At 39.0% G+C, this 288,358-nt stretch overlaps 6 protein-coding genes and 1 non-coding gene across 11 annotated transcripts; 5 read left to right on the top strand and 2 right to left on the bottom strand.

Moving 5' to 3' along the window:
• The first annotated feature begins 310 nt into the window (after positions 1–310).
• Positions 311–11,588, top strand: S100Z (S100 calcium binding protein Z). Its single transcript, XM_058170056.1, has 3 exons — positions 311–451; positions 5,910–6,073; positions 9,865–11,588. Exons 1-2 carry the CDS (start codon positions 311–313, stop codon positions 6,066–6,068), a joined length of 300 nt encoding a protein of 99 aa, XP_058026039.1. The 3' UTR covers positions 6,069–6,073; positions 9,865–11,588.
• A 9,615-nt stretch (positions 11,589–21,203) lies between these two features.
• On the top strand, positions 21,204–39,241 carry CRHBP (corticotropin releasing hormone binding protein). 5 transcript variants are annotated; one of them, XM_058173258.1, is made up of 8 exons: positions 21,204–21,424; positions 22,907–23,104; positions 23,515–23,611; positions 28,288–28,445; positions 32,898–33,108; positions 34,516–34,664; positions 36,253–36,370; positions 38,507–39,241. In XM_058173258.1, exons 2-8 carry the CDS (start codon positions 23,027–23,029, stop codon positions 38,653–38,655), a joined length of 960 nt encoding a protein of 319 aa, XP_058029241.1. In that variant the 5' UTR covers positions 21,204–21,424; positions 22,907–23,026; the 3' UTR covers positions 38,656–39,241. The 5 variants fall into 5 exon arrangements, with proteins under 5 accessions (XP_058029241.1, XP_058029242.1, XP_058029243.1 ...); XM_058173259.1 differs by lacking the exon at positions 21,204–21,424 and adding an exon at positions 37,566–37,636 and having other exon boundaries at positions 22,791–23,104; positions 38,507–38,629; XM_058173260.1 differs by lacking the exons at positions 21,204–21,424; positions 23,515–23,611 and having other exon boundaries at positions 22,791–23,104.
• A 3,029-nt stretch (positions 39,242–42,270) lies between these two features.
• On the top strand, positions 42,271–47,454 carry LOC131190736 (uncharacterized protein K02A2.6-like). The gene is made up of 4 exons (XM_058168091.1): positions 42,271–43,891; positions 43,964–44,006; positions 45,641–45,857; positions 46,384–47,454. Exons 1-4 carry the CDS (start codon positions 42,271–42,273, stop codon positions 47,452–47,454), a joined length of 2,952 nt encoding a protein of 983 aa, XP_058024074.1.
• A 30,157-nt stretch (positions 47,455–77,611) lies between these two features.
• AGGF1 (angiogenic factor with G-patch and FHA domains 1) lies at positions 77,612–107,045 on the top strand. The gene is made up of 14 exons (XM_058170499.1): positions 77,612–77,999; positions 79,648–79,747; positions 82,277–82,464; positions 84,119–84,265; positions 88,340–88,528; positions 90,366–90,699; positions 92,012–92,123; positions 94,985–95,036; positions 95,166–95,267; positions 95,502–95,667; positions 98,320–98,402; positions 99,794–99,921; positions 100,672–100,771; positions 104,373–107,045. Exons 1-14 carry the CDS (start codon positions 77,847–77,849, stop codon positions 104,556–104,558), a joined length of 2,040 nt encoding a protein of 679 aa, XP_058026482.1. The 5' UTR covers positions 77,612–77,846; the 3' UTR covers positions 104,559–107,045.
• A 1,370-nt stretch (positions 107,046–108,415) lies between these two features.
• LOC131193792 (small nucleolar RNA SNORA47) lies at positions 108,416–108,548 on the bottom strand. Its single transcript, XR_009154042.1, has one exon. It is a non-coding gene; the product is annotated as a small nucleolar RNA SNORA47 (small nucleolar RNA).
• Positions 108,549–130,515: 21,967 nt separating this feature from the next.
• Positions 130,516–203,129, top strand: PDE8B (phosphodiesterase 8B). The gene is made up of 22 exons (XM_058170045.1): positions 130,516–131,120; positions 147,452–147,508; positions 151,306–151,496; positions 153,754–153,813; positions 154,930–154,987; positions 174,044–174,132; positions 175,631–175,709; positions 176,061–176,201; positions 177,127–177,215; positions 178,487–178,547; positions 179,711–179,762; positions 182,186–182,263; positions 182,994–183,070; positions 183,558–183,722; positions 184,812–184,857; positions 187,305–187,431; positions 190,459–190,657; positions 192,459–192,676; positions 193,313–193,448; positions 199,673–199,840; positions 200,329–200,458; positions 201,824–203,129. The coding sequence occupies exons 1-22, from the start codon at positions 130,821–130,823 to the stop codon at positions 201,943–201,945; spliced, it is 2,643 nt and encodes an 880-aa protein (XP_058026028.1). The 5' UTR covers positions 130,516–130,820; the 3' UTR covers positions 201,946–203,129.
• A 1,714-nt stretch (positions 203,130–204,843) lies between these two features.
• Positions 204,844–239,886, bottom strand: WDR41 (WD repeat domain 41). Its single transcript, XM_058170046.1, has 13 exons — positions 239,672–239,886; positions 237,224–237,336; positions 235,344–235,392; positions 231,675–231,806; positions 231,151–231,213; positions 228,933–229,044; positions 226,575–226,637; positions 225,251–225,358; positions 220,830–221,011; positions 217,307–217,428; positions 216,653–216,741; positions 206,978–207,111; positions 204,844–205,633 (listed from the first exon to the last, which is right to left on the bottom strand). The coding sequence occupies exons 1-13, from the start codon at positions 239,720–239,722 to the stop codon at positions 205,472–205,474; spliced, it is 1,380 nt and encodes a 459-aa protein (XP_058026029.1). The 5' UTR covers positions 239,723–239,886; the 3' UTR covers positions 204,844–205,471.
• Between the last annotated feature and the right edge of the window lie 48,472 nt (positions 239,887–288,358).

The raw sequence follows: 288,358 nt of genomic DNA on the forward strand, positions 1-288,358 counted from the left end.
TTACCTGCAATGTTGAGAGGAGATGGGAATCTTATTTGTTTTAGGGACTTCTGGTTGTGTAAACCGCTTTGCCGTATTTGAGGAACCCAATGCATGAACATGTCTTCCAGGATTTGTCTCTAGAAATTGTTCTCCTCACTTAGCATGGTAAACAACAACTGTGTGCTCTTGATCAAAGTAGCAGAGAGGTTGGATGCTATGCTAATGAATTTCTGATGAGTGGGGTGTTTCTTTGTTTGCATAAAAGGGAGGAATAGCCTTTTTGGAGCATTTTTGAAAGCTGGCCATTAGCTTCTGATCCTTTTGCAGTATGCCATCACAACTGGAAGGTGCAATGGATACCTTAATCAGAGTCTTTCATCATTACTCTGCTAAAGAAGGGGACAAATACAAACTCAATAAAGGAGAACTCAAACAACTTCTCACCAGTGAACTTACTGATTTCCTTGCGGTAAGAACAATTCTTCTTAGTATATTCTGTTGCTTATTTACAGTATTAGAAATAAAAATTGGGGAAGAGGAATAGCTAGTAGTTGACGTTTGAAAAACATTTGACTTCCAGATAAGCAGACATTTTCTGCAACAGCAGATACATTATAGACATGCAACTTTATGCCGCTTCCAAGAGAATGAGTTGTTAGAATTAGGTAGCCTGGCATCTTTGTTTCATTATTATGGAAAGCACAATTATCGTCTTTTTGATTTGGGAATGGGAAAATCATAAGTTGAGATCCTGCTTGTGAAGTGTGTTATTTATCCAAGTAAAGCTCAGTAACAAAATGGCATTAGTTAAGCCTAATAGTAGAATTTACCATGTATTGGAAGTATTACAGAAGAAGCTGATGCTTAATACATTATTAATTAGATAAAAATATAGGCAAAAATAAAGTTTAAGGATTTTTTTAAAAAAAGAATTAAAATACATAATTTCAGAACAAATGTGAATACCATTAAGAGGACTGAAAAAATTAAAAATATTTGCTAGAACTAAATGGCCAATGCAATAGATTCTAGGAGCAATATTGTCTTAAATGCATACTCCAAACTTGGAGATGTATAATGCAAAATATCCAATCCCAAATAGCCACCAAACTGTATTTCACTGTACAAAGCTGTTCAGAGTAAGATCTATGAACATACTTTTAAAACCCAGATAGAAATAAATTGGATTTTATCAAGTTCATCTACAATAGTCCAGCCTTTTATTTCCAGAAATACTAGCCAAATACATTTGTGAATTCATATGTTGGCCATTCTTAGATCTCAAAAGAGACAAAAAGCAAGCTCCAAAGCCTATACATAAACTTCTTATTCTGGGCAAATAGTTCAGGAATCATGCTGAAATGAATGCTACTAAAGGCAGTTGGTTTCTCAGCAGAATTGATGAAATATCTCTGCTAGGCTGATGACATAAAAAGTTAATGTCTTTTATGTCGTGTGCTGAAAAGAACTGGTACAATTTTTTAAAAATCAGCAATATAGTTACCTATATAGCAGACTAGAAGCATTTCAATCCTTGAAAAATATAACAGTATTCATAATTTTAAAATCTCATGAAATTTTAATGGTCTGCAAGAATGTCAAAATTTTGCAAGAACTCAATTAAGAAATCTGAAAAATTATGAGAGCTCAATAACATCTTACTGGATTTTGGTGGACTCTAATGAGATTTTTGTTGATTTGGAAATGTCTAAGCAATCATGTAAAAGAATGTGGTGGCACCAATTCTATAACTGACATTAGAAAAAAGCATAATAATATTTGGTTATCGTCACCAATTATATTTGGTGGAAGCTCAGGAGGAACAAAGCAGGTGGCTGTATACTCACTGTTGCCAGAGATGGGGTTGAAGACAAGTAGGTTGATTTTGTAAATTAGTCACAAGATACAATTTTCAGGTAATTCAAGATCAGTGTGGGAAAGTACAGGTCCTAGACCTATGCCACATGTGGATATTTAAGAAGTTTGTTGTTTAGTCTGACAAATTAGTTTAATAAATATTTATTTAAATGAAAACAACGTTTTCCTGAATTGCAAACAGAAATTCCAATTTCCAAACAGAAATGAACACTAGCTTCATTTTTTTGATTCAATATCTTGATAGTGATAAATTGATAATGGCTTGTATACCAATGCCGAATTTATTTGTGCAATAATTCAAAACTGACAGTAAAATATCTGTATTTGTGTGTGTAGAGAGAGGGAGAAAGGGAGGGAGGGAGGGAGGGACGGATGGAGGGAGGGAGGGAGAGAGAGAGAGAGAGAGAGAGAGAGAGAGACCATATTATTTATGAAATGAGCTGTAGCAAAAGTGGCAGGTAATTGCTAGCGGTACTTTTCTTCCTATTTAACTTTTCTCCATCCTAAATCCCTTTTATTCCCCATCATGTTCTATAGGCACCGTTGTTTTCCAATGTATTTTCAGTTGCCACATATCCTCCCAATAGCTTATCTTGCTAACCTAACAGCAATTTTTGCAGTTTCCTTTCATCTTTCCCCTTTTCTTCAAAATCTAAATTCAATTGTGAACATCTTGAATATCATATTATTTCCCAGTGCCTTATCTTATTGGCTGCTAGCATGCAAACATATGTCAAATGAAAGAGGTATTTGGCGTAATAATGACTATCAAGTCTCAGAGGATCTAACATCTTTCCAAAGCTTTTTTCTAAGGTAAACTAGCAACACTTTGTTATGTCTCCACATGATATCATAACTTTGCTATCGATGTGCATTTTATCTCTCCAGCATCCCTTTTTCTCTTCTTAAAGATGAAAATATAATTAGCCTGAAATGCCTGAAAAGGAAGTACAATTTTCAAAAATATAGTTCCTCAGCTGTACTTTACCTAATTGCCCTCCTTTTGTACTCCTTATATCCTCACTGTTTGTTCCATACATTTAAAAAAGGCCCAGAAATGTTCCATACATTTAAAACATTGCATCTGAATTTTGAAAGGCATAAATGTAGAGTATTATCAAAGATGAGCCCAAAAATATGCCAATGAACAACAGCTAAAATCAGTATGGCATTTCATTCACAGAATACTTTATTGATTTAGTCATTTGACCATATTATAAAAGTATAAAATTAATAGAAATATACAAATATATACAAAGAAAACAATAGGACATCTTCATAGTAAGTTCTCACCCTTGCAGTTAACCCCATCTGAGCTAAATATGCCATCCTCTTCAAAATGGCCTTGATATAAAGAGTGTGGTTTTAATAGTGAAATGCAGGTTCATTCCCTGCAAAAAGTAAGACAGTTCCCCAGGGTGCACCAATACTTTTTAGTTTTTAAATAAAAATCTAAATAAGCAGGCCTTTCAGCCGAATACAGCTTGCAATCAAAAAGAATATGTCCTAATGCCATGATGGCAAACCTATGGCACATGTGCCACAGGTGGCACGCAGCGCCCTCTCTGTGGGCACGCTAGCTGTCTCCCCAGTTCAGTGCTGTCGTGCATGTGTGCACACCTCCCGCCGGCCAGCTGGTAATCGGGTCTCTGCCACGCATGCGGTGGGGGCAGGGGGCATGTGGGGTACCTGCACATGGATGCGGGGGGCATGCGGGGACCCACGTACGCATGTGTGGGGGGCAGGGCGCATGCATACAATGCAATTTGGGGGTTCAGGCACACATGTATGCGCTTTGGGCACTTGGTCCGAAAAGGATTAGCCATCACTGTCCTAACGTCTTCAGTGGCTGGTGCTCCACAAATACAATCTTTCTTCAAATGGAGCTCCATGAAACCTCCCATGTCTTACCATGGACCCTAGTTCCTCAAAATGAGCTCTAGAAAAAGCTCTTCTGAGATGTTGAGGCATATAAATTGTTAAATATTTTTCTAACTGGGAGGTTAATTTATGCTGAGCTATTGAACCTATTTAAATGCTGCAGCAGCATCGTGGACATCACTGACTCTTTGTTTGAAAGCTTCCTTGGCCTGGAAATTGAATGGAGAATCCATAATGTGAGATGACATTTGAAAGTTGCCCAAGCACAAGGTACAATGGCTCTTCAAAACAACTTGGGTAATCTATGATTCACAAATTGATTTGAAAATGTATCAGTTCTAAATGTAATTTCCTATTTGTGTTAAACAAAGCGACTGCCAAGAAAAACTCCCACTATAGCAGGGGGTCCCCAATCCCCAGTCCTGGCCCACCGCTGGGCAGTAGCCCGTTAGGAACGAGGCCGTGAAAGTGGTTGGTGAATGCGTGCATGCATGAAGCTGCATTTGTGAAAGTGGCACATGTGCGCATGTGAAACCATCCCCTCTTTCCCCACTGCCACCACTTCCACCAGCCTGCTGAGCTAGAAAGATTGGAGATTGTTGCATTAAAGGACACGTTTCTGGGGAGAATGTGGTTTTTGCTGCACTATTTGTTCCTATGCCGTATTTTATTAACATTGTTCTACAGAGTTGGGGAAAGAGAGAAATATGATCTACAACAGACATCTGTAGCCTATTTATTCTAAGAAAAGTGTCATCTTAAAAATTTGCAGTCCTGTAAAAGCAGAAAGGAGAATTTTTAAAAATCAATCATCACTTTTCTTGGATTGGATTCTTTTTATCTGGTGAAGCAACTTACTAAGATATCTCCTTATTGGGTGATTTCTCACACTTTAAGCAGACTGCACAATTTTGTGCGTCAGACAAAAGTAACAAACTGTGTACTATATTTAGGCTCAGGACAAGTCCACCTGCGCTGTGAGCTTCAATTCTCCTTTCTTTGATCTTAACTAGATAATAAAGTTAAGTCATACCCTAGTGAGCAACTGTCCTTTGATATATTTTTAAGAGTTTAAATATACAGAGTCCAATTATGACCAATACGACCATATGACCAGCTTGAGAAGATCAGCCTTCTTCTCTAGACATTTTCTTACAAAATTCTCTCCCAGAGGAAGGAGATGGTTTAAAAAATTGTTTATTTTAATCACTTGCATTTGTTTTTAAATCTGGATCCTATGTGTGTGCCTGTGGGGATTTCGTGAATCAAGTGATGAGGGACGGTGGGAATTCAAACCTTCCTACCTGTGCTCAGTGGCATTGATCAAGATTGCCCCCTTTATATTATGTACTAAAAACAAAACCACAATCCTGCATGTGATGACTTTAACGCAGGGTGGGCAATGTTTTAGACTCCAGAACCACAGTTAAAGTTTTAGAGAAGAAAGAGAGACTGCAGTGAGAAGGTTGATGGCACAAAATGACTGCATCATCTTATAGGTGAGGCCAGGATTTGATTCATTTAACTGAACGACAGAAGTAGGAGAAACATTTTATTATTTATTTGTTTGTTTTATTATTTATCTATCTATATATTTATTTATTCGTTTTTCATATTCCTTAATATTCCTGCCCAGTGGCTCTGGGCCGTATACAAATATAATCAATAAAAGTAAACATTAAAATCAGAATAATTTAGGATTAAAAAATTTAAAATTATACAACATTGTAAAAATTTCAAAAGATGAAGAATTCCAAAATGATGGATTAGAAGAGGTTTTGTGGGGGTGTTTTATGGGGCCAACCAGCCCAACTCATGGTTGTGGGGTCCTTGTTTCCCCCACGCAAGGCTACGCACCCAGGTTTTGACCCCTTTGTGGAAGGCCAAAAGATTGGAGGCTTTTCTCACCTTTTGATAATAAATTGTTGGAAAGATTAAAAGTAAAATCTATACATATTGAAACTAGGGACATCTACTGAGACAAACACACGCTGCAGACGCTGTTGTGGCAATGGTAAATGTCATCGTTCATATAGAAATTCCCTGAGGTTTACAGAGAAAGCATATACATAGCCTCAAGGAACTAAAAAGAAATCTCTAATGCAACTCCCATGCCTCAAACAATTTTGTATGCTATTCTTTTTTTTTTTTTTTTTTTGCTTTTATAGTGTCAAAAGGATCCCCAGCTGGTTGATAAGATCATGCACGATCTTGATATTAACAGAGATAATGAAGTGGATTTTAATGAATATGTGGTCTTGGTCGCTGCTTTGACTGTTGCGTGCAACGATTTCTTTGAGGAGCAAATGAGGAAAAAAGGAGAATAGGAATGGTAAGTAGCACAAAGTTTAATAACTATCCTGTGTAGTTTTTCTTTTGATTAATAATTAACTTAAATAGGCTGATGTGTCTGGGATATTATGGATATTATGGCATTATTTAAGAATATGAAAGACCCTCTCAATTGAATAACCATTCAAACCAGAAATCCCAAAGTTAGAAAAGTAAAAAAAGAAAATGTCATTAAAGGCATTGCATTGAGATAAAAATTTTATTTTATAACCAAACCTTTACCATACATGACAACACTTGAAGTTTCATTCCACATCTGGCAATGGAGATATCTAGAATAGAAACTTCTGTTCTATTCTTCAGTGGTCAGAAATTATATAAATTAGCACAGAAAACTATGGCAAACCAGTTGAGGGTTTGTGACAAACTAGACTCTAATTTAAATAAAGATTCATGGACGTGTCTTCTTGTTCCTCTTTCTTTGTGCGGTAGTTTAAGTGACCACTATTTAAAGTCTTTGTTTGTGGTGTCTGCAGAATTTGTAGCAAAAGACCATCACATTTAGTGAGCCTTCAGGGTTATAACGGAAAAGCATCTCTGTAGGCTTCTAACCTGCCAGAAAGTGAGCATTCAGCTCATACAAGAACAGCACAAGAAAAATCACAGATGCTTACAATCCTCAAATGAGCATTAAAGAGACTCTAGGAGTAGCCTTTCCTGCCCTGCCCTAATTGGGAAGTTATGCTTATGTTTTCTGTACATGTTCCTTGCCACAGCTTTTTAGATGTTGGGGAAAACAGAGATTGGTAGTCTTTTAATATGTCACCAGGCTTGAAATTTTGGGCGTGGACAACCTTGAACTACGCCGCCTACGGTCTCTGACCTCAGCATAGTACACAAAATTGCTACAATGTTCTACCTGTCAATAACTACTTCAGCTTCAACCGCAATAATACACAGGCAAAGAATAGATACAAACTCAAGGTAAACCGCTCCAAACTTGATTGCAGGAAATACGACTTCAGCAATAGAGTGGTCAATGCCTGGAATGCTCTACTTGATTCCATTGTTACTTCCTCAAACCCCAATAGCTTCAACCTTAAACTGACTTCCATGGACTTTACACCATTCCTAAGAGATCTGTAAGGGGACGTGCATAAGCACACCAGTGTGCCTACTGTCCCTGTCCTACTGTCCCCATTTATTCTTACTCATTTCATGTGCTCATGTCCTTGTTTATACTTATACCTGTTATCTTGTACATGTTTGACAAACTAAATAAATAAAATAAAATAGATAATAAATCTTCTCCAAGCCCATTGTTTCCCATGTAGAGTCCTTAAGCCCTTGCTGGATGGGGAAAAGCATTGATAAGGAGTGAGAAGAATCTATCCTGGAAAAACCCTCCCTCCCAGAAAGCGATTGACTAAAGGGATTGATTTTAAATGGAAATATATACTAACAACCCCAGTAGATGGTTTGGGGAATGAGCAACAGGACCACACTGGGAGGCCCACATTCCTACTCTGGCCGGAAGAGTCAGGGCTTAATGGGCATGGTCAGGACAGCCTGATGGCACTGTGCCAACTTTTACCCAGTTGAACAGAAGATCCATTCAAGCAGAAGATGTTTTCAGACAGTCAAGGAAATACCAACACTATTTAAGTTAAAAATATTTTCATTGCATAATAACAAAATACCTTAAAAACAGTAATGCCAGTAATTAATATATAAACAATTATTTGAATTTTTTTTGTAAAAGAATCTAGGAATATATGCTACTATTAAATTGTTGGCCTAGCAGGTTGGCTTTCATTTATTGCAGGGAACATTTGGAGGGGTGTGGGAGTGTGGATGGCAGGCGCTCGGGGCCATCTTTCACATTGTGGATGCTATAATAGAGAAAAACGTTTCCTACCACAATTAAATTTGTGTCATTAATCTGAATTATGGTAGGCAGGAAAGGATTTAATTCTTGAGTAGATCTACAGAGAAGCAAATAATTATCAGGTATCTTCTTCCTGAGCTACTGAGAACACCACAAATAGACATAAATGACTTAACGTGATAACTAATTGGCCACCAGAGCAGACTTTTCAGCTCAAAACTAACCCAAGCCATTTTGACCCCTAAAGCAGAATGTCCACCATGAAAAAATTAAATCCAGGTACTTACAATCCCTGACCTTTGATAATATTCAAAGTGCTTCCTGAGGCAGCTGTTTGAGGCCGCCTAATATTGTGTAGTTGAACAAAGAAGTTGTGGGAAAAGGAGAGGAATTCAGGAATCTGCCAGCTGCATATTTTTATTTTCCAAATAGCAAAATGTCAGCTATTCTTCTTGTCCTCCATGGTGGAGAAAACAAATTAGGAGAGAAAATTTTGGATGGGAAGAATATCCAGTCTGTATTATATAATTTGCCCTTCAGGTTTAGAAATTTTCTAGAACTTAAGACTGTTTGTTCTCTCCTCCCTCCTCTCCATTTTCCAGTTTGGGCAATTACAATCTTCATGTAATGGGATGAAAACAATTCCATAGGAAACCTGGCCCCATGCCATGTAGAGCTTTAAAGGTCATAACCAACACCTTGAATTGGACTTGGAAGCAGACTGGCATCCAATGCAGCTCCTGCAGCAGAGGTGTCACCTGTATTATTTTTGAAATGCACATAACTGCCCACATGACTGCATTCTGTACCAGCTGAAGCTTCTGGATACTTTTAAACGGTAGCCCCATGTGGACTGCATCCTAATAATCAAAATGGAAGTTGACCAGGCATGAGTGACTGAACCTCCCTATCCAAGAAAAGGCATAACTGGTGCACAGTATGAAGTTCAGCAAAGGCCTCCTTGCTTCGGCCATTAACTGCTGTTCAAGCGAAGCTATGAATCCAAAAGAAATCCCAGATTACACATTGGGTTTGTTTTAGTAGTGCAGCCCTTCAATATCAAATTGAGGGACCCACTCATAGCCACCCTATCTTACCAGGTTCACCTGAAGTTGTTTCATTGTTAGATTGTTTCCCAGATCAAAATTGATTGTTTCATAGAACAAAAACCAAAAACCAAAATCAGTTGGGATTTCGAGAAACAGAGTAGCAAAGAGAATTATTATCATTATTATAGACAATGATGTTGTCTCACTAAACCACCATTTTCCATATACTGTATTTGTGAAATGTATTAATTTCATAAAGATAGAATGTAAGGTAATATCTCAAAAACAACTTTATTATTTTATTTTTGTCTTGGTGCTTTTGAGTCATTCTTGACTCCTGGCAACTACTTGGACAAGTTCCATGTAGTTTCTTAAGATTTTCAGAAGTGGTTTCCTACTTCTAGGGCTAAGAGAAAGTGACTGGCCCAAAGTCACCCAGCTAGAACTCACAGTTTTCTGGTTGGTAACAAGACGCCTTAAATGAGCGGTCCCCAATCCTTCCAACTCTGTGGCAGCCCCAATGGCAGGTGGGGGGTGAGGAGAAGGGATTGTTTTGTGTACGTTGCTTGCACAAATGCAGCTTCTTGTGTTTCCCCACTTGCCCAACACTTGCAGGGCCTGGTTCCCAATGGGGCATGGCCTGGTTCCCAAGGGGGGGTGGCCTGGCACCAGACTGCAGACAGGGGTTGGGGACCCCTGCCTTAAATCACTACACCAAACTGAAGTTTAAAGGCTTTTAAAATTTTCCTGATACCTGTATTTCTATCTATAACCTAACCTATTTTTCATGCGAACATTTTTTTTACTCCTACTTTTAAGCATACAGCAATTTTAAAATGAATAGTTTTCATCTCCTAAGTTTGATTGCTTCATATTTCTTTCTCTGCACCGCAGGCCAGAACTACCTTTTCGACGTGATGGGAGAAAATAACTTCAGCTGAAGTAGATTTCATCTCTTCTGTTCCCCCATTCCCCTTGGTATTGATGTTTGGCATTCTCTTCTCTTCTAATAATATATATTTTCTCAACAATATTGTCATTTTTTCCTTTTATATCAGTGCATGTAAACAGCTTATTCATAAGTGAAGTGCATTGGTAAGTCTGTCAATTTAGCATTTGTGAACACAAATGGGGATGTAAATACATTTATTATATGTATTGGATTTATTTCCATATTAGATTTGATATTGTTGCATGCTGCCTTGCCACTGTGATTGGATTCAAGAAAAAGATAAAATAGAAGCTCAGAGTCCCAAATAATTGTCTAAAAGAGATTTTTTTGGGGGGGAGGGAATAGTGGTTTCTTACATTTAGACACACCATTTTGTGCTTAATTTGTGGAGATGGTTATAATGCAGGGGTGTCAAACACATGTCATCATGGCAGTGTCATGTGATGTATCCCCCACTTCGCTAAACTGGTAATGGCTGTGGCCACAGCATGATGCATCTGGCCCATGGGCCATGAGTTTGACAACCCTGCTATAGTGGGATTACTTAGCTTTTCCACAGCTGAAGCATTGCACAGCAGTGTTCTAAGATGGCTAACCCAGAACATTTGCTGTTTGTTAATACATCATAGCTCAAGTATAGAACCAGCAAAGAGCAACCAAATAACATTTCTCCAGATACTGCCAGCAGTAAGGAGAATTCAGCAGCTGATCAGCTCTTCTCTCTGGTAAAAAATTATAGTATAAATATTGTCTACTGAAGCCTTTCTTAGCTGGTGGCACTCTTGCTAAATGGCAGCCACAGCAGGTGTAATCAGTCCCAAAGTATCAATGCATTGGAAGGAACTTTGGGGAAAAGCTTCCCCATCATTCTAACTCCCAAGGGCCTCCCTACCGGTAGCAACTCTCCTCTGGCTGCGGCTTGCCTGTTTGTTTGGCAAGAGTGCATCCTTCTCAGCCAAACAGTGGATGCAGCCACCTAATATTACTTCGTACATTCTGGAAATTTATTTTTATTTATTTATTATATCCCACTTGTATTATGCTTAAGGAATCCCATACATGACCACACATTTTGTTGCGAATAAAGATGATGCTGGTACTTACTCTGTAACATATTTCTCATTTATTTATTTTGAATTAAGGGAATTGTTAAAATAGTAAAAGTCATGAGTGACAGGAATAATGGTGGATGCCAACCAGTGCTCACTTTTGGGACACACTGATGCCCTTCAGCATCAGATAATTTACCTGCAATTTAATCCAAAGACAACAAATGCATCCCTTAATACATCTGACTCAGATAGAATCCCCTAATAGGCTTAGCATTAATGGGTTATGGAGAGTGAAAGGGGAATAAGTATGTGTCTTATTACACCACTCTGGCTTCTTATATACACCCGTGGACTAGCATTCATAATACCTTCCCAGTGACCTCTGGCTGAAATCTCAATTTCTTTTCTTGAGAAACTTCGATACATTAATCCCTTTGCATGTCACTCTATTCACAGGATCCAGAAACAGCCTTTCCTTCTCATCTTTCTCCCCCACCCCGAACTGCCTTTCTTGATTAATTCAGCTAAAAGGTGCCCTCAGACTATTTGTTGTTTAATTTTAGATGTTTTGGCTTTAGAATACTATTATTGTAAAAATGGTCTTATTTTTTTCCTGGTGAAACTTTATTTCCTTTATATTTTTTGGTCATGTTTTTAAAATGTGCAATAAAGTACTAGACAAATTTTGGTATGGGCATTTTTGAATATAGGTTCTGATAAACATGTTCATTAAGTGGAAAAACAGGCCTTTCTAGTTCCACAATTTAACCCCAGCTCCTTTATTAAAATTATACATGTAATAATGTAGAACACACATGAAACCTGGTATTCAGCCAGTTCTATCCGGCTTAGGTGAACTGGTAGCTGCAGCTGCGGGAGGCTCCGCCCACCCACCTGGACGTCATCACGTCCCGTTTTTGACAATCTGTGCATGCATAGAAGGCTCTGCGCATGCACGGATGTAGGTCCTGCGCATGCGCGCGCGGTCACATTTGCAAACCATAGCGAAGGTAAGTGAACACCACCCCTGGTAAATACATGTAGCCCCAGTAAGAGGTAGTAGAACGAGTGTATTCTGAGAATTGATTTAATGCTTGGAGTGAATTTTTGTATGTACTTTCTTCAAAAGGAAAGTTACAATCCATTACTCTTTGCTCTAGACATTTTAATGCTACTTTTCTATTAGATCAGTTGAAGAGACAGAGCAAGGTAGGCAATGTCAGAGAAAGGCTGAAGATTTATTGGCTTCTTTAATTAAATCACTCTATAGTCATGAAGTTAGTCTAGTCTTTGTCTTTGAACAATGAAGTCAGGACTTCATGTGTGGGCCTAGCCAGACATTTCGGCTCTGCCATTAAACACTTAAATTAAGAAAGTTGTTTATATCAGAGAACCTACTCAAAAAAAAATCAATAGAAGAGCAAAAGCTATTTATGGTCTAATATCCTTTCTTTTACATTCGAGACCAGTAAAAGATACAGCAATGTCAAACAAGTGTGTCTTAAGTTCTTATAGAGTTCAGATTGTATTAAATGCCGATAACTGAGTGGAAAAAAAACCAAACTTGTTTAGAATCCACATTCAATGACATGTAGATATTTATACATCATTAAAAATAAAACCCAAAGCAGGAAATAATCACCTTTTGTGTCTGTTTAAATAGACTTTAAGAAGCACTTGGAGAAAATTACTCATTTAACAGCATTGTAGTAAGTCACTATTAATACACCTTTGCAATCATTGTTGTAGCCAAGGATTATAATAAGGTTTTGTTAACATTATACTCCAATGGTTAACATCTAAATTTATAGTCTCTCCAAGTCACATCATCTTTTCATCTTTTGGCATTAGCAGCATTATGAGCACATAACTGTGTCCAAAAGATATAAGATAGCATAAAAATATGGTAAGGGGAAAAAAGTAAAATTTGCAAGCAAAAATATGCCCAAGCTGTGAACTAAAAAAATATCTCTCAGACTTAAATGAAGATAAAATGAACTTAAAACTAGGAAAATGTAAAATGGATGGAAAATAAAAGTAACAGTTTTGCCCACATCAATCTTCAGCTAGTGCTAGGTGTAAAGATGCAGGTAAAAATTTGCTGCAAATGCCAACTTCAGATTTGTAGTTGTGGAAGCAATTATTAGAGAACATCCCATGGAGACGCACATCTGTTTGTATTCTGCTATTCATTTTTCCACACATTACCTCAGTGGTGAAATTCAAATTTTTTTACTACTGGTTCTCTGGGCGTAGCTTGGTGGGCATGGCAGGGGAAGGATACTGCAAAATCTCCATTCCCACCCCACTCTGGGACTAGCCAGAGGTGGTATTTGCTGGTTCTTCAGATTTCTGCTGCCGGTTCTCCATAACCTGTCAGAACCTGCTGGATTTCACCCCTGCATCATCTCTAACCAAAACCAGCCGAGAAGAACATTTGGATTCGACCACTATGCCAAAAACGAAGTTCAGTTCACCTGTCTTGGGGAGACAAATGGAATGGTAGGAAGAATCAGTCAAGACCAACTACATATCACATTATTTACTATACTGTATCTTAGAGTAGCAAAAACTTCTCAAAGACGTTTTAGCTATTGATAATGCTTTTTCAATATGATGTCTCCAGAGGATTTTTGATTATCAGTCTACTAATGTATTGTTTATTTTTCAGAAATAATTTAGTTGATTTACATCATGACAAGTGATGTAAAAATGCATTGATGTGCAATGGCTTGTTTTCAAGAAAATAAGCAAGTCTGTTAATGTTTTCTGCTGGATATTACTACACAAATGTTATCCTTTTTAATCTATATTTTCATGATATGACAGAGTTTGTTTCCTAGCCCCATTTGGAGACTGGAGTTTCCTTTAAGGGAAGGATAATTTCCCATAGACGAGATTATTTGTAGTTTGGGGTTCAACTGTGGGGTCCTTGGTGCTCTCTGAGCTTGGTTGTCTTCTTGTAGATATTTCATTACCGAACTAGGTAACACTGTCAGTGCTAGCCTTTAACTTTCTCATTTGGAACTTGAGTGAGTGAACACATAAGGAAACAGATTTTCACTATAAGGAAATAATTGCACATTCCCACTTGAATCATGGAACGCTATAAGGGGAAGAATATGATGAGATAAACAATGTCCATAAAATACCCTGTATTTTTTTTAGTGATCAGTTTCATTTAGGAATGTAGAAATGTATCAGATTTATTTCTCTTAATTTGTCATTCTTGCAGATGTCAGTTTCAATTGAGGGGATCTTATTTTTTTTCTGATTGTCCTATTTCTATGCCAATTTATTCCTTAAGTTCAGTTTGCAGTTCTATAGAAGTTTGCACATCCCTAACATTTCTATATTTTTTCATCAATATATGCAGAATTTCCCATAATACACATTATTTCTAAATTAGTAAACTAATTTTTTTTTTAATTTACATTTATATCCCGCCCTTCTCTGAAGACTCAGGGCAGCTTACAGGTGTGTAAGGCAATAGTCTCATTCTATTTGTATATTTACAAAGTCAACTTATTGCCCCCCCAACAATCTGGGTCCTCATTTTACCTACCTTATAAAGGATGGAAGGCTGAGTCAACCTTGGGCCTGGTGGGATTCGAGCCTGCAGTAATTTCAGGCTGCTGTGTTTTAATAACAGGCTATCTTACAGCCTGAGCCACCACGGCCCTTTGCAAGATTTAGAAAAATGGCAATGTTGTATAACTGAACTAAGTTGTATACTGTTTGAAAAACTAATGAAAAACTAGATTGGTTCACTTTCGAAGGAAAATTAAAAATATTTTCCTTTACTTAATTCTATTATATCTTGAATTGTAAAAAGCAAAGTTGGGCTCTGATCCATGGTGATTATGCTTATTTTTATTTGCAGTTTGTTGAGTATATGAGTATATCCCATTGAGTTCAGTGGGATAAACGTCTTTTATTGCAGCTGTTCTTAGATTAGAACAACTGTTCCAATGTTTCCATTCTATGTACCTTGGGACTGGGACCCCCATAATTCCCAGCAAGATAGCTGAAAGTTATCATCCCAAAATATCTAGAAGGTTTCTGGTTGAGGAAAAATCTGTAATTTCAGAGGAATAATAATTTTTAATTAGTATATTTAAAAATCTTACTTCGTGTAATTGTATTGCAATAAGGAGGGAAAGAAGGGACACGGTGGCTCAGTGGCTAAAACACTGAGTTTGTTGATCGAAAGGTCGGTAGTTCAGTGGTTCAAATCCCTAGTGCCACGTAATGGGGTGAGCTCCCGTTACTTGTCCCAGCTTCTGCCAACCTAGAAGTTCGAAAGCACGTAAAAAATGCAAGTAGAAAAATAGGGACTACCTTTGGTGGAAAGGTAACAGTGTTCCATGCGCCTTTGGCATTTAGTCATGCCGGCCACATGACCATGGAGACGTCTTCGGACAGCGCTGGTTCTTCGGCTTTGAAACGGAGATGAGCACCGCCCACTAGAGTCGGAAACGACTACACATATACGCGAGGGGAAGCTTTACCTTTACCTTTACTTTAAGAAGGGAAAATACAGGGCAGTGTAATGTTGGTATTGAGAGGACATTGAGGGTCCTAGTTCAGCAAAATCACCCAACCTTCTTTACAAGGCTCTTGCCTTAATTTTTAAAAGCTGTTTAATGCGAATATAGTCCAGCTGGTTGCAGCAAAGTAGAGAAATAAATAAAGGAGCCAAGTTATGGTGCAAAGGGGCAGAATATTGCCAGGAGAAATTAGGAAGTTAACATGAGGGTTAGGGATCTGGTTGCACAGGCTGTAAGTGGAAGAAATCATATAGAAAAGAAATTGGGTCTTTGGGGATGTTAAGGCACATAGTGGGAAAGAGTGGCATCTACTTGTTGAGTAGAAAGAGCTGAGTCAATAAAGAAGTCGGAACTAGACACCTACAGGAAATGAAACTTATCAATTAAGGAACATATAAAAGACTCTTTTATATATAAGGTATAAAAGACTGATATAAAAACTTGGCATTCAGACAAATCAGCCATCAATAGACACTTAGAGATAAACCACATTTACACACCATTCAAAAGAGACAATAAAAAAGCTAAGAAGGAAATAAAAGATTAGAGCACACATCCTTTTCAACAACCAAAACCCAGATAAGCAAAGATTAACACCAGACAAATAATCCAGGAGAAAGCAATGCCCTAATCAAAGAACTATCAATGAGAAAATTGCAAACATACACATGCACATGTGTGCACACACACACTAACTGGCAGGATAAGCTAGTGTATATAAACTGAGAGCAAATCCCACACTCACTAGCTAGCCCCAAGGACTCCACAGTTCAATCCTGACCTAGATATATTAGTTTCCTTTCATTATATCCAATTAATATAGTTATTACATACTTATGCTTATATATATGCTTATATATTATATAGTTATTTTCATGTTTATGCTTATATATACTGTTGTGACAAAATAAATAAATAAATAAAATAAATAGTTTCTGTTGAAAAGACTTTGAAGCTATGGGTGTAGTCTCAGGCCTAGACAAAGGTCCATAGACAGAGACAAACACACACATACACATACAAGAAAAAGCACAGCTTGGAGGTATAGTTGGAAAGAATGAGAAGTTAATTTGGAAACCAAACAAAGACAAAGGGAGTAAAGACAATTTGTGAGTCAATCAGAGACAAAGGGGAAAAACACAAGTGAAGGGGGAGACAGGCAATTTGTTTAGATCTAGAAGATGGGCTGGCAGTTTCATCAGAGAGGGAGTCATCTTATGGATCAGCAGGGGAAGGTTTAGAGGACTGAGAAGAAACAGATTGAATTCAGGAGGATATCCAGGCTGAGAAGGAGGATTAAGTACTTGAAGAAACTATGAAGAGAACTAGGACTGTAATATGAGATTTTACAAAGACATTTTTTCTCTTGAAATGTACTGTAAATTTAAGGAGATCCTTCTGAGCAAGCCTCCATCCCACTGATTTCAATAGTTTACTGACTGAAAATTATTCTTGTACCTGCCTAATACTGTCTATATATCTATATGGTTATTATTTTGCTCATTAAAATAGCAAAGTAGCTTTTGTCTGACCATAACTAGAGATATCTACTTTTTTTAAATTGGATGATCCATCAGGGAGAGAGAAAATCACCTCTTAGATGCTCCCCACCCACCTACCCAAAAGGATGGTTGAAGGCCAATAAAAGAATGATAGAATTGGTTTCCAGCTGGCCCCAAGCTTCAGTGCCTGAATTTACCTTCCACAATCTTTGGGGGGGGGGTGTATGTGTGCATGTGTGTGAAATACTGTAAAAGCCTGTAAGAACTGCCTAAAGTCTAGTGCAAGACCAGATTAGAGACAAGGAACTGAGAGGTGGGAATTCGAAAGACCTTTTGCCAATGGTAAACTGGTCCTCTTGAAGCTTAAACTGCTGAATTCTAGTATCACAAACCACCAAAATGAAGTTTTGCTATTTGAGGTGTGCTTCTGCTCAGCCAAAAGTAAATCAGCTGAATTTAGCTGTTGGATTTTTGAGTGCAGCAATAATCTAGGAAAAATGTCAAGCCCTATACAAAATTACTTGTCATGTCAGAAATCACTAAAATTGGTTCATTAAAACGTCAAGGATTTATAGAGCAAAGAGAAAGAAATAATAATGGATTTTGTTTAGCTGGTGCTGAAAACATGGGCAAAGTATATCATAACAGTAGTGTCTGACACAATGGCAATTATTTTTCTGGTATTTTATCACAGAAAGTAAAATAGTTGAATTATATTCCATACAAACAAGTTATGACAAACACAGTAGAGTGAAACTTGAGGGCACTTCCTCACCATACATTCCTCTTATTTGTTTTTTTTATCTTTTGTAAGCAATAACTAGAGGGATGCAGTGGCTCAGCAGCTAAGACCCTGAGCTTGTCGATCAAAAGGTCGGCAGTTCGAATCCCTAGTGCCACATAATGGGGTAAGCTCCCGTTACTTGTCCCAGCTTCTACCAACCTAGCAGTTTGAAAGCACTTAAAAAAATGCAAGTAGAAAAATAGGGACCACCTTTGGTGGGAAGGTAACTGTGCTCTGTGTGCCTTTGGGGTTTAGTCATGCCGGACACATGACCACGGAGACATCTTTGGACAGCGCTGGCTCTTCAGCTTTCAAATGGAGATGAGCACCACCCTGTAGAGTGGGGAATGACTAGCACATATGTGCAAGGGGAACCTTTACCTTTACTGTTAAGCAATAACTAGACAACTTTTTAGCTGGACGCAAAGAAACCCAAGTAGAATGGAGAACTGTAGGAGTGTGAAATTGAAAATGCTTGCTAATCAGATTAGATTTGCATACATTCATTTTGGTTTTTAGTGATCATCACACTACATACCTTGTCAAAGAGTATTGAATCAGGTTTGGATAGATGAATTCCTAAAGTATCTCCAGAAAAGACTCTTGATTACTGTATACTGCTCAAAAAGCACTGTCAACTTATTTTCTACTTTATTTTTTCTACATTTATTTTATGTTACTGTTTAGGCTTTAGTAATATCACCAGTGAAATCATGTGACTGTTCAATAAAAAAATCAGACATTAAAAGCATGCAATATCTAGTATTGTGACTCTATTTTTCCCATTTTTTTAAAATCATGAATGCAGCTCTGAGTGTCCCTAAGTATATTTCTCAGCTTTATAATTTTGTATGCTTTGTGATGCAGAAAATATATTTAAGCATCACAACTGGTGCTGCATTTTTTTTCAGGAATGACTTGAAGTCTCCATATCCCACGGTGTCATGAAAAAAATGAATGCAATTTGTGTTGTTGCTATATTTTTAAAGCATTAAATTGGCTAAAGTAACACGATATTGTTATTTTGTGTTTGCTGTTTGCTGTTGTCTTTTTCTTAATTGAATTTAATATGCTGTCTGAGGTCGAAGCGGCTCTTTTTTGCATAATTATGTGGTTTCTTTTTCAAGAATTATTAACAATGTGAAATGTATTTTTATTCAAATGTTGTAGATTTATATTGATAATTGTTGTAAATTACAAAAGTGATTGTGGTAGGACCATAAAAATCAAATACAGTGCCTGCTTTCTAGGAAATAAATCCCATACAGATCAGTGAGAAAAATTAAAATTGGTTTAGTTTATTGATTTTGGTGATGGCTCATTAGAAAATAAATCACTTACAAGTAAATCACTAATGAAGAGTTAATCCATAATGAAGAAATAAGAAAAAACCCCACAACCACTAACTGTTGTTCCAAAGTATAGATCTTTCTTCTAGACATAATGAAATGTAGCCAATACAGTGAAAGTACACCTTGACCAGAATTCATTGAGTCCTATAAATGTTACCATCTGTGAGCTAATGTCTGCTTCAAAGTTTTATTTCTTAACATAAATTTGGGCATCATTTTATATCTCTTCCATTCAGCTAATTCACTGATAATTTGCTCTAATTTTAATGGTTTTTCCACTTTGATATATTCAATTTATAGTATTCCATTTCAAAGCCTTTATTTGTATTCTACAAAATAAATGTAACTTGTAGCTCATAAAGCGCCTTATAACTAAAGATAGTTGGTCATGGCAATTTATGGAGTGTCTTACATTCCATTTCAGCTTTTTCTATTTCATTTGTGGTACCTGCTGACCAGGGGTGAAATCTTGCAGATTCTGGAAAACCAGTAGCAGAAATTTTGAGTACTTTGGAGAACCGGCAAATACCACCTCTGGCTGGCCCCAGAGTGGGGTTGGAATGGAGATTTTGCAATATCCTTCCCCTGGAGTGGAGTGGGAATGGAGTTTTTGTAATATCCTTCCCCTCAGGAGTGGGGAGGGAATGGAGATTTTGCAGTATCCTTCCCCTGCCACACCCACCAACCACACCACACCCACCAAGCCACGCCCACAGAACCTGTAGTAAAAAAAAAATGGATTTCACACTACTACTGACTCCTGCAATGGCCCCTCTGGAGCCCTGAAAGTAATTCCAGTGCATTCTACGTGCTTGGGTTACAGCCATCCAAACTCTCTTTTCTTCATTGCCCCCCAAATAACAATTCTGTGAATAGAGTGGAATCAAGAGAGAGCAAATGTCCATTCTCCCAATGAACTTGTATGGCTGAGGACGGACTTGTATCTGAGTCTTCAGCACAGACCATGGCCAGGTCTGCACAGGTTTCAAGATTTGTCTGGATGGCATTTTTGAAAAGATATAAATGCAAATCCTAAACCAAGTCTCCCTTGAGCAAAAATCAAAATGATGATCCTTTTAAAAAGGTGAAACTAGAATTAATCAGATTATTTTAGAATAGCAGTAAGGTTTATTATTCAACATTAATGCAAGTATTGCCCTGTCTAGTCCACTGCTGGCTATCTCCATTCAGGACACACCACCGTTTATGATGAGAGTAGCACTATAACAATAAAGCAATGTATAGAAAGTATATTCTTCTTACAAATTGCTCTTTTGCTTGTAGCGATAGAAGCCCAGATGGTGCCTAACATTTTAGGAATTTTAGATTCAGCTGTAAGTCTGCTGCTGAATGTGCACCTCTAAGAATAAGTTCCAATCAAAGGCTCTTTGTGTGTGTGTGTGTGTGTGTGTGTGTGTGTGTGTGTGTGTGTGTGTGTGTGATGTGCGTGCATTCATGCTTGTGTGTAGGTTTGTGTGGATATATATGCATTTAATAGGTTGTTAGTAATAAAGAGAGTGCTGTTGCAATGACAAAATGACAAAAAGCCATTTCCACCTGACATTTGGACTTATTCCCTTAAGATGAAATTGCTTTACTTTATATAGAATCCTATACTTAAAATAGTTAAGCCATAACACCATGTAATACTGTAAATCACATTAAAAAGAAAAATAATGTATTACATGGTGTTTGGGTGTAAATATTTTGTGTAGGCATCAGCTTGCCAAGAAATATTCAGTTATTTAGCAAAATAGAAGTCTAACATTTAATGTTTAGAGAGAGGGCAAGAGCATGTGGTATACACTAAGCCACAGAGTTGCATCTCAATCAACTACAATGGCAAATAACACCCATATGAATTGGCCTGAGACTGTGTTGAATTCAAGCAACCCCTGGCCAAGATCTTGTGCAAGAAGGCAATGTTTTCAGGGCAACCTTCGAATTTATGGACAGGATTTAGGATCATATTCAGCCAAGAAGCTCTAAGCTGGCTGAGGTTTGGCTCTGATCTAACAAAGATGACCTTCTCTTGACTTTCGCCTTAACCACCACTTTCTGGCTCTTTTGCTGACATTGTTCAGTTCTGATGGCGAAGCTTTCCAGCAGATTAAGTCAGTTGTCAGCAACCGCTTGTAAATCAGAAGAGCATCTCAGTTGAAAGAAGTGAGGTGGGTCTACTTTTAATCTGCACTCAGTAAACAGAATGGCCTTAAAGGACAGAGGGAAGATCTGCTACTGAGAAATAAAACTTGAGCCCAGGTCAGTAAAGTGGTTTATAAAAACACTTCACCCAGCCCCTGTCCCCCATTCTCAAAATAAGAGGGAGAAGGGGAAGCACAGTCAGACTGGCTCAATTCTGTTGCTACAGCCTTTCTAATAAAAATAACTTGAAAAAAACAGAGACCGTGAAGACTTAATAAAGCCTTGTCTCTCTCTGATAGGCCAGTCAGTCCACTTTTTAAAAAGCCCAATAATAAAAAATATCCCTCTCCCTGGAATGGGGGCGGGAGTGGGGGGGAACAGCCACAGCCACTCAGGTTGAGCCAAAGTCTTTCCACCCCCATCCAAACACTTTCAAGCCACTGAGCCAGTGATAGGTTTCAATTTTTTTTACTACTGGTTCTGTGGGCGTGGCTTGGTGGATGTGGCAGGGGAAAGATACTGTAAAATCTCCATTCCCTCCCCACTCCAGGGGAAGGATACTGCAAAATCCCCATTTCCTCCCGATCAGCTGGGACTTGGGAGGCAGAGAATAGATAGGGGCAGGGGCAGTCAGAATTTTTACTACCGGTTCTCCCAAATACTCAAAATTTCCGCTACCAGTTCTCCAGAACTAGTCAGAACCTGCTGAAACCCATCTTTGCACCAAGCCATATGAATAAGTGAATGAGTGAGTGAGTGAGTAAATTTCCCTTTTCATCCTAAAATCTACACCTCTGACGATTTCCTTTAGGAAAACAGGATTTAATCCGAACAAAAACTCTCCCCCAGATCTGATTTCTGCTTCTTCGCCTGCCTGGCTTAGAACCAGAGGTAGGTTTCAGTAGGTTCTGACCAGTTCTGGAGAACCGGTAGTGGAAATTTTGAGTAGTTCGGAGAACCGGTAGTAAAAATTCTGATAGGCCTCGCCCCCTTCTATTCTCTGCCTCCCAAGTCCCAGTTGATTGGGAGGAAATGGGGATTTTGTAGTGACCTTTCCCTGGAGTGGGGAGGGAATGGAGATTTTACAGCAACCTTCCCTGGGAGTGGGGAGGGAATGGAGATTTTACAGCAACCTTACCCTGGAGTGGGGAGGGAATGGAGATTTTACAGTATCCTTCCCCTGCCAAGCCCACCAAGCCACACCCACAGAACCGGTAGTAAAAAAATTTGAAACCCACCACTGCTCAGAAGGTGCTAAAAGTTCGCTTGGCACAGAAGCACAGAACCCTTTTGAACAATGAGGCAGTGCCTTCCTTTCGCCCCTCCATCCCCGGAAAAAGAAAGGCAGGATGTTCCAATTAGTCGTCGGTGGCCGGGGTCTCTCTTCCAAAAGGGCGAGTCGCAAAAGAGGCAGAGAACTTCGCTTTCGGGGAGGGAGGGCAGGAGGGAGACGGGGGGAGGGGCGGCGGTTTTGAGCCTCGAGTGGACCGCGCGAGCAGCGGGGCACGAGCGCAGCTGCGGCTTTGGGGGGCCCCCGTCATCACTGCGCACTCCTCGCCTCCCTGGCAGAGATCCAGTAACCATGGGTTACCCTATCAGTCAGGAGACCCGCTGCCTCCCCTCTGCCAAAGCTCTATAAGAGGGACCCGCGTCCGCAGCCCCAGAGAAGGCGCCGCTGCTCCCCTTTCTCCGCACGCCGCGGCGCGAAGCCTGTCGGACATGGCTGTCGGATTCCGGCGCTGCCAGATCGCCCTCATCTTCTGGGCAGCCCTCGGAGGGGAGAGCCGGTTCTTGGAGGTGAGCGAAGAGCGGGCGTCCCGCTGTCCCCCCCTCCCCTCCCCATTCTCCGCCAAGGACCCCTTCCACGCCGAGGTGGCCCCTGTACTCGCGCGCTCCACTTTGGCCACCTTTGAATCGGAATAGAGCTGGAAGGGACCCTGGAAGGGACCCCAGTCCAGGGGTCTCCAACCTTGGCAACTTTAAGCCTGGAAGACTTCAACTCCCAGAATTCCCCAGGCAACTAAGCTGCCTGGGGAATTCTGGGAGTTGAAGTCCTCCAGGCTTAAAGTTGTCAAGGTTGGAGACCCCTATATATAGTCCAACCCCCTGCTCAAGCAAGAGACCCGACACCCTCCCCGTTGCTCCAAGAGGCTTGGCCGGCTCCTTTCTGCGCCCCCTGGGAGCTCTTCTGTCTTTTGTGTCTCCAGGGGCGGCAGGGCGCCTTCGCGGACGGGCCGGTTCTGCTGTTCAACCAGGAGCTGAAAAGGCAACTCTCCGGCCAGCAGATCTACCGTCGGGCGCTGCGTGAGTTTCTTTCCGGAGAGGCGGGCGGCGTGGCGAAGTTGCGGGCGAGCTCGGGCGGACTGGAAGGGAGCGTGGGGGTGGGGGGACGACGGGGGATGGGAGGGGAGTTGCGTTTGGTAGCCAGCCGGAGCTGCGGGAAGGGAGTAGAGAGGTTCGCGGGAGAGGGGGAAGGGAAGAAGCCGGCCCGGATGGCGATCCCGGCACATGTTCGGTGGGTGATGGGAACTGTCATTTTCTCGCGGCCGGGGAAGTTGGGCGTCAGAAGGCGCTGCTGCTCCCGATCTCCGCACACCGCGACTTAAAAAGGATAGACGTGAGTTCAAGTGACCTCGATCCCAGCCCCAGAATGAAAACGGGAACCGGTGTTGCTGGGTGCAATGAACCCAAAGGTTGCTGGGTGCAATGAAATTTAGGCAAGTGAGAAACGACGAGAAATCGTTCTGGCGCCCTTTCTCAGCGCCAGTTTTGGTAAGAGCGCAAATCAAGCTGCGGAGCTGTGGGCGGAATGCTTTTCCAGAGTGATCGGCTGGAGCGGAAAACTTTCTGAGAGTCACCGATGCTTCGCCTTCTGTGGCATTCCACTTTCTGTTGCCAACGTCGCCTTGAAAGGGGGAATCCGAATTTCCTTTTTAAAGGGTATCATGAATATTGCCAAAATAATGTCCCAAAGATATTTTTTCAAGAGGCAACTGTCTGTATTTTCTTTGAAGACGTTTTTGCTTCTTAGGATGCGAGACACCGAAGCTGCTTGAATGAAGTTGCTTTTCAGCTGAAGAAGAGTCTTAGATGAGAAGCGAAACGTCTTCAGAGAAAAATCAGAAAGTCCAGTTGCCTCTTGAAAAAGCACCTTTGGGACAACCATGACCTGAATGACTCAGAATCTCCATAAACATTGCCAAAATAAGTTTTGAATAAGTGATTTCAGAGATAGGTAATGTGAAATCTCTGCTCTTCGAACTGCCAACCAGAAAGAAGAAAACAGTGTATGGTGGTTTATTCAGCTGGCTGGTTGGGGAATACCAGAGGATGCTTGTGACTGAGAAAGAGTAGTTGAACCTTCTCCAATCTGATGTCTTTTGGACAATCGAGGCTACTGGTTGCACCTGATGGACATTGCTAACATCTGAAGCTAGATAAAAGAAAATAAGATTATGAAGTTTTCTTTTCAGTGGGATTTCCACCAGTGGAGGAAGATGCAGTAGAAGAGGAGATAGGAGAAAAAGTTGTGGTGGGTTATAGATAGCGGTAGCAATCTGTACTGGATCCCTAAGGGAAGGAAAAGAATGGCCCTGTATAACTTTAGGTTGTCTCACTTGTGGATTGGGAATGGTTCCAGCTTCCTAGGAGATATCATTTGGTACTTTGGAGTTGAGAGGAGATACCTTTAAATATGTTTTCATGCGTGGTCTCCTTCCTCATGACTAAATGCATGCTAAGGCTGAACCTGTACACTGGGACAGATTCCAAAGCTTGGTCCTGACCCTGAGTTCAAATTAAGAGCGAGAGGCTCCTTCCTGGGAGCAAAATTTCAAGCCATCTTTCCCCAGATGCCCTCTTAGGTATGGGATTTCAGTCCCCCAAATGTCTGCACCACTCAGCTGCAAGGCTCTAGGATAGCGAAGGATGACCGAAGCAATGCTTTTCAGGGTGGATTGTGGTGGGGACCTGAGAGGATCTCTGTGTCCTATGCCAACTACGAAATGGCAATGAAGCATGAAGGCTATTTCCATTGCTAGCCCAATAGCTTTGTTTAGCAGTGCAACGAGAAGGGAAGCAGTTGGCATAAGGGAAAAAATATAGAAAACACAGGATTCAGAATAAGATGAGTTGCAAGAGAAAAAGATTGCAGAAATGCAACGAAAAGCTTCACTGGCTATCAAAATTAACTCTAAGAGCTGTGATGGCAAAGTGGTTAGAATTCACTACTGCAGGCTAATTCTGCTGACTGCTGATTGCCAACAATTTGGTGCTTCGATTCTCACTGGCTCAAGGTTGACTCAGCCTTCCATCCTTCCGAGGTCGGTAAAATGAGGACCCAGATTGTTGGGGACAATATGCTGACTCTGTAAACCACTTAGAGAGGGCTATAAAGCTCTGTGAAGAGGTATATAAGTTTAAGTGCTATTGCTATTGCTATTATGCCATGTAGCCAAATACAGTTCACTCTCATAGGTGTGTTACTTAGTTCTCCAAAAGCTCATCTCTGTTGACATTCCCTCTGTTTCTTTACAATACCTCTGTCTCATTCTTTTAACTGGCATCTCAGGGATTAAACAGAGACACTAATACATGCAACATTTACACATAGTACTAAACTACAATGTAATTTGTGTGGTTTTGGCTTGGTGTATTACATGAATATGCCATTGTAGTTTGTATATCACATTTTATGGCTTAGCACATTGCCTAAACCCAGGTAATTGTGGAGTGTAGCAGTTATGATTAAACAAACCATGACTTACCATAATGTATGACTCCACTCTCTATCGCTGATATATGGTACTTTTCCCATGTCTGTTTTACATGAGTAACAGAATGCAGACGTTAAAACCTTTTGGAAAAGGGAAGGAAAGAAAGTATACAGCTTGCTTACTGTTGCATGACTCTAATATTACCTACTTTGGGACCTTTTTTTCCTGTCACCTTTCATGGTACAAAAAACGCCTCAGCAATTTTTGTATTCTGATGTGTTCCCACTGTCTTGCCTTATCCCATTCCCAGTCCACAAGTAAGATAAGCTTAAGCTTATCTTCTCTACTTCATGTTAAAGTAATGTTTTTTTTCCTTTTGCCTATCCTGTCCTGGGTTGGAAAATCTAGTTATTCCGGCTGGATGTCAGGTACTTGCAGTGATTTGAAATAAAAGTAAAGGAAGTAGGAAATGAATCAGCAGTGGCGACAGCATTGGCGGCATTATCTGCAGGAGCTTTTCTTACACTTTTCTGACATAAGCAGCCTTGCAAGCTCCACCCCATTAGTATGTGAATGCGATATAATAATGCAAGTATAAAAAGGGGTGGAGTTTGCAGTGCAGGTCTGCTTTCATCCTCCTCACTTGACTGCTACAAGGATGGATGGGAAGTAGTTCAGCTCAGAAGTGAGTTTATGACCTCTACTTTCTGTATTATTGTTTATTGTAATAAAAGAATGAGAGTGTAAGGAAAAGAAACTTATTCCTGTTTCATGAAGAAGAATAAGACAGCCACAGTTCAAATCTCACATGGCTTCAAGGTATGATTTTCTTGCTGGCCTTCTCCATTAATACAGGGAAATAAGTGTAGAATTATTTTTGGAAAACTTATCCAGGGTAGCCCCCCAAGCACTCTCAAAAATGCTATATAAATGCTACGCCAATTGGCACATTGTGCAGCAGATACATTTATAATTGTATGTCCTTTTGAGAAGAAAGCACATCCAAGGAAGCTGGAAGATCCAGACTTGATGGCACATAATCATTCAATCAGCCAGTCATTTCCAAGACATAAATTCAAGGTTTTTCCTCCCCCGTTTTCTTCTGAGCCAGGAGCTTGTGAGCTTGGGTACTTGTGTTTCCAGAATTGGGAAGAATTGCTTTGTTCTTGAATGACAGTCAAAAGCTGACATCAATTGCACCTTTTGATAATAAAGCATTTAGCGCCAATTGTCATTTTAAGAGTCTGAGTATTTAAGCTCACAGCTGTAGAATTTGAATTTTCTTGCTTTTCTCTCCTGCTTTTTGGAAGCATCAGGCTCAATGTAAGAAAAACCTAAAAGCTTTTGCACATTCTTTTATGTCACTTTAATTAATCCTAATAAAGGCATAATAGGAGCTTAGACTTTTGTTTCCTGATAATGGGCACGAAATACAGATTAATGTGCCTCCCTCCCCTGACTCTCCTCCCATGAACTTTCAAACCCATATGGAGAAGGAGGGAAGAGAAGGGTTTTGTCTGATGAGATTTAAAAATTACAGTAAAAACTAAGAAGAAGGCGTAGGGAAAAGAAAATATTTGAGTCTGTAGTCGTAATGACGGGGGGGGGGGGAGGGTTTGAAATTTGCAAAGGTAGTGATTGGGAGAATAATATGGTTCTGCACATGTTTTCCATTTGTTTCTAGATTAGGAGAGTGCCTCTTTTAAGGCTTACAATAGTTTTGTATGTTTATTGTATCCAAATGGCAGAAATTTGTCTCACCAATTTGGGAACATAATTAAGGAATCTGGGAGCTACCTAAACTGACTAGAGAGTCTGGATGTAATTTTCCAAGATTTCTTTCTGGAGTCTTCTATAGCTCTATCTGTCAGGGATTGAATGTAGAAGCTTCTTAAAAATTAAACAGCATACTGAGAATGATGGCCTTTATCAAAAAGGGACATTTGCATATAATCAGCACATTTGTGAGTTACATTTATCTTGTTTTTAGTAAAAACATGTAAAAGTGCCTTGACCTAGGAATTATTTAGCTACTGACTTTCCTTTATAATATGAGCTTAACATTATTGTTACGCATTTTTATATTGTGTGATTTTTGGAAGATTACATGTGTAGTTTTTAAGATTGTTGAAAGCTGATAATTGTCTTTAATTTTGCATGCACATAGCTTCTGTCTTCAATATGCCTTGCCCTTGAATCTGACATGTGAAAAAAGATTCCTCCCCGAAGAAAAAGGAATTGACTTGCTTCTATTCTCGTCTGCAGGATGTCTTGACATGCTAAGTATAGAAGGGCAGTTTACCTTCACCGCAGACCAACCCCAGATGCATTGTGCAACATTCTTCATAGGAGAACCAGAGGAATTCATCAGTATAGATTTTGACTTTGTCAACATTGACTGTCAAGCTGGAGATTTCTTGAAGGTAATAGGTTGCTTGCTGACTGTGAGTTTCTATTTCAGACAGGGGTGAGGGAATGCATACTTTAAGTTAGATTTTCTTTTATAAAAAAAACAGGATATATTTGGCACTGGTAAAGTCAAAAAATCAAAACAGAAGGTAATGCTTTAGATGTCGCTTTTGAGGTTTCCAGACATGGTGAGTGGAATGAGGTTAGCTTTGGATCCAAAATCCCTCCACTACAGTCTTCTTCTGATAGCCTTTCTACTTAGTACCATGAATTTTATTTTTGTTTATTCATTCCATTTACATCTTGTTTTCAAGGATACACACAGTTTTCTCTTTTTTCCCATTTTCTTTTAGCAGCAAGCCTGGCAGGTAGACTAATAGTTGTGGTTGGATAGAAATTTAAACTCATCAGTTATAGCCCAAACCTCAACCATTGTACCACAATGCCTTTCATGAGTTTGAGATTCAGTAGGGAATATATTATTTTAATAATGAAATTAAGTATTTAAGTATGTAGAATTAAAATACTAACAAAACATTGTCAGAACTGCAGGCAATAAACATAGAAATAAAGAAGAAAGATAAGAGACCACAGAAGATATGGTTATGGGAAAGATACCATAAATTTATCATAATACTTTATACATTTGCCAGAGTTTAAAGTATTGCAAGAAACTTTGCTTTGTTGATACAATAGATAGAGAGAACTTGCTGTCCTTTGGCTGCTCTTACATTAGCATATTATCTGGAGAAATAATTTCATTTTCTAGGATAAAATGCAGCAGAGGAAACCATCGCCTCTTTACCCAAAACATAACCCTGAAGTGAAGTCCAATCTGTAGATCATGGCCCCAAACCCAAGAGTGATACCAGCGTCTTTCAAACTGAGTTCTTCATTTCCACACCTGTAAGACAGAATCTTGCCAGACTGAAGCCCTCTACTATCTGCATTTACTGTATACTTTACCCTCTTTCTTTCACACAAAATATCTGGACTGGATTGTCCCTTTTTCCTTTGTAATGCATCCCCTTCGTCCTGGGAATCCATTCTACTACATTCCATCACAGATAACCACCATACACCATGCATTTGTTGCTTGAAAATCAATTGTCTGCCTTTTCTTTAAATGGAATTTATTAGTAATTCCTAAAATAATATAATCAACACTCAGGTCAAAACATTTGTTTCTTTAATTTCATGTAATGTGAACATTTTAATTTCCTTGGATCTGCAGCATGAAGGATCTCACACGTTTGTCTGAAGAATAAAGGGATGATTAGAACAAAAGGCTGTTATTTTTATTCACCTTTAGAAACATTAACTGTAAAATTGCCATTCTACAAAGCCAAGTGGCTGTTGCATCATTTTTAATCTCCAAGAATACCACTAGTTTTCATACGGGTCCTGGGAGAATTCAAAGAAAACATGATAGATGGCCATAGCCCAGAGTTTTGCTTCTCTGTCTGGGTGCCAGAAATCAAAATTAAATTGGTCAGTGAAAGTTTTTCTGGAAGGTGGTAGGTATTTTCACAACATTCCTTATTGGTAGTCATTTTGTGAGAGTTCTTAAAACATAGAATAGAATAGAATGGAATAGAATTTTATTGGCCAAGTGTGATTGGACACACAAGGAATTTGTCTTGGTGCATATGCTCTCAGTGTACATAAAAGAAAAGATACGTTCATCAAGGTACAACATTTACAACACAATTGATGGTCAATATATCAATATAAATCATAAGGATTGCCAGCAACAAGTTATAGTCATACAGTCATAAGTGGAAAGAGATTGGTGATGGGAACTATGAGACGATTAATAGTAGTGCAGATTCAGTAAATAGTCTGACAGTGTTGATGGAATTATTTGTTTAGCAGAGTGATGGCCTTCGGGAAAAAACTGTTCTTGTGTCTAGTTGTTCTGGTGTGCAGTGCTCTATAGCGTCGTTTGAGGGTAGGAGTTGAAACAGTTTATGTCCAGGATGCGAGGGATCTGCAAATATTTTCACGGCCCTCTTCTTGATTCGTGCAGTATACAGGTCCTCAATGGAAGGCACGTTGGTAGCAATTATTTTTTCTTCAGTTCTTATTATCCTCTGTAGTCTGTGTTTTCTTGTTGGGTTGCAGAACCGAACCAGACAGTTATAGAGGTGCAAATGACAGACTCAATAATTCCTCTGTAGAACTGAATCAGCAGCTCCTTGGGCAGTTTGAGCTTACTGAGTTGGCGCAGAAAGAACATTCTTTGTTGTCCTTTTTTAATGATGTTTTTGATGTTAGCTGTCCATTTTAGATCTTGTGATATGATAGAACCTAGAAATTTGAAGGTTTCTACTGTTGATACTGTGTTGTCAAGTATTGTGAGAGGTGGAAGTAAGGAAGGGTTTTCCTAAAGTCTACCACCATTTCTACGGTTTTGAGTGTGTTCAGTTCCAGATTGTTTTGGTTGCACCACAAGGCTAGTCGTTCGACCTCTCGTCTATATGCGGATTTGTCATTGTCTCGAATGAGACCAATCACTGTTGTGTCATCTGCGAACTTCAGTAGCTTAACAGATGGATCATTGGAGATGCAGTCATTGGTATACAGAGAGAAGAGAAGTGGGGAGAGCACACAGCCTTGGGGGGGCCCTGTGCTAATTGCACAGGTATTTGATGTGATCTTGCTTAGCTTCACCTGCTGCTTCCTGTTTGTTAGGAAGCTTGTGATCCACTTACAAGTCTGTTCCGGTACCTGTAGCTGGTTTAGCTTAGTTAGAAGAATGTCTGGAATGATGGTATTGAATGCTGAACTAAAGTCTACAAAAAGGACCCTTGCATAGGTCTTTGGAGACTCAAGATGTTGTAGGATGTAGTGCAGAGCCATATTAACAGCATCATCTGTTGATCTATTTGCTCGGTATGCAAATTGCAAGGGGTCTAACAGCGGATCCGTGATGGTTTTCAGGTAGGAAAGCACTAGCCTTTCAAAGGTTTTCATGACTACAGATGTTAGAGCAACTGGTCTGTAGTCATTCAGTTCCTTGATGGTGGGCTTCTTCGGCACTGGGATGATGGTAGAGCATTTGAAGCAAGAAGGAACATAGCACATCTCTAGTGATTTATTGAAAATATGGGTGAAGATGGGGCCAATTGGTCAGCACAGACTTTTAAGCAAGAAGGAGTTATCTTGTCTGGGCCTGGAGCTTTTCCTGGCTTTTGTCTGTGAAATAGGACCTGCACTTCCTTTTCTGTGATCACTAGGGGTTGTGAACCCAATGAAATGGGGTCAGTTGTAGGAGGCTTGGCTGTTGTTGGTGTGTCTGAGATGGGGGTTGTGGAGATAGGTGGCTGTAGTTTCCTTTCAAACCTGCAGTAAAACTCATTCAGGTCATCTGCCAGTTGTTGATTACCTTCAGCCTGGGAAGGAGGTTTGCCATAGCCGGTTGAAATCATGTTGAAACATGATTTCAACATTCCAGAAGTATTTTCTAGCTCCCAAGGTTTAGGAACCTCGACTGGAGTATATGCATAGTTGGCTGCTCAGCTCAATAATGCTTGGATCAGGACCCCTGAGGAGAATGAATGGTCTGTAGAGCTGGAGTGAAGGGAACCAGCATCTGTGTGACACTGCATATTGATCACCCCGCTTCAAGTTTAAATGTCAGGTTTAGAAACACATCTTTCATAATTAAGCCCAATTATTAAATTGTTTCTATTTGAAGTAGAAACTACGGAGAATGTCAAAGTAATTATTATTAGTGTATGAAGTGATTGACTTATAATAGATGTTAATGCCAAGTCATGTGTGCAGCAGATTGGTGAAATTTCTGGATTGGCATGAGATATAAGAGAGGTCCAAAGCCTACAAGACAGTCTTTCTATAATGAAAAGAGTCAGTCTCTTTTTATTTCATTAACTAGTACTGTGTTTCCCCGAAAATAAGGCCCTGTCTTATATTTTTTTGAACCCTGAAATAAGCACTTGACCTTATTTTTGGGGAGGTCTTACTATTTTGGGGCACATGGAGCAAGACAGGGCTCCTCTTGCCTTCTTACCTGATTTTCAGCTCTGCGTTTAAATATTTTCGGGGAGGGCTTATTTTTTGTCGGGAGGCTCATTTTAGCGCATGTGCTTATTATCAGGAGATGTCTTATTTTTGGGGAAACAGGGTATTATACTCACTAAAAAGAATAATCTGAAAATGAGAACATTCATGTTCTTATTCATATTTATGCCAATAATGTGATGCTAATAATACCAGTAACAGCCAGTCAAATTATGAGCAATGTGTTTGGATTTAAAATTTAATATGAAACATAAGGAACAAAGAATTTACTTTAATGGACAAATTGTGATTTGTCTTCTTTTGATTTTGGAGGCAGAATGTCTTCAGTCTGGGAATTGCAGTCTCAGTAAATATGGAAGGCATCAAGATGAGGAAATCTGATATAAATCTGAATTCTCTTCTATACTCCTACATCCCTCTAGGTTTTTGATGGCTGGATACTGAAGGGTGAGAAGTTTCCTAGCTCTTCGGATCACCCTCTCCCCACTTCTGAAAGGTATAGAGATTTCTGTGAAGCTGGAGCTAGCCCAACCACCATCAGGTCCTCTCAGAATGTTGCCATGATCTTCTTCAGAATTCAGGATGCAGGGAATGGATTCACCTTAACAATAAAGAAGCAGCCTAATCTTTTCCGTAAGCTTGTTTTCATTTTATCTTCTGAAATGGCTGTGATTTCTCAGAAGAGGAACAATTTAGTCAAGCTGTGATCAAATAAATAGAAATAGTATAGGTACTGATTCAGCAAAGGCTCAATCAGCTTGACTATGTTTTCTTACCCAGAATGGAGGCATGCTGTTGCCTTCTTCTCTGGAATTTTTCTGACTTCCCAGTCTACTCTGGATTGGCAGTCTTCCATTCAAACTCTATTCAAACTCCATTCTATCAAATTCCATTCAAACTCAAAGTTCACTCCTTTGGTTTTTTTTGTTTTCATTTTAAGAACAACCATGATTGGCTAGGTCAATGATTCTTAACCTGTGGTCTGCGGACTCCTGGGGGGGAACTGCAACGTTTTCATAAGGGTCTACGAAGATTTGAAGAAATGTTATGATTTAAATATTGAGTTAAGTCTTGGGGGTCCATGGCCACAAAGGATATTTAAAGGGGGCCCATGGTGAAGAAAAATGAACCACTGGGCTAGGTGTTGCAACTTAACTGGGCCATGATCAAATGACAATGGAGGGTCCTTATTCTGGCTCTTTAGGCATGATTTGGCACAGGCATTTAGAAATCGTTAAAATCATTAAAAAATAGAACTCTTCCCTGAAGGTAAAATAAGAGCATGCAAAGAGAAACCAAAGAGAATTTGGTTGAGTTGGGCAGCTATAGGAATTGAATGAATGAATGAATGAATGAATGAATGAATATTTATTTATTTATTTATTTATTTATGCTCACAAATGCCATAACAAAACCAGCAACAAAACGATTTCCCTCTGTCTTTCCTAAAATTAGACTGCTAAAATGAGGAAAGCTTAAAGTAAGAACACTTGCAAGACTTTGTTACTAGAGCCACTTTCAGTAAAAGTAGCTTTAGCCTTTACGTAGAGTTGTTTTTTGGATCTGGTCTTTCTTGTGGGGTTGAGTGTGCCTTTAAAAGATGAACTTACATGGTAAAAAGGAGTAGGCAAATTCCCTGACTTTTTTTAAAAAAACATCCTTTTTCCTATCCTGCCAATGTATGAACAATTTAGGTTACACACTTTAATATTTAGAACTCTTAAGTTCTCTGAACAATGGAAGCTATTTGCCCCTATGGATTTTCCCCCTGCTACATGACATAGCATCTTCAGTATTACTTCAGTAAAATAGGCCAATAAGCAATGATTATTTTCTGTTGCTGCCAGTGTGATATTTGTGACCCTAAATTGCAAAACTCATGCCTGATTTTGAATGGAGACACTATTGGAAGACCTCAGCACAGCTGATTAGCATCTTATCTGTGTCGGTGCCAAAACCTCCTCAAATTAAAAAGTCTGCATTCCTTTTTAGTGAACAAATTGTGACTCAGTAATTCTATATCTTCCCCCTGTACTAAAGCTTGCAATATCATCTCCCAGACTCCGAGTGGAAGATTTACGATGATTGTTCCTCATCAGCATCGGAATTGCAGTTTTTCCATTATCTACCCAACATTGATAAAAATATCTGATCTTAGCCTGGGGCACCTGAAGGGTTTTCACTTGAAGGTGAGTTGTCAGTTTCTTCCTTATACATCTGCTTACACTACAGGGTTATAGGATTCAGCAAATTTGCTGCTAGTCCTTATGGCCACATCTGGCCTATTTTTTTATCTGTTCCCTGTCTCCTAATCTTTCTTTGATATGGACTCTGGAAGGCAGAACCATCTGTGGATATTGGAAATCCCATCTTCCTGTTCATCAAAGGTCATAAAAAAAGGACAAAATGTTTTCTGAACTATATTCTTGCATATGGGGAGATCTCCTAGTTTGACGTAAATAGCAGAGTTATTAGCTACTATATAGCACAAACCCATAAAGTGGTTGTTTGTTTTTGGCTTTGCATGATGTTTAAATAATCATCACTTAAATGGGACAAGGACAGCCATCATTTAGTACATTCTTGCTCTGAAAGTTTCCCATATTCATGAATGCTGCATTTGGAAATATTAAAGAGCTTCTTGAATTTTTATGCCCTTATGTGATATTCATTGAGCCCTCTTTTGCCCGATTTTTATAGAAACTAGCAGTTTCTTTTATTCCCTTTTGTGGGTAAGAATGACTTGATTTTTGTTAGGATCTCTGGGAATGCAAGGGATCTGAATGAGAATCTTTGCACTATCCCATTTGCTTGCAACAGTGATGGGAAACATTTGGGCTTGGTGTGTAAAAAATTCAGAAAATGCTTAACTTGACTCGGCTAGCCTATCACTCCATCCCAGACAAAAGAGAAACAATTCATTAACAAAGAGTTACTTTGGATAGTGAAATGGGTGGCATGTCAATTTAAGATACCTATTCTATAAATACCTATATACTGTATCTGTACATTTTTTTGACTCTCAGAAAAAAATGCCAATCTGAAGCAGCTCGAGGTCACACAAAGTCTGGAAACTTAGGAGAATGTTCTTGCATGCCTTTGCAGCCTCTGAGAAGAGTGGAAAAACACACCCTGTTGTCCCTTATTTTTGGAGGCTTCAGAGCGGAGCCCTTTTGTGTGACTTCCAGAGGTTCCAAAGTCCAGGTGGACAGCACAACACATTCTTGTGCGGCTTCTGGAGGCTCTGAAAATCATGTGAGAACTTCCTGTATTTTGGGTGGGCTGCGGAGGCCGCATGAGAAATGTAATGGGCTCTCCCACGGCCTCCGGACCCTCTGAAAGTTTTGCTAGAGCCTCCAAAAGCCTCCCAGAATTATGTGAGAATGTTCTTGTATGATTCTTGAATGATCCAGAGGCCCCTCAAGAGCAGGGCCCTCTCACATAACTTCCAGAAGGTTCAGAGGCTGCTTTCTCATGTGCCTCTAGGTTTGTCACCAATAATGTCATGGCATATCACTTGTGCCATGCATGCCGTAGATTTGCTATCACCGGCTTAGAGCAATCTTTGGGAGTTCTCAGTATTTTGAGGGTGGGAAGATGATTACAACTCTACTTTGAACTACTTTGAAAGGATTGAAAGAGAACTTCACTAATCAAAACGAAAACACACTTGATTATTTTGCATGATCTTATAAATCTCATTTGCTAAAATAAACCTGGATTTTAAATTATCCATTTAACATGGTTTCATGTCCTTCTGCTTTTTCTTCTGCACAGAAACCAACTGCCGGTTGCAGGGGCACAGGAGATTTTATGGAGTTGCTGGGAGGAAATGGGTTAGACCCTTCTAAGATGCTTCCATTGGCTGATCTTTGCCATTCTTTCAGTGGACCTGGTAATCTCTTGTGTTAATGCTGCTTGTTCAAATATTTCCTCAAAGTGATATAATAGGGCTACCATATCTGCAATATGCCAGATAACCTTTAGAGGGCAGCAAAGAGGAAGGCTATACTTTGTTTTCTTTTAATAGACATCCAGATTTTGGCAGTCCAAGTATAGACACCATAGATCAGGGGTGTCCAAACTTGGTCCCTTTAAGACTTTTGGACTTCAACTCCCAGAGTCCCTCAGCCAGCAAAGCTGGCTGAGGAACTCTGGGAGTTGAAGTCCAAAAGTCTTAAAGGGACCAAGTTTGGACACCCCTGCCGTAGATATAAAAAAGTTAATTATATGGACTGATTGCTTAGGATTTTCAGTTTTCCAGTAAAAAAAAAAAGCATGACAAAGTGCATTAGAAAGAAACAGCTTTTCTGATATTTATCTGCATCCTAATTTATGCCATTGTGGTCTGCTTAATCAATCTCATGGCTTCAGATGCCCTGCAAATACAACTCCCAAAAAACTTTTTCCAATAAATCTAGACAAGTCAGAACGTCATGCATTTTTTGTATTAAGGAATTTGTTGTTGTTAGTTGCGAAGTCGTGTCCGACCCATTGTGACTTCATGGACAACGTTCCTCCAGGCCTTCCTCTACTATCCTCTGGAATCTATTTAAGCTCACGGTATTAAGGAATGACATGGTATTAATACTTTTTGGGACATTTACTTCTCATGACTGGGATTAATGCAAAAGACTGACAATGTGTATTGAAAAAATAAGGTCTTTTATTGTGGAAAGAGTTTTGCTTAGCTGCTGACTCAAGCCCTGAGTGGGTACCAATCAGTCAATGTCATCATTGCTATGTGAAGATGGTCTCATAAATACCATAGAGCAAAGTGGGAAACTTAAAGATATACAGACTTTATGTAGTCCCAACATCTCTTTTGCTATTCCATGCCTAATCCTGCCTAATCACAATTGCCATATAGAATTTGGTTCCTTTTTGAGTCAGAAAACACGAAAAGGTTGTAGCTTATTAGAAAGTAAGACCCACAGACATGCCCTCTTCTGCAAACTCTGTCCACTATCTAGAAAAAACAATAGCCCAGGTCCATACCCAAGTAAACTATAGAGCCTCGTTCTCTTTGTATTATTGTTCCCACCCATCATGGCACTTAGAGCCCTGAAAGTCTTCCTTCTCAAATCTAGATCCAATTGCACACTATAATATATGCAGCATGAAGACGCAGGAAGACCTAGCTCAGCTAAATACCCATACAGTAAGGCATTTTCCCTTCTATGCAATTTAGTGAGGCTTAATCTTTTCTATCTGAGAGTTGTAAATGATGCTGAGTGTAATCTATTTTGCTTCAAACAAACAAAAACCTTCACAATCTTTTCAGTACCATTCACTGCCGATCGTTTCTGTCTTCTGCTATTTTTGTAGTTAAAATGAATTTTATCTTTCAGGAAATCAAGTACAATATAGCTCACATGATGAAATATTATTATGTGCATTCAAATTTGGTTTAATGGGTGTTAATAAAGACAAATTAAACACACTTGATATAGGGAAAGTGCCTCTAGAATTAGTGCCTCAAGAATTATTCTTTTCAATCAGAGATCCTATAAAGAACAGTACATTGTTGTCATATTATATTACTTAGTCATACACTAATCTTACTGAGGGCAGATTAGACCATTTCAGAATAAAGGCAATGAATCTAGAATAGGAAAAATATTATTCAACCTTATTTTGAAGCCATTAATGAAATCAGTGTAAAGGCATTCTTTGATAGTGATTTAGTATATTAGTAAAGTTTTTCCTATGCTCTTTGCAATAATGTGCATTTCAATGTGGAAAGACGATGCCTCATTAGAAATCATATGTCCATATATTTGCTGCAGCATAAACACATCTAATCTTCATGCACAGTAGTGCATGAAGATGGAAGTTGCTTTTATCTATACACACAGATCATTTTTTTCTATATAGAGGCAGTAGGGTATAAAGAAATGATATAGGCATACCTTTTGAAAATTTGTGCACAAGTCCTGCATGTAAAAGTGCAATCCATTAAAGTTGTTCAATAACTACACATTTTTTTTAAGTAATTAAAATAAAATCTAAATGATTTCCCTTTGGCTAGCTCAAATGAAGATTGGCTGTGACAACACCGTACTGCGGTTAGTCTCAAGTGGAAAGCATATCAATCAAGTAACTTTTGAATATTACCAGTTGGATCAAAATGAACAGGAAAACAACAGCCTCAATGAATTTTGTCTTTCAAGCATTTGAAATATTGGACAAGTCTCTTTTCCTGGAACATACTAATTCTGAGCAGCTAAATTGGTGAAACACTTCTGCTGTCTGAGCACTTATCTTTTCATATGAAATCATTATTTCCATGAACATGATTAGAAGAGTATTACTCATGGCATTTGCAATACATTGTCTTTTTCCTGTCTTTAGAAATATTGAATATATCCAAGATATGTAAATCTGTACAGATTCCAAAAGCTGTCTTTAGGCATACTTGCATCCATTGAATCAAATATGGTATGTTGTTGCTGCATCAGGGTGCCTGTTTTGAGGAGCCATGAATGTTCAAATACATGCACAATTTTTGAAATTATTTATTGTGCACATACTTATTTTAGAACATTGTTTAATTGAATTTGCAGCTTATCCTCTTTAGGTGTCAAAACTAGAAAGATTCACATAGAGAGAAATGACATTACAATTTTATAAGAGAATATTACAGTGCATAAATTTAATTGCCATTAATTTATTTACACAAATGTATATTCAGTTTTTAATAAAAATTTATAGCATGAAAAAAGATTTTGCTTTTATCTGTTTAACATAATAAATACATTCATAGTATTGACAAAATTTAGTTGGACTGTTTTTTCCTTGTGACTTTCATCAACTGGATTTCATGGTACTAGAAACAACAATTATACATTTAATTAAGAAGTTAATGAGAATGTTAAGTAAATTTATATATGATAAACTTTTTATATTAATTGTTAATTGGTAGAATTAGATTGGTGGATCAACATCCATGAATAGGGACTGGAATACATTTCCATTGTATTCATTCACTAAGATAACTTTTCAGAATTTTGACTTGATTATTAATATTCTCCCACAATTTGATTCCAAATAATATATTTACCTCATATCTTATAACAAGACTATGAAACTTATAAAATGTCAGCTTCCCTAAATCTAAAGCTTGTCTACTTTTGGTTCAAGTATTCAAAAATCCATATTGAAGCTCTACTCCTGATAGTTGAGTGAAAGAGTGGAATATAAATACAAACTTTTCCAAGATTTTTTTTTAAAAAAATGGGTAAAATCCCATTTTTTAATAGGGGGGGCTAAATGGAGGGGGTGCTAAAGAGAAGAATGTGGTAAATATTCAAGACATCTCTACATTCTTAATTGGGGAATGAGACATGCAAATGTGTTCTTATTAGAATATTGATGGTGTCAGGTTGCCCCATGGGCTCTCCCCAGATTTATTGGGAGGAAATGATATTATCTGTGGGGAAGACCTATTAGAATTTCATCCTTGCCTTTCAGTGTGATTATCTCAGGTGCTTTAGCAAGAAATAGATCATGAAACCATCTGGATGCTTCCCAACTGAACACTCCTAGTGCTACTATTCATAAAATATTGGCTGAATTCTCCCACTGTCCGATTTTGCTTAATCACAGCTTCACACATTACATGATCATAACCAAACAAATAACATGGTTTTTCATGTTGTGCTGATAGAATAATTAACTGCATTCACACATCACCCTGAACTCCTAAATCTCATAAATGAAAAAACACTGTATGTGGGTGCATCCTGAACCACTGGAATATATCCATTCTATACAATATGACAATCAGTTTTTATTACAGTCATAGACTAGCAAATATATCTATAGTAATAACAGTTTCTTATGAACCTTTCTTGAGATTTAGAGGTTTTATTCAGACTTAACTAGATCTTTCCTTACTTATTTCATTGCATCCTGGAAAAGGTTTAGTGGAAGGGTAGTTGTAGAAGTAGTAGTTGTACTGTATTAGTAATTAGAAATATGGAAATGGAGAAGAAACATCTTACAAAAACTGAAAGGAAGCGTTTGGCATGTCAAACTAAAATGGAAGGATGGCAAAAGCAAAAGAAGAACTGAGGCCAAAAGACAGGACACAACTGGAGAAGCAAGAAGCAAGGATGGAGACTCAGATTTTCACAAGACATTATTACAGAGACATCAGTAAGCAGTACTCAAAATTTCAGATACTTCTACACTAAAGAATATAGGGAATAAACGGAGAACTAAGGATGGTAACTCAGGAAGATGAATATGATATAACAGGCATCACTGGCGCTTGGTGGGATGAGAGTCAGGATTGGCACATACACTCAGAGGCTACCATTTATTCAAAAAGGAGACCCAAGAGAAAGGATAAAGAAGTAAAACTATAGAAAGAAAAAATATATTCAAACATATATTTAGGGAGAAGCACAGAAACCTTGTTATAAATCTTTGGGTAAGCCTAAAAACAGGGAGAAACAAAAGCAATATGATTGTGGAAGTTTATGACAGATGTCATTGGTGGGCAGAAGAAACAAATGAGGCTTTCATCAGATGACCAATTTTTCAAAAAGACATGCAAGAGTTATAATGCGGGATGTCAATTATGCTAACATTACCTGGGTATCTAATTCTGTCAAGAGGTCCAATGCGTTTCTTTTTTCTCTTGGTGACAATTTAATTTCTCAGAAAATAGGAGACGACAAGGGTGTCTGTTATCCTGGGATTTATCTTAACTAAGAGGGAGGAACTGATTGAAGGAGTGAAGTTGACCAGCACCTTGGGGGGAAATGATCATGCTCTCCTTGAATTTATAATATCCAGAGGACTGAGAGATAACAAGAATCTGACCTGAATACTATATTTCAGAAGAATTCATTTTGAAAGAGAAGGTGGCAAGAAGCAATTGTTTCACTGTACGCTCTCCAGTCAGACCTTTTTTGGAAAGTGTTTCCTGTTCTGGGTACCACTGTTCAAAATGAACAGTGAAAAATTGGAGTAAATTCAGAGAAGGTCTACCAAAATGGTGAGGGCTCTGGAAGCCAAATTCTGTGAGGAATGGCTAAAAGATCTGGGTGTATTCATCATCATCTTCATTTAACAACTCCATAATCCCTTGTGGGGTGGAGTCTAGGCAACTAAATGGAGCTAACAGAATGTTTTAATGGCTGGATGCCCTTCCTGTCGCCAATGCGGAGTTTTGTCCAGCAGATATATTCTCAGTGTTCCAAGAAAGAGAAATATCTGCCTCTACCTAGGATTGAACGTACAACCTCCTGATTGTAAGACAAGAGCTCCACCTCTAGGCCACCGCACCACTGGGTGTGTTAGCCTATAGAAAAGATGACAGAGGGTTTAACATCAAATATCAGTAGAATTGCCACACAAAAGAAGTGGCAGATTGATTGTCTATTACCTCAGAGAGCAAGACCAGAACTGTTATGTCCTCGCAGTTACGACCGGAGTTTTGTTACTGGGGTTCCCTGATTGGTTGTGGCGCGGGCTAACAAAGAAGCGGGAAAGTTGGGGAGTTTTCATTGGTTCCTTTGCCTGACAGCCGGCTATTTAAGCGGCTGTCAGATAGTTGCCGGCTAAGTTTTGCCATGTAGTTCCTTCTGTTTGGTTACTGCTAATAAAAGATTCGTGTTGACAGCTGACTGAGGTATACCTTTGTTCTAAGAACAGAACACTGGCGACGAGGACGGGCGGATTCCACGTGGCGAGCCAAGCCTGCCGCACCGTCACGAAATTGTATCCTTAACCTAGGGGCTATCCTGTCCCTCAGAATTTTTTTTTATTATACTTTTGTGAACCATGGCCTCATTCCTCCCAACGTTTCCTCCTTTCGCTCCAGCGACCGACTCGTGGATTGATTATCTGGAGCGATTTGATTGCTTTCTGCTTGCTAATGATCTCACAGGGTTGTCTCCTGCCCGCAGTTCTTGTGGCAGTACGGTATTTGCCACTGCTAAGACTCTGTTTGCTCCGCAACCAATCGCTGAGGTGCCATGGGATACCCTTATCAATCGGTTGAAGGAGCATTATGCTCCTGCTCCGTCACGAGTGGCTCGTCGCCTAGCCTTTCGGAGACGAATGCAAAAGGACAGAGAATCTATCTCCGACTACGTCGCCTCGTTGCGGACTGCTGCCTTGCACTGTCAATTTCCCGAGCTGGACGATGTTTTGCTCGACCAGCTGATTTGCGGGGTAAGGGACCTTCGAATACAACGACGCCTTTTGTCCCGCAAGGACTTGACATTTCAGGCTGCGTTGGACGAAGCACAGGCTACTGAGGCGGCCGAAAAGTCTGCTGCTGAGCTTCGCAGTTTTCAGGCAAATTCCGGCCCTATAGCACCAATGTTGGATGTCCATTGCGAAATTTCTGACCGTGAGACCTCTTCAGGGGAAGAGGAGGACGTGAGACAGTTAAAATTGGCGCAGACACGGAGAAAGGCTGCCCCTATCATGCAGCCTCAGGGTGTTTGTGTGGGTTGTGGAGGCAATCACATTCGAGCAGAATGCCGTTTCAGGGCGGCCGTTTGCCGCCATTGTGGAAAAAAAGGTCACATCTCTAAAGTTTGCAGGGCTGCCCTCCCAGATCCTGTTTGGAAACCTGATCCCTCAAGTTATAGTCGATCTTCCAAAATGAAACCTGGCCGCAGAGGGAATTGGGCCTCTGAGGCACGAGATAATGAGCATTCGGAAGTAGCTATCACCCATGCCACATCTATATCCCCTTGCAAGAAAATTTACATCACGGTGTCTCTCGAAGGGGCACCGTGTCAGATGGAGGTAGACACTGGCTCTTCCAGATCTCTAATTGCTTGGGCCACTGTGAGGAAACTAGTTCCCTCTTTCTCTAAGAGCCGCCTACAACCTTGCTCCATGACTCTGAAAGATTATCAGGGGAACATAATTCCAACCTTGGGGGTGGGTTCTTTCGGGGTGACCTATGATTCCTTTGCAGGTAAATTGCCGCTAATCGTAGTCAGAAGAAATTTACCATGTCTCCTTGGACTCGACTGGTTCGATGCCTTAAAGCTTAGTATTTCTGGTGTCCACACTACCGGCCTTGAAGTTCCTGATGTGCTGGCTGAAGAATTTGCTGATGTTTTTGATGGGCAACTTGGTAATTACAAAGGAACCCCAATCTCCTTTAATTTAGACCCCCAAGTGGCGCCCATACGCCTCAAGGCTAGGAGGGTGCCGCTGGCGCTTCGCCCTAAAGTGGACAAGGAACTAGATAAACTAATTGCCCAGGGCATTCTAGTACCTGTAGATTACTCACCATGGGAGACCCCTATTGTAATTCCCTTGAAGCCGGACGGCTCTGTCAGAATATGTGCCGATTATAAGGGTACGATAAATAAGGCACTCCAGGCAAACCCCTACCCTGTGCCTGTGGTGCAGCATCTGCTCCACTCGTTAGGCAAAGGTCGTTTGTTCACCAAATTAGATCTAGCACAAGCATATCAGCAGCTCCCGGTGGATGAAGCCACTGCGTTAGCGCAGACTATTGTCACCCACCGGGGCGCTTTTAAATGTACTAGGCTCCGGACTTCCGCTTGGCTCCACCTTTCTCGCTGGGTGCTAATTTATGGCACTCCGCGCTAGATAACTGTAAAAGCCGGTGTAAATAGCTTTCGAACAGCTGTTCCCGACTTAATTTTCCCTCTCTGGTTGAGAGAGCAGGGGAATGAGCAGGGGGGAGAGAGGTAGATTCCCTTAGGGGCTTTGTTTTTGTTATGCAAAGTCCTGGAAGGTGAGTCCCTTCGAATCCCTCCTACCTCCATTATCCAGCGTGTCTCTTGCAACAGCAGGAAAAGAGGAAGGTGTCCAAGTTCTGCTAACAATTGATTTCTTTTTGTGGATTTATAAGCAGGCGGAAGAAGCATGAGTGAATAATTATTGGTTTGCAAGTATTGTTGATTTTCTGACTTCCTCCTCTTTTTAAAGAGAGAAAAATTATTCTTTTTTTTCCTTCTCTTAAAATGGCGTTTTAGACTAACTGCAAATAGCTTGCTGCGAAATCGAAACTGAATGGAGACATCATCTTATTGTGTTGGATTCTGGTTTGTTGGATCATATTACGTTGTTTAAGTATTTCATAAGGGGATTTTCAGCAAGAACTTTGTTATGAAGGTTCTTTCAGAAGAATGGATTCGTGACTTTATACAGGATTACACAGAAAGAATGTATTTAATTACTCAAAAATACGAACTGAAACAGGACTTAAATGCAATGGATGAAGATATGATCGTGAATAAACAAGTTGATGTAAAGAAGTTTCCTTTAAATAGTTTGGATGAAATGTCAGAATTAGTGCTACAGGAGGCTGTCTCCGAACTGAAAAACTTATAGGCTTAATGTTTATCAAGAATTCCCTCTTTGGACTGATGGAATATATGGTAGTATTTTGTGGATTTTTGAACGTAAGGATTTACTAGGCAATATTGTGACTGACTTTTCAAAAGGAGAAATGAAGGAAAGACAGAGATTAATGCATCAAAAAAAATGGCAAGAGACAAAAGTACTATTCATTGAATTATTAATAGACAAAAATATTATTGTCCCTGAAAGACAATGACGAAGACCTGGAAGAAATGGGTTGATTATATGTTTTATATCTAGTATAAAAGACTAGGTATTTGGATTTATACTGGATTTTGACGAGGATGGATTAAATTTGAATAGCTACTGTAACTCTTGGTATTGAAATTTTATAATGTGTTGTATTGTATCTTGAATAGAATATTTTTGAAAGAGTTTATGTAAGGAAGACCTGGGGGGAAAAATTATATGGTTATAGAAGCTATAAGGGAGATATTTTATGAATTGGATTGGATTTTTATGTTTTAGTTGATTTTAAATACTTTAGGATTAATTTGTTTTATTGATTTATATATTTTGTTATTCTTAATTCTTAATTTTCTTATTTATATATATTTTTCTTCTTGAAGGATTTTGGTTGTGTTAGGAGGAAATCAGAGTTAGAAAGGGAAAATTGGTATAATAGTTTTGGGGGAAAATTTTCTTAGCATATGTTTGTTTTATTTTTAACTATACCTTGTGCTTCATCCGGGAAGTCAGGGGGGGGGAGGGTTTAGTGAAGGGAGGGGGGTTGGGGGGGAAAGGGAGGGATTTTTTTTTGTAAAACGTTTTGAATAAAAAAAAAATGTACTAGGCTCCAATTCGGTGTTTGTGTGGCCCCTGGCATATTCCAATGTCTTATGGAGCGTCTGCTCCATGGGCTTGAGGGTGTGGTGCCCTACTTCGACGATGTTCTAATTTCTGCCAATGATCAATTGGAACTCGTTGGTAAACTAAGGGCAGTGCTAACCCGCCTCAGAAAGGCGGGGCTAAAACTTAAAAAAGAGAAGTGTCGAATCGGGGTGCCCAAGGTAGAGTTTTTGGGATTCTTAGTGGATGCCCAGGGCATCCATCCCACCCAATCGAAGGTGGAGGCTATAAAAAACGCCCCACCTCCGACCGGTCGAACTGAACTGCAAGCGTTCCTGGGGCTTCTAAACTTTTATTCCATTTTTATACCTCATAAAGCAACAGTGGCAGAGCCAATGCACCGCCTTTTAGATTCCAAACGCCCCTTGGAATTGGGACAAGGCTGCTGCGGCTTCATTCCAAGCCGTTAAAGACCTGCTTAGTTTGGAGGCTGTCCTTGTCCAGTATGACAGCAGTCTCCCTTTAATGTTGACCTGCGATGCGTCCCCGCATGGTGTGGGGGCTGTACTTAGTCACTTACTGCCAAACGGATTGGAAGCTCCCGTAGCATTTTACTCGAGGACCCTTTCCCCAGCAGAATGAAATTACAGTCAGCTGGACCGGGAAGCGTTAGCGGCTGTTGCAGGAATCAAACGATTCCACGATTACGTTTATGGGCGTTTTTTTTACTTGATCACGGACCATTAGCCTCTGTTGGGTTTATTGGCTGGCGATCGCCCGACACCGCCTATCCTATCGCCGCGCATGTCCCGGTGGACAGAGTTCTTAGCTGTTTATTCATACCATCTTATTTATAAGCCGGGCAAGGCTATCGGTCACGCCGATGCGCTTAGCCGATGCCCCTTGCCCTATCCTATCAGAGACCCTGCACCCACAGCTTCAGTTTTGTTGATTGAGGAATGGGATTCCCCAATTTCTGCAAGAGATATCCGTAGAGAGACCACGAGGGACACAATTTTGTCCCAAGTCATTGACTGGGTACGCAGGGGGTGGCCAAAAGGCCCACTATCACCTGAGTTCGTACCGTACCACAGCAGACAGTTTGAATTGTCAGTTTTACAAGGCTGTCTGTTGTGGGGGAATAGAGTGGTAATCCCCTTGGTCCTAAATAAGACAGTTCTATCATGCCTCCACGAAGCTCACCCTGGGGTAGTTCGAATGAAGGCTCTGGGCCGCAGTTACACCTGGTGGCCCAAAATGGATCAAGAAATTGAACGTTGGGTAGATCAATTTTCCGCGTGCCAAGAGTCCAGGCCGGTGCCCCCTGCAGCAACGGTTCAAGAATGGGAAAGGCCTCGAGGGCCATGGACAAGGGTCCATGTGGATTTAGCAGGTCCATACATTGGGTGGCAGTTTTTTATTCTGGTAGACGCTTACTCTAAGTGGGTGGAGTTGGCACTTATGCCATCCACCACCTCAGACGCCATTATAAGGGTCCTCAACCGCCTATTTGCTACCCATGGCCTACCTGACACATTGGTGTCAGACAATGGGCCCCAATTTACAGCGGCACCATTTCAGTTCTTCCTGGCACGACTGGGCATTCGCCATGCCACCACGGCTCCTTTCCACCCGGCGGCTAATGGCCTTGCGGAAAGCCGTGAGGTCGGCCAAAGAGGCGCTAGGCCGTTTAGGGCCGGCCGATTGGCACAAGAGAGTCAACCAATATCTTTTAGCTCAGCACACTACCCCTTGCCCTACTTCCGGATTCAGCCCTGCAGAGCTCTTAATGGGCCGGCGTCTCCGGACAGTACTTGACCGCCTGCATCCCTTATACGCTGCTAGTGGTCAGCACAAGGAACAAGGATTGCCTAGAGTTTTTGCTGTGGGGGATTTAGTTTTTGCCCAAAATTACGGGGGACCAGGTCGATGGCTACCGGGACAAATCCTCCAATTGACGGGGCCATGTTCCTATAGGGTCCGGTTGGAGGACGGACGAACCTGGAGACGTCATGTGAACCAACTACGGCGCCGACCCGTTCCTAACATGAATGGCATGACGGACTTAGAATTACAGGACCACGCAACACGATTAACCGACCCGGAACCGGAGCCTGCACAACCAGGCCTTGCTACAAAAGCAAACCAAGGCCCTACCAGACCTACTAGCGGAGGACACTCAACCCATAAAACCCACCGGAGCGTTCTCATCGGAAATCTTACCTGGTGTTCCGGACGCTCAATTGCCTGGCGTTCTGACCCAGAGTCCGGTGACGCGGCCTCCGGTGGAAGCGCAGGGCGGGGTTCCTTCTCCTCTTTTGGCCATGCCCTCTACAGAACTAAGACGCTCAGGGCGGAGTCGGCGCAGGCCGGCGTACTTATCTGACTATGCCTGCGCCATCCGGGAGGAGAGGGGTGTTATGTCCTCACAGTTACGACCGGAGTTTTGTTACTAGGGTTCCCTGATTGGTTGTGGCGCGGGCTAACAAAGAAGCGGAAAAGTTGGGGAGTTTTCATTGGTTCCTTTGCCTGACAGCCGGCTATTTAAGCGGCTGTCAGATAGTTGCCGGCTAAGTTTTGCCATGTAGTTCCTTCTGTTTGGTTACTGCTAATAAAAGGTTCGTGTTGACACTGACTGAGGTATACCTTTGTTCTAAGAACAGAACAAGAACCAATTGGTTAAAACTATAAGGAAGTAAGGAAGTACATCAGGAGGAACTTTCTGACTGAACAAACTGTCACCCAGTGGATCAATGGTATCTTCACTAAAGGTTTTCAAATACAGATAGTGCTGTACAGGTTATGTTCTGAGATCCTATTCATCATTTTGTTCGCAGGTCCAAACAAGAGTATGGATGTGGTACATTGTAAGCTAACATTCTCCTGACTTTCGGGATGATCTAGGCTGGACAGGTTTGTTCATATCAATGAAGTTTTTGTACCTTGGAAATCTGTAAGCAGAGTAATATCTGCAATAATTCTATCAAATCCAGAACTGAGCAGAGTTGAATTAACTAACTCTGTGATTCTAAAATAGTATAACACTCTGGAACTGTGCTATAAAAAATAAATCCTTTTCAATATCTTGCTCCACATTAATCCATATAATGAGACTTTGGAAAAAGTGCAGAGAAGAGCAACTAAGATGATTAAAGGTTTGGATATTAAAACATATGAAGAACAGTTGCAGGAATTGGATATGGCTAGTTTAGAGAAAAGAAGGACTAAGGGTGACATAATAGCAGTGTTCCAATATTTGAGGGGCTGCCATAAAGAAGAGGGGGATCAGTCTATTCTTCAAAGCACCTGAGGGCAGTATAAGAAGCAATGGATGGAAACTAATCAAAAAGAGAAGCAACCTAAAATTAAGGAGAAACTTTCTAACAGTGAGAACAATTAATCAGGGAAATGGCTTGCCTCCAGAAGTCACTGGAGGTTTTTAAGAAAAGATTGGGCAGCAATTTGTCTGAAATGGTATAGGGTTTCTTGCTTGAGCAAGAAGACCGCCAATATCCCTTCCAACTCTATTCTGTAAGAACTGAGTGCTTACTGTAAGCTCATGATCACCCCGTCCAATTATAAATTTCATCCAAATCAACTGGTTGTATTAATCCTCAGAATTAGCACATATGAAATTCAGATACTATGTAGTTTACAGTGTCCCAGTCTGCTTAATCTGCCTTTTCAGTTCCTGATATAAAGCCCCTCTAATCACATTTTAAGATAATTAAAATATACTTCTGCAAGCCCTCTGAGGATCTACTTAGCAAAGCTAATATTCCTCTCATCAAGTACTAATGGTTAATTGGTGAGGCTGATGGAGAAGCCCATGAAACTATTCTTGTAGAAGACTTCAAAACTGTGAGGAAATGTTCTGAGCCCCTGTCTAGTGACTCCTAATTTTGAGGCCTGCATGGCAGGAAATAATTGGAAAGATGGGAAGCCAGATTTGGGGAATAAAAACGTCACACAAAGTGCTAGAACCATAGAATCATAGGGCTGGAAGGGATCTTGGAGGTCTCCTCCTTTCCCCTGCCTAAGGCAGCAATTCTTTTCTCAGTCTGGACAAATGGTTATCCAATCTTTTCTTGAAAAACTCCAGAGATGGAGTACCCACAACCCCAGGAGGCAAACTGTTCAATAAATTAATCATTCTTACTTAGGGAATTCCTCCTTATTTCCAAGTTGAATATTTCCTCTGACAAACTTCCACTCATTGCTTCTTGTCTGCCCTCAAGTGTTATGGAGATATCCAAGGCAATCCAAGGCTGAGTGCCAGACAATTACCTCAGGGCGCAGAAAGTTATTGGAAGTAGCATTTGGACTTCAGAAACAACTAACAAGGGAAATGCTAAACAAATAGTCTGAAACAATAACCAACAATTTCATAAATGGTTTGATAGAAATTCAACAGTTTTTTCCCGAAGGCCATCACTCTGCTAAACAAATAATTCCATCAACACTGTCAAACTATTTACTGAATCTGCACTACTATTAATCTTCTCATAGTTCCCATCACCAATCTCTTTCCACTTATGACTGTATGACTATAACTTGTTGCTGGCAATCCTTATGATTTATATTGATATATTGACCATCAATTGTGTTGTAAATGTTGTACCTTGATGAATGTATCTTTTCTTTTATGTACACTGAGAGCATATGCACCAAGACAAATTCCTTGTGTGTCCAATCACGCTTGGCCAATAAAATTCTATTCTATTCTATTCTATTCTATTCTATTCTATTCTATTCTATTCTATTCTATTCTATTCAATAGGATTCAATTGTTAGTTCATCTAAACAAACAAAGACAAACGTATTTATTTTCTTTTCCCACTGTATTTGGTTTCCCCTGATGACCTCAGCCATAATTTTTAATATCCTTCATATCTTTTTCTTATAAGTTGCTGTACTTCAGAGAAATGATTCATTACAATCATTTTTATTTACAAGCCTCGTTACTTCTGGTATCTGGAGAAAAGTTTCTTGTTCAGAAAGTGACGCATTTTCCCACTTTCCTCCTTTTAGTCTTGTCTACTTATCTTTAAAGATCAGCAACTACTAATCATAGCAGCTACAGATTTTGTTCGCACATCATTTCCTATAAAGGCAGATGCAATATTTACACGTGAGTCACTACAAAATGAACAGCACCTGCTGCTATTTTAAATTAAATTGATATTTACAATGTGACAAAGGGCATGGTACTGATTTTAATCTTCTACAAAATTCACTCTCCCCCTCTCCTATTTTAATAATACAGAATAATATATACTTTTGTTTTAATGGTAATTCGGTAGCTGTATCTTGTAGTTTGCAGCATCTTTGGCTAGCCGTGCATTTATTTCAGAAAAAAAGGAACTCTGATACAAGGATGTAATAAGCATGCCATTTAAAATACATTTTTTGGAATAAAATGTTTTTCAAAGGATGAATACATTATGTAAAAAATCAATTTTGTTGTAAGCTGTAGCAGCATAACAATGCACAACAAAATATTATTAAGCAAAGATGTAATTATTAATAAATCTAAAATCCCGACCCTACATCACTAACAATCAAGCAGAAATGTAGTTTGCTCTCTTGGTTAAAAGCAAAAATAAAAATGTTTCTTCTCACTGACAAAACAGCAGGAAAGAAGCAAATAGAGAAGCAAATAAAAAAGACCTTATAAGACTGGAGATGGCTGTAGTTTATTAAAGTGAGGACGCTTATGAGAAATGATGTTGCGCAGAGATAGGAGAATGACTGCACAAATTTCACTCATCCCTCTATTTTTACCAATACAAATTATATGTTATCTTCTGCCCTTCATGATTACAAATCACTGTAGCTATTGTTGTCAAATATCAAGCAACTTCCTTCAGTTCTCTTTCAGTGAAGCCCATTTTTAAATCCTTTTATGAGGTTTGCTTTTTTAATTAAAAAGCATTCTGTAATACCCAAGTGACAATGGCTCTTCCTGTGAATTCTGATGCCTATAGTTTCTCTTGAAGCTGATAAAAGCCTTATTGTCAAGCCTTTATTTGAAAGAAGCACAAGCAGTTTGATTATTTTCTTTGCCCTTCTCTAAAAAGTGATTAAATTACTTTTTGCAGCAACAAGCCAAGGTGACCCAGTCTAGAACCCTGTGTAGAAATACTGTATAACATTATCTGCTGAATCAAAATTAGATTTAAAGAATATATACATGGATAAATAGTTAGTCTCTATGTATTTTGAAAAAGATTAAGTTTGGCAATCAAGCTAGCCAAAATAATACAGGTAGTCTTCAACTTACAATCATTCATTCAAAAACTGAAGTTATAACAGTGCTAAAAAAATGGGCTTACACAGGGCTTACTCCAAATTTAAAGCTGTTGCATTGTCCTGTGGTCACTGTGGGCAGGGTAATCAAAATTTGGCACTTGGTAGCCCACCCTCGCTTACAACTGCAAGGGTACTTCAACTCCCCCTACCCATCTATCTTTCCCATCTCTGCCATGTTAGGTGCCCTGCATTCTGCCACAAACCCCTGCCATGAGTCCGCTGCTTGGGGAAGTTGAAGCAAAGGCAAGCCCAGCAAAGCAGAAGAAGCATGAGGTCCTTATTCACTGATGTTACTGTCCTGGCTTGAGGATCAACTAGGATTACTAGAACCATCCCATGCTACCCATGTGATCATGTGATGTTTTGTCTAATGACCACATTGCTTAGCACTGGAAATTCTGTTCCCAATTGTGATTTTAAGTAAAGGATTACCAATATCAACTGACTGTCATGCCATGGGCAGTGATGGTTTTATTTATATTTATTTATTTTTCATATTTCTGTACTGTCATCTCCCTCAAAAAGGGACTCTAGGAGATGTACAATAAAATGTTACAATATAAAACAGTATGTATAAAAGTTAAAAAAAAAATTAAAAGGAAGAAAGAGATTAAAATTAGTTAAAAAACAAAGGGAGGGCTTTTAGGGGAGTAACTAGCCCGATGGTTGTGTGCTCCCCTGGGCTCCCCATGCAAGGCCACACAGCCACGTCTTAACTCCTTTTTGGACTAGGAGAACAGGGGCCTGGCTCACCTCTGGGGAAGAATATTCCATAGGATGGGAACAACAGCAAAGAAAGTTCTCTTCCTAGATCCCACCGATCAGAATTTTTTAACCAACGGGGTCGGTTAAATGAATATTGCCCCTCACTTTATTTATGACTTTAGAGGTATTTCTATGTTAATATTAAATATTTTTTCTTCAGATTAATTGACATAGGAAATTGGGGATAATGGATCATTTTCTTTAGCTAAACTGAGATTACCATTTGAGGAAGGTGCATTTTATCTATCTGATTTTCAAGTATATCATTGGAATTATATTCGTCAGCCATAAACATATAGAATAAAAATATAGTAGAATACTATTTTTATGGCCTGTGTTGGAAAGCTATTATTCCTGCTATTATACAACATATAGCAGAAACTGTGATTTATTTCCAAGAGTGCAAATGGTGAGAAAACTTTGGAGCATAGATTGGGTTTTCAGGAGACATGTGGATATTTAACTCTTTGGAAACATTCTATTGTGAAAATAGGTGGAAAAACATTGCATCAGAAAGTATTTATTATGTAATGATTAAGGATTTCTCTCAGAACTTCAAATATGATTTGACCTTCGCAGTTCACAACAGTGGCAATATAGGTTGTGATTATGTGTCCAGTGGCTGTTCAAAGTTGTGATGGAGCTGAATGAGGGGGGGACTTACAACCGGTCCATAAAGTTGTGGCTAATCCAAGATCTCTATGGTCATGTGATCATGATCTGGGTACTCGATTACGATATTGCAGTGAACTGTGGTCATCACAATTTCCAATGTTTCCTGCCAGATCCCCTGAAGCAAAATTAATGGGAAAGCCTGAAGGAAGTTGGAAGTTCCTCACACTCCTGTTTTTTCTCCCTCTCACACTCCATAGTCCCTGACTACAGCACTCCCTCCCACAGTACCACCTTCCCTGCCCTCTCACAGTACCTCCAGTGAGAGTCTCACAGGACTCATGCAACCTCTGGCTGCTTACATGGGATTCCTATCTCTTCCTGCTTAATGAACCTGGAATTACATCAGCAACTAGGACTGCAGGATTGCCATTGTTAAATGATGTATAATTGTATTTTTAAGCAAATTTAGCTGTTGTATTACTTCTTGTATTTTGAAATAAAAGAACAGCGAAATAGCATTTTCCAGATGTTAGCAAATGGTTTTTGGAAATGTGTGATTTATCCATCTTGGAGTATTTACATTAAATAGCAAAATCTTGTTTAAATCAAAGATATATTAGGTAGATATTTTTTCAATAACTACTAATATTCAGACCAGGAACAGTTCATTTTTCCTTCTGTTGCTATATCCATCCATCTTTCCATCCATCCACTCACTTTTACTATTATGATTATAGGAAATAGTCTCACATGGAGTTACATTATTATGCATCTGTTTTCCAAAGTATGAAAAATAAAAATACAAACTCGTTTTTCTAATACCGAATCAATCCAACAACTCAACAAGTTGCAGCCTGTGGATCAGATATATTATAGTGAGATATGCCTCCCTTGAGAATGTCTTTTTAAAGCTTATTGCCATGACACTGCAACAGGCCCTAACTGGCAGAGCCTTAATTGGGGCTTTGGAATGCCTTCTTCTGTATATACTTATTTTCAGGCAAATATCATATGCAATATTCATTTTAGAAATGTAGGATTGTTCATATTAGTCTCAATCCTTCTCTGTCAGCTCATGTTAGTTAGTTGAACCCCTTGGTAATTCATATACCACATACAAACTACATAAGAATTTCAATTAATCCTGTTACAATCCTCTGTATGGTTTATATGAAAGTAAAGTAGATGATATCTATTAAGTTCTGCTTCAGCACAGCCTGGAATTACTTGAATTGCATTTCCAGTTTTAACATGCAACAACATCAACAAGAAGATAATTTCAAGAGCAAAAGTCTGTAAAACTGAGCAATCTTACACGGCTGAGAATATCTATGCTCAAAGATATTGAGCACAGGATCATCTGGGAATTCTTACTTTGTTCCATTAGGAATTGCTCTTTTCTCCATGCTATCTCCAAGAGATTTCCTACTACTGAAAGACCATAATAATTTAATGGAACTGTTTCAGGTCTATTCTTTAATATCTATAAATAACATGTTTTCAATCTTGTTTATTGCATGGTTAGGTGACCATGAATAGTGGAAAACTGTTGTTTAGGAAAACTCTCAATCTCCACATCACAATTTTCACGTAGGATCCGAAAAAGAAATGAATAAATAGTGACAGTGTCAATTTATAAATAGTGACAGACAGTGTCAATGGGAAGGGTAAAAGAGATGGGGCCCACAACCACAAGATCACAACCCCACATTATAAACATAATGTGGAGCAAAGCTTTGATTATGCTGTCATGGCTACCATCTTGAAATCCTCCTTTTTAGATGCCTTTGCTAAAAGAAAGGCTACCTGAATATCTCGGAAAATCTGGGATAGCATATAGGATATCTCATGCTGATATTTGATATTGACATTTTGTTTTTGTTTTACAGTAGTTCAAATAAAGTAAGCTTCTAAGTCTTAAAGTGCTCTGAGATTTACTGAGTCCCAGTTTGCTGTAAAAGCTCAAACACTTTTGCTTCTAGATTGGATATTCTGTTTTATACATGATATTCTGTTTATTATCAACAACCCATTTTTCTACGGAATATATTAAGCTTATCTTATTTTTACTCACCCAAGGTTTTTTTTCTCTGATTGTTGACTGGATCTAAGCAATTTCATGCTCCATAAGGTTCTGAGCAGCATAAGCTGCATACAGGCACATAAGGCTGTGTATGTGGCACAGCACTCTAATAATGGCTTAATTAATGAATGCAGTTATCTGTGTGATGTATACTGAACCATAGGTTAACCATACTACCTGAGTTTACATAATACACCAGCTAGAGTGTTGTGTAAACCCAGACAATGTTTTTATGTTAGTCATTTTTTCTAAAGAAGCTATCCTGCCTGGCTCTAAAACTTTTGAGTAGGAGAAGCCAGGCAAAACTGGTCCCATTTCCAAGATGCAAAGAAACCAACCACTTTCTTGCTTGGTTGCTAAAAATTTCTTTTTTGTTGCGAAACTTCCTTGCTTGGAGGTATTATAGGAGAGCTATAATACATCTCCTATGCCATTCCTGCCATTTTTATTGTTTTCTGTCATGAGAATACCTGTATGATTATGAACAGGTTTGAAAATACTCAACTTCCTCCCCACAAAGTCCTTCTATTTTATTTCCATCTGTCTCATGGCTGTAGAGGATCAAAACTACAGAACTGGAAGGCTGATATACTGTATTTTCATGGGGCTTCTCCACAGCCTTTTCTCAATTATGGACAGAAAAGACACATAATGCTCCCTTAAATAATTAGCATAACACTGGGCTGAGGAGGGGTTTCTTTACACCAAAGCAAGACACTCTTTGAAGCTAAATGTAAAGTGTTTGGATTAATTGGTTGGGTTGATTCAAAAGCCAGTTAAACATGGTGTACAAAGAGGTCAATGCCTATGCTAGAATAGGCAATCTAGCAATCTTGAACTCCCATCAACTTCAGTGAGCATGATCAGGATAGAGCTACCAAATTTGAACTGCAAAAATCCAGAGGACCATTAGATTAGAATACAATTAGCTGTTATTTAGTGCCTGTCCAGCTTTTTGTAGCCAATCACTGAAGATTTTGGGAGAGACAGCCACTTTGTTGTTGAAATGCTTTCATGCCCAATCCTACAAATATTGCACAATAACTCACATGCTCCTCTCAAAAACTAAACTGCCCAAGATCTAATGTGAGATTGCCAAAACCCTAAGTGATTTCAGAAATGACTACCAACATTTTCTAAGATTTCATTGAGATATTGAAAGCTTTGAACATTCTTGACTAAGATCTTCCAAGTTTTCAGCAATTAAAAACAAACAAACCTATGATGTGGTAGAAGTCCTGAAGACTACATGCACTATTTTGCTGATTTTTAAAACAAGAGATGGATGGTGGATACTGGATTCCAGATACATGATAGAATATGTTCTAGACAGAATATGTTGAAGGCATTGACCAAGGTCCCATGAAAAACAGAATAAGTATTTAGAAAGTATGAAGTAAAATGAACAAATAAAACAGAAATAGCAATATGGTTGATGTAATGTATCTTTAAATATTTAGGCGGGAAACAAGCACGTTGCTGATTGGTTGAAGCCGCCGGTTAAACTGTATATAAAGAGAGGTTTTTCCCCAGCCCGGTTGCTGGGTTCACCATATAGTAAAGAGCTGTTGTCACTATCCTGGTCTCCTGTCTCGTTATTGCCCGAACTTAACACTGGCGACGAAGGTGGGATCTCGAGGCTAAGAGAACCAGGAACGAGCTGAACGCACGACAGAACCGAACCCAGCAAATTCAGGGCGAAAAAAACGCAGCGATGGCCAGCTACACTCCACCCGTGCCGTTTGACCCATCCAGGGAGAAATGGGGAACGTACATGACCCGTTTCGAGAGCTTCCTCGAGGCAAACGAGTTGCAAGGAGTTCCAGACAACCGCAAAAGGGCATATTTCCTGAGCCACTGCGGTCCCGAGGTCATCGACATCGCGGAAGCCCTGGCAGAGCCAACGCCGGTACAATCGGTATCGTGGCAAACTCTGCAAAATTTATTGAAGAACCATTTCGCGCCAACACCGTCCAAATACGTACGGCGCTATGAATTTGGAGAGCGCAGACAGAAAGAGGGCGAATCCATCAGCGATTACATGGCCGCCCTGAGGAAAGCCTCCAAAGACTGTGGGTACCGAGACTTGGATGAGGAGCTGTTAGAGCAACTCATCCGTGGGGTCAGAGACATTCGTTTGCGGAGGCGGCTGCTATCAAAAAGCAATCTAACGCTGGCAAACGCTCTGGACGAAGCCAGAGCTCATGAGATGTCGACCCAAGCGGCGGAAACCCTACAAAAGCCGCTCACACCAATGGCGAGCGCGAAATCAACCCCGGTCCACAACGAAGAAATCCAGACCGAATCAGACGGCGAGGATGAGGAAGGAGTTTGCCTCACCGAGAGAAGGGGCAAAGAAGACCGGGATGAATGCGGAAGTTGCGGAGGGCAACACCAGCGTCAACAATGCAAATTCAAAGACGCTACATGTCGGCGGTGTGAGAAGAAGGGGCACCTGGCTCAAGTCTGTCGAGCACCCCAACCTTCCCGCCGAAAATTCAAACCAACCAATCAGAGCGCGGGATCGGCTAGGCGACCCGTGATTGGTCGAAACAAAAAGGGCGCAAATTCAAATCGAACGACCGTGATAGTAGGTCGTGCAGCAACCCGCGTGGAGAAGAAGATCTTCACAAAACCGAAAATCGAAGGAGTGCCGTGCCGACTAGAAGTGGACACAGGGTCAGCGATCACAATCATGTCCTGGGACACTTTTGCAAAAGCTTTGCCGAAAATCGCCAAACGCAAACTGCAAACACAGCGGCTACGAGTGCACGACTACCAAGGGAATCGCATCCCTGTTCGAGGGACCACCTCCGTCCGCGTCGAGTACGGACCACACAAGAAGACCCTGCCCATCACGATAGTCGAAGGGACCCTGCCAAGTTTGCTGGGACTAGACTGGTTCCGTGCGTTGGGCATGGGAGTGACTGGCATCTACAGAAGTGACTTTAACCTAAAGGACACACTCATGGACGAATTCGAAGATGTGTTCAAGGACTGCCTGGGCAAGTACAAGGGGACCCCTATTTCTTTCAATTTAGACCCCCAGGTAGCCCCCATACGGTTAAAGGCAAGGAGGGTTCCTTTTGCCCTTAAACCCAAGATTGACAAGGAGATAGATAAGCTCATTAGTCAGGGGATACTGGTGCCAGTCGATCATGCTAAGTGGGAGACGCCAATCGTCACCCCAGTGAAACCAGATGGGTCAGTGAGAATCTGCGCCGACTACAAGGCAACGTTAAATAAAGCCTTGCAAAAAAGCGCTTACCCGGTCCCCGTGGTACAACATTTGCTGCACTCGCTGGGGCAAGGGCACGTTTTTGCCAAATTAGATTTGGCACAAGCCTACCAACAACTGCCCGTAGACGCCAACACAGCCGAAGCCCAGACAATTGTGACTCACAGAGGTGCTTTCAAGTGTACCCGGTTACAGTTTGGGGTGAGTGTGGCACCAGGACTATTTCAAAATTTGATGGAGCGACTTCTACAAGGGCTCCCGGGGGTTGTCCCCTATTTTGATGATGTATTGGTATCAGCCGAAAATTTAGAAGAATTAGGGGAACGGTTGAGAAAAGTTTTGGGCATTTTCCGGTCAGCCGGTCTGAAAGTTAAAGTGAACAAATGCCAAATAGGGGTAGAATCCGTAGAGTTCTTGGGCTACAGAATAGACAAGGAAGGAATCCACCCCACTGAGAGCAAGGTCAAGGCAATAAGAAAGGCTCCAGCGCCCAAAAACAAAACAGAGCTACAGGCATTCCTGGGTCTAGTGAACTTTTACGCGGTCTTTTTGAAAAATAAGGCAACCGTTGCCGAGCCGCTACATAAGTTACTGGGAAAAAATTCCGTTTGGTCTTGGGGGAAGGCGGAAGCTAGGGCGTTCGAGGCAGTAAAAAACCTACTCTCGAGCGATAGTTTACTGATCCAGTATCATAGCAAGATGCCATTGGTATTGGTTTGCGACGCTTCCCCTTACGGAGTGGGTGCTGTGCTCAGCCACAGGCTTCCAAATGGCACAGAAGCCCCTATAGCATTCTACTCCAGAACGATGTCCTCGACAGAGAGGAACTATAGTCAGCTGGATAAAGAAGCCCTAGCCATAGTTTCAGGAGTAAAAAAGTTTCACGAGTACGTCTTTGGGAGAGATTTTGAAATTGTGACAGACCATAGACCACTGTTAGGGTTACTGGCTGGCGACCGCCCAACGCCTGTGGCACTGTCGCCCCGATTGACCCGATGGACTATCTTTCTAGCCGCATACTCCTATAGACTGCAGCATCGGCCAGGAAAAGAGTTGGGGCATGCGGACGCATTAAGCAGATGCCCACTACCAGGGGCGATCGAGGACCCCACTCCGGGGACGCCCATACTACTAATTGACTCTCTGGACTCTGGCCCAGTCACATCAAAGGAGGTGGCTAGGGCGTCATACCGGGACATTACTTTGAGAACTGTACTCGGTTGGGTACAAAGAGGGTGGCCCGCTGCGCCGGGCGAGCGTTTTAAAGAGTTTGTAAAGAAACGTGGGGAACTGTCGGCTCAAGGGGGGTGCCTGTTATGGGGGGATCGAGTGGTGATTCCAGAAAAATTGAGAAAAAGGGTGTTGGATCTCCTCCACGAGGGTCACCCAGGGATTGTAAGGATGAAGGGTCTAGCAAGAAGCTATGTGTGGTGGCCCTTAATGGATTCGGAAATTGCTGAAAGGGTAGGGAAATGCCAGGCCTGCCAGGAATCCAGACCGCTACCCCCAACGGCCCCGGTTAGGGAATGGGAGAAACCCCAAGGGCCCTGGTCGAGAATCCACATTGATTTTGCCGGCCCCTTCCACGGCCAAACCTTCCTGGTAGTAGTCGATGCCTACTCCAAATGGCTGGAAATCATTCTCATGAGATCCATGACAGCCGAGGCCGTGATCTCAGTACTACGGCACCTATTTGTAACCCATGGGTTGCCCGACACGCTAGTATCCGATAACGGCCCGCAATTCACGGCAACCCAGTTCGAGGAATATTTAGCAGAAGAGGGCATCCGACATGCCCTCTCGGCGCCTTTCCACCCTGCGACGAATGGCCTTGCAGAGCGTTTCGTCCGAAGCGCAAAAGAGGCATTGTCCAGACTCAAGCCAGGCGACTGGCAAACAAAAATAGATGTTTTCCTGGCCGTCCAACACAGAACCCCCTGTGTCACAACCGGCAGAAGCCCAGCAGAATTATTAATGGGCAGAAAGCTCAGGTGTCCACTAGACCGATTGAATCCAAACTATACACCGGAGGGTTACAAGGGGGAACTCAGAAAAACAAGGGGGATGGAAATAGGCGACCGCGTGTGGGCACACAACTATGGTGAGGGCCCGACCTGGATAGCAGGAGAAATCCTAAACATAACAGGTCCGAAATCATACTTGGTAGAGTTAAAGGACGGCCGAGTATGGAGGCGACACATAGACCAAATAAGAAAACGCATAGCCGAACAAAGCGAATTAATCGAAACAGGCCCTGACTATACACTGTTTGAATCCCCAGCTGACTCAAACCCGGAAAATTCGCAGGACTTATCTGAGTTCCGGGAGGTCCAGCGACGCCAACAGGTTCCATTAGAAAACAGCAGGGACGACTCTGCAAATAATCCAGGGCCGGAGGGCCTAGAGGAGGAGCTGAGAGGAGCGAACAGCCCCTCCGGTCAGCTCAACCCACTCCCAGGAAATGAACTGCGCAGGTCCGAAAGGGTTAGGAGACGCCCAGCCTATTTACGTGACTACGTCGAAAAGTAATATGTAAATATAATGTAAATATGGGTAAAGTGTTTTCTGGGAGGGAAGGAGTGTAATGTATCTTTAAATATTTAGGCGGGAAACAAGCACGTTGCTGATTGGTTGAAGCCGCCGGTTAAACTGTATATAAAGAGAGGTTTTTCCCCAGCCCGGTTGCTGGGTTCACCATATAGTAAAGAGCTGTTGTCACTATCCTGGTCTCCTGTCTCGTTATTGCCCGAACTTAACAGTTGATATGGTTAGATCTTGGTGAATTTTTGAAACAGTAAAATAAAACATGCATGTTGAAAGTAATTGAGTTATACTGGTCAGCTAACAGCAGCTGTACATAGAATAGATCACAATGCCTAAAATTTACAGGGGAATTATAAAACTTAAGCCATGCATCTTTATCAAATGGACCAGACAATGAGATATGAGCCATATTTTAGGACTGTAATTTCAGATTTTAGTCACAGTGTATCTGAAAGGTGTCAGGTTGGAAAAGGTTGTTCTATGGAAAACAGCTATGAGTAATTTCAGATTAAAATGTTGCATTTAAAAATGGTTTTGTAATTATTACAATTCTTTGACAAAGAATTTTCCCTGAAGTATTTTTCGTATAAATCTCTTGATTTGTAGCCTTTCTTTTTCTTTTCCTAAGTACTTTTCTTTTATATTAATTTCAAATATAATCAAAGCACGCTTATATTTCTATTTCCATATGAAAAGGATTTGAGAAACAAAACAAATACAGTTCACCATATTTTATGGCACACAGCTGTCACTTTTATATCTGCATTCTAGATGAAGCCACTTTCATCCATCTTTCTGTAGCACCATTACAGCTTATCACAGTATCAGCAATCAATTTTACTTCTGCTGCAATGCTTATTTTTCTGTGGGGAATAACTCCAATGTCAGCCATTAGGAAAACAGATAAAAGTTTTAAATACGTTAGCATCTCATTAGCCAATAGTTTAGAAGAAGCTTTCTTATTACCTGATCCTATGAGAAACAATTTTTACACTGGAACTCTTACACCTCACTCCCCAGTTCCTCGTGACTGCATCCATGCAGCTTTATTAGTAATAAAGTGGATAGCTATTGCTTTTCTTTCACAATATTTATTCAATTTCCTAATCCTACCAACAGCTCTCGAATTACTAACTTGTATCCCAACCAACGACTGACCAGACTGATCTTCTTAACATGCAGAGTCAACTAGGTCAGGGGTCTCCAACCTTGGAAACTTTAAGCCTGGAGGACTTCAACTCTCAGAATTCCCCAGCCAGCTTTGCCAAGGTTTGAGACCCCTAAAATAGGTAGTTCTACCTCCTCACACAAAACGTAACTGCTACTCAGTAAGTACATGACAAACAACATAGTGCAATAGGTTAAAAATGTGAACAAGAATATCATACCTCATACGATAAAATAAGGGGATCATATAATTTGGATGATTAGGCTCCAATCCCTGACATGCTCGGTTTTCTGTGAATATGCACAAACTGAAGCCCCAAATAGAAAAACACTGTCAAAAAACAAAACACTTAGAAATGAGATGAAACGATGAAAGATTCTAAATGTACATATGCAAAACAAAGAGAAAAGAATCAGTATATCAGCTGCTCAAACTGCAAAATGCTTAAACCCAACAACAAAAAAGGTTAAGGGACTTGATCACTATTTTGATTCAATCTTTTCCAATAACAAAGTATGAGTTATATTAGGAAATTTAAAAAGCAGAATGAAGCTTGAGATTAGCTGCAAATGTTGATGGAGTTAGCAGAGCTGGCTAAATTGACTACTTCGATTAAAGAAGCAAATTCAGATTAAAACACACTTATTTATTTGCGCAGGACTGAATTAGTTTTTAAATTTATGGGTTTTAAATGGGTTTTATTTTTATATTGTTTTAAATATTCGGCTTTTAGAATAAGTTTTTAAATTGTTTTTACTCTGTATTTATGTGTTTTTATGTGCCTGTTAACCGCCCTGAGTCCTTCGGGAGATAGGGCGGTATACAAATACGATTAATAAATAAATAAATAATAAATAAATAAACACTATTACTTTGGTTTCTACTTGGAAATTGCTTCTGGACTTTGTGCTCAAGGTGGAAAAAATGAAACCTTGATTTTGGGGTTTATCTATTAGATAGGTTTTTTGTTATAGAAATTTCTAGTTTATACATGTAAAAATAAAAAGTTGAGGTTTAATGTTATTATACTGTATTATTCTATTGCACCAAAGAGAGTTGAAAGTCAACACCATTTCTTTCTTTTCCCCTTTTTCCTGCACTTTTCCTTTTCCCTTACCTTTTCCTTCCCCTATCTTTCCTACCATTTTCTTTTGCATTTTTGTATTTTATATTATAAATTAATAAAAAAGAGATTGGTAAAATGTGGTTCAGTAAACATGTTTATTTTTAGTTTTAATCTTCAGAACAGAACTAAATATTAATATCTAAGAAGATTCTAGAATAGATCACTAAAAGATCAACCTATAAGCACCTTAAAAACAACTTGATCACCAAAAAGCGCTGATTAGTTAAGAAGAAGTAATTTTTAGTAAAGCATTTGACGAAGTACAATATGCTATGACACTCTTTATTAGTGACTTAACTGTGGCTGAATCACAGAATGTAAAGGATGGAAGGGATCTTGGAGATCATTAATTCAATTCCTTACACATTGCAGGTTTCCATTACTACAGCACCTTTGATACATGGCCATCAAGTCTCAATTTAAACATTTCTGACAAACACCTCCACTTCCCAGGGTTGTCTGTTCCATTGGTGAACAACTGTTACTGTTAAATTTTTCCCTATTCCCCACTTCCTTGTAACTTAAATTCATTTCACCTTATTCTGTCTTCTGGAACAATTCTGGGGGAAAAAATAACCTGTCTTCTAAAAGATAACTCTTAAAACATTTTAAGATAGTTATTTTGCCTTCCTGGAGTCTTCTCTTGTCCATGCAAAACACATGAGAGCCAATTTGGTCCAGTGGTTAAGGCACCTGCCTAGAATCCAGAAGACTGTGAGTTTTGTCCGACCTTAGACATGAAAACCATCTAGGTGACTTTGGGCCTGTCATTCTCTCTCTCTCTCCAATCCAATTCACCTCACTTCACTGGGTTGTTGCCAAAGTAAAAATAGGAGAAGGGAGAAGGAAGGATTACATATGTTTGCCAGCTTGAGTTATTTATAAAAATAATAAAGGTAGGATAAAAACATCTAAATAAAAAATACATAAAGGTTCAAACGGTTCTTCGTACGTTTTCCTGCTAGTGCTCTTATCACCTTGATTGATCTCCTCTGGATATCCTGCAATTTGTCAACATTCTTTCTAAAATATGGAAAGACACAGCTGGACACAGTATTTGATGCATCTGCAGAACTGAGATCAATAATGTATCTTGATTTTGTCATTATACTTCTATTGATGTGGCCTAGGATTTTATTTACTTTTTCTGAAGCTGTATCATAGTACTATTCACATTGTGTTTTACCAAGATATCTAGAAACATCTTCATGCATATTGGTGCCTAGTATGTTATCTCCATTATGCCTTTGATTTTTCCCTTCAGATCTAGGACTTTGGATTTGTTCTTGAGATTTATATTTTACCCAAGGCTCTAACTTATAAAGATTTTCCTTTTAAGCACAGTTCTCATATAAAGAAAGAGCTGAAGAAAGTCTCAATCCCCTATTAGAACTGGCCCTTTCCTGTTGTATTTCTACATGCTGACATAGTGAGATAAAAAAAGCTCTGTGTTGTGTTTGCGCCCCCCAAGCCCCACTATATATATAGAAATATATATATTCATGCATGTACATGAAACCAACTATACATCAATATAGAAAACACCTAAAGGATATAATACATAGAAATACAGGAAAAAAAGTTCACTCATTCTTCATCTTAGAATCCCAAGTGGCTGTGCCTTCTCTCAAAACAGGAAGAAGGAGGTGGGAGAGCTTTCTAGCTATAGTTGTAAATAACTTGCTAAGGATTGGGAAATTGAACCTACTGTAAATGCTGAATAAAGGCTTGCTTTTTGTTGGGCCATATGAACAATGTTGGTGTGCTGCACTGAACTTCTATCAAATACTAAGAATCCACAGAAAACCCCAGCCCCAGTCACGATCAATTATGCATGCCCTCTTGAATGACCTCCTACGAGATGGAGAAATGATCAACAAAAGGATCTTGGCCTAAAGTGGAACATCAGAACAAAAGACCAAATGAAATATTAAGTATATGTTGAACTCATTATTTTGGGTATCAACATTATCTGGATGAACATGACCATAGAATGATAAAATGATTATTGTTATTAGTCTACTGGCAAGCAAGTGCCCAGCTTGTACAATATTCTTCCTCTCTTATATACAGCTAGGGAAGGAAACAATGTCTGGTCATTCTTTTTTCCTGGAAATAATTGGTGGGAGCAATAAACTACTAAGAAACCACAGCAAGGCAAAGTGTGCAGATATGTAAATGGGAGCCCTGCAGATATGTAATGGAGACACTTTCACCTTTCACCCTAGCAGGCCCATCTCACATGTATTTAGATGTTACAACAAACACTTGGTTATCTGCTATTTTCAACAGGGTGGTTATTACCCACATCTTCTAGGTAAAGAAGCTTTATATTTGTATTGCACTTTGTCCTAGGAAAGGAACAATTCAGTTGTTCCTTGCTCAATTCACTTGACAATGGGAAACAGCAAACAACAATTCATAGATAGCAGCACCTGGCCCACTATGGACCTTAGAAACTCAGCAAGATTGGGTTGGTTAATAATTTTACATGGGAATATGAAAGCTGTTAGCTAAAGTGCTGCTCAAACACCTGTATGAATGAGTCCATGAATTCATCAGATGTTGAATTCTTCTCTCTTACTTTATATTTTACCCAAGGCTCTAACTTATAAAGATTTGCCTTTTAAGCACAGTTCTCATATAAAGAAAGAGCTGAAGAAAGTCTCAATCCCCTATTAGAACTGGCCCTTTCCTGTTGTATTTCTACATGCTGACATAGTGAGAGAGAAAAAGCTCTGTGTTACGTCTGCACCCCCGAGCCCCACAATATATATAGAAATATAGTGATGCATGTTCATGAAACCAACTATACATCAATATAGAAAACACCTAAGGGATATAATACATAGAAGTATAATAAAAAAAGTTCATTCATTCTTCATCTTAGAATCCCAAGTGGCTGTGCCTTCTCTCAAAACAGGAAGAAGGAGGTGGGAGAGCTTTCTAGCTATAGTTGTAAATAACTTGCTAAGGATTGGAAAATTGAACCTACTGTAAATGCTGAATAAAGGCTTGCTTTTTGTTGGGCCATATGAACAATGTTGGTGTGCTGCACTGAACTTCTATCAAATACTAAGAATCCACAGAAAACCCCAGCCCCAGTCACTATCAATTATGCATGCCCTCTTGAATGACCTCCTACAAGATGGAGAAATGATCAACAAAAGGATCTTGGCCTAAAGTGGAACATCAGAACAAAAGACCAAATGAAATATTAAGTATATGTTGAACTCATTATTTTGGGTATCAACATTATCTGGATGAACATGACCATAGAATGATAAAGTGATTGTTGTTATTAGTCTACTGGCAAGCAAGTGCCCAGCTTGTACAATATTCTTCCTCTCTTATATACAGCTAGGGAAGAAAACAATGTCTGGTCATTCCTTTTTCCTGGAAATAATTGGTGGGAGCAATAAACTACTAAGAAAACACAGCAAGGCAAAGTGTGCAGATACGTAAATGGGAGCCCTGCAGATATGTAATGGAGACACTTTCACCTTTCACCCTAGCAGGCCCATCTCACATGTATTTAGATGTTAAAACAAACACTTGGTTATTTGCTATTTTCAACAGGGTGGTTATTACCCACATCTTCTAGGTAAAGGACACTGGAGCTTTATATTTGTATTGCACTTTGTCCTAGGAAAGGAACAATTCAGTTGTTCCTTGCTCAATTCACTTGACAATGGGAAACAGCAAACAACAATTCATAGATAGCAGCACCTGGCCCACTATGGACCTTAGAAACTCACCAAGATTGGGTTGGTTAATAATTTTACATGGGAATATGAAGGCTGTTAGCTAGAGTGCTGCTCAAACACCTGTATGAATGAGTCCATGAATTCATCAGGTGTTGAATTCTTCTCTCTTACTTTATATTTCTTTACAAACAAGCAATTTAAAAATATTATTATTATTATTATTATTATTATTATTATTATTATTATTATTATTATTATTATTATTATTATTCAGGTACGCCTGATCCGCCAGTTGCGCCCCTTTCTTGACCAGGATTCCTTATGCACAGTCACTCATGCTCTTGTTACCTCTTGCCTGGACTACTGCAATGCTCTCTACATGGGACTCCCCTTGAAGAGCACCCGGAGGCTCCAGTTGGTTCAGAATGCAGCTGCACGGGTGATAGAGGGAGCCACCCATGGCTCACCAAACCGAAAATAATGCCTCTCATTTTGCTATAAATTAGATTAGGGAAAAGGAAAGGTTACATTTTTGTAATAATCCAAATTCCGTTTGACTTAAATACCTGACATTTCCCAGTAATGACACTGTTTCGCTCTCACCAAATTTGTATGACGACCCCAAACTGCCCCTCATATGCAAATTGTATATGCATTTCTTAAACTAATGTTCGCATTTGCAATTGTCACATGCTAAAAGTAAACTGATTTCTTCCCCTTTCCTGATATATTAACATGTATGTGAATACAGGTAGTCCTCAACGTATAACAATTTGTTTAGTGACCATTCAAAATTACAACAGCATGGAAAAAAGTGACATGATTTTTTTTACTGTTTTTTTTTTTACCATTGTAGTTTCCCCGTGGTCACATGATCAAAATTGGACACTTGGCAACTGATTCCTATTGATGATCATTGCAGTATCTCAGGGTCATGTGATCAGCTTTTGCGACCTTCTGACAAGCAAAGTCAACAGGAAGCCAGATCCACTTAACAACCATGTTACTAATTTAACAACTGCAGTGATTCACTTAACAGCTGTGGCAAGAAAGGTCATAAAATGGGGCAAAAATTCACATAACAACTGTCTCAGTTAGCAGCAGCAATTTTGAGCTCAATTGTGGTCATTAAGTCGAAGACTATCTGCATGCGTGGTACATATAGATGTGTATGATTTCACTTCACCAGCCAAAAGAATTTTGGTACAGTACAACATGGCTCACCAAACCGAAAATAATGCCTCTCATTTTGCTATAAATTAGATTAGGGAAAAGGAAAGGTTACATTTTTGTAATAATCCAAATTCCGTTTGACTTAAATACCTGACATTTCCCAGTAATGACACTGTTTCGCTCTCACCAAATTTGTATGACGCACCCCAAACTGCCCCCTCATATGCAAATTGTATATGCATTTCTTAAACTAATGTTCGCATTTGCAATTGTCACATGCTAAAAGTAAACTGTATACACAACTGCAAAGACATAATTAATCCTTTTCATAACATAAAATGACTTTTATGCGGTTAATCTAATTGTCTCTGTGCCTTGTCATTTCCATTAATAAACACTGCTAAAAATATTTTCCCAGTTATTTCCACTAACAATTGAAAGAACACTTTAGTACTGCAAATACCATTTTACTTTTTTGAAAAATAAACTTTTTGAAGTACCCCTAATCATATATTATACATTTATCTACTTCAGTTTTGGCAAAGAATTTCCCTTGGCAGGCTATTCTGACACACTATTGGGGTAGTGTGTTTAGGACATGGCCAGGAGAAGATCTGTGTCAGGCTTGATTTAGACTCGGCCACAACTGTGCGTAGGTGTTGACGCATACCTACACTGCAAAAGAATTGATGGGTAAGCATAGGTTACAGATGACTGCAGATAGGCCAATGTGCACACTTCCCAAATCTCAACTACATGTTGGATGGAGATGTGCATCCTGCATGCTGATTGGTTGATCCGAATTCCTGTTGGGAGACAGGCAGAAGGCAAGGCACATTCAAACTATGTTAACATTTGCAAAAGTATAAGTGCAACAACTATGCAACCGTCTCCGAATGACAGACATATATGTTCTCTCATGTGCAGTGACACAGAAGTCTAAATCAAGCTTTAAACAAAATTGCAGAATACTCTGTTCTATTCACTCTGTTGAATGAGGCAGAAGAAGACGAAGGAATGGAGCTTAACTATTTCTTCATCCAAGATTTTCCCCCCTCCTGCTGTATATGCCTAGACAAGACACCCCAAGTGTAAGGGACAAGATGATTTCCAAAATATGGTAGTATTTTGAAATTCCAGTTTTGATATACATTCTCAAAGTGATGGTTTTAATCAAAGTGAGCACTCGTTTCTTAACGTTTTTTTTTTACCATAGTAGTTTCCCCATGGTCACGTGATCAAAATTGGACACTTAGCAACTGACTCATATTTATGATCATTGCAGTATCTCAGGGTCATGTGTTCATCTTTTGCAACCTTCTGACAAGCAAAGTCAACAGGGAAGCCAGATCCACTTAACAACCATATTACTAATTTAACAACTGCAGTGATTCACTTAACAGCTGTGGCAAGAAAGGTCATAAAATGGGGCAAAAATTCACGTAACAACTGTCTCAGTTAGCAGCAGCAATTTTGAGCTCAATTGTGGTCATTAAGTCGAAGACTACCTGCATGCATGGTACATATAGACGTGTATGATTTCACTTCACCAGCCAAAAGAATTTTGGTACAGTACAACATGGCTCACCAAACCGAAAATAATGCCTCTCATCTTACTATAAACTAGATTAGGGAAAAGGAAAGGTTACATTTCTGTAATAATCCAAATTCCGTTTGACTTAAATACCTGACATTTCCCAGTAATGACACTGTTTCGCTCTCACCAAATTTGTATGACGCACCCCAAACTGCCCCCTCATATGCAAATTGTATATGCATTTCTTAAACTAATGTTCGCATTTGCAATTGTCACATGCTAAAAGTAAACTGTATACACAACTGCAAAGACATAATTAATCCTTTTCATAACATAAAATGACTTTTATGCGGTTAATCTAATTGTCTCTGTGCCTTGTCATTTCCATTAATAAACACTGCTAAAAATATTTTCCCAGTTATTTCCACTAACAATTGAAAGAACGCTTTAGTACTGCAAATACCATTTTACTTTTTTGAAAAATAAACTTTTTGAAGTACCCCTAATCATATATTATACATTTATCTACTTCAGTTTTGGCAAAGAATTTCCCTTGGCAGGCTATCCTGACACACTATTGGGGTAGTGTGTTTAGGACATGGCCAGGAGAAGATCTGTGTCAGGCTTGATTTAGACTCGGCCACAACTGTGCGTAGGTGTTGACGCATACCTACACTGCAAAAGAATTGTTGGGTAAGCATAGGTTACAGATGACTGCAGATAGGCCAATGTGCACACTTCCCAAATCTCAACTACATGTTGGATGGAGATGTGCATCCTGCATGCTGATTGGTTGATCCGAATTCCTGTTGGGAGACAGGCAGAAGGCAAGGCACATTCAAACTATGTTAACATTTGCAAAAGTATAAGTGCAACAACTATGCAACCGTCTCCGAATGACAGACATATATTTTCTCTCATGTGCAGTGACACAGAAGTCTAAATCAAGCTTTAAACAAAATTGCAGAATACTCTGTTCTATTCACTCTGTTGAATGAGGCAGAAGAAGACGAAGGAATGGAGCTTAACTATTTCTTCATCCAAGATTTCCCCCCCTCCTGCTGTATATGCCTAGACAAGACACCCCAAGTGTAAGGGACAAGATGATTTCCAAAATACGGTAGTATTTTGAAATTCCAGTTTTGATATACATTCTCAAAATGATGGTTTTAATCAAAGTGAGCACTCGTTTCTTAACGTTTTTTTTTCTTTTTAGATCAAGTAGGGGTGAGATGAATTCTACTTTGAGATAATGTAGCAAGGGTTGCAGGCATATAGGTCTTTGTAAGTACACTCCAACACCTTACATGGTGTCCAGAAATACACCTACACATAAATGTGTTATTCTGCAGAACTGGCTGCTGTTTGATAGCAAACACAAACCTGTACTCTGTGCCAGCTGCCACTTCCAGCTTGTCTTCAAGGCAACCCTACTTAAAGCAAATCTAACTAATGAGCCACTGTTTTCAGCACCTCCTAGTTTGGCTACCAAAGCTTACGGCCACCTGCTGTTCCCATAAGAGTTGTGACTCCAGGAAAACCCAGAAATTACATTTGGCACTTCATCTTCTGGAATTTCTTGATTTGCCAAGGGGAGGCTGCCGTGGAGCAACCCTATCAAGAAAGCCCTATCTGTGTGTTCTGAAAATGAAGCAAGCGCCTTTCAGAACTGCCCAGCTAAAGGAGCTAAACAGAGTTTTCAGTTTAATTCAATTGTTTTAGATATCATTTTATGTCTCTGATTTTCTATAAATGAGATTTCCTAAACCCAGAGAAATGATAAAGTTCCATATTTTGGGGTTCTGTTGTTATCTACAAGTGCTTTAATGGTTCATGGTTTGACAACTTTGGAAAAGAGGAGAGACACTCATTTGGTAGCTCTCCTAGATTAGAGCAGGAAGACATGCAGTACAGGTAGCCCTCAAGTTACAATCACAATTGAGCCCAAAAATTATGCTGCTAAGCGAGACATTTCTTAAGTGAGTTTTGCCCATTTTACGACTGCTCTTGCCACAGTTGTTAAGTGAATCATTGCAGTTGTTAAATTAGTAACATGGTTGTTAAGTGAATATGGCTTCCCCATTGACTTTGCTCATCAGACGGTTGCAAAAGGTGCATGACCCAAAGAAACTGCAACCATCTAAATATAAACCAGTTGCCAAGCATCTGAACTTTCATCATGACCAAAGGGCTGCTGCAATGGTCATGAAGTGTGAAAAATAGTCATAAGCCACATTTTTCAGTGGCATTGTAACTTCAAATGGTCATTAAACAAATGTTTATAAGTCAAGAGCTACCTGTACATGAATATATCCCTTCCACAATACTGGTGCCACTTCTCTATTCAAATGCGGTGTGAGTATGGGGAAATAGACTCCTTGTGTCTGGCCTTCTAGGTATGGATTATCATGTAGTCTTGTAATTACTTTATGTCCCTGTTCATATCTTTATATTGATATGATAGTACTTTTCTAAACCTATACATTAGTTAGCAAAGAATGGATTAAGTTTCAAAATTTGCTAACTTTTGGGATAATAATATTTGTAAAGCCTACATAATTAATAACATAATATAAATAATAGTTTACTATTAATAATTGTTCTTTTTTAGGACAGTTATATCTTCAAGACACAAATGTCTTATGACCTTTTTTTGTCTTATGACAAAACTAAAAGTACAACAAATCTTATATCTCCTGGTAAATTAACTCTTTCACAGAAATGGGTTTAACCTGTAATTGATGATAAAAGTATTTATAGCTGTGCTCCTTTTTTCTGTTATTACCAGATATATCAAAAGATAAATCAGCATGGTGACTTGATGATTGATTGCTTCCACAAACTAAGAAGGGATTCAGAACTACTAAGCAAAAAGCAAGGCAAAAAGATAACTTTGTAAAAGCTTCACTTTGACAGAATGCAAATCATAGATAATATAGCCTGAGAACTGAGAAATACACATATCTGGTCCAGGAGCAGCTAATAATATTTACCATCAAAAGTCTTCTTTTCAGAGGAAAATAGTACCTTTGTCAGATGTTGTATGGGGTTGAAATACTACTGGCTAATACCAAGGAAATACATGTCTCTCTGTGTGTGTGTGTTCATGCGTGCGTGTGTGTGTATAGAGGGCAAGAGATAGAGAAACTAATTAACTCTATACTAATTAATATATAATAGTATACTATTAGTATACAAAGCATACTAATATATACTTCGGTATGTATATATTGAAAACTGTTATGACAGCCAAGATGGCTACATTCTTCCCATCCCTTTGATAGCATAGCTCATGCTGCAGAATGGCCAAGACCGGTTGTGCTACAAAACTAGGCCTAAAGCATTAATTCAAGCATCTTATCCAGTAAACTGGCTAAATTGATTTATCATTTAATATTTTAGAACAGTTAGGCTTTTTAAAAAATACTTTATTTATACATTTTTCTTTAACATACATAAGTGCTTAGTAAATAGTGTACTGCCTGAGTCAATTTAGTTATACATAATAATAGTAATAATAATATTATTTTCTTATACATAATGGTATTCTACCAACTTCTAATTTCTACCTCTATTATATAACCATTGGTAAAACAAATCCCATGTTAAAAAATATTCTGTAGTTAGGATTTTCAGGTACACCCCCATCATAAGTAAAAATAAGCTGAACTGGATAAAGTTTATTTTATTTTCTGTCTATGCTTTTGAGGACAGGTTTCTGATTTATTTTTTCATATTGGTTTTTTAATTTAAATAATCATTGAAGAATTACTTGAAACATTTAGAAGGCGGCATGATACAAGTGGATGAATGTCAGATTGTCATTCCAGGAAATGCTCCATTGCATGCTCCATATATGCAATAAGAAACAAGACAGCAAATGCAATACTTCATAAATTTTCTCAAATATAATGCATTTAAGTTCAAATATATTAATATCTGAATAAATTTATGATGCAGAATTTCTTCAAAAAGCCAAAAATGGGCATGAAGTTTATTAATCAAATCAAGGAAACCTGAGTGTTACTTAACCTTCTTCTGGTTCTAGTAATCCTGGTGTACCATAAATTCTCTTTTGTAAAGTCACACTGTCACCAGTCAAACTGTTCTCCAGAACAGCAGTGCAAAGTCTTCAGTTGTCAACCCTATAAGGTAGACTAGACTAAACTATTTTTGTAATCCACTTTCATTGTCTGGACTCCAACTATGTTTCCCTCTTTGCTTTGGTAAGAGATCTTCCCTCTCTCCATTAAGGCGGTGCTCTTTACAGAAATGAAGGAACTCTGGATATAGAACTATTCATGGGAAATTTTTTTATGTGCACTAAATCCTATACATTCAAAGGCTTTCCATTTAAGAAGGCAATCACCTTGCACCTGATCTTCATTAACATCACACTGTGATGTTAATGAAGGATTGCTCACCAGCATTTTTATAAGTTGTATACATCTTTTTAGAAGTTGAGTTGGACTTTTGTCTAATATATTCTCATTAAACAGAAGCTTCTATATGCAACCGTAAGTGACAAAAGGATTAGAGAAACATGTAGAATCCATTTCTTTCTCATTTACTAAACGAAATATGGTTTGCCAATTTGATACCAATTCCTCATAAAGAATGGTAGTAAATAGGAACAGAACTGTTTTGCCATATACTACTGTGGTTAACAGTACACCAACACCATCTACTGGATTCTAATGAAAGTATCTAGACAGCTGAAGGTTGAAAGTAAGTTTCAGTACAACAAACCACAAGGACAAAAAAAACATTATGTGAGTTATGCATTATGTGAGGTTATCCAAACCAAAATATTTGGTTCAGATTCTAATTCTGAAAATAACTCAGATCATCTCCAAATTAGTGAAGTCTCTAAGTCAAAAACTACCTATTTAAACACGGTCTAAATTCAAGATGAGATTAAGAAATTCTGATTTTCATTTTTCTTACTAGCTATTACTAAAAATGGGAAAATAAAATTTCTTAAGAACATTTTTAATAAAATTGGATGGATGTAACAGCTCTGAGTAGATAGAATCTGTCATATTTACATTTTAAAGTTTGATTTTTTAAAAAAAAAAATTCTAGAGTTTTTAAAATTTGAGGGCAAAATTGGTTGAAGGTGATAGACTTAAGGTTTTATCACAGAGGGCCTGGCTCCAATGAACACCACCATATCCTTATTGTCAAGTTGGTGTTGTCTTTCAGCAATTGAGCCAAATTTTGTGTGCGTTTTTTATTTATTTATTTATTTACTTACTTACTTATAGCGTTACCATCTCCAAAACAACCCTGGGTGGTTTACATTTTTAAAAAAGAAGTAGTAATAAAACTAGCTAATGTGACAGTAAGCAGAACAGGGATTCAGAAACCTACTCCAGTGCCTGGGAGAATAGCCAAGTTTTGAAAGACTTCTAGAATGTTATCAGTGAAAGACCCATCCAAATCTCATGGAGGATATCATTCCAGAAGGCGGGAGCTGCAACAGAAGGCATACTTACTGGGGCCAAAAGATAGCATTTTTTAATGAAGGGAGTCAAACTGCATTGCATCTGTCTGAACTCACAGGACAAGTTGAAACTATGGGAGACAAGTGGCATCTTAGATAACTAGGCTCTATTTATGGGTGATAACCAGCATCTTGAATTGCATCCAGGCTCCATGACAATCAGTGTACATGGTGACTAAGAATTGTCCAACACTGTTTGCGCTATTCCATTTTGGACCAGCTGTAGCTCCTGAGTCATCTTCTAGGGCAGTCCCATGTTGAGTCCATTACAATAATCCAGCCGTAAGGTGACTGGGGTATTAGTGACTATCTGGAAAGCTTCCTGAGAGCCTTGGCTGCACAAAATCCCAAAATATAAAATTATTATTTTTTATTTTGAGATACATAGCTGCCAAGCTGGGCAGCTTTCTTTCAGACAAGAACTCCCTCTATTTTCTGCCTCCTGGTTCATAGGTTCTTCTTAAGGGCATTAAAACTAAGGTTTTTTTTCCATGCCATGAGAATGGCCAAGGTAGTGCTGGCAATACTACCAAAAGCTGATTTTGTACTCATTTATTGCTCAACCAGGAGCGTAAATCATCTGTGGCTTTTTTTTTTTTTTTTGCAATTGTGAAAGATAATTGCAATACAGGTTGTCCTTGTTTTACCATTCAGTAACATCAGACTTTAAAAGCTATTTACAACCCATTCTCAATGTTATGATTGATGCCCCTCCAGAAGTAACGATTGTATTTTGGGCACTTGGCAACCAGCTTGCGTTTATGACTGGTGAAAGTGATCTTCTAGGGCAGCATTTCTCAAATATTTGGTCTCAAACTTCACTTAAAAATTACTGAGGATCCGAGGAGCTTTGTTTTATGGGGGTTATATTTATCAATGCGTACTGCATTATAAATTAAAACTGAGAAATTTTAAAATATTTGACTTTGTAGACCGACTTTCAAGAATTTGGAAACTTCGGAAACTGCTGTTCTAGAGAAAGCATCTTTGAGGATTGTGAATTTAAAAAATTAATGGGGAAAAAATTACAACATAAATATTTCAGTAACTCAATTTTCTTTTGCTTTTCATCTTGGCCTTTCATAGAAGAATTAAATCAAAATCTGCTGATTCCATAAACCTGCTGATTGCTTTTTGCATTATTCCAAAATTCATTCGGAATTATTAGGAACGCCCAGGTTACGGTAAGTCCTTCATTGCTACTGAAGGAAATCTGCTTTGCTCCATTCATCTTGGGTATTTGATAAAACACAAGGTACATTGAAGCACTGTTTTTTCAGAAGATATCCAATATTTGAACTGATATTTTAATATTAAAATATTATTCTTGCCCTTAAAGGGGGAAAGTTATTTGTTAGGTGGGGGGGGGGGAAGCATCTAATGACTGACTGGCAGTGTATATAGTTCAAGGTATCCATAATTGTATTCATTTACCTGATGAAAATCACATTATTCTTTAACAGCGTAGCTCGACATGTTAATTTTCAAGGCTTAGCTTCTAACAAATCAAAATATGAGAAAAATAGCTTCCAAACTTATCGAATGGGTCGGAAAAATCACCAACTGACTTCGTAATCAGCAGTAAGTGCAAATACAAAAGGAAATGTTAACGTGAAGAAAACTACTTTCTGCTACCCTGTGTCTCATGGACTTGGGCGGCATGTTTCGACTCGGTTCTGCTGATAAGGGCATCCTGAGCATCTGAACCTCCAGCCCTAAAGTGTCTATGGAGATTCCCAGTCATCCAGGACAGGGGTCTCTACTTGGTCCCTTTAAGACTTGTGGACTTCAACTCCCAGAGTCCCTCAGCCAGCAAAGCTGGCTGAGGAACTCTGGGACTTGAAGTCCACAAGTCTTAAAGGGACCAAGGTTGGAGACCCCTGCTCCAGGTCGTGGTTGTCCCAAAGGTGCTTTTTTATTTATTTTTTCTTCAAGAGGCAAGAAGCTAAAGAAGCTCCTTGGATGAGAAGCGAAACGTCTTCAAAGAAAAACCAGAAAGTCGGGGGGGAAAAAAAGCACCTTTGGGACTCCAAGCCCTAAGACAGCATGCAAAAAAAAAAATCCAGGTGAGGCACGGAAAAAGATTTTCCGCGCCCTCCTCGGCCACCAAAATGCAGTCCGGGAAGAGGACGCAGCCGATCCCATCCTCGTTTGGCGCAGACAGGCGTCACTTCCTCCCTTCTCAGGAAGAGCGACGAGGCCGCCCATAATCCCTGACGAATTTTGTTATGTTTTCTTGAGGGAGGAAGGCCCACGAGGAGCCGAGGGGCGGGGAAGAAAAAGGGAAGCGGCAGGAGGCGGCGGCGGCTCTCGCGGCCGAGATGGGCGCCAGGGACGTTGCGGCGGCTCTAAACAGGCGCCGAGGTCGCTGCTCTTCAACCTGCCCGGCTGCTCGCTGAGCAGCCGCCACGCCTCCTCGCAGGGAGGGCGGGCGGGATGGCCGAGGCGGTCGGCGAGTCCCCGGCGGCTGCCCTACGGGAGAAAGTGGCTGCGCTGGAAGCTGAGTTGAGCGCCTGCCGGAGCCGGCTTGAGCGGGAAAAGAAGCGGCGCCTCCAAGCCCAGGCCTGCGCGGCTAAGTTACGGAAGCAGGTGAGGCGCTCTGGCGGGAGCTCTCGGGGAGGCCCCGCGGCTCTTGTGCCTCTCCGCTCCGTCCGGCTTCTCGGGGACAGCCAGTCGCTCTGCTGGGGCTGCGGAGTCGGCTGCTTGTCGCCTCTGTTGAAGGGAGGAGGTCCTGTGTCTGATTCACTGCCGAGCCTTGGATAGAGACAGGACAGGAGGCAACCCTGCGCCTCAGCTACCTCCACTTAAGTTTCCCTGCCAGGGAGCAAAGTCTGGAAAAGATGTTAGGCTTGACTTAAACCATCCTGGTCCAGTTTTCCCTAAGATTTCCCTCCTTAGATCCTGGCTTAGCATCTGCCGTTCTTCTCTCAACATGGCAGCTGCCCTGTATTTATATCTGGGCTTGTAGTTACCCTGTTGACGGATTAAATGCCATCACATCGTTTTTGACTCTTGGTGACTACATACATTCCCGCCCTCTCCCCACCACACACACACATTATGATCTATTCCTAATACTTGTATTCCAGAGGAAGGTAGGATGAGACACAAGTTCTCTCAAATGATTCAGAAGATGGTTAAGGATGCTCAGGAGTCTTTCAGAGCCATGGAGCAATAGGAATCTATTAAAAAGAGAGAAAAAAAGCAAGCCAGTGTGATGGATAAAAGATGAATTAGGCTACATAATACATTTACAGGCAGTGTTTGACTTCGTTCAATGACAATTTGAAATTATGCTGCTGCTGTAAAAAATGACTTACAACCAGTCCTTGCACTTGTGACTATTGCAGCATCCCTGTCATGTGATCAACAGTCAGGCATGTGGCAAGCCACATTTACACTTGTAAAAGTTGTGATGTCCTAAGTCATGTGATCACCTTTATTGACCTTCCGGGGATTTACAATAAGCAAATTCAATAGGGAGAAGCTGAATTTGCTTAATGACTGCAGTGAATCACTTAACGATTGCAGCAAAAATGGCCATAAATTTAGGCATAGTTCACTTAACTATCACATTACTTAACGATGGACATTTCAGTCCCAATTGTAGTTATAAGTAACAATGGACATTTCAGTCCCAATTGTAGTTATAAATTGAGGATTAGCTATGCAGCTAATGGCATGCTAGAAGATGATTAGACTGGCAGGCATGGCCATACCTTACAAGATTTTGTTTTGGGCTCAGTTTTTTTTTATTTCCCCCTCCCTTTAATTAAAGAGAATAGACAAGAAGCAAAAGCAAAAAAGAAGCAACCAACAATAAAAATATACACTCTAACTAACATATATACACACAAAGCTTCAATAAAGTTTGACTATTATTTTCAATACATAATCCACCTCTGTAAGCAGCTCTTTCATATATTGCAAGTAATATTAGAACTATGTACCATAAATGTATCATTCCAGTGATGAAGGACAACCCTGTTACTGTTAAGCAGAGCATGGAAAATTCATTTCAGTTGTTCAGTGGTCAATTTCCAAGTGCTAGTAATTCAGAAGAATGTCGTTATTTGAAGGTATTAAATTTGTCTGACAGTCAAATTAACATGCATGTCCAACAACATTTTTTTCCTTTCTATACAAAAGAGGGTCTGATCAATTTGAAATAATGTTTTTTGGTTGAATAAATCATACTAATCTATGTTAATTTTTAACTGCTTGTTTTATTTTGTAGGTTGAAAAACTTGGTAAAGTCAGCAATGGTAAAAGAAATGAGAAGACAACATCTACTGTAGAAGTACAAACTGAAGACTCTGCTGCATGGCTATATGCAGGTAATAGGAAATAATGGTTATATGCAGGTAATAGGAAATCCTATGAAAATTCAAAATAAGGGGTCCTTGTTGTTTTGAGCTTGGTTGTTTTCTAACATTGTTTGTTAGCACTGATGATGTTACTTAGTTTGGGTAATGAAACGTCTGCAAAAAAACAACCAAGTTCAGAGAGCAACAAGGATCACTTGTTTTGACCCTGAACTACAAATATTCTCCTTTATTAGATTCAAAATAAATTTGTGGTTATTTGATACATGCCTGTTGTTTTTGTCTTGCTGATAAAGTACTTTGTCCTAACTGATACAAAACGCTCCAAGTTGCATTGCAAGTCTACATTTATTATTAAAAACTTGTTATGAAATTATTTAGACAACAGATTCCAGTGCAACTTAAAAATAGTAATATTTAAATAATTACTTCCCATTATAGATTGAAATAACATTATTTGAAAAGAAAAATAGTATGGCGGGGGGAGAGAATGTAGAAGCAAGTTTAATATAGCAGTGTTTAAAATTACAGTTCATATCATGACCAGCTATAATGACAAAAGTTCAATCAAGTAACTAGATATGATACAATATCTGCCTGTGGCTTTCCGGGTGCACTTCAAGGTGCTGGTAACTATCTTTAAAGCGCTCCATGGCATTGGGCCAGGTTATCTACGGGACCGCCTGCTGCTACCAAATACCTCTCACCGACCCGTGCGCTCTCACAGAGGGGGACTCCTCAGGGTGCCATCGGCTAGGCAGTGCCATCTGGCGACACCCAGGGGAAGGGCCTTCTCTGTGGGGGCTCCCACCCTCTGGAACGAACTCCCCCCAGGACTTCGTCAACTTCCGGACGTCCGAACCTTCCGCCGCGAGCTTAAAACATATCTATTTGTCTGCGCAGGGCTGGATTAGGTTTTTTAAATTTTTTAAATTTAGATTTTAAATGGGTTTTTTATATATATTGTTTTAATTATCGGGCTATATTTAATAAGTTTTTTAACGGACATTTTATCTTGTATTTATATGTATTTTATCTGCCTGTGAACCTCCCTGAGTCCCTAGGGAGATAGGGCGGTATACAAATTTGAATAAACTAAACTAAACTAAACTAACAATTTAAGCCAATCAAAATCAACCCTGCTTTTTTCAAATATCAATTTGGTTATATAAATTCATTATTAATCCCTGTTCTATCTTTGGATATAATATTTTGTCCAACACTAAAGATTCATAATGACAATATACTTTTTAAACTAAAAAATAAATGTGTAACAAGTCTAACATTCCTATTTGCTTATCCATAGCTTCTACCTACCCAGAGAAGCTATCAAAATCAGTTGCTATCAAAATCGATATTTGGGTTAAGGCTATTCCCCAAGGCAAATCCAGTGAGGAAAAATATGCTTTTAGGCGTTCACAGTGATTGGAATATCTTACAGTTTTCTTGTGTATCTTTGAATTGCCATATTTTTTGTTCCATAAGATGCTCCAGACCATAAGATGCATCTAGCTTTAGAGGAGAAAAACAAGAAAAAAAAAATCTGCCTCTGCCTCCGAGCCCCAGCACATGGCTCATCAGGGCTCTTCTGCATTGTTCCCACCACCGGTCACCTGAACAACAGCTGGATCCTGGCCTCCCATAGCCCTACCAATTAGCAGGTTGGCCGACCAGAAACACTGCCATTGCTGCCTCCTCCGTACCTGCTGCCTCCTCCAGGGAATGCTGGAGCCTTCACCACTGAGCATCTGATCAGTGGTTGGATCGGTCTTCTGGAGTACCGCCAATCAGCCTTTCCAGGCGGTGGGGATCACTGTTTGTCGCCAGTACCATTCACTGGCGATAGGCGGCAATGGCACTAGCGATCCCCACCGCCTGGAACAGCTGATCAGCAGTATTCTGGGAGGCTGATCCAACCACCGATCAGCTGCTCGGTGGCGAAGGCTCCAGCATTCCCCGGTGGCAGTCGCAGCGAATGGCGGCGGCACACCATTCATCGCTGCTGCCTGTTGCTGGCAACACCTCCCCCCCTCCCGCTGCCGCACCCTGGTTTTTGTCGCAATATTTCCTCCATAAGCGCACAGACATTTCCACCCTGTTTTGGGGGGAAAAATATGGTACTCTAGAAGGGTCAATAGTTTCAATATTATACAGAGCCCTAGCATAGGCAGATTAACAACACTTTGTATTTTTTGCATGCTTTGATGCTATTTATTTATATGATGTGATTGTGTGTGTATATATCTGTCTGTCTGTCTGTCTATCTGTCTTGACTTAATGAAACTAAAAAGATTTCCAAGCACGTTTACAAATACCAAATTACTGTACATTATTATTTTGTGATAAATAATGCAGTAGAAATTAAATTGAGAACTAAAAGCCACCTTCTTAAAAGTCAATAGAATCTTACTTTGGTATTTAAATTGTGATGGACTTTAATGCATGAACACTAGGAAATGGGTTTTATAGATATATCAATAAAATGAATATTGTCTCGTATGTAAAATAGTGTTTTTAGTTCTTCACTCTGATTTTTAACAGATTATTACTATCCTCATAACTACTACAACTGTTCTGAATTATCCAGTGCACCAGTGCAGGCAAATAATGATAATGAAATATTGAACTCAAATTGTACAGATCATTTACAATTAGACAATCATTTAGATGTTAAAGACAGACAGCAGGATGAGATTGAGGAACAGGACAACATAATAAATAATGTGCAGGTAAGATTGTTTATTTGTCAAATTTATATATTTTTTTCATCCAAAAATTGTTTGCGGCATATTTCATTGTCCATTTCATTTTTCTAACATCTTTTAAATTAGTTTATGTTTAGAGATGCTGGAAGTTCACTAATAAACAACAATGTACTAAAAGGATACTAAGATTAATTACCAGGTCAAAGATTAATTAAATATGTCATTATACTGGTTATTGATGCTTGAGGCATTATTTTGAATTATCTACATGAAATGTAGATAATGATGCATGAAGAAAGAAACATATTTCTCTAAATAAACTTAAAACTCTTAATTCTAGATGTGTATTATTGATGAAACACATGCCGCTAAGTGCTTCTTTATGTTTTAGCAGCTTCCCTCCATATTAATCATTATTGCTATAATCTTAAAATAGCCTTATAGTCTATTTTAATTGTGGAAGGATTGTGTCTGCGTAGGCAATGCTTTATAGTGAAGAGATGAAATAATATTTTTAAAAAAATTATTTTTATTGACTACAGCGATAACATCAGTGCATTTCACAAATGGATGGAGTTAATTTTAGCAACAGTCACTACTTTCTATTCTACTGAAAATTAGCAGAAAACTATGAATAAAACTATTTGGGAATCTGCCACTGAATTTTATTTGCATTTGCATGATTCTGGAGACTTCTAAGAATTACAAAAAGAAAAGTTTGGAGTAATTTAAAAATACTTTATTTGTAAAGATCATTCTGAATCAATATCATGTGAAGTGTTAATACCACTGTATAATGCCTTGGTGAGACCACACTTGGAATACTGTATCCAGTTTTGGTCACCACAATGTAAAAAAGATGTTGAGACTTCAGAAAGAGTACAGAGAAGAGCAACAAAGATGATTAGGGGATTGGAGGCTAAAACATGTAAAGAACAGTTGTTGGAATTGGGTATGTCTAGTCTAATGAAAAGAAGGATTAGGGGTGACATGATAGCAGTGTTCCAATATTTCAGGGGCTGCCACAAAGAAGGAGTCAAGCTGTTGTCCAAAGCATCTGGCGGTAGGACAAGAAGCAATGGGTGGAAACTAACCAAGGAGAGAAGCAACTTAGAACTAAGGAGAAATTTCCTGAGGGTTAGAACAATTAATCAGTGGAACAACTTGCCTCCAGAATTTGTGAATGCTCCAACACTGGAAATTTTTAAGAAGAAATTGGATAACCACTTGTCTGAAGTGGTGTAGGGTTTCCTGCTTAAACAGGGGGTCTGGCTAGAAGACCTCCAAGATCCCTTCCAACTCTGTTATTCTGTAGAATAAACATTTTTTTTACAATGTACTTTTCTACAAAGTTTGTACAACTCTTTTGTTACTATGATTTTTTAAATATTTTATATGGAAAATTTATCTTTTTAAAAAGATAAGATGCAGTTCATACATTACTGTATTATGTTAGAGATTCACACACAAATAATTTATAATAAAATGGGATTTAGAGGATAATATTTTGGAATGAATATATGGAATGACATTTTATCACATAGAATGAAATCTAAACTTAGTTTGGGATTTGGTGGATCTTTTATAAAGTTACTATAAAATAAAGTTTGCAAAATAAAAATTGCAATATTCCTACATAACATAATTTATCATGTCATATCATATTTCTTAATCCTAGAAATCAAAAGATGTTTCATTAACAGAAGGCACATTAGCAGAAAGTCTGAGAGCTGCTGCAGAAGCTGCTGTATCACAAACAGGATTTACATATGATGAAAATACTGGATTATATTATGACCATAGCACTGGATTCTATTATAATTCGGTAAACTTTTTTTACATTGAAGTTTTCATTGTTTACCTAAAGTATGTTCTTGTGAGTAAATTTTAACCATTAGAATCTGTTAGCAAATCATCAAATTAAGCATGTTGTTTGTTTTGAAAGTAATCAGCAGTTCTATTTAACAAATGGGTTGACTAAAAACAGGGCTTGTGTATCTCAAACTGGTTTGTGAAAAAGAGGGATTGTAAAAGTAATATGAGAATACATATGGGGTGACATGCCTCTGAAATTTGTTTCAGCAGATACTAGGGAATATTTTCAGGTGCATCTACAAATGCATAGTTCATGAACTGTCCCCTCTTTAAGTAGCATGTTGGAATGCTTTGAGTTACAGAGGGCAGAGCGGCATTGAATTGCAGTAGGGTCATCCCTTTAATATCCATATTCAGAGATCAGCAATGCAATCAGAAGAAGAGTTTAATGTAACAGTATCAATTAAACATTCTTAAACATGTATTTTAGGAGTAATCTAACAATGACAAAATAAGGTACTGATTTTCATTGAATTAATTATAACAAAAATCTGGAAATGCAGAAACTAAAATACTGAAATATAGCATCCAGAATTGTGCTATATGTATTTAACTGAAAAGTTAATTCATCCAAAAATATTGAACAGAGGGCAATAAAAGTCAGACTTGTTTAAATAGTAAAGCTTTATTTATAAAGATTATGTAGGCACTTTCAACTTGAAGGATTCTAAGAAGTGTACAAAAATATGCACATTATATATTGACACGGCCAATATGTATAATAAGAAATACATTCAAAGAAAAAAATATAGTAAATATGAGGGGGGGGGAAAAGAAAAAACAGGACTGAAGAAAAAAGGCATTATTTTTTCTATCTACTTTTTCTTTGTCTCTTCCTTTCCTCTTCACATTTTTTCTTTGAATGACACAGTTAATGTAAACAAAAGTACAAAAAAACTGTAAGAAGGATGGTATTATACTTAACAGTTACACATTTGGTCTCAGAGGCCTTCTAAAATTCCCAAGTTTTGAGAGAACTGGAAGCGTCGCTGTGAGACTGGCTGGAAAATAACAGGCTCCAATGAGCCTTGCAAAAATCCAGCCAGACAAACTGTTGTCGGGGGGGTCTTCGGACTAGATCCGTCTTGTAGGGACAGTGAAGAAGGAGAGGCACCTCAGACGACCTCGGAGGTCGAAGGAAACTCTTCGATCTGGTGGCAGGGGCAGCGGCCATTATGATCGTCATGAAGCTGGGGCAACCGGAATAAGATTCGTGTAGGTGCAGTGTTTTGGACGGAGTATTGGTACCAGGGTGAGTGATTGGCCAACTCACAGACAAAAAAGAAGTATTTTAAAAATTTTCAAAAGAAGTCTCAGCAAGGAAATAACAGCTAATTGGCATTCGGGAATGTTAATGAAGGGAGAAGAACAAAACGGAAGTTAAAGCACTAAAGTCCAGAACGGAGCTTGGTATTTAGATTGGAAATTGGATTTCATGATATTAAAATTATTATAAGAAAAAGAAACCCGAAAAAAAATAGTTTCTGAACAAGATTGGACATAATCTTAAAAGTTTTGAACTCTGAAGGAAGAACAAAGAAAAATTCAAAATAGAAAAGCCTTGAAAAGGAATTTTTTTAATTGGATTTGAAATTGGATTTGAAATTGGAATTTGGGATATATAAATTTAAGAAGAGAAAGAAGAAATTTGAAAAACATTTGATAAGTGGATTTAATACACAAATTGTATATTTTGCGACTTTGTTGATTTGAAATTTGTGGATTGGAGAGAGACATCTGCTAGAGGAAAAAAAAGCACTATGAGGAACAATTTGAAATCTGAAAAAAAATTATAGTGACCTTGAGCTACCAAGCCATGAGACCTTTGAAGGAGGATTTGTTTTCTTTTAAGCTGTTTGATCTTGACAACCAAAGGAGGTGGAAAATAACAAAACTGTAAATTGGAGTTAAAAACAAACCAGAATGTCAAAATGTGGCAGGAACTAATTCAGATGGTTAAAATGATGCGTGTATCATTTAATCTTGATAGAAAATGAGAAATTGTGTCAGAACATATTCAATTGGATAAAAAGGCTAAGAACGAGAAGCAAAAAAACAGCAATGAAGATAAAGACATTGATGATGAAAAGTTAAATGATTACATTGGGAGTAACAATGAAAAAAAAGAAGGGATAGGCGGAAACAACCTACAAAAAAGAAGCAAACTAAGGAAAGAAAAGGAAAGGGGAAAAGGCTAGAGGAAAATATTTTTAATAATTACACTGGGATTAACAGTGGCAAAAATAGAGAGGATAGGACGAAGCAAAAGAGAAAAAGGGAAAGGATTAGGCACAAAAAAGTTTAATGACAACAGTGAGGAAATGAGAAAAGTGAGAGGAGAAAAGGGGAATAGATCAGATGGGAACTTAGGGCAAACTAGACAAGTAAAGGATTTAGTCAAAGGAAGGAAACAGAAGAAAAGATATAATAATTATAAAAAGAAAAAAAGAAAATGAGAGAATGGGATAAAAGGAGGAAAATTTTAAGAGGTGGATTGCTGGATGGACCAAGAGAAAATGGTTAAAAGGAGTAATTAATGGAAAGGAGGAAGGGTAATATGATATATACCCATAGTTATAAGTGAACTGTAATTATTAATATTTGTGATTGTAATATGATTAAGAGATTAAGATAATGTTTGCATCTGAAAAAGGTGGTATGAAAAACAAAACTGAAGAAATATATTGTTTTCAGTAAAATGGTAAAATGATTAATAGGGAAATAAATGATAAATAGGCCCACCATAGAAAATAATTGACATTAAGAGATAAATGTAAAATATTAAGCTATAATAAAAAAATAGAAACTAAGGATGGAAATGACTATGTTTAAATTAAAGGGTTTCAATAGAAAAAAGGAAAGAAGGAAACAAATTAATGATAATTTACAAATGTGGTGATTTTGAGAAATATATGTGATAAATGGAGAAATAAGATAATGAAATGAAATAAGATTAAGATTGGAGGTTAGGGCGGATGGTAATATTGATTATAAATTAAATATTAAGTAGAGATAAAAATTAAAAAGTAGGGGAAAAAAGAATTTGAAATATATAAATTATATTTGGGAAGTACTTATGTTATAAGCTGTAAATTTTGACTCGGCCAATGCTCTATTCAGAAAAAATGTACTGTTTGTTTATTTTTTAAATAAAAAAAATATTTTTTTTTATAAAAAAATAAATTTCCCAAGTTTTTATAAGCTTTCAAAAATCGATGATAGTAGAAACTATCCTTAGGGGGCAATCTGTTCCAGGTATTCACTCGGGAAAGGGAGAAAGAATCTGTCTGAGATAAATGATTTTGTAGTTATTTGAGCTACAAAGGGCTTTATTTATATAAACTAGTACTTTGAATTCTGTTATGAAATCTGTTGATATAGGTAGTGAAATTACTATATGAGATACAGTAATTGTTTACATATAATCTTAAAGAACAGTCTTGTGTAAAGTGAATTACAATAATTCATACAGTAGGAGGGGGTGGTGACTGGGCAAGCCCGACTAATTGTAAATGACTGTACATTGGATGAGTTGTTGGATATGAATGTAAAAATAAAACTTCTTTATATAAAAAAAAATTCATACAGTAGAAGACAAAATGGCATGAACGATATCTGTTACACAAACAAAAGTAGGAATGTTGCCATTACTTTTTGGAATTAAAGTTAAGTCAAGGACTACATTCAACATTACATAGATGGGTTTTTGCAGATATACCAAGACTTATTTTATGCCTCCCTCTCCACCACTCATTATATACAGTATACAGAACTTGTTCCAGAGTGTCCACAATTGTCCAGAAAGGAATTGGGATGATATATACAGTAAGGGAAAGCAGAAGAATTGTTTGACTCAAATGACATCATTTTTAAAATCAAATGCTTTTAGGGATTATATCTCCTGCAAAGTATTTTTATCAAATGTATTGTCAAGTGTTGTTATAGTATATATCTGTCAAAATACATAGTAACATGCATAAAATACCAGATGTAAAAATATGATGCATATTTAACTTTATTAAAGGAAAATCAGCTGTATTATGATCCAGCCACTGGAATTTATTATTACTGTGATGTTGAAAGTGGCCGATACCAGTTCCACTCTCGAGTGGATCTACAATCTTATGGAACTGAAACACTTCAGAGCAGCAAAGACAGAAAAAGTAAAAAGAAACGAAAAGATGCAGAATGCTCTAGGACAAATGAACACAAGGTATTTACTTAGCAAATTATTTTCAGTACGTTAAAAGGCAGTTTGTGGTGCATTAATAGTAATAATCAAATGATAATTAAATGCAGTAAAATAATATTCCCTGTTGGTAACATTTATTGATCTCCTGTGTACATATATATATCCAAGCAATTGCATGTTCTGACAGAAATTACACTTGTGCTCAGCAGGTATAAAACGACATGTTTAATAAATCCTATTGAATTCTATGACTCTTTTTGCTAAGTGAGTATGTTCAGACTGGATGCTTATACCCATTTATTTTTGGGCTGGTGGTAAAAATTGGTATCATCCTTTAGTTGAACTGGATCAGTAGAAACCTTCCTTCTGAACTGAAAGCATAAGAAACTGAAAGCATAAGAAAAGCATAAGAAAGTATAAGAACAGTTCACTTGTAACTTATGCTGAACTGAAAGCATAAGAAATCCTTATTACTATATAAGAAGAGCCACAATTCAGTGGCTCTTACTCCCAGGTGTGGTACTATGTACTTAATTGAGTTTGGCCTCCCACAGGTAATAATTTGAGAGGGGGGAAGACTTCCCTTCAGAAAAACATGGTGATTATAATTTGAAATACAGAACAGTTATGGCAACAGTTATTGTATATTTGATGTCACAGTGAAGCGTAATTTGTAGCTTTTTTCTGATTATCTCAAGGCCAATTGGAACTGACAAAGATGTTTCCTTTTGGAATACTGAGTTGGACTATGCCCCACAATAAGCCGTACTTCCCAATAAAATTATTTTGATGATTTTTAAAGTTTTATGCTGATCATTGGGAGGAAATTTGATTTATTTGCTTTTTTGCCTTTAGATAGATTAAGGCAGGTATCAAGGTTCCAAGTAACGCCCCAAACGAATTTAGGTATAAGTCATCAGAAATTATGTGTTCTTACAGATAATTTAAAAAATAGACTTATGGGCTCTATGGGCTATCCTAAATTATGCATGAAGTTGCTTCTCCCGCTTTGAGGTAAGTAATTTTTTGGCCTTAACAATAAATAAAATGAGTGGTAGATAAAACAAGGAACTTAAATTGCTTATGACTTCATTATAAGAATTTGTATCCTTAAAAGTGAATATAAAATAAATCAGCAGCAGCCCAACAGCACTGAAAAAGGCACAATTTCTTTTCTTTGAGAATTATAGGTCCTAGATTTTGGATGCATTTTATGTTAGCCCATCTGAGGTACCTTGGTTGAAAACAGTTGACAAAATGCAGCATCTTGTCCAGTTAAAGATTACGAGAATAAGAGATTTAGTAGTATATGGGTAAATAGCCAGAAAAGTAACAAATAATTAACAAAACAATGGTTGACAGTCTTTCTCCCATAAAAACCTATCCTGACAATTCTATCCAGAATATAATAAACTCACTTCTGTAAAAGAAAAAATTGGTCTTGTCCTTCTCTTTTGTCAAGTAATTCAGTTGGAGCGATATGTTTTTTCCAAAGAAGAGAAATTAAAAGTTATTTTTGATAAGAAGACAAATTACAACTGTTTTTCCTAGGTTTACTGATAGAATTTGGAAATGATGCTTAGTTGGCCAGCTACAGACTACTGAACTAAAGGAAAATGTAGGAAATGCATTGGGGGTAAAAGGCTAGGAGGAAAGTAACATCCCCAAGTGCAAGGCACAATTTGTTTTTTTAAAAAAGTGTTGAGAGTAGTAAGGGAATGCAACCATTATATTTTGCCATAATTGTTAAAGCAATCAGTTATTTTTCATTATCCTGCTATATACTGTCTGTATGTGTACAGACAAACATACACTAATTTTAAAACTTAACTACATTCCTTTTTCTATAAATTTTCAGAATCTGAACACAGAGGAGCAAAAATCATCTAGTAATCTGAATTGCCTTTTTGCCCCTAATGAACCAAGTTCTCCAGGAGAGGAAGAGTGTCCAGATGTGAAAAAAGCTAAAGTGGATATTGATACAAGAAACACTCCAAAGACTAAGGAATCAGTTACTGCCAATGGAAGTAATATAAACGCAGAGTTTACTGCTAGTATAGAAGACTGTAAAACAGATACAGAAAGTGAGCCAGAAGAAGGTGAAATCACAGACACTGAACAGGAGGAATATAGCAGTGAAAATGAACTGACAAGTGAAGAAACTGTAAATTCAGAAGATGTGGACAGTGAAGGTGAAGGTTTTTATGAAGGATATTTAGGAATAATTTTTGCAGATTGGGAATGATAAAAAAAATAATTGTCAGAAAGTTGAATTATTACACATTTGAATGCAAAATTGTCAAAATCAGGTTCTTCAGTGAAGTATATAAAATAACTCAATTTCTTGCTTATGAATATTGCAGTTAAGTATGATCTATAATTAGAAAAATATATCAGGTAAACACTTACTGTGCACATTGTTGTTTAGATTGATAGAAGAAAGTAAACATGGACTTGAAAACACATGTTCAGAGAAACTATTTTTACATGTGGATATAATATGCTTATTGATATCAATTAGTTATTAAGATGGTAATTTTCTTTAAAAAGTACTTAAAGTTCACAAAAAGTTCAATAACTTTTTTTTCAATAACTTTTATTGCTGAGAAAAAGTATCACTTCTGTTTTGTTCCAGACTGCTCCAGAAAAATAGACAACCCAGGTAGTCCTCAATTTACAATCACAATTGAGGCCAAAATTTCTGTTGCAAAACACTTGTGAATTTTGGCCCATTTTATGGCCTTTACTGTCATAGTTGTTAAGTGAATAACTGCAGCTGTTAAGTTAGTAACATGGTTTTATTTTATTTATTTATTTATTTATTATTCGAATTTATATACCGCCCTATCTCCCAAAGGACTCAGGGCGGTTCACAGGCATATAAAACATCAATATACAAATTAAAATAATCCTTAAAAAACTTATTCTAGCGCCCAAATTATTAAAAATATAAATATAAATATAAAATATAAATATTGAGATCAATTTAAAACCCCTCTAAATTTAAAATCTAAGCCAGTCCTGCACAGATGAATAAATGTGTCTTGAGCTCGCGACGGAAGGTTGTTAAGTGAATCTGGCTTCCCCATTGATTTTGCTTGTCAGAACGTTGCAAAAGATGATCACATGATCCCAAGACACTGCAACCATTATAAGTATGAGTCAGTTGCCAGGTGTCTGAATTTTGCTTTGGTTACTCTAGATTATTTTAACTGTAGTAATGCTATATTTTTTCCCATATATGCATGTAACCAAGATCAAGGGTTACCTTGATTAGCATTGATCTTTCACCTTGGGAAAATAAGTTTGCCGATTTTTTGCTTGTAGATATGGTTGCATTATTCATACTTTAATTTTTACATAGTTTTTGCACATTTCGTATATTCCTTCCAGATATATAATGGCTGATAATCAAATGTGCTTTCTAATTCTGTTCGGGGGATGCAGATTGCATAATACAGGAAAGTTTTTCTTTCTTAGCCTAATATTGATTTATTTATTTAGATGAAGACAAGATCTGGCCACCTTGTATCAGAGTGATTGTAATTAGGTCACCAGTACTGCAGATGGGGTCTCTGTATATCATCACAGCTGTGAAACCTGCCACAATTGGAAGGTACCACACAATTGTTAATGAGATGTCTACATTTCCTCGTTAATTCCATCCTGTTCATTCATATTTGTAATATTTTGAATGATCATCTTTAATTAAGACTTCACTTTGAATGAACCTGATTTCTTGTATAAGTATTGATTATAATGAATGCACTGATTTACCATTTTTAAAACAAGTAAATTAGATTTTTTTTCCATTAAAACACACACACAAAAACAGATGCATATATATGTGTGTATGTAGGAAGAGCACTGAGGAGATACAGATGAAGAAAAATGTCCTCAAGTTATGTCCACATTTCTCCTTTTTTTTTACCTTACTGCTAGTTAGGTAGAGACTCCTATCCTTGCATAAGAGGCATTTGCATCCATTGGGGATTGGGATTTTTTTCTTCTTTTTTGTAAATTCCACTTTTTCTCTTAGTTTATCATCTCATTATAAGGCATTTTGGTGGAGTCTTGAATCTGGTCTGCTGGATATTAGAAAACCAGCATTGTGTGCATGTGTGTGTGTGTAGGTAGGTATGTGTAGGTGACTATCTGAACCCTGCTTCTTTCCAATAATAAATCCCTTCTAAGTCAACTGATGGGACTTATCTGATGTCTCTGGATAATATTGGCAATAACTGTGTCCTAATGGGCATTTCTCTTCATATCATTCATATGAAGGGAACGTTTCATGCAAGGATGGACATGATAAAGGACCAAAATGGCAGGGACCTAACAGAGGCAGAAGAGATTAAGAAGAGGTGGCAAAATTACACAGAAGAGCTATACAAGAATGAGCTTAACATCCCTGATAACCACAATGGGGTGGTCACTACCTTGAACCAGACATCCTAGAATGTGAAGTCAAATGGGCCTTAGGAAATCTGAGCAACAACAAAGCTAGTGGAGGAGACAGTATTCCAACTGAGCTATTCAAAATCTTAAAAGACGACGCAGTAAAAGTGCTACACCCAATTTGCCAGCAAATTTGGAAAATTCATCAATGGCCACAGGATTGGAAAAGGTCATTTTACATTCCAATTCCAAAGAAAGGCAATGCCAAAGAATATTCAAACTATCGCACCATTGCACTCATTTCACATGCTAGTAAGGTTATGCTTAAAATCCTACAAGCTAGGCTCCAGCAATATGTGGATCGAGAACTACCAGAAGTACAGGCAGGATTTCGTAGAGGCAGAGGAACTAGAGATCAAATTGCCAACATATGCTGGATCATGGAGAAAGCTAGGGAGTTCCAGAAAAACATCTACTTCTGCTTCATTGACTATGCTAAAGCCTTTGATTGTGTGGATCACAACAAATTGTGGCAAGTTCTTAAAGAAATGGGAGTACCAGACCATCTTATATGTCTCTTGAGAAACCTGTATGCGGGTCAAGAAGCCAGAGTGAGAACTGGACACGGAACCACTGATTGGTTCAAAATTGGGAAAGGAGTCCAGCAAGGCTGTATACTATCACCCTGCCTATTTAACTTATATGCAGAACATATCATGAGAAAGGCGGGGCTAGATGAATCAAAAATTGGAATTAAGATTGCCGGAAGAAATATCAACAACCTCAGATATGCAGATGATATCACTCTAATGGCAGAAAGCGAAGAGGAACTAAAGAGTATCTTGATGCGGGTGAAGGAGGAGAGTCCAAAAGTTGGCTTGAAACTCAACATTAAGAAAACTAAAATCATGGCATCCGGCCCTTTCAGTTCCTGTCAGATAGATGGTGAAGAAATGGAAGTAGTGACAGATTTTATTTTCCTGGGCTCCATGATCACCGCAGATGGGGACTGCAGCCAAGAAATTAAAAGACGCTTGCTCCTGGGGAGGAAAGCTATGGCAAATCTAGACTGCATACTAAAAAGCAGAGACATCACCCTGCCAACCAAAGTGTGTATAGTCAAAGCTATGGTTTTCCCAGTTGCAATGTATGGCTGTGAAGGTTGGACCATAAGAAAGGCTGAGCGCCAGAGAATTGAGGCCTTTGAACTCTGGTGCTGGAGAAGACTCCTGCGAGTCCCTTGAACTGCAAGGCGAACAAACAAGTCAGTTCTAGAGGAGATCAACCCTGACTGCTCTTTAGAAGGTCAGATCCTGAAGATGAAACTGAAATACTTTGGCCACCTAATGAGAAAGAAGGACTCACTGGAGAAGAGCCTAATGCTGGGAAAGATTGAGGGCAAAAGAAGAATGGGACGACAGAGAACGAGGTGGCTGGATGGAGTCACTGAAGCAGTAGGCATGAGTTTAAATGGACTCCAGAGGATGGTAGAGGACAGGAAGGCCTGGAGGAATGTTGTCCATGGGGTCGCGATGGGTCGGACACGACTTCGCAACTAACAACAACAAATGGGCATTTCTAGCAATGTTGGAGGAAATTACTGTTTAATTCAATTTACACTAGGGCTTTGTAGAAAGTTATGAAAATAACTAGATTCAAATGCTCTGCAATGAAGTGGAGGGGAAAATCAATTTTGGGCAACCTTTAGAGAGCTTCTCTAAGACCATTTTGATGGAACCAGGAATACCGTTCATTATTTAACCAAATAAAAAAGCACTAAAAGATCAGCATTCAACTTTTCTAATATGAAAGGTGCTATTTTGCTAAAAATAATTTTAGCCTCAAAATTCAAAGAGTTATGTATCTAGTGTTCTTAACAGCTCTGAAAAGGTAATTCTTAAAAAGTATGCCTCTGGTAACCCAAAGGCTTCCAGCAGGTAATGGAATGCTGACCTAATCACTAATGAGGGATTCTGCCAATGAACTCAAGTCTGCCATAGTCTGCTGAGGCTAGTCTTGCTTCAGAGTGAATTCATGTGCCATGTATTCCCAGACTTTAACAATTATTTATTTTTACAGAGAGAAAGGGATGGAACATACCCTGCAGATTCCAGAGGCCTCTGTCAGCAAGGTAGTTAATTCTTTAAGGATTTTTATGGAATTGTAAAGATGATTACAGTAGAAAAAAATGATTTAATATATTTTAAACGCTTTACAATATTTATGTACTTGCTATCAAAATATTTGATTTTTCTGTTAGTTCCACGTGGAAGTATACTTTGATCATGAATTGCAAAGTTATGTTCTTGTGGATCAAGGCAGTCAGAATGGCACTGTGGTTAATGGAAACCAAATTCTTCAGGTGAGTATAACAATGAGACCTGTTCCTGGCTGATTTTGTTGATCCCTGCCTTTGCCAGCACTTCACATGGCCACTTCTCCATCCTTTCTGCTCAGCTGTGACACTGCTAAATGCATGTTTTTGCTGTGTCACATACCACACTCCCTGTACCTTTATCTCTGAAGTAATGGTCCCAGGTTCTTTTGTTAGCACTTAATGTTCTGCTTTCTAGTTCTTGTGTTCATTTATTTACAGCCTAAAACAAAAAGTGAGCCCCATGTTCTGGAACACGGTGATGAAGTGAAGATTGGAGAAACTGTACTATCTTTTCATATACACCCTGGTAGTGAAACTTGTGATGGATGTGAACCAGGGCAAGTCAGAGCCCATCTTCGCCTTGATAAGAAAAATGAATCTTCTAGTAAGTAATGAAATATTGTTGTTAGCTTCTAAGGAAAAGTTAAAACAAAATATTATATTAAAAATAATATTGTATAATTAAGTTTAACATAGCTCACCCAAAAAAATCAGTAAGTAAATTGAGTAAAATCAGTAAGTCAACCTCAAAAACTCTTAGACATAGATATGTGGATCATCCAAAGTCAGGAAACATTCAAGATCTTTTTATGAGGCAATATATTATAAAACCCAGATAGGATAGAAAGAAAATAATAGAACGTTGAAGTCATGAAGCTTGCATGGTTAGTCTTAAGATAAAGAAGAAAATGAGTTTATTTATTTAATTTATTTAATAAATTAGATTTATAAGATGTATACTTTTCAAACTACTGAAAATGCTGATGTTTAGCATTTACTGAGATTTGCTGAAAATTCTTCTTTTTTTCACATTATACCGGATGGCGCAAACTTGGCGGGCTTTTGCATTAGCGTGGGGAAGCCCTGCTGGTGCAGTGAGAGGGCGGGGCGGGGGAGCCGCCAGCTTTCTCGGCTGAGGGAGGGAGGGTTTCCCCGACCGGTAGCTGCCTCATTTCCCACCCTCGGCTTATACTCGAGTCCCCAGTTTACCCCAGTTTTTTGGGGTAAAATTGGGGACCTCGGCTTATACTCGGATCGGCTTATATTCGAGTATATACGGTAATAGAACGTTGAAGTCATGAAGCTTGCATGGTTAGTCTTAAGATAAAGAAGAAAATGAGTTTATTTATTTAATTTATTTAATAAATTATTTATTTAATTTATTTAATAAATTAGATTTATAAGATGTATACTTTTCAAACTACTGAAAATGCTGATGTTTAGCATTTACTGAGATTTGCTGAAAATTCTTAATATTTAAAAAAGGAGATGGATCTTTTCAGTACTAAAACTTTTTGTATTTTTAATGCACAAAATATTCAACCTAATGGTGTTTGTCTAATGGTGTAAGCTAATGGTCTTAGTCATATTAAACAGCCTGAATTCAAAAACTGAAAGTTTTCAAACTTAACTTTTTTCATCTGTTTTAAGTTAAGAGTCAAATTCTCTTTCAATTCAGGATGCAGAATATATAGGCATATATTTATATCTTTTAGTCAATTGACAGCTCTTATGCTATATCTGATCTCATCCTAGCTATATTAGAGGGAAACACAGTTCTTTGCCTCCTTCCTAATTGGATTCACCACTCTCAGTGCTTAGTTTAGCACTGTAAAGTTTAACTTTACAGATAGCTCAAGACAATATTTATTTCTGCATTGGGGTGGAAGGCTGCATTTTTGTTTGGATGACTAAGAGCCACAGCAATCTGGGTAATAATGCAGAACGTTATGGGTAGGATTGGATTTTGGAATTTTACATGTGTTTTTTCCAAGTGATAGGCTAGTGGTAGCAAACCTTTTCAGCACTGAGTGCTGAAATGGGAGTGCACGTGCACGCCTGCCAGAAACCGGTAGAGCAGCCACCTGGTGCACATGCACGCACCAGGCAGCTGCTCTTCCGGTTTCTGGCATGCACCAGCCAACTGGGCGTCTGGTTTCGTGCACGTGCCAGAAACTGGAAGATCATCTTCCGGCATGTGCACCAGCCAGCTGCTCTTCTAGTTTTCGGCGCTCCCGCATGTGTGAAGACCAGCTAGCTGGTGCGCTGGAACCCAGAAGAGCAACAGGTGATGGCTCTGCATGCCACTTCCAGCATGCATGCCATAGGTTCGCCATCATGATGATAGGCTGTTTCTTAACATTAGTCCTATTCTCAGACATATTTTATATTTTGTTTGATGATGAAAATTGGCTAGAAATAATGTTTCTATCAGTTTACTGCTGAATTATCTAAATTCTTGTACTTATATTACTGTGTAGTAACTACCTCGTTGGGTAGACTGAAAATCATGGTATCAAAATCTACCCAATAAAGTAGTTACTACACAGTAATATAAGTACAAAAATTTAGATAATCAATAGTCTGTATAGTGAGTTATTACTCCTTTATTACCATCTTCAGTTTTAAGTGAAGTTAAAAAGTATCAAGCGTTAGAAGCTAAAAAGTATAGTATTAGATAGGAGACTGCTGTCCTGTGTAGATAGCCACCTGACAATTAAAAGAATATGCACCTGTATCCTGTTCATCTCAAAGCAATTGAACATGAAAGCTTAGTCTTTCATCGGCAGAAATAAATTAATTCAGAAATAGTAAATAACTTAAACTCCTTCACAGGTTTTATAATGGAGGGGAAAGATAGTGTTAGTTGAATTTGGAAGTGTTTTTAAAGCTAGCTAATTTCATCAGGGCTTAAACCTTTGTGAGCAATAGTTCATTGGATGCATAGAATAGTTTGTTCTTATAGGACTTTAAATACAGTGAGTGTTTTTAGCAAATAACAAATGTTCTTTTTCCATTTGCTAATTGATAAGGTACTCAACTTCTTCCTCTCAGTCTCTACAATTAAAATCATGCCCCTTCTAAACATCTGAGGGAATGAGCTCCTGCTTGCGAATGATGTACTAATGTTGGTTAGTCTTGAAGGTACTATGAGGTAGATTGGTATAGGTGTTAAGTCTAACATGGCTAATTTGATTCCTATCTACATGGAGTAAGTTACTGGTTTTGTTATTTGATGAAATCCTTTGTATTTCAGTTGTCCCTGCATTGACAAAAGAAGAAAAGGAATTAGTTAGAAGAAAAGAATTAAAACAAATACGTGTAAAATATGGTTTACAGGTAGATTTATTTTTAAATGTATTCTTAATTGATAATGCATTTTGGAACTTTTTTTAAGCATTTGGACTCTTAGTCTATTCTGATATTCCTCAATTATGATAGTTATCAAGGTCTATAATATAGAATAAGATGTACTACAAATAAGAATCAGGATATCGTACTGGATTGAAACGGTGGAAACATCAGCTCAAGTCCTTATTCAATCATGGAATGCATTTAGTAATTTTGAATTAGTCATTCTCTCTTACCCAAGCTATTTTATTTGTCATGGGGATATACTGCCCAGCACTTCCAAAGAAAGGGCAGGGTATAAATGCATGAATTATGCCCGATTTATAGATTATGTGAGCATTTAACACAAATTTATAGGAGTATTTTTTGCCTGATTAGGCCACAGGCAAAGGCTCTAACACCTCCATTGTAAACATAACATTGCCTTTTAAAGGGGTTCATTTTTATAGTAACTTAAGAATGTAAAAGCAGACCTACAAGATAAAATCAAGAGACCTTTCTAATCCAACACCTAGCTCCTATTTCAGGTAATGAGCTCCTTGTCAAAAACCCACAAACAAGTGGGTTTTTGACAACTATGTGAGTGTACAGGTTGTTCTTGACTTAACAATTTATTTAGTGACCATTGGAAGTTACAACAGCACTGAAAAAAGTGACTTAACGGCTGGTTTTCACACTTAAGACTATAGCAGCATGGTTACATGATCAGAATTTGGTCAGTTGACACCTGGCAAGTATTTATGACTGTTACACTGTTACAGGGTGTCGTGATCGCCATTTCTAACCTTCCTAGCTGGCTTCCGACAAGCAGTCTGTCAAACTATTTACTAAGACTATTACTATTCTTCTTCTCATCCTTCCTATTACCTATCTCCTCCCACTTATGACTATAACCATGTTGCTTGTACTTTTACGATTTATATTATTTTTTTCCTAGTATGATTTGATTGCTTATCAGTAACCTATGATGACTATCACTAAGTGTTGTATCTTATGATTCTTGATGATTTTTTTCCTTTTATGTTCGCTTGAGAGCACATACACCAAAGACAAATTCCATGTGTGTCCAATCACACTTGGCCAATAAAGAATTCTATTCTATTCTATTCTATTCTATTCTATTCTATTCTATTCTATTCTATTCTATTCTATTCTCTTTATTATGTATACTTTAGGAGCCTGTACCTTTTTCTATCCCTCCTAGTCATTTCTTTCTAAATTAAAAGAATATAAATAACTCTGTGTATATAATGTATATTGTAATGTCTGTTTTTAAAGATCTTTCATCCCCCATTATTTTTACCACACTTTCCTGTAGCAATATATACAACTAAGATTTTAAAAATACACTTTATGAGATTTATTTTTGTTTTTTAAAGAATACAGAATATGAAGTTGATAAGGTTGTGAAAAATCCGAATTACAAAGACAGAGCAGGAAAGCGCCGTGAAACAGTTGGAAGTGAAGGGAACTTTTATAGAGATGATGCTCCAGCCTCTATACATGTGTAAGTTGGTGGGGTTTTTTTTATTTTACATAATTAGAAGGGGTTGCACTAACATACAATACTGCTTAGATTCAATTTTCTAAAAAAAAATAAAATAATTTGGCATATTACAAAAATTGATTTAAATGAGTCAAAACAACCAATGTAGTCACAGCGAGGATTAAAATACATTAAAATTATGGTAAAAACAAGTGTGTCTGGTAAGAATTTGACATCTGCATTAATTGAAGTCAGGATTGGTATAATATGATCAGAATAATAGACACTGCAAAATATCATAGTTGTATGAAGCATTCTTGGTGCTCTCTGAGTTTAGTTGTTTCCTTGTTTTTATTACCCAAACTAGGTAACATCAAAACTGTAGGGAATGGGATTTGCTCTCATTCTATATTCTAGTGGCTTGCCCTGTCAGTGTTGGTGGGAGTGCTTTTGGTGATTATTTGGTTGAGCTGGTTACCGTTAGCTTGTTTGGCAGTTCCTTAATTGGGCTGTTGCTTCTTGATTGCTACTTTAATGTTAATCTTGGTGTTAATCTCTGCTCATCTGGATGTAGACTGCCGGTATTTTGGTCATAGTTGTATATTAGCTCTGGTACTCTGAGATATTTCCTTGCATAAGAAGGCATATTTTATATCAATATATTTTCAAAATAAGTATTAAAATACAATTCCGGTATCTTCCATTATTGAAAAATTTAAACAATTATTGTTCCAACTCCTCTTTTACATATTTGCTGTTTTACTTTTGAAGGGAAATTAGTGAGAGTAACAAAGGACACAAATTATTGGAGAAGATGGGATGGAAGAAAGGAGAAGGACTTGGAAAAAGTGGTGGTGGAATAAAAGATCCGGTAGGTATTATTTTCAGGGAACAATCCCATATAAATAATATCTTCTTAATTATGTTTATCAAAAAAGAACCCTGTTAAAATCAGTAGAATTTAAGTATACTTGTGCTGTAGAATGCTCTTGTCTTGCAAACCTCTGCAGACTTACCATATGGATATGAGCACACACAGGTACTCAGTATGCCAAAAAAGGTGGATATCATGAGTTGAAAAGGATCTTGGAGATCACTCCATCCAATCCCTTCCCAAGTGCAAGAAACCAGCACCATCACATCTGGAACAGCACAAGGCCCACTTCCAGTAAAAGGCAGCTCATCATCTCCTGAGGCAGCCTGTTCCATTATTTAATTCTTATCCTTAAGACGTTTTCTTGGGTGTCCAGTTAAATCTACTTCCTTGTCATTTAAACCAGTTGGGTTTTTTTATGCTGTTTTCTGGAGGAGTCTGAATAAATCTGCCTTGCATTCTATATGACAGTCCTTTACATACATCAAGATAACAATCATGTATCCTTTCAGGTTTTTCTTCTCCAGACAAAATGCAATCAACTGTTTGGCAGTTACTAGATATATACTCTGATTGATAAATCTATCATAATTAATTTTTGAATTACATAAAAAGTCAATACAGGTAGTCCTCACTTACTGACCACTTGCTCAGGGACCATTTGAAGTAGAGTGGTGCTGCAAAAATAACTTAATTTAAGACTATTTACAACCCTCAGTCACATTATAGTCAGTATCCTGTACCGGACCTGTAGGTTTTTCGTTTTTTAGCTCCTTGCAGAGCAGAAAGAAAGGGACTGCAAGAGAGTAAGCAATTTATTCTTCTATCCCCTGAAAGCAAAGCAATCCCACTAGCAGCCTGGAGTTGAGAGCTACAGGTACACTATGGAAATAGCTTACAGTACCCTCTTGAAACCCCTCTCCAATCTCTCCACTTCTACAAATGGGGAAAGTTCTGGGAAAGGACTGCCTTCAGAAACTGCTTGCTTTCCCCCCCATCCCCGCATATAATAGAGACATTGGAGAAGGGATTTAAAGAGTACTATGAGTTGTTTGTGTAGCAAGCCTGTGGCTCTCAGCCTGGGCTGCTGGTACCATTGCATTGTTTTCAATGTGTACAAGACAGTAAGCAGCCACTGTCCGTTCCAAAGGGCAAAGGAATGAGTGGGAAGCAAACAAAAGCTGAAAGTGTGAAACTGCCTAGTTTTGTCTCTTTCCAAACAGAAAGCATAGTTGCAGTCATGTGATTTCCCAATTAGCCATCTGCTTTGCTTAACTGTGGTATTGCTGGTCCCAGTTAAGGTTGTTATAACCACTAAGGGCCTAATGCAAACTAGATTTTAGCCCCAAAGAACCTTGGGTGTATAATCCTCTAGTTACCTAGGGTTATCAGAGGCATATACTTTCTGCCATCACAATTCCCAGTACCTAAGATTTGCTGCTGCTTATTCAGGTACTGCTAAGCCTCTATAATCTGCCAACAAGTTCAGAAATTTAACTGGCCAATTCTGAGTGGGTCATGATTTATCCAACTCTAATAAGCATTTTAATTGCTTCTGGTTTCATCTGGGAAAATCTTCCAAAGGTTTTACAAGCAAGTAGAATATGATGTCTTGCCCATCCTGTTCCCTGTGCTCGTGTGCTTGGCTTATCTCCTTTCTGCTGCCACACGTAAATTCAAGTGCAAGATGCTTGCTGCCCTCCAACTCTCTTCAGGATCTCCCAGCACCCTCCTTCACCTGTGGCTACCAGTTTCCTGCCAGAGCCCACCTGCCCCTCCTCACTTGTCCAGTGCCTTTTGTTCCCTTATTTCCCTGTCACTGCTGCAGTCTACAGCACCCCCAACTTTACCCACTTGTCTCCATCCCATCTTTTCATCACTTTATTCTCCATTACATGCACTTTACTGCTGCAGTATGCAAATACTGATGGTTTTGCATTTTTTCCTCTGTTTCCCATACCAGAACAGCTCTGCTTGGAATGTTATGTGTTACATTCATGCACAAACCCAGAATGTGCATTGTAGTCTCTGCCTGAATGTAACACACGTGCTTTGGACAACTATTGCTTGTTCCATGCAGGCAATATTTTGCAATCCCTACTACTACTCAGTATTAAAATACCTGTGATTGGGAACTGACCAGCCTGACAATGTAGTATGGATAAGCAAACCATTCCAATGAGATGCTTTTACAACGTGCAGAAACAATAGCAAAGCATATAGTCAATCATTAAAACAAAAGCTTGCGTTTTTTGTAAGGTTGGTGCAGCTATCTCCCACCAGCCTGGGAACAGCTGTAGTAAAGTAGCTGTGCATTTGTATACATGCAGAGGCATCTGTGTGAACCTTTTAAAATATATTGTTTCAATAATTGAAAAGTTGACTTTATACATGATTGTTTGCTTTGCAAAATACCTCTTTCAAATGTTTTGCACAATCCTACACACAGGCATGTGGAGTTGAAATAACTGCTGTTTTTGACAAAATGCAGTTTTGTTTTAAAAGCAAAGGGTTCTAGGCACAGATGTCATATGAAATTATATTTTGCAAGGATATCGTTTCTGCACTGTAATACATTTACTGGAACTGATAAAGCAAACAAATTCAAATTTCTCAGTGACCTTTTCATTTTTACTGCTTACTAACAAGCCTAAGAAACATGATATGCATGCATGATATGCATGGCTGTTTTGCTAACATGATATGCAACAGGGTTAAGAAATTAAGAAATCTGGTCTGAAACAGCAGTAAGACACAAGGAGGATTAAATTTGGAAAAAGTCTTTCACACTGCAAGAACTTTTTTCAGAGATGATAATTTCAGTTTTTCAGATCTGATCATTTATGAGGGAAACTGGGAATTAAACGTCTGAAGGGTGGCTGCTAAACTCACATTAGACTTAATTAAGTTGTCTAAGACAATTGAAAAGTTTTCATGTACGAGTTGGTCACAACTCGATTTGGTCATGACCCGAACCTAATTTTGGAAATTTGGCATTTACAAAAAAAATGGCACAGAAAGGAAAATCGGGGAGGGGGGGTTGTGATTTTTGGGGGCAGAACCCGATTTGGTCATGGTCAGAAGTGTTCGTGACCAGAGGTTCTACTGTATGATAAAATTAAATGGTGAACTAGTAGTCTATTTGACTGAAACACTTGAAATTTGACAGGGCATATTTATTTGTTTTGTTAAAACAAATTAGTCTTAAAGACATTTGAATATACTGGAAATTTCTCGATTAATAACTGATACTTGATAAAATCTAAGTGTACTATGCAGTGCGACTTCCCCATCTTCCTCCTCCTCTCTCTGTAGCCTGAATATATTTTGAGAACGTGGCCAGAAGAACAAAGTATATCAGAAGAACAAAGTATATGTTACTGTATTTTCCCATTGGCCATTTTAGTGTCCCAAGACAGATGGACTTGTATATGCAAAGCATGAATACACATCAACAGTACCTTAATATTTTAGCAAAGTAATAAGAATATTATTTCCAGATTGTGCACACAAGTGTGGTTCTATGCCTAAAAAAATAATTAAAATTATAGAATGCATATTTACTGAATTTAATTTATAAAAATTTAATGTTTAACAGATCAAACTTCAGTTACACAGAAAGCATGCAGGCTTAGGTGCAAGTATGCCTATTTCTGCTGAAGAGATTCAGATCATCAGTACCAAAAACAAAAGGAACTGGGAAAAAGCAAGAGAAAGATTTGCAGAAACATTTCAGGATTCTAAAACTCTACAAAAATGCACAGAAGAATCTAACCCAAATTAGAAGAGCAGCAGAATTAAATTCATAATTTGTTAGCTTGTTTATGTAATTATGGTTTTTTGTCCTTAAAGGTGGAAATGTATTTGTTGTATATTAACTGTTATATACGCGCACTTAACTGTAAAGCACTGTCATTGTACAGGTTGATTTGTTTCTCTGACACAATTTTAATCATAAGATGTGCACGGCCTTAAGTGGCCCAGTTCTTTTTGAAGAGTTTTGGAAGTGAGTATGAGAGTAATTCAGGATTTTTTTTAATTTTATCACTTCGTTGAAACAATTTCTGTCTCTTTTTGATTCCTTATGGATCTCAAAGGAGTCTGTGGCCTCATGCAAAAGAAAGCAAAAAACAAGAGCCAAAAGCAATACTGATGCATCTCAGTTTCATAAAATGAAATCAATAATTTTTCTACCGTGTTTCCCCAAAAATAAGACAGGGTCTTATTTTCTTTTGACCCCCAAAATAAGGGTGTGGCCTTATTATCCGGGGGGGGGGGTTGTTTATTATTTTGGGGTTGCAGGAAACGGTGAGCATGGGACTGGATGTCCTGTCACCACCAGCACCTCCCCTCTTTGTCCTTCGCACAGGCTGGCACTGCCCTGCCTTGTGGAGCAGGACTCTGCAAGGCTTGCTGTGCTGTTGCACGCCTGAACTGCAGTGAGCTTCATCATAGTGGCATAGCTGGTGTCCTGCAGCTCGTGGCTGCACTGGTATATCAAGCTTTGCAATAGTGCTACCATTCGTGCGTGCAGCAGCACAACAAGCCTTACAGAGTCCTGCTCCACGTGGTGGCGGTGGGACAAGTCTTACAAAGACTCATTCTGGCAAATGGGGTGAGTGAGAAGCGAGACATGCATCTTACCTTTCCAGCTCCACCGCATTCCTCACCGTTGTTGTCCAGGGAAACACGTTGTAAAAAACCCATTGAAAGTTCAATTAAACTTCTCGAACTCGCAAGGGTTCTTTTACGTGTTTCGCTGGACACAATGGCAAGGAACGCGACGGAGCTGCCAGTCTCCGGTAAGACGTGTGTCTTGCGGTGGGGGCAATTTGGGGACAGCAAGTGGGGCACAAGACGTGTGTCTTACTGGAGACTGGCAGCTCCGTCGCGTCTCGGCTGGTCTGCAGGGAAACACCTTGTACAGTAAAAAACTCGTGAGTTTGAAAAACTAATTGCTCACACTTGCAAGAAGTTTTTCTTCACTGGGCAGGATGTTCCCCTGCGCAGACCAGAGACGCAACAGAGCTGCCAGTCTCCAGTAAGAGTTGCTTTGGGGTGCAATTTGGAGGTGGCAGGTGGGGCAGGGGATGGAGTGAGCCACAAGACATAAATCCCGGCTGGAAGCCGCTGGAAGCGGAGAAGAGACTTTTTGGGCCAGTCGCCTGCTGCCATGTCTTCTGGAAGCCAGGGCAGAGAAGCAGCAAATGCACAGCCACACATGGAAGCCCACTTCCAGAGTGGCTGCTGCCAGAAGACTACCCCAGCTCCTGAAAGAATCGTAAGCAGGTGGCTGGCCCAACCAGCCTCTTACCGCTCAGTCAGTGAGTGGTGTTCTGCCCGCCTAGAGGGGGAGTTGTCTGCTGGGTAGGCACTACATGGTAAGAAGTGCCAGGCGGCTGCTCTCTTGTGAATGGGGTGGGAGTTTACAGGCATAGGGGATGGATGGGAGGTGGGTGAGCACCAAGAACACGGGGGAGAGAGAAGAGAGGCAGTTCCTGATCAGTTCAGCTGATCCACAGGTGTTGATTAAGGGGCCCAGCTGCCATTATCTGACTGGGGAAGGGAAGAGCTGCCTCCTGTGCTGGCCACACCCATCCCTTCACTAGGGCTTATTTTCAGGGGAGGGCGTATAATCAGGTTTGGCCTTATTTTCAGGACATGTCGTATTTTCGAGGAAATACGGTAAAATTAGACAACAGTTCTGTTCTAAATGCAATATCACTATTTTTGGTGAGAAAATAATATACAAAAGGCCATATAGAAGGCCTTTATTTTCTTCTATGAAGAATTCTTAAGGGTTGTACATTAAGCTTCTAATATTCTATTCAGGTAGCATGTTTAGAAAATGATACTATCTTCTGTACTTTTTAGAATTCAGAATTACACAGTTCAGGGGCTGAACTATTACAAAATTCAGAATCTTCCTGGATTCAATTATTGTTTTTGATGATGTGCAAGGATGTTTCTAATCCAGTTTAGCTTTTTCAATATGCAGGGAATTCTGAGATAGGAAAAGCAATCATAGATTTGGAAGTGGCAGAGTCTAGGACTTTGGTACCATAAACTAGTCTTGGCCCTATTAGCCTTCTTATCTTCAGTCTGTACTGCCATACACCTTAAGATTTTTAATAGACAAGCACTATTTATTAACCTTTGTCCGTTGCTGGCAATGGAATTTAGGCTGGATTCTATTTTTTCCTCCATTTTTCTTCAAGATAGAGACTGAATATTTATTTATTGAAATGTTAATAAACATGCTTTCAAAAGATGTACTGTGAATTTTTAACTCACAAAAAAGGTAAACAAGAAAAATTTAATCAAATTTCATTTATATTTGGGTCTATGGAGCTTCTCAGTCATCCAGGGCAACATGATATTTCTATTTACATTTTGTAATTATATGGAATAATCTGCATTGTGGGTAATTGATCTTAACAATGGCTAATAGACCAATACTTGGTTTTATTTTTCATTTTTTAAAGATGCTGGAATTCTTACATCAAAAAACATTCAGCCCACATTTCATCCAAATATCACTATTTAAATTTCTAGGGATGAAACTGATTTAATTTAAAAACTATTTAATCTTTCAGATTAAGTTACTGGGAATAGCAGCTTGAGGTGGCATGTTCATTCTTAATTAATCAAAAATGCCTTTAGTTCTTTAAATGGCACCTATTACAGCTCAATCATTTCTTCTTCCTTAGCTCTCAGACAGCTAATAATAAAATATTGTATTGAAATAACTGTAACATAATAATGCTAATATCAAGCATTCACTTAGTTCTGTCATCTTCAACAGCAATGTTTTGGGAACAGGTTTTTATGGAAATTTTTTCAATTGCCTTGTTCTGCCTAAGAATAAAATGACAGTCGTGATAGTTTAAATTATAATTTAGAAATGAAACTTTAAACGGTTTCATACAAAAACAAGACATTTCTCAAAGCAAGCCAGCATGTTTTTAAGTATTAATGGAATTTGGACGAAGGCAGCATGTCTTATTTGATGATAATATATTTTTAATTGAAGAATGTTTAAATAGGTTCACATAAATGTGGAAAGTGGAAAGGTACTCGAATATGCTGAGTTTGTATATCAAACCAAATTATAAAGGTATTTGTTTGATTTTGGTTTAGAAGTACATAACAGAGGTCCTACATTCTTTGAAAGTATTGCCACAATACTGCATTTTTCAATGCAATGAAAATGTTAAATATACGTGAGGAAGTTCATCAACTATAATATGAAAAAGTTATATAACAAATGTAATAATATTGGTGATTCTATGGTAGACTTAGATATTTAAAATTGCTCTGTAAAGGGCATGTTGGAAGGAAATCTTGTTTGATGTTTATAAGATACCTTCTGTAGCAAGATCTGTTTTTCAGTTTTTTGATCATCCTATTGGAAGGAAAACAGATTTGAATTAATATTTACCATATAATTCATGTACATCTAAATTCAGGTATGCAACCTACTGTGCTATAGATTTACAAATCATCAAAATTTTATATATGTTTCAAGATCAAACATGATTTATAAAATGCTATTTAATAATAGCATTTTATAAATCATTTATTTAATGATTTAACAATGCTACAAAAGCTACTTTAAGCTGCCATGACCTTTGAGAAAAATATGTGCAAGTAGCAACCGTATTCCTATATCTAGTAAGTTAAAGGAATGTGACTTGCTTTTGCACAATTTGATTTTGGAGGTTGTAACCAATAAATGCAGTATTTGGAACTGCCTTATTTTCTCAGACCTCCTTCCATGGGCCACTTATTAATTGCACAAGGGACAATAACATTTAGTCCTAGAGATTTCATAGACGTTTGCAATATCTGGAAAAGTGGATACAGGCAGAGAACTTGCACAACAATCAAGAATTCGCTTTGGCCCAACAGTGAAAGTCATTTTATTAAGCTTATTATTTTCATTGCGATACAGTAAAAGTATCTGCCAATTCTTCTTCACTCATGCCCAAATACAAAACAGTCCCGAGATATACTGAACAAATAAAGGAACTGAAAATGCAAGTAGTTTAAGAATATAAATTTTGTTATTTTTCTCATTTAGAGTACATGCAAATAAACCTCAGTGTATTGCGTTTGTCTCATTGCACCAATATATGCGTGTAAGCATCACTGCTGTAATAATCTAGAGTCCCCAGATTCTCTGGTTACTGGCTACGTGCGAGCTTGAAAGCCTAAAGCGCAATTGTGTGTGGGTTTTGCTCCACGTGTAGCGGCAGTACAGTTTAGCTTTGAAAAGAATGTACAATCTTGTTTATCCTAAAGGTTTGCACATTTCCTAAGATCTCCCCTAGCTTTAATTACACTAGGAATTACACTTTATGTATGTAAGGAACTTTCTCTTTTTCTGCCTAAAAAGTGGGAGTGTAAAAATCATTCTTAACTTTTTTTTTAACAGCAAGGATAGTTAAACTAGGTTACCAAAAAAAAAAATCGGTAGCAAGCTATACCATGCTGCCTTTTGTCTACTTTTAGATTTTACTTTTGGGATAAGGTATCTTAAATCCAGCCAATGAGATATACAAAAGGTTTTTGAATTTAACGTTTCTATTCCCGCCCATTTGCTTTGGATTTAATTTGTATTGTCTTTCCAACTACTTACCCTTCCCGGCAAGATCTTCCAAATTGTAAGCAGTTTTAATCTACCTAACTCATTTTCAGTAAGTCTTGACGTTTATAGGATATTCTCGACAACAATAGCCTTACGAAAAGCAATCGCTGTCCTTTTAAAAACACAGAGAAAATATCTTCACCAATTCCCTAATTTTCCCCATCGGCTTCCGCTTTTGAGGCACGGGTCATCACGTGCTTTGCCTTAAAGAACCCGTGCGCAATTTTATCCATGCAGTTCTCTGCATTTCATCTGACAATGCCTTTAACTGGCTGAAGGATTCTGGGAGTTGAAGTCCACACATCTTAAAGTTGGCCAAGTTTGAAAAACACCGGTCAGAGTCTCTTGGTTTCTGGTGCCTTAACTATTACATCAAACGGACTCTCCTATTTTATATTTAATAGAAAACTTAATCATATATCTCATATTTTATATCTTGTAACTCCCAGCATTAAAGATATGTAATGGTCGTGTACACTCCACAACATCTGGTCTGTGGTGTTGAATAGCCAAAGCCAAAATGGTGTTTACATTTCTCTGCCGGAAAATTCCATTTACTCTTTAGATTCCCTCAAGATGAAGAGGAACCTTTAGAAAAGCTTTAGCAGCCGATTAATGTTTTGCCAGCCAGGCTGGATATTAAGGGAGAGAAGACTGTTCCTTAGCCTGTAGTTTGATGACCCAGAATTTGATCTGTTTCATTATTAAAGAGATACAGATTAAATAAGCACATCAAATTGTGTACTGCATTTGCCATCTTTTATTTTTATTTATTTGTTTATTTTGATGAGTATGTATTAGATAATATATATAGGTATAAGCATGAATTGAAAACATAAAATAAATACAATTAAAGGGAACATTAGGACAGGGATGATAGACACGCTAGTGCTCTTATGCATACCCTTTACAGACCTCTTAGGAATGAGGTGAGGTCAACAGTAGACAGTCTTAGGTTAAAGTTTGGGGAGTTTGGGGATGAAACCACAGAGTCAGGTAATGCATTCCAGGCATTGACCACTCTGTTGCTAAGGTCATATTTTCTGCAATCAAGTTTGGAGTGGTTCACTTTGAGTTTTTATCTATTGTGTGCTCCTGTATTGTTGTGGTTGAAGCTGAAGTAGTCATTGACAGGTAGGACATTGTAGGAGATGATTTTATGAGCTATGCTTAGGTCATAGCGAAGGCGGCGTAGTTCTAAATTTTCTGGGAGAAGTACAATTAATTCTGGCTTAATAGCTACTCTTTCAGTGACTGTTAGAACTTATAATTGTGCTGAACGAATAGAACATATGTTTCCCTGGTCCCATTTTCATGATCCAGGTGCTCAGCGAACAGCTCAGAATTACAACATGTGGCAACCACGTGATGTTGCATTTAACAAGGGTGGGGATTCTCTTAATGACAGAACCAGAAGTGCTGGGACTGCTGTCGCTAAGTGGTGTGGTCATATGACATCATTCTTTATGACTAGATCATTAGGGGATTAATCAAGATGATTAAGGGACTGGAGACTAAAACATATGAAGAACGGTTACAGAAACTGGGCATGGGCTTGTCTAGTGAAGAGAAGGACCAGGGCAGACATGATAGCAGTGTTCCAATATTTTTTTTTTAATTTGCATTTATATCCCGCCCTTCTCCGAAGACTCAGGGCGGCTTACACTGTGTTAATCTTCATCCATTTGTACATTATATACAAAGTCAACTTATTGCCCCCAACAATCTGGGTCCTCATTTTACCTACCTTATAAAGGATGGAAGGCTGAGTCAACCTTGGGCCTGGTGGGACTTGAACCTGCAATAATTGCAAGCAGCTGCTCTTAATAACAGGCTGCATTAGCCTGTTGAGCCACCAGAGGCCCTGTGGTGCTACCACAGAAAGGAGGAGTTCAAACTATTTTCCAAGGCATCCGAAGGCCAGACAAGGAATAATGGATAGAAACTTATCCAGAAGAAATTCAACCGAGAAATAAGGAGAAATTTTCTGACAGAACAATCAACCAATGGAACAATTTGCCTTTGGAAGTTGTGGGAGCTTCATCACTGGAGGCTTTCAAGAAGAGATTGGACTGCCAGTTGTCAGAAATGGTGTAGGGTCTCCTGCTTGGGTGGGGATTGGACTAGAAGAAAGCAACTGTGTTGCTTAGCAATGAAAATTCCAGTCCTGATTACCTTCATTAACTGAGGACTACCTGTAGTGTTAAACTACCTGGATTTGTAGACTTTTGTTCCAATTGCTCCTTTTGGCCACTAGAGGCCGCCATAGCTATACAAGAATCAATCAGCAATCTTGGGTGAGCTGTAAAGAATAAGAGTGAAAGACTAAGACTAAAGACTAAGACTAAAAATCCTGGTAAGCTCCTTCCACTTATGATTGTATGACTGTAACTTTGTTGCTTGTGTCCTTATGATTTATATTGATAATGTTTCCTGTTTGCTTATGACTATCATTAAGTGTTGTACCTTATGATTCTTGATGAACGTATTTTTTCTTGTATGTACATTGAGAGCATATGCACCAAGATAAATTCCTTGTGTGTCCAATCACACTTGGCCAATAAAAATTCAATTCAATTCAATTCAATTCAATTCAATTCTATTCTATTCTATTCTATTCTATTCTATTCTATTCTATTCTATTCTATTCTATTCGTTAGCAAAGGAAATTCTGGTGCAATTACCATCATTAAATGAGGACCACCTATTCAAGAAGCTTTGGAATTGCATCTGATGACCCTTCCTCAAGCACAATCACTTCAACCAAATATATCCTGTACCAGTTGATTTGTTCACAGAGAACAATTACTTTCAGTCTGTATTACAAAAACTATAGACCATGCCACAGCATTTCAGTTGGATTAAGCTCAGAATTTTGAAATACAGAATTTCTTCCATGAATGCCTTCTAGAACGTTTCCATAAGAGATCTTTGCATCAGTTATACACTTGGCCAATATCACAGTGTTGATCATGCCTGACATCTGAGCCAATTTATTAGTAAAAAATTTTAAAAGGTTCTTATCTGGTACATCCAAAATTGTAACAAAAGTGATTTACTGATTTGTTTACATGAAATTTGCAGAACTTGTAGGTGAAAATTTGACCCACTCCATCTTCTCTTCCCATAGGTCACAGGTCCTAACTCCTGGTCCATGGCATGCAAGCAATCAGGCCACACAAACAAGCAAAGCCCCATCCATGGAATGCAGGCAGTATTGAAAACCACGCCCCCTCTGGTCCATAGAAAAAACTTTCTCCATGGAACCGGTCCCTAGTGCCGAAAAGTTTGGGGGGCACTGCCATAGATATTCAGTTGCCACAGCTTTATTCTCAGCAGTAGTCTGAAGCTGAGAAAAATGAACATATTTAAATAGTTTTGGAAAGGCCACCCAGCTCCCAAATGACTCTGGGCAGTTTACATAGTTCAAAGAGGTTAAAAAAACATGTACACCTGAATAACATCACCCATTGCAAAAAACAAAACAAAACACATTGCCCAGCAACCAACAACCTTAGGCCTGGAGTAAAGGAACTTTTTCAAAGACTTATAGAACCGTGTAGGGTGGGAGCCATGCACACCTCTGAGGAGATGCTGTGCCAGAGGGCAGACACATTGACAGAGAAGGCATGTCTCTGGATGCTATTAGGTGGCATTGTTTAAATGAAGGCACCCAGATCGTCCCTAGTGTATCTTATTGGATAGGCACAAATAACTGGAGACAAGTGGTGCCTCAATACCCTATACCATGAAGATTTTTTAGGTGATAACTGGCATCTTAAATTGCACCTAAATGCTAACTGTCTAGCAATGTAACTAGTGACATATATATTTGAATGTATCTATGTCAAGATCATGATTGTTACCTTTTCCTTTTTTAGTTATGAACACTCTTGACTAGTTCTCATGCATCTGGGATTAAAGAAGAGAATCTTTTAGTCAGAGGTCACAGATTCTAATTAAACTGAGCTGGTGTATCATTTCTTCTCTCGGCTTATTGTTTGTATAAAGGTAAAGGTAAAGGTTCCCCTCGCACATACGTGCTAGTTATTCCCGACTCTAAGGGGCGGTGCTCATCTCCGTTTCAAAGCCAAAGAGCCAGCACTGTCTGAAGATGTCTCCATGGTCATGTGGCCGGCATGACTCAACGCCAAAGGCGCATAGAACACAGTTTCCTTCCCACCAAAGGTGGTCCCTATTTTTTCTACTTGCATTTTTACTTGCTTTCGAAACTGATAGGTTGGCAGAAGCTGGGACAAGTAACGGGAGCTCATCCCGTTACACGGCAGCACTAGGGATTCGAACCGCTGAGCTGCCAACCTTTCGATTGACAAGCTCAACGTCCTAGCCCCTGAGCCACCGCATCCCTTTTGTATGCTCTGCTTAATTATTAAAACATCAGCTAATTTCTTTTTTATGTCCAATATAATATATTTTTCCATGTCATTCCTGTAGCCTATCATTTGCATGTCCACTTTTAACTCAGTCTCTGCCTTGTTCCTCTTTCGTTACATCTTTTAGACACTGTTTATCCATAAAGACAGATTGACATTGTTAACATTAATTTCTGACATGATTTTTTGAAAGTATCAGTATATCATGTTAAAATATTTTGCACCAATCTGTAACTCTTAGTCAAGTTTATGTGCTCTTCTCCTTTAAATGAAATCACTAGTTCCCTCTAGTGTCCAATTTTTAACAATTTTATGATTTTTTTAAAAAATTCAAAATAAAAGTATTTTACCACTAGAAGGATTTTTATAATTAATCCCAAAACCTTATTTCAAATTTATCTGGATTCTTACTTATTTGTAGCATTATAAAATTAAAGTTTTAATCAACATTTTGCAGTTATTTCAAAAACTTTTTTTAAAAAAATTAACCTTGTAGTTAAAATTATCTTTTACTAAGAATTGAAGACACATTCACCTGGTGTTTTCAAACTTGTTGGATCAAACCACTTATAATAGCTGAAAAGTAGTTAATAAGAAATTTCCAAAAATGATTAGAAACTATGCACAGTTAGTGTGTTTTCAAAAGGCATTGACCATAGTATGAGCAAGATGACTATTCCCTCGTCTTCTAGTGCTCAAAATCTATTGGAGACTCTGTCTTGTGGTATCCTTTCAAGAGCAACTGTCTGGATTCCTTGTGGCTTGTCCACTCCTTGACTGGGAGAAGTTCAAAGAGGTGGTCAGTGTGCAGTGGTAAAATGCTACTGGTTTGCACCAGTTCGGGTGAATCGGTAGTGATAAAAGCTACCGGTTTGAATGAACCAGTAGTAAAAAAAGCTACCGGTTCATCTGAACCAGCATTTCCGACGATCAGCTGTGCTACACGATTTAAATTCGAAGCAGGATTTTCTGCTTTCTAGCGAATCTAAATCGCGCGGCACAGTTGTTTCCCGCCGCCCATTCTACTTAACTTCCCAAGCCTCTTTTTTCCACGCGCAGCATGTGTTTGGCGTGCACCATGGGTAGAGAACCGGTGGCAAACCGGGAAGGATTTTACCACTGTCAGTGTGCCATCTCTTCCTTCTTCACTGCAGTTATTGACTTTCATTTTTGTGCAGCTGTCTTCAGTCCACAATTTCTTTTTCGAGATGTCAGGCTTGTCCTTTATTTTTTCCAAGAAAATACAGTCACATAATCAAGACTCATATTCAGTACTGTGTTGAGTCTTCCTGAACATATTGGCTGTAAGTTTTGTTTATCTGGAACTAAGGAATATCAATGGAATATATATGCCCTATTTTTTTTGTAAATTTATTATTGGCTATATATACAGTATATCTTTCGCATTATTTAAACTGCTATACAGAATTAATGAATTAGCCTATAATGGGCAAAATAAACTTGACAAACTAAATGGAGATTGCATCCCTACTACTATTTTTTAAATAGAACCAAGGTCAAATCCAGTTCGTCTTGAAATGAACAGTACGTTTTGGCACTCCTTGCTTTTTATAGCTCTTCGTACATGGCCTAAAACAAAATTGGTAGCTTATTATTATTGAAAGAGAGCTACAGCGAACACGACTGGAATGGGGCATGTTTAGATCAACTCAGAGATATTATCCCTGTTATCTGTTATTTTAGTGGATGAAGTAGAAAGTCTCTGAAACTGACCCTGAAATGATTTAATTATATCTTCCCTTTGTGGTTATATTGACTGGAAATCAACTGAGAATATTTATTTACTTCAGTGTGTTTGGAGACTAAAATATTTATTTTCTGTTATTGATCAAAGCCTACCTTTTTCACAGCTCAGTGCACAACAACGTGGTAGATTCTGTGAATTTGCTTGGCATAGCTGCCATCTTCCCTTGCTCATTAACTATATTTACTACCAGAAGAGAGGTTGTTTTCTGGTGAAGGCCTCAGACCATTTTGCAGGTGGGAGGAATAAGAGTGAGTGAGTCTGCATGTGTGCATAGAAACTCCCTCTTATACTCTATCTGACACATGCACGTTATGTACACTTGTATTATACCCACACACATTATATGTATACATATACATATACATAAACATATACATATACTTATAGCCCTCAGCTTACAATCACAATTGAACCCAAAATTTCTGTGGCTAAACAAAACAGTTAAGTGAGTTTTGCCCCATTTTATGACTGTGCATGCCACAGTTGTTAAGTGAATCACTGCAGTTGTTAAGTTAGTAACACAGTTGTTAAGTGAATTGACTTTGCTTGTCAGAAGATCGCAAAAGGTGAACACATGACACTGGGACACTGATCATAAATATGAGTCAGTTGCCAAGCATCTGAATTTTGATCACATGATCATGGGGATGCTGCAGCAATAATAAATGTGAAAAATTGCCATAAATCACTTTTTTCAGTGTTATTGTAACTTTGAAAGGTCACTAAATGAATTGTTAAGTCGAGGACTGCATATACATATCGGGGTGAAATTCATCCGGTTCTATCCGGATCATGCAATATGGTAGGGCTGACTGCATGAAGCCCCGCCCACCCACGCGGACGTCATGACGTCCCTTTTTTGCTATGATTTTCAGTTTCTGCACATACACATACACCTACACATCAGCAGATTTTTCTGTTGATCCCTTTCATTTTTCTCATGGTTTCCTGAATTTTTAATTACTTTGCTGTAATTACATTATTTTATGAACATATTCATCTTTTATTGTATCTTAAGCATTGAATTTTGCTGTTTTAATATAAAAATGACACATTAATCTCTCAGATATTTCCAAAAATTATTAATAAGTTTTTGGGGCTCAAAGGCACATTTTGAAACCTAGGAAATAATTGGGTATAGAGTAACTGGGATGTCCTATACCTGGTAAATATTATTGAAATGAATTAATTTGAACAGGTTCTGATTTTAATTAATATGTTATTGTAAGTCTGTCTAACACAAGAGGAGGTCTGTGCAGTAATATTAGTAAACTTGCCTTAAATTGTCTTCTTGTGTCTCCACATTCTTATTCTGTATTTTTTCACTTAAAAAGGACTGCTTTTTATGCTATGCATATTTATGAACAGAGAAGTCTTACACTCCCTGCATAAATAATGATTGTCACAGATTCAAGTAGCATTGGGCCTTATTGCATTTTGCACTACGGTTCACCTGTCACTCCCCACCAGTGAAATGAAGAACAACAGGAATAAGAACGGCAGTGAAAAAACAGGTCTTCATAAAATACAGAGGCCTTAATTTCAGAGATCTGAAAGCACTCAAAAAAGTGTGAAGGCAAAACTGAGTAGGTTTGGCCTATGATAATTTGCTGTCCAAGAGCATCCAAAGGATGAGATTTTTTTAAAAAAAACAGTCAAGATGGCAGCTGTGATATTTTTCTTCCATTCTTTGTACAAAAACCGGTAAGACTGAAAGCTGACTATTTATACTTCACTGCATTTATGGATACATCCAGCTGTGTCTTCTGAAGCATAATTATTAATTTCTGTAGGTCTAAAGGAAGCCGTATGCTGATCAGTCAAGTTGAGTTGACTCCAACTTTATCCTGCAATATTTGGGCTGGGACTTGTTAACAGTCTATACTATTGTGATTTTTTTCCATTCCATCAGGCAACAATCTTATATTATTATAATATACTGTAGGGAAGAAATCGATTTTGCAATGTTCTGCAGTTTCTGATTATAGGGTTTGTTATTTGCAAAATCCTTAGCCCCTGTCCTTTGAACATCTGGAAGCCACAGGGTGGTGCTTGGACCTTGGCTTCTAGTTTTGGTCTTGATTGTTGTTCATTAATGTTTACAACAATTGTCATGTTATCCCATCACCAGCTGGCACTTCTCAAATGATCTCATCTTAGCTTGCTGAGCACCTGTATCGCTTTAGGGGCCAAGTATTGTTCTTCATGAGCTTCCTTTGTTTTAGTTTCTGGCCATACATTCTTGTTTGGCTTTGTGTTCATGGGGATAATTCCAACAGCATTAAAAGAACATATGACAAAGTTACCCAATAAATTTTATTTTGAGAATGCCTTGCGTATAATTATGTTCAGGTGCTGATGGATCAAGAATATTTAAAATGGAGAAGGGATTGAGTTTTCTATTACTTTTAAAATTTAATGGCTGGATAAAGGTAGCCAAGTTACAGGAATTCCTGCTGTACTCTACTAACCTCCACATTGAGGAGGCATTTGGGATTTATAATATGGAATAACTATTCTTGACAACCATTTCAAAGCTCTGTTACATAGCTTAGCTGCTAAAATTGTAGGTCACCTTGCAGACTCAATTTCCTCTGCTGAAATTTGGCAGCAAACCATCAGAATTTGCCTGCACAATTTTCCTTTTAAAAGGAACTACTTAAAAATGTCTTGCTTAGCAATGGAAATGTTGGGCTCAATTATAGTCATAAATCAAGGACTACCTGTACTGACCTTTAATACCAACATATTGTATTCCAGTCACTGACTTGGTTGACAATAGTCCCTTGCAGTTGCTGGGTACTCCCTCCTTTCCCTTTGGATCTCTAGGTTTTATTCTGCATTCAGTTGTTATAGCAGAAATATTAAAGCTAAGAAAAAAAGATCAACAAGCGTGTTAAAGATTACAGTGTTGTATGAAAGCCTTGGGAGAATGAAAAAGTCTTTGCTACTGAAAAAATACATAAGTAGGTTCCAGAGGAGTCAATTTTGCTAAGAATATTCTATACCAGTACTTCTTCACCTGTACTGACCAGCCATTTCTTAGCTGAGGACACCTTAAAAGAAAGATCCAAGAGGGCGTGAATTAGAAGAAGGGTTTCTCCAAATATAAAAGTATCAAATTGGGTTCCGGTGAGCACGAGAGCAGCTGATAAAGAGGGAAGCTCCTCTGAGACCTATTGTCAAATGACATCTTTTGCTTAAATATCCCTCGCTACCAGGATAAACAGGTATCCCCAATTAAACGAGGTCCTGAGGATCCCTACGATATATTTCAAGAGTGATAATTTTAGCTTACCGCTCCTCCAAAACCACCGGCAACTACCACTCAACTGCCGTTACCACTTCCATCTTGTAACGGCTGCTCTCAGAAATCTAACCTAAATCTGAGTGATCAAATAACCGCTTAAATAATTGACCGAGTGGATTCAGGAGACCTGATCTGTGCGGCTGCCACTGCCGCCGCCCCCCTCACCGCTACCAGGACTCAGACGACCTTAGTGGATTCAGTAGATCCTGATTTGGCGTCTGCCGCCCCATCCCTCACTGCTGCGGGATACGGACGACCGTTGGTCAACCGCCGGCCCGCTGTTCACCTCTGGTGGCCCGGTGAACTCAGAAGATCCGGTTTGAGGGCTGCTGCTGCAGCCGCCTCCGCTGCCGGTGGGCACTCGACCGCCAAACAGCTGATTCAAACAACCGCCGCCGCCCACCGCTGACCCACGCCGCATCCGCATTCTGACAGCCGTCGGACCACCGCCTGGCCCGCTGATTCTTCTCTGGTGGCCCGGTGAACTCAGAAGATCTGGATTTGAGGGCTGCTGCTGCAGCCGCCCCTCCGCTGCCGGTGGGCACACGACCGCCAAACAGCTGATTCAAACAGCCGCTGCCGCCGCCCGCCGCTGACCCACGCGCATCCGCATTCTGACAGCCGTCGGACCACCGCCTGGCCCGCTGATTCTTCTCTGGTGGCCCGGTGAACTCAGAAGATCTGGATTTGAGGGGCTGCTGCTGCAGCCGCCCCCTCCGCTGCCGGTGGGCACACGACCGCCAAACAGCTGATTCAAACAGCCGCTGCCGCCGCCCGCCGCTGACCCACGCCGCATCCGCATTCTGACAGCCGTCAGACCACCCCCTGGCCCCACTGATTCTTCTCTGGTGGCCCAGTGGACTCAGGAGATCCGGATTAGTGAGGCTGCTGCTGCCGCCCCCCCAGCTGCCGGTGTCCCCACGACCGGCAAACAGCTATTCAAGCAGCGATTCTAACAGCCGCCGCCACCGCCCACTCTACTTCCTCCTCCATACCCAAAGGTCTTTTTAAATCTCCCACCAATCTCCACCATAAACATAGTGGATCACAGCATCCACAATTGCTATCCTGCTTACTCCATTTTCACATCACTTCCTTCTCTGCACCTCCAGTATCCCTACTCCAAATTTATTCCAGTGTAAGTGAAAGAGAGTGAAATAGTAATTGAGAAAGATTGTTTTAGAAAAGATACTTCCTCAATTATCGAATAATTATAAAATTATTCAATAATTAAAATAATTATAAAATTATTCAATAATTAAAATAGAAATAATAAGAAAGATACTTCTTCATTACTTATCACATAATTTATTTAAAATAATAATATTAAATATATCTATCTATCTATCACTATGCCAGCCAAAAAATCCAACTCTGATAAAAACTTAGAAGCAAGAATAATAGCTACAATTGAACTAAACTTGGAAAAAAGAATACTTGCTATTGAACAAAACCTAGAAAAAGAATACTAGCCATTGAACAAAACTTAGAAAAAAAAATCCTATCAGTTATAGAACAAAGCTTCACCAATCTGATAAAACAAATTACAACACAAAAAAATGATTTCTCGACTGATCTAAATCTCTTCCCAACTCATCTACCTTTACATAATACTGATCCTTCAACCCTACCTAAACAACAATTTACTACTGACCAACTAATTAGTGTTGCCTTAGCGAGAGGCCAAAAAATAAATAATGCAATATTATTTGGTCTAGATAACACAAATGAATCCGATATCACCAAAATTCAAAACTTAATTGGAAATTATAATTCATCATCCATCTCCCCAAATGAAATTATTTCAGTCTCCAGAGATGGTCCTGAATATAAAAACAGTGACGGATCAATAGCACCAAGATTCTGCAGAGTCATCTGCATAAGCGAGAACAGCAAACGTAAGTTCATATATACCATCAACTCTATTGCTAAATCTAATCCTGCCTACAGTAAACTTAGATCACGCCCTGATCTATCTTTCCTGCAGCGGATACGTTCTCGTGAACTCCGCACTGAGCTTAAACGAAGACAAGATAATGGTGAATCAAACCTATATATTGATTACCGTGCCAATTGCATTAAAATTAAATCCTTCAATCAAAATTCACCACCAAACCCCCATCACCCATAACATCCAACCAGCCATCCAACAACCAATCAAGTACCCATCACCCAACCATCCATCGAAACTGTCATCCAATCAGCCATCGAACAAACCATTCAACCAGCCATCCGTACAGCTATCCAACAAACTATTCAACCAGCCATCCGTTCATCCATCCAACCAACCTTCCAACCAGCCTTTCAACCATCCATCCAACAAACCTTATCAACAAACAGTCTAGTACCCAACATCCAAGCACTCACTACCCAAAACTTCCATCCACCCATCCAACCTCCAATACAACCACCAGTTATACATATCCTCAACCAACTAACATTCAAAACTAGGTATGCACGCCTCTTACCTCTTTAACACCTCTTTCTACAGATTTTAAATGTAAATTGATGAATGCAAGAAGTATTCTTAACAAATTACCTGAATTTATCCTCCTGCTAAACAGTGGTACATTTGACATTATATTTATTTGAAACATGGCTAATCTCTTCCATCCCTGATTCCATCATTTTAAACAAAGAATATCAAGTTCACCGTTCAGATCGTGAAAACCGAAGAGGTGGTGGAGTGGCTATTTTCTATAAAAGTCACTTAATCTAAAAACATACAAGTTGCCCACAAACTTTCTCTTCCTGAAACTATTGTATGTGATCTATCATCTAATACCGCACTTGATTCATTCTATGCTACAGAGCCCCCGACTACGATATTACTCATGCTAATATTTTAACCTCATTACTAACTTGGGCTGCCTCTTGCCCATATCCACTCATCTTCCTGGGTGACCTAAATTTACCTCTCATCAACTGGATAACTAACGAAAGTACAACTGATCCAATCCACACAACAATATACAACGCTGTTACTAACCTAGGTCTTGAACAACTTGTAACCAATAATACAAGACTAAACAACTGCCTTGACCTCATCTTCTGCAACAATAACAATACCATTTATGGACTACAAATAAGAGAACCCTTTTCCAACAGTGATCATTGCATGATTGACTTCCATCTTAATATACGTTGTGACTTTAACCATCATATCAATAGCATTCCCATTTACAACTTCAAAAAAGCCAATTATGACTCTATAAACAATGATCTTTCATTTCTAGACTGGCAAAATCTGTTCTCAACCTGTATAACTGCTGAAGACCACTATAGAGTTTTTCTACTCGAAATCAACAGAGTCATCGAACTATATGTACCACTAACTACCATCAAGATTAGGAAAAGCAAACTACCCATATCAATAAAAAAGCTTCAATCTAAAAGATCCTCTGGAAAAGAAACAAAAGGGCTATGTAGCTAATTTTAAAAACGCTACAGAACTATATGCAACCAAATAAAACTGAATGCACAAATTACCACACCAAGCAAGAAGAGGATCTTCTGCACAAATACCAGTCGTGCCTTCTATAATTTTGACATCAACAAGCTTAAAAACTCTAGACGCATGCCACCTCTAAAAGATCCTGATGGCAATGAATACAATGCTGAAGAATCTAGAGCAAACCTCTTTAATAAATTCTTTGCATCAGTTTTTGTCAACAGTGATGGCACTCATCCAACATTCCAAATTTGTACAATCAATGAGCATGACAACTTAACAATTGTTGATTTTACAGAAGAAAATGTTGGTAAAGCTCTAAGTAAATTGAAGCCATCTCTATCCATTGGACCTGATGGTCTTTGTGCTTACTTTTAAAAACTCTCTAGTAATCTAGCAGAACCCTAAGTATAATCTTTAATATAGCCTTTAGAACCAGTTCCCTTCCCAGTCTCTGGTCGCTAGCCACAGTCATTCCAGTTTTCAAAAAAGGCGACCCCAGCTTAGTTGATAATTATAGACCTATCTCCCTATGTTGCGTCGCCTGCAAGGTTATGGAATCCATCATCAACCAATCCATTACCTTACACTTAGAAATGCACAACCTTCTCTCAAAAAAACAATTTGGCTTCAGGAAAAATTATCATGCAATCTACAACTTCTACTGTAAAACCTATGGCCTACAAATCTTGATCTAGGTAAATCAATAGATGCAATATACATAGACTTCTGCAAAGCTTTTGACTCAGTAGTACATGATAAACTTCTCCTAAAATTAAAATCCTATGGCATTTCAGGACCCTTACACCACTGGATATCTGCTTTTTTGTCAAACAGACAACAAATAGTTAAAATTGGTAATGCTCTTTCAAATCCTGTTCCTGTCAAGAGTGGTGTTCCTCAAGGCAGCGTTCTTGGACCTACTCTCTTTATAATATATATAAATGATCTTTGTATTGATATTTCAAGTAACTGTGTTCTCTTTGCTGATGATGTCAAACTTTTCAACACCACTGACAATGCATCCACAATTCAAAAGGACCTTGATCATCTATCTGCCTGGTCTAAAATTTGGCAACTACAAATTTCAACCAGTAAATGCTCAGTCTTGCACATTGGAAGAAAGAACCCAATCACAAAGTACATGCTTGATGGACATTGCCTCGCAGATGACCCCACCCTGTCAAAGACCTTGGAGTTTTTACATCTAACGATTTAAGTTCCAAAGCCCACTGCAACTACATAGCTAAGAAGGCTCTAAGAGTTGTCAACTTAATTTTACGTAGCTTCTTTTCAAAAAACACCATGCTACTGACCAGAGCATATAAAACATTTGTTAGGCCAATTCTTGATTACTGCTCTCCTGTCTGGAACCCTTACCATATATCTGACATCAACACAGTTGAGCGTGTCCAAAGGTATTTTACGAGAAGAATTCTCCATTCCTCTGAAACTAATAAAATACCTTATTCCACCAGACTTGATATCTTGGGTCTAGAAAACTTGGAACTTCGTCGCCTTCGACTGGATCTGGGTTTAGCATATAAAATCATCCGTTGTAATGTCCTTCCTGTCAATGACTTTTTTAGTTTCAATAACAATATCACAAGAGCTACAAACAGATTCAAACTCAATGTCAACTGCTCCAGTTTAGATTGCAGAAAACACGATTTCTGTAACAGAATTGTATATACTTGGAATGCATTACCTGACTCTGTGGTTTCTTCTCATAACCCCAAAGGTTTCACTCAAAAACTGTCCACGGTTGACCTCACCACTTTCCTAAGAGGACTCTAAAGGGGCGTGCATAAGAGCACAAACGTGCCTACCGTTCCTGTCCTACTGTTTCTTTCCCTATGTATATACACGTTTTTAGTACCTCATTTCTCCTCATATATACGTTCATATATTTATAACCTTTTATGTAACGCTTGTATATATTGTTATGACAAATAAATAAATAAATAAATAAAAATAAATAAATAAATTGTATTTGCAGAGGACTTTCAGAATGAAAGTGAAATGTGCATTTTATTTCACTGTGTGCTCAGTAGATATTAAACTGCATCTCTCTCTCACACACACAATGTGATAGATCTATCAATTATAATTAGCTGTCACATTAAATACAACCCCTAGTATGATTTGTTATTTCCTAGGAGTAAACAACTTGCTCCCAAGCAGCATTTCAATCACCGATTCTGGCTTAGAAGAACAAACCATACTCTCATTGTGGCTCTTACAGTAATGCAAGAATCTTTGCAGAATACAATTGATTTCAGATGTGAAATAAATGCCCAAAGAAGATTTGACAAAAAAAAATATATCAGAATATTGACAGCCGGCAATGTATTTTCTTTTTATTAGATTTTGCAACCAGGATCATTGGAATTGAATCAGGTACTTTTATTTTCAAAGATCTTTCGTTTTAAGAATAATGATCCAGTTGGTGACTATTGGATAGGTCAAATTACAAAGCAATAATTATTTTGCACTATCTGCTTTTCATCGGCTATCTCATGGTTGCTTTGCAAAAAGGATTTTTGTAGGAGGATATGCAGTCTCATTCATTCATTTAAGATCCTGGCTTCTTTTTGAAACACCAGCAATGCCATGTCTTTTCGTGGTTCTAAATAAGGTACCCTAACCCCACAATCTGAAAGTACCTCACATTGGTACAAAAACTTAGAATGTACTCACCCCAAATGCAGAAACCATGCCTTGTGACTGAAACTGCTTCAGCTATAATGCATGTTCTTCAACGTTTCTTATTTGGGGAAGCTGACTTGAGAGTCATGACATGATCAAGATGGATTGCTTTTGCTGCTCCATCTTTCTGATGCAAATAGCAATTTGGGACTGTCCCTATAATACTATTGTGTGACAGGAAATTGCTGGGTGCTGCTGGAACTCTAGGAAGCTGCAGTTACAGAAAAGGAACTGGCTCTTCTTACAATAATGTCAGCAGAAGCCAGAGTCTTTTAAGAATCGGAAATGCGAGGAAAGTGAGGTGAGAGAGATATGAAAACTGATAGAGTAACTGTAGCAATAACTGATCTTAGCTGGAAGCATATATATCCAACGTTTCTGTTGCAACATCTGAGCTTTGAAGCAAATAGCCCAGTGAGATGCATCTGGCTGCTGAGGCCAACCTGAAAATAAATGGACACTGAAAAAAAATCTAAAGCCATTTTGGCTTGAACAGCACTATTTCCAGCCTAAGAATGACTGCTTTAAAAGTGAATGGAAGTAGTCACCGGAGTTTGAAGGTACCACATGGGAAGGTAAAGCATGAATGACAGAATGTTAGAGATACGTTAAACAGAAAGGAAAACTGAAGGAACAGGGATAGTTAGCAATTTTTTTCTCACGGTAAATGTATTTTAATTGTGTTCTACAGTGATCAATGTTACATAATTAGTTTTTTCCCTATCTCCTCTCTCTAAATGGTACCCAGTCTGTTACACAGTTTCTCCCTACTTCCGTTCCACTAGTGGTCCATTAGTATCAAATACAATTTGATGCTTTTAATTTTGCTAAATAATACAATAGAAGGATTAGATAATGAATGGAATCAATGTGTTCTAAGTGCTGGAATCAGGGTTGATTTTATGTTTTATATCCTGGAAATGACCCAACTGTCATTGTCATCTGTCAGGAATTTATGATTGCTGTTCCTAATTCCAACAAATGTATCATTATATTTAATCAATTTTTTACTTGTTACTCTTCTATATGCCCTTGAATTCATGGAGGCAGAGAGTCCTTTGTAAGGATATAAGATAAAGAGTAATTTGGTTCTGTTTCTCTAATATATTTTCTCTGTTACTTGCAGCTTCTGGCTGTAAAACCAACCATTCATAGAAGTATTTAAACACAACAGATAAGCTGCTTAACACTTATGTAGCAATGTGCTTTGTTCATTGTGCAATCTCAGGTTATAGTCCATGAGTCCTTAATTTACCGTCTCAGCTCCTGCCCATTTTTTAACTTTATACAGGAAATCTTCCAATAATCCATTGTTGTATGTTTTTACACCTTTTTCCTAATGGTGGAAAGTTCCATGAATATTGCTAAGAAGCTCTGCTTCCTTATAATAAAAGAGAAAAGGTCACTGTCTTAAACCATCTTTAAATTTTTTTGCTTAGTTTCGAAATATGAGAACATTTACTAAGGTAGGAGTGACTTCCCTACAACAGATCTAGAGAAAACAAGCTAGACAAATAGAAATGTTATTTTCTAAGTGTTTTGCTTTTACCTCTGATAGTTCTCTTTTCTGCTGGGTATTGTCAACAGTGATTTTTGGTTCTTGGTATTTGTATAACAGTAAGAGACCTCTGTAGTTTCTACAATCTCATTTCCTTGCCTTATTTTTATAGAGAGCCTCAACGACCACATTGGGGAAGTTGTCAGGCATCCCCTCTATGGACCAAATGTCTTCCATGATATCTTGAAACTTCTTCAATGTGCAAAGCTTTAGTGCTTTGTAGAATTCAGCAAGAATGCCATCCTGCCCTGTTGTTTTATTTAAGTTCATTTGTAAGATTGCTTTCTTGGTCCCATAAGTAGAAGGAGTCTCGTCTAGGGCAACCAAGACTGGCTGCTGAGGAATCTGCTGTGATCAACTGTGGATAGTCTACTGAGTAGGTTAGAAAAGTGTTCAGCCCAGCAAGTTTTCAGTCCTTTCTGGTCTTTGATAAGGCTTGGCCCATCAGATGACAGCAAGAGGGAACATCCTGATTTAGAAGGTCCATAAATTGCTTTATGGCACTAAATAAACTCTCTGGTGGCACGCATGTCTGCATAACTCCACCAGCTCACAGCCTTTCTCTGCCACAACTTGTTCTGTGTTACTTGAGGTTTTGCCTGTACTTTGAACAGCAGGCGTTTAAACTTGTCTTTCTTTGAGACAGATGATGGATCATTCTGTCAGTCTGCATAGGCCTTGTTCTTGGCCTGGAGGGCTGTTGAAATTGTCTTGTGATTTTCATCAAACCAGGGTATGACCAGGTTTTCAGTAAGGGTACAGCTGTTGTAGTGTACATTATGACATCTTTAAACTGTGTTGACTTTTCAGAATAGGCTCCTACAAGCAGTAAATGAAGTAACCTTCTACACATTGGATTTGGACTGGATCTTGCAGTCTGCTAAAGATGAATGATGCTCTGGTAGTCCTTGGTGGCTTACAATATTAAAGGGATTATCGTCAGAGGCTTTTGTTTTCTTTTAAAAGCATTTCTTTTGCCTTTAAAAGAAAAAAAAAGCCTCTGACGATCAGGCAACTCAGCTGGGATCGTCAGAGGAGCCTGTTAAAAGCATTTTGTCTACAACCTCTTTGGCTGAAAAGGTTGTAGAAAAAATGCTTTTAAAAGGCTCTGACAATCCCAGCTGAGCCACGCGATCATCAGAGGCTTTTTTTAAACTTTTAAAAGCATTTTTTCAGCCGAAGAAAAAATGCATTTAGATTTTTTTAAAAAAAACATCTGATGATTGCGCAGCTCAGTTGGGCATGGGGGTTGGGCAGGGTTTTTTGCTATCTGTTCTCCGAACCACCCACCGCCATCACTATCAGATTGAGTGATTCGGTCCGAACTGGGAGCATTTCACCCCTGAATTATATGCAGGTTGAGAATTGACTATCACTGCAGTAGGCCATTACTATTGACTTTTCTCACCCCATGTCTGTCAATGACACATTTCTTTTCTTGATCTGAAATTTAGTCAGTTATCTTAGTAGGTGTTCTTAGGATTGATATGCATTACGATTCTTAAAGCTTCTATTTGAACTATTGTCATTGTATTAAAATTCAACATAAAAATACAGAATGCAAGGCTGATGACAGTTAAACTGTTGACACTACTCCAAATTTATTTTCCTTCTCTGAATTATTATTTTCCAAAGTATGGAAAACATCTGTATTAATCCTGTGAATGTCAGAATTAGCCGCATTCATACATTTATTAAAAATACATAGTGCTTACAAGGCACCGATATCTAAGTGTCCTTAAACTTGTGTAAAAACCTAAGACTAATGAATAATTAAAGAACAAAACAAATAGGCCTTGTTTAAATATAAAAGATGAATTTAGTGGTACATAAAGAATGTATAACATTTTTGTTTGTTTGAGAACTGCATTTAAAACCTTAAAAGAGATATACTAGAAGCCCAAATATATTTTTTAATAAATTAAACTAAATAAAAAAAGTCAAATATTATTTCATATATGTATGGTATATCTATATGTACTGGTAATACATATAATTCCTGTATAATTCTGATAATTCCTGGCAGATAGATGGAGAAGAAATGGAGGTAGTGACAGATTTTATTTTCCTGGGCTCCAAGATCACCGGAGATGGGGACTGCAGCCAAGAAATTAAAAGACGCTTGCTCCTGGGGAGGAAAGCTATGGCAAATCTAGACAACATACTAAAAAGCAGAGACATCACCCTGCCAACAAATATGCGTATAGTCAAGGTTATGGTTTTCCCAGTTGCAATATATGGCTGTGAAGGTTGGACCATAAGAAAGGCTGAGCGCCAAAGAATCGAGGCCTGGTGCTGGAGAAGACTCCTGCGAGTCCCTTGGACTGCAAGGTGAACAAACAAGTCAGTCCTAGAGGAGATCAACCCTGACTGCTCTTTAGAAGGCCAGATCCTGAAGATGAAACTGAAATACTTTGGCCACCTAATGAGAAGGAAGAACTCACTGGAGAAGAGCCTAATGCTGGGAAAGATTGAGGGCAAAAGAAGAAGGGGACGACAGAGAATGAGGTGGCTGGATGGAGTCACTGAAGCAGTATTCATGAGCTTAAATGGACTCCAGAGGATGGTAGAGGACAGGAAGGCCTGGAGGAATGTTGTCCATGGGGTTGTGATGGGTTGGACACGACTTTGCAACTAGCAACAACTGGTAATAGAATAGAATAGAATAGAATAGAATAGAATAGAATAGAATAGAATAGAATAGAATAGAATAGAATAGAATAGAATAGAATAGAATAACAGAGTTGGAAGCAGTGGTGGGTTTCAAATTTTTTTACTACCATGGGTGTGGCTTGATGGAGGTGGCATGACTTGGTGGGCATGGCAGGGGAAGGATGCTGTAAAATCTCCACTCCCTCCCCAATCCAAGGGAAGGTAATGCAAAATCCCCATTTCCTCCCGATCAGCTGGGACTTGGGAGGCAGAGAACAGATGGGGGCGGGGCGGGGCCAGTCAGAATTTTGACTACCGGTTCTCCGAACTACTCAAAATTTCCACTACCGGTTCTCCAGAATTGGTCAGAACCTGCTGAAACCCACCTCTGGTTGGAAGGGACCTTGCAGGTCTTCTAGTCCAACTCCTTGTTTAGGCAGGAAACCCTACTTCAGACAAATGGTTGTCCAACACCGTCGTAAAATCTTCCAGTGTTGGAGCATTCACAACTTCTGCAGGCAAGTCGTTCCACTTATTAATTGTTCTAACTGTCAGGAAATTTCTCCTTAGTTCTAAGTTGCTTCTCTCCTTGATTAGTTTCCACCCATTGCTTCTTGTTCTACCCTCAGGTGCTTTGGAGAACAGCCCGACTCCCTCTTCTTTGTGGCAGCCCCTGAGATATTGGAACACTGCTATCATGTCTCCCCTGGTCCTTCTTTTCATCAAACTGGACATACCCAATTCCTGCAACCGTTCTTTATGTTTTAGCCTCCAGTCCCCTGATCATCTTAGTTGCTCTTCTCTGGACTGTCTCTAGAGTCTCAACATCTTTTTTACATCGTGGCGACCAAAACTGGTTTATTTGGTTTGGTTTATTCTCAGGCGAAAAACGGACGGCAGCTGCCCCAGTGCGCTGGAAGCAGCGGCTGCAAACGATCCATAATAGGAGAGGCGACGGCTGGGCGGCCGGGATATAGGATAAAGGGGCCGAAGCAGAGACGAGGAAGCCGAAGTGCTGCCCAAGAGGGCGCTGACCGATTCCGGAAGGCGAATTGAGGGAGCGGGGAGCTGCGGCTGCCGGCTGGGTTGGGCTGCGCAGCACCGGCCGGCTGGCCGCCGTGCTCCAAGTTTCTGTCAGGCGGACAGCCTCCGCCTCCTCCCTGACGCGGGCTGTGAGGGATGCCCTCATGATGGAGCGCGGCGGACTCGCACTCCGGTCTCTGCCTGGCGGCGGGGAAGGACAGGGCGCCCTCGCAGCAGGGAAGCAGCACTGCGGGGACCGGCGGGGCTCTCCGGAGGGCTCCTGCCTGCGCCCCGAGTCGGGCAGCGCATAGCCTCCACCGACGGCGAGGAGGAGGAGATGGCGAGTCGCAATCGCCGCCGTCGCCGCCGCCGCCGCCCAAGGCCGACGGCTGAGGTTCCCGCTCTGGGCTGAGCTGCCCTCTCAGCTCCGCTCGGCGTTCCTCAGAGCTCGAGAGCCGCGAAGGCGGCTTGGTGTGGCCCCCGCCGGCTTGTTCGGTCGGTGAGAGCGAGCGAGGGCGGCGCGGCAGAGGGATGGGCTGCGCCCCCAGCATCCACGTCTCGCAGAGCGGCGTGATCTACTGCCGCGACTCAGAGGAGTCCAATTCGCCGCATCAGAGCGCCGCCGCCTCGCAGGGCACGGCCGCCACCTTGCACGGGCTCTTCATCAAGACGGACGCGGCCGACTCCATCCCTTCGGTGCTCGCCTACCAGAGTCGCCAGCCGCCGCCGAACTGCCCGGCCTACCCGCGCAGGGAGGTGGGCAGGAGCGGGGGTCACCACTGCTGTGGCGGCGTCGAGGCGGAGACCCAGACCGGCCAGAGTAGCGTCAAGGTAAGGACTGCACCTGCTGGGCGCTCTCCAGATCTCTTGCAGCTGGCTGGAAGAGGGAGCAGCCTTCCTTCAACCTGCTTCCCTCCAGATGTGTTGGATCAGACTCCCTACAGCTGTCATTAACCTTCCCTGACGTGAAGGGGTTGACATCTGGGGCCGACATGGGGATCATGGAAGCTGTAGTCCAACACATTAGGAGGGCACCAGGAGGAGAAGGTCAGAAGGGCATGATATTGGGTTGAAGAGGAAGAACCTCGTGATGAAGAAAAGGACAAGCTTTTCTGTCATTCCACCACCAGAGAACAGTGGTGGGATTCAGCCTCTTCGCACCACTTCGGGAGAACCGTTTGTTAACTTTCTGAGCAGTTTGGTGAACTGGTTGTTGGAAGAAATCATTAGGGCAGAGAACTGGTTGTTAAATTATTAGAATCCCACCACTGCCAGAGATCATCCTTTCAGCTAACAGAGACATTTTGAGGAAGTCACAGTAACAGGGATTTCTAACTAACACCTGACCCTATGGTCAAAATAGTAATTATCTCAGTGGGACTCTCAATATTCCCCAAAAGAAAAATTTTATTTGGGCAATTCTTTCCCTCACATTTCCTCTCCAGTATTCCTTAACTCCTAATTAGGAGTCACTCATTTGAAATAACCAGCCAAGCCAGAAGCTCACTCCTGAGTATCTTTGCTGAGTTTATCTCCCTTTCATAATTTAGTCCAGTTTCCCTGTCCCCTCCATCTAAGATTCTCTTATTGGATTCAGCTGCAGCTTTTGTTTTCGACATAGTCTCAAATTCCAGCACATCTGGCTTTAGCTGAGGAAAGGCTGATTTAAAAGCTGCCTAAAAAGGAACAGACGAAGCGCCTTGAGCCACCTAACTTAAAACTGTCTTCGGGCTGTTCAGTCAAGGTTTTTTTTTTATCTGTTTCCCAGGAGACGAGCAATAAAAGCCACAATGAGACAAGGGGACTAGAGAAAAGGCAGTGTGTTTAGTCTCCCATGTCTCTTGCCTTTAGTCTCCTGTTGGGACAGAACCTCCCACCTCTACAGAAGGTGATAAGAGAGAGAGCATGAGGTTGATGACCGGAAAGGCTGCAGCAGATGCACATGGGATGTAGTGGTTACCATGGCATCCAATGGCTTACTTCTTCTCCAGGTTTTTCCTGTCTGGTCAGGTACAAGCACATTGGCCAATCTCCTCTCCTGTACATTGGCTGGTAGGAATCATACTGAAATTCAGGGTTAAGTTTCTGTATATTTTGGGAACTTCATTGTATTTACCTTTATCAATCCATGTGCTTTGTCTACCAGAATGTATCCCAAATGCATCTTTATCTAAATATACATGGTAGAATATGAATTAAAACAGAACCACCTTATGAAAGCACAAAGTAAGCAAAATCTGCCTTGCCAGAGGGAGGTCAATTCTTGGTGATTACGTTGACAAGTCCATTAATTTTCTTAACAACAATAGAGAATACATAAAGTCATTTAAGTTGGTGCAGAGATGAAGGATAATATTTGTCTAATTCCTCCAGGCAGCACATTCGGTGTTCCTGGAAAACTGTCAGAGTAGTAAGTGCTCAAAGAAGACTTAAACAGTGGGAATCCCTGGGATTTGACAGGATTGCTACAGTGATCACAGAAGAGTTTGCGAATCTTGTTCTCTTAGCCATGTTGGCTGGCATTAACTGGAGTCGAGTTCAAAATATTTGGGCTTGGTTGCTTTTTTCTTGGTTAGAATGTAGAACTTGAACCTAGGGCCCCTGCTTCTTCATGTAATTTGCCTGAAATAATTATTGACTCTAAACGTATCTTTCTTCTATTCTGATGTTTAAATGGAGATAACTTGTTCATTTCTTGGAACTCTCTGATGGAATTTTAAGAAATAAGGGCAGGAGTCATTTATATGCTTCTTTGGAATTTCTAACCATTGCATTTTCATAAAAAACATTCGAAATACATATTAGAGTGGAACTGGAAGAAAGGAAAGAAGAGGCTAACAAAATAGCAATAGCAATAGAACTTAGACTCATATACCACTTCATTGTGCTTTAGAGTCTGCTAAGTGATTTACAGAGTCAGCGTTATGCTCTCAACAATCTGGGTCCTGGTGAGAATCGAACTGCTGGCAGTCAGCAGAATTAGCCTGCAATACTGCATTCTAACCATGGCGCCACCACAGATTTTAGAAAGCCAGCATGTTGGATTAGCATTCACTAGATGGTTCTTAAAAGATACATGGAGGACTGAAGTAAATTACAGCTTGCTAGTCTTTGCTTTACAACTACAATTACGACCAGAGTTTCTGTTCCTAAGCAAGGTGGTTGTTATGTGAGTTGTATCCTATTTTACCATTTTTACCATGATTGTTAAGCAAATCACTGCAGTTGTTAAGTGAATCATGCAGTGGTTAAGCAAATCCTGCTTCCCAATGATTTTTCTTGTCAGAAGCTGATTGGGAATGATGTTCACATGGTGTTCGGGAATAGTGATCACATGAATGGGACACTGCAATTTTCATAAATACATGCCGGTTGCCAAGCAACTGAATTTTGAATAAGTTACCATAGGGATGCTGCAACAGTTGTAAGTGCAACTTGTAAGTCACTTTTTTCAGTGCCATTGTAACTTTGAACAGTCACTCAACAAATGGTCCTGATCCATGGACGTACATATGGACCAAATAAAAAACGAATATAGGGAATTTGGAGGTGCTCAGAACTCCTTTTCTTCAGTATTTTGGTACCTTTTCTGAACAGACTTACTATACTGTTTATTCTTATACATTAAGCCCAATGTGCAGGAATTGAGATTATAAGTAACAAATACAATTTCTATCAGGTCAGCCCAAGACTGCTTAGTAAAAGGCAAGCTAAGGCTGGCAAAGGGTTAAGGCTCAGGCTAAAATCAGCTCCTGACTGGGAGAGCTACTGGTGAACTTATAGATTACATGTGATCTCCAGATCTTTTGCAGCCCTAAAATCCACTGGTCACGAAGAACTAAAATTTGGCAATAAATTGTCAAATAATGGCAGCATGGATAAATAGCTCATCTGATAAGTTTTAGATAAGCAGAAACATTACATTCCCTTCTTCCTAGGAAAGAATATCCACAAATAATTCTGATCCTGATTGTTTAGTGACCATATAAAATAATAGCCTAGGAGGAGGGAGAGAAGTAAAGTATAATTCTCAGATATTAAAAAGTTGCCTATTTGTAATTTATTTGTACTGCTTCCCTATAGAATTCTCTCCCTGGCAAGAGAAGATTGGTCCCATCTGTTTATTTTTTATAAGATATATATAAATAATATATATACCGTATATATTCTTTTAGCTTTTAGCTCACAGTTGTTATTAATATACATGCAATGTAATAATAGTTAAGTTGCATTGATGCTCTGGATTTGGCTTATTTCAACTAATTTACTCTTAGGTTTGCTTAAACGATTTGTGGTTTTATGAATATGTTGTTGGTTTGTATGATGTGTTTGGTTACATAATCTCTTTTCTTTTTGTATGATAAATAACATCTATTATTTAAGAAGAACGATCCATAATATATACGGATGAATAAATACCTTGGCAAGGCTAAGTAATATTTTAATATATGGCTAATAAATATACTTGGTATATAAATTCATAAATGGAAACCATCTAAATCTAGTTTAAAATGTTGCAACCTGATGCACAGAACTGCATATTTTCCCACTATACAAGCAAGCGGACAAAAGCATATGACCCATCATTGGAAGAACCTCCTGTATTCTACTATAAATATTAGTGCATATATATTCCATTATAGTTCAACTAAGCATAAAACCATTGATTAGATGGATGCAAATTCAAATGTTTTGCAAAATAAAAATGTCAAGTTGCAACTTGCTATATTCTCTTGACATAATTTGTTAAGTTTTTTCCTCAACTTCTACATTCTTCAAAAGTTTAAAGAGAGTATTGCAGCTCTTTTAAGAAGAGTAACAATAATACAAACACCTCCACTTAATATATTGTGTTTTTCTCACCTCTCTCTATATTTAAAGATGTGTCACTTTGTAAAGAACTAGTAATCTCATGGTTTATACTACAGTTCAATGCCATCTGTCTTCTGTGAAGTTGCTTCAAGTCAACCCACAATTATATTGAAATATGGTACTATCTGGATACAGACCTGTCAATCATAGAATTATGCCAGCAGCTTTAGCCAACACAGATAGTGGTAGTAATTTATTATTACTGTTTAACTATAGTTTAATATAAATACATATTTTATAGATAGGACACATTTGGTTAGTCTAAATGGGTGCATAACCCTCAAAAGTTGATGGGATTCTACTAGCCAGTTTCACTGGGTTACTGGATAGACTTTTGATGGTTAACAGTACCACAGAATAAGAGGGCAGCAGTAGATGGGGCAATGAAGCCAAATTGTTATAGGTGTCCTTATTGTGTTCTCTTCCTCAAATTTTGGAGAATCACCTGGGGAGATCATACCATTGATTTCACGCAATAGTCTCAGTCAGAACTCTGGAGGCCTCAAAAAAGAGAGGAGATTTGGGATACTGAAGAATACCAATCACTGCTTTGCACAGCCCATTTTGCTTTCAAGATAATGCAGAAGACTTTCTGTGAAATTTCCATAAATAAGGCTTCAAGTAGAATTTCAGAGCTGTCAGTTATTTTCATTGTGAATATATTCAGCCATTAGTTATATAACTTAAATTAGGAATGTACTTTTCTTGAGGAGAAAGGGGGACAATTTTCCCCTTCTGTTCTTATATTAAAATCATTTATATAATAATAAAGTTGGGCAAAGAACAGTCTGAAAATTGGCCCTGTTTTATTGTAATCTAAGATGAGCTAAGAAGATCATGCCATTTTATGCTAATGTATCCTCTTTTATAATAACATCGCAACTAAAATGAGATAATTTGATATAGCAAAAGAAATTTCTTAAAAGATTTCTAAGTCTGCAGAATAAAGGTTATTTTTTTTCTTTTTAATATTGAAGAGAGCTCAAAATGATACTTTGCAAATGATAGCTGAAAGAAGAAAAAGTACATTAAACATTCAGCCGTCTGAATATGCTGGCTCAGTGCATTATAACAATCCAGAAGGAGCACATGTGTGTTTGAAATTCAGGTCCAAGATTTGTTATAAAATTAAACTTACACATTGCACTCATGTTCATTAGAATGATGTAACAATTTTTTTGAAACCACTTCAGAAGAGCAAGCAAATAGGCCATCTTCCTTGCAAATTTAGGATTACTGGTTTACTTAATACTGGGTACCAGGCACTTTCTCTCCATAATTATATTAAAGAGTTTTTTGGAAGAGCTAAGTTTTTTTGTGCAATAATAATGTTCTTGATGTGCACTATCCTTTCACTAAAGGCAAAGGGACAAAGTTATCCTACATTGGACAATGTCACTACAGTGTTCTCCAAAAGAGGGAAGGAATTATTGAGATTCTGTAGCCTTGAACTATTCAACAGTTTCACTGACAAATGGAAATTTGAATCTGTTTGCTGCTGCTACTGTAGTGAGCCAATTGTAAGCAATAATGTATTGTGACTTTAGCTTTCTTTTTTATAGTGTTTATTTCACGGTACCATTCACGAAAGAGTAAATTTCTATTGCGAATCTCCAGAATCCAACCTTTGCTCCCATAAAATATCACAGGGAAAACTATAGCCTCAATCTATGACCAGAATTGAGCCCAAAATTTCCAGTGCTAACGAGATAGTTGTTGTTGCATATTCAGCCACACCAGGGCATAGCAACACAGAAACGCCTCCCATTGGCTGAGGCATGACAGCTCTGCTGGCGGGGGGAAATGGGCATGCGCTATTGGTCTGCCTGTTTGACAGCTGCTATATAAATAGCAGCCTGCCTGTTTGTTGTTATTGGTTCCTGTTACTTGTTAGCACTGTTGCTGTTTCTGAATAAATGAGTTAAGCTTCAGCCGTCTGTGCCTCACTCAATTTCCACCCTAATTCTCCTGGGTTAGAACAGTTGTTAAGTGAGTTGCCTCCCATTTTGTGATCTTTTTTGCCACAGTGAATCACTGTTGTTAAGTGAACTATGTGGTCATTAAGCAAGTTCTGTTTTCCCCATTGACTTTGCTTGTTGGAAGGAAGCCAGCTGGGAAGAAAGTTACAAATGGTGATGACGTAACCCTGGGACAACGTAACTGTCATAAATATGTGCCAGTTGCCAAGAGCCCAAATTTTGATCATATGCCTATTGGGGATGCAGCAATGGACTGAAAATTGTATGAAAGTATGAAGTATGAAAACTGGTTAGAAGTCAGGTTTTTCAGTGCTGCTGTAACTTTGAATGATCATTAGACAAATGGTTGTAAGTCAAGGATTTACCAGGACTACCTGCATTGCCTACACAATTCTGCTCTTTGCAGGCATAGGCATATCATGATCTCCGAACAAATTTTCCACATTTCCATTAAGGCTCTACAAAGTGAGACTCCGTGGCGTATTTCTACTGGATCCTTTACTGTTGATAGGCAACCCTAAAAGGCAAAAGCTATCTATTACTTCAATACCTTCATTGTCACTTCTAAGGCTGGTTACCATGCCAGTTGCCATTAATTTTAATCCCATTTTTTCCCTGTGTCCCTTGATTTTCATTCGCAGAATTTGTAGATCATTTTAATTTGTATCTATAAAAATAGCACTGTCAGTATAATGTAGATATTATGGATATTATTGATATTTCATCCCACAATTTTAAACTTCACTCATCATTTTCCAATCCAGCATATAGATTGAATAAATAGAGAGTACAGTTTACAGCTTTGCATTTCTTCTTTGCTGCCCGGAGTATGCTTTGTGGTTTCCTGTGTTTAGGTTTCTCATAATCTATTGAACAATTTTGTTGTATATTTATTTTATTGTATTTATTTTTATTTTATTTTTAAACAAATATTTTAGCTAGTTCCCAACTTAACCATGAAAGTCAACTGGGTAACCTTGGGCCAGTCACTTCCTTTCAGCCCGACTCACCTCACAGGGTTCTTGTGGGGAAAATAGGAGGCAGAAGATGTGTTGGATCTGTTTGTCACCTTGAGTTACTTTTAAACTAATAAAGGTGGGATACAAATAAATAAATTGTATGAAATCCATCCATAAGTTGTTGCCTCTTCCATGGGTTGGACTACTATTCCATTGGTGTTGCTAACTTGGGAAAATGGGCATAGTAATCCAGTAGATTTCAAATATACCAACTTGGGATGGGAAGTCTGTAATGGAGAAAGTTTCTAGGTTGTCTTTCTCTGAAATAATTATTTCACCACCATCCTCCTATCTCTTTGGGATGGGTATTTAAATTTATGTCATCTATATATTTATTTCAAAACATAAAATCATAGAAGTGGAGAAGTGGAAGGGATCACAAGGGTCATCTAATCCAGGGGTCACCAACCTTTCGGACCTCAGGGACCACTAAATTCATAATTGTAAATCCCGCGGACCACTAACATGAATTTTTAAAAAGATAAATAGTATTTAGTTTGATATAAAAAATGCGAATATTTTTTCTGTAGACCACCAAAATTTTCACATTTACCACCAGTGGTCCATGGACCACCAGTTGTGACCACTGATCTAATCAATGTGCAACACCCCCAAACAATTAAGCTATTCTCAATAGATGGCTGCCTTAGAGTGTCCTTAAAATCTACATAAATGAAGAACCCACAATCTCTTGAAGCAGACTATTCCATTGCTGCTGCTCTTGAAGCAGATCTTATCATAAGGTTTTTCCTTACATTTTACTGGAATTTAGATAGCTGCCCCTCATACTCCTACTTCTGGTCTTAGTTTCTCTCGCTTGGAACATAATTCTTGCCCATCTTCCATGGAGATTCCATTTATATATCTGGATACAGCTTTCATGTCTCCTAGTCTTCTTTTCTCCAAACCAAATATCCCAAGTTCTTTCAGTCTGTGTTCACAAGGCATCTCAAGTCTATCAGCTTTGTTACCTTCCTCTGAATCCTCTCTAACATGGCATAGTAAAATTCATTTTTCGCTGTAGCCAAGAAATATTTTTGCTCCTTTATAATATGGGAAATCATAGAAATAGATTTCTAAACCCTTTAAAACTATAATTTTACTAAATGGTTTCAGATGCCTTTGTTCTAACAAAGGATTACAATTATTGCAAAAAATTATAATGCAGTAATGAAAAAATAGCTGAAAGGTTACATTGCTAACACATTCTACTACACATATTTAAATTTGCTCCTCATAATACTCAGCTAATGATTATACTTGTAGTACAGAAAAAATAATTTTCCATATTTCTTTCCTAATGCATGTGCTATCATGTAAACTGCTCATTTTATCATATTCTGATATCATGTCTAAAATATGAAGATTAGAGTTGTAGGAATAAAATCCTGATATTAATATAAATTAATGGAAAATGCACTACTGAAGGAACTAATAGTAAAAAACTAATAATTATTTGAGGTTTTTGAGTGAAATACAGATTATATCTGTTTATTATATTTCATAAGGCTTTAAAAACTTAGCTATATACCCAGACCTGGGGCTCGGAATCTGTTAAGAGGCCCATTATCTGACTTTACTATTAGTTGATTAATCATCATAGCTGCTGTTTGTATTTATTTATTTTGTAAATGTTGTTACTGTTTTAATGTTCTTAATTGTTTTATAATTTTAGAATTGTAAGCCGCCCAGAGTCATCTGGTTGAGTTGTATGGCTATGGAAATAGAATAAATAAATATCAATAGATGATAAATTAAGCAAAGTAAAGCATTTTAAGAGAGCCAGTTTGATGTAATGGTGAAGGCATCAGGCTAGAAATGGGAAGATCATGAATTCTACTTTTTTCCTTCCTGGGTTTAAAACCAGCTAGATAATCTTCTGCCAGTCACTTTTTCTCAGTCCTAGAAAGCAGGCAATGGTAAATCACTTCTGAAGAACCTTGACAAGGAAACTGCAGGGACTCATCCAGGTAGTCTCAAAGAATCAGACACAACAGAATGGAAGAAAAAAAATGCATTTCAAACTCTCTCTTATTTCACTAATGGGTGGCGCAGTGCTCAGTGACTAAGAAGCTGGGCTTGTCAGCTGAAAAGCCAGCAGTCTGGGTTTGACACTGCCGGCTTGTGCCATGCAACAGAACTCCTATCCTTGCCCCAACTCCTGCCAACTTAGCAGTTAGAAAGCATGCAAATGTGAGTAGGTAAATAGGAACCACGTCAATGGGAAGGTAACAGGACTCCGTGATATCATGCTGGCCACTGGACCATGGAAAGCTCTCCTGACACTGGCTGAATGGCCTTGAAATGGAGATTAGCACCGCCCCCTAAAGTCAGAAGTGACTAATCAAGTAAAATTCTATAAAGACTCCTTTATTTTATTAGCATATAGCTGAAGTTTCTGATTAAAAATAAAGGGAAGTTTGCTTTCTGTAGAAATACTCAACAGAAGGAAAAAAAATTGGTCTTGTATTCTCTCAAATTCCCAGATGAGATGGATATTTTGCTAGAGCAGTAAAATAAGTGTCTCAGCAGCTATCCGGTCATATCTGAATCTGGAAAATATAGCAATTAGGGCTGAGTTCAGCAGCTTAAAACAGGGCTCTCCAACCTTGGGAACTTTAAGGCTTGTGGATTTCAACTCCCAGAATTCCTCAGCCAGCAAAGCTTAAGTCTTAAAATTGCCAAGGTTGGAGAGCCCTGTTTTAAACTGCTGAACTCAGCATCCCCACTGTGATATTCTTGATCTTTTCCTGCCCATTTATTACAAAAATATTACAAAAGATAAGAAATGTTGGATAGATTTAGTACAGTACTTAGGAGAAGACCATCAGAGAATTTCTTGTATTAGATTGGGAAATAATTTTTAAAAATCTGCCCTCCCCAAAAGGAAAGGCAAAATCAGTGGTGGGATTCAAGCAATTTAACAACCGGTTCTCTGCCCTAATGATTTCTTCCAACAGCTGGTTTGCCAAACTGCTCAGAAAGTTAACAACCGGTTCTCCCGAAGTGGTGCGAACTGGCTGAATCCCACCACTGGGCAAAATGCTTCTATAATGTTGCCAGGAAAATCTCCCAGTTGTCTCCCTATGCTCACCAGGAACTGAACTCTACTCAAGGATACAGTTACGTTACCTTTAGTAAGATAATCAGGTTTAGGTGATAAAATTAAAAGAATCAAATCAGCAAGGTCAGATGAAATAATCAGTAAATTCAGCTGTAAGTTTAATATTTCCAACTTTGGATTTGCATGCATTTTATGTTATAAAATATATAATATATAAATCAGTAATCATAGGAGATGATAGCATGTGTTCCTAATGGCCTGCTGTTTTACCCAAGGAAATACACAAATTGTGTTAAAAATAAGTGTTTTTAGTCCCTATAGCTGTGATGGTGAACCTATGGCACATGTGCCAGAAGTGGCACGCAGCGCCATTTCTCCAGGCACACCAGCCATCGCCCATTGCTCTTCTAGGTTCCAGCGTGCCTGTGGCCTGCTGGTCTTTGCGCCGTGGGAGTGCCAGGAACGCCGGGAACCGGAAGAGCAGCTCCCTGGCACGCATGCGCACACGGAGAACCTGAGCTTCTGGTTTCTGGCATGCACATGCGCACTGGCCAGCTGGTCTTTGTGTGCGCATGCGTGCCAGAAACTGGGAGACCAGGTGACTGGCACACATACGCAAGCTGGAAACTGGAAGCTGCCCTTCCGTTTTTTGGTACTACCTCGCTCGCTCACGCGCGTTCCCATTTCAGTACTCAGTGCTGAAAAGGTTCACCAACACTGCCCTATAGACTGTGCCACTGTGGTGGCGCAGTGGTTAAAATGCAGTACTACAGGCTAACTCACTGCTCGCTCCAGGAATTTGATTCTGAGCTGTTCAACGTCAACTCAGCCTTCCGTTCTTCCGAGATCAATAAAATGAGGATCCAGATTGTTGAGGGCAATAGGCTGACTCTGTAAACCACTTAGAGAGGGCTGTAAAGCACTGTGAAGTGGTAAGTCTGAGTGCTATTGCTATGGTAAAAAATAAAAATTCAGTCACATTAGTAACATATTGCTCCATAATCTACGGATTACTATAATAATGCAGTTCTAGTTAGTTTTAGATCTTGTTTTAATTTAATACTGCAACTAAACTGCAACTATCATTATGTTATTTTTTTCTTTCATTTCATTCCATGTATCCAAAAAAAAAAAAAAGTGTATTAGTTCCATTAAAACTGTGTTACAGAAAGAGCCTGTTATATACCCTCTGGAACGAACTTCCCCCTGGTTTGCGTCAATTACCTGACCTTCGGACCTTTCGCCGTGAATTGAAAACGTACTTGTTCATCCAAGCGGGACTGGCTTAATTCTTAATTTTTAAATTTTGAATGTTTTGAATTTTAATAATTTTAAATTGGACATTCTGTTTTATTGGGTCAAATTTGATGGTTTTTAAATTTTTCGGCCATTATAGAATATGTTATTTTAATTTGTTGTTTTAAAATTGTATATTGTATTGTTTTAATCTGGATGTACACCGCCCTGAGTCCTTCGGGAGAAGGGTGGTATAAAAATCTAAATAATAAATAAATAATAAATAATAAATATCAGGTTTTGGGTTAAATTGCTGACAATTTTGTGCCAGTGTTCCCTGTTTCTAAGGATGCTTTGGAAATGTGGACAGAGGCTTCAGCATATAGAAATGGGGTAATATATAGTGTTTTTTCAATAATAGCAAGAAAAATAAAATGAAATGTTCATTAAATGCTGGGACATATGCGTTGCTCCTTCTTTGCTGTATCCTCCTCCCCCCCTAGCCCCCAAAACCTAGGCTGGGTTAACAATCAAGCAAACAGCCGAAAGCTCTTTCTAGAAAAACACATTGTAGTGAAACTATTCTGTGGACTGGTTTCATTTTAGTAATGTGAAGATTACAATGTGTGGCTAGGAACACTGGAAGCTATCTTATGCTAATTCAGACTAATTGCCCGCCTAAATCAGTAGCACATACTAAAGCCATTCAGAGCCTTGGAAAAGCCATGAATTCAATGTGCAAGAATGGGTATGAAGGAGTTCTTTTTGAATAATTAAAGCACTTATTTCATGGAAGTTGTAGGTCTGCAGATGTATCTTGGGCTGAATTATCGGCTTTTCTTCTCTCTCAAAAGAGGAATCCCCCAAGAGAGCATGATGTTAGTGCCAAAAATAGAATACAGAGCTCAAGGATAAATATTCTGCAGGCATGCAGTACGTGGTCCCAGAATCTGTCAGCTGAAATGATACTTCAGTACCCCAGAAGTTAACTGAGCTTTTAACTCCTGCTGACGTCATTCGAAGTCTTTTTGTTCCTATCAGGGTACCCTGACAGCCGTTAGGCAGAATAAAAAGAGCTTCTTCAGGCAGCAAATATAGAAGTGCCTTTAACACCACTATTGCCCTCAGCTTTGGAGAATGGCCTTGTGGTTGTCAGTGACGAACTAAAGCTGCTCTTTACCAACGTACCCCTTTGAAGATTAAAACTGGTGCTGTATGTCTTCTGTGCATTATACAGCACCCACTGTCACATCTAGTTTGGCTCTTAGAAGTTTGCACAGTGGCATGGCGATGAAGGAGAAATATTGGTGAATCTCATTACTAGTTCTGTCACGAATAATATAGGCTATGTACTCCTGACAAGTCATGCAGCACTATTCAATGCCACAATTACATTAGAGCACAATGTCTAGTTTCCCTGGTACTGTACAAAAGTGGAGTAGTTCTAGTGTCCAGAAAATTGTAGTTTTGAAGAAAAATACATAGAGCTTCCAACAAATCAGTAAGAACTATTGTTCTGAAAATGATTCTGCCAGTCATAAAAAGCTAATCGTGTGATATTTTGAAGTCTCTGCACAGAAAAGGCATCAAAACTCTTAATCAGTTATGAAAATGGAAAAAAGTTTGTTATTCATCGTGTGTCATTAGCTTTCAAATGCATTCACATTTCTTTGTTCTAAATTCTTTAGCAGGAATGGATGAATCAGTAGCATGGATTGATGCATCTGCTCAGAGAGGAAGGGACATCATGATACTGTTCAGCTATGTCTTAGGAACAGATGGTTGGATACCTAAATTAAAAATTTAGAATTACCTTATTCTGAGGTTAGATTTCTAATCCATCAATACGTAGTGATGGGCAGAATCTTTTTAGGATGCCAGGGAGGGGTGGATTTGGGACTTTGTGCTCATGTAACATGTACCCTGCCATGGTTTTTTGCAGGGGTGGGCAGGGCGAGGTAGATGACAAATCAGCTATCACGGCCTTACAATACAAGTTCTGTCCTTATATAGGTGTAGTGGCATTGTACAAACATGTGCAAGGGAAGATGCTTTCATCACAACACATTGATGCTTGTTTTGTTATTCTGAGGTGTGTGAAAAAAACAAAAAAAGATCAGAGTACAAATCTAAGAAACAAATCAATGCTTCTTTAAAGTTTAACTCAATTAGGACTACCAGATTTGGGTGGTGGAAATCAAAGGAACCAGTAACTGGCAGGAAAGAATTAGGAATTTCTTTCTTTCTTTCTTTCTTTCTTTCTTTCTTTCTTTCTTTCTTTCTTTCTTTCTTTCTTTCTGCCATTTAGTGTTTGTCCAGATTTTTACCTCCCCAGAGCTGGTAGTTCTATATGAAATAGTAGAGAGCCAGATTGGTGTAATGATTAAGGCATTAGGCCAGAAACCTGGTGACATGGAGTTCTAATCCCTTCTTAGGCACAAAGCCAATTGGATAACCTTGGGCCAGACACTTTCTCTCACTCCTAGGAAGGAGACAACAGCAAACCACATAAAAAAAACTGCCAAGAAAACTGCAGTCACCAGATGTCAACACTGACTCAAAGGCATAAAAGAACCCCCACCCTGAGATAGTAGTTGGAGTTAGATGTTAAAGCGTGCACTTAAAAAAAAAAGATGGAGTACTTAATTGGCATGCTTATATATCCAACTTTTAGTTCTTGTTTATAGGAATCATATTCTATTATAGAGAGACGAGAGTATCTCAAAAAGAGAACTTCTGAGATACCTTATACAGCACACAATATTATGAAAAAAAAGTCAATTTAACTATAGCCTTGGATACCCCTCCCATCATCACACCTCATTCTGCAATAATAAAAATTCAGTGGTGAAATCCAAATTTTTTTACTACCGGTTCAGTGGGTGTGGCTTGGTAGGTGTGGTGGGTGTGGTGGGCATGGCTTGGTGGGCGTGGCAGGGGAAAGATACTGCAAAATTTCCATTCCCACCCCACTCCAGGGAAAGGATACTGCAAAATCCCCATTCCCACCTCACTCTTGGGCCAGCCAGAGGTGGTATTTGCCAATTCTCCAAACTACTCAAAATTTCCACCACCGGTTCTCCAAACTGCTCAAAATTTCCACTACCAGTTCTCCAGAACCTGTCAGAACCTGCTGGATTTCACCCCTGCTTCAGGTGCTTTGAAGAATAAGTTGGCCCCCATCTTCTTTGTGGCAGGTCCTTAGATATTGGAACACTGTTAACATGTCACTCCTAGTCCTTCTTTTCATTAAAGATTTCATTCAAGTTTCTGATTGCAATTCAAAGTTCTGGTTAATCTATGAAGTTCTACGTGGCTTGACTCCTGGATACTTAAGTAACTGTCTTCTTCAGGCAGTTCTTCATTACCTGGCAATAAAGAACCTATCTGGTATGATGTCAATGAGGGAAGCTTGGGGGTCCTTGCCTAAGAGGGGCAGTGCTAATGATAAATCCTCTCAATTGTTTCTCCTTTAGCTGTGAAGGGATCCCCCTGCCCCAAAGGATAGACAATATTTTAAGAGGATGGAAAAAACAATTATGTCCTGTTAAGTATTTGTCAAGTAATGGGATCATCAGGATTTGGGCTGTGGATTAGTTGCATTGTTTGTAGAGATTTTATTATGTTTAATTTTACCATGGCTTTTATTGATGGTGGTTATTTTGTTGGTCATTTTTGAGAACTATCTAGAATCTAACAATGGAATAGAAAATTGTAAAATAAATAAGTAAACTAAATAAAATTAGGGCTGTGCAAAACTGTTGAAAGATGCTTTACACAACTTATGAGAGCAAATAAAAAACTCTCTTCAAATAATTAAATATGAATCGACTCCGGGATACTTTAGCAACTGTCTTCTTCAGGCAGTTCTTCATGACTTGCAATAAAGAATCAATCTGGTATGACGTCTGTGGGAGGGCAAGCTCATCTAAAGCTCATATAACTGTTCCTGACTGCAAGCATGTCCGTGCCTAGTAACCTCATTTCATTGGCAGTCGTAACAAAAATATTGTCTGTCTAAATACACAAATGTGCAAATAATTGGAAGAAGCTTTTGAAGCAGCTTTATGAAGTTCCCAAAGGATGTGGCTCCTTTAATCATTTAAGAGAGGAGCTTTGTTTGCACTAAAGTCTTTTGTGGACACCTAATTTGAACTCTTTGCACAGCTCTAGCTAAAATGATAAATATAAATACAAGGGTAGTCCACAGGAAATTTATAAAATTGAATGAAACTTCAGAAACCCAAAGAAGTCCCAGTGGTCTGCAGTTGATGACTGACAAACACATTCTTCTTGAATAGGTTCCACTCAATTCAGTTGTACTTATTCCAAGTATGATTTTAGCCTATGGTTATGGAATGTGTCTTTAAACATTAATTTGCTTGAAGGAACATTTAGAGTTAAAATGATGTACTATAGTGCTTCATGTCTTACAGGAATAAAAATCTCTTTGAACACTGAAACCTAGTCTTCTATATAGAGAAATGGCCTATTAGGCTTCAGTACCTGACATTTAAATTGTTTGAATAGAACAATAAGCAAGACTGTTCTGACAGAATATGATTATGAAATCAAAAGCCCCAATCATTTCCATAGTCTTTTCCTGCCAGAAGAATAGTTAATCTGATTTGTTTCAAGACCAAAATGTGATTTTGACTGAGTTGTGCTAAGAATAACAGGAAGAGTTCCTGTTTCAGAACTCTCAATAAATAAGCCGTTGATAAATTTCTCTAGAGCTGTGCTCCTTAGCAGGAAAGTCCAGAATTCTGAAGTCTGTACAAATAGGAAAGAATAATTCAGTATAGACCTAAGGATCATTCTTCTGGCTTAAAACACAAAAAATTATATAACTGGGCTTTGGTTGAAACCAAAGAAAATTATCCTACAATAAATTATTTTTATGCATTAGTTAGTCATTGTAATGAAATGCCATTAATATAGACTCACAATGGGACAAAACAAAGACTTACTTGCTGCCTTTTTTTTAAGCAGGCTTCAACTACTGAGACAGAAATTGGACCTATGAGACTGACACAAGATCCTATTCAGGTATTTTTTATTTTTTATTATTTTTATTTATTTGTTAAGCATGTATAAGATAACAGATATAAGTATAAACACGATTATGAATACAGAAAATGAATATAGATAAATGGGGACATTAGGACAGGGACAGTAGACACATTGGTGCTCTTAGGCACGCCCCTTACAGACCTCTTAGGAATGGGGTGAGATCAACACTAGAAGTGTAAGGTTAAAGTTATGGGGGTTAGGGGATGAAACCACAGAGTCAGGTAGTGCATTCCAGACATTGACCACTCTGTTGCTGAGGTAGTATTTTCTGCAATCGAGTTTGGAGTGGTTTACCTTAAATTTGTATCTATTGTGTGCTCGTGTATTGTTGCGGTTGAAGCTGAAGTAGTCATTGACAGGTAGGATGTTGTAGCAGATAATTTTGTGTACTACGTTTAGGTCAGACCGAAAGCGGCATAGTTCTAAGCTGTCTAAGCCCAAAATTTCAATCCTGATGGCATAAGGTGCTCTGTTGTGAGCAGAGGAGTGGAGGACTCTTCTCGTGAAATATCTATGGACTCGCTCAATTATATTAATGTCCAATATGCAGTGCAGGTTCCAGACAGATGAGTTGTATTCAAGAATTGGCCTAGGAAAGGTTTTGTATACCCTAGTTTGCAGTACAATATTATCGGAGAAGAAGCTTCGCAAAATTAGGTTAACAACTCTTAATGCCTTTTTGGCAATGCTATTACAGTGAGCTCTGGCACTTAGATAATTAGAGATGAGTACTCCAAAGTCCTTTACAGAGTGAGGGTTGTCTACAAGGTCATATCCACCCAGCTTGTATTTTGTGTTCTGATTTTTATTGCCAATGTGTAAGACAGAGCATTTGCTGGTTGAGATTTGGAGTTGCCAATTGTTTGACCATTTTGACACATAGTCAAGGTCTCTTTGTAGGGTAGCAGCATTGCTGGTGGTGTTGAATAATTTTTACATCATCAGTGAGGAGAATGCAATTGCTTGTAATATGATCGCACAGGTCATTTATGTAAAGGTATAAAGATTGTGGGTCCTAAAATGCTGCCTTGGGGGACACCAATGTTAACAGGTGCAGGATTTGATAGGGTGCTCCCTATTTTGACTACTTGTTGCCTGTTTAGAATAGAATAGAATAGAATAGAATTTTTTATTGGCCAAGTGTGATTGGACACACAAGGAATTTGTCTTGGTGCATATGCTCTCAGTGTACATAAAAGAAAAGATACGTTCATCAAGGTACAACATTTACAACACAATTGATGATTAGAATAGAATAGGATTTTATTGGCCAAGTGTGATTGGACACACAAGGAATTTGTCTTGGTGCATATGCTCTCAGTGTACATAAAAGAAAAGATACGTTCATCAAGGTACAACATTTACAACACAATTGATGATCAATATATCAATATAAATCATAAGGATTGCCAGCAACAAGTTATAGTCATACAGTCATAAGTGGAAAGAGATTGGTGATGGGAACTATGAAACGATTAATAGTAGTGCAGATTCAGTAAATAGTCTGACAGTGTTGAGGGAATTATTTGTTTAGCAGAGTGATGGCCTTGTGTCTAGTTGTTCTGGTGTGCAGTGCTCTATAGCGTCGTTTTGAGGGTAGGAGTTGAAACAGTTTATGTCCAGGATGCGAGGGATCTGCAAATATTTTCACGGCCCTCTTCTTGATTCGTGCAGTATACAGGTCCTCAATGGAAGGCAAGTTGGTAGCAATTATTTTTTCTGCAGTTCTAATTATCCTCTGAAGTCTGTGTTTGATAGGAATGCAGCTATCCATTTATGCAGGGATCCAGAAATGCCATAAGATTTTAGTTTTAGGAGCAGTTTGTCGTGTACCACTGAATGAAAGGCTTTACAGAACTCTATGTAAATTGCATATATTGCTTTGCCCTGGTCAAGTTGTGTAGTCCATATGTTTTTGCAGTGTAAGAGTTGTAGATTACAGGACAAATTTTTCCTGAAACCATATTATTTGTTAGAGAGTAGGTTGTTTGTCTCTAAGTGGAGAGTAATGGATTGGTTTATGATTGATTCCATGACTTTGCAGGTGATGCAACATAAAGAGATTGGTCTGTAATTTTCAACTAGGATGGGGTCACCCTTTTTGAAGATAGGGATGACCACGGCTAGTGACCATAGGTTGGGCAAGGAGCTGGTCCTGAAAGATTTTTTCCAGGATAATTAGAACTGCAGAAAAAATAATTGCTACCAACTTGCCTTCCATTGAGGACCTGTATACTGCACGAATCAAGAAGAGGGCCGTGAAAATATTTGTAGATCCCTCACATCCTGGACATAAACTGTTTCAACTCCTACTCTCAAAACGACGCTATAGAGCACTGCACATCAGAACAACTAGACACAAGAACAGTTTTTTCCCGAAGGCCATCACTCTGCTAAACAAATAATTCCCTCAACACTGTCAGACTATTTACTGAATCTGCACTACTATTAATCGTTTCATAGTTCCCATCACCAATCTCTTTCCACTTATGACTGTATGACTATAACTTGTTGCTGGCAATCTTATGATTTATATTGATATATTGATCATCAATTGTGTTGTAAATGTTGTACCTTGATGAACGTATCTTTTCTTTTATGTACACTGAGAGCATATGCACCAAGACAAATTCCTTGTGTGTCCAATCACACTTGGCCAATAAAAAAATTCTATTCTATTCTATTCTATTCTATTCTATTTTTATAGATTATGCTTAGAGGTTCTGCTATGACACTGGAAAGCTTTTTTAAGAAGTAAGCACATAATCCATCAGGTCTAATAGTTAGGCTTCGTAGTGCCTTTTCAATGTTATCTTCTGTAAAATCAATAAAAAAATAAATAATAAAATATTAAATAAAAGATAAAAGTACGACTTCTCTTACTTGGCAATAAAAAATCTATCTGTCTTACTTTACCAATAAACATTAAGTGCTATAGTCCCCCCACAAAAATAAACATTTTGTAGGGAGTTTCAAGCAGAATCCTTAAAGATACTTGGGGGGGGTGTATCTCCTGGAAGTTGAAGGAAGTTGATAGATAGATAGATAGATAGATAGATAGATAGATAGATAGATAGATAGATAGATAGATAGATAGATAGATAGATAGAGCAATAGCAATAGCACTTAGACTTATATACCGCTTTACAGTGCTTTACAGCACTCTCTAAAGTTTACAGAGTCAGCATATTGCCCCCAACAATTTGGGTCATAGATGGGATAGAGAGGGGGGAGAGAGAGAGAGAGAGAGAGAGAGAGAGAGAGATAGTCTAGATAGATTTTATTCACTGAACTGAAAGGTGGAGGTAGTGGCATTATTATCTTCTGGACCAATGATAGCATCATTAGAAGTGAAATAGACATAGTTGAGAACAGAAACTTTATAGACACATTCATAAGCCCACGCATATCCCTTCCACAATATAAAGCTTATGTCTTTAAAAGTAAAAATAACATTCAAATATATACACACATTTAAAAATTGTTTTTTATTTCTTCCTTTTGAAAAGTGAATGCATCCATGGGGGCTCTGAGTTTTTTCTTTTTTAAAAAAAAATTAATACTAAACATTACTGAGACAATTATATAGCGAAAGAAGTTCATTTATTGTTATTGTATTGTATTGCATTGCATTGCATTGCATTGCATTGCATTGCATTGCATTGCATTGCATTGCATTGTATTGTATTGTATTGTATTGTATTGTATTGTCTTAGACCAAAATTATTGTTTTAAATGCATAGTAATTTTAAACTATCTTCTGTATTTTATAGGTATTATTAATCTTTGCAAAAGAAGACAAACAGAGTGATGGATTCTGGTGGGCTTGTAATAAAGCTGGGTATAGATGTAACATTGTTCGGACACCAGAATCAGCACTTGAATGCTTTCTTGATAAACATCATGAAATAATTGTTATAGATTATCGCAACTCCAGACACTTTGATGCAGAAGACATCTGTAGGTAATTACTTGTTCTGTATTTCATATGACCCTGGCAGTATAGGAAAATAGTATTATGCAGTTTCTATATTCACGTCCTAACTTCAGTGGCGCAACTGTTTCTGGACAACTGAATGGGCTGTCATATGTTCTTCCATATGAAATCAGTGTGTGAAATCTCTGAATATAAAAAAGTTAGATTTTAAAGAGAAGGATTTATTAATTCTCTACATGGGGCATTTATGAGAAAGAGGTAAAAAAAAATAAAGGTGATAGCTGCGTCCTTTTTACATGTGTTACATGTGCAACATATATGAAAAAGCAGCAGGGCTTTGATCATGGAGTCATGGCAACTTCCCAGTCTGCGGAGGTCCTAGGAAGATGTTTTCATATGCCAGAATCCTGTGGTACCAGGGCATTTCTTCCTTATTCTGTCTTCCAATGACAGGCATAAAGTCAAATAAAAGACATGTTTGGGAGATGGCTCTCCATAAACCAAAAATAAGATCAGGAGTCTTGCTGAAAAAGTAAAGATTATGATGATTAAACTGAGTTGCTCTGGCCATTTTAAGTGATGGTTGGGTCAGATGTATCTATATTGCAGATAGTTACTTACATAGCAGTGCAGTTAATGATCAGATCCTCCAAAGTCCATCCATTAAGGCATTTATAAAATTCAATTCCTGTATAAACAGTAGAAGTACATTCTATTGATTATTGCTGGCTGGTCAGATGAAGCATGTGCAAATACAAAAAAAGTAACAGAAAATTAAACTCAAAAGTAAAATCAAAGTAAAATCGAAACCAGAAATAATTCACTTAAAGTAAAAATAATTCATTTAAAGTGAAATCAAAACCAGAAATAATTCACTTATATGTGGGGGGGGGGGAAGAAAAATTTCACTAACCTGTTGATAAAAGATAAAGGGATTCATTTGAGCTATGCAAGTTTTTATCTCTGGACCTTGGACCTTCACACATTATTTATAATAGTAGCATCATTAGTAATCTGAGGAGTTTCAAAAATTTTGTACTTATTCTGATATGCTGTGGCAAATGCAAGAGTGTATTTTCATGACTGCTAAACAAAATTTGTCTGTAAAATATGTAATATTGATCTGACAGTGGGATAGGAGGAATGAGATCTATATTTCATCTTCTATGCCAGAAAAGTCTTTTAGAAGGGGCATGTTTAATATGGCTCATAAATCTCTGTAAAAACTGCAAAATAATAAGACAGGGCCTACATCCTCTATTGCATGAGAACCATAGTAGCAAAAAATTTTTTTGAAACAGTGGATCTTATCATGTCTAACAGCTGAAGGTAATATGTCAATTCTGGCTAGGAAAAATGCTCTTGGAGTCTGATTTTTGATGGAAAAAATGGCAACAATCAGCTGGACTGGCATAGAGAAGCATAAATGAAGACTTAGCCAGATTCTAATTTATAGACTAGGTTCTGAAGTACACAAACATGTAATTTGTTGTTCCACTTCATATACTGCAAAAGAGTCAATAGATGTTTTGCTTTAACACTGTGTCTAAGCTCTACCTAAAACTTATATCTTCAATTTTAAGTACATGGGTAAAAAATCAGGATACGGCAATAGAATGATGAAAATGAGGCTTATATTGCTTTTCTTGGGAAAGGTCACATGATCCCATATTCAGGATCTTGTGATAAAAAAGTCACTGTTTTGTTATAATAAGCTGAGTGGGATAAATGAATAATCCATCACTATGGGCTTTGATAGAACCTTGTTCTTGCTAGCTTTGTAGAAGCCAAAACTGTTATGTTAGGCTTTGAACAAATCATATTCCTTCTTTGACTGCTGACCACCATCCATATAGTCCATATAATGTTTCAGTTGAATTACTTCTGAGACAATATCCTTCTAAAAGAAGAGTTTTAGCCAATATCATTTATTTAGAATTCAAAACCCAAGTTTAATAAGGACTCACTTCTTACTAGCCTGCCTAACTGCAGATATACTTTTAGTATATTGGTTCTATGTGATCCAATCTTGCTTGCCAAGAATTTGTTTCAATTTAACAAATAATTTATTGTTTCACCTGGTGTTTTTTTTTAGCAATCTAGGTCTGGCCTTTCATAAAATAGAACAATGAGACAATGAGTAAAATAACATCCAATTTGCTTATTGTTGTTGTTAGAGAGAATGAGATTCACATAATTATGCAACCCATTTTAAAATGTGGTTGGTAAATTTTTGTTAATAAAATTGTTTAATCAAATATGGCCTGAACTTTCTTCATTCTAGGTCAATTCGTGCTACAAAACCTGCTGAACATACTGTGATAATAGCTGTTACCTTACAAGTGTAAGTATTTTGGGGACGCATGCTTATTTTAAGTACTTTTTTAATGTGTATGGTTATTCCGTGAATAAGTAGCAGTTTCTCATGAACATCTTAGTTTATGTCAGAGAATAAGCTGAGGCCCCATACCTGTATACAACTCTTTAAAGCCTGTGATATCCGCTGAAAACCACCAAATATTGTAATGGTTAATGAGACAGAAGGAGAACTATGTAGCTCTCAAATATAATTGCATTTGATTTTAATTAAATATAAATGTAATTAAAAACTAGCTTTGTTCTGGTAAAAGGTACTTTCTGGACTGCCATTCTCAACACATCACTGAAATTCAATTTTTTCTCGGCCTAGAAAATGATCAGCACCATCAGAAGATTCTTTTGACACATAAATCATTATATGGTTGAAAACTCATTCAGAAACTATTAGGACATGGCATGGTTGCTCCTGGAAGGAGACTTGAGATCAAAGCAAACAACGCTCAAGCCTTCAAAGTTTCTGACGGTGGTTCCAAGAGATGAGTTCAAACCTTTTACCATCAAACACCATACAAACCACAGCTTTGTTGGGTTTTTCTGTGCCCATCTCAGCAACACATAAAAAAGACCGAATTCTAGAAAATTCATAATAGTTGGGAAGCTGAAAGAACAACAATAAATATATTCATCATGAGTTGTCATTTGTGAATACAATATGAATATTTCTTTGGCAGTAAGGAAGGGTGCCTCTCCATGTCTCCATTTTTCCCCCCTGTGGCCTCCAGAGCTTCTCAGAACGATCTTTGCAAAATTTGGCAGCAAATGTATGGTTTTTCATGTGACTTTTATTTTTTTTAAAAAACCCAAAGCCTGACCCAACTATTTTGATTTTTTTTTAAATCAAGGAAAGAAAAACGAAGCCTTTTAGTCTTGTGCTCTCTGATGATGTTACTACAGTTCTGCAGATAAACTTCTGTAGTCCATAGAGATCTTAACCTCCCCCCAAAACAAAATACAACCACAAAAAGAGGATTTTTCACTCTCTTGAATGATTGATTGATTCAGTGCCGTTAAGTTGGTGTCAGCTCTTAGCAACCACATACATTAACTCTATTGACTGGTAATATATTTTGTATTTCTGTAGATCTGCTGGTCAGGAAGAAGCTTCTGTTCTCCCACTTCTCCATGCGGGATTTAATAGGGTATGTTAAAGTTATTGTAGATTGCTTAGGGCATAAACAATTGATTTATCAACTTTCATGTCAACATGACATTCATGTTGTTGTCATGCAAGCATTTGTTGCATGTGACAACTGCGGCCCCTTCAGCTCCTCCACATTTTAGTCCATAAATAAACACTATGTTACAGGTGTATTATTGCTGGCTAGATATAAGGGGCTGAAAAGATACTGACAAATAAATTTCTACAAGCCTGGACATGATTTCCTGTAACAGAGACCAAGAAAAGTATGTGCAGTTTGAAAATAAGGTTGTCTAATGGAATCACATAAATCATCTATAACTGCCTCAAGCTCTGTATTTGCTGGTGCAGCATAGCCAAAGGTGATTGGAAAAGAACCCAAGGAATTGGTTGGCATTTTGCCTTCACAATCACTAAATAAAGAGAAAATAGGCCTGGGTGGTGGGGTTAGGAAGGAGGATCATACCTTTCCTAGCAACATGTTGGACTGTGTAAAAGAAGCAGATTTCAGAAATTAAAAAGAAAAATATACTACCCAGGGGATTGTTGATTTAGGATCACAGCTTCTGTTACTAAACAAGGCAGCTATTAAGTGACTCGTGCCCGATTGTATTACCTTTTTGCCATGGTTATTAAGTGAATCACTGCTGTTGTTAAGTGAATCACATGGTCATTAAGCAAATCTGCCTTCTTGACTTAGTTTGTTAAAACATTGCTGGGAGGGTCACAAATGGCAATGGCATGTCCCTGGAATGCTGCCACCATCATAAATACATGCCAGTTGCTAAGCATCCAATTTTTGAACACGTGACCTTGGGTATGCTGCAATGGTTGCATGTATCAGACGGCAAATCATAAATCACTTTTTTCATCTGTGTTGTAACTTGGAATAGTAGCCAAACAAAATGGTCGAAAGTTGGAGACTACCTCTAAATGGTTTAAATTAAACCTCAGATTTCTTGCCAGATTTCTTCCTTGAAGATGTACTCTTTTACTTAGCTCTATGTTTCTGGAATATCTTGATAGGTGAGGTTTGTTCCATTAAGCCTTCATCCTATGGTTGTTTTTTATCTGAAAGTACAAAGCTTTAGTTAGCCTTTACTTAACTGATGTTACTTTTTAAAAACCAGTCTTCCTTCTAACTTCTAGTTCCATCTTTTTAGCATGCCTCCTTGCTATATGTAACTTCCTGTTTTCATAATATACCATATGGTCCTGCAAAAAGATCACATTTATTGGCTCCTTATGATGTAATTTAAAACTATTATTACTGATATACTTAAGTGTACAAACTACTCTGATGAGACTTATTACATAGACCACTATTTCTCTCTCTAAATTGTTCTTTTTTCTGAGAACGCTTCAGCAGGAAACATTCTCTCTAGCTCCTCAATACATTTATGAACTATCTGGAAAAAAGCTGATATAGAAGGGAAATAAAAAGAGATTAAGACTTAGGTAATTTCCCAGTAGGATAAGAGGAAGTGAACAGAACAGAACAGAATAGAATTCTTTATTGGCCAAGTGTGATTGGACACACAAGGAATTTGTCTTTGGTGCATATGCTCTCAGTGTACATTGTAATGTATTACTGTAAGTTTTGGCGGGAGTTTTAGGCGGGAAATATCTCGTTTCTGATTGGATGCAGCCTCAGGCTGAAGTGTATATAAGGAGAGGTTTTTCTCCAGAGTTTTGCTGGGTCACACTATATTAAAGAGCTGTTGTCACTAACCTGGTCTCCTGCCTCGTCAATACCCAAACTTAACATTGGCGGCGAGGTGGGATCTTGAGGCAGAGCACCAGAACAGAGCTGAACCCACTACGAGAATCAGACCCAGCAAGGTGATGGCGAATGCAGCGATGACCGGCTACACGCCACCCACTCCGTTTGACCCTGCCCAGGAGACATGGGGAATATATATGACCCGTTTGAAAGTTTCCTGGAGGCAAGCGAGCTACAGGAGTCTCCGACAACCGCAAAGCGGGCTTACTTCATAAGCCACTGTGGGTCAGCAGTCATCGCCGTCGCAGAAGCCCTAGCGGAGCCAACACCGCTACACTCCGTATCGTGGCAGACCCTTCAGACCCTCCTGAAGAATCACTACGCACCAGCCCGTCCAAATCGTTCGACGGATGCGAGTTTGGGGAGCGCAGGCAACAAGAAGGCGAGTCTATCAGCGACTACATGGCAGCCCTGAGACAAGCGTCCAAGCATTGGAGTACCGCGATCTGGACGAAGAGCTGCTGGAACAACTTATACGGGGGGTCAGAGACATCCGTTTGAGGAGGCGGTTGCTAGCCAAGAGCAACCTGACATTGGCAAACGCTCTGGTCGAAGCCAGAGCCCATGAGATGACCAACCATGCAGCAGACACCTTACAAAATCGACTCACGCCGATGGCGGGCGCAAAGCCGAGCACAGTCCACCACGAAGAAACCTATCGTGAGTCAACCAGCGAAGAGGAGGAAGAAGTCCACTACACGGAAAATCGACAAGGAAGACCCGGAGGAATGCGGAAGTTGCGGGCGACATCAGCGCCAAAGATGTAAGTTCAGGGCGCCATTTGCCGGCGGTGTGAAAGGAAGGGGCACCTGGCTCAAGTCTGCCGAGCACCCCAACCTTCCCGCCGAAAATTCAAATCGGCCAATCAGAGCGGCTCTGAGTCAGAGATGCAAACCCCACATTCCCGAAATTTCAAACCAGCCAATCAGAGCGCGAGATCGGCGAGGCGACCAGCGATTGGCCAGGAAAGAAAGAGCGCGAAGTCAAACCGAATGACTGTTACCATAGACCACGCAGCTACCCGCATCGAAGAAAAGATCTTCACAAACCCGACAATTGAAGGCGTACCGTGCCGACTGGAAGTAGACACAGGATCAGCTATCACAATCATGTCCTGGGACACTTTTGTGAAAGCCTTGCCGCACATCGCAAAGCGCAAGCTACAGAAACAACGGCTCCGGGTGCAGGATTACCAGGGCAACCGCATCCCGGTTCGAGGACAACGACCGTCGAGGTCAAGTCTGGGACATACGAAAAGACCCTGCCCATCACGTTAGTCGAGGAACCTTGCCAAGCTTGCTGGGGCTAGACTGGTTCAGGCGTTGGGAATGGGGTGACTGGCGTCCACGGAGCGGATGCAACCTGCAAAACGCCCTAATGGAGGAATTCGCAGGCGTATTCGAGGACCGTTTAGGCAAGTACAAGGGACCCCTAACTCCTTCAATTTAGACCCCCAAATAGCTCCCATTAGGTTAAAGGCAAGGAGGGTTCCTTTTGCACTCAAACCTAAAATCGACAAAGAGCTAGATAAATTAGTCAGCCAGGGGATACTAGTGCCAGTTGACCATGCCAAATGGGAGGCGCCAATCGTCACCCTATAAAACCAGACGGGTCCATAAGAATTTGCGCTGATTACAAGGCTACCTTGAACAAAGCATTGCAAAAGCGCCTACCCAGTTCCAGTAGTGCAACACTTATTGCACTCACTAGGGCACGGACAAGTTTTCGCCAAATTAGACTTGGCACAAGCGTACCAACAGCTACCCGTAGATGCTAGCACAGCTGAGGCCCAGACCATTATAGCACGGGGTGCCTTTAAGTGCACCCGGTTACAGTTCGGGTGAGTGTGGCCCGGGCTATTCAAAATTTGATGGGCGGCTCCTACAAGGGTTACCGGAGTCGTACCCTATTTCGATGATGTGTTGGTATCAGGGAAGATTTAAGAGAACTGGGGAAGCGATTAAGGAAAGTTTTGGCCATTTTAGGTCGGCAGGATTAAAAGTCAAAGCAAGCAAGTGTCAGATAGGGGTCGAATCTGTTGAATTTTGGGCTATAGAATAGACAAAAGGATTCACCCACTGAGAGCAAAGTCAAGGCGATAAAGAGAGCCCCAGCACCCAAAAACAAGACAGAACTCCAGGCTTTCCTGGGTCTGGTAAACTTTACGCCGTGTTTTTAAAAGACAAGGCAACCGTTGCTGAACCGCTGCATAAATTGCTTGGAAAAACACTGCTTGGTCGTGGGGAAGTCAGAGAATAGGGCATTTGAGGCAGTAAAAGTTTGCTATCAAGCGATAGCCTGTTAATACAATACAACAACAGACTGCCGTTAGTATTGGTTTGTGATCGTCCCCTATGGAGTAGGAGCGGTACTTAGCCACAGACTCCCAAAGCGGCACTGAAGCCCCTATAGCGTTCTATTCACGAGCGATGTCCCGGCTGAGAGGAATTACAGCCAGCTAGATAGGGAGGCTCTCGCAATAGTGTCAGGGTGAAAAATTTCACGAATCGTTTTTGGGCGAGATTTCGAAATTGTCACTGATCACAGACCGCTATTGGGGTTACTGGCTGGCGACCGCCCAACGCCAGTAGCACTCTCACCTAGACTGACCAGATGGACTATTTTTTGACCGCATACTCCTACAAGCTGCAGCATCGGCCTGGAAAGGAGCTGGGGCATGCGGACGCATTGAGCAGATGCCCATTGCCAGGAAATCGAGGACCCCACCCGGGCACACCCGTTCTACTAATTGACTCTTTGGACTCGGGGCTAGATATAAGGGGCTGAAAAGATACTGACAAATAAATTTCTACAAGCCTGGACATGATTTCCTGTAACAGAGACCAAGAAAAGTATGTGCAGTTTGAAAATAAGGTTGTCTAATGGAATCACATAAATCATCTATAACTGCCTCAAGCTCTGTATTTGCTGGTGCAGCATAGCCAAAGGTGATTGGAAAAGAACCCAAGGAATTGGTTGGCATTTTGCCTTCACAATCACTAAGTAAAGAGAAAATAGGCCTGGGTGGTGGGGTTAGGAAGGAGGATCATACCTTTCCTAGCAACATGTTGGACTGTGTAAAAGAAGCAGATTTCAGAAATTAAAAAGAAAAATATACTACCCAGGGGATTGTTGATTTAGGATCACAGCTTCTGTTACTAAACAAGGCAGCTATTAAGTGACTCGTGCCGATTGTATTACCTTTTTGCCATGGTTATTAAGTGAATCACTGCTGTTGTTAAGTGAATCACATGGTCATTAAGCAAATCTGCCTTCTTGACTTAGTTTGTTAAAACATTGCTGGGAGGGTCACAAATGGCAATGGCATGTCCCTGGAATGCTGCCACCATCATAAATACATGCCAGTTGCTAAGCATCCAATTTTTGAACACGTGACCTTGGGTATGCTGCAATGGTTGCATGTATCAGACGGCAAATCATAAATCACTTTTTTCATCTGTGTTGTAACTTGGAATAGTAGCCAAACAAAATGGTCGAAAGTTGGAGACTACCTCTAAATGGTTTAAATTAAACCTCAGATTTCTTGCCAGATTTCTTCCTTGAAGATGTACTCTTTTACTTAGCTCTATGTTTCTGGAATATCTTGATAGGTGAGGTTTGTTCCATTAAGCCTCCATCCTATGGTTGTTTTTTATCTGAAAGTACAAAGCTTTAGTTAGCCTTTACTTAACTGATGTTACTTTTTAAAAACCAGTCTTCCTTCTAACTTTTAGTTCCATCTTTTTAGCATGCCTCCTTGCTATATGTAACTTCCTGTTTTCATAATATACCATATGGTCCTGCAAAAAGATCACATTTATTGGCTCCTTATGATGTAATTTAAAACTATTATTACTGATATACTTAAGTGTACAAACTACTCTGATGAGACTTATTACATAGACCACTATTTCTCTCTCTAAATTGTTCTTTTTTCTGAGAATGCTTCAGCAGGAAACATTCTCTCTAGCTCCTCAATACATTTATGAACTATCTGGAAAAAAGCTGATATAGAAGGGAAATAAAAAGAGATTAAGACTTAGGTAATTTCCCAGTAGGATAAGAGGAAGTGAACAGAACAGAACAGAATAGAATTCTTTATTGGCCAAGTGTGATTGGACACACAAGGAATTTGTCTTTGGTGCATATGCTCTCAGTGTACATAAAGAAAAATAAAATACATTCATCAACAATCATAAGATACAATACTTAGTGATAGTCATAGGTTACTAATAAGCAATCAAATCATATTAGGAAACAAAAAAAAACCAATATAAATTGTAAAGATACAAGCAACATGGTTATAGTCAATGGTAGGATTCAGGCAGTTCGCACCACTTCAGGAGAACCGGTTGTTAACTTCTGAGCAGTTTGGCAAACTGGTTGTTGGAAGAAATCATTAGGGCAGAGAACCGGTTATTAAATTACTTGAATCCCACCACTGGTTATAGTCGTAAGTGGAAAGAGTTAGGTACTAGGAAGGATGAGAAGAAGAATAGTAATACAGTCTTAGTAAATAATTTGACAGTGTTGTGGGAGTTAGTTGTTTAGCAGAGTGATGGCATTCTGGGAAAAACTGTCCTTTTGAAGAAACTGCAGCTGGAAGGAAGATAACTGAAGAGAGCATCAGGAGGTGTTATGAAAGCCTATAGGACAACCTAAGGGAGAGGGAGAAGAAAAGAAAAGGAATTGTGGTGGAGATGTGTATATGTGTTGAAGGGCTTTTACTCTGAATGGGAGCATTATAAATACTAAAACTCTGTAACCACTAGACCTAAGCTCATATGAAATTAAGGTTAGACAACACCTTACCTATTGGAATCCCAAATGACTCTAAGTAAAAAGTCAATAAAATCGACTTTTATTTTCCTCAAAAAGGGAAGTTGCCTGATGTAAAAGAAAGTCCCCAATCACTAGCATCCAATGCTTTTGGATCCCTTAGGGAGAGTAAATATATTCAGATAACTAGGATATAGTGTAAAGAAATAATTGCATGAAGCAAGTTGATATTTTGTGGCTGCCCATCCCACCTAAATATTTGGTGAAAATGTGTAAAGGCTCTAAAATTCCATGTCTGTCAAAGGTGGTATTCAGCAGGTTCTGACCAGTTCTGGAGAACCGGTAGCAGAATTTTTGAATAGTTCGGAGAACCGGTAAATACCATCTCTGACTGGCCCTGCCCCCATCTATTCTCTGCCTCCCAAGTCCAAGCTGATTGGGAGGAAATGGAGATTTTGCAGTAACGTTCCCCTGGAGTAGGGAGGGAATGGAGATTTTACAGTATCTTTCCCCTGGAGTGGGGTGGGAATGGAGATTTTACAGTATCCTTCTCATGCCACGCCCACCAAGCTACGCCCGCTAAGGCATGCCATGCCATGCCCGCCAAGCCACGCCCACAGAACCGTTAGTAAAAAAATTTGAATCCCACCACTGATGTCTGTCCACTGAACTCAAAAGGTTGCTTACCCCTGCTGATAACCATCTCTTATATTTTCATCCTCCACTGGCATGAATCCTTACCAACTGAGATTTCTTTCTTATCTTTCTTGCATGTTTCCACACTTGCCATCAGAGCAGCAACAATGATAACCAACTTGTTCAGACAAAGTCCCCTGCCATCATTAGCCTGCGCAGTATATTTCATAAGCTGCAGGGGGAAAAAGATAACCATAACAAAGAATGGATGTTGACATAATTATTGAATAGGTAACAGAGGCACTTCCTATGCCTCAGTGATTAACCTGAACAGTTGTTTGTTCAAGGAGGAAAAAGCTGAGACTCCCTCCTTCCTTATCTAATAAATATCCTTCTTTCCTTCTAAACATAATTCTTTGTAAGTAATGTTCATAACTATATAATACATAGAAAAGTAAATTAAAAGTATCATACTTACCAACTAATAAAACATATATTTAAATATTAGAATTATCAGCGACTACATGGCAGCCCTGAGACAAGCCTCCAAGCATTGCAGTACCGCGATCTGGACGAAGAGCTGCTGGAACAACTTATACGGGGGTCAGAGACATCCGTTTGAGGAGGCGGTTGCTAGCCAAGAGCAACCTGACATTGGCAAACGCCTGGACGAAGCCAGAGCCCATGAGATGTCAACCATGCAGCAGACACCTTACAAAGCGACTCACGCCGATGGCGGGCGCAAAGCCGAGCACAGTCCACCACGAAGAAACCTATCGTGAGTCAACCAGCGAAGAGGAGGAAGAAGTCCACTACACGGAAAATCGACAAGGGAAGACCGGAGGAATGCGGAAGTTGCGGGGGCGACATCAGCGCCAAAGATGTAAGTTCAGGGCGCCATTTGCGGCGGTGTGAAAGGAAGGGCACCTGGCTCAAGTCTGCCGAGCACCCCAACCTTCCGAAAATTCAAATCGGCCAATCAGAGCGGCTCTGAGTCAGAGATGCAAACCCACATTCCACGAAATTTCAAACCAGCCAATCAGAGCGAGATCGGCGAGGCGACCCGATTGGCCAGGAAAGAAAGAGCGAAGTCAAACCGAATGACTGTTACCATAGACCACGCAGCTACCCGCATCGAAGAAAAGATCTTCACAAACCCGACAATTGAAGGCGTACCGTGCCGACTGGAAGTAGACACAGGATCAGCTATCACAATCATGTCCTGGGACACTTTTGTGAAAGCCTTGCCGACATCGCAAAGCGCAAGCTACAGAAACAACGGCTCCGGGTGCAGGATTACCAGGGCAACCGCATCCCTGTTCGAGGACAACGACCGTCGAGGTCAAGTACGGACATACGAAAAGACCCTGCCCATCACGTTAGTCGAGGAACCTTGCCAAGCTTGCTGGGGCTAGACTGGTTCAGGCGTTGGGAATGGGGTGACTGGCGTCCACCGGACGGATGCAACCTGCAAAACGCCCTAATGGAGGAATTCGCAGGCGTATTCGAGGACCGTTTAGGCAAGTACAAGGGGACCCCTATCTCCTTCAATTTAGACCCCCAAATAGCTCCCATTAGGTTAAAGGCAAGGAGGGTTCCTTTTGCACTCAAACCTAAAATCGACAAAGAGTTAGATAAATTAGTCAGCCAGGGGATACTAGTGCCAGTTGACCATGCCAAATGGGAGACGCCAATCGTCACCCTATAAAACCAGGACGGGTCCATAAATTTGCGCTGATTACAAGGCTACCTTGAACAAAGCTTTGCAAAAGCGCCTACCCAGTTCCAGTAGTGCAACACTTATTGCACTCACTAGGGCACGGACAAGTTTTCGCCAAATTAGACTTGGCACAAGCGTACCAACAGCTACCCGTAGATGCTAGCACAGCTGAGGCCCAGACCATTGTAACGCACCGGGGTGCCTTTAAGTGCACCCGGTTACAGTTCGGGTGAGTGTGGCCCCGGGCTATTCAAAATTTGATGGGCGGCTCCTACAAGGGTTACCGGAGTCGTGCCTATTTCGATGATGTGTTGGTATCAGGGAAGATTTAAGAGAACTGGGGCGATTAAGGAAAGTTTTGGCCATTTTAGGTCGGCAGGATTAAAGTCAAAGCAAGCAAGTGTCAGATAGGGGTCGAATCTGTTGAATTTTTGGGCTATAGAATAGACAAAAGGATTCACCCACTGAGAGCAAAGTCAAGGCGATAAAGAGAGCCCCAGCACCCAAAAACAAGACAGAACTCCAGGCTTTCCTGGGTCTGGTAAACTTTTACGCCGTGTTTTTAAAAGACAAGGCAACCGTTGCTGAACCGCTGCATAAATTGCTTGGAAAAAACACTGCTTGGTCGTGGGGGAAGTCAGAGAATAGGGCATTTGAGGCAGTAAAAAGTTTGCTATCAAGCGATAGCCTGTTAATACAATACAACAACAGACTGCCGTTAGTATTGGTTTGTGATCGTCCCCTATGGAGTAGGAGCGGTACTTAGCCACAGACTCCCAAACGGCACTGAAGCCCCTATAGCGTTCTATTCACGAGCGATGTCCCGGCTGAGAGGAATTACAGCCAGCTAGATAGGGAGGCTCTCGCAATAGTGTCAGGGTGAAAAATTTCACGAATCGTTTTGGGCGAGATTTGAAATTGTCACTGATCACAGACCGCTATTGGGGTTACTGGCTGGCGACCGCCCAACGCCAGTAGCACTCTCACCTAGACTGACCAGATGGACTATTTTTTGACCGCATACTCCTACAAGCTGCAGCATCGGCCTGGAAAGGAGCTGGGGCATGCGGACGCATTGAGCAGATGCCCATTGCCAGGAAATCGAGGACCCCACCCGGGCACACCCGTTCTACTAATTGACTCTTTGGACTCTGGCCCAGTCACATCGCAGGAAGTGGCTCGGGCCTCCTACCGGGACGTTGTTTTAAGAACTGTAATCAGTTGGGTTCAAAGGGATGGCCATCACGGGCGACGTTTCAAGGAATTTGTAAAGAAAAAGAATTGTCTGTGCAAGGGGTGCCTGCTCTGGGGGATAGGGTGGTAGTTCCAGAGAAACTGAGGAAAAAGTTCTGGAACTCCTGCATGAGGTCACCCAGGAATTGTGAGGATGAAGGGTTTGGCTAGGAGCTATGTCTGGTGGCCCCTAATGGACAGGAAATCAGTGACAGGGTTGGCCGATGCCAAGTATGTCAGGAATCCAGACCACTACCACCCACGGCCCCAGTTTTGGAGTGGGAGAAACCCCAAGGCCCTTGGTCCGCATACACATTGATTTTGCCGGCCCCTTCCACGGCCAAACATTTCTAATTGTGGTGGATGCATTCTCCAAATGGCTGGAGATCATCCTAATGAAATCCACAACCGCGGGAGCTGTCATCTCAGCACTAAAACACCTTTTCGCCACGCACGGGCTACCGGACACCCTCGTGTCCGATAACGGCCCACAGTTCACGCAGCATTATTTGAAGGGTACCTGGCTGAAGAGGGCATCCGACATGCCCTCTCAGCGCCCGTTCCACCCTGCGTCGAGCGGCCTTGCTGAACGTTTTGTCCGAGGCAAAGAAGCGCTATCACGAAGCGGCCCGGCGATTGGCAGGCACAAATCGGCGCATTCTAACCGTCAACACAGGACCCCTGTGTGGCCACCGCCGCAGCCCAGCCGAGCTATTAATGGGCGGAAGCTACGGTGCCCGCTAGACCGGCTACACCGAACTACGTGCAGGACGGGTTCAAAACAAAACCAGATAGAATCCGAGAGTTAAACATAGGAGACTCAGTGTGGGCACATAATTACAGCGGCCCTAACTGGAAGAGGGGATAGTCATAGACAAAGCGGGCCCCAAATCTTATCTAGTGGAACTAGGCGATGGCAGAATCTGGAGGCGCCACATAGATCAATTAAGAAACAGATTGAGCGATAAGGCAGAATTAGGCGAGAACAGCCCTGACTATGATTTAATTAACCCCACAGCTGACTGGAGCCAAGAACAAACAGAAAGCGTAAGCAAAGAACCAAACAGAGACTTATCTGAGTCAGGCGAGGTCCAGCGACACCCTCCGGTCCCTCTAGAGGACAGCAGGTCCGAGCCGGCGAATAATCCAGGGCGGATGGCGGGAGGAGGAGCTCAGAGGAACGAAAAGTCCCTCCGGCAAGCTCGACTCAACTCCAGAAAGTGAACTGCGCAGGTCCGGGAGAGTCAGGAGACGCCCCACGTACCTGCAGGACTACGTAGAGAAGTAATATGCAAATATTGGCAAAGTGCCTTCTGGGAGGGAAGGAGTGTAATGTATTACTGTAAGTTTTGGCGGGAGTTTTAGGCGGGAAATATCTCGTTTCTGATTGGATGCAGCCTCAGGCTGAAGTGTATATAAGGAGAGGTTTTTCTCCAGAGTTTTGCTGGGTCACACTATATTAAAGAGCTGTTGTCACTAACCTGGTCTCCTGCCTCGTCAATACCCAAACTTAACATACATAAAGAAAAATAAAATACATTCATCAACAATCATAAGATACAATACTTAGTGATAGTCATAGGTTACTAATAAGCAATCAAATCATATTAGGAAACAAAAAAAACCAATATAAATTGTAAAGATACAAGCAACATGGTTATAGTCAATGGTAGGATTCAGGCAGTTCGCACCACTTCAGGAGAACCGGTTGTTAACTTCTGAGCAGTTTGGCAAACTGGTTGTTGGAAGAAATCATTAGGGCAGAGAACCGGTTATTAAATTACTTGAATCCCACCACTGGTTATAGTCGTAAGTGGGAAGAGTTAGGTACTAGGAAGGATGAGAAGAAGAATAGTAATACAGTCTTAGTAAATAATTTGACAGTGTTGTGGGAGTTAGTTGTTTAGCAGAGTGATGGCATTCTGGGAAAAACTGTCCTTTTGAAGAAACTGCAGCTGGAAGGAAGATAACTGAAGAGAGCATCAGGAGGTGTTATGAAAGCCTATAGGACAACCTAAGGGAGAGGGAGAAGAAAAGAAAAGGAATTGTGGTGGAGATGTGTATATGTGTTGAAGGGCTTTTACTCTGAATGGGAGCATTATAAATACTAAAACTCTGTAACCACTAGACCTAAGCTCATATGAAATTAAGGTTAGACAACACCTTACCTATTGGAATCCCAAATGACTCTAAGTAAAAAGTCAATAAAATCGACTTTTATTTTCCTCAAAAAGGGAAGTTGCCTGATGTAAAAGAAAGTCCCCAATCACTAGCATCCAATGCTTTTGGATCCCTTAGGGAGAGTAAATATATTCAGATAACTAGGATATAGTGTAAAGAAATAATTGCATGTAGCAAGTTGATATTTTGTGGCTGCCCATCCCACCTAAATATTTGGTGAAAATGTGTAAAGGCTCTAAAATTCCATGTCTGTCAGAGGTGGTATTCAGCAGGTTCTGACCAGTTCTGGAGAACCGGTAGCAGAATTTTTGAATAGTTCGGAGAACCGGTAAATACCATCTCTGACTGGCCCTGCCCCCATCTATTCTCTGCCTCCCAAGTCCAAGCTGATTGGGAGGAAATGGAGATTTTGCAGTAACGTTCCCCTGGAGTAGGGAGGGAATGGAGATTTTACAGTATCTTTCCCCTGGAGTGGGGTGGGAATGGAGATTTTACAGTATCCTTCTCATGCCACGCCCACCAAGCTATGCCCGCTAAGGCATGCCATGCCATGCCCGCCAAGCCACGCCCACAGAACCGTTAGTAAAAAAAATTGAATCCCACCACTGATGTCTGTCCACTGAACTCAAAAGGTTGCTTACCCCTGCTGATAACCATCTCTTATATTTTCATCCTCCACTGGCATGAATCCTTACCAACTGAGATTTCTTTCTTATCTTTCTTGCATGTTTCCACACTTGCCATCAGAGCAGCAACAATGATAACCAACTTGTTCAGACAAAGTCCCCTGCCATCATTAGCCTGCGCAGTATATTTCATAAGCTGCAGGGGGAAAAAGATAACCATAACAAAGAATGGATGTTGACATAATTATTGAATAGGTAACAGAGGCACTTCCTATGCCTCAGTGATTAACCTGAACAGTTGTTTGTTCAAGGAGGAAAAAGCTGAGACTCCCTCCTTCCTTATCTAATAAATATCCTTCTTTCCTTCTAAACATAATTCTTTGTAAGTAATGTTCATAACTATATAATACATAGAAAAGTAAATTAAAAGTATCATACTTACCAACTAATAAAACATATATTTAAATATTAGAATTATCCTTTCAAAATAGTATTTTTGTTATCTAATCCTACAATGTGTATTGATATGTATACATTACTTATTTTGCAAATGATCAATAAATTAAGAAATCTTCACCTTTTTCTTGAACATGTTGGGTATAGTACCATGATGCCGAACCTTTGGCATGCATGCTAGAGGTGGCACGCAGAGTCCCCTCTGTGGGCACGCACGCGGTCACTAGTTGCTCTTCTGGTTTCCAGCGCATGCGTGTGCCCTGGCCAGCTGGTATTCGGGTTTCCGGCACTCTGGCACGCTTGCATGCACGTGCGTTCTGGTTTGGGCACTCGGTGCCGAAAAGGTTTGGCATCACTGGTATAGTAGATACCAAAGGCAGTATTTTATTTATTTATTTATTTATTTATTATTTACATTTCTATACCACCCTTCTCCGAAGACTCAGGGCGGTTTACAGCCAAGTTAAAAAGACATATACAAAAATTAAAACACATTATTTCAATTTAAAAATCTGATTCTATAGGCCGAATATTAAAATAACAAGTAATAAAACCACCCATTAAAATTACCCTTAGGCCAACCCTGCTCGGTGAAACAAAAAAGTCTTGAGCTCGCGCTTAAAGGCCCGGAGGTCGGGAAGAAGGCGTAGCCCCAGAGGCAATTCATTCCATAGGGTGGGTGCCCCCACAGAGAAGGCTCTTCCCCTGGGGGCCGCCAGCTGACGGCACCCTAAGGAGACCCTCCCTGTGAGAGCGCACAGTTCGATGGGAGGCTATTGGCGGCAGTAGGTGGTCCCGTAAGTAACCTGGTCCCATGCCATGGAGCGCTTTAAAGGTGATCACCAACACCTTGAATTGCACCCGGAAGACCACCGGCAACCAGTGCAGCTTGCGCAGGAGAGGTGTTATATGGGAGCTCCGAGACGCTCCCTCTATCCCCCGCGCAGCCGCATTCTGTACCAGTTGAAGTCTCCTGGTACTCTTCAAGGGGAGCCTCCTGTAGAGAGCATTGCAGTAATCCAGGCAGTAGGTAACGAAGGCATGAGTGACCGTGCATAACGAGTCCCGGTCCAGGAAGGGACGCAGCTGGCGGATCAGGCGAACCTGATAAAAAGCTCCCCTGGCGACGGCCGTCAAGTGCTCTTCTAACGACAGCCGTGCATCCAGGAGAATGCCTAAGCTGCGAACCAACTCCCTGGGGGCCAGTGACTCGCCCCCCACAGTCAGCGACGGAACTAGCTGACTGTACCGGGACACTGGCATCCACAGCCACTCCGTCTTGGATGGGTTGAGTCGAAGTCTGTTCGTCCCCATCCAGACCCGAACGGCTTCAAGGCACCGGGACATCACATTGACGGCTTCGTTGGGGTGATCCGAGGTGGAAATGTACAGCTGAGTGTCATCAGCGTACAGCTGGCAACTCACCCCAAAACCACGGATGATCTCTCCCAACGGCTTCATATAGATGTTGAACAGGAGGGGCGAGAGAACCGACCCCTGTGGCACCCCACACGTGAGGTGCCTCGCGGTCGATCTCTGCCCCCCCGCCAACACCGTCTGCAAGAGGTCGGAGAGATAGGAGGAGAACCATCGAAAAACGGTGCCCCCCACTCCCAGGCCCCCCAACCGCTGCAGCAAGATACCATGGTCAATGGTATCAAAAGCCGCTGACAGATCTAGTAGGACCAGGATAGAGGAACAACCCCTATCCCGGGCCCTCCAGAGATCATTATTTGTTTTGTACTTGTTATTGTATTATTTGTTCCTTCACTTATATTTACCCAGCTGATCTCCACATTACTAAGTTCATTCATTTGGATTTCTAAGCAAAAATAGATACTATTTAATATACAACTTAGTAATTTCTAATTTTATTTTTCAATATACAGTATTGCATCCTTTGCTATATTCTAACAATGGGAATCATGTCACTAGATTTCTGTTACATCTAATAAATCTCACATGCATTTCTGTATAGAGAACTCAAGCTCATCTTGTTTATTTCCCATAATCTGAATTTTAGTTCAGAGTATGGGAAATAAACAAAATGAACTCAAACTCATAAAGGTTATGCGCTGCATGGGCCAATGAACTTTATAGGTCAGTGTTCTTTCTGGCTTCTTCCACAAAATGGTTTTAAAAGCTCAGTTTCACAAACGCTCCCACATTCTACAATATACAAATGTTCATCCAAGGTCCTTATTTCAGGGTTTTGTTTCAACCCTAATCAAGCTTAGAGCTTGTTCTGGTAAACACATATTTATTTGTCCTTATGAAATACAACCCATTTCATGCCAGCAACACATCACCTGGATAGCTCACACCATATCCCAGAAAGAAAATATCTTCCATTGATACCATTTGCAGAGCTAATCTTTCAATTGCAGTATACTTATTTCTATTTCCTCTCCTCTTTCATAGAGTGGAACGATGGATGAGAATTTTACTTGACCTGTGGGATCTTGAGATTTTTTTTCATATATCATTTATCCACTTATATTTTCGGAAGGGAAATTGCTGGTGGACTTGATAAGTGGTGATACTATATATAGTTAGACTGCATTCTCCTTGTCTTTTGTTGCAATGTCTCTTTTCTTTGAACTAATAAAACCTTGCCCGTTCTCATTAGTTTGTCTTTTTGGGTGTACTGTACCTGGCAATTTGGAGGCTAAAAGCATTTAAAATGCATCTCCTGAAGACTTTAGCATCTGTGTTAAAAGATACAGTCCTTCGGATAATCACACATTGCAAGGTGTACTGGGCATTCAAGGTTAACACAAATCCTGAAATTATACCTGGAAAATAACTTCCAGCAGTGCGGGCTTTTCATCATGGGTATGGCTTACTTAGTATTGGGTTAGTAGCCTAACTACCATCATTTTCATAATTTCCAGACATATTTCAAGAGTATCTTTATCAAGAGCATATTACAATATTCCAGTTGTGATATCACAAAGGCATGAATATTTACTGAATCTGCACTACTATTAATCGTTTCATAGTTCCCATCACCAATCTCTTTCCACTTATGACTGTATGACTATAACTTGTTGCTGGCAATCCTTATGATTTATATTGATATATTGACCATCAATTGTGTTGTAAATGTCGTACCTTGATGAACGTATCTTTTCTTTTATGTACACTGAGAGCATATGCACCAAGACAAATTCCTTGTGTGTCCAATCACACTTGGCCAATAAATTCTATTCTATTCTATTCTATTCTATTCTATTCTATTCTATTCTATTCTATTCTATTCTATTCTATTCTATAATTGTAGGTTCAAATCCTATTTATATAGAAATTATTTCTATTAATGATGACGTTGCTTACTTTTAAGAGATATTGTTCCTGAGGTGCAGCTGTCATTTGTACATGCCTATTTTATTTTTTTATTAGATTTAGGTACCACTCCTTCTTGTCTAAAGGGGAGAGTATTATGCAGAGTAGGTTGGTGGAGGCTACAATTATGACATGAGCATTGGTATTTTTTCAAGACAAAACAGAAATAAAGAATATGAGACACACTTCTAATGTTACATTTTTTTCATTGTGTGCCTTTGAAATTTTTTTCAAAGGTTTGTATGTTGATTCTGGGACTTTGTTCTTATTTAGGGCAAGTAACATCAGAAATAGCATTATCCATTAAGAATGCCATCAAAGTTATGTGTTCTCTTAAAAGAAGCCTTTTTTTTAGTTGTATATTACTATAATATGCAGTTTCACTGGCAAAATCCATTATCATCAATAAGCCCAAAATGGAATCTTGGAAATAAGAGGAAACCATAATTATTTGGCTATGATTTATTATTTTTATTTTCTACAGGAATACCAAAGATGTTTGAAGCAGTAGTGAAATCCAAAATTTTTTACTACCGGTTCTGTGGGTGTGGCTTGATGGGCACATTGTGACTTGGTGGGCACAGCTTGGTGGGCGTGGCAGGGGAAAGATACTGCAAAATCTCCATTCCCTCCCCACTCCTGGGGGAAGGATATTGCAAAATCTCCATTCCCAACCCACTCTGAGGCCAGCCAGAGGTGGTATTTGCCAGTTCTCCGAACTACTCAAAATTTCTGCTACCTGTTCTCCGAACTGCTTAAAAATTCCCCTACCAGTTCTCCAGAACCTGTCAGAACCTGCTGGATTTCAGCCCTGGTTTGAAGTATCTTAAAACCATAGTTTTCATATACTGCCATATGCCTGAGCATTCTTTTTGCATTAATCAAAAGCATTTGAAGTTTCCTGTCAATTGTGCCATGGACAAATATTCTGTATTAGTAAACATCCATGTTTTGTGCTAGTTAGTAATTTCTATTAGGAAATGCCATCCTAATTTTGTCCAATTAAACTGTTATACTTAGAGACAGTTCAGTGTAATAGTTAAGATGGCAGGCTAGAAAGTGGGACATCATGAGTTCTAGTCCCATTTTAGGCATGAACTTTGGGCCAGCCTCTCTTTCTCAACCCTAGGAAGGAGGCCATGGAAAGCCACTCCCACTCTGTTTCATAGAAAACTTCCAAGAAAACTTCAGGGACTTGTCCAGATAGTTGCCAGGAGAGAAGACTAACCTGGAGGCACACAGGCATACATTCACCTTGCACTGGCAGCTTATTATTTTGTAAGCAAAGAAGATGCATATATACAATAACTTCAATTCAAGTTTCTAATACAGCACTTGTTTTCCCTTGGTAATTATTATTTCTGTGAAAACATTTATTCATGTTTTTTATTGAGAGTTGTTATACCCTAGTATAGCTTTCCCAACCTGATAATCATCTCACCCAAATGGAAGTATTACTTTTAGAACGGCAAGACAGTGTCAGAGATTGTAATTCTAAGAGTTGTAAAATCAATATATGTCGATAATAACAGGATCCTGGCCTCTCTTATTAAAACGCAAAGTTGGCAACGTGATGTGAATGGGCACTAATGTGATCTCCCACACTTCTTGCCCAAAGATTTTTTAAAAACCATTAATTTTTTAAAAAAAATTATAAATGAAGCTGGCATGTTATAAATTCAGGCACCAGCTTCTAGTGCAGAAATGCTTTTACCTCCACAAAAATCCCTCTGGAACAATAGAGAACATCCAGGAGACTCATTCACATTTCCTTAAATTGGTGCTTCAGTGATTAGTTATGCCTGCCATTATACCTACTGGATTGCCTTGCAGCTGTAGAGAAAAAAAGAATCACCAAAGGCATTGCTTTGGAGATGCAATTGGGCCACATCCCTAAACATTGTTCATGCCTCGTTAAAAGATACTTCCTTCTTCTGGATCATCTGGCTCAAAGCATTATTATTTATTAAGGCAGAAGTCTTCAAACTTGGCTGCTTTAAGACTTGTGGATTTCAACTCCCAGAATTCTCCAGCTAGCTATGTTGGCTGGAGAATTCTGGGAGTTGAAGTCCACAAGTCTTAAAGCTGCCACTTTGAAGCCCTCTGTATTAAGGATTTGAAAAAATATCAGGAGCCAATCTCTACATGCTTTCCCTATATTGTTTGCCTTTTAGAATTGCATTGCCTTGAGTTTGGTGTTTTGCAAGTATTTGTTGGTTAACACAACAGTAGACAGATGATTGTAGAAGTAAATTATTATAACCAGTGACATCTACTTTTTGTTTTCGTATTTCCCAGAGATTTTTGGAGAATAACAGCATCATTGCTTGTTACAATGAACTGATTCAAATAGAACATGGTGAGGTGCGATCACAGTTCAAATTACGGTATGTAAGCATATTTTTACCATTCATCCCCTGAGTTAGTAGAAAAAGCAGAGTCCTCAATATAATTATTGAGATAACTCTGTCCAGATGTTTGGCAGAATAAGAAGAATGGAAATTAATCAAGGAGAGAACAAACCTAGAACTAAGTTAGAACAAGTAATCCGTGGAATGACTTGCCTTCGGAAGTTGTGGGTGCTCCAACGCTGGAGGCTTTTAAAAAACAGATTGGAAAATTATTTGTCTGAAATGGTATAGGGTTTCATGCCTGAGCAGTGAGTTGGACTAGAAGACTTCCAAAGTCCCTTACAACTCAGTTATTCTGTATCACCAATGCTTTATGTATTAAGAATAGCTTTTCTGACTTTTCAACTGTAGGTTTGTCATTCTTAAAATAAACATAGTCTTAAAAAATTAAACTCAAATATCTAATTGCCTATATTTCAGGAATAATTGCCAGATAGGTTTTGCATGAGGGTTTTTTTTTTTTCATCCAAGAGTCTTTCAAGGGCTTATCTACACTATGGTGCTTCCATACCTTTGTATCTCCAGTTCAGATAATTTCTTAATGGCTACAACTACCCTTTAAAAATAACCAACAACTCAGTAGACTCCAGATCAATGTTGCAGAGAAGGGTGGGGCTAATTTTTAATGCTGTTTGATGGATTGCACTCTGTTTACGGTTTTAGCTTATTTATTTATTTATTCAGAGATTTGCCTATTTTTGTAAATTATTTTTATTTGAAAAATCAGTGGAAATATTTGCCTCCATGAGCAGCACCAAATGTCAGTTGGTACAATCTCAGGAAGACACATAAATATATGTCACCTACCTGCAACTTCTATGTTGTGGGTTGCCTCCTCCTGCTTTACTATGTGGAACTCTAAACTTCCCTAATCAGAAACATTTCCCCCACAAACTGCCATTTTGTGTTAGGTTGCAAAGGTAGACTGATCACTGGATCTCCACACTCATGCAAGATAGAAATTGTGACATAAATAAAGACATGCATATTTAATATGTCTGAGGAAACATCTGGAAAAATTTGTGTTGAGTCCATGCCTTTTTGATTTCTTTCCTCCTGCCAAATAAAGGTTATAATTTTATTTGGGAAGTGGGCTCTATTTATATTACTGCACTAGTAATAGTATATCATTCATATATTAATGACATTAATGTTGCATAGTTTAATAGTAAACTAATAATGCCTACCGTTCCTGTCCTAACATTTCCTTTCATTATATCAAATTAATACAATTATTACATACTTTTGCTCATATATATGCCTGGCATTATATGATATTTTGCTGATTTATGTTGATGCTTGTATATACTGTTGTGACAAAATAAAATTAAAAAATTAAAAAATATATATTTTAAAAAGTATATTTTTACAGGAAGGTGAATTTCCATGAATTTGCATAGGAATTAATCAGTTATAGCATCCTGAATTGTTCTGTCATAGATTCTAATAGTTTCTATTTATTGATTAATTACAGGGCTTGTAATTCGGTATTCACTGCACTAGAGCACTGTCATGAAGCAATAGAAATAACTAGTGAAGATCATATTATTCAGGTATGGAAAAAAGCACACTTCTCCTTAGAAAATTTTTCAATGTCACTTTAAACTAAAAAAGGAAAAAAATCACCATTTTTGCCTTTAGTATATGCACATAGGTATAAATTCTGTTTAGATATTATTGGTCTAGAGAGGTAACATGCAAAGTTTTCTGTATTTTATTTTAGAACCCTTTTCTATTGGTGCATTTGCACTGAGTGAATGCATACAAAGCAAAGCCTTTTATTTAGGTATTTGTACTGGAGGTTTCCCACACTGGTATTGTGCAAACAGAATATGAAATTTATCAAAGTTTGATTTTAAATTTTCTGTACTTGCTTATAAACTTCATTTCATTTTTTTTAACAGTATGTTAATCCAGCCTTTGAGCAGATGATGGGCTATCAGAAGGGAGAATTAATAGGGAAAGAACTTACGGAGCTTCCAAAAAGTGACAGAAACCATGCAGACCTGTTGGATACAATCAACACATGCATCAAAAGAGGAAAAGTGGGTGATAATTACCCAATGCTTTTTGCATTCTTTAATGTAGTTTATTTATTACAATCTGAATATGAAAAATCACTGCGATGTGGATTCTCCTTTACTGGAGAGGATTAGGCAGAGACTGGGTAGTTATTTGCCATGGATGCTTTAACTCAGAGCAGAAGGTTAGGGATGTGGTGGCTCAGTGGCTAAGACACTGAATGGCAGTTCAGCGGTTCAAATCCCTAGTGCCTCATAACGGGGTGAGCTTCACTTACTTCTCCCAGCTTCTGCCAACCTAGCAGTTTGAAAGCACGTAAAAAATGCAAGTAGAAAAAATAGGGACCACTTTTGGTGGGAAGGTAACAGCGTTCCATGCGCCTTTAGTCATGTCGGCCACATCGCCATGGAGACATCTTCAGACAGCGCTGGCTCTTCGGCTTTGAAATGGAGATGAGCATCGCTCCCTAGAATCAGGAACAACTAGCACATATGTGCGAGGAGAACCTTTACCTTTACCTTTAGAAGGTTGGGCTCAGTGATGTCCATGTCCCCTTTTATCTTTATAAGTCTATTGGGCTCAATGATATCCATGTCTCCTTTTATCTTTATAAGTCTATGGAGATTCTCAGTGACCCAGTCATGGTTGCCCCAAAGGTGCTTTTTCAGGTGGCAACTGGACTTTCTTGTGTGTGTTTTTTAATAAGAAAGTCCAGTTGCCTCCTGAAAAAGCACCTTTGGGACTTTTATCTCTATGATTCTCCGCATGTGTGGTACATATGAATATGACATACTGGCATGAAAGCGCCAGAAGGCCACCTGACTGGGAAAGACTAGACAGCAACTTTGTGGATCTCACATAGAGAAGGACTGCAAAAGACTTTATTATTTTTAGTAAGGCAAATTGACTACTTTTTTTTTTTACTATGGCTTCACTTGGCTTGTTTAGGAATGGCAAGGAGTTTATTACGCACGAAGAAAATCGGGCGATAATATCCAACAGCATGTTAAGATAACACCTGTGACAGGTCAAGGAGGGTAAGTGTGTTAATGAAAAAATGCATTGACCGTAAGCGATGTGTATCAAGTTCGTTTATCATATTTATAGGTGACGAGATTGCCTCTTGAATCAGGTTCTGTTGACATGGTTTCTCTTTGTATTAAATCCAACCAGGGATAAGGTTGCATTTCTGAGCTTTTAAGTTGACAAAATAACTAAATCTGAGTAAATCTTTGGATTTTCATTCATTCACTCACTCACTCACACATTCATTTAAGGTGGAAATCAGAGCAGGTGTAGGGGGCTCCTATCACTTTCTCTACCCTTAAACTCTGCACCGAATGGGTTGAAATAATTTAACTCTGTTCTTCAGCTTTACATCTTGTTAGCTGGTCTCTGGAATTTCAAAAGACCGAGAGGCTACGTAGCAGAACTCAGATGACAAATGTTGCCATCCATGATGTAGCTTGTTAATTTTTTTCTTCTATTTTCTGTAGGGGGAAAAAAATTAAATGTTGCTCTTTCATTATCTCAGAATTCATTAATTGCATAATTAATCCTCAAGCTTGTAAACTAAATTGAAAATATAGGATGTATTTAGAATATAAGAAGAAAACAGGAAAAGTATCAGAAAGAATGACAAGAGTACATAATGCTTAAATAAGTAAATTCTTAATGCTTAACTTACTTTTCAAAGGACGTTCTTTGGTGAGGTATGATAACTGTATATGATAACTCTAGTCCCTGCTAATCTGTGAATTTACAAAAGATTAAAGTTGACAACGTAAAGGAATTCCATCATTGGAATGTCCAATACCTTTTGCTAAATTAAAATGATGGTTAGAAGTTAAGGATTTGATTATCTCAGACATGTTACAAACTTTATACAAATTAAATACCATTTATCTCATTCAGTGAGATGGCGGAAGTTTCTGTTGCAGCCTTAGACAGAGTTTTGTTAACATCAGAGGTGTCAAACGCGCAGCCTGCAAGTTGGATGCGTCACACGCTGGCCATCCCACTCCATTTTAGCGAAGGGGAAAAAAGTTGCAATACATCATGTGATGACAACATGACGTTGCGAGTTTGACACCCCTGCTCTACATGTACAGGATTCTGCTGGAAGATCATCTTATGTTCTTGATCCCTTTTTTCCTCACACCAATATTAATGTGTGTCAATTATGGATGTTTTATAGAATGACCTCAATAATTGCCATAAGTAATAAATACAGCATTGAAATAAACTAACTGGATCTAGATTTTTTTATATTGCATTTGATAATAGTGGATTCTTTTTATATTCATAGAAAAATTCGACATTTTGTATCTATCAAAAAACTGTGTTGCAGCAATGATAGAAACAAACAGGTATGATTTTCTCTTTTTACAATTGTTTGTTGCCTTCTTATTAACAACTGGATGTTTCCAAAGTCTTTAATTATGTATTATTTAAAATATAAATGTCAAACCACATTATCATAAAATGGATCTTGTGACAGTGAACTTTTGCTGTTTGGCAAGATGATTTGCATTTATTTTAGCAGCCTCTCCTATGTCTTATCATATACAGCTAATGAGATTCAAAGTTCTAGGTTTTGTAGTGGAAAGTTATGATATTTCAAATTATACTGTTATAGTCATTCAGATCCAATGTAATGAGGAGCTAGCTATACAGAGATAACAGCTGGTTCAACTTTTTAACAAATGATATATGATATAAGCACAAGCAAACTATATAATGAGACTCACTGAGAAGAGCCTAATGCCGAGAAAGATTGAGGGCAAAAGAAGAAGGGGACGACAGAGAATGAAGTGGCTGGATGGAGTCATTGAAGCAGTAGGCGTGAGCTTAAATGGACTCCAGAGGATGGTAGAGGACAGGAAGGCCTGGAGGAACGTTGTCCATAGGGTCGCGATGGGTCAGACACGACTTCGCAACTAACAACAACAAACTATATAGTAGAGATGGGAAATCCTTGGCCTCCAACAATAACTTAACTTTCTCTTTGACATCCCACCAAGAAAGCTGATAGAAGACAAAGTCAATTCCCTGAACACCTCCAAGTTGCAGCTGTCTGAAAAAAAAATGTTTTTGGTGGCCTTCAACAGTTTTTGATTAAGAAAGATAATAATAATAATAATAATAATAATAATAATAATAATAATAATAATAATAATAATAATAATAATAATAATAATAATAATAATAATAATAATATTATTTTAATTTGTATACCGCCCTTCTCCCGAAGGACTCAGGGCGGTGAACAGCCAAATAAAATACAAACAGAAACATACACAATATTAAAAACAACCCTTAAGAAACTTATTCAATTAGCCAAAAAATTTAAAATAACATTACACCCTATAAAATTACAGAAGTTTAAAACCCATTAAATTCAATTAAAATTTAAAAAATCAGGCCAGTTAAGGGATAGTCACTGCTAAACATGCTTTGTGGCAGGTCTATCTAGCTATTAGGATGGGAACTTATATGTCTCTTTTGTGTTTCCTTTTTCATATAATACAAGACTTACAGGATACATCATGATGAAAAGTGTGCAGGACATCAGTTTCAATCAGGTTAGAAAATAATCTTTCTATATTTGAAGAATCAGAACCAGTCTTAACTGTTAGGCTGAAGGATGCTTTATATATTATGGCACTTATGTGGAGGTAATTGATTCTGCAGCGGAAGTTCTGTCTGAAATCTGGAAGTAGCTTAAACTCTAAAATTAGGAGTTATTACTCTTTAGAAGACTGCTTCTATTATATATGAAGAGAACCTTAAATTAATCAGTCTTTTCAGTCCATGTATCATTAGACTGAAAATATAATTTTCAATATATGCAATAAAATGGAAGAATGTTTCATTAAAACAATTTGTGACATAATATTGCAAGAAAATAGAATATAGAATTAAGAGATTGACCTTAAGGGTATAGATCAGAGGTGTCAAACACAAGGCCCACGGGCTGAATCCGGCCCGTGATGTGGTTGGATCTGGTCCATGGGGCCCTCCTTGAAAACGTAAAGAGCTGACCCCCATTGCTTCAGCCTGGTCTACCCAATGCAAAGAAGAAACATTGGGCATCTTGGCTTCGACCTGGTCTACCAAGCAAAGAGGAAACATGCCAGCAGATTGGGGAGTGGCATCAAACTGGCCATGCCCACCCAGTTGACCACACCCACCAGTCAGCCATGGCTGCCCAGCCCCCTGAGGTCAACCACAGCCATGATGCGGCCCTCAATGAAATTGAGTTTGACACCCCTGGTATAGATTATGCTTGTGTGGCATAGGGCCAGGCTTCTTACTTCTCCTACTGTTTCTGCCAACCTCAGCAGATACAGAGGGCATGCGCTGGATCTCTTTTATGCCATCTCATTGGGCCCCGGAATCATGCCTTTTCACTGCCTGTATCTGCTCTATGGAACTCTCCTATCTCGAAAACTTGGGTGGCCCTAATCTTTTTATTTATTTTATTTTATTTTTATTTATTTTATTTTGTCACAACAGTATATATAAGCATAAGCATGAAGTAACGATATAATATATAAGCATATATATGAGTATAAGTATGTAATAACTATATAAATTGGATATAATGAAAGGAAACAGTACGACAGGAATGGTAGGCACATTTGTGCTCTTATGCACGCCCCCTACAGACCTTTTAGGAATGGGGTGAGGTCAACAGTAGACAGTTTTTGGTTAAAGCTTTGGGGATTTTGAGTAGATACTACGGAGTCAGGTAGTATATTCCAAGCATTAACAACTCTGTTACTGAAGTCATATTTTCTGCAATCAAGATTGGAGCGGTTAACATTAAGCTTAAATCTATTGTGTGCTCGTGTATTGTTGCAATTGAAGTAGTCTTCGACTGAAGTAGTCTTCGACAGGAGGACTTTGTAATAGATGATTCTATGAGTTAAACTCAGGTCATGTCGAAGGTGGTGGAGTTCTAAATTTTCTAAACCCAAGATTTCAAGTCTGGTGGCATAAGGTATTTTGTTATATTCAGAGGAGTGGAGAACTCTTCTTGTAAAATATTTCTGGACACGTTCAATTGTATTGATGTCTGAAATGTGGTATGGGTTCCAGACAGGCGAGCTGTATTCAAGAATTGGTCTAGCAAATGTTTTATAAGCTCTGGTTAGTAGTGTAGTGTTTTTGGAAAAGAAGCTACGCAAGATTAGGTTTACAACTCTTAGAGCCTTTTTTGCTATGTAGTTGCAGTGGGCTTTGGCACTTAGGTCATTGGATATGAAGACTCCAAGGTGGGGGTCATCTGTAAGGTAATGACCGTCAAGTTTGTATTTAGTGTTTGGATTCTTTTTCCCAATTGTAAGACAGAGCATTTGCTGGTTGAGATTTGGAGTTGCCAGGTTTTAGACCATTCTGACACAAAGTCAAGATCTTTTTGTGTGCGTGTGTGTGTGTCTCAGATTTGGGCAAGTGGAACTGAGCTCTGCTAGTATGGATGCTTAATTGTTGATTGATTATTGGGTGTCAAAGAGGTTGTGTTGTGGCGGGGTGGTGGTTCTTCTTTTTGATCCTATAAATTGTGTAGAAACACTTGCATGAAATGGATGTCTATAAGAATGCTAAAAATAAATATACACATATATACATATATACATAGATATTGCAGCTAAATACCACTCATTTAGAAAGAAGATACTATAAAATAATGCATGTATAAACTCATGGGCGTAATATATTCTTAGTTATTCTCTCATAGGTTTTTAAAACAACATATCTTTAAAGATGTATCAAGTTTAGCATATAATAAGGAAGTAGTAAAATTGGCTTTGAAACTAGGAAATTAAAGTAGTTGGTTTCTTTCTTTTCTGTTATCCTTCCCTATTTAATTGAGGAAGGGTTCGTTTTTAAATTTCTGATCTGTAGTTGGGAAGCAATTAGTCAGTCTTTTAATATGGGGACAAAATGTGGCTTTGAAAATAAATCCTACTCCTTTTTAAATCCTTTCCTTTAATATTTATAGACTCTCACTCCTTCAGATGCAAGAACAGGAGGAAAGAATCCATTGATATTAAATCAATAACTTCTCAAAGTAGTGATGGTAAGAAATGAAATATGTGGGAGATACTATTTAGAGCCACTGCAATTGATGCTTTAAATGACTGGCATTTGATTTAATATTTTATTGTAATCTCTTTCCAAACATCTTGGCTATTGAATAGCAGGAAGAGGCAGGATAAGTTTAAACAATGGAAAAATAGGCAATTTCTTACTTTTTAATTATACAGATAGTCCTCTTGTACTGACCACAATTAGGACTAGCAATTCTGTTACTCAGCAACACAGATGCAAAGTGAAATGTCATGTTATCATGCCTGATCTACGACATTCAGCTGTGGTCCTTAAATGGATCATCCTTGGTCATTAAGCAAGTTATGCTTAATGCAATTTGCGAATTCTTGCTGACTTCCCCACTGACTTTGCTTCCAGGAAACTGGCAGTGAAGGTTGCAAATGACAATCACGTGACCATAGGATTCTGTAACTGACAGAATTGTGTCGGTTGCCAAATGCCCATACTGCAATCACATGTCCAAAGGGATGCTGCAAAGGCCACATCTTCAAGGAGTGCTCATAAATCTCTTTTTTCAACACTATTATAACTTTGAACAGTCACTGAACCAGCAGTCAATAGGAGGGGACTACCTATATATGCAATATAAAAACATATTATTTGGAACAATCTAATTTCAAATAATGTGATGTAAAAACGAGTAGTGTTTTTAAATTTTTCAAGTAACCTTTTTAAAAAGCCTTTTCTGTTTAATACAGCAACAAGTTTACAGAATCATCGATATTCATCTATAGCAAGAATCCACTCTATGACAATAGAAGCTCCAATCACAAAGGTATGAGGCAAAAGACTTTCTGATGTTGTTGTTGTTGTTGTTGTTATTATTATTATTATTATTATTATTATTATTATTATTTATTAAATTTTTATACCGCCCTTCTCCCGAAGGACTCAGGGCGGTGATGTTGTTTTATACATCAACAATCTTTTGCAAAAAAAATAAATAAAAATGAGCACATCTATTTTTATTAGACATTGAAATATCAATTCATGTCACCCAGAGATGTTGGGATTTACTATAAATAAGATGGTTGTTTTGCACAAAGCCAAAAGGGGAGAACCTTTATCTTTACCTTTACAATATAGTGAATTTTTAAAATATGCATTTTTAAAAAAATTAATTGATTGAAGAATTAGTTAATCATTTTAAAAGCCAACTCCTTTATTCAGGTCATAGTTCTTTTACGTTGATAACTCAATATTGCATACGGATTGAAATCAGCAATAGCCTTGTTATTTCTTTTCCATTTGCAATCCTACAGGTTATTAATATAATCAATTCAGCTCAAGAGAATAGTCCAGTGACTGTAGCAGAAGCTTTGGATAGAGTGCTGGAAATCTTACAAACAACAGAACTCTATTCTCCACATTTAGGAACCAAAGATGATGACCCTCATACTAGTGATCTTGTCGGAGGTCTGATGATGGTGAGTAAAGAGACATACCATCACACCATCAGTTTCACTATAAAATTGGTGGCTGAAGTCAGGGGTCCTTTTGCTGTAGATCTCTACCAGTGGTGAAATTCCATTTTTTTTTACTACCGGTTCTGTGGGCATGGCTTGGTGGGTGTGGTGTGACTTGGTGGGTGTGGCTTGGTGGCGTGGCAGGGAAAGGATACTGCAAAATCTCCATTCCCACTCCACTCCAGGGGAAGGATACTGCAAAATCCCCATTCCCTCCCCACTCTGGGGCCAGCCAAAGGTGGCATTTGCCAGTTTTCCAAACAACTCAAAATTTCCAGTAACAATTCTCCGAACTGCTCAAAATTTCCGCTACCAGTTCTCCAGAACATGTCAGAACCTGCTGGATTTCTACCCGATCTCTACCATTAAAAACATACTAAAAAGAAATGTATAAAAGCAAGCAGTTGTAGTCAATGCAGGAGAAACAGTTCTAGATTCTTGGCCATAAGGAGAAGAGAATGTCATGAGACAGGGATCTCCAACCTTGCCAACTTTAAGACTTGTGGACTTCAACTCCCAGCTTTGCTGGCTGAGGAATTCTGGCGGTTGAAGTCCACAAGTCTCAAAGTTGCCAAGGTTGGAGACCCCTGTCATGAGAGACCTCTTCTAGATTAATCATAAAAACAGCCTTTCATAAGCTGAGATGAGGTTGTGATGAACATTCTGTAAACTCATATCTTACTTTTATGAATGTTGAAAGTGTGATAGAAGAGATTAGTTCTTATCTTCTCATTTTTACTCGAAAACCTGGGGTATCTCATTTAGTAGACCTTGAGGAAATAAAACAGTATTTATTACATTTTGGATAGGAATCAGGTTGCACTGCATTTTCAGTGATTTTTTGCAGATTATGTAGAAATTTTATATAAACATATAGACACTTTATAATTATTTTTAACATTCATATTCATATAGTATCTATTAGCAATGTCATTCCTATTTAACTATATCTTGCTGTTTAACTATAATATTTGTAATAAATTATATTTATTAAAATATAATTTCATCTTTTTGGTATATGGAATGTTTTTCTTCTTTTCATTATTTCAGGATGGCTTGAAAAAACTGTCAGGAAATGATTATGTATTTTCTAAAAGTAAGTTTCTATGTTAAACTCTCTTTTTATTCGTTTGTTCATGTTAATATTGCAGAAAAATTGCTTTTGCTGAAAAAAATCAGGAATACAAAACTAATTATCTTAATTTATTTCATTAGTTGTCTATTGAATTTGGTGCATAAAGAGTTTAGATGTAATAGGTTTCCACACAACATTTGGAAAGATAAGTTTATCCCTTTTTATCATTCCAGACTACTTGTAGTGCAGTAGACAGAAAATATTCATTAAGTTTGTTTTGCTATAATACAAGAAATAACAGAATGACAAAGTTGGAAGGGACTTTGGAGGTTTTCTAGTCCAATCCCCTGCTCAAGGGAACCCTATACCATTCTGGACAAATGGCTGTCCAATTTCTTCTTACAAGTTGTGAGTAAAGGAGCACTCACAACTTCTGAAGGCAAACCTTACCACTGGTTAATTATTCTCACTGTCAGGAAATTTCTCCTTAATTCTAGGTTGGTTCTCTCCTTAATTAAATTGATTTCACCCATTGCTTCTTGACCTGCCTTCTGATGCTTTGGAAAATTGGTTGACTTCTTCTTCTTTGTGGCCCTCAAATATTGAAAGACTGCTATCGTGTCACCCCCCCATCCTTCTTTTCACCAGACTAGATATACCCAAAGGGCCACGGTGTGGCTCAGCTGTAAGACAGCCTGTTATTAAAAACACAGCTGCTTGCAATTACTGCAGGCTCAAGTCCCACCAGGCCCAAGGTTGACTCAGCCTTCCATCTTTTATAAGGTAGGTAAAATGAGGACCCAGATTGTTGGGGGGGGCAATAAGTTGACTTTGTATATAAATATACAAATAGGATGAGACTATTGCCTTACACAATGTAAGCCGCCCTGAGTCTTCGGAGAAGGGCAGGATATAAATGTAAATTTTTTTAAAAAATCCTGCAACCATTCCTCATATGTTTTGGCCTCCAGCCCCTAATAATCTTTGTTGCTCTTCTCTGAACTCTTTCCAGAGCCTCAACTTTTCAGAGTCTCAAAAAAAAAACTAACAACCCACCCTTGCAGCATTTAATTAAAACAAGTTCATTTTAAATTTTCTTAATTCAAATCATTGGCAAGCTTTTTGCCTTTAATTATAGATGGGATAATTTATTATTTATAAATAGGGTAATTTATTATTTGTCTGCAAATAGATGGGAAATTGAACAACTGGTCTTGTGGTGCAGCTGGAACAATCTTGAATTGAACACACTCAAAACTGTAGAGATGATAGTAGATTTTAGGAGAAGTCCCCCTATTCTATCACCTCTTATAATACTAGATAACACAATGTCAACAGTAGAGGCCTTCAAGTTTCTGGGTTTTATAATATCTCAAGACTTGAAATGGACACCTAACTTCAAAAACTTCATAAAAAAGCACAACAAAGAATGTTCTTCTTGCATCAATTCAGAAAGCCAGCTGGTTCGGTGCGCATGCATGTGCCAGAACCTGGAAGACAGCAGCTGGCCGTCGCACACATGCGCACCAGCCAGCTGCTCTCTTCTGGGTTCCGGCATTCCAGGGTGCAAGTGGGCACACTCCAGTTTCGGCATTCGGTGCCAAAAAGATTAACCATCACTGCCCTAGGATGTCAAACCACGTAGTAGGGCTGTAATAAGGCTGTACTACTATTACTATCCTTCTCATCTTTCCTATTACCTATTCCTTAGTATCTTATGACTATAACTAAAGCAACACTGGGATCACTACCATCAGCACTGAAAAAGTATCAAGGAGTCTGTGGATTTTACATTTTCACATGTTGAAAAGTTCTCACACATTCAAGTTCACAATCTAACTTTTTGAGATGACCTACTAAATGTGGCTGCACTAATGCCTCCAACACTGATAGGCCTCAACCCAGTGGTGAAATTCAGCCGGTTCTATCCGGCTCCGGAAAATTGGTAGCGCCAGTGGTGAGAGGCTCTGCCCACCCATCATCACGTCCTGTTTTTGACCCTCTCCGCATGCACAGAAGGCTCTGTGCATGTATGGAGGAGGTGCGCGCGAACGTAGCACGCTCGCACTCTCACATTTGCGAACCGGTAGCAAAGGTAAATGAGTTTCACCCATGCCTCAACCGCTTCATAAGATGGAGAAGAAAGGAGGGAAAAATACTTTAGGCAAGGTCAATGCAGGAATCTCTCCAAGCCTAGGACGTATCTCGCCCCAGTATCTTTTCAGGGTTGCTTCTTTTCATCAGCAAATGGGTAAGATGATACAACATTGAATATAAGAATATAAGAAGGTAAGGCTCCTTTCCAGCAGCCCCATTTTACACCCATGTCTTTCCACAGACATGGGGCTTCTCCCTGTTTAAACTTGCTAACAGCTCCAGCTTAGCCTTGAGTCTTTCTTTTTATTAAGGGTTCTTCAATTGGGTACATGCTTATAGATTCATAACCTGCCTGTTCCCCATTTCTACAGATAAGAACCAGAGCCAATCAGTGCCAGTCACCATCAGTGATGCCCCACCCTGCATTGCACACTTATTGGATAATGAAGAGAGCTGGGACTTCAACATTTTTGAACTGGAAGCTGTTACAAATAAAAGGCAAGCTTTACACCTGTGCTCATTAGATGGATAAAAATAGAAGTTGCAGGCAGTTGCAGTTTTGTCATAAATGAAATTTGTGTGGCTTATTTATAATTGGTTTAGCTGTGTCACTGTGCTGTCGAAGGTCGCCTAGGCAAATGCAGGCATCGATAAAGTCTTTTATGGTACCACTAAACCACAACAGAAGGCCCTCCAGGGGTGTTGGTAAAACTCCACTCCACTTTCCCTCACAAAACAACCACCAACAGTCAATGTAACCTAGTTCCACCAGCTGGGTCCCTGGTCACCAGAACCAAGCCCCCAAACAGGAAGAAAGTTGGTCCACAAACCAGGCGCACTGTTTGCAAAACAAGGTCCATAAACTACAATCCAAAGTCAGTGTCCATAAAGCAATGTATGAAAATCCAAATGCTGAAACACAAGTCAAAGTCCATGAGTCAAGGTTTCCAAAATGGTTGTTCCTGACAAATACACCTTCCCCGGTCTCTAGTCAAATCACTCCGAGCCAAGTGTTCCTTGTGAAGAGGGGCAGGGCAGCTTCCTCAAAGGGCAGCTTTGCAGACCTTCTCTGAGCTTCCCTTGGCTCCACTCTCCACGACCGACCGTGAATCAGGTGGGGAGGCAGCTTTTCCTTGTCAGAGGGGATTTTATTCCCCTCAGCATTCCTCATTGCCGCTGCCCATCTGTAGCCAATCCTCCCCTGCGTTTGTGAAGGCAGGTGGCTCCCCATCCAGTTGATCACTTTCTACAATGCCGGAGGGGCCTGGAACAGCCGGACGTTCCACAGGAAATGCCCGAGTTCCAACTCTTCCTCCTCCTCCAAACTAGGAATCAATAGGGTCATGACAGTCACCTAACTCTGGAGTAAAACCTGTGAATGATACATTTTTCTTTCTGTGCTTCTAGATTTGATGCAAGTGGTTTGTAAATTTTAAATATATTAAAAATAGCCTTTTTAATTCCATCTAATCATTTTATTATTTTATAGAAATGTATATATCATAGTTACATATATTTTATTGTCTGGTTAACAATGTGGTATTCTGGGCAGACAGTACTTAGGGTGGTACAAAATAGCATTTATTGTCATTCACAGCTTTCCTAAAATACAGAAGCTTTTTTTAAAATGAAACTTTCCCTAAAATACTATGCTGAAACTATATATTTTCAAATAAATAGTTTAAAAGTAATTTTCTTTAATGCTATCTTAGTTTCCAAAATCCAGTCTTTTTAATACAATCTTTATATTATAGTTTTAAAAATATAACTATTTCCTTTCATATGTAAGTTGCAAGAAGTTTCATAATAAATGTTATATTCATCATAAACATTTTAGATGGATTTTTTATCAGAAAGGATAGAATAGCTGCTAAGCAGACTGTTCAGTGTTGCTGTGCTTAATCTGTCTTTTAAAACTATTCCCATTGAAATTCATGGCCAATTCCTTTGAAATCTATAGATTAAACCAAGATTTAGCATGTTTCGATCACTTGTGACTTTTATGGATAGAACTACAAAGAATCATATTTCTTCTGCTAAATTGTACCTCAATATCCTCTCATTTCATGAAGAAATTTAAACTAAGCTGCAAAATATTTAAGAGTATTTCTTTATTACCCTTCCCTCTTTAAGCCTCATTTCATTGAACATGAATTTTGGGTACCTTTGATTATATGTTGTTAATGTGGCATTTGCTGTTTTTCTAATCCTCTCATCTGAAATTCCAAAGATTCCTTTCCTGTCAGATACAAACTGGACACACTGAACTTACATTTCAGATAATGTGGAAGTTGGGCCTTTATTTCTTTCCTTTAGTCTCCCTTCTCTAATTTCTTTCAGCTGTCATTTAGTTGCTTATCTTTTTTTGTTGTTGTTGTTTACATTTATACCCCGCCCTTCTCCGAAGACTCAGGGCGGCTTACAGCGTATAAGGCAATAGTCTCATTCTATTTGTATATTTTTACAAAGTCAACTTATTGCCCCCCCAACAATCTGGGTCCTCATTTTACCTACCTTATAAAGGATGGAAGGCTGAGTCAACCTTGGGCCGGGCTCGAACCTGCAGTAATTGCAGGCTTTGTGTTCTTAATAACAGGCTTTACCAGCCTGAGCTATTCCGGCCCCTCCATCTTTGGGGAAATGGGACCCTGTACCTCTATTTATAATGAAGCAGGAATGGTGGTATACAGGTAGTCCACAGGTTCTGACAGGTTCTGGAGAACTGGTAGTGGAAATTTTAAGTAGTTCGGAGAACTGGCAAATACCACCTCTGACTGGCCCCAGAGTAGGTTGGGAATGCAATTGAGCCTAACATTTATGTCACTAAGTGAGACAGTTGTTAAGTGAGTTTTGGTCCATTTTATGATCTTTCTTAAGTGAATCACTTCAGTTGTTAAGTTAGTAACAGTTAGTTGTTAAATGAGTCAGGCTTCCCTACTGACTGCTTGTCAGAAGATTACAAAATGTGATTACATGACCCCAGGACACTGCAACCATCATAAATATGAGTCAATTCACTTGCCAAAACACCTGAATTGTGATCATGTGACCATGGAAATGGTGCAACAGTCTAACTGTGAAAAGCAGTCATAAGTCACTTTTTTCAGTGCCATTGTAACTTCAAATGGTCACTAAACTGTTGGAAGTCGAGACCTACCTGTAATTTATCTAATAAAGTTAAACTATCAGTAATCAAAGTCTATAAACCAGGGGTGAAATTCCACAGGTTCTGACAGGTTCTGGAGAACTGGTAGTGGAAATTTTAAGTAGTTCGGAGAACTGGCAAATACCACCTCTGACTGGCCCCAGAGTAGGTTGGGAATGCAGATTTTGCAATATCCTTTCCCCAGGAGTGGGGAGGGAATAGAGATTTTCCAGATTTTCCAAGATTTTCCCCTGCCACGCCCACAAAGCCAAACCCACAGAACCGGTAGTAAAAAAAATTGGATTTCACCCCTGCTATAAACATAAGAAGTTCTTTGTTGAGTGACCTTGTTTCTTCATTCCTCTCTTATTATGTTCCAGGCCGTTAGTTTACCTGGGTTTGAAAACTTTTTCCCGTTTTGGCATCTGTGAATTCTTAAAGTGTTCAGAATCCACCCTGCGCTCATGGTTCCAAGTGATTGAAGCAAACTACCACTCCTCCAATTCTTACCATAACTCCACTCATGCAGCAGATGTTCTGCATGCTACAGCATTTTTTCTGAGGAAAGAAAGAGTTAAGGTACAGCTTGTGCTGATAATTATCTATTCCTGTTCAAGTATTATTAACATGTTTATTTTATAAGAAAGAAAGATTAGTCAAGAAGCAGTGATTTGAAAATCACAGGAAGGCACGTTTAGATGAAATGCTGAGGAAAAGGCATCCATCTTTGGTAAAATAAAAGATGGAAGTTAGAGAAAAATAAGAGGAAGTTTCAAATGGACAAAAATACCGGACTTCTCCCTACCATGATCAAACAGTTTGAGAATGGGATTGGGCAACAACACAACAAAAGACTTGCCTCTAAGCACCCTAACTGGAAGCCTTTCCCAAATTATAAATTCAGATTTTTTCACTGAATAAGAAAAAAAAAATCACTATAAAACAGCATACCAAGGAAATCCAATCCTGCTTAATTTTTTCAACACCATAGGATTAACTTGGTGCTTCCATCTGCTGTAAGGCAGCTGTGTAGCCAGAGAGGTATGTGATGCATGTACAAAAGAGATGGAGCTTCATCTGTAGCATTATGAAGCTGTTGAAGCTGTTGAAGTGCTGTCCCGGTGTGTGGAAGCCGTACGGGTCTGGATGGGGAGAAACAGGCTCAAGCTTAATCCCTCCAAGACGGAGTGGCTGTGGATGCCGGCACCCCGATTCAGTCAGCTGCAGCCGCGGCTGACTGTTGGAGGCGAGTTATTGGCCCCAAAGAATAGGGTGCGCAACTTAGGTGTCCTCCTGGATGAACGGCTGTCATTTGAAGATCATTTGACAGCCGTCTCCAGGGGGGCCTTCCACCAGGTTCGCCTGGTTCTGCAGTTGCACCCCTTCCTTGATCGGGATGCCTTGTGCACGGTCACTCATGCGCTCGTTACCTCTCGCTTGGATTATTGTAATGCTCTCTACATGGGGCTCCCCTTGAAGTGCACTCGGAGGCTACAGTTAGTCCAGAATGCAGCTGCGCGGGTGATAGAAGGAGCTCCGCGTAGCTCCCATATAACACCGCTCCTGCGCAGACTGCACTGGCTACCTGTGGCCTTTCGAGTGCACTTTAAGGTGTTGGTTACTACCTTTAAAGCGCTCCATGGCTTAGGGCCTGGGTACTTACGGGACCGCCTGCTGTTACCACATGCCTCCCACCGACCCGTACGCTCTCACAGAGAGGGACTTCTCAGGGTGCCGTCCGCCAAGCAATGTCGGCTGGCGGCCCCAGGAAGGTCCTTCTCTGTGGGGCTCCCACCCTCTGGAACGAACTTCCCCCGGGTTTACGCCAAATACCTGACCTTCGGACATTCCGTCGCGAACTGAAGACACATCTTTTTATTTGCGCGGGGCTGGCTTAAATTGATTTTAACAAATTTTTAAATTCTTAGAAATTAATTTTAAATGGGGTTTTTTAGCTTATTATATATTTTACTTCTCAGGCCAATTTTAAAATAAGTTTTTTAACTGCATTTTAAATTTGTATATTGTACCGTCTGTTTTATTCTTGCCTGTACACCGCCCTGAGTCCTTCGGGAGAAGGGCGGTATAGAAATCAAATAAATAAATAAATAAATAAATAAATGTCCACCATTATGTCTTGATTTTTTTTTGTAGCCATCCCCCAGATATGTCTGCAATGTGACTCTGCATTTCATATAATTGAGTCTGCATTTTACTAACTATTGCATTTACAAGAATACGTAAACTAATGAAGAATCACAGGGAAATGTTACTGAAAAGCCATGTATACAGGAATCACGTATACAGGAATCATGAATCATGTATACAGGAATCCCTGATGATTGACACATTTTAACTGATACTTAATTTTTCCTTCTAGGGAAGCCTTGATCATTTAGACCAAGTGGCTGCATTAATAGCGGCAACAATTCATGATGTGGATCATCCAGGACGGACCAACTCTTTTTTGTGCAATGCAGGCAGTGAGCTAGCTGTTCTCTACAATGACACTGCTGTTTTAGAAAGCCATCACACAGCTCTGGCCTTCCAGCTGACAACAAAAGACAACAAGTGCAACATTTTTAAAAATCTCAACAGGTTAGGTTCTTCAAACTTTTTTTGGATTTGAGCCTGGGAATAGGGTTTGGGTCCCTGTACAGACTGTAAATTTAGTCTCTTTCAATAGTCAGTATATGTAATATAGCAAACTGTTGACATTCATGAATATCAGTTCACCAGAATATCCAAATCTGAAAAATGTGATTGCAAATGAAATTCACATTTATATCTCTATCAGAACTCTTTTCGTTGTGCAGATATACTGTTGTTGTTGTTGTTGTTGTTAGCTGTGAAATTGTGTCCGACATGTCAAATTGGCCACGCTCACCCAGGTTTTGTGGCTCCCGGTGTTTTCTTTTCTGTGGGAAATGGGTCCAAATGGCTCTTTGAGTGTTTAAGGTTGCTGACCCCTGCCCTACCCCAAAGGAAGCCTACTGTTGAGTTTGTGACCACCTCAAATGCCTTCTGGCTTTGACCATACCTGCTTTCATGGGCCTCAAAAACTAAAGCCCACTTGTAGTGCAGTCGAATTGTGTGTTTTAGTAACACATAATTGCTGTACTGCAAGGCGATAACTGTACAGTCAAAAATGGATTCACCAATGTTATCCTGATACATGGGAAATCAGGAATCAGTTCTACCAATACCTACTCAGATTGCTATTTCTATTTTCAGAAATCATTATCGAACCCTTCGTCAAGCAATTATTGACATGGTCTTGGCAACAGAAATGACAAAGCACTTTGAGCATGTGAACAAGTTTGTGAACAGCATCATCAAGCCCATGTCCTCAGATGAAAGCAACTCCAACGTAAGCAGCAGACCTTGTGAATAAACCAAAGCATTTTAGTCAGATGTCTTTTCTCAGCTTTGGTAATCTTTCATTCATATGACAGCAGTATTCTAATGGGAACAAGGGTGATTTGCATTTCATTTTCAACCATAAGTGCCCATAATTTTGCCTGAGTATATTCTTCTTTATTTTTATGTTATTTTAATGTTTGTATTTTGAATTATTAATGTAATGCATGCTTCTTCACAATTTGAAGGCTTTATTAAAATGGAAAGACTGAATAACATGGGAATTATTAATAATAATGTTTCAAGGCTTTGTGAACGATACATGAGATCATACAAAATAGCCTTAATCAGTTTAACTCAGGGTAGATTGGAAGATTGGTTCCTGCAAGCAGTTTTTATCTCTTTCTGACTGGCTGTGGTTCTTAAAGAGTTTTCAGTGAGGTGTTGCTAAATAAGGAGTTTACATTTTGGTCCAGGAAATAAGCTGCTGCAATAAAATGTTGCATTGTGCAATGATTCGAAGTTGGTCTACAATTACTTTACCCCCATTTCATCCCGGACAATCCTCATTGAAAAAGAAAAGCAAAACCGGAGCCTTTGGCTTTTAAAGTTCTCTGCATTCAGGTAGCGTTCATTGAATGCTGAAAATGCTCAGCCTAACTTTTTTTAGTTCTTTTGCAAACCATAGTGTTCTCTGATTCTGCTGATCCTTTCTTTTATATGAATGGTGCCATCACTGAATATGTAAATGTAAGCACCCTTAATTGAAGATTGGTATTTGTGGGAATTTAGCAATGTGTATAGATCTAAGATTTTATTTAGAGTAATTCAACACAACATTCTTTTAAATATGTACCTGTTCATATGTAGTAATGAAGGCATAAAAAGACTTCAGGTTTACAGGCAAAATGATAATTTGGGAGAGTTACTTTCATAACTGTATTAATATAAATATCCATGTGGAAAGATTTCTAAAAATATACAAAGGGCAAGAGGAAAAATAGTTTTTACAATATTTTTCTTATTGGAGTCACCTTTATCTACACCAGTAATTCTCAACTTTGGCAAGTTTAAGATCTGCGGACTTCAAGTCCAGAATTCCCAAGCCAGCATACTTAGTTCTTATGCATTAGGTGCTAAATACAAGAGCCCTAGTGGAGCTGTGGTTAAAGTGCAGTATTGCAGGCAAATTCTGCCTACAGCCTGGAGTTTGATCCTGATAGGGCTCAAGGATAACTCAGCCTTCCATCTTTCCGAGGCTGGTAAAATAAGGACCCAGATTGTTAAGGGCTACATACAGTGATGGGATTCAAATAATTTAACAACCGGTTCTCTGCCCTAATGATTTCTTCCAACAAGCAGTTCAGCAAACTGCTCAGAAAGTTAACAACCGATTCTCCCGAAGTGGTGCGAACTGGCTGAATCCCACCACTGGGGGATTCATACATACATGTACATACAAATAATGCTTACATTGTAAACTGCCCAGAGAGTGCTTTACAGCGCTACAGTGCAGTGTGTAAGTCTACATGCTATTGCTATTTCTATACAGTAGAATGAAAATCTATGGCTTTTTATACTTTTGTTTTGATAATATTATAAAATATATTACATTGTTTTTATAATACTTTGCACTTTGTATAATTGAAGCCTTGATCACCAGTTCCAAAACTGGTTTTTTGGAGGGGAGCGGGGTTGGCACATAGGAAATAGACTTAAGTAAAATGAAGAGAAGGAACTTGTATTCTTCACTTCACAATTACTAGTATGGAGACTACTTTATTTATTTATTTATTTATTTATTTATTTAAATTTTTATACCGCCCTTCTCCCGAAGGACTCAGGGCGGTTCACAGCCTGATAAAAAATACAAAATAATACAATATAAATACGATTAAAATATAATTAAAAAACTTATTAAATTGGCCATGATTAAAATTTAGAATAAAACCCATTAAAAACCCATAAGTTTAAAAACTAACCCAGTCCAGCGCAGATGAATAGGTGAGTTTTAAGCTCGCGACGAAAGGTTCGGAGGTCCGGAAGTTGACGGAGTCCTGGGGGGAGTTCGTTCCAGAGGGCGGGAGCCCCCACAGAGAAGGCCCTTCCCCTGGGCGTCGCCAGACGACACTGTCGCGCCGACGGCACCCTGAGTCCCTCTCTGTGAGGCGCACGGGTCGGTGAGAGGTATTCGGTAGCAGCAGGCGGTCCCGTAGATAGCCCGGCCCTATGCCATGGGCGCTTTGAAGGCGTTCACCAACACCTTGAAGCGCACCGGAAGGCCACAGGTAGCCAGTGCAGCCTGCGCAGGATAGGTGTCACGTGGGAGCCACGAGGGCTCCCTCTATCACCAGCGCAGCTGCATTCTGGACTAACTGAAGCCTCGGATGCCCCTCAAGGGAGCCCCATGTAGAGACTGTAAATTTAGTCTCTTTCAATAGTCAGTATATGTAATATAGCAAACTGTTGACATTCATGAATATCAGTTCACCAGAATATCCAAATCTGAAAAATGTGATTGCAAATGAAATTCACATTTATATCTCTATCAGAACTCTTTTCGTTGTGCAGATATACTGTTGTTGTTGTTGTTGTTGTTAGCTGTGAAATTGTGTCCGACATGTCAAATTGGCCACGCTCACCCAGGTTTTGTGTCTCCCGGTGTTTTCTTTTCTGTGGGAAATGGGTCCAAATGGCTCTTTGAGTGTTTAAGGTTGCTGACCCCTGCCCTACCCCAAAGGAAGCCTACTGTTGAGTTTGTGACCACCTCAAATGCCTTCTGGCTTTGACCATACCTGCTTTCATGGGCCTCAAAAACTAAAGCCCACTTGTAGTGCAGTCGAATTGTGTGTTTTAGTAACACATAATTGCTGTACTGCAAGGCGATAACTGTACAGTCAAAAATGGATTCACCAATGTTATCCTGATACATGGGAAATCAGGAATCAGTTCTACCAATACCTACTCAGATTGCTATTTCTATTTTCAGAAATCATTATCGAACCCTTCGTCAAGCAATTATTGACATGGTCTTGGCAACAGAAATGACAAAGCACTTTGAGCATGTGAACAAGTTTGTGAACAGCATCATCAAGCCCATGTCCTCAGATGAAAGCAACTCCAACGTAAGCAGCAGACCTTGTGAATAAACCAAAGCATTTTAGTCAGATGTCTTTTCTCAGCTTTGGTAATCTTTCATTCATATGACAGCAGTATTCTAATGGGAACAAGGGTGATTTGCATTTCATTTTCAACCATAAGTGCCCATAATTTTGCCTGAGTATATTCTTCTTTATTTTTATGTTATTTTAATGTTTGTATTTTGAATTATTAATGTAATGCATGCTTCTTCACAATTTGAAGGCTTTATTAAAATGGAAAGACTGAATAACATGGGAATTATTAATAATAATGTTTCAAGGCTTTGTGAACGATACATGAGATCATACAAAATAGCCTTAATCAGTTTAACTCAGGGTAGATTGGAAGATTGGTTCCTGCAAGCAGTTTTTATCTCTTTCTGACTGGCTGTGGTTCTTAAAGAGTTTTCAGTGAGGTGTTGCTAAATAAGGAGTTTACATTTTGGTCCAGGAAATAAGCTGCTGCAATAAAATGTTGCATTGTGCAATGATTCGAAGTTGGTCTACAATTACTTTACCCCCATTTCATCCCGGACAATCCTCATTGAAAAAGAAAAGCAAAACCGGAGCCTTTGGCTTTTAAAGTTCTCTGCATTCAGGTAGCGTTCATTGAATGCTGAAAATGCTCAGCCTAACTTTTTTTAGTTCTTTTGCAAACCATAGTGTTCTCTGATTCTGCTGATCCTTTCTTTTATATGAATGGTGCCATCACTGAATATGTAAATGTAAGCACCCTTAATTGAAGATTGGTATTTGTGGGAATTTAGCAATGTGTATAGATCTAAGATTTTATTTAGAGTAATTCAACACAACATTCTTTTAAATATGTACCTGTTCATATGTAGTAATGAAGGCATAAAAAGACTTCAGGTTTACAGGCAAAATGATAATTTTATATTCCTATGGATTTGGGAGAGTTACTTTCATAACTGTATTAATATAAATATCCATGTGGAAAGATTTCTAAAAATATACAAAGGGCAAGAGGAAAAATAGTTTTTACAATATTTTTCTTATTGGAGTCACCTTTATCTACACCAGTAATTCTCAACTTTGGCAAGTTTAAGATCTGCGGACTTCAAGTCCAGAATTCCCAAGCCAGCATACTTAGTTCTTATGCATTAGGTGCTAAATACAAGAGCCCTAGTGGAGCTGTGGTTAAAGTGCAGTATTGCAGGCAAATTCTGCCTACAGCCTGGAGTTTGATCCTGATAGGGCTCAAGGATAACTCAGCCTTCCATCTTTCCGAGGCTGGTAAAATAAGGACCCAGATTGTTAAGGGCTACATACAGTGATGGGATTCAAATAATTTAACAACCGGTGCGACCTCTGCCCCCGCCAACACCGTCTGCGTCCGGTCGGAGAGATAGGAGGAGAACCACCGATAAGCGGTGCCTCTCACTCCCAATCCCTCCAGCCGGCGCAGCAGGATACCATGGTCGATGGTATCGAAAGCCGCTGAGAGGTCTAATAGGACCAGGGCAGAGGAACAACCCCTATCCCTGGCCCTCCAGAGATCATCCACCAACGCGACCAAAGCCGTCTCAGTGCTGTAACCGGGCGGGCGGACTGGAGCAGGTCTAGATAGACAGTTTCCTCCAGGTGCAGGGGAAACTGATATGCCACCATACTCTCTACAACCTTCGCAGCGGGTTGGAGACGACGATAATTACCTAAAACAGCGGGTCAGGAAGGCTTCTTGAGGAGGGCCTCACCACCGCCTCTTTCAAGGCGGCCGGAAAGACTCCCTCCACCAAAGAAGCGCTCGTAATCCCTGGAGCCAGCCTCGTGTCACCTCCTGGTGGCCAGCACCAGCCAGGAGGGCACGGGTCCAGTAAACACGTGGTGGCATTCAATCTACCCAGCAACCTGTCCATGTCCTCGGAGCCACAGGGTCAAACTCATCCCAAACAATATCACCAAGACCGCCCTCAGGCGCCCGTCCGAATCGCCACAATTTTGGTCCAGACCGTCCCGAAGCTGAACGATTTTATCGTATAGATAACCGTTAAACTCCTCAGCACGTCCCTGCAACGGGTCATCCCGCTCCCCCTGGTGAAGGGGGGAGCGGGGCACCCGAAACAGGGCAGCTGGGCGGTTATCTGCCGACGCAAAGGGGGAGGGGGGGGAGGAACGCCTCGCTTCCCTCAGTGCCACTAGGGAGGTCTAGTATAGGATCTAACTAGTGTCCGATCAGCCTCTGAACGGCTGGACCTCCAAGAACTCTCTAGGCGTCTTCTCCGGCGTTTCATCCCCCTCAGCTCCTCGGAGAACCAAGGAGCCGGTTGGGATCTGCGCCGGGTCAGAGGCCGCAGAGGCACGACACGGTCTAAAGCCCCAGCCGCAGCCCGTTCCCAGGCTGCGGCCAGTTCCTCTGCCGTGCCGTGCCTCAAAATGAAGCTCTTAAGGGATGCTGTGCTCCTATAAAACAAATCAAATTGTGTTATATTTTGGAGTTTTACACAGCATAATTTCAAATAGGATTTTTTAATTTTTCTATAGTTAAGTTATGAGCCAGTGCATATATAAAAATAAATTGGTTCAATGAAATAAGTGTAGTGTATGCAGCTAATATTCTATTATTAAAAATGCTTCAAGATGTTGTGACACTTGACATAAATGTGTTTATTGTATAGTGAGATAAAGATATACAAGAAATCCGTGGCCAAAGACAGACACATCTAAACAGGAATCCCTCATCTCTATTTTGGTTGATTCATTGTCATCACATTACTATAAATTGAGGTTTACAATATTTCTGTAACAACCTTGAATTCATTAGACTGAATTCTGAGACTACCCAATATTGAGTCAAGTTTCCTGAGGATTGTATAATAACATACCACTCTGCCCCAAAAAGCAATGTAAAATCATAAATGCAGTACATGATTTCAGTTAAAAAATTATTGTACCTTCTGATAAATCTAAGTAAGAAAGCAACTTCTTCGCCTTGCTCAAATCTACTAAATTCCAGCCAACCCACCAAGCAACTATGTAGTTTTCCTTATAGTGCATACTTACAGAGTATTATGTTAACATCATATAGTGACTTGAGAGGTAATGCCAACTGACACTATGAATAATCATTTTCCAGAATGATAGTGGTGATTGTGAATATACAAACAGTCTCAAGAACTTTCCAGATAACCAAACATTGATCAAACGCATGATGATAAAATGTGCAGATGTTGCAAATCCATGTCGTCCCCTAGAATTGTGTATTGAATGGGCTGGGAGAATTTCTGAAGAATATTTTGCCCAGGTATGAATTTACTGTTGTTAGAAAATCAAAGAAATGCTTTAGGTTATCATTCTGAAATCTAATGCTTCTGTATGAAAATCTTAATGTAATAATTTTATTTGCTTTACTAAACAACTATTTCCCATTCCTCAATAATTTTTAATTTAATTCCATTTGTATGGTGCCCTGCTTACATATTTGACTTTGGGTGATTAACATGTTAAAATGGACAATCTGCTTCTCAATCGTCTTGTAAGAGATAGACAGTTAGCGTAGTTTGATTAAAGCAGATAATGATTTAACGTTTCCCCTTATAAAAAGTAGGACAATAGATCTAGTTTCATTTAGGATTACATTTTCAGTTGCCAACAAACATAGTTTTGTTCATTGATTTATATAAGTTGTCATTGCTAGATCAATTTGAGCCCAATAATTAATTATAAAACAGACTACTGATCTACTTTTGTAATTTTCATCCTGGTTGTAAAGTTGAAAAATTCCCCCCACAGACTGATGAAGAGAAGAAGCAGGGCCTACCAGTTGTGATGCCCGTATTTGATCGAAATACCTGCAGCATCCCTAAGTCTCAGATATCCTTCATTGACTACTTTATAATGGACATGTTTGATGCTTGGGATGGTAAGAATTTTCATTTTTCCTCTTCCCTTTTGAGCAATGCATTTTTTATTGTTTTGCCAAGTGATCCAACAGATCTTATCCATTAAAGGATATCCTTGTCCTTTCCGTTATTTAGAGCCTGAAGGTTGTTCCCTAGCCAGACACAGTTGTTCTGGCAAGAGAATATGGGGGTGGGGAAGGGGAACTCTTCCCATTGATAATTTTTTATTTTATTTGTCAAGAATGTATTAGGTACTATATATAAGTATAAGCATGAATTGAATACATAAAATAGATGCGAATAGAGGAAACATGAAGACAGGGATGGTAGGCATGCTGGTACTCTTATGCACGCCCCTTAAAAAAAGCTTCTGAAAAAAAGCTTAAGAGTTTCATGCTGCTTAAAGTTATTTTAAGACTTTTTAAAAGGCTAGCCTGGAGAGAGATTATATTTAAGTGACAGCTGCATGGGATTTAACAATTCTACAACTCTTAATTCTACAGCTGTTTGTTTTTTAAATCTGGCAGAAGCACTGAGTTAGTGTAAAGGGAAAATGAAACTATAAAATATCAGTAGGAAAAACTGCATGGTTTCCCATATAATATAAGTGCGAGATGAAAACCAGTTCAATAAGGATTGGTCATGCTCAGGGGCCACGGAACTCTGATAATTGGCAAGAACAATAGCAGTAGCAATTAGACTTATATAGTGCTTCATAGTGCTTTTACAACCCTCTCTAAGTGGTTTACAGAGTCAGCCTATTGCCCCCAACAATCTGGGTCCTCATTTTATCCACCTGGGAAGGATGGAAGGCTGAGTCAATCTTGAGCCAGTGAGATTTGAACTGCCAAACTACAGCTAGCAGTCAGCTGGATAGCCGTGGTACTGCATTCTAGCCACTGTGCCACGTCGGCTCTATATGTTAAAAGCTGTGATTTACAGCAAGAGTTCATTGTTGGACGAGTCTGAAATTAACTCAGTGGATTTGCATCTCCCATAAATGAATTGGAATGTAATTATATGAATCAGAATTCTCAAAATTTCACAAAGTTTAAATATACATTTTCATGTATTTTTAAAAATGAATTTAAGTCAGATGCATGATGGAATAAATTTGTTAATGAACATGTGCAAAAAAGGTATTAAGTTCTAAACTGGAAATGATATCCCACATTCTGTTGTAAGCTGTACTTGGGGGAGGAAAAACTTTGAAGAGAGGGGCTAAGTTACCTGGTTGTGCTACTGCTAGGCATATAAAATGATTCTTTGTAGAATGCTAACAATTGATCCTAAATATACAAAGGCTGAAAGAATGCAGAAATTGTTCATGCTTTTAAAACAAGTATGGCATTGCTTCCCCCACCCCACCCTTCTGTATCTCTCAGCATTTGCATATCTACCTGGTCTGATGCAACACCTAGCAAATAACTACAAATACTGGAAAAAATTAGATGAATCAAAGTGTAGGAGCCTTCGTCTCCCTTCAGAGAATAATCCTGGAAGCTGAAGAGAAGAGAAGAAAAATCATAGCCTACCATGTACACTGTGAACCATATACTGGTATGGACCCAAGAAGGGTTGAATTTCCTTCACAATGAAGTAACCAACTGGGAAATGCAGAGAAAAATATTGTTTCTCAATTTTAAATAGTTCAAAATTCTATAAAACTGTGGGCTTTTTTTGAAATAAAGGACACACTTTAAAGACAAGAAATGGTTTATAAACGCTATCCTGTTTTTTTGTGGAATAACAGATCCTTTTAAGGGTAGTTTTATAAAATGGTTGTAGTTTGTCAAATGAAATTTAATTTATTAGCCAAAATCAATTATATACATAAAATATAAAGCAAGAAAAAGTAGCTTCTTTGAAAAAAATTATGAACAATAATTTAAAGTTTATTTTACAAAAGCCTTGTTCATAGCAAGTATTATATTATACACTGGTCACTTTTTTGACCCTGAGAGCAACCGATTTGAATTCATCCATAGAGACCCTAATATCTCAAACATGGTGATATCTCATTTCCCACTGTATCTACTTCCAGGATCTACTGCAGATCTCTGGGTTTCCTCCTGCCACAGCCATGGGAGACAGAGGTCTACCTTCAGATAGCTAGTCAATCTTATAAGGACCCACTTGCTTGCTTGCTTTCAATTAGTAGAGCAAAAAAGCATATGTGTCGACCCCACTGAATGAGAAATCGTTTCTTTTTTTTTGTTTACATTTATACCCCGCCCTTCTCCGAAGACTCAGGGCGGCTTGCAATGTATAAGGCAATTCTTGATGTAATTGCTGATCTGTCAGACTTCGTTCTCATTTATACATTCATGATTATTGTGATTCAAGCCTGTCTATGCGTGGAGCCCTCCTCCCTATGCACGTTTCCCAGCAGATTTCATTATCAGGGGTAAGTTTGTATGCACAGAGATAGCTCCCTCACTGGCTCTTTGTTACATTGAGGACTTGCTGTACACTGTGATTTTTACACACAAGAAATCCTTGTATGTGTTTTGCTTGTTAACTAATCTTTTAGAAAGTTGTAATTGATATAAATTCACAAATTAAACAAGCCCATCGTTTTCTCTGCCTTTTAATAGGTAACATCAGCCATATATGAAAGTCTAGACAAGTAGTAAAATGAACAACTAGCACTCCATCTTAAAACATTTCTTTGCATTTGCCACAGTATGTCATGCTCTATGATGCTGTACAGTTCCAGATTTCATCTATATGCTTAGAAGAGGAATTGCTGGGACAGATCCTATGAGCAGAAAGTGACAGATGCTTTATATACATGAACCATAAATAAAACAAATCCTGCTTATATATTATATAATATATGAGCCATATTAATAGAAAATCTCCAGAATTGACACCCATACAAAGACCTCCAACCCTCTTTCTTAGAGAAGGGAAATGGATGCTCATCCCTCTATGAGGGATAGGAAACCCCAGTGCCTTGATGTCCTGGATTGCAGCCATAGCAATTACTCTAAAGGTCTTAGTGTTAAGAATATAAGCCACTTACCATATATGATGAATGCTAAAACCTCTAATATTAAAACTATGTACCGTATATACTCGAATATAAGCCGATCCGAGTATAAGCCGAGGTCCCCAATTTTACCCCAAAAAACTGGGGTAAACTGGGGACTCGAGTATAAGCCGAGGGAGGGAAATGGGGCAGCTACGGTCAGGAAAGCCTCCTCCTCAGCCGAGAAGGCTGGCGGCCCGCCTCTCACTGCACCGGCAGGGCTTCCGCTAATGCAAAAGCCCGCCAAGTTTGCACCATCCGTATAATGTGAAAAAGAAGAAAAAAACTCGAGATAAGTCAGCACAAAAACGTGCTGAAAAACTAAACTAAAATAATATAGCCCTAATGATGTGGTTCATGTACTGAATATAACTTTCTCATTCAAGTATGAAGTTTTTACATTAGATGCCAAAGCACAAATATTTTTACATTTACTTTAAACATAGTGGAACTGTGATGGGGCTTGCACTGGACAATGAATGAAATCTGTGCTTTTACACAACTGCCATTGATTTAAATTGAGATCATACAGGAGCTATTCCTAACAAATTGAAGTATTTTTTAAATTACCCTGACTTCTAGTTTTCATTAAAATAGAAGCATTCTTTAAATAAGCTCATGAGCTTAGACAATCTTCACTTACTTGGTCATTACTCAGATATTATTCTGCTTAATTAATAATATTGTGCTTTATAAGCTCTTGAAAAATTGACATTTAATGTAGAGTAGTATACTGCCCATCAAAAAGGACTCTAATTCTCTTCTGTATAGTCAGAGAAAATAAAACAGGTGAACTGAAAAATGACAATGATTGTAGCTTAAAGAATGTGCCAACATTTTTCAATGTTTTGTATCAAGTTATGTAAAATTGCATTATACTCTCATAATTCCCATGCTGAGAAATGTACAAAAACTATATTTTTGTTAAAAATGTAATAGGATCTAACTTTGGTTGCTATGTATTAAAGTGCTACATTGTGTTTAAAAATTTTGCATTTCCTGCAGAATTCATCATTGCTATTATGTATTTCTATCAAAGCCTATATCTAACTAAATTTTAATTAACTTTTATTCATATTGCCTTACTTGCCATTTTATTTGGAATGGATTTGACCAGGAGGAGAACCCTTCCCTTTTCCAATTGCTTCAGCAAAAAATTGGCAGGGGATATTGTCCAAAACAGTGAAATGTGTTGGAAGTAATAAAGGCCCCTTTTCTCCGTGTGTGTGTGTGTGTGTGTGTGTGTGTGTGTGCGCGCGTGCGTGTGTGGAAGAGGAATAGAAGATCATATTTTGCTTTCACTGGGAGTGTTTTGTATTAGCCCTGCTCAAGAGCTGCTCTCGCTTGTGAAATAAAAATTGAATTCAAATCTTTATATACATGCCCAAATTTTATTTTTCCTCATGTACACTATTCAGTTTTTCAATCATAAAATAATAAGCAATGAAGACAACAATACTGTAAAATATGCCTCATATAACAAAAGCCTCGACTTTCAAGAATCCTCCACTTGTGTGTTTACTTGCAGGTCTTTGTTAGCAAAGAATTTTGACATGCAGAATTCCTCAACAGAGCTGGCTTTGAACCTGTATGTTTCAGCATACTTCTACTGATTTGCACACTAATTTTCTTTGCTCACAAATTGTCCTATGTAATGTAGACTTTGAAGAACAAATACAGACTACACTGTTTTGTCAAAACAGTTGAGGTGGTAAATCATTCAGTGAAATTCTTTGCCTAAAACGTTTATTTTGTACACTGTCAGAATCTTGGTGTATTTATCTGGTGAAAAATCCAAAATTTGGCAATGTCCCTGATTAAGGCATTGTGGGCAAAACAGAACGGTCTGTGTACCAAAATTCAGTTTCTGTGTAGAAACTAACAGTGCTGGGTCCTCATTCATCTAAATATATGGCAAATTCAGTAAGAAAAAACACCTCTTAAATATATTTTTTAGAACAAACAAAATAATATAAACATCCTATTTGTATTTTATACATTACTTCATCTCAGACCTTAAGTGCAAATCTTCAATTTGTTCCAACTTATGAAATAATATTAAGCTGCGCAGTCTTGACTCTCGTTCTCCATCTTTCCATAGAATAATAAGATGATCAGCAGAGCATGTTGCTAGGCCGTGCTCACCAAAATAAAGGAACATCTGCAATTAAAAACCATCAAAATAACGTACTCAACTATCAGATGTCAGAAACATTCCTAATAAATAAAATTAGTCAAACAAGTATTTTTACAAAATTGTACATGTTCATTACAATAGTAGTAAAGTAATGAATAGTAATGAACATATTCAAGATTTATCTTCAGAACATCCAGGCAAATTAACAATGGTAAAAAAAAACAATTCAGAACAGCTATAAATAATAAAATGATAATTCCAAAAGTGAACATAAAGGTCAAGATCTAAAAAGTGATTTGAGATATATTATTAAAAGACTTGATTACACTGCATGAGGTTTGTAGCCTCATTGTACAAGACAGTACAAACATTACCCTATCCTAATAGGCCTTCATTTATTTCATAAAAAAATAAGTCCAAAATGTCATATGAAGTAGCTAGCAAATTACCAAAATGCAATCAAATTACATCAGTATGCCCACATCTTTATGTGAAAAAGACAATGGTATATACTTATTCCATCTTTGATATAATGTTATGTAAATAGCATTGTGTGAAATTATTGTTTCCATTTTTATTAAATCTATATGTATTTTTTAGTTCAAATATACTAAATCTGCATGATAAAAGCATCATTTAACAATAAAGTGTTAAATAAAATGCAAAGAATGGTAATAATTTAGTATCTGAGAATTCTGGGCAAGCAGAATATCAAATGAATAAACATATAGCAAATTTCAGTGTAACTAAATATAGACAAATAGCTGAAGACAGAGTGGTATCAATCCACAAAGTGATACTGTGGGCATAAATAGGTGAGTTTTGTTAAAATAATATACAGGTAGTCCTCGTTTAGTGACTATTCAAAGTTACAATAGCACTGAAGTGATTTATGTCCATTTTTTACAGTTATGACCTTTGCAGCATTCCATGATCATGTGATCAAAATTTGGAAACTTGACAGCAGGTTCATATTTAGGACCGTTGCAGCATCCTGGGCTCACCTTTTACGACCTTCTGACAAGCAAAGTCAAAGGGGAAGCCAGATTCACTTAAAAACTGGGTTACTAACTTATCAACTGCAGTGATTCCCTGAACAACTGTGGCAAGAAAGGTCGTAAAATGGGGTAAAACTCCAGGCTGTGGAGCAGAATCGACCTGCAATACTGCATTTTAAAATGATCATGTAATTTCATACATAGTTATCAAACATTTTCCTACACCAATGCAAGTAATAAGATAAAATGTTCTTAGGACCAAAAAAAATTCCCAAGGATGAAACAGCCAAAGGCAAGGTAACAGTTATCTTAAAAAGTAGCCACTATACAAAAGCAACTTCTATTATCTGCTGTTCTAGATCCAACAAACCTGCACAGCTGCAGAGTGTCCAATCAGATCCCCAGTAAGGTCAAGGGAAAAAATAGTAGCACACTCTGGCGCTTTTTTAGCTATGTGATTTACTTGTTTGTTTGTCCTACCAAATCCCCAGATATTGAAAAAACCTGGAATATAAAGAAAAGGGTTTTTTTTAAAAAAAGGAGTTGTTTATCTAGCCACCAAAACATTGTTCTGTTTGTTCACGCCCAAAATCTGATAATCAAAAACTTTGTTGAATTAGCACTTCTTTTATTTGCATCCATTCTTGCTATTGCCTAGATATAGAGGGGGAGTTGTCAGCCACTGAAGACTAAATTTCACTTCAAAATATTATGTAATCATAATCATGTTATATGTAAGAACAAAAATGTCTAATTCAGATCACATAGTTTGGAATAAGCTAAATAATTAAATGTTACCATTTATTGTGAACAATAGACCCAATGTTGATTGAAATCAGTTATAAATATTACCAACTATTTACATTAAACAATATACATTTTTGAGCCATAAAATATGCAGCCACAATAAATAGATAAAAATGTAGCTAAGACAATCTGGCCATTGTACTTTAATTTACTATCTGTGTCCTTAGTTCAATAGCCAGTGCCAGAGCCTTCTGAAGAGTCATGTCATAACTTCAGGGCAAGACGCTGAGGTAATTATAGTTACCTCAACCTATATAATTATACCTTTATAATTATAGTTATATCAACCTTAGTTTTTATATAAACCTTGACTTATTACATAAACCTTGACTTGGTTTTTTTTGTAAAGGCCAGATTAATTTTCACTAACTCCACCACTTTGCTGTTGCAATGGCAGAGTCCTCTTGCAAAAGGTATTCCACTCAAATCTATGTTTCAGTCAGTGAGGAAAAAGCATTTAACCTAGCTTGTTAAAACAACCTGATATTTGCTATTATTGTTGTTGTTATTATTATTTCTAAATAAGGGGCTATCTGAAAGGCATAGTTAAATGTGTAGCTGGAAGGCAGATTTATGGTATATCTGAATACCAGTGCCTCACTAATGTGGGACATTTTTGGAACTAAAGAACTTGCTTGACAGTTCCAGTAATAACTTGCATTGGCACTTTTAAATAGATTGATTTTGACTACTTTTAACAGAAAAACAGAATAACAGAATTGGAAGGGACCTTGGAGGTCTTCCAGTCCAACCCCAGCACACATAGAAGATCTAAATGGTTGTCCAATATCCTTTTTAAAAATTTCTAGTGTTGGAGCATTTACAACTTCTGGAGGCAAGTCATTCCACTGATTACCGGTAATTGTTCTAATTGTCTACTTGGTTCTAGGTTAGTTATCTCCTTGATTAGTTTCCATCCATTTCTTCTTGCCCTACCTTCAGGTGCTTTAGAATAGGTTGGTCTTTTCTTCTTTATGCCAGCCCCTTAGATATTGGAACAGTGCTATCATGATTATAAAAAGGACCACTTATTCTCCATATAGCAATACACAAACGTGACTTTTCTTCAATATTGGTATACACCCTTTTGGCTGAAACAACCATACCTCTAATTCATTTAGCTATTCTTTAAATGTAACCAATTACATAAAATTATATAAAATGTATTCTTGACATTCCAAGACAATCTATGAGAAAAGCCACACCATCACAACCTACTGTAACTTATTTTTATTCAAGGCTATAATATGGCAATATATTTCTTATTCAGAAGGAATAATTCTACTTTACCCATAAAGTGGCTCTAGGATTAAATGCAATTCTTAAGATGAGAAATATTGCTCCATTTAGAGAATGTGTGCTTTTCTACTAAAGGCAATACATGCATTTTACTTTTTTCCTAAAATGAAAATAAAATATTGCCTAGATTCAAATTAAAAATGATCTGCTTTACTTTCAGAATTTTCACAAATACTACTAATAACAAAAGGACAGAAGAACATCTTTACTATTATAAATGGGACTCTGAAGTAGATAAGCTATGGCTGATCACACTCATTTTTATACAATTAATCTTATTTTTTTGTATACAGACCTGATGGAACAGGTTCAGCTGTAAGATGTTGTTTTTCATGTAATTCCCACATACGAACACTACCATCTTCTGAACAAGATATTAATTTTCTATAAGAATAAATCAAATAGTTGTGAAGAAGCATATTTGCACAACTCTACAAAATCAGTTGACACTAATTTTTTTAAAAGTGGCATTTATCTCTAGAATTGTTTTTATTGATTTACCTACGCAATTTGCTATTTTATCAACCAGTCTAGGCAACTTATAACCAATCATGGTTTTAAAAAAACATGTACAATTAAGGCTAAAACAAGTGGTTTCATCACAAATGAGATAATCCAATTTAAACCAGAATGGAAGAGGGAAAAACATACCTATAGAAGATTCTATGATAGGTTTTGCTTGTCCTCCGTGGAGCTATGCTATCTCAAAGAATAACATCTAGGATTCTCACAGAGCTGAGATTTTTGTTTCTTTGTTAATACTTTTTTTAAAAAATATTTTAAATTTAAAAAGAAGTTTTTTGGGCTAAAGATTAGGTTGCCTGCACACAGACTATGATAGAATTCAATGTAAGGAAAGTTTAAGGGAGAAAATGCATAAATATTAAGTATGTCCCTGATCATCTTTCTGAAAATAAAGAATGCATGAAATATGCAAAGTAAATTGTACCTGTTGGGAATGTTGGTAATATGCAGGACAGTGGAATCATGAGCAGTTTTCTGGAAGGCAATCACACGTTTCATCTGAAGGTTATATACATAGATGCCTTTGCCAACAGCAGCAAAAACACACTGGAAAAAATAAATCAGTAAGACATCTTAACAAAAGGTATCTATTTTATGTAAGAGGTTTCCAATTATTTCTAATTAAGTCAAATATGTAAGAAGGGAAGAACTATGCACATCCTGATTTATGACTACTATATTTATTAAAATATATTAGACTTCAGTTTATATTCATAATATAATTGCCCCCACCCACGTCGGGGGAAGCACACTGGATCTGATTTTTGTCTCTGGACAGTGGTTGAGTGGTCTGGAAGTACGAGAATTAGCCATTGAACCTCTGTCATGGTCAGACCACTCCCTCCTTCGTCTGGACTTTCGGACCGCTGCTCCTCACCGCAGGGAGACGGGACCAATACGCTGGTTCCGTCCCAGGCGACTGATGGACCCGGAGAGGTTCCTGATGGAGCTTGGGCCGCTCCCTGGCGATCTGGCCCACGGCTCGGCCGAGGAGCTTGTTGCGGCCTGGGATCAGGCCGCGGTGGGTGCCTTGGACCGTGTCGTGCCTTTGCGGCGTCTGACCCGGCGTAGATCTCAACCAGCTCCTTGGTTCTCCGAGGAGCTGAGGGAGGTGAAACGCTGGAGAAGACGCCTAGAGAGCGCGTGGAGGTCCGGCCGTTCCGAAGCTGACCGAATACTAGTTAGGTCTTTTACTCAGACCTATCTAGTGGCATTGAGGGAGGCCAAGCGGGCCTATGTTTCTACCCTCATTGCGTCAGCAGAGAACCGCCCAGCCGCCCTGTTTAGGGTGACTCGCTCCCTCCTTAACCAGGAGGGTTGCGATGACCCCTTACAGCAGGGGTGTCCAAACTATGGCCCGCGGGCCAACTGCGGCCCGCGGGTCAGTTTTTATTGGCCCTCAGCAAATTCTAAAAGTATAATGAATATGGCCCTTTTGGGCCACCTCCCGGTGCTTGCCCAGTGGTTCGCTGCGAGGCTCGCGGCTCCTCCCCATGGGCGGGGAATAATGAAGGGAGGGGGCGGAGGAGGCGGCGGCAAGCGGAAAGAGGCTGCTGGCCGTCCCCGACCCCAGGAGTTGTACTCTCGCCTTCCCCGGGCCGCCTGGTGAGCTCCTCGCGCCTCCACCCCTTGGGCAGGGAATAACGAAGGGAGGGGGCGGAGGAGGCGGCGGCAAGCGGGAAAGAGGCTGCTGGCCATTCCCGACCCCAGGAGTTGTACTCTCGCCTTCCCCGGGCCGCCTGGTGAGCTCCTCGCGCCTCCACCCCTTGGGCAGGGAATAACGAAGGGAGGGGGCGGAGGAGGCGGCGGCAAGCGGGAAAGAGGCTGCTGGCCGTTCCCGACCCCAGGAGTTGTACTCTCGCCTTCCCCGGGCCGCCTGGTGAGCTCCTCGCGCCTCCACCCCTTGGGCAGGGAATAACGAAGGGAGGGGAGGAGGCGGCGGCAAGCGGGAAAGAGGCTGCTGGCCGTTCCCGACCCCAGGAGTTGTACTCTCGCCTTCCCCGGGCCGCCTGGTGAGCTCCTCGCGCCTCCACCCCTTGGGCAGGGAATAACGAAGGGAGGGGGCGGAGGAGGCGGCGGCAAGCGGGAAAGAGGCTGCTGGCCGTTCCCGACCCCAGGAGTTGTACTCTCGCCTTCCCCGGGCCGCCTGGTGAGCTCCTCGCCTCCACCCCTTGGGCAGGGAATAACGAAGGGAGGGGGCGGAGGAGGCGGCAAGCGGAAAGAGGCTGCTGGCCGTGCCCGACCCCAGGAGTTGTACTCGCCTTCCCGGGCCGCCTGGTGAGGCTCCTCGCGCCTCCACCCCTTGGGCAGGGAATAACGAAGGGAGGGGGCGGAGGAGGTGGCGGCGAGCGGGAAAGAGGCTGCTGGCCGTGCCCGACCCCAGGAGTTGTACCCTCGCCTTCCCCGGGCCGCCTGGTGAGGCTCCTCGCGCCTCCACCCCTTGGGCAGGGAATAACGAAGGGAGTTTCAAGTTCATACCAAATACAAAACAAAAGCCAAGATCAGGGGTGTCCAAACTTGGTCTCTTTAAGACTTGTGGACTTCAATTCCCAGAGTTCCCCACCCAGGTTTTCTGGCTGAGGACTCTGGGAGTTGAAGTCCACAAGTCTTAAGGGACCAAGTTTGACACCCTGGCCAAGATGAATGAATATGAAACATTTTCCCCCCTTAAATGAAGATGATATCCACATATTGTTGCTTTTTAGTAGACTGACTGTATCCATCTGTATTGTAATGTCCCAGGTTTTCAGGCCTCTGATATAGTCCTAAATATTTACCACGAGTCACCAGAAATGGCAGCACCGAAGAAACGCAAGATAGCAAGTGAGTGTAGAAGATTTCAAACACGGTGGGAAAATGAATATTTCTTTAAAGAAATCAACGGAAAGTGTGTCTGTTTGATTTGCAATGAAGATGTTGCCGTGATGAAAGAGTATAATGTCCGTCGGCACTATGAGACCAAGCATCAGAGCTACGCATCGTACACAGGTGCCAAACGAGCACAGAAATTCAAGCAAATGGCAGCTAGCCTGCAAGCTCAACAACAGTTTTTATTTCGTGCTAACAAAATACAGGAAAACGCCACAGCAGCAAGCTATGAAGTCGCAAAACTTATTGCCCAGCATGGCAAACCGTTCTCAGACGGTGATTTCATAAAGCAGCGCCTCATCAAAGTCACAGAAGTAATGTGCCCGGAAAAAGTGCAGGATTTCAACAACGTGACCTTATCCAGAAATACAGTGGTGCGGAGAATCGAGGACTTGTCAGCTAACCTGAAACTTCAGCTGAGAGAGAAAGCTTGTGCTTTTGATTTTTACTCGATAGCATGCGATGAGAGCACAGACGCCACAGACACCGCACAGCTTTTAATTTTTTTGCGGGGAGTCAATGATAATTTTTGCTGTACGGAGGAGCTGCTTGATATGATGAGCCTAAAAGGCACAACGACAGGTGGAAATATTTTTGACGCTGTGTCAGAGGCAGTTGAAAAGATGGGGCTTAAATGGGACAAGCTCTGTGGAGTAACAACGGATGGAGCTCCGGCCATGACGGGTGAGCGCAAAGGAATGGCATCCATGGTGTGCGTCAAGGTAAAAGAGAGCGGAGGTGAGGCTGTTAGGATGCACTGTATAATCCACCAAGAAGCACTGTGTGCCAAGACTGTGCAGCTGGGCGATGTGATGAACACTGTTGTAAAAACTGTCAACATAATTCGAGCTAGAGGACTGTACCACAGGGAATTTCAAGCTTTCTTATCTGACATGGATGCTGAATACGGGGATGTACTCTACCACTCTGATGTGCGCTGGCTCAGCCGTGGCTCTGTGCTGCAGCGGTTTTATTCGCTGAGATCAGAAATCGACAATTTTTTGAAAGAGAAGGACCGACCTCTTCATGAACTGAGTGACCCTCTGTGGCTGGCAGACCTGGCATTTTTAGTTGATCTTACTCATCATCTGAATACACTGAACAAGAACCTACAAGGTAAAGAACAGCTGGTATCACACCTGTATGCGCACATGAAAGCCTTCTGTGTAAAGCTCCGCCTGTTTGAGACACAACTACGAAGCTTTAATGCTGTACACTTCCCTGCGCTGTCTGAAATCAAGTCTGCTTTTCCAAAGGCAGACCTTTCTGCTAAAAAGGAGAAATATGTTTCTGTAATTACATCTCTCGTGACAGAATTCAACCAGCGTTTTCAAGATTTTTCTGTCATTGAAAAACAAATCAAGCTGTTCTCGACCCCCTTCCTGGTGGATGCAGAAGAAGTGGAGGAGAGTCTGCAGTTAGAACTGATTGAAATGCAATGTGATGATTCTCTGAAGAGTCAACATCAGCTTCTCTCCTCCTGACTTCTATCAGATTTTGGATCATGCCAAGTTTCCTCTGATGAGACGCCATGCAAAAAGAATGATGAGCCTGTTCGGCTCAACATACATATGTGAACAAACATTTTCTCTGTTAAATCAGAACAAAAGCAGACTGAGATCCAGAATGACTGATAGCCATCTCTGTGAAGTCCTTCGTGTCTCAACCACCAAACTTTCTCCTGACATCCCAGCCATCCTTCAATCCAAAGGACAGCATCACTGCTCCCACTGAGAGCAATGTTCTTCACATTATAGGCGAGTTAGAAATACACACAGTAGTCATGTGTCAATATGTCACCTCTTGTGTGTGGCCCGGGCCACACATGAATTTACTAGGCTTATATACTGTTTGTTGTCCAGCCGCATGCCTTTCTGAATAATTATATTTAAAATTGGCATAAATAGTTGGATTTTAAATTGGGGTTTTATTAATATTTTAAATTTTAAATTTATTTTAATTTAATTTTAAATGGGGTTTTAGTTTTTATATATTTTAACTTTTCAGGCTAGTTTTAAAATAAGTTTTTTAATTTGCATTTTAAATTGTATATTGTATCACCTGTTTTATTTTTGCCTGTACACCGCCCTGAGTCCTTCGGGAGAAGGGCGGTATAAAAATTAAATAAATAAATAAATAAATAAATAAATAAAAATATTACATTAAAAATCAACATAACACAAACACACACGTACACAAACATAGAGATACACATGCACATATATATAACTCACACACATATAGTATACTTAAGCCTAAACTGTGCATAGGGACTACCCAGACGGCTGAAAAAAGTGATTTCTGACAGGTTCTCACACTTTTGACTGGTCCTCACACGTACAACTATCTTTACATTTTGCACCCTATCTTGTAACCGTGGTGAAGAGAAGCAGTTGTGAAATGAGTGATATGGTTGTTAAAAATGCTGCAATGGGCATAAATGTGAGGATGGTCATAAGTGTGAGGACTGGTCAAAAATTACTTTTTTTAGCCCTCTGAGTAGTTTCTATGCCCATAGCCACATCCACTCAGTCACATGAGCAGTTAGCCACGCCCACCAGTCACATGACCACCAAGCCACACCCCAAAATAAGCCACGCCCATCCCCCCCCGTGGCCCGGGCCTTTGCTTATTTTTCTGTATTTGGCCCTCACTCAAAAAAGTTTGGACACCCCTGCCTTACAGGGTTGTGCTGAGGATTTCAGCAGGTATCTGTTTGACAAAATCGCTCAGCTTCGGGACGGTCTGGACCAAAACTGGGTAGTTTCGGGCGAGGTGACGGAGGCTAGTCTTGTTGAGACCATCTGGGAGGAGTTTGACCCTGTGGCTCCCGAGGACATGGACAGGTTGCTGGGGCGGCTGAATGCCACCACATGTTTATTGGACCCGTGTCCCTCCTGGTTGGTGCTGGCCACCCGGGAGGTTACGAGGCTGGCTCAGGGATTGTTAACGCTTCTCTGAGGGAGGTGTTGTCCCCACCGCCTTGAAAGAGGCGGTGGTGAGACCCCTCCTCAAGAAGCCTTCCCTGGACCCAGCTGTTTTGAGTAACTATCGTCCAGTCTCCAACCTTCGCTTTGTGGCGAAGGTTGTTGAGAGTGTGGTGGCACACCAGTTACCCCAGTACCTGGATGAATCTGTCTATCTAGACCCGTTCCAGTCCGGTTTCCGACCCGGGTACAGCACGGAGACAGCTTTGGTCGCATTGGTGGGTGACCTCTGGAGGCCGGGATAGAGGTTATTCCTCTGCCCTGGTTCTCCTTGATCTCTCAGCGGCTTTTGATACCATCGACCATGGTATCCTGCTGCGACGGTTGGGGGATTGGGTGTGGGAGGCACCGTTTCGGTGGTTCTCATCCTATCTCCGACCGATCGCAGACGGTGTTGGCAGGGGGCAGAGGTCGACCTCGAGGCGCCTCCTTTGTGGGGTGCCACAGGGGTCGGTTCTCTCGCCTCCTGTTCAACATCTATATGAAGCCGCTGGGCGAGGTCATCAGTGGTTTTGGGGTGAGTTATCAACTGTGCGGATGACACCCAGCTGTACATTTCCACCCCTGACCACCCCAATGAAGCTGTTGAAGTGTTGTCTCGGTGTGTGGAGGCCGTGCGGGTCTGGATGGGGAGAAACAGGCTCAAGCTCAACCTCCAAGACTGAGTGGCTGTGGATGCGGCATCCCGGTACAGTCAGCTGCAACCGCGGCTGACTGTTGGAGGCGAATCATTGGCCCCAATGGAGAGGTGCGCAATTTGGGGTTCTCCTGGATGGACGGTTGTCCTTTGAAGATCATTTGGCGACCGTCTCCAGGAGAGCTTTTACCAGGTTCGCCTGGTCCGCCAGTTGCGCCTTTCTAGACCGGGATGCCTTATGCACGGTCACTCATGCCCTCGTCACTTCTCGCCTGGACTACTGTAACGCTCTCTACATGGGGCTCCCTTGAGGTGCACCGGAGACTTCAGTTAGTTCAGAATGCAGCAGCTGAGGATAGAGGAGCCACTCGTGGCTCCCATATAGCAATACACAAACATGACTTTTCTTCAATATTGGTATACACCCTTTTGGCTGAAACAACCATACCTCTAATTCATTTAGCTATTCTTTAAATGTAATTGGATAAAATGTATTCTTGACATTCCAAGACAATCTATGAGAAAAGCCACACCATCACAACCTACTGTAACTTATTTTTATTCAAGGCTATAATATGGCAATATATTTCTTATTCAGAAGGAATAATTCTACTTTACCCATAAAGTGGCTCTAGGATTAAATGCAATTCTTAAGCTGAGAAATATTGCTCCATTTAGAGAATGTGTACTTTTCTACTAAAGGCAATACATGCATTTTACTTTTTTCCTAAAATGAAAATAAAATATTGCCTAGATTCAAATTAAAAATGATCTGCTTTACTTTCAGAATTTTCACAAATACTACTAATAACAAAAGGACAGAAGAACATCTTTACTATTATAAATGGGACTCTGAAGTAGATAAGCTATGGCTGATCACACTCATTTTTATACAATTAATCTTATTTTTTTGTATACAGACCTGATGGAACAGGTTCAGCTGTAAGATGTTGTTTTTCATGTAATTCCCACATACGAACACTACCATCTTCTGAACAAGATATTAATTTTCTATAAGAATAAATCAAATAGTTGTGAAGAAGCATATTTGCACAACTCTACAAAATCAGTTGACACTAATTTTTTTAAAAGTGGCATTTATCTCTAGAATTGTTTTTATTGATTTACCTACGCAATTTGCTATTTTATCAACCAGTCTAGGCAACTTATAACCAATCATGGTTTTAAAAAAACATGTACAATTAAGGCTAAAACAAGTGGTTTCATCACAAATGAGATAATCCAATTTAAACCAGAATGGAAGAGGGAAAAACATACCTATAGAAGATTCTATGATAGGTTTTGCTTGTCCTCCGTGGAGCTATGCTATCTCAAAGAATAACATCTAGGATTCTCACAGAGCTGAGATTTTTGTTTCTTTGTTAATACTTTTTTAAAAAAATATTTTAAATTTAAAAAGAAGTTTTTTGGGCTAAAAATTAGGTTGCCTGCACACAGACTATGATAGAATTCAATGTAAGGAAAGTTTAAGGGAGAAAATGCATAAATATTAAGTATGTCCCTGATCATCTTTCTGAAAATAAAGAATGCATGAAATATGCAAAGTAAATTGTACCTGTTGGGAATGTTGGTAATATGCAGGACAGTGGAATCATGAGCAGTTTTCTGGAAGGCAATCACACGTTTCATCTGAAGGTTATATACATAGATGCCTTTGCCAACAGCAGCAAAAACACACTGGAAAAAAATAAATCAGTAAGACATCTTAACAAAAGATATCTATTTTATGTAAGAGGTTTCCAATTATTTCTAATTAAGTCAAATATGTAAGAAGGGAAGAACTATGCACATCCTGATTTATGACTACTATATTTATTAAAATATATTAGACTTCAGTTAGTTCAGAATGCAGCAGCGGGTGATAGAGGGAGCCACTCGTGGCTCCCATATAACACCGATCCTGCGCAGGCTGCACTGGCTACCTGTGGTTTTCGAGTGCACTTCAAGGTGTTGGTTACCACCTTTAAAGCGCTCCATGGCATAGGACCGGGATATCTTGGGACCGCCTTCTGTTACCACATGCCTCCCACCGGCGATGCGCTCTCATAGAGAGGGCCTCCTCAGGGTGCCGTCAGCCAGGCAATGCAGGCTGGCGACCCCCAGGAGAGCCTTCTCTGTGGGGCACCTACCCTCTGGAATGAGCTTCCCCAGGACTTGACAACTTCCAGACCTCCGGACTTTTCGCCGCGAGCTTAAAACATATCTATTCTTTCGAGCAGGACTGGCTTAATAGGGTTTTAAATATGGATTTTATTGGGGTTTATTTTATATTTTGTATTGTATTTTAAATTTAGGCTATTGGAATAAGTTTTTTATAATATTGTTTTTATTGAATGTATTGTCTTTATTTTATCTGCCTGTTCACCGCCCTGAGTCCTCCGGGAGAAGGGCGGTATACAAATTAAATTATTATTATTATTATTATTATTATTATTATTATTATTATTATTATTATTATTATTATTATTATTATTATAATCAAATTAATTATAACTAATATGAAACATAAAAACAGTTTTTCAGGTATTATTATTACTATTGTTGTCAAAATTTATTGGCCACCCAATTTCAGTGGACTCAAAACTACAAAACCTATTTTATTAGGTCTTTGCCAGCAACTCAATTATTTAATAGAATAACAGAGTTTGAAGGGACTTTGAAGGTCCTCTAAGGCCAGCCCCTGTACAAGTAGGAGATCCTATACCAGTGATGGCTAACCTTTTTGTCCTTATGTGCTGAAAGCAGGCATGTGCGCATGACAGCGCACATGTGTGTGCCCACACTCATAATACAATGCGTGCACAACACCGCCCTGCGCATGCACACAACACCAATTCACAAGCCACCACCACCACCCATTTTGGGCCTAGCAGGCCTCCCTGAAGCCTCCTGGGACCCAAAGAGGGGCACGGAGGGCACTCTACACACACACACACACACACGCTCCCCCGCCTCCTCTGCATGTCTACACTGTCACAGGTGTTATGTCTGCCTTGTATGCAGCTTTATTCCTCTCTAGCATTCATCTCCACTGTTTAGTGATGCATTTCCTGCATCTTTAGGATTTACCTCTATCCTTATGAAACCTTATGAAAAGAAACCTTCATTGAAAATAACATCTTATTGCAGCATCCCTAAATATACAACTATGTCTCTTCACCCTCCATGATTGCCTAATTCAGTGATGGCTAACCTTTTTCTCTTCGTGTGCCAAAAGCGAGCCTGTGGGACAACGCTCGTGCTGGCACCCATAATGCAACGTGTGCCCCCCGCGCATGCACGCACGCCCCCTATGCATGAGCGAAAGGGGTAGGATTCAAAATTTTTAGCAACCTGCACCACAGGGGCATTTTCGCCCTCCCCAAGCTCTGGAGGCTTTTCTTGAGGCTCTTGGAGAGTGAAAACAACCTCCCTCGGACTCCAAAGGCTCTCCGGAGACCGGAAATTGGCCTGTTTCTGTACTTCTGATACACGCACGCCGCTCCCCCACACTCCCCTGTACCTGCACGTGTGGCCCCCTGTGCATGTGCGCACATCTCCCGCATGCGCCCCGCCACCTGTGCATTCCAAAAATCAGCTGGCCAGCAGTAGGCACACGCATGTGCAGTGGAGCTGAGCTAGGCAATGGCGTGTGCCCACAGAGAGGGCTCTGCATGCCAGCTGTGGCACGCATGCCATAGGTTCGCCATCATGGGCCTAATCTATCCAACTGGCTGCACTTTGACAAGCAGTTGCAAAGATCACTCTGACTTAAGAACAGAACTGATAGTCTCTGAATCTAATGTTCTTCCTCCCTACTGAGAGCTAAACAGAATTTTTCTTTTTAAAAAAATTCTTTTGGATTGTGGACAAAACTCCTGGTATTTCCAGCATTTTGTGGCTATAGAATGATCTATATACAGATTATTCATTTAGTATTCATTCAAATGTCTTGCTTAGCAACGGAGATTTTGGACTCAATTTTGGTAGTAAGTCAAGGACTGCCTGTATGATGGCAGACTATCATAAACATGTGAATTAGAGATGTAGCAAATTCAATAATCTCAAATTCAATATTCACCATCAGATGCAGGGTTTGCACTAACTCAAAGTATAGTTGATTTCCTGCGTGTTACAACATTTTTTTTTATTTGCATTTATATCCCGCCCTTCTCCGAAGACTCAGGGCGGCTTACAATATGTCAAGCAATAGTCTTCATCCTTTTGTATATTATATACAAAGTAAACTTATTGCCCCCAACAATCTGGGTCCTCATTTTACCTACCTTACAAAGGATGGAAGGCTGAGTCAACCTTGGGCCTGGTGGGACTTGAACCTGCAGTAATTGCAAGCAGCTGCTGTTAATAACAGACTGTCTTACCAGTCTGAGCCACCAGAGGCCCACATTTTTAAAAAAATAATGTGCCAATATTTCTCTTCATGTGCACCAATTATACAAAAATTTACTTAATTGCAAAGGAAGTTATCATTATTTTATGTGTTTAGTACATGTACCCCTTCCTTCATGCAACTTAAAACAACATGCATAGTATTCCTAGCTGCATCATAAATCCTCTGACTCATATAGCAAGATCAACTTGATGTACACAGACTGCCAAATACACTCAGTAAATTATGGTTAGTCAATAAAGTAAACCAAAATCTTAATATTACTATTAAATATAAGGAAAATAAGAAAACAAGAGGAATATTAAAGAATTTAATATTTTCTGAATGAGAATTCATTTCAATAATGAGGATTTCGCTCACAAATTATATTTTTCATATTCCCATGTATCTCATTACTACTAATATTGTACTAAATACATTAAAGTATATTCTACTTCAGTTTTGAAATGAAATCATCCATCTGCATTTTATGGTCTTACATATGAATGATTTTCATTTACAATGCTAAAGGAAATTTTCAAACTTAAGATTACTTTATCCATAGACCCTTTGCTTAGGACTGATTAACAGTATTTCTAGTTGGGTTGAACGTAACATACAACTGAAAAATAATCCAATTATGTAATAAGTTATCATTTATTAACAATGAAACATGTAATTTACATACTTTTTATAGTATTATTTTTACCTCATGATCAGAAGTTAAATCCTGAACTGACATTTCATTTTGACTTTGTGATAATTTTATTTCTTGTTGGGGATTCACATGAAGAGATGCATCCCAGTTGCATTCATACCCTCGCATTGTCCAATCCAACGAATTCCACACAATCATTTCACCAGCATGGGAGCCAGTCACAAAAATCAAATCTAGATATCAAAATAGTAAATATTGATATTGATAAATAGCAATCTATTCTTTATTCAAACATTTGGATTTTAAAATGGACAATATATTATGTTTTATAAAGAGAAATGTTTGCAAAGGGTATCCTTTCCAAACAAAAGGATTTAGTAAAGTCATAGAGAACATAGTAAAATGTTCTGTTACTGCAGGCTACTGGCTGGCAACTGATGAACTTTAAATTAACCATGACTTGCTGAAACCAACCATTAAAATATTTCCGAGAAGCTTAATTTCACTTTATTGTTACCTTAGTCTCAGCTCTCTAAAATAGAACTATAACTTTTTACTAGACAGCAGAACTATGTTGTCTCTTAGTGTAGCACAAAAGACTCATCTTTATAAGATTCTGTATCTTTACCAAGTCAGCCTACAAGAATGTATTATCTTCAAAACTGTTATTTCTATTTCAAAATATAATAATAAAATTGGAGAAAAAGTATTTTGAAGATTTGAAGAGAAAAACATGGAAATGTGTGTGGCAAGGAAAAAGAGCAAGAATCAACATAAAAATGCTCCAAAATGCAAGATCTAGAGGGGGGGTTGGACTACTGAACTGGGAAATGTATTACCAAGTGGCAGCATTAACATGGATTAAAGAATGGATTCTACTGAGGAATATAAGACTATTGACACTGTAGGAACATGATTTACAACTAGGTTGGCATGCTTTCCTATGGTACGGGAAATAAAGGATACACGGATATTTCCAGAGACATTATATAAGAAATGGTTTGTTATCAGTATGGGAAAGAGTGAAAGAAAAACATTATTTGAAAATAACAATGTGGCTTTCCACAATAAAAGCTTTGACATATCCAAATATTGTTAATATGGGGAATATTGTTAGATACAAGGATAATTTAACAGAACGGGGAGAACTGAAACAAAGGCAAGAATTAGAGAGTCAAGGGATTGAGACAGATTGGTGTACAAGATTGCAGATACAATCAAGGTTTGAAGCAGATTGTAGACAATATGATTTTAATTTGAGGAAATCAGAATTGGATGTGATACTGACAGGAACAGATGAAAAAATGATTAGGAAATTATATAATTATTTATTGCAGATTAGATTAGAAGATAAAGAAGTAACAAACAATGATACCATGGGCAAAAACTTTTGGATATACTATTGAACTGGAGAAATGGCAACAGCTATGGGAAAGAAATTATAAATTAACAGCTTATAAAGAAAACATGTATAAGATGTTTTATAGATGGCATATGCCCACCAGAAAGATAAGTTAAGATGTTTAAAGATAAATCAGCCAAATGTTGGAAATGTCACCAATTGCCAGGATCGTATAGAATAGAATAGAATTTTTTTTTATTGGCCAAGTGTGACTGGACACATAAGGAATTTGTCTTGGTGCATATGCTCAGTGTACATAAAAGAAAAGATACGTTCATCAAGAATTCTAAGGTACAGCACTTAATGATAGTCATAGGGTACAAATAAGCAATCAGGAAACAATCAATATCAATATAAATCGTAAGGATACACGCAACGAAGTTATAGTCATACAGTCATAAGTGGAAGGAGATGGGTGATGGGAACGATGAGAAGATTAATAGTGCAGATTTAGTAAATTGTTTGACAGTGTTGAGGAAATTATTTGTTTAGCAGAGTGATGGCATTCAGGGAAAAACTGTTCTTGTTCTGGTGTGCAGTGCTCTATAGCGTCGTTTTGAGGGTAAGAGTTGAAACAGTTTATGTCCAGGATGTGAGAGGTCTGTAAATATTTAATTAAATTTAGATGTAAACTAAATTAAATTTGATCTTTGACTTGGCCCAGTCTCCAATTTGATGGGAGTGTGGCACCCTGCAAACCATTTAAGGCTACGGGTGGCCTTCAGCCTAGAACAGGGGTGTCAAACTTGCATCGTCAGGGCGGCATAATGTGACATATCACAATTTTTCCCCCTTCGCTAAATCAGGTGTGGGCATGGGTAGCGTGTGACACATCCAGCCTGCAGCCGTGAATTTGACATATATGTCAATATTTGACATATTATCATATGTGATGGTCCTGCAAAGAAGCAAAGTACTATTGGGTTAAAATACGGACATTGTTAGAGCCTACTTGTGCTAAATATGCTGCAGCAACATATAGAGTTAAGACCAGAGATATTTCTATTGGGAATATTACCGTAGAAATAGAGTAAAGAAGATACCTATTTGATTATTCATATAATAACAGCGGCCAGAATTGTATTTGCACAGAATTGGAAAGCAGATAAAATCCCAATGGAAGGAGAAATTATAAAGAACATTTTAAAATGTGCAGAAATGAACAGACTAACACTGAGAATAAAAGATAAAGAGGAGTCGATGTATTTCAAGACATGGGGAAAATTTTATGATTGGTTAGAAAAGAAATATGAATAAAGGTATGGAGATAAAATAGATAGGGAACGGATGAAAGAGAAAAAATAATTAGAAGAATAGAAACCCAGACGATGCCTAGGTAAAGGGAAAAGGGGGAAAGGGGGGGAGGGAAAAAGTGAGATTATTATAAAAGTGTACACAAATGATGAAACAGATTAATTATTAAAAAAACAAATAAGAAACTGAAATGAAGATGGATGCACATAGATAATCAGGGCTGCTTGAATACCATTCTAGTTTGATTTGAAAAGGGAAACAACAAGAGAGAAGGAAAGGAGTAGAGAGAGAGGAAGGGAGAAGAAAGGAAAGGAGAGGGAGAGATAGTAGAGAGGGAAAAGGAGGGGAAGAAAAGGGAGGGGAAAGAGGCATAGGAGAGAGGGTTAGAAAGGGAGGAAGAGAGGAGTGAGGGAAGGGAAGGGGAAATAGGAAAGAGAAGGAGAGGAAGAACGAAGAAAGTAGGAAGAGATGGAGGAAGGAAGAGAAGGGGAGGAGAAGAGAAAAGGTTGTGGTAAAATAAAGGAGGGTAAATGGTAAAAGAGCAGCCCTGAACAATTAAAAATGAAAGTTAAAAGATAAGATGATGGATAAAAGACTGTACACTCAAATATGTTTATGAGAAATAAAAATAAAAACTTTTTGAAAAAAAATGTACCATCTTTATTCCTCCCTTCCCCTCTCCCCATAAGGTAAAGGTAAAGGTTCCCTCGTTCCTGACTCTAGGGGCTCATCTCCGTTTCAAAGCCAAAGAGCCAGCACTGTCCGAAGACGTCTCTGTGGTCATGTGGCCGGCATGACTAAATAGGGACCAAAGGTGATCCCTATTTTTCTACCTGCATTTTTTATGTACTTTCGAACTGCTAGGTTGGCAGAAGCTGGGACAAGTAACGGGAGCTCACCCTATTATGCAGCACTAGGATTTGAACCGCTGAATTGCTGACCTTTCAATCAACAAGCTCAGCGTCTTAACCACTAAGCCACCACGCCCTTCTCCATATTTCTAATATAGACATTTGGAATATTTAAAACAAAAACTTCTAAGGAAGTTTATTAGGAAAGGTTTATAGAGGTATAAACCTTGTTGGCAAAAGAAGAAAGTAGGAAGAGATGGAGGAAGGAAGAGAAGGGGAGGAGAAGAGAAAAGGTTGTGGTAAAATAAAGGAGGGTAAATGGTAAAAGAGCAGCCCTGAACAATTAAAAATGAAAGTTAAAAGATAAGATGATGGATAAAAGACTGTACACTCAAATATGTTTATGAGAAATAAAAATAAAAACTTTTTGAAAAAAAATGTACCATCTTTATTCCTCCCTTCCCCTCTCCCCATAAGGTAAAGGTAAAGGTTCCCTCGTTCCTGACTCTAGGGGCTCATCTCCGTTTCAAAGCCAAAGAGCCAGCACTGTCCGAAGACGTCTCTGTGGTCATGTGGCCGGCATGACTAAATAGGGACCAAAGGTGATCCCTATTTTTCTACCTGCATTTTTTATGTACTTTCGAACTGCTAGGTTGGCAGAAGCTGGGACAAGTAACGGGAGCTCACCCTATTATGCAGCACTAGGGATTTGAACCGCTGAATTGCTGACCTTTCAATCAACAAGCTCAGCGTCTTAACCACTAAGCCACCACGCCCTTCTCCATATTTCTAATATAGACATTTGGAATATTTAAAAACAAAAACTTCTAAGGGAAGTTTATTAGGGAAAGGTTTATAGAGGTATAAACCTTGTTGGCAAAGGTAGAAGAAAGTTATGAAAATATGTAATGTATAATGAGTGTTGTACCAATCATTACAAATAATAAAACTGGAAACAGGCTTACCACTGACACTGACCAATGACACAATATTATCCTGGTGATCAATAAGTCGTTTTATTTCAGACACATCCCATTCGGTTCCATCTCTGGAAGCTTTCAATTTTAGAATTACTTGGAAGACAAGATTCATGTTAAAAAAAATTATTAAAGTATAGGAAACTATATTATGTGAAATATTGTTCTTTACTTCCTATCAGCAACATGTTTGTAGTAGTTTTCGCCCATAACGCTTTTTTTCAGGATATACCATTCCATTACCATGCCTTCTTTTCTGTGTTTACTCGAGATGATTGTTAGGAAGTATTTGGGGAAAAATGAAAGGGGTGAAAAATCCCTTTTAATGTTTGAAATTACAATGTTTTCTGTTATAAATGATAGAGGTGCTAGAAAATTATCTATCAGTACACTATGCTGCAAATCATCTAGGCACCTTTTCGTGATTTCAGTGAAAGAATTAGATATCACAATTCATAACTATAGTTAACTATAGCAGTCCTCAATTTACAACAATTGAGCTCAAAATTTCTGTTGCTAAGTGAGACATTTATTAAGTGATTTTTGCTCCATTTTATGACTTTTCTTGCCACACTTGTTAAGTGAATCACTGCAGTTGTTAAGTTAATAACATGGTTGTTAAGTGAATCAGGCTTCCCCATTGACTTTGCTTATCAGAAGGTCGCCAAGGGTGACCACATGACCCTGAGACACTACAACCATCATTAATCTGAATCAATAATGGAGCTATACAAGCTACATTGCCAAGCTAAACACTAAGTCAAGAACATCAAGATGTTTGGAAGTGGCTTGCAAGATTGAGGTCAGTCTCACTGGTTAGACCAGGCCAAGAAATCAACTCCACAGTAAGGCTAAAATTACTTTTATTAAGACTGGCTATAGTAGCACAATCTTCAAGTCTGAATATATTGTACTTTCTATTCCTCTTATAAGGAGGAGTGTGCTCAAGCTACTTCTGAATGTTATCTCTGGACATACACAATGTTTTACAGCTTGTTGGAGTTTGCCTAGCTCATCAAGGTCATCTTCCTTACTCTCTATAACTATTTATAGCAGGAATGTACAACCACATGTAAATCTGAATGACAGAAGAAAAAAATATTCCATTCTCAGTGAACTATCAATTTACCTATATTTAGATATATTACATTTTAATTAATTATATTATATACAAGTTAAATGCCATTTCTTATTCTGGCTCCATCAATTATTTGAAATGTGAAATGTGGATTCCAGCTCTAGTCATTCAAAAATCAGATGTGGTGCTCAGCCCACAAGAGCTGGCACTCCTTTAATTTACAGTGATACTTACTCAATTCTTTGCCAACAGCTGCTGCCACACAATTTTTCGGCAATTCAATCATAGCACTGATATCTTTATTAAGAAAGGGGGAAAGCAGAACAAATAGGAAATTAATATCTTCTAGCTTACATGTTGTTTAAAAAAAAGTTATGTACTACTCTCAGCTACTTAAACCAGTCGATATTATGATTTCCAAGTGTTTTGCTCTTCATAGGAATACTTCCCATGAAAGCCATGAAAAAAAAAAGTTATAGAAAACCATTTTTATCTGTGTAGAAGATAAAACACAAAGATACCCCCTGAAAGATGTTCCGATTTTTTTATCAATAGATTTTGAGACAATGGCTAGTGTTGGGAGGGCTTATGTAGCTAAAGATGTGCATGAAGCAGAAAATGTGTTCAAACCTGAAACAAATACTATGTTCAGCAGTTCTGCCAAATTGTGCTGGATGTAGTGTGGTTCAGCAAAAACCAGACCCCCTTCCCCCCAAAATTGGTGGGTTTGGACTTCAGTTGAAAGAAAATCCAGGGTAATCACACAAGCATAGTAGGGGAAGACTGGTATGTTTTCTCCATTTCTTCTATCTTTCCCTGAATGCTCTGTGAGCTGGCCCATCTACTAACTAGCCAAGTGCCTTTCATTCCCTATCTTTTCTTACGCTGCACATGAAACCAAGGACACCAGCATAAAGAAAGGCAAGCTCTTGGAAAACTGGGGAAATGGGCAGGCAGTTTGGATATGCTGAACTTGAAGTCAGGGATGGTGGATATCCCATTGGGTCCATCCATCTCCCAATATTCCCAGCATTTTATTTTTCCCGTTTCACCTTTGCTACTGCATACTATCAATGACCTTGGATTTTTCTTCTTCTTTCATATAAAAAACACTTATTCTTGGAACATTTGTATTCTACTCCATGTTCAGGCCAAAACATATATGTCTCAATCCAGACATATATGTCAGGCTTCTCTAGGAATCATTTGCATGTTTACATCTGGCCATGGTCAAAATGTCCAGTTTTCAAATCAAACTGTGTTTGAAATTGTCAGTATATTGTGAAATTAAAAGGAGTTTTCAACATGTCTTCTGTCAATTTACATTTATAGATATCTTCAGCCAATCTACTACCTGTTTCTTCTACATAATAGCAATTTTAGACCGAGCCAGATCCAAGAATGCAAAATAATTCCTAGAGACTTGGCACATGAAAAAGTTAGTAATTAGCAGATGAATTGAGATAATTCTCAATTCAAGCAAAGTCAAGGAAAGAGGCCAACAGCTCTATCAGATCCCATCACAGATCTAATAAACAACCAGATAAGTTGGAATCAGTGTCAGATAAACAAGAGTAAAGAAACAAACAATAAGCCATTCAAAGAATAATCAAAGATGAAAGGATGTCTCAGTCAAGGATGATAAGCAAAATAATTGGGTTATGAAAAGAAACAACAAAAATGATGGGAAATGCAAGTAAGCTCTTGTTACTGTTATATTTGAAAGTCCTGTATATATCCAGTAAGAAAATAAATTCTAACAATTATTCCTTTTTTACCTATATTTTAGAAACAGAAATTAATATATTTGAAATCAATAAATTTGATATGGGTATGTGTATTTGTAGTTCCATATACACCAGTAAACCAAATGCTTGTCAAAATGTCAATTACTTGTTAAATTATATCTCCCAATTCTGAAATTTGAGAAGATGGGCACTTTAGAAACAAGAAATAAAAACGAACATAAATAAATTTCTCAATTTATGAAAAACTTTGGATATATAATTTGTCAATTCCCCTTTTCATTAACTTATATTGAAGGAGTGGCAAGACAAGTATGATCCATATTTAATTCATTCTTTAAAAATAAAATAATACAAAATTCAAAACTATAAACTTCAAAACTTGAATAACCTAAAATTTTAATTATTTTTTTCTTTTTTTCTATCTCTATACATATTTAATATAAATTTCCTTTGCTTGGTTGTTCAATTTTGTACTTATATTTTTATTCAATGTTTTTAATTTCTCTCTCCTTCCTTTATTAATATCTTACTTTAAATAAAATATTAAAATTTAATATTTGCTTTAGTAATATGTAGGATTTTTTGTATAGCAAATAGTGTATTATTTAATATTAGTTTTTCTTCTAAAATGTAGTTTTTATACAGCTGTATACTTAACATAATTTATATAAAATATTACATATCAAAATGTAATGTCCTGTATGAAATGTTAATAGTATCCATTTTAACTTTTATTAAGCTTTAATATAATGTTATCATTAGTATCAAAGAGACTTTGCCAAATTAATGCTATAACATTTTATAGATTCATTTTACTGTTTGTAAGTTATTTAAATTTGTTTACCTGCATCAATTAGATGACTTGTCTTACACAAGAGATCTAATTTTTGGTTCCAAACACACAAATCACTTCCTCCAGAGAGCCATACATCCATTCTTTGAAGAACAGTCAAACACTACAAATTACAAAATCAGATATATAATGTGTAATATTTTTGAAGTATGTTTTCAAATAAAATTATCAGTTTTCGATACTAAAACATTCAATTTCCTACTATCATTCAGATATTAAAACATTTAATTTCCTGCCAGTAACATTTATAATCATTTATAGAGCTTTATGCAGTTTATGAAGCAGAAAGGAAAAAAAGGAAACTCTAGTATTTCAAGATCATGTTGAATTATAAATGCAGTTGAATATGTGTCTTCTCAAAGGCAAAAAGGTAATGAATACAATACGATACAATATAATACAATTTTTTATTGGCCAAGTGTGATTGTACACACAAGTAATTTGTCTTGGTGCATATGCTGTCAGTGTACATAAAAGAAAAGATACGTTCATCAAGAATTCCAAGATACAACACTTAATGATAGTGGTTTCCCCTCTGGACATTCCTGACTCTAGGGGTAATTCTTATGTCCATTTCTTAGCTGAAGAAGCCAGCATTGCCCAAGGAAATTTCCATGTTTATGTGGCCAGCATGACTATATGCCAAGGCACACAGAATGCAGTTAGCATTCCATTGAAGTGATACCTTTTTATCTACTTGCATTTGCATGCTTTTGAACTGCTAGGTCACACAGGACTCCGGTCTTGATCCCAGGCTGTCAGCTTTCCAGTTGACAAGCTCAGCATCTTTATCCTCTGAGCCTTTACGCCCCCTATATTCAATAACACTTATTTTCAAATTAAATAGGATTGCACTGTATATTTTTCAAAACTTTGAAATAGTTTTTTTTGTCAAGACAATATCACATTAAGAATGTTTTCATATCCCGCATCTAATTTTGTTTAAAAGGAAGCAACTCAAAATGAGACTTTGAATACCACAAAAATGATTAGTCCTTGAGATGCTCCAGTTTTTCAAATAGGTCAACATTAAATATAGAAAACTGAAATTAAGATTTTACATTACAGAGAAGTTACCATATAGTAGCTCAGTACTGCCACCTGAAAAATATCAATATTAAAGACCAATACTGACATTGCTTTCCACTTTCTGTGTCAGATAGAAACTTAGAACTACGGACAATCTTGACTTATGACCAGTTGTTTAACGACCATTCAAAGATACAACGTCAGCTTGTAAAGACTGCTTTATGGCCTGTAAAGCATTTCTGGCTATCATAAAACATTGCACACCCTTGGTCACATGACCACATTTCGGGCATTGGGAAACTGACTCACATTTATAACTGATTGCCAAATGCTCCACAATCATGTGGTTGTCATTTCCTATCTTCTCTGTGAGCTTTCCCAGAAAGTCAATAGAGAAGACAGCAGGAAGGTTGCAAGCTAAGGAGAAAATGGAAGCTGAAATCCTTCAAGATTTCATCTCCGTACCTGCAGCCTGCTGAAGGATCTCCCTTCGGTACACAGAAGGGAGCTGAAATCCTTTAGTGGCTGCAGGAAAGCTTAAGAATGAAAGACAGGGAGCTCTTTTGATCCATCCAAAAGACCCAGGAGATCACTTAACTGCAACTAGTAGTGCTGGGATTGTAGCTGTTGAACAAAGCAGTCATGTGAGCATCTTGTTTAATGATTACTTCATTCAGCAATCAAGATTCCGGTTTCCATTGTGGTCATTAAATGAGGATTTTGTGCAATTCTCTAATAAATAATAGAAACATGTATTTGTGCACTTAAAGGAGTCTTCCACCATAATCTCATAGATGTAATTTGAGAAATAATCAAGAATACATTGGTTGAGATCCATAGGCTTCCAAGATTATACAAAGCTATTTATAGTAGTGATTAATAACAATAGTAAATAGTAAATGGACAAAGTGATTGAATCCATCCTATTGTAATGTGCTCTAACTAAGAAGATTGAAAATATATGGTTCGCTGAACTTTCAAGGTATCTAAAAAGGAACCCAAAGTATCTAAGTGTCTAATCTTAGACACAGACAAACACTAAACGTGCAAATTTGTTAGCCGCAATTGGATTCTACAGTGTGTAACAAATATGTAGCTGATAGAACTGCATCCTTAGGTCTGATGGCGGATTAAAATCTAAATAAATGAAATAGACAAAATCTCATCCAGTTTTACTTACCTTTACGGTGGAATGAAAACAGGATACTCTGTGAATTTGTCTGCCACTATCACAATCCCAAACCTGGTTTCAATCGTTAAGGACTAAGAATAGCAGCTGAAATACCTTATATGACTATAATAAAAAAAAGGAGGCATAAAATGGAGGAGTCCATTAGATATGATTCTATTTCCCACAGCTATTTCCTATGCAAAAGTGTTTCCTTGAGCACACAAGTGATGGAAGAAGACATTATTTCCTTACTGTAAGAGAAGAAAAAGCACCAGGTATGCAAACATGTAAAATCTTTTCCTGAGTGTTTTTATTGATCCCTTTTTGTTCATGCAATGAAGAATTGTGCTGTTTCACAACTGCATCTTATCACTGACCTCTTTAGCCATACATCAATTTGTTGTAGAAATGATGAAAGTATATTGCTTTTATAGCATTTTGCTCATTAAAACCCTAAACTTTAATGTAATAACATCATTTATTATGCAACACAAACCAATTCTGCATTTCTCTAGCCAAAAAGTAAAGGATACAACTACAGTTCTGTCAGCACTTGCTGTCAAAATCATATGGCATTTTTCTTCACAGGTATCTGACAAAGGAAAAGCTGCAAGAGCTGTAATTTTTTGTGTATGTGCATGTAGCTCAAATAACTTTTCTCCAGTCTGAAAAACAAAAACAAACTTGCTATTATAATAACAGTGCTAAATGAATACAGAAACATGTGTCATAAGAAACAATACAAGTAATCAGACTCCTCAAAGCATTATTTATTTTAAAATGAGAACTGATACTATATGATGCAAATAACTAGTCCATCTAGCTTAACCTTCCCTCACCTGCTGCTGTTATTTGCCAGAAAACCCAGCCACTTCCTATAAATCTGTTCACCGCGCTAGCTAGCGATTACATTAAGTGATGGAAAACACATCTGGATAATGGTAGGCTGAGGAAGGTTAATCAGCATTGTGTGGTAGAAGCTCTCAAAATTTCAGGCAGAATTGTTGTTGTTAGTTGCGAAGTCGTGTCTGACCCATCGCGACCCCATGGACTATGTTCCTCCAGGCCTTCCTGTCCTCTACCATCCTCTGGAGTCCATTTAAACCATGCCTACTGCTTCAGTGACTCCATCCAGCCACTTCGTTCTCTGTCGTCCCTTTCTTTTGCCCTCAATCTTTCCCAGCATTAGGCTCTTCTCCAGTGAGTCCTTCTTTCTCATTAGGTAGCCAAAGTATTTCAGTTTCATCTTCAGGATCTGGCCTTCTAAAGAGCAGTCAGGGTTGATCTCCTCTAGAACTAACTTGTTTGTTCACCTTGCAGTCCAAGGGACTCTCAGGAGTCTTCTCCAGCACCAGAGTTCAAAGGTCTCAATTCTTTGGCGCTCAGCCTTTCTTATGGTCCAACCTTTACAGCTATACATTGCAACTGGGAAAACCATAGCCTTGACTATACGCACTTTTGTTGGCAGGGTGATGTCTCCACTTTTTAGTACGCTGTCTAGATTTGCCATAGCTTTCCTCCCCAGGAGCGTCTTTTAATTTCTTGGCTGCAGTCCCCATCTGCGGTGATCTTGGAGTCCAGGAAAATAAAATCTGTCACTACCTCCATTTCTTCCCCATCTATCTGCCAGGAATTGAGAGGGCCGGATGCCATGATTTTAGTTTTCTTAATGTTGAGTTTCAAGTCAACTTTTGCACTCTCCTCCTTCACCCGCATCAAGAGACTCTTTAGTTCCTCTTCGCTTTCTGCCATTAGAGTGGTATCATCTGCATATCTGAGGTTGTTGATATTTCTTCCGGCAATCTTAATTCCAATTTTTGATTCATCTAGCCCTGCCTTTCTCATGATTGTTCTGCATATAAATTAAATAGGCAGGGTGATAGTATACAGCCTTGCCGGACTCCTTTCCCAATTTTGAACCAATCAGTGGTTCCGTGTCCAGTTCTCACTGTTGCTTCTTGACCCACATACAGGTTTCTCAAGAGACAAATAAGATGGTCTGGTACTCCCATCTCTTTAAGAACTTGCTACAATTTGTTGTGATTCACACAATCAAATGCTTTAGCATAGTCAATGAAGCAGAAGTAGATGTTTTTCTGGAACTCCCTAGCTTTCTCCATAATCCAGCGTATGTTGGCAATTTGATCTCTAGTTCCTCTGCCTCTACGAAATCCTGCCTGTACTTCTGGTAGTTCTCAATCCACATACTGCTGGAGCCTAGCTTGTAGGATTTTAAGCATAACCTTACTAGCATGTGAAATGAGTGCAATGGTACGATAGTTTGAACATTGTTTGGCATTGCCTTTCTTTGGAAAATGTAAAATGACCTTTTCCAATCCTGTGGCCATTGTTGAGTTACTCAGGCAGAATATTTTCCAGTAATACCATAGACACTGTATGGGGTCATAAATGTGAGATGGGTGGCTATACAAAGTGAATGAGTCAATGAATGAATGAAAATCTACCCCAGAATGATGACTTTTAATTCCTTCGTAATTATTCTTATAGCAAAATTTGAAAAATATTTCTACATCTCACCATGCAAGTTTCAATGCCCCGAATGAAGTGCATCCTGCCTTTTCTAAAATACAATTTTACAGCCTTTTCTAAAAATGTACCAGAGTTCTTATACTAGAAAGCTGAATTCTGTTAGTAATACAAAATATTTTTTAAAAGATTATTGTATTTGATTTGTGTTTATATTAACTAAAATGATTTACTGTATTAATGCTAGATATGGAAAATAATGAAAAGATATGCAGAACCCCAAAGCCAAGTAAAATTTTTGCTGTGACTTCTTAAATTTAGTTGGCACTTTGAAAGAATAAAACTTTTGTTATTACTACTTTAGACTGTAAATGCTTTTTAAAAGGAAAAAGGTAAAAACTGACATCAGCCACACAAGGAACAACTGAAGAATCTGCTTCAACCTACTCTGCCATCTACAAATACAGTAGATTTGGTACAGCAACCATTCCAAGGTCCTGAACGATATGATGGTGCTGAAGATGTAAGTTTGTGACCCAGCCCAAGACATTAAGACCTTTGCAACGTATGTCTTTCTCAGCCATAAGTTTGCCATTACAGTTAGTACACGGTCTTGTGCTTGATGGGGGTTCCCCCCTCCCTCGCCCTTGCAGAGTGGAGAGATGGCTTAAGCAATATTTTTAGGCAATTTCTGCTGTGACTGACCCATTGTTTTTATCCCCTCTGTCTCGCAGAACAGAAAGACGGAAGAAGAAGAAATGTCAAAGAATAAGCAGACATACAATGAGGAACACACATCTGCTAGCAGCAGCTGTTTGCCTGGTAAATTCAGAACAGGGAATCATGCACAAGCTAGGCAAAGAGCTAACCCATTTCTTTCTATGTGTATTTCCTATTGTGTGTCTACTTACTCTCTTGCAATCCCTTCCTCTGTATGAATGTAAATACAAACAATAATTCCTTTCTTGCTAATTATCCCAGCACCTGGATGAACATTCAAAATGGGAGAAAAAGGAAAGCTGAAGCAAAGTGATAAACACAGTTGTGGTCTGATTAGAAATGAGCAATTAGTGAGCTCCTGTGTGCACCTGTAACAAGCCTTTCAGGACCTCTCCCAATTTCCTCCAGTACCCTCCCCCACCTCCCCACAGTACCCCAGCAGTCTGTACCTGGAACTCCCTCTGGTTCCTGATAAACAACCAAAGATCTTGGGGTTACAATAACAAATGGAACTGCATAGATTGTCATTGCTAAACAATGCATTCACATGATGTCATGTTTAGGTGAGCTATCCCAATTCCTAGTCCCCATTGCTGTCATAACTCAAGAACTACCTGTATTGCATAAGTGTCTAGTTATATAAAATTAAAAAGTAGTCCATTGGTTTAACAGTATTACAAAACATGTAATTAAACAATTTCTGCACAAATATTCTAATACTGCAGATATGCAAATATATAATCTAAATGCTCGTTTCATCTTCACCTTTCAACTGTAAATTACATTAATAAACCCATGGTTCTTTATTATGACCTACAGAGTGCATTTTTAAATTTATATTTCTATTTCTGCAATAATGCTTCTGTTATAAATCTTTGGAATATGAATTACAAATAATAGCTAATTTTATGTTTCAGCAGGTCATGCATTTAAACATCACCCAATCTACATCTATGGATATTTTTATAAACAATTTTTTAATTTCCTAAACAAACCTGAACATTCCAGAGACATACAATTCCATCATCACCAGCAGATGCAAACCTAGTAATGAAAAAAAAATTGAAGACATCTGTAATTACATTACAAAAAAGCAATAAAAATGTTTATTGATAATCATTATTTAAATAGACCAGTGACAGATATATACAGAGAGAGAGATAAAATATTAACTGAACCTTAGAAAGTATACTTAAATCTTCAAAATGAGATTATGTTTTTATTATTGAATAAATAAAATGTGTATTATATTTTTATATGATCAGGCTTCCATTTCTAGCACCTCTGCATTCATTTGTTGTAACACAGTCAAAATAGTCACCTAAAACACTTTTGGTTTTCATTATTTTAAAAAGTAATGGCTGAAACCAGATAATAAACACTAGCCCTCTACAAGCTAAATTTAATTCTGAAACTATATACTGAATTACTACTAACACATTATGTAGCACAGATATACTTTTTAAAATCTTCTAGAAAGAATTAATGTCTCAATAAGAACAATGCTTTAGTGTTGTTGTTTTTAAATTAAACTATGAAAGTCAGGCTTTCATGTGACATTCTCCTGCCAGATCAATCTCATATTGCAAATGGATTTCTTTTCACCAAGTTGGTGTTTCATGGGTCATCTGATTCTTTTCCAGTCATGATCACCATCCTCTATAATCTTGTCTATTTCCTGGAGGAGCACCAAATGGTCAAACAAGCAATTTTAAAGTGTGTTACGAATTCAGTCCAGTTTAATGTGTCAAATGCTAGAGTATTACTTGCAATTTTATTTCATTCCATTTTTTGAAAGATGCTTGCTAAGGCTTAGCCTTCTTTAGTGATCTTGCAATCAATATGACCTTCTCTTCATGTTCAAAAACATAAAAGAAAAGAAGTGAAAAGCAGCTGCCTGTTAGGTTGATACAGGATTTATTTAGTATCTTCAGAAACCAATCTGAGAAAATTTTCCACTCACTGGTTTTAGCTGAGCCACAGAGAAAACAAGAAAATCCCTCTGCAAAATTCTGAATAAGATGAAATTATCTAGAGAGCTGAAGCATGAAACCTGGCTTACAACAGTTGACAAAAATGCAATCAAAGAACTATGAAAACTAAATGAAATTGTTTCAAAAACCAAGTAACAATGCTAATATTGTTGGAAGTATTCAAATAAGATAATCATGTTTTAGTTAAAAATCCTCTAATGACTGAATTAGGAACAATGAAAATAAAATTGTATTATAATTAAAGGAAGACATAATATTCTTGTGTATAAATTATTCCTCTTTAAATAAATATTATCCAAAAAGTGATTTTAGTTTAATATGTCAAATTTGCTTTAAAACTGTACTACATTTCACTGTGTTAACTATTCAACTAAAGAAATTTGAATTTAACATTCGTACAAATTAACACAACCTGATCTTCAAAAATATGGAATAAAGTGTCATATATTTGAGAGATATAATTGATAACAATAGATAATTTGTAGTTCATTTTATCTGTTCTGTGATTCACCACAATCACAGTAAGGTATCTTTCATTTTCTGTAAAATGCTTTCTTTCCAATTTTGCTGATAAGAAAACAACTTATAAAATGTATATAACTGTTGTGAAATAATGCATTCTGAGACATCTGTTTTCAGTGAAGTGGAGAAAGCTAAATGGCAATTAAAATCATACAACTTGCTCTGTCAAAATCTTTGACAGATGTCTTTTAATTGGCTAAAAGATTGTAGGGATTTCTTGCATTAATTTATATATAAGAACTAAGCTGTCCATCATATATTTTTCAATTTGGGAAAGCAAAACATTTAAGATTCATTTTAAAAAAATAATTGAAGTCATCTTTACAGTGCAAATGAGGAATACAGAAGTAATGTCTCACCTGTAGTCATCAATTGCCACTAGAAAACGCACTATATCATGGTGACCTTTCAGCACAAGAAGCTCAGTATATGGATTCTGAGTTTGTTCTTCACCAATAGTCTGTATAGATTTCTAGAAAAATAAAACTGAGCATCACACAATTTATAGTCTTAATATTTTTCAATCAATAGATTATACCCATTTTCTATTCCTCTTGGTCCGATCCTAACTACTGATTTAATAATAGCCAGAGTATAAGCAGATATATTTACCATGCTAATATATTGTATGTATGGGAACAATTCTTCTTAAATTTAGTTAAAATTGTATTGTATAAGTATCCTATTAGTTTAAGCATAGTTGCATATTTTCCAAATTTAAGTTCCCAGTCAGATATTGTCGGAATTGTATTTTTCCTTCCAATATTGAGTCTAGTTTATTTTTGCTGCTCTAATCATGAATCTCTTTAAAGTATTTTTCTTGATTTTCCCCCCTGAGATTTACTACTAGGAAAAATTATGATTTAATTTCAAATCACAATTTTCTGCATTATACTATGTATGTCTTTCTAGTACTTTTGAGTTCTTTTACATGTCACCATATGCGGTAAAATGTTCCTTCTGTTTCATGACATTTCCAACATTTATTGCAGTCTGATTTTTTTCAGTTATTATTGATGGAGTTGTATACCATCTATATAACATTTTAAAATATCTCCGACACTGCTTGTCTTCATTGGTTTATCAGACTATTTCAGTCTGGGCTGTTTTTATGATTTTATGGTTTTGGTTTTTCTTTCTTTCCTTTTTTGCTAGCTTTGTATGACATCCAGAATCCATTGGAGGTAGGCATCTAATAAACGCATTTTGTACCAATTTCCTTTTAAGTTATAACTTGGTGTTTGAATAGTGAAAGTAGTGAAAGTGATGAGCAGACTAGAAAGCACCCTTTCTGAGCCCATGGTAATTTTGAATGGTCATAGTTGTTAAATGACCAGTCATATGTCAAGGACTACCTTGTATGTCCAAAAATACCATAGCTGATCGTCAACTGGCAAAGGAAGTAGGCATAATGAAGTAGGAAGACTGTATATGACTTCTCATCCACTTCTTCCTCACTTGCCCTCTATCTACTGATCTGCTTAACAGCCTATACATTGCTGTCTGTAACAAAAGGGGGAATTACATTTAACCTGGGAGGGAGAGATTGCTGGTTCAGTCTTAAATGAATCATTTAAAGGTTTCTGCTATTTCTGTCAACAGTGGGTTTTGCATGACTCTCCTATTCTTATTAAGTGAGAGGGAGGCAATACCATTCTACATGTTCTAAGGCCATTTTATGTACTTCCAGATCCTGCAGACTGTAGCCAATCATTGGCAGCGCTATATTGTTTAGATCAGTGGTCTCCAACCTCAGCAACTTTAAGCCTGGAGGACTTCAACTCCCAGAATTCCCCAGCTAGCAAAGCTGGCTAGGGAATTCTGGGAGTTGGAGTCCTTCAAGCTTAAAGTTGCCAAGGTTGGAGACCCCTGGTTTAGATACTTAACAATTTGGGAGCCAGGATGAACTTGACAAAACATTTGGCAATTTCTTCCTCTATTGTAATCTAAGTGGCAAGAAAACTAGTAAACCAAGTCCTGAAGTCTTCTAGGTCAGGGGTCTCCAACCTTGGTCCCTTTAAGTCTTGTGAACTTCAACTCCCAGAGCTGGCTGACGAACTCTGGGAATTGAAGTCCACAAGTCTTAAAGGGACCAAGGTTGTAATCCCCTGTTCTAGGTGGCTGTTAAACTCGTATCATTTCCATTGAAAAAGGAGTGCATTTAGTCTTATGAAGCTGAATATCAGCCATTTCCCATTTTAAATCCATGTTTCTTTTCTCAAGAGTTCTCTCTCACTTTCAACCATTTCTCTCCCATGTTTCTTCAGTCTTTTTGCCTCTGTTTCCTTTATTTATTCCTTTCTTTTAAAAGAGGAAGAAAGAGTAGCTGCACAGTTCAGTTTCATATTCACTTCAGACAAACACACAGAAGGGGCAGGAACTCGGTCTGAAAAATAAGAGGCGATTCTCCTACTCCGAGTAAACCAGTTGCAGGGATAATGGTTCTTCTGTAGTTACCAAGGGGTCGGTCTTTCGCAACTCGGAGGTCTCTAAAAAAAACAACAAGTAGCTTCCCTCATTCCCAGCAATGTGGGAACTCTGGGAATTGGGAAGGGCCACCTCCTCGGAGGGCTTGGAGAAAACTACCACCTGCCAAGGCTCAAGGCTATGTAATTGGCCTACGCCGAAGGAAAAAAGCCCTGGACACTGCTCCGATTTCCTCAAGGCAGAGGCAGCGCTGCGTCCACCGGACATAAACGAAATAAACACAATGCCTCCCTTTGTCAGGACAGGAAAACCAAGGATTCCGTTGACGCGCCGCACCTCTGCTTATCAACGCCCCTCACGACCCATCGCGGGCTTTTTACCTCGGCCAACCCTTGCGGCTCGCGGCCCCCTCCTATCAGCCACCGCAGCATTGCGAGAGGCGGAGTCCAGCGCCTGGAATGACGGCCTTCGTGTCTCCGGTTGAAATGCCGGTCGTTGTCAGGCGCAGCGGGCGTCCCTGGGCTTAACGCGGAAGTCTTGTCCCTCACCTCTCGCCGTACTTGCTAGGGGGGAGGGGAGGTGGGGAACCGGCGACGTAGAGGCCGGTACTAGAGTGAGGCGGCTGGTCGAGGGAGAAAATTCAGGAGATACCTCCGCGGCTAATCGGTCCATGACACAGAAACTCTGGGTTTTTCCCTGAACTCCTGCAGGTTTCCTGGATGCTAAACTAGATCCGACTAATGGACAACCATTTGACTAGGATGTTATAAGTCTCCTGCCTTGAGCAAGGGGTTGGACTAGAACAGGGGTCTCCAACCTTGGTCCCTTTAAGACTTGTGGACTTCAACTCCCAGAGTTCCTCAGCCAGCTTTGTTGGCTGAGGGACTCTGGGAGTTGAAGTCCACAAGTCTTAAAGGGATCAAGGTTGGAGACCCCTGGACTAGAAGACCTCTAAGGTCCCTTCCAGCCCTACAATGCTATGTTATATGGTATATCAGGTGCCAAATTGGCACCCTGTCAATCTTAATACGTGAGCTAGGAGGTCTTCATCAACCTGGTGCTCTCCCAATATATAGGCTTTCAATTCCCTCGATTCCCAGCCAGCATGACCCAAACTGTCTAGGAAAGGAGGGATCTGAAGTTGAAATATCCAGAAGTTATGGGGAGTTGGATGCTTTTATAAGGACATTCTCAGTTTTCAGCAATTGCATGACAGGCATAAACTCAACAGGAGCCGTTTTTCTCCTTGCCTATAAGTGGGAATACCATCAAGTGTTTATCTCCTGTTGGTATTTTGAAGCAGGGATAAGCACTCTGATTTTCCAGATTTTGGGCTCCAACTCAAGCTAACATGGGAAAGAGTCAACTATTGAAGTAATCCAGCACAACGTTTGGAGAAGCACCTACCGTAATGCCATCTCTGTCTTTCTTAAACAGGTAGCCATTCTAAGTTCAGTCTCCACTTTTTAAAATAAAGAAGATGAAGGTTATATAATATTAAAACTAAGTAATATTATATTGATTGCTACAGAACAGAACAAATATTGAATGAAGAATAGCCCTTGGTTATTCTGAAAAGTCTGATAAGATCATGGGTTGTCCAGTTTAAGAATTAATATATCTTCACCCTGTGCCATTAATCATTAAAACCCCAACACTTTAGGGTTGTGGTTAGATAGGGTAACCTGATTCATAGGGTGGAGTATGGTCCTTTGAAGGGTTCTGTTTTGCATTGCTAATACATTGATGCACTAATAACTAGATTATTTCCAGGCATAGTTCAAATGTCAGAAAGTGTCAGAAATTACCTTTCCTTCTTGCATTTAAGCAGGTTGTGAAAACCGTTGTTTTACAATTAACTTTTTGCTCCAGATAATTAGTCCACAAGTCGTCTCTTCAAGCATGTATATTTTTATTTAATCTTTAATTAAACATTACCATATTATAATATTCTGTTTTTACAACAGTTTAAAAGCTGTTTTTATAATTGTATATTGTGCAGAGTATATAAGATTCAGCTGTTAACAAATTAATAAATTAATAAATCTATGGAAACTGTTCTGGCTCTCTATCATAGATAGTTAAATACCTAATTATCTTAGGTAATTATCATGGAGAAAGATCACCCTGCAGTGACAATTGAAACAGAATTTCCTCTCTGGACATTTCACTAAACATTTTATGTTATTTGCATAACAAATTAACCTTGTGAGATTTATTGACCAGTATTAAATTATTTAGTGCTACTTAACAGTTTTCAGATATAAATCAGAAAAAGTTTGTGTTTTGCACCAAAAACTATAGAAGGCCTACCTAGCAGAAAGCCTACAGGATACTGATTCTGTCCATTTTATTGATATGAGAGAATTCCAAAAGTCTATTATTTTAACTCTTGCTCATTCTTTTGTAGGAATAAGTAAGTGTTCCAAACAAAACATCTTCTTTATGTATTTATTAAATATATTTAATAAATATTTATTAAGATATCCAAACAACTGAGAGTTCCTTTCGTATAGTGGCTCAGATACTGAACTAAAAACTGGGAGACCATGAATTCTGGTCCTCCTTTAGTCATGGAAGCCAGCTGTATGATTTTGAGGCAGTCATTCTTTCTTAGGTCAACCCACCTCACCGGATTGTAGTTGTGGGGGAAATAGAATAGAATTTATTGGCCAAGTGTGATTGGACACACAAGGAATTTGTTTTGTGCGTATGCTCTCAGTGTACATAAAAGAAAAAGGAAAGAAAAAAAATACATCAAAGGTACAACATTTTAACCCTTAATGATAGCAACAAAAAGTTATACAGTCATACAGTCATAAGTGGAAAGAGATTGGTGATGAAAACGATGAGAATATTAATAGTAGTGTAGATTTAGTAAATAGTTTGACAGTGTTGAGGGAATTATTTGTTTAGCAGAGTGATGGCCTTGGGAAAAAACTGTTCTTGTGTCTAGTTGTTCTGGTATGCAATGCTCTGTAGCGTCGTTTTGATGGTAGGAGTTGAAACATTTTATGTCCAGGATGTGAGGGACCTATAAATATTTTCATGGCCCTCTTCTTGATTCAGTATACAGGTCCTCAATGGAAGGCAGGTTGGTAGCAATTATTTTTTCTGCAGTTCTAATTATCCTCTGAAGTCTGTGCCTTTCTTGTTGGGTTGCAGAACCGAACCAGACCATTATAGAGGTGCAAATGTCAGACTCAGTAATTCCTCTGTAGAACTGGATCAGTAGCTCCTTGGGCAGTTTGAGCTTTCTGAGTTGGCGCAGAAAGAACAGTCTTTTGATGATGTTTTTGATGTTAACTGTCCATTTTAGATCTTGCGATATGATAGAACCTAGAAATTTGAAGGTTTCTACTGTTGATACTGTGTTGTCAAGTATTGTGAGAGGTGGAAGTATGGAAGGGTTTCTCCTAAAGTCTACCACCATTTCAACAATTTTGAGTGTCTTCAGTTCCAGATTGTTATGGTCGCACCACAAGGCTAGTCGTTCGACCTCACGTCTATATACGGATTCATCATTGTCTCGAATGAGACCAATCACATACCATTACCGTATGTATGTTGCCTCAAGTTGTAAAAATAAAGGTTGGGATATAACCCTAATACATAATAATTATTGTTTTAATCAATCAAAAGGCCAGAACGAATAATGTGGCTACTTAAGTTTGTGGTTTGGGTTTACCTGGAGTGCATTTACATAGCAATTTTTCCCAATCCAGTGCATTTCCCCTTCTCCAAGTTCTATTAATATATTCTGCAATGGCATTAATTTTTGAAGGAAGGGTCAGATGCTAGTCAAGTTGATGATTTGCTTTTGAAAAAAAAGCTTATAGAACTTATCCATATCCCACATCTGCTTTGTTATCTTCAGAAGAAATTTAGCAAGAGTTCATTATCTGGACTAGAGGGTGGAATTGGAAGTGGGCAGTTGACACTTTGTAATGATGTGCTATATTTCACTGTGTGTGCTCTGAAGTCATGCTGCACTTGGCCACACACTCCCTTTGGAGATTTATTTTGGAAGTTGGCATATGATCAGAGGTACTCTGTCTTGATCTTTTACATTTTTAATATTGATATCTGTAATAGATATCCCTTAGCAATGCATCAATTAGCTAAGGCACAATCAAGTACAATCATTGTACAAAGCAACAGAAGGAACTAAAACATCCCCTGTGTTTAAAGAAAATTACTGTTGTTAGGAGAGCTCTTAATGCAAATTAGCTATAAGGAGCTTTTACTAATCCAAGTCTTTGTGAGTTCATTGATCCTTTCTTTTCTTTTTCTTTTCGTCACCATGTTTCTATTCTAAGGAGCAGTTGTAGATTGCTTAATGGGAACCAAGAGACATGCTGTAGTTTTTCATTTGTCGTTACAGAATTTCTAATGAGTATTTTGGTGATGACACAAATATTTTGCCTATTATCCACAGTGCCTCATTCCAAGACAGGCTTTTTAGTAAATGGTTTATTGGTGTAACTGCACATAGTCAGCCATGAGAAATTAAACAGATTGCCATCTATCCTGTATAACATTGCATTTTATTTTCTCATCATGCTCCTTGTAAAACAATGATTAATAATAGGAGACTGTTTGCATATTCATACACTGTTTGATAAATGGAGTTCACAGCAGATCACTTCAGTTGTCAAGGATGCTGTTGGATCAGGACCTCACATGTCACATGCCAAAAGAAAGCTGCTGCTGTGATGTGACTGTGAGCCCCCAGATGGCATTATAGTCTTGGTTTATTATGTTTTTGTACTAAAGGGCTTTTTACTTTGGTTTAGGCATTTTTTTCCCTTTCCAATTCCTCATGATAGATTTGATCAAAAGAAATAAAGTCTTACTTTCTTCTGTTTACCTTTAAAGATTCCAGGTATTCTAGTAGGACCCATCTATGAGAGCAGAAATCACACTCTTAATGCATTCAGCAAATTAATGCTTACAGCATAATGAGATCTTGCAGCCACTCTTCAGTAAAAACCTCCTCTCGGATTTTAATTATTATAGCTGTGGTCAGATTATTCACATTTTAACAGATTTATGAGAAACGTGAATTTATTAAAGTTTTATTGCACACAATTATTAAAGTGATGCTATGTATGATGGAACCTGGATAAGATTATTATATTGTTGAAGGCTTCAGTTAACTAGCAGTTTTATTATGGCAATTCATATTGTCATGGAAAATGTATAAAAAATGTATGTTTGTATATTTGTTTGTCTGTCAAAAAAAATGTTTAATAAAAATTATGATATAAAAAAATGTTGGTTCTTTTAAAGGGAAAACTGGTGTCTTTTTTCATTACCCCCTATTAACTCTTTTCAGGCTGATGGGAGGGTCACTCATTTTCATGTAAGTCAAAGAAAAGAATTTTTGTTAAAATGTATTAGGGAAACCCCTACCAAATAAAAACTTGATGCTGCTGGGGGAGTTATAGGAAAGAAGGTACTCAACAGAAAACAGAGTCAGTGACTGCAGTGGGATGAGGTGCTGGCGAGTAGACCACATTTTGATAAGTCCTCTCTGGACAAGGAGATAACTTGAGATTGCCCAGAAGTGCTCCAGGCAGTTGCTTCTTGTAAAAAGACCACAAGATAGTGGTCTGTGGAGGATTTCGAGTTCTGGGAAATGAGGAAATAGCCATCTTCCTTAAAATACAGGTGGTGTCTTTAAAAGAATACTAGATTTGCATATTTTCTTTTCAATCACTTTTGGAAACTGCTGGTCAGCTATTCAGAACCTTTGGATCAACAAATTTTATAGCATCTGGTGAGTTTCCTTCAATCTTTAGTGATAGAAGCTTTAAAAAGAAGTTTAAGGACTTTACATGTGTTTTTAATAAACAGCAAAATGTGATTAAAACTTCAATTTTAGAAAGTTACAAACATACTAAGGATCTAGATAAATTTGAAACATTTTGGAATTAACTATAAAGAACTCTTCCCAGTGGAAAATGATTCTGGTTTGAATTCTTAAAAATAAAATAAGATTTTAAGGCATATTGAAGGATATTTTTGAACAAAAATCCCAGAAATTAATTTTAACAATATCTGCCTCTATAGATAAATACTTTTTAAAAGATGCTATGGAAGAGGAACAATTTCTACCTGATAAGATTGTAACAGATTTGAAAGTGGATTCAAAAATGTCAGGCTATAAGAATGACATGGAGAAAAATGTTATACTGGACATATAGTAGATTCCAACTAATATCTTAATAATTAAAATGGCTATGCAAATAACAAACCACAAAAGTGATCTGGATAATTTTCCTATATTGGATTTATAAAAAGAGGATGGTTAAAACTTTAAAGAATTTTCTGATAAAGAAACGGTGAAAAGAAATCAAATTCTAGGACATTATTTGAGGGGACTAAAAATCAAGAAGTAGAAGGAAAGAATATAAAGTTAAACCAATTCAATCTAGCCAGTCATGTTAGAGAACTATTGTGCATATCTAGTCCTCCAAGGAAAAGAGTTAGAGTTACAGAATGGCTGAGGAAAAAACTTAATTTCTTCATTACAGAACTCCCTGCCAAGTCATAACAGCCTAGAACTACAGCTCCCATGCACAGAAGAATATTTAGAGTTGCCATTTTGTTGGGATCGGGTTTTTTTAACTTCACAATCTAAGTCTTCAGCCTCCAATTCTCAGTATTTCATCCAAATACAAAGTAGGCCTGATTCTGCCTTTCTTTAAGATCAACCAAAATTGGTGAGGTGCTTCTATATTTGGGTGAAGGATGTTCAGAGGTTCAATCAACATCTTAAGGGAAGAATACTTCTTTAGGTAATCCCCCTTTAGTGAACATAGAAGAGCGGCAATTCCTTCATTAAACAAAGGAGTTACTAAGTAAAACTGCAATTGTACTTATGATCTTACTTTAGCTTTTCTTTCTTTTACAGACCTGCAAAGGTCGTAAATCCAAGGATGGATCATAACATTATTTTTTTTATCACCATCACAACTTTGAAAAGTTGCTGTACAAGGCAGTTGCTAAAAGAGAACTACCTGTAAAAGTAGATTTTCCCAATGTATCCTATTTAGTAGATAAAGAGCTTTTGTCATATAAAACAATCCAAGAGGAAAGCAAGAGAATGAAGTTAAGGTATGTTGCTCTGGAGCCTCTAATTAAAGGTTGTTAGACCCTGGAAAGATCCAGGAAAGTAATCATGAAAATTTTTTTACAGTGATTTGTTTGTCTCTAAGAAATAGATAACAATTTTGAACTAAAAACGTGGCTTAATGCTATTTTTATTTTGGGAATGGGTATAGTTATTTAAGCTTTATGATCTCCAATGTGCATTTTCTCTATTCATGTTATCTTAAGTTACAGACTAATATAAACTTATGTTCTGTTCAGAGTTTATCGTTTTTGCATTTTCCATCTGCCTGTTTTTCACACCTTTCTATTTTCATCCTTCCCAACACTGAAAGCTTTGCAATATTTTTTCTTTCCTTTTTTAAAGAAAAATGTTTAATTTTGTTTATACCGTATAATTTCCTAGGCATATGCCTCAGCAGCATCAGAAAGCCATGCTATAAAATGTATTTCATTTTCATCATTTTTCTTCTTATATAGGCAGTGGTTCCCCTATATGTCTCGCATAGTTCTATTAGGAAAACAAATGCCAGGTAAAGGTATCCATGTGGAAGATGGCTAATGGCAAGATTAATTATCAAAGTATCACACCAAAGAAATACACTGTAATTAGAGAAAACAAAACAAACAAAGAGGGTTTTTGCTAGGTAAAAATAAATATATCTTCTATACATTCAAAAATAAGTGGCTCTTTCCATTCTGGTGTTCTCCCACAAATATCCACTATTGAAGACTGAAAATCAAAATATATTCCTTGAATTTGTGTATTATACAATTAACTAAATCTTATAGAATTACATGATTCTTGTTCTGGTGGGAGAGGGAGAAAAAATTTCTTTTATGTCTTTGGAGAAATAGAGCGATTATTTCTAAGAAAAAAAATGAAAATAAGTTAATTGTAGTATTTTGTTTGGAGAACTCTAGGCTGTGTATTCTAGACATTTCAAAAGTGAATGGGGAAGATAAATGTGATGAAGAAAATCAAGAAAAACATTTAAGTTGTTATTGAAAATATATTCCCTATCCGTTAAAAGCCAGATTCAACCAAAACAATGTAACAGTATGCAGTGTTTAAGAGATGTGTATAGAAAGGCCTGTTCAAATCCATTTCCCCCCCTAGTTAACAGTCATCTCCTCTATTTTGTTCTCCTGATAAACTTGCCCACAGACTCAAGAATTGATCATGCAGATGGATGGATGGATCAGTTTGGGGACTTGGTACACATTAAAATAAGTAACTCTGTCCCTCCCCATAACACAAGGCAACAGCTGGAGGTACATATAGCAGTTTCATTAATGGATGTTTTCCTGCCAGCTGGTGGTCTTTGGTAAGCTGGACAAAAGAAAACTCAGGGGACTCCACAAATCTCTGTCCTTAATATGTTCTGTACGTTGTAACTAAAGTAGTACTTAACCTGTAGCAGGATAGCAATCAGTAGTGAAGACAATATGTTTCATGTTAGTATAGTTTTCCGCTGTTACAAGGACCCGTGGATAGCACATTAACTTGACAACAGAGAAGCATTCTTAGTGTTTCTTTTTTGGGGGATGGCAAATTACATTACTTCCAATAGAAAATGCCTGCAGACCTGGGTAGAACCGTAGAGTCTTTGGTGCTATCTGAGCCTGGTTGTTTGCTTGCAGATATTTCATTAACTGACTAGGTAACATCATAAGTAGAAATCAACATGGGGTTTGTTGCCTGTTGATATACTGTACAGTTGGTTGCCCTGCCAGTGTTGATCGGGATATGGTTTTCTCCTTGGTAATTTCTTTTTTTTTTTTTTACATTTATATCCCACCCTTCTCCGAAGACTCAGGGCGGCTTACAGTGTATAAGGCAATAGTCTCATTCTATTTGTATATTTTTTACAAAGTCAACTTATTGCCCCCCCAACAATCTGGGTCCTCATTTTACCTACCTTATAAAGGATGGAAGGCTGAGTCAACCTTGGGCCGGGCTTGAACCTGCAGTAATTGCAGGCTCTGTGTTGTAATAACAGGCTTCTTAACGGCCTGAGCTATCCCGGCCCTTGATTAATTTCTTGATTAGTGTATTGTTTTCTACTTGTTTGTCTGGTGCTGATCCCTGCTTATCTGAATGTGGGCTGCTGAAGGAGATGTGATAGTCTTTTTGTTTCCTTCTTAGGCCTTAATTGTCTCTTTTGTATTGTGTATAAATGTGTGCCTACATTGCTTTACTTAAGGCCTTGCATAAACATTGGCAGTATTCTGTTTGCCACATCCCTATCACTTTGCTTTAATCTTGAATTTCAGCTGTCTTTAGTGTCTATGGAGATTCTCAGTCATCCAGGTCATGGTTGTCCCAAATATGCTTCTTCAAGAGGCAACTGGACTTTCTGTTTTTTCTTTAAAGACATTTCGCTTCTCCTCCAAGAAGCTTCTTCAGCTCTTAAGAAGTTTCTTGGATGAGAAGCGAAACATCTTCAAAGAAAAACCAGAAAGTCCAATTGCCTCTTGAAAAAACACCTTTGGAACAGCTGTCCTTACCTATACCAGTCTTAAAGTAATGCTTTCCCTCTAATTCCAACATCACACAAGGGCAATTGTTTCAAGTTGTGCCAAATCTACTAGGAAATCTCCTCGAGAGAAACTGTTTCCAGCAGTGTCTGGAAACCAAGACAGGAGTGGGATCAGCAATGGACACAGAATCTTTATACCAGTATTGTTTCTGCTGATTCAAGGATTGGTAGATAGCAATTTCAATTCAGCTGTGGGGGGAAAACGTAAAATCTCAAAAGCTAAGCAGTTAGCTTGTTTCAGGCCCATCCTGCTTATTCTGTGGAGTAGAGCCCTAGAGATCTGCTCCTCTAGTCTTATTTCTATGGCGCCACTGCCTGAAAGAACATCTTGATGTTCTTATATTCTTTTGCCACAGATTGCAATTTTCACTCTGGTTCATCAACTCCTCGTGTTGAGATATCTTCCATAATAAACAAGCAAACATAATAAATAAAATGTAAAAGATAGACTAGGATTAATTTAAATATAAAAAGAGATGCCTCCAAAACTATGCTCCTACTCTGTTAGCCCATAAGATGTTAACAACATCTGATATGCAATAGTTTTACATATCCCCTTGTGGGGAAAAGATCAACTCGCAAACCGCTTTATAAATCTGCCACAGTGTTAGAGTTAGGCTACTGTAGCTAAATGCCTTTTAGATATGCTTCTTCTTTTGAGCTCCCATATTTACAAATGAAAGCTTTTTCAAACCACGTCTTTTAATATAATTTGCATATTTAGTAATACATTGATTAACATTAAACACGGATTATTGCAATTTATTTCAGAAACAGATGGGATGCATTAAGTGAAAAAAAAGTCTGCGTATTTAAATAGAACAGACTCGCTGGCTGACGATTGATGAGTGATGAACAGAAAAAGTTTGTTAATTGACGGGGGAGGCATCGGGCGCGCGCCTTTCTTTTGCAAAAGCTTTCACCGCTAATGGTTCGGTGAAGCTGGTAATACAGTTAATTTTAAATGAATAATGTAACTCAAAGGTGTGCTTCACTTTAATAAAAGCTGTAGCATGGATAAGTGATAAAACTCTTGACAGCAGAAGCAGAACGTAGTAGAAGAATCAGGAAAATGGAAGGGGGGGCGGGAATTAGAAGCAAAAAGTCTGACAAACTTTTTGATCGCCACTTTTTTTCTCTGAGCTTTCTTCTGTAATGGAGATTGGCCACTAGATGGCAGTGTGTTACAAGCTACTCGATTCTCTTCTGTTTCTCCTTTTGTCTCAAATCCATAGAAATCTAAATTAAAGCCTTCCCCCTGTTCTTCACATAACGTTGTCTATGTGATATCATTTGGGACTACTATAACAGTTGAACACAGTATCATGAACTGGTGTTCCAAATATGCATGAGCACATTTCTTCCTGCTACATTTTTATTTTTCAGTGATAACCCTGAGGTGCAAAAAATCAGCATAAAGTCTAGATTTATACAACACGCTGGAAACTAATAGAAATAACTAATGAATGCTCATCTTACTCCATCAATATACACCTCTTTATCCAAAATCTTAAACTGACTGTGTTGTCTGAGCCCAGAAACATCTGCATTTTGAATTCCTGGAAATCAGACTGATAAATCTAAAATGGTGACTGCTCCACCATTTAACCTTTGGGTGAAGTTTGAATGTGCTTGCTGGGAGATTATTGGAATCTTTTGGCTGAAGAAGTTGTGTGAATATAGACCCAACTGCTTCTGAGCATGTGTTCACTCAGGAGTGACTAGAACAAGATTTCTCCAAGCTTTTTTTTTCAGCAACCCAATTTAGGAGGGAAAAAATACATTGACTGGTGCAATTGAAAGACAGGTTTTTTTTAATAAATTGTTTTTATTCACGGTTTACATCTTTAAATCTTAATTACACTTTTACAGCTGAAAGACAGTTTTTAATGAGGAATCTTTTCTATATTCTGTTAGGTTTGCGAGTAAGGAGTTCGAGGCTGGATTCGTGACAACAGCTCTTTTTATTTAGAGTGAGACTTCAGCAAGAGATGCAGGCAGGATGCTCACCTTATATACACACCTGGGTCAGTTGGTCACCAATAGGATTCAAATGTTTTTCCCGCTGGAATTTCCCGCTGGGATTTCCCACCAATGGGATCATACACAACACTCCTCCCCCCCTGAATTTCACTTCACCCAGGTTTGCAAGTTTAGCAATTGTAATAATATTCATAATAGTCTCGTAGATAATTCGGGCGTTCCCTGTTTCTACTTGACCTACGCAGTTCAGGTTTGGTGGGAGAAACCTGCTCAGCTGTGGCGGGGGACACATGCTGGTTGGAGGTGCCCTCCCCACTTCCCAGCTCTTCCATTGATTCGGAGGTGTTTCCTGTGCCTCCCCTCTTTTCCAATGGGTCTCTATTTTGTGGATTGTTTGTGGTTGTTTCTTCAAATCCTGGTGGAATAATCGCTGTTGGGTTGGTGATGGGGTCAGGTGAGTCATCCAGTCCTCTTAGGTTTGAGTCAACTGTTGGAGGAATTAGGTGATAGTTAGGGCTGGAGTTGTTTTCTGTTCGTTTACGGAGTTGATCGATATGTCTCCGTTCCAGTTTTCCATTCCCCAAGTCTACTTTATAAGATTTGGGACCGGTTCTTTCTACTATGTAACGGCTAGCCATGCTGGACCCTCTGAGTAATTCCTTGCGAATACCGAGTTCCCTATTTCGTATTCTCTAATTCCCTCTCCTCCCCCTTGGTAATTATCTGGAGAGGAGTTTGGGTTTAGTCGGTCAAGCGTACACCCATGTTTGCGCCCGATGAGGAGTTCGGCTGGGCTGAGGCCTGTGGCCGGGCAAGGTGTAACATGCTGTGAAGTCAAGAAAATGTCAATGCGCTCCTGCCAGTCCCCTGGCCCCAATCGTGCTAGTGCTTCCTTTGTGGATCTCACAAATCTTTCAGCCAAACCATTTGTCGAAGGTTTGTGAGGAGCAGAGAGTGCGTGTCGGATTCCCAAACCCGCCAAATAACTTTCAAATTGTAGGGCTGTAAATTGGGGACCATTGTCAGATACTAGGGTGTCGGGAAGCCCATGTGTTGAGAATAGTCTCCGAAGAATTCGGATGACAGCTTCCGATGTTGTAGATTTCGTTAGGAATACCTCTAACCACTTCGAATATGCATCAACAATTATCAAAAATGTTTGGCCATGAAAAGGGCCGGCAAAGTCAATGTGGATCCGGGACCAGGGATTTCGTGGTCGTTCCCATTCCCTGACTGGGGCGGATGGAGGGGCAGGTCTGGACTCCTGGCATGGGGAGCACTGTGCAATCCATTTTTCTATGTCCTTGTCAAGTTGTGGCCACCAGACGTAACTCCTGGCGAGGCCTTTCATCCGCACTATGCCAGGATGACTCTCGTGCAACATCTCTAGAACCCTGGATCTTAATGCTCGTGGCACCACAACCCTGTCTCCCCACAATAAACAACCCCCTTGTGTGGCTAGCTCATTTTTCTTATTTCCAAAATCCTTGAATTCATCTGCCAACCTACTAGTGGGCCACCCTCTCTGTACCCAACCCATGACTGTTCTTATTTGCAAGTCGCGCGTGAAGCTTTTGCAAGGACCGTTGAGGTCAATGGGCCTGTTGAGGTCAATGGGCCTGTTGAGGTCAATGGGCCTGTTGAGGTCAATGGGCCCGTTGTCATAAAGTCAATGAGCAGAGCCGGTGTACCTGGGGTTGGGTCCTCTACTAGCTTTGGCAGTGGGCATCTGCTTAGAGCGTCAGCATGTGTTAAGTCCTTGCCGGGACGGTGGATCAGTTTGTAGTTGTAGGCTGCCAAAAACAATGCCCATCTCGTGAGCCTAGGGGATAATGCAATGGGAGTGGGTCGGTCCCCGGCCAGTAGTCCAAGAAGGGGGCGGTGGTCGGTAACGAGTTCAAATTGTCTCCCAAAAAGGTATTCATGAAATTTCTTAACTCCGGAGACTGCAGCCAGGGCTTCCTTGTCCAGTTGGCTATAATTCCTTTCTGGGCTGGACAGAGTTCGGGAGAAATATGCGATTGGTGCCTCGGACCCATTCGGCAACCGATGGCTCAGTACAGCCCCCACTCCAAACGGGGATGCATCGCAGACTAAAACTAACGGCAGAGTGTGATTGTATTGGATTAGGAGACTGTCCTCCGTCAGGAGTTCCTTAACTTTAGAAAATGCCTTTGCTTCCTCCTTTCCCCAGAACCATGGTCTTTTGTTAGTCAAGAGTCTGTGAAGGGGCTCTGCCACTGTGGCTTTTTGTTTTAAAAATACAGCGTAAAAATTCAGGAGGCCAAGGAAGGCTTGCAGTTCTGTCTTATCCTTGGGGGTGGGTGCCTCCTTAATTGCTTTAATTTTCGACTCGGTGGGGTGGATGCCCATCTGGTCGATTTTGTATCCCAGGAATTCAACTGAGGGCACCCCTATTTGGCATTTCTCTCGTTTCAGTTGAAGTCCTGCGTTTCTGAATACCGTCAAGACTTCTCTTAGTCTAATCATTAGCTGGTGCTGATTGTCAGCAGAAATTAGGACATCATCGAAATAAGGCACCACCCCAGGAATCCCTTGTAACAGTCTCTCCATCAGATTTTGGAAAAGTCCTGGTGCCACACTGACCCCAAATTGTAAACGGGTGCATTTGAATGCTCCTCTATGGGTCACTATTGTTTGCGCTTCAGCTGTGGCATTGTCAACAGGCAACTGCTGGTAAGCCTGGGCTAGATCAAGTTTTGCGAAAATTTTCCCCGAGCCCAACGAGTGCAATAAGTGTTGCACGACCGGCACTGGGTAGGCACTCTTTTGTAGGGCCTTATTTAACGTTGCCTTATAGTCTGCGCAGATGCGGACAGACCCATCAGCCTTGATAGGCGTTACTATGGGGGTTTCCCATTTAGCATGGTCAATGGGGATGAGGATTCCCTGCTGAACTAACTTATCCAGTTCCTTATCTATTTTTTGCTTAAGTGCAAAGGAACCCTCCTTGCTTTGAGTCTAATGGGTGCTACCCTGGGTCTAGGTTAAAGGATATAGGTGTTCCCACATACTTGCCCAAGGTTCCGTGAACACATCTTGGAATTCACGAAGGAGGTCATCCTTCCTATATTGGCAGTCAGCGTTGATCTCAGTACTCCAAATAACCCGATCCCTAATTTCGGATCCAATCCCAACCCATGAGGCTTGGGAGGTTGCCTTACGATGGTGATAGGCAGCTTCTCTTTATATTGCCCATAGACTACGTTTACGGTGGCGTGCCTTTCACGGGAACTTTGTTGCCTTGGAAATCACGGATGCGCAGGTATTGGGCTTGTAGGTGATTTTCCTTAATGTGCGGCAACAACTTTTGAATTATAGGCCAGGATACGATAGTGATGGGCGATCCGGTGTCGACCTCCATCTTGATCTTTTTCCCATCTACTGTGACCATGGTGTACGTTTTTTCTTCTGGTTTTGTGATGGCGCTGCCAATGGTGATTAGGTTTGCATACGCGCCCTTCTGTTGGCGGCCATTTTGTTCGCGCCTGCGCGGGGATGTCTGCTGGCTAGCTGGCCGCCATTCCCCGCGATTTCTCTGGCGGGAAACTTGAATCGGCGATGTAGCCCTGCAGACGTGAGCCAAATGGCCTTTCTTCTCACAACGACGACACGTTGCATCACGGAAACGGCAGTTGTTTCTCTGATGGTTTCCCCCACAGCTAGAGCAGGGAAACTCAAAACTTTTTTTCCGGGGAGAACGCTCTGTTCGACAAACTGTTGTCGCCTCTTCTTCCTCCCCCTCTTGAAGGAGTTGGAGCTTGAAGTGTGGGCTTGGGCGGACTCGTAATGAACCGGTGCCTCTCGATAGGCTGGTGGAGCCCTACTCACCCCTGGCTGCTGCATCTTTAGAGCTGCTCGGTGTGATTGCTCGTATACTGTAGCCTCATCAATTGCGGTGGTTAACGAGAGGTTTCGTCTAGCCAGTAGCATCCTTCTCAGCTGGCCGTCCCTTAAGCCCCAAATGAATTGATCCAGCAATGCTTCATCTAGGTATGCCCCAAACTCGCACATGGAGGAGGCTTGCCGAAGGGAAGCGATAAAGTCAGCGATAGGTTCCCCCTCTAGCTGGAGACGCATGCGGAAATCAAAACGCTGGGAGTATTTCGATGGAGTCGGTTCATAGTAAGCTTTAAGTGTCTCTTGCAGGACGGACCAGTCGACTTGGTGGACTGGCCTTGGAGACAATAGGTTCACCGCCATCCGGAATACTTTCGAGCCGCAGTTGGTGAGGAAAAACGACCGTTTTTTATCATCAGGTAGTTGGCTATTGTCGTTGAAATGGAGAAAGCAATTGAATCTTATCATGAACATCTCCCATGACTCTTCCGCTGGATCAAATGGTTCCAGTTTGTTGGCAGAGTTGGCCATCTTGGGAGGGCTGGGTTCTTTTTCTTTGTCCTGATCGTCGCCAGTGTTAGGTTTGCGAGTAAGGAGTTCGAGGCTGGATTCGTGACAACAGCTCTTTTTATTTAGAGTGAGACTTCAGCAAGAGATGCAGGCAGGATGCTCACCTTATATACACACCTGGGTCAGTTGGTCACCAATAGGATTCAAATGTTTTTCCCGCTGGAATTTCCCGCTGGGATTTCCCACCAATGGGATCATACACAACATATTCTATTGCTGCAGTTAGATGTCAAGGAAATATCGAGCAGCATTCATTGCAAATCCATAAACAACTTGGGGCCAGCTTTCCTGAGAGGTCATCGTCTCTGGTGAAGATTAAATAGTTGCTAAGACCTCCAGAAGTTGACATTCTGCTTGTTCCATAATTCACCTTGCCTTCCTTCATTGAAATATATCCTTAGATCTTTTAGCCCCATTGAAGACCAAGTTCTCACTTGGTCTATTGAAAACAGACTTAGGTCACATGATAATTCTGCACCAATTTGGAACTAGCTCTGGATCTCACACTGTCTGGTATGTTTGAGAACGGGGTCTTTTTCTAACTTAAGGATGGCATGTTTGAAAAAGAAGTAGCACAAAAAAGCTGTAGGTCTGTTGGACTTAGGTGGGGTACAATTCCCTATTAGTACAAATGCTTGCATACAATATGCCATCTGACCCCTGGCTATTAAGTTTCAGCAACCAAGTAGGCCTTTCAAGAAGAAAGGTGGAGGAACGTGAGCAATTCTTTGGGCATGTAGTTAAGCAAATGTACACAAAATAAGGAAAGGATAGAAATAAGGATGTACAGACAATTTATTTTATTCTATTTTTGTTTGAAGTGAGAATAAGGTTTCTTAAAAAAATCCCACAGCAAGTTAATAGAACAATGAATATTTGTTTGTCAGTGTTAGAAGTTGGGGATTGGGAAGTGAAAACTAACATTTGTTGTTTTAATGTATTGTTAGCTACCCAGAGGTGGGCAACCATATTAATTTATTAAATACATATATTTTGGAATTAGAGAATCAATCCCCCATCCTCACTACATTTTTCTCAGATAGAGCTGGTTTGCTCTCTGAAAGAAATTGAATTGTGACAATATGGACTCTCTTTATAATAAACAAATGGTCAAAAGTACATTAGAGAGTCAAAGAAATATTGTAGGCATATGTAGCGGGATTTTAAGCAAATATTTATGCTAAGTGCTTTAATGTATATCCTGAATGCATACTTTCTATTTATAGGATCCCATATCAATCAGCAGTATTTTCAGTTAGGAAGTTAAAGTAGCAAGTCTGAACTTTGACAGGAGTTGATTATATAATCCTCAATCCCTCCCCTTAATTGGGATTTTTATCTGAGACCATGAAGGTAGCCCAATTATTTACTTCAGGAGGGGAAATGAGATTGTGAGCTACACTCACAGAGCCACCTAAACCTCTAGATTTGAGATCTTCCTTCAATGCCCCCCAAAGCAGATTCAAGCTGAAAGACAAATTAGGTGACCTACAGTGGCATATTGTAAATAGCAATATTTGCTATTTAATAGTTTATTTAATAAATAGTGTATTTTGCTACTGCAGCAAAAATAACTAATCATTCTCTGTGTAGTATAAATCCAGAACAATGAGTTAATGAAGTATACATGGATAAGTTAACCATGGGTGAGTATGTTATGCCAACATAGCTGTTGTCTCTTAAGATCTATTACATTTACTTTTTACCACAGATATAAAATATTTCTAGACTGTCTATAACTATAAGAAATGTCTAAAAATTGCAGTGATTAGTGCTTTCCTTGATTTTTCTTCCAAGGGATTAATAACATATCTAAAAACTGTAGATTGTTGAAGAATGTCTTTTATTTTCTTGTGTTAAAGCTCAGATTCTGAAGATACACTGTTGGTTATGTTCACAAGGCTCACTAAAACCAAACATGCCAGATTACAGAGTAGTCTGATAAGTTATATTTTCTTTCTTCACACCTTTGGGTACATTCATACAACATGCTAACTGTAAATTCAGATAAGTGGCATCCATCACCTATTTGCATGTCTTATTTCATCATAAGGGAGCTGCTGAATGTGATTATGTAAATACACACATGTATTTATTGCATATGTATTCAGCTTGAGTAGTCGAACAAATGTGCCCATTTCAGCTCTGCATCCTCCAAGGGAGTTGCCATTAAGATCCCCTACACAAGTTCTACAACCTGCTTGGCCAATCAAGGAGAAGGACTATACCATATTTTAAGTTCAGTAGAAGGATGCCTGATGCATATCAGCGATTAGACCTCTGAACTAAATCCTCTTGAGATGCACACTGATAGGTATTTCTTCTTAAAACATGTAGTTCAGAGGTGGGTTTCAGCAGGTTCTGACCAGTTCTGGAGAACTAGTAGTGGAAATTTTGAGTAGTTCGGAGAACCGATAGTCAACATTCTGACTGGCCCCACCCCCATCTATTCTCTGCCTCCCAAGTCCCAGCTGATCGGGAGGAAATGGGGATTTTGCAGTAACCTTCCCCTGGAGTGGGGTGGGAATGGAAATTTTATAGTATCCTTCCCCTGCCATGCCCACCAAGCCACGCCTAAGCCATGCCATGCCCACCAAGCCACACCCACAGAACCGGTAGTAAAAAAATTTTGAAACCCACCACTGATGTAGTTCAACGTTACAAGACCAAATTTTGCCCCATATGTTATGAGCATCTAAAAATTATATTGTGTAGGAAAATAAATAAGAGGTGGAACTGAGCCAAGAAATGAAATAATAACATAAAAAATAAACTAACATAGTCAATTGCATTTAATCTTTTAAGGAAATTAGATAAAGGGTGTGTTTACAAAACACATTATACCACATTGCAGTTGGTGTTCTTATGACATCCTGACATATATGTAGGCTCTTAAGAATTGACAGGGAGGCAGTTAACCTCAAATATTCCTATTTCAGTGTGTATTTACATTGTATATATCTTGTCTTTCTGCCTATAGGAGATTTGAGGCCTCTAACCACAAAAAGTAAAATACAGATAATTAAAGTCTTAGAAACATATTTACAGGATCAAACTAAAAAGCAAGAAAGGAAGTTGAGACTAACCTTCCCAAAGTAGAAGAGTGGCAGCTGAACAGGAAGCTCATTTCTTTCTTGGGTGAACAGCTCCAGCTTTTGTGTGAATGGATGTAAACTCATGAAGTCATCGGGAAGAATGCAGCCCTCAGTCCCAATAAATACTTAGGGGCAATATGTCAGTTGCTGTGAGTTTGCCTTTAGAATGACTATTTCTTCATTTAGACTGAACTTAATCAGCTTAAATTTAGCCACTAGGAGCTGGCTGTCATCAATCCAATGGCATGGTGGCTTAAAAGTGATATTCGCTTATTTTTGAGCAGCACTACAAAGTCGACACTGATGATGTTACCTAGTTAGGGTAATGAAACGCCTGCAAGAAAACAAGCAAGCTCAGAGAGCACCAAGGACCCCTCATTTCAGCCCTGAGCTGCAAATATTCTCCTTTAAAGTCAACACAGTCTCAGTCAGAATTACTGGGTGCTGAACAATTTAAGCTGTGTCACTTTTGGTCTTTTTAAGGCAGGTCCAATGTCTTCTTGCTTCTTTGACTGCATTTCTCATAGCATTAGATTGTGGAAAATTGCTTTAATATTCTTGATGTTTTTGAAAGACAAAGTACTGGCATACAGGGTTTTGCTTCTTTTCATGCGATACTCTGTTTATTCTGCTTTGCTCCTTGGAGTGTTTTACAAAATAATGGATTGTTCACAGGCATATAAAAATTGTAACCTCTATAAATAAATACATACACATATAAGTACATATTTTCTCACAATACATGACTGAACGTATTTCAGTCCAATGTGGGACATTACAAATGCAGTGAAATCTCAATTTAGAAGATCTTAAGGCAATGAATTTTGGATGCAACAGATGAATTCTTGTGGTATTTACATCATTTAGGTCATTTGCATAATTACATCATTTGCATCAATTTGTGTCATTATGCAATTGACATGAAATGACACAAATATAATTTGCATAATAACATTGCTGTTGATGACATACTTTCCGATTTAATGGACAATCAGGAATAATGGACACCCTCCTCCCTCTAGCTGGTCCATTAAAATACAGATTTTGCTTTATATTTTTCCCTAAAAGTTAAATTTTAAATGCTTTTTAATACATGTTTTAGAGTAGAAAACTGCAATGCAAAATTTACTGAAGTGCAAAATCCACACAGTACTGTACAGTCTTGTTTCATCTATATATTAGACCAGAGCATGCAGGTTGTCCTCATTTATTGACCAACACTGGTCATTCAGTGAAACAATTGCACAATGAAACTGGAACCCTGCTTATAACCTTACTTCAATTTTCTTTTGCTTTACAGACCTGCAAAGGTCACAAATGCGAGGACAGATGATAAAGTTTCTTTTTCATCGTCATTGTAACTGCAAACAATTGCTAAATGAGGCAGTTGCTTAACAAGGATTACCTACTGTATATGGCTCAAACGTGCAATGAAATTCACAGAGAATGAAATATTTAAGCTTCCTTAGCTATGTGAGTGAATCTATCCAATTAAATTCTTTGCTATGAAAGTTATGAATGATGTAGGATTCTGAGCTGTGGAGCATCTGGATGGGGAAAGCAGCAGAAAAATCAAGATGGTGTCTGCAATCGCACAGTTGAATGAATTTTTTTTAATGAGCTTTCTTTCTTTATGAGCATTATGAAGAATAAAAAAGAAAGAAGGCACTTATCATGCTTTTATACCAGGGGTCTCCAATCTCTGGGTCACAAACCAGTCCCAGTCTGTGGCCTATTAGGCTGCACAACTGGAGGTAAGCAGCAGGCAAGTGAGGAAAAATAAAACCAATCCCCCCACAACCTTCCGGTTCATGGACAAATGATCTTCCATGAAACCTATCCCTGGTGCCAAAAAGGTTGGGAAACCGCTGCTTTATGCTATCTATTCTGGTTCTACTCCTTCCACGATGTGGTCCAATCCAAACATAAAAGCAACAGTCAGAACCACCAAAAGACAAATTCTACGTTGGGCCCGCCTTGATCATGGTGGCTTGGAATTTCATTTTAGTACCAGCTCATCAGAGGACAATCCTGTTCAAGGCTGCTTGGAATTCCAGGCACAATTTCGAAACAGATCCCTTGTCCAATGGCTGTTAAAAACACCATGCAATATCAAAAGAAGCGGAGGATCCTGGAAATCTCTGAAAGAGGTGGATATATATTCCCAGGAGAAATGCTCACCTCGCCAAGAGCAATGCAAAGGAAAAGCAAGTAGTTAAGCTGCTTTTTTTCCCTCTAAAAACATTTATGAGCAGAGGTAAAATGCAGCTTATAGGAGGAAAGAAGTTTATTTGGTTACCTGTTTCTAACCTACCCAACGAGAAGAGCAATTTTCTATCTCTGCATTGTCTGTAATCTTGCAACTTTCTGCTACTCTTTATCTTTTGCTTCTGATATGCAGAGGAATGCCCCCATCTCCAGAGCTAATGGTTAAAAATTAGAAATGGCCCTTAGCAAACAGGTTCCCCGATTTTGCCCCATACATACCCCCTGCTCACTGAAGCTGATTGCTTCCCTCTGTTACATGGAACGAGTGAGCCTCCGTTCCTTTGATTCATTGGGAAAGAAAAAAGCACATAACTTTGAAAAGAGCCTGCAAAGAAGACATTCCTATGGCCTCTGTAGGTTTTGGCAAGGTGCGTGCATGGAATCATGCAAAGGTAAGAAAACCAGGAAGTCCTGCTGTTCAGTCTCCTGCTTTCCAGCAAAACATCCTGAGCACAGCTTCTTCCCTTCTTTATGGGCCCAGAGACAGGATCATTTTCATCTACATTTCTGAATGGCTTATGCATTAGCTTGCCTCTCTCTAACATCCCCATTATCATTTTCTATCACCGCACAAAACATTAACAATTAAACGTTGCAGACTGACAGGATGGTTAGCAACCTAAGACAATGAACATCGCATATGAGCACCACTTTTTATATTGGGCCTTTTTCTTTTTAAAGACTAAAATAATAATATTAGATTCCCCGTCTTATAAAAAAAGATAACTTCTTCATCCTAAAGGTACCTCAGTAGCCACAGCTTCAATTGCAGCATTAAAAAATTTTTACCCCCAAATTACTACCCTTCTCTTTCAAAGTTTGATTTAGGATGCCAAAGTGCTTATATAAAAAAAGGTCAGTTTACCCTTTTCGCTACTAGAGGGGATTATTCTAACATGACATGTTTGCCTCCTATTGTGAGTTGCGAAAATCCCTCTGTATCCAGTGTGTTTTGTTTGGATTGAGATGGCATGCGGCTGATGTCTGTGACCTTCATGGTGGCTTAGATCCCTGGCTGGCACTGATTTTTGATTTAGTGCCGATCTGCTGCGCTTGTCACAGACTGCAAGGTGCTTTCCATGCACTAATGGAACAGCTCAAGGGCAGAGGGGCCCTGTAAATGTCTATCTCTCACCAGCAATGTGTTAAATAGAGAGCTGAGTTTTCTACATGTGAATGACAGACACTGAAATTGCAAAGGAGAAGGAAACATGGAGCTCTTGTATCTAGGCCAGCCCTGGGAAAATAAGGAAAAGCAGCAATCGTAAAAGTGCAAACTTACTCTTATTCCAGGTGCTAATGAATATATATGCAGAGTGTTAAAACAGAATGCTTAAGACAAATACGGATAATATATCTTCATTTAATAGGAGGGGGATAACAGTTATGCATTCAAGATGCCATATTAAACACCATTCAAGTGAAGGGAATCTCACTGGGATAGGTTTGTGCTTATGTGTCCAGCCATGCATCTAAAGTTGCTAATAAATTTTGTTCCTTAATGATACATTGGGGGGGGGCAGAGAGAGGAGGAGGAATCCAACCAGAAATTTTGCTTGCTAAGAAATCATCAAATTATTTTGCATACTGCCCCAAGCCAAAATTAGGAAGGCTAATATATTTATTATCCTACTTTCGTTGTGACATTTCTGTATAAAATGCAGCCAACTCTCTGATATTTACTAGGATTAAATTGCCATAATAGCTAGTTGGAGCTATCTTTGAAGTATTGATTTTAAAAAAAATTAAATACAGTACATAAATGGAGACAGTGACAATAATACACACAAATAACCCCAAAATTGTGTTTTTTTTAAAGATACGATTTGTTTAAGCAAATCGTCAGTATCATTTCAAATATCTGAATATGATCTATGTGTATTTTAGAATGCAATTCAAATGATTGATGCTGATTGGGAAGAAAATTATTAAGTAGGCCTTAATGATCACTCGAAAGGCATGAATCATATTTTTCCTAAGTTGAACTCTACAGAGAACTAAACAGTCTTTTGAGAGATCAACAAAGGCAGAATAAGTCTATTTCAAATCCTTAGCCCTGAGCTCAGAAAAGCTTGCTCTGATCTTGGCTCCAGAAGTAAGCAGATGATGTGCTGTGGGGTTGATTATTTTAGTATAGGATGAAGCAAGCAATTCCACCATTAACAAACTGGTGCTAATACTTTAACCTCTGTTAAATGCCAAAATGCCAAGTCTCTTTACTCAATGGCAGGCAGCAGATGGTATTTGGATAATGTTGCTGAATGTGACTTTAAAAATATTTTTTTCCTGGGATGAGGTGGATGGATTTGAACCATATCTGGCCAGGTCTAGATCAGGTTGAGATCATGAGAATTAACCATTTCCCTACGTAGCTGCTGTATTGATCTTGCCACTGAAGCAGGTGTCACTATAAGTAGCTACTGCTAGAAGACGTCAGGTTAAAAAGTGTCCATTTCCTCTCACAGTTATAGGCCGCATCGGGCCACTGTGGTTGCACCTGGCAAAAGAGAAAGCAAAACAGTAATACAGGTAATAGTGTAATAGCTAATTGGGGTCTTCAATTCTGGCAATCCTGAGGTTTTCCCATGCTAAATGCTCATACTGGTCCAAATTAAGAAGCAAAGTCTTTGGAGGCTTGCTTCAAACCAAGAAGGCTGGTCTTTAAGATTTGCAATGGGATGTCTACTTTCTGTTGGAATAGGAAAGGCACATAACATTCATTCACTCAGTACCTTTCAAATCTATCCTTTTCTAGTTGTAAGACTGGAGTATGACCAAATTATAAAGTTTCTTTTAAGTCAAACTTGCCTCCTGATGACTTGATGAACTCAGCCTTGCTGTTTTCTTGAATAAGGAAGTAATGTGGCATTTTTCCATAATATTTTTTGATGTCTCAGTCTAAGAAACAGCTATGGGATTTCTATTTATATCTCATCTAAAGGCTAACTAGGATTTACTCTGACCCACCATGGTTTTCAGGACCCCATATGATGTGCAGATCCAGCCACCAAAAAATGTCCAAGTCAGATGTAATACCTTTTAAAGGTTTAGCAACTTCTGTTTATATATCATAGGACTCTTTCTAATTTTTCCAAGTCCTACAAACTTCCTTCTATTTCTTCTAGAATTCTACACACAGAAATGCAACATGGTAGGTGGTTTAATGAAGAAATGTTTCAAACTTCTTGCAAAATGATATATTGGGAGAGATTCCAACTTGAAAATGTCCCCCTAGTCAGTATTTATCATGAGTCAATTAATCTCTCTGGAAGAGGAACAATCCCATAATAGTAGCAATAAACATGATTTTATTGATTTGTCATATTCCAGCATGGTTTTTGTTATTGATGATGTTCCTTTATCCAAAGTGAAATCACCCATGCATTTGTCTTCTCCTTACCCAAATTAAAATATATCCAAACAAGAAGTTCTACTAAAGAACTGTAAGTAGTACCTTACAGATGCTGTCAGAAGATAATGGATCCTTGTTCCAAATTTAGCAGTGGTTCTTTAATCTGATGCTTGCTTCTTTGGCAGTAAATGTCTTTCAACTCAGTAATTTCAAGAACACAGACATCGGTTTTGGCTGTTGTTCAACTTGGAATTGTTGAACAGCTACATTAAAAGATTAACATTGTCATTAAGCAGAAAAAGATAGAGCCTAGTAAATGTTGAAAAATAAATAGTAGAAATTGGTATTCAGCAGGTTCTGACCAGTTCTGGAGAACTGGTAGCGGAAATTTTGAGTAGTGAGAGAACTGGTAAATACCACCTCTGACTGGCCCCACCCCCATCTATTCTCTGCCTCCCGAGTCCCAGCTGATCAGAAGGGAATGGGGATTTTGCAGTAACCTTCCCCTGGAGTGGGATGGGAATGGAGATTTTATAGTATCCTTCCCCTGCCACGCCCAAGCCATGCCCACCAAGCCACACTACAGCCACCAAGCCATGCCCACAGAATCGGTAGTAAAAAAAATTGAATCCCACCACTGGCAATTGCCCAAACTAGGCTGCCCTGCTTCCCAGATGTGTTGAAAGAAACTGCCTAATCATCAACCCTATGTATTAAGGTAAGATTCAATGACCCGCCTGGACATCTTTTATATATAGAATATATATGTGAATCATGTATGAAAATTACATTTATTACATCTTCTGGATTCAAGGCAAGTGTTGCTGAAGATAAGGTCTTCTGAAATTTTTCCTCATAACAATCATATGTGATAAGCTGGGCTGAGAGACCATGCTTTGCCCTCAAATACCTTGTGATTTCCATGGTCTATTTGAAACTCAAACTTCCCTAATTCAAGTCAGCACCATCATATATTGACTGTACTGTTCTTTGACAATGGATACAGAATACCATGGGCCTAGTCAGGTAGGTATAGCTCAAGCAGAGAAAATGGAAGCATAAACTAAGCTTGGTTCTATTAATTTTACATGCACTTTTTGTGACTTAGCGGGTGGCTCTGTTTGATTAGTTCATGGCTCTATTCTATTGTATTAACTCAACAAATAGGTTGTTTAGTATGAATGCAGATTTGTCGCAGATAGCATCAAAAAAAGATATGTTCTTTGCCTCAATTTGTGCCGACAATTCCCTTGAAATTGCCACTGAGCCAGTTCAACACATCTGAGGGGCCAAGGTTGGAGAAAGCATTAAATATAATAGAAACACTGTTAATGCACTGTTTTGTTTTTGCCCTTAGAAACACTCTATAGGTTAATACTGCTTGTTTGCTCTGTGTTAGCTATAGAGCTAATGGTCTCTGTTTGTATTGTAAAGATAACAGATTAATTGTGAACTACGTTCTTTGGGACATGAATCCTGAGTTCATGAAAGCTAACCTGTTAACCTCATGTAGACAGATCCTATGCAGTTTATTTAGAGGTAACTCTGACTGAATATATATGCATGCATAGGTTATTCATTTCAAGTTAAGTAACATTATGCAAAGCAATGACATAAAAAATAAGAAAAGAAATAAGTAGGAAACAAACAAAAACAAATGCATGAAAAATAAAAAATAAAATATTAATTCCCACATTTATAATTTACTCCATTCACTTTTCAAATGGTGATTTCCTATATGATCTCATTCTACCATGATAACTTTGGTCAAAACTGAGGCTTTTACATAATTTTTTTTGAGTAAGTTAGAGATCAGATCATCAGAACATCAATCTTAGTGGTACCCATCCCACCTACAGCATTTCCTGCTAACAATGAAGACAGTTCTAGTCACTTTCTGATACATTTTGGCCAATGTGTCACAACACAACCAGTGCTCCGATTCACCACAAACATGCTTATGCTATATTATGCAAGCTATATTATGATCTCTAATCTAGAGACAACTTTGCAATTCAACTTATCACCCCACATCCCGCAATTAGGGCTTGGCAATGTCCAAACAGGCAAGCTAGTGGTCAAGGCATTGTGATCCAAGCCCAGGTTCTTTGTGTGTTGCATGCACATATAAAGGGGTGCAGTTTTGAGGACAATGTCACAATATTGACCTCGCCTGCTTTGACTCACACATCCCTCTGCACACACTGCTTTATTTAAATCATACTGAATTATTCAGTGACCTTCTGCAGAGCAAACCTTCTTCAGCCTAGATTCGGTATCTCTGTAGCATGTTCTTGGGATTAAACCTCAGTGAATAATGTAGGACATGCTTTCAGGCACGAAAATTTAAGGACTGATGTTTTAGCAAATTCTGTTTTCTAATTATATCTGTTCAAAAATCCATTCTTACATACTTCTGCATTAACTTGTGGGGTTTTTTTAAAGAAAAAAAGTATAATTATGTATTTAAGTAAGAATTTTTAAATATATTTTCGTACAAAATGCATCTCAGGATGGTAAACTGTTTCTGATATTTCGTTGATCTGTGCTTTGTTGCACAGAATTCAGAGAATCATTGCAACTATCAACGTTCTGGTCCATCTGCAAAATCCAGGGAAGCATGAAGTCTCTAGAATAACTCAGTTCTGATGTAGACTGGATTAGTTCATTTTAACGTCCCAAAGATGACATTCTCCAAACATCCCTGTCCTCACTGAGCTCCTAGAGTGTTTTTCTAGTGTTTTTGGATAAGTTGGGAAATCCCATCTGGTAGTTTATGAAGGGCACTGACAGCTTGTGGGTTTCTTAATTCTGCAAGAATGTTCATGTAAACTATTAATGAAATTATATTTAAAAAGAAAAATGTTCCTAGAATCTTGCAACATTTTAATGCCTCATTAAAATCATTAGTAATGCTAATATTAGAAAGAACTCCCTTCATCTTTCAGGGAACCCCAAAATAAATCATAATCAAACATTTGCTAATGCATAGGCAGGGAAATAATTTATATGCTACTGGCATATAGGCATCACCTCCTCCTCCAAAAGATGAGCTGGTAAGGTCATACTGTTAGAAAACACTGGCAACCATTTCTGCCTCTGAAAATTCACTGTAGATGATATTCTCTTTTCATTTTAATTAAAAATACTGAATATTGTTTATGTTTTTTTTTATCTATGAGAAAAATATATAGTGAACCTGTCATCCAACCGAGGCTTTTGTGGAACACTAGATGCAAACAATGACATGCTTCACTGACCTGAATGACTTACAAAAGCCATTTATATTCAGTACTCTCATTTAGGCTATCTTTAAAAATGAGTAAGAGACATATATTAATAGCAAGAAACTGAGAGGGTGATTGCATCACTGCCCATCTCCAGACTTATTGCAACACTTCATTCTCCATCAGTTCAACTGACATGGCAGTGTAAATGTCGTATATAGTAGTCCGTTAAAATTTTACTACAAGAAGAAGCTCAGCTTCCCACAGTTATCCTTTTGAGGTCCAACTTTTTATTGGCAAAAAGGATTCCTCCCCGTGTTGCATATTCTCCGAGGAGAGAAGCACCTTCAAAATGCTTTCTTGAAAGGAGTTTTGCATAGAAAACCTGGAATGGTGTTGCAGTTGATGGACATGGGTTTCATTTCCTTGTGCTTGTCTGACTGCAGATCCTCAACACATGTCTGAATTGGGCTGTTGCCATTTAGTATATGGCATAAATGTACAACTAATGACCAAACGAATGTAGGATTTGATCATGATATATAATGATGGGATAGTGTGAGAGCATTGCATTGTACAGACTTGTTCATTGTATGTAAAGATGTAGCATACAGCTTTTTCAGGGTTTTTCTTTTATGCCGATGTGCTTTATGCACAAGAATTTTGCATTATGTGATCCTATACATAGTTGCTTACAAAAAAACTCTATTGAGTTTCATGGGCCTCACTTCTGAGTAAATACTCATAGCTTTGCATGCTGTCTCTCTCTTCTGAAATAGAGATGGGACAGTAAATGTGAGACAGGAGAATGTGTGCCCTAGTAGCAATTGTATTCAATAAATTTAGAAGAATGCCTTATTTTTTACTGTGAAAATTTAAGTGCATTACAGCAAGAAAGAAAGTCTTAGAAAGAATTCACCAGAATCATGCAACATTCAATAGAAACCCCTCCCAACAAAAGTGCAGGGGTTATGTATTCTGCAACATGATACATGATGGACCGCGCCAGTTGTTGTAGAACCAAAATTTGTGGAATTAAAACATTATTTCAATCCTTTACAATCTGGATTTAGACTTGAACTTCAGATGCAAACAGCTTGATAGATACACTATATGGGAGACTGGATACATGTAATGCACAAAAATGAATGCAAATTCCAAAGAGTGAAAACACTGAACTCGGGATCTTCATCTTGGAGCATGGGGCCATTGAAAAAGAATGATTCTAAATGCCTCCCAAAACATCAGAAAAGTAGGAACCATGCAAGTTACTAGTCATAATATATTCTAATCTCCAATCTCCACTTTGGGAATGGCCTACATTCTCTGTCTTTTTTTTCTTTTTGAATATACCAAACTTTGGTATTTGGCTGGTTTGGTGCCTCAACTCATTCTGAACTGATTCTTTCTGACATAATTGCTACAATTTATGGAAGCTATTTTGTATTTTTCTTTGGTAAATCTCCTTTCCATTTCCCATATATGTCCTGCTTTTCTCTGAAAAGTTTTAGAGCCCTGCATGTATTCAGGCTAGTCTCTTTCTAGATTTCTTCCATTTATCCTCCTTATGAGAATTGTTTGCAGTTATATCTTCAGTATCTCATTTCATAGAATTTCCCAACCTTCCTGGATATTCTTCTCCTTTGGGATTTCAATCATTGGATGCTACCTTAATGTCACCAGAGTTCATCAAAACCTGAGCTTCTGAAGCTGAAGTTGCATGCTGGACTCTTAGTTCTTCCTCCTTTCATATCACCAATTCAATGCTAACATGGTCCACTTCCACCAAGCTGCCAGTCACCTTCAGTTTTTCAATCTTGGTAGGGATTAGGTCCAAGATAAAGAGACCCTGTTGTCCTTACTTCCACTTCTGACAAATGAAATTGTCAACAAGAGAGGTCAAGAATGTGTTGGACCTCTGACTCTTAGCAGACTTAGAGTCTGAGAAGTTTGAAAAATGTTTTATCATTCTGAATGACAGATAATGGGTGGGTGGAAGGGTGGGTGGGTGGCTGCATGGCTGGATAAAAGAAAGGCAGTAGTGAAATTGAGACAGAGAACTGCTAGGGAACTGGACTTTGGACAGCTCTATGGTTCAAATTAAAACGAAAGATAGATTTGCTTCTGTAAGTTTTGTGAGGGCCCTCAAATGCTCTTATCATGCTATGCCATAACAGTTTACAATGGATAATTTTACCATCAATTAGTATAAAATACTTCTTTGTATTCCGTTTGAACTCTCTTTTTCAGGCGTATGCCTATCAGATTGGGAATAATTTTCTTATTTTATTCTGTGTTAATTTCCATCATTTTAAAAAAATGGCTCAGTTACAATTATTTTACAAAAAGTGGCCCATGTTTAACATGCATAGAAACATGCAGTATTCACTAAAATTCCAGTTAGTAAGGTAGTACCCAATTGGTATCAGGTTAAATTATAGTCCTGATAATATATTTGAATATTTGGCCCATTGTCTGGATAAATATCTTGCTGAATTAGTACTCTTCAGTGATCTCCAGTAGCCTCTGTTACAGTTAACAATGTTATAGTCTTTGAAAATTGTATTTTCATACTTCTATGCACCCAAGTATCCCAGGTCTTTGCAGGAGGCTGACAATACTTTGTGCTTCCTGATGAAGACAATGATAGTGGAAACAGCCATTAAGTTTACTCCCCTGTAAAAAATGAGGGAGGGGAGAACTTCCTTAGAAGTGGCTAAAAAAAAGAAGCACTTACCCCATAGATGTTCTCCCTACAACACTGCCATTCCCTCTGTTTTCCTCCGAGAAGAAAATAAATATATTTAAAATGGAGAGCTAAATAGCATGATGTTGTCTATCCTTGATGAAATAACTTGCATGGTTAAAGTATCCCAGCAGAGCCAGATTTTTATCCTAAGAAGCTTATGTTTAAGACACTTCAAACTAGATTCCTGAATATTAATCTTTTCTGCTTAATTTAGTTTTTCTTCTAAACTAAAATGCAATTTAATTGACTCAAACTGTGCAATGTTCTCCAGTGATAGCTCTAAGGCTAAGAAAGTCATTTATTTGGGGGAGAAAATTTAGCCACATTATTCTTATCCAATAATGCACCTATCACAGCTAAAATTAATTGTTCCAATCTAGTAAGCTATGAAAGAAATACAGTCGACAAAGGGTGAAATATGAACATCAATGGTAAGTTTTGAATTTACCCTATTTATCTTGAACGTAATATCTCATGACCCACTAAAATTCAGTTCACAGTGTTTTATGAAAAATAATGGCTGAAATTGAATGTCTTAATTTACATTTAATGCAATTAAGAATGGTTTAAATTATGACTGATGAACAGCACACACAGATGTCAGTCAGTTTCATCAGAATAAATTGAAGTCAGTGTCAATGAATGCTCCACTGATAAATCCCACTTTACATAAAATTAATAAAAAATAAGGAAATATAATCCTTAACTAATTGCAAAATGTGTTGGAATTCCCCTGAATTTTCAGGTGGAAAGGAGAGGAGACTGCAGCTAAGAAAATATGTGAAATAGTTCATAAGTATGATTTTTATTCATAGGAATCTTTGCCAAAGTGATCAGGAGGTTTATAACAGAAAAAGCTACTACACTCTAATGTTGGCTGCACATAGGGGGAAAGCAAGCCAAAAGACTTAATTCAGATAAAATTAGGGCAGGAGTTTGGCTAATGGACAAAATGTTCATCTGGAAGTTTAAGAGCATGTTGTGGGCATGCTCACAAAATGGCCACCATAAGAACAGTCTTCTCTTTCAAATAATGGAAGCCATGAGCAAAGTCGCTGCTGTGAGGTGGGGGACTCTGTAAATTAGACATAGTAGATATATTAAACCAGTTATAAAAATAGTGGGGTTGATCCTGGACATCTGTTTCCTCCTTCTTGTCTCCCCCAATGTGTCACACATGCTGAGGTGTTTTTTACCAACCTAGGTTATTTATGTCTTTTTCTTTCTGAACTGCTGGCATGCCTAACCATCTTCTGGCCTGCAGACAACCATCGTTTTAATTTCTAAAAATGTCACAGGGCCTATGTGGCACTGTGGGAAATTCTGTAAATGAAGAGGATGCTAGAGGGCAAGAATATAACTAAATTAGGTAACAACTAAGCAAGTAATGAGTATGGCAAGCTGAACAATGAAGGCAAGTCCAAAGGAACCAATGGTATGGCTTCTCTCAGTGGAGGAACTTCTTCTTCTGCTCCCATCTGACTCTTCGGACAGTCTGGAGCAGCAGGCTCCCAGGCTTAGTCCTGGAAGTTCTGGGGTGGCCCACAGGAACCTGCAGTGGGGCTGTGCCATTGCCCCTTTGCCTTTCTAAGCATCTTCCTCCTCGGAACAAATGAGCAGAAGCAAACAATCTGTTCATAAAAACTGAACTGAGTAACAACTGTGCCACTTTGCATTGCAACATGAATTAGGGAGAACTTGTGAATCAGGGGGTGTTCATACGTACCCATGATTTTTCCTTAAAATCCTGACTTCTTTTCCCCAAATTAACTGAAATCTAAATGTCTATGGAGATTCTCAGTCATCCAGGTCATGGTTGTCCTCAGAGCTGAAGAAGCTTCTTGGATGAGAAGTGAAATGTCTTCAAAGAAAAATCAGAAAGTCCAGTTGCCTCTTGAAAAAACACCTTTGGATAACTGAAAACTACTTTAATGGTAGAATAAGGACCAAAGGCTTGCAGGTTGATAATTAAAAATGATTCTAATACTGAAAACCATCCTGAAAGCCCTTTGCCTCCATTAACTTCCTGTTTTTAACTATCCAGAAAGACTTGGGGCATCTCATGTGGCCAGTTTCACACAGCATTTTTTTTGAAGTGTCTTGAAGCAGGAACAATGCTCTGGCTCATCTTTTCTGAGCCAACTTCCTATCCCAGGCTCCCTGCTTACATGTTTATGCACCATGTCCTTTGCAACATGATATTCAGGGATGGGATTCAAATTTTTAGCAACCAGTTGTCTACCCGGTTGCTGGGTGGCCTTGCCATGGTGGGCATGTCCTACTTGGCCTCTTGCACCATGGCAGGGGAGGGGTGTTTTTGCCCTCCCCAAGCTCCAGAGGCTTTCCTCAAGCCTCCAGGAGGGCGAAAATAGCTTCCCCTGACTCTCTGGAAGGCGAAAACGGGCCCAATTTTCACCCTTCCAGAGCCTCCATGCAGGCACTACACTTACCTGGCATTCAAAACAGGCCACATGGAAACTCCAGCGAGGGGAGGGGAGGGGAGGGGAGGGATGGGTGTGGCCAGCCAGTCCTTGCAACTACCAGTTCTGCAAATCAGATGTAAAATTAGCATCTGGTTTGCCTGAACCGGTCCAAACCGAACTGGCTGAATCCCACTTCTGATGATATTATAGTATCAGGCACATGTTACAGCTCATACTCCCAAAATTTTGGTTTACAATACTAATGCAACATTAGACCAGACTGACAATAATAAAAATCAGAACAGGCTCTCATATCACCTAACCATGCAATGGAAAACTAGAAGTGCCTTTAAATAGGTCAGAAAGCAGAAAGAGAATGTCACCATATATGACAAAGAAGGGATGGAGAACATTTTCTTTGTGCTTTGCTTTGCTTTGCTTTGCTTTCTTTTGTCATAATTCACAAGGCTGATCAAAGCTATGTAGGGTTAGAACGATTCAAGCATCTTACTATTTCTGAAGATGTCTGGCCTACAGCATTACTGGATAAACCTGAAGTGACTGCATTACAGGAATACATCTCAAAGAGTGCCCATTGCTGTCACTGTTAAATTAACTATTTTATATTCTAAATCAGGGGTCTCCAACCTCAGCAACTTTAAGCCTGGTGGACTTCAACTCCCAGAATTCCCTAGCCAGCACAGCTGGCTGGGGGATTCTGGGAGTTGAAGTCCATCAGGCTTAAAGTTGCCGAGGTTGGAGACCCCTGTTCTAAAGGGTGTGATGAAAACCTACTACATACTTAGAAACATCATAGAGCTTTGGGGCTTCAAGGAACTTGATGATTAATATTCATTATGGCATAAGTCCTCCTTCTCTGACTTGCTGGCCATTAGATATAATACAACTACAATTTCCAGAATTCATCAACTCATGTGGACAGTAGCTGCAAGCTATCATGGACTGCAGCCACATAGAATATATCCCGAGAGAAGACCATATTTAATAATAATTTAAATAAATTCTTGCAAATGAAGGCAAGTAAATAAATACTTTTTATAAAGATTTCAGAACTTTATTTTGGCCACTTTGGCTGTTTCCTCACAACTATTTTTTAAGGGAAGTGGGGTAAAGACAATCTTTGCAGCTAGTGATCTCTGACTGTCAACTTCTCAGTGATAGCAGCAGTTACTGAACTTTAGTTCTATTTTCCTAAATTATACTGCTGAAATACAGAATATTCGGAGTATAATGAATAATACTCTAATTACTCTCCCTTGTTGGCTAAATATAAATGCTCATCAGTAAGGAAAAATATGGTCTCTAACTACATACATTAAAATACATTTAAATATCCACTTAATCATAAAACGGTTAAGTAATGAATGTGCCATGCTAGTTCTTCATGCATAGGCTCTAGATCAGGGGTGTCCAAACTTGGCCCCTTGAAGAGTGGTGGACTTCAACTCCCAGAATTCCCCAGCCAGCATGAGCTATAAATATGAGCAAGTTGCTGGCTGGGGAATTCTGGGAGTTGAAGTCCACCACTCTTCAAAGGGCCAAGTTTGGACATCCCTGCTCTAGATCCTCCTGCAGGAGATTGGAGAGGTATAGTTTCCCAATCATGTGTCCATAATCTAACCATGGTTAAGTCTCCTGAATGGCAATGTGTTCTATTAATATAGGACAGGGATGACAAACTCAATTTCATTGAGGGCCACATCAGGGTTATGTTTGACCTCGGGGGCCCGAAGGGCATCGCCAGGTTGCTTTGTTTACTTGTACAGAAATTGCAGAAAACTAAATTACCGTATTTTTTGGTCTATAAGACGCATTTCCCCCCCTCCAAAAAAGGTGGGTGGAAATGTCTGTGTGTCTTATAGGGCGAATGTTACCAAAGCCCCACCCACCCACCGGCCCCATCCTTCAGCCTCTGCCTCCCAGCAATTTGCCTCCTTGCAGCAAACAGCAAACAGCCTGGTCAGCTTCAACACAGCCTGATTTAGCATGAGCAGCTGATTGGCGGTTGGATTGGCCTCCTGGAATACTGCCAATCAGCTGTTCCAGAGGACCGCCGCTGCCCATCACTGCCGTCGCTGTCCATCACTGCCACCACTGCCCATCACTGCCATCACCACCGCCGCCTATCTCTGCCTCCACATGCTTCATTTTTGGCCTCCACCCACACCATTTTCAGCCTCCATTTCCCGTTTTGGCCCATTCCAGGTGGCAGGGATCGCCGCTGCTGCTGCCTATCACTACCTGAAACATGCCAAAAATGGGACACATGGAGGCTGAAAATGGGGCACGCGGAGATAGGATAGGTGGTGGCGGCGATGGCCGGCGATGGCTGTGATGGGTGGCAGCAATCCCTGCTGCCTGGAACAGCTGATTGCCAGTATTCCAGGAGGCAGATCCAACCGCCAATCAGCTACTTGTGCTAAATCAGGCTGTGCTGACCAGGCTGTTTGCTGTTTGCTGCAAGGGAGCAAATTGCTAGGAGGCAGAGACAGATTTTTTTCTTGTTTTCCTCCCCAAAAGCTAAGTGGATCTTATGGTCTGGAGCATCTTATAGTGTGAAAAATACGGTATAAATATACAATAGCACAAAGCCATTGATTATTTTCTCCTGACTCTTCTGAATGTTCTTCTCGTTCTCCTGTTTTCAAGTGGTTTGCCCATTCTTGTTTACATTTGTTATGTGATGAGCCTTCACACTCTCCTTTAAGGGATAGCTCCATAGCAATAGAGATTCAATTGCCAGGAAACATTTCGTGATGTTTAAATTAAAATTTCCTTTTCTGAATTTTATGCCATTATTCGTACTTAGACCATTTCCCCCAGGCATACTCTGATCCGCAACCATGCTCTGAGTATCCTCTGCAGTTTACTGTCTTTTTAAACTGGCGTAGACTGTGACCCTAACCACTTTTTTTTTAATCAAAAGTGTATGGAAACATGACAGATATCTCTCTGGATATTATTTTCAGAAATAAAGCAACAGTCTGACTTGACTTAAATAATATCTGTATAATTTGCCTTAAATCCAAATATTTTGGCAAAACAGTCATTCATTTCCTTCACTAGCTTTTATCCCCTTTGCACATTTGTTGGCCATCTAAGCCATCTGATTTCTCATATAGTGGCTGCCTTTTTTGTCCTACCTTTGGGGACACAAAATTGAGAGGAACTAGCAGACGGTAGTCTGTATTTCATGCAGGGCAATTTGGGAATAGGAAATCTCTATAGCTCTAGCTATGAAGCCAGCAAAAATTACTCTAGGTGGAAAAAAAACAAGCTACATTCATGGATATATTAAATATTCAGTGCATAAAAATAACAATGAATTGGTGAAACTTGAACTTCTTCAAATGTATTTAATCTATAGATAGAGGTAACTTGGTATAGAAATAAGATCTACTGAAGCCAATGGAATATATGTCTTCATTTTTTTTCAGTGGAGAACCAATAATTCCTTTATCAAGCTTTGTGTATTTTTATTTAAAGCAGAATTTGATGCTTTTCTTCATGGATATAAACTCCACTGTGTTCAGTAGCAGTTACGTCCAGATATGCATGCTGTTTAGCTCCCTCATCTATTATTCCCAATACCAATCCAATAGGGGGAAAATACTGTTTTTTAAAAATAATTATATTAGAAGTGCAGCTCTCTAGTACTTTATTACAACATCCACTACAATAATTCAACTCTTCATGTCAAACATAGGGGAGGAAGAAGCAGTTTGTATCCATGAATATTTGCTACAAATGAAACAATGTGTAGTGCTTACTAATAAGAAAGCCTTAAGCTTTCAACTATATGCAGGTTTTATCATTTAATGTTAAGAAAACTTTATTCAGGCCCTGAACTGAAAAAAAGCTAAAGACAAACACTTTGATGAGATATTTAAAGACACTGATTTTTCGTTCTTGCTGATATAAATAGAATGGACAAAGTGAAAGTACTTCAAAAAGCCTAATGAACCATTTCTTACACCCCATTACCTTTAGTCTGATATGACTGAAAATATAGGTGCTAATTATGCTCATTCACATAGGCACTAGCGTAGATCTACAGTTAATCTTAAAGCACAACATTCCGTACCATTCTTGCCAATATCTCCTCATGTATCATTTTGCCTTTTTTTGTAATTGAAATATAAATTAATGGTGTGCTATTTCCATTCAACTATTCAAAGCTTCTTATGTTTCATTCCTTATATACAAAGTTGTATTGTTCATCGGAAGGGAGGGAGGGAGGGAGGGAGGGAGGGAGGGAGATGATAGTTAAATCCTCGACTTAAAAAAATGAGTTGGGGCTTTCCCAAACACTTTTCCAAGTGCCATCTAGGCAAAGATTTTGATTTAGTTCATTTAAGATGATTTCCTGAATTACAAATGAAGTTTCCCAGAACATCATTTACTTGGAAACTGTTCACTATATATCACCAGAATATCAGAATGCTGCAATATTTACTTTAGAGAGAAGTGGGGGGAGATGGAACAAGCTGTCATTTGGTCCCCCTTTTACATCATTTCTCATCTCCCAAGATCTCTGTGTGGGAGATCTGGATGAACTCTATTAGCTTGGATGACAAATCAGCTGTTACTTTGACTTCTCCTTTTTTCAAGCTGTTTCCATTTATGCTGCTCCCACTAGAACCCGCTAAGTAATTTTAAGAGTAGATGCTCAATACTGTATACTTGGGTGCAGGACAACCAATTGGTTCTGTATGTTCTGTGCGGTGGGAAAATAATTTGGAAGAAGTGCTCCAGACCTTGGGGCAAAAGCAGCTCCTCTCTCTACTATCAGTTGAAGCAGCCCCTTTTTACAAACTTCCATATAAATCTGAAGAAAGGTGCTGCCTACAATGCATCCCAATCATTTCCAAATATGCCTAGCCCTATTCAGTTATGTATAGCGCCTAGTTTCTACAGTATCTTATACAGGGTTTTAATAGGAGTGCACAGGAGCATTAATTTGCCAAAGCTATCTAAGACTCATGGTCAAATGTGTTTGCACAACATGTGAGAACTTTCCAGCAATGAATTTTAAAAAATCATTATATTGTTAGTTTAGATTGGGGTCATTATATGTGAAGCTAGTTTGTTCTTAATCCTATCTTATGCTATTTTTATGAGTATTTGATTGTAGAGGTTAGAAGTGTGATTTCTGTAATGTGAATGAATATTCAGGCCAAGGCAGGTTTTCACATTCAAATTACAAACCTTGCTTAAGCAATATTCACCTTTAAGCCTCTTGGGTGAGATGATTTCAACCTGAATCTCAAAACTGATAACTGTATGGCTTTAAAAAATAGTTTGCTTATGATTAGCGTGAATGATTGTATCCAGCTTTGTCTGTCTGTGGGAACAGATTCACTTTCTCCCTGTATCAGTAGTGGGTTGCAAAACCCGTCGCTACTGGTTTGCTTCCGTGTGTGCAAGTTTGAGCGCGCATGCAATGCTTCTGCACATGCACAGAAGCGTCCGGCATGGATGGGCGGCACCTCCCACTGCCGCCGCTACTGATTGGCTGATCTGGGTAGAACCAGTAGCAACCCACCACTGCCCTGCACATATCTAAATCTGCTGCAGAAGAACAAGTGATACTCTAAAATAGGTTTGGAGTCTGGAACACAGGAAGGAGAAACAAAGGGAAAATTTCATAGATTTAGGAAAAGTTAGCTCATGTGCTATTGAATGGATCCCTTTCTTTCCCATTTTGGATATGTGGCTGATTTGGAAATAAAATTGGTGAAATTAGCAGACAGTTTCTCCAACTGCTCTCCTCTACCCACACCGAATACAATTTTGGGAAATAAGACATAGCTAAGCTTTGCCTAATAATATTATTTTTCTTCAGATCTGAAATGAAAATCTATTTACTAGAAATGTCCCCAAAGCCACTTAAAAAAATCGTGTGGTGTGAATTTCTACCAATTATTGACTAACAGATAAATCAAAGATAAACGTTATATTACAAAACATGTGAGCTATATGACACTTGGGGATAATTTACAGTAGCAACTTCCACATGGTGTCAATTGAAGTTCCACTCAAGTAATGGAGAGAAATATCTGAACCAGCAGCAGGGAGGAGATGACGTTGAAGCTTTCGGCTGGTTAACAAGGAAACACTTGGAAACATATGACCTGCATATTAGGATGCAGATGGTTCTATAAGACAGAGCATACATTTATAAAGGAGATGTGTAAGGTCACAGGAACCATCTGTTTAAATATTTAAATGTCCATACACTAAATATATGATTAGTTTTGCCCTGGACTTGTAATCCTATCCATCTACCAATTTTATAATAATGCTAAAACAAAAGAAAAATGCAAGTGTGGGAAGAAAAAATGCAAGTGTGGGAAGAAATCCAGCAAATTTACAGCATATGGGCTTTGCATATTCAGTTTATAAGCAACATTAAATGTCCAGAGGCACTGACATCTTTGAAATAGATCTTACCAGGATAAATAGCAAATACGGTACATTATTTTTGGCAGATGGGTGAATCTACACAAACATGCTTTCATATCATCGCTGCAGACAACACAGAACAAACTGGAGATTTGCACATTCAGTCTCATGATTAGAGCGGGGTGGTTTTTTTCACTAGGTACGGACAATATTCTTATGATGAAAGTTCTATACTGTCTGAATAAAACAGTCCTCAAAACACATTGCTAGCTTTGGTCCTAGACTTTCAAATTCTGGAAAAGAAATATTTCTTTAAAGTTGTGCAATGTATTCATGGGATCTCCAATAATAAAAATTTTCAGAATTCTCAAGACCCTCAACTATATTACTCTTTAAAGGATAACCCTAACCCTAACCCTAACTTCCCCATTCAGTTAATTGGGCTATGTTCTTTTTTGCCACTTAAAAAAAGTAACCTTAGGTAGGTAGATTTTGGCACAACACTCCCTGAATTTTCATGAAAGTTATGGGGAATTGTATCTAAAATCAGAGCAACTGAAATTAAAAGGTTATTTTTTTTCTTTTTGATTTTAAATGAAGAGAGGAAAGGAAATCAAGGTTTAAAAGAATTAAATAAAAGATGGAAAACAAAGCCTTTTCTTTTGTGAAACTTCTGACTTTTGTGTGTCAGAAGTTTCCCATCTTTTCTTCACCACTGACCCCTTTTAGATACCTTTTGTGGCCACCCCCCCAAGACTTAATTCAAGATTAACTCAACATTTCTTCAAGCCTTCACCCCCTGTGATGATATCGCGGCCCCACAGGGGCCCACGGACCACATCTAAAAGACTGTACCATAAAATGTATGACATTTATTTTTTTAAAAGCCATATTCTCTATGACTTTTCGATCCATCAATCCTTCCAGCTGTGATTTCTACCTCTCAGAAGCCCCAGTATAGCTGTTCTTTCTTTGAAGATTGAACAACTTGGCCTTCCCTCCTTCCTCATTTTCAATGGCAACAACCGCTGAGCCCTTCAGAATCTGACCTGCTGAAGAAAACCTGCTTTTAATTACATGTTAATTGCTTTAATGCAGCTTGCATTATGCAGAAACCTCAAATTATTTTAATCTGGATTTTTTTAAAAAGAAACATCTGAGGCCTTGAGCCATCACTGGAACCGGTTAGAAGAGGAAAGATTCAAAGAGCTTTTTGTGGGCCAAAGTCTGAAGTAGGTCTAGTGAATTGGAGATTCCATTCTCCCCTTGGACATCAGACCTTCATGTTCAGAGAGGAGAGAGAGAGAGAGAGAGAGAGAGAGATTGGACAGTGGGTAGGAGTGTTTTATTAGCCTTTTATTAGCCTCACTAAGATAACGTGCTGCATATCCCCTCCTCAAATTGCTAACTTTAATTAAAAAGACCTACAGTCTTTTGTATTGGTAGAACTCTAGTATAAATAAACAGGGTATTCTACTTCTACTATTAATAGTACTATTACTACTGAATAAATGCTATTTATTTCTATTCAACACAGTAGAACTCAACTGTTAATACTGATATAAATGTAATATTATTTTTTGGATGGCATTTATTATACGTGCACATGGGGCTGTTGACATTGGATAGAAAACAGTGGAGAAAAAAATTACAAAGTAGTGTGTCTATAGGGGACACAGTCAAAAAAGTAGTGCATGAGACTCACTCACACACACACACACACACACACACACACACACACACACACCAAACAGAGCTTCCATCATAGCAGCCATTTACCTTACCCTGCATATGGTTTCTGATGGTTTTCTTCTCAAGGAATGTAAACTTCAAAAGAAAAGGGTTGGCCACTTTTGCTATAAAACAGTGGTCCCCAACCCCTGGGCCACAGCCCACTGCCGGACCACGGCCTATTCATAACTGGGCAATGAGAGTGGCAGGGTGGCGTGCATGTGCACACACGTAACTCAACTTACACAAATTGAGCCATGTGGATGCGCACATGCATCCAGGCCTGCTTCTCACGCGGGTGGGTTCCTCATCCCATCCTCTTCACTAGGCCACTAGGCCACAAAGGTTGGGGACCGCTGCTGTAAAATAAGTGTGATTAAGAAACATTTTTCCTTTTTGTGTAGCTTTCAGTATTTAATACTCTCACTGACACCCCCCCCCCAAAAACCTCTCAAAATACTGCAATGAAATACTCTCCTTAATTTCTCATGCCAGTCTAATCAGTTATGATAAAGTTTCAGGATTCTTATCAGTTGGCATCACATTCGAAGTGGATATACATGGGATATTTTCACAAAGCAAAGCAGCTATTCCTCTGAATTTACCCCAGATCAAAGTTGCAAACATTTTTCAGATCCTCTTTAAATGTATCAGAAATAGAAAGTGCAATGGGGAAAATAATCTTTGTTTAATAAAAGGTTCATTCATCAAAAGCTTCCAGTAAACATCACTTTCATTCACTATACAAATAAGATCTAATAAGCTAATAAATTTGGGAGTGTCTCATTGTTTTCATAATTTTATGAGCATTATTTTTCACATCCTAAAATTGTCCAAGTATAGAAAAACACAGAACTTCAATAACTGTTACCAGCATGATTTGCTTTTATTACCTTTCTGTTCAAGACCCTTGTTTCCCCTTGTAGCATGTCAAATTGCCCCCAAAACCATATTATACAGCAGAGAAATGTTGTTCACACTTCACTGGCTATTGATTTACTTTATTTATTGGCACAAAATCAGCCTGAGATAAACATTTTGTCCCCCATTTCCACTATTGTAAGCTATACAGTTCACTGTGAGATAGGTAAGCCCAAATGTGTTGGGATCACAATTTGACATGGCTTTCTAATCAATGTGTGAAAAATTACCTAATGAATAATGGGTTGCACATTTCCACAAACAAATTAACCAGGGTGAGACTGAAACTAATGATTATATTTATCTAATGTAATTTCACATCTGTTACTACTGGTAGTAATTTTTTTCCACCCCTAGTGTTATCAGAATTAGGATTAAATTTTTATGATGTGGCTTCAAGATGAAGCTTTAACTAAGACATGCATCATGTTTGCTTCACATTTAATTTATTTTTAGCATAATTTTAACTGGAAAGTTGGGCTTATAATTTTATAATGTAAAAAGCCTTTTTTTGCAGGATTTGTACTATATACATCTCTTTATTTCTATAATACTATCAGATGAATTATTAGAATAACTTTTGTATCAATTAAAAGGATCCTTCCCTAAATTTAGCTGACCAATTAAATAATGCTTTAATCTTAGCTTAATTTACTTTGCTTATGGGTAATAGAATAGCCACTGAATAATTCACCAGACATTTGTTTTGCAAATTCAAATTCATAACTGACATGGTTTGCAGCAATTAACTGTACAAAGCTAGTGGTCTAAAGCCCGCCAATTTTCATGAAGTAAAAAACAACAAATGATAGGTTGGTTCATATCTGCTGTTCACAACTGGCCAGTTCCAGTTGGAATTAGGGGTTATCTTTAGGAAGAGTATGTTGAAGCTGCTGAGAAGAATACAAAAGTATGTTTGGAAAGCTGATCATCAAATTCAAATGGAAGGGACAAATGAGAAGCATTATAATTCTAAGGATGACCATTTAGAGAGGGCTATAAAGCATTATTAAATGACATACAGTTAGTCCTCAATTTACGACCACAATTGAGCCCAAAATTTCTGTTGTTAAGTGAACTATTTGTTAAGTGAGTTTTGCTCCATTTTACAACCTTTCTTGCCACAGCTCTTAACTGAATCACTGCAGTTGTTAAGTTAGTAACCCGGTTGTTAAGTGAATTTGGCTTCCCCATTGACTTTGCTTGTCAGAAGGTCACAAAAGGGGATCACACGACCTTGGGACACAGCAATGGTCATAAGTATGAACTAGTTGCCAAGTATCTGAATTTTGATCACGTGATCATGGGGATGCTACAATAGAATAGAATTTTATTGGCCAAGTGTGATTGGACACACAAGGAATTTGTCTTGGTGCATATGCTCTCAGTGTACATAAAAGAAAAGATACGTTCATCAAGGTACAACATTTACAACACAATTGATGATCAATATATCAATATAAATCATAAGGATTGCCAGCAACAAGTTATAGTCATACAGTCATAAGTGGAAAGAGATTGGTGATGGGAACTATGAAACGATTAATAGTAGTGCAGATTCAGTAAATAGTCTGACAGTGTTGAGGGAATTATTTGTTTAGCAGAGTGATGGCCTTCGGGAAAAAACTGTTCTTGTGTCTAGTTGTTCTGGTGTGCAGTGCTCTATAGCGTCGTTTTGAGGGTAGGAGTTGAAACAGTTTATGTCCAGGATGCGAGGGATCTGCAAATATTTTCACGGCCCTCTTCTTGATTCGTGCAGTATACAGGTCCTCAATGGAAGGCAAGTTGGTAGCAATTATTTTTCTGCAGTTCTAATTATCCTCTGAAGTCTGTGTTTTTCTTGTTGGGTTGCAGAACCGAACCAGACAGTTATAGAGGTGCAAATGACAGACTCAATAATTCCTCTGTAGAATTGGATCAGCAGCTCCTTGGGCAGTTTGAGCTTACTGAGTTGGCGCAGAAAGAACATTCTTTGTTGTCCTTTTTTAATGATGTTTTTGATGTTAGCTGTCCATTTGAGATCTTGCGATATGATAGAACCCAGAAATTTGAAGGTTTCTACTGTTGATACTGTGTTGTCAAGTATTGTGAGAGGTGGAAGTATGGAAGGGTTTTTCCTAAAGTCTACCACCATTTCTACGGTTTTGAGTGTGTTCAGTTCCAGATTGTTTTGGTTGCACCACAAGGCTAGTCGTTCGACCTCTCGTCTATATGCGGATTCGTCATTGTCTCGAATGAGACCAATCACTGTTGTGTCATCTGCGAACTTCAGTAGCTTAACAATTGGATCATTGGAGATGCAGTCATTGGTATACAGAGAGAAGTGGGGAGAGCATACAGCCTTGGGGGGCCCCTGTGCTAATTGTACAGGTATTTGATGTGATCTTGCTTAGCTTCACCTGCTGCTTCCTGTTTGTTAGGAAGCTTGTGATCCACTTACAAGTCTGTTCCGGTACCTGTAGCTGGTTTAGCTTAGTTAGAAGAATGTCTGGAATGATGGTATTGAATGCTGAACTAAAGTCTACAAAAAGGACCCTTGCATAGGTCTTTGGAGACTCAAGATGTTGTAGGATGTAGTGCAGAGCCATATTAACAGCATCATCTGTTGATCTATTTGCTCGGTATGCAAATTGCAAGGGGTCTAACAGCGGATCTGTGATGGATTTCAGGTAGGAAAGCACTAGCCTTTCAAAGGTTTTCATGACTACAGATGTTAGAGCAACTGGTCTGTAGTCATTCAGTTCCTTGATGGTGGGCTTCTTCGGCACTGGGATGATGGTAGAGCGTTTGAAGCAAGAAGGAACATAGCACATCTCTAGTGATTTATTGAAAATATGGGTGAAGATGGGGGCCAATTGGTCAGCACAGACTTTTAAGCAAGAAGGAGTTATCTTGTCTGGGCCTGGAGCTTTTCCTGGCTTTTGTCTGTGAAATAGGTCCTGCACTTCCTTTTCTGTGATCACTAGGGGTTGTGAACCCAATGAAATGGGGTCAGTTGTAGGAGGCTTGGCTGTTGTTGGTGTGTCTGAGATGAGGGTTGTGGAGATAGGTGGCTGTAGTTTCCTTTCAAACCTGCAGTAAAACTCATTCAGGTCATCTGCCAGTTGTTGATTACCTTCAGCCTGGGAAGGAGGTTTGCCATAGCCGGTGATATTTTTAAGAGTTTTCCACATGTTTGCTGGTTCATTTGCTGAAAATTGATTCTTTAGCTTTTCAGAGTAGCTTCTTTTTGCTGCTCTTATCTCCCTTGTTAGTGCATTTCTGGCCTGATTGTACAGCATTTTATCACCTTTTCTGTAGGCTTCCTCTTTGGAATGTCGTAGCTGCTTAAGTTTAGGTGTAAACCAAGGTTTGTTATTACTGTGTATTCGCAAGTTCCTTGTAGGTACACATAGGTCTTCACAGAAGCTGACATATGATGTTACAGTATCTGTGAGTTCATCCAGGTCTGCAGAGGTATCTTTAAAATATTCCAATCAGTGCAGTCAAAACATGCCTGTAGCTTTAATTCTGATTCCTCCGTCCAGGTTTTCACTGATTTAATTATTGGTTTTATGGCTTTAAGTCTTTGCCTGTAAGCAGGTACAAGGTGAATCATGCAATGATCAGAGTGTCCTACAGCTGCACGTGGTAAAGACCGATAGGCATCTTTTAGTGTTGTGTAGCAGTGGTCTAGAGTATTCTTGCCTCTGGTGGGACAATTGACATGCTGAAAGTATTTTGGTAGTTCTTTCCTTAAGTTTGCCTTGTTTAGATCTCCCAAAACAATGGCCAGTGAATCAGGGTGTTTGGCTTCAGCCTCCATGATTTGGTCAGCTAGAGTTCGTAATGCCTCGTTTACACAGGCTTGTGGTGGGACATAAACAGCAATTAGAAGAAATGAGGAAAATTCACGAGGCGAATAGTAAGGTTTGCAGTTGATAATTAGAGTCTCTAAATTGTTGTCACAGAATTTGTAAATTATGTTAAAATCTTGACACCAGGTTGAATTAATATATAGGCATAAGCCTCCTCCTTTCTTTTTACCAGATGTTTCTGGAATCCTATCTGATCGTTCAATTTGAAATCCTGGAATGTTCAGGCTGCTATTTTCAATTGATTCATTTAACCAGGTTTCAGAGAAGCATAGGACTGCTGAATTGCGAAAATCAGAATAGTATTTGTTTAAGAGGAGTATTTCATCCATCTTATTTGCAAGTGAGCGTATATTTGTTAGGAAAATTGAAGGCAGAGGAGTTTTAGTGCGAGTTCTTAGCTTGATTAAGATCCCAGATCGTTTACCTCGTTTCCTTCGTTTCCGTCGTTTGGTTTTAGTAATCCATGGCTCCATGAAATCCATGAAACAAGGGCTGTAACTATGAAAAATGGTCATAAGTCACTTTTTTCAGTACTGTTGTAACTTTGAATAGTCACTAAATGAACTATTGTAAGTCAAGGACTCCTTGTATAAGTCTAAGTGCCATTGCTATTGCTATTGCTATTGATGAGTGCTAAGGAACAGGAGAAAAGGGAAACGGTGGCTAAGGGGCTAGGACGTTGAGCTTGTCTATTGAAAGGTCGGTAGCTCAGCAGTTCGAATCCCTAGTGCTGCCATGTAACGGGGTGAGCTCCTGTTACTTGTCCCAGCTTCTGCCAACCTAGCAGTTTCGAAAGCACGTAAAAATGCAAGTAGAAAAAATAGGGACCACCTTTGGTGAGAAGGTAACAGCGTTCCATGCGCCTTTGGTGTTGAGTCATGCCACATGACTACGGAGACGTCTTCGGACAACGCTGGCTCTTCGGCTTTGAAACAGAGATGAGCACCACCCCCTAGAGTCGGCAACGACTAGCACATATGTGCGAGGGAAACCTTTACCTTTACCTTTAAGGAACAGGAGAGGAATATATCTATTGCCCCATAAACTTTCCCAGAGGCATCTGGGGCTCATAGTTATAGGAAGAAACAAAAACTGTATTAGATGGGCCTTTTGATCCAGCAGTTTTCAGTTCACATTCTTAACTTGAGATGCCAAAGCTGGATACATTCAAGTAATCTCAAAATGAAACATTGCAGTAAAAGATGGCAAGGAAAAAAATGAATTAAAAATATCTGCTACGTTTTAGATGCCTTTTATTTTAGGATAAAGAAGCACTTTGCCTGGTAGACTTGTGAGAAAACTAAGAAATTTTGATACAAATTTAAATGAAGATGCAAAGGATTTTAAAGATAATCATTGTGAAAAATCAGAACTCTTCTTATTGGGACTTTATGGATAATGAATTAGAAAAGACTCATGACAGATTGATTTTATATTTAGTAAGTGCAGCAAGATTATTGTATGCTCAGTGATGGAAGAACAACAAAACTTTTCTGGAAGACTGGAAACTTTAGTCTATGGTCTTTTTGCTGAAAGAAGAAAAAATTATAAGATAATTTATGGGTTTGAGGATTAAAAACAATGATTGTGGGGATTTGAAGGGAATTATATAATATCTTGGAGGGAGGAAAGAATAAGATTATAATTAACAGCTTGAAGAGGTCAGAAGTCATATTTCATAACTTTAGTTTCTCTTCTTGTTTCTTTTTTTCTTTTTCTCATACTTCACTTTTTCCTTTCTTTTTCTTTAGATTTGCCTTTTACTTCAGGTAAAATTCTTATTTTTTTTAAAAAAAAGAAGCTGTTGTTCACTTGTCCCCTGATTCTTGGTTTCTCATTTTTCCTTAGTCACATACTATATCTCTCTTCCACTTTGGTTTGTTTTATGTTGATTGTCCTACCATCATGCTATAATGGTGGTATGATAACAAATAAATAACTCCAAAAGTGATGTCACAATCTAAGCCAACATTATTAAACAATTTCACAACTCATCTTGGTCACAGCAGCAGCTTTCGTAAGGATTTATTATCCTGACAGTGGAGGCAAGGGGAGGGATATGTGGGTGTAAAGGCATATGAGAATTATTGTACTGCAGGTTTAATTATTGTATTTTCACTGAAATTTAAAGTACAGTGGGAGAAAAAACTAGAACATTTTGTATTATTAACTCTTTTTTAAAAAAAAAAATTATGATTGCTGAGAATATGCAGTCTTCAGTGGGTAAGAGAATATTTGACCCCTGTAGTTTACAATTAAAACCACCCTAAACAAGCTATATGTCTTGGTCATTCTCATATGTGTAGACCAGTGTTGGCAAACCTTTTCAGCACCGAGTGCCAAAAAGGGAGCACACAAGCAGGCCCACTTATTGGAAACCGGAAGAGCAGGTTTCTGACATCATACACGTGCGAGACCAACTGTCCGGCATGCATGCGCCACCTCCACCTGACCCTTTGGGGGTCCTCGCACCTCCCTCCCTGCCCCCCTGGTCCCTATCGGGGTGGCAGGACATGCCCACCCAGTTCTGCAGCCCCGGACAGGGAGAGAAAGTTGGGCGGAGAATGCCACTTCCCTCCGCTGGAAAGCCGGAGTCCTTTCCCAGCCTCAGAGGTAAGGGACATCGGCATTCCCAGGGCTCAGGTTGGCGGGCCAGCATGCAGGAGAGCTTCGCCCCAACTCTGGCCAGGATGGTCCCCCCCCAGCCCACCACTGAGAACAAGCCAGTGCAGCCCCCCCTTCCTGGCCACTTCCTGGCCTGCTCGCCTCTTACCCTTCAGCAGCGCCTTCCCACTTCCCGGATGGTGCGCCTCTTACCCCTCGGCGGCACATTCCCACTTCCCAGCCAGCGCACCTCTTACCCCTCGGCAGTGTCTCCATGCATGAGGAGCTGTGCTCTCCTTCGGCCCTCCTGGGGCAGCTCGCCTCCCCAAAGGTGGCACCTC

The sequence above is a fragment of the Ahaetulla prasina genome, chromosome 2 (genome assembly GCF_028640845.1).
Source record: "Ahaetulla prasina isolate Xishuangbanna chromosome 2, ASM2864084v1, whole genome shotgun sequence".
NCBI classification, from domain to species: domain Eukaryota; kingdom Metazoa; phylum Chordata; class Lepidosauria; order Squamata; family Colubridae; genus Ahaetulla; species Ahaetulla prasina.

Bases quoted from the DNA above. Each gene is read 5' to 3' on its own strand.
- LOC131190736 (XM_058168091.1), top strand. From the start codon at position 42,271: ATGGCCTCATTCCTCCCAACGTTTCCTCCTTTCGCTCCAGCGACCGAC. The intron at 43,892-43,963 runs GTCGTTTGTTCA...CCACTGCGTTAG, and splicing joins GCTCCACTCGTTAGGCAAAG to CGCAGACTATTGTCACCCAC. The intron at 44,007-45,640 runs GCTCCGGACTTC...AAAATGTACTAG, and splicing joins GGCGCTTTTAAATGTACTAG to GCTCCAATTCGGTGTTTGTG.
- PDE8B (XM_058170045.1), top strand. From the start codon at position 130,821: ATGGGCTGCGCCCCCAGCATCCACGTCTCGCAGAGCGGCGTGATCTAC. The intron at 131,121-147,451 runs GTAAGGACTGCA...TTTTTTAAGCAG, and splicing joins CCGGCCAGAGTAGCGTCAAG to GCTTCAACTACTGAGACAGA. The intron at 175,710-176,060 runs GTATGGAAAAAA...TTTTTTTAACAG, and splicing joins GTGAAGATCATATTATTCAG to TATGTTAATCCAGCCTTTGA.
- WDR41 (XM_058170046.1), bottom strand. From the start codon at position 239,722: ATGCTGCGGTGGCTGATAGGAGGGGGCCGCGAGCCGCAAGGGTTGGCC. The intron at 226,638-228,932 runs GTAAACAAATTT...TTCTTAATAAAG, and splicing joins AAGTCATCTAATTGATGCAG to ATATCAGTGCTATGATTGAA. The intron at 205,634-206,977 runs GTTTGTTGGATC...TTTTAATTGCAG, and splicing joins GACACTCTGCAGCTGTGCAG to ATGTTCCTTTATTTTGGTGA.
- S100Z (XM_058170056.1), top strand. From the start codon at position 311: ATGCCATCACAACTGGAAGGTGCAATGGATACCTTAATCAGAGTCTTT. The intron at 452-5,909 runs GTAAGAACAATT...TTGCTTTTATAG, and splicing joins AACTTACTGATTTCCTTGCG to TGTCAAAAGGATCCCCAGCT.
- CRHBP (XM_058173258.1), top strand. From the start codon at position 23,027: ATGGCTGTCGGATTCCGGCGCTGCCAGATCGCCCTCATCTTCTGGGCA. The intron at 23,105-23,514 runs GTGAGCGAAGAG...TTGTGTCTCCAG, and splicing joins GGGAGAGCCGGTTCTTGGAG to GGGCGGCAGGGCGCCTTCGC. The intron at 23,612-28,287 runs GTGAGTTTCTTT...TCTCGTCTGCAG, and splicing joins GATCTACCGTCGGGCGCTGC to GATGTCTTGACATGCTAAGT.
- AGGF1 (XM_058170499.1), top strand. From the start codon at position 77,847: ATGGCCGAGGCGGTCGGCGAGTCCCCGGCGGCTGCCCTACGGGAGAAA. The intron at 95,668-98,319 runs GTAAGTAATGAA...TTTGTATTTCAG, and splicing joins TAAGAAAAATGAATCTTCTA to TTGTCCCTGCATTGACAAAA. The intron at 100,772-104,372 runs GTAGGTATTATT...AATGTTTAACAG, and splicing joins GTGGTGGAATAAAAGATCCG to ATCAAACTTCAGTTACACAG.